General features: G+C 45.1%; 3 protein-coding genes and 2 pseudogenes across 3 annotated transcripts; all 5 read right to left on the reverse strand.

Moving 5' to 3' along the window:
- Positions 1 to 33,075: 33,075 nt before the first annotated feature.
- TVP23C (trans-golgi network vesicle protein 23 homolog C) lies at positions 33,076 to 47,483 on the reverse strand. The gene is made up of 7 exons (XM_084838349.1): positions 47,442 to 47,483; positions 45,156 to 45,238; positions 43,852 to 43,996; positions 40,750 to 40,839; positions 39,193 to 39,324; positions 38,970 to 39,098; positions 33,076 to 35,742 (listed from the first exon to the last, which is right to left on the reverse strand). The coding sequence occupies exons 1-7, from the start codon at positions 47,451 to 47,453 to the stop codon at positions 35,710 to 35,712; spliced, it is 624 nt and encodes a 207-aa protein (XP_084694475.1). The 5' UTR covers positions 47,454 to 47,483; the 3' UTR covers positions 33,076 to 35,709.
- A 3,732-nt stretch (positions 47,484 to 51,215) lies between these two features.
- Positions 51,216 to 95,536, reverse strand: FBXW10B (F-box and WD repeat domain containing 10B). Its single transcript, XM_084832373.1, has 14 exons — positions 94,993 to 95,536; positions 91,920 to 92,075; positions 88,206 to 88,412; positions 87,990 to 88,117; positions 86,686 to 86,805; positions 86,161 to 86,270; positions 83,019 to 83,222; positions 81,021 to 81,142; positions 78,725 to 78,873; positions 74,411 to 74,553; positions 70,325 to 70,483; positions 65,586 to 65,860; positions 56,112 to 56,270; positions 51,216 to 52,546 (listed from the first exon to the last, which is right to left on the reverse strand). The coding sequence occupies exons 1-14, from the start codon at positions 95,534 to 95,536 to the stop codon at positions 51,672 to 51,674; spliced, it is 3,351 nt and encodes a 1,116-aa protein (XP_084688499.1). The 3' UTR covers positions 51,216 to 51,671.
- Positions 95,537 to 106,538: 11,002 nt separating this feature from the next.
- Positions 106,539 to 125,898, reverse strand: LOC146354185 (cytochrome P450 2B4-like; annotated as a pseudogene).
- Positions 125,899 to 139,861: 13,963 nt separating this feature from the next.
- On the reverse strand, positions 139,862 to 162,250 carry LOC146354186 (cytochrome P450 2C28-like; annotated as a pseudogene).
- An 8,790-nt stretch (positions 162,251 to 171,040) lies between these two features.
- On the reverse strand, positions 171,041 to 193,065 carry LOC146354187 (cytochrome P450 2C8-like). Its single transcript, XM_084832374.1, has 9 exons — positions 192,872 to 193,065; positions 188,587 to 188,749; positions 186,741 to 186,893; positions 183,493 to 183,653; positions 181,224 to 181,400; positions 180,390 to 180,531; positions 178,121 to 178,308; positions 171,773 to 171,914; positions 171,041 to 171,643 (listed from the first exon to the last, which is right to left on the reverse strand). Exons 1-9 carry the CDS (start codon positions 193,046 to 193,048, stop codon positions 171,456 to 171,458), a joined length of 1,491 nt encoding a protein of 496 aa, XP_084688500.1. The 5' UTR covers positions 193,049 to 193,065; the 3' UTR covers positions 171,041 to 171,455.
- Positions 193,066 to 215,456: the final 22,391 nt, after the last annotated feature.

Raw genomic sequence — 215,456 nt, forward strand, 5'->3', positions numbered from 1 at the left:
TGGTGTGTACTAATTTTTGCCTGACACGGGGGTTTTACTTGCCAACTGTATACATTTTGACTGGAACGGGGGGCGGGGTGTTCAGATGATCACAACAGGGAAAGAAGCCATTGTGGCTTCTCCCCCTGCACACGCAACCACTATTTGCATAATTCCCCACAATGCAGTGCGGGTTGGGGTGTCATCCGAACCTGGCACATGGCACAGCAGAGGTGGCTTCGTTCGTACCCACCCTTCAGCCCCTACTGCAAGAAGCCACAATGGCTTCTTTCCCCATCGCGATCGTCTGAACCCAGTCAGTGTCTTGAGCTTCTAGAGTCTTGCTCATGAGAGCTGAATTTTATTGATTTGTTTTTATTGATTTTTTGAACAATACCTAAATATTTTTACAATATTTATAAATGTATAAGCTTATGAAGGTTCTTTAAGTTTGCAAGAAAAAAAATGGAAACCATAAAATGCAAAAATATAACATGAAAATAAAATCTACAACAGACCAAAACCAACAAGAGAATAAAACCAGAATAAATTGTATTGATGTTTAAAAGTACTAAAAAACATAAGATTGAAAAGCCTTGGCATTGAAAAGACCATAACAGAAGTGTCAGGCAAGCCTTTCTGGGGAGGATGTTCTGGAACTGGGGTGCCAGCACTGAAAAGTCTCTCTCTGGTAGCCACCTGCTGGACCTCCTTTGGCAGGGGTACTCAGAGAAGGGCCTCAGAAGATGATTCTTAGGGTCCAAGTAAGTATATGTGGGAGGTGACCCTTCAGGTAACCTGGTCCCGAGATATTTGGAAACTTTGGACATTTTAGTATTGGGTGAGGGGAGGGGAGAGATGCTGTGGTCAGAACAAGGATTAATCCATGGCAGTTAAAAGCTAAAATTTGCTAGTCTAATCCAAACTCTATTTGCTTCTCTCAAAATTCATCAGATGTTTTGCTTGAGTGGGAACTCCCAAATTCACTTTGACATTTTTTTCATGGAAAATGTTGGTAACAACCCTCTTGCCAGCCATTAGGAACAGTGGGAGAACCGTATGAGCTGGCCTCCCTTGTCTGTATGTATTTCAGGGATTTGCAAGCTTCTGTTACAAAGTTCCTCTAAATGCTGATATTTTAGGAATGGTAACTTGTACCTAGATTGGGAAGGTCCATTTTTGTCTTGTGTGTTGAACTTTGTCATCTCCGTACAATTGTTCAGTATGTTGGAGCAGATGCAATGAATGGGATTGGCTCAGATCTTGAGATTTGCCAGAAAAGGGGTACATGCTTCGCATGAAGCATGTAGAATGTCTGAGGAAGGGCAAGACCGTGGGAGGGTCCTAAGCAGCAAAGAACACTGATAACTATTGGTTGGACTAATAACCCAAATGTCACCTTAGTCACATTGTAAAATGAAGGCTGGCAAGAGAAAGCCAAAAATAAACGAGGCAGAAGAGCATTATGAGGCTCTGCCCACAGTCGATTCCAAAACAGATGGAAAAGGGGGCGTGTTTGTGGGTGTGTGGAAGAGTTACGTAGAGCTGAATTTTACTGATTCAAACCTATTATTATTATTATTATTATTATACTTTAGGTGGGGCTGTCCTTGAAGACAACTCGGAAGTTGCATCTAGAGCAAAATGCAGCAGCTAGACTGCTGACTGGATCACCTCGTAAAAACTATATAACACCGGTTTTAAAGGAATTGCTCTGGCTGCCAATATGCTTCTGGTCAGAATTCAAGGTTTTGATGATGACATTTAAAGCCCTAAGTGGCTTGGGACCTCAATATTTGAGGGACAGCCTCTCCCTATATATGCCTGCCTGAGAACTGAGATCTGTTGGAGGGGCCCTCCTCTGCGTCCCACCAGTACGAGACATACACTATGGTGGGAAGTGGGAGAGGGCCTTCTTGGCTGTGGCACCCCAGTTGTGGAATGCCCTCCCCTTGGAGGCCGAGTTGACGCAGACATTGGTCTTGTTTCGGCGCCAAGTAAAAACATGGCTTTTTACCAAAGCCTTTGAGGGCTAAATGCATTCCCCAGCACATTGTTTTAACTGTTTTATTGTTTTAGATTCTAACTGGTTTTAGCTTGTTTAATAGTTTAATATGTTTTTAGGTGTTTATATTATTTATTGTTTTATACTGTTTAAATTGATTTTATCTGTATGCTGCCCTGAGATCTTAATGATATTGGGCGGGATAGAAATGTTATAAATAAATAAATAAATAAATAAATAATATTATCTTTCTGACTTTAAGGGCCATACAGCTTTCTCAAGGCAGTTCACAACAAAATTATAATTAAAAACTGCACTGGCTGCCAATAAGCTACGAGGTCGAGTTCAAGGTGTTGTTGTTAACTATAAAGTTGTTGTTAACTATAACGCATTAAACAACTTGGGAGCAAGTTACCTTAGAGATCACCTCAACCTTACGTCCCTGCCTGATCGCTGCAATTATCAGAGGGAGCCCTCCGGAAGGTGCCACAGGCTCCTGAGGGTCGCCTCGGGAGCACTTGCAGCAGAGCGTTTAGTGCCGCAGCACCTGCCCTCCGGAAGGCATTACCAATTGATACCAGACCGGCCCCCACAGTTCTGACATCTAGAAATCTTCTTAAAACTCATCTCTTTACAGAGGCTTTCCCTCAAGTGTGACCCAGCCAGCTACGGTTTGCAGCACACAGCAGAGTGTGGGCTCTTTCACACCGGGCTTTTATCCTGCGATGGAGATTGCTCCTTCATGGAAGTTTGTGGGCTCTTCACATGACACCGTGATCATTCAAGGCGGCTACTGCACTAAATGCCCCTTGTTCCATTTTTAAATAGATCACAGATCATGAGCTATCAAATTACCCTGTTGTGTTCCGCTTGAGTTCCCTCCTTGGAAAGAAGAAAAGTGGCAAGAAGAGGAGCGAGATCAATGGAAGATAATGGAAGACTCAGATACAGGGGGAAGGGGGTGAGGGAGAAAGAAGCACGTGGAAAAGGGAATCAGTTGTGATCCTGCGTTTAAAATGGAAGCAGAAAGCCCCGTTTTAAATGCAGGATTTTAGGCTGGTGTAGAGATGCCCTGTGTGGTTTTATTGCTGATTAATTTGTATTGCGTTGTTTTTATTGTTATATTTATTGTTCTTTTTATGTCATTGTATTTTATGTTCACCACTTTGATACCTTTGTGGAAAGCAGTATGTAAATTTGAATAATAAATAAAATAAAAATAATATAAAATACAACATCAGTGTAAAAACCACAAAAACATACCATCTGAAACAAGCAGTAAAACAAGCAGCAACTTTTAAAAAATTATTATTTTAAAAACTTGAGCCAGTTCAAAATGGATATGTAAAACCTGATGTAAACAGACAAATCTTTAAAATGCATTTTAAAACATACAAGGATGGAGCCAAGCGAATTCCCAGTGGCAGGGAGTTCTACAGCAATGGGGCCACTACTGAAAAGGCTCTTTCTCTTGTGCCCACCAGCTTCATAGAATCATAGAATGGTAGGGTTGGAAGGGGCCTACAAGGCCATCGAGTCCAACCCCCTGCTCAGTGCAGGAATCCAAGTCAGAGCATCCCTGACAGATGGCTGTCCAGCCTCATCTTGAACGCCTCCAGTGTGGGAGAGCCCACCACCTCCCTAGGTAATTGGTTCCATTGTCGTATTGCTCTAACAGGAAGTTTTTCCTGATGTGCAGCCGGAATCTGGCTTCTTGTAACTTGAGCCCATTATTCTGTATCCTGCACTCTGGGATGAGCTTGATGGACTTTGCTAGCAGGTCAGAGAGCACGGCCTCAGCAGCTAATCTTAATGGCTCTGCAGGCTAGTATGGGTGCAGGCAGTCCTTCAAATAACCTGGTCCCAAACCATTTAGGGCTTTCAAAATAATGTCTAGCAATTTGAACTGGGGCCAGAATCACACTGGCAACCACTGCACCCAATTCAGAATTGTTATGTGCTCTAATTGCCTTTCCCCCAGTACATTTAAAACACATTTTTAGAAAATGTGTAGCAATAAAACACCCAGCTTTATTGCACTGAACATATATACGGCTCGTTCCATTCTATATTATTATAGGGATGCTTCATGTATGGCTGTCTGTAGCTGAGGGTACAAACTCTAGTGAATTGGGGAGGGAAGGCAATGAGGGTATAAAGTATGCCCTCTATCAGCCCAACCAAAGATGTATGAATTTAGATCTATGTGCTTCGAGCATGTTATAGGTTATATTTTTCAAGAAAATTCCATTGATGGTCTCTAGTTTCATCAAGGCACCAGCTATTGTCTTACGGAGAGCTTTTGAATCTACACACCAATCCCAAACAGATTAAATCACACACGATCCAGATCATAGTGTGGCAAAATCGAAGCACAGGTGCAGTGCGTAATCATGCCAGAAGAGCAATTGGCTCCAGATGACTGGAAAAAAGTCATACAAGGAACACACCAAAGGGGGAGGCTCTCTTATGGTAGCAGTGCTAATTTCATTGTACTTTTTAACTTCAGCTATGTAAGACATAGACCAGCCTTTCCCAACCTGGTGCCTTCCAGATGTCTTGGACTACAGATCCCATTGCCCCAGCCCATATGGCAGCCACTGGGGCTGGCTACAGGGAGCATACAACTCCCTTGTTAAAACAGCTTCACTGGCTTCCAGTCTGTTTCCAGGCATAATTCAAAGTGCTGGCTATGACCTATAAAGCCTTATACAGCTCCGGTCCAGGTTATCTGAAAGACCGTATCCTCCCTTATGAACCTGCCTGTGTCCTGAGATCCTCTGGGGAAGCCCTTCTCTCAGTCCCACCACTGTCACAGGCACATTTGGTGGGAACCTGAGAGAGGGCCTTCTCAGTGGCTGCCCCACATCTGTGGAATGCCCTTCCCAGGGCGGCTAGGATGGCTCCCTCCTTGATGTGTTTCCAGAGGCAAGCTAAAACATTCTTGTCCCAGCAGGCCTTCGGGAATTCGTTGGAACCTGGGGGTAAGCTGCTAAAATGCTGTTTTAAAATGCTGTTTTAATGTTTTTAATATAATTTTAATTGTATAGTTGTTTAATTATATTTTAACTTTTGTATATTTTCATATGTTTTAATTGTGTATGTTTTAATTAGGGATGTACGAAAATTCCGCCACAGATCTCGGGGAGGCCGAATGCCAGTGCATTCGGCCCCCCGAAATTGGTGGCGGAATGGCCCGCCACCCCCCCACCACCCCCTGGGACGAGACTTACCTTGGGCGGATCTTCCTGGTGTCGGCGGCTCTGGCGGTGGCTGCGGCGTCAGTTCAGCGGCGGCGGCCGGTCTTCCGACCGGTTGCCGCCGCCGCCATTTCCAGTTTAAAAAACAAAACAAAACAAAAAAAGTGATAGGCTACGTAAAGATTTACGTAGCCTATCATGGCTAGGTTTTTTTAAAAAAACGTGATAGGCTACGTAAATGTTTAAGTAGCCTATCACGGCTGACTTAAAAAACAACAACACGCACGTACGCAAATGGCGGCGGCCACGGCCGCCGCCATTTGCGTTCCTTATTTTGGCATGTCAGTCTACGTAAACATTTACGTAGACTAAGATGGCGAAAATAAGGGGAACGCAAATAGTGTAGACGCTACGCTATTTGCGTTCCCCTTATTTTCGCCGTCTTAGTCTACGTAAATGTTTACATAGACTAAGATGTGCCAAAATAAGGAACGCAAATGGCGGCGGCCGTGTCCGCCGCCATTTGTGTACGCACGTTTTTTGTTTTTTTAAAAGTCAGCTGTGATAGGCTACGTAAATATTTACGTAGCCTATCATGGCTGACTGCAGGGACGCAAACGGCGGCGGCTATGGCCGCCACTAGCCAGCGGCCGGATATCCGGCTGCTGGTGGAGCCGGCCGGCGGCTCCGCAGAATCCCTGTGGAGCACAGCCGGCCGGCCAGGATTCTGGGGGGGGGGGAGGAACGGAGCACCTCCCCCCCCAGCGAGGATTCTGGGGGGAGGAACGGAACGCCTCCCCCCAACCATAAACATAATCTGCGAAAGGTAAGTACCTTTCGTACATCCCTAATTTTAATGTTTGTAAGCTGCCTTGTGTCCCAGTACTGGGAAAAAGGCGGGGTATAAATAAATATAATAATAATGCTTACTGTGGATGATGGGAGCTGTAGTTCAACATATTTGGAGACCACCCAGTTAGGAAGGCTATTGTAAATGGAGGATGGCACAATTAGATGGGAGAGGGTAAGCTTCTGTACCACCCCACCTCCATCTTTCCTCCTGCTGGCCATGAAATCTGAAATGATGGCCCTGAGATTGAAGTGTTGCTAGGCTGTACAATGCAAGGCAACTCTGTTGATAAAAGCTAAACAAGACCTTGTGCGGTGCTCCTTAAGTTTTAAAAAGTCCACAATTCTAGAGGGTCCAAACTAGAACTGAATCAATTATGTGCCCCTGCTCCCAATTCTCAAAGTTCTGTCCTGTGTCCTTTGATGAAGTACATTTTGCAGATATTTTCTGGAAAGTAGATATCAATTTTTGGAGCTGATTCCACCATTTAGATATGGAATTTTGAGGTCAAATTTCAGCATCAGATTCTGAATTTTCAAATTTTGGTAGTTCATCAGAATTGATTCTCTCCCCCCCCTTCCCCCCCCCCTTTTCTTTTTTTGGCAGAACTTTACTTTAGCTCTAGTTCAATCTGCTGGAAAATGTGTACCATTCAGTACAGGGGTGGGCAACTTTGAGGATTCTGGAAAACACTTTTGGCCCCCAAACCCATCCATGGGTCACACTCCGGCCACTTCCATGCAAAAATCTCCTAATACAGAGCAGTAAAACAAGAACAAAATGAATTTAGAACAAGCTAAATTTGACTTTTTTACTTCTCTGAAGTGGTTTGCCACCAGAATTCAGTGGCAAACCACCAGGGTTTTTGCCACAGCACATTTTGGCAGTGTGATGGGAGTGGTGGCGGGGGCTGCATGCTGCCCACAGGCCATGTGTTGCCCACTCCTGATTTAGTTGAATCCACTGGAAACATCAGGGTTCCACAAATTATGTCCAGACTAGGGATGTCAGAGAATTCCACCATGGATCTCAGTGAGGCTGAATGCCAGTGCATTTGCCCCCCCAAAATCGGTGGCAGGACGAAGCCCCCCCCCCCCATGAAAGGCGCGCGAAATGGAGCACTTACCTGCTGCCGTTCGCGCTGCTTTGCGAATGGTGGCCGCATCTGCGGCCACCATTCACTTCTTCATTATAGCCGTCATAGGCTACGTAAATACTTATGTAGCCTATCACGGCTAATGCAGGGATGCCATTTGCGTCCCTGCGGAGGCCGTGATAGGCTACGTAAGTATTTACGTAGCCTATCATGGCAAAAAAAAAAAAGGGAATGCAAATGGCGGCCGCCCTACCCACCCTATTTGCATTCCCCTTTTTTTTTTGCCGTGATAGGCTACGTAAATATTTACGTAGCCTATCACAGCAAAATACAGGGACACATATGGCGGCCATTTGCATCCCTGTGCAGGCTGCCCAGCGGTCGGATGTCCGGCTGCAGGTGGCCCTGGCCGGCTGCCGGCCAAGGAGAATTTCCGGGGGAGGGACAGAGCGCCTCCCCCCCACCGCGAATGTCACCCTTCGAAATGGTAAGTGACTTTTGTACATCCCTAGTCCAGACTTAGTAGCTAAAAAAAAATCTCTACTGGCTAGCAAGAATATAGTAAAAGTGCCTCTGAACACATGCACAGATCGCTAATAGCACAAATGGTATTTCTTCCCATAAGTCTGAATCCCCTGCATGTCTCCTTCTGGAAATTAAACATTTCCAAACCACAGAACAGCACAGCAAGCATCTGTTTCCAAAGCCAGGGTTAAAAAAGGCTAGAAGACACAGTCTTTCCCTCTCTCCCAAAGAAATTCACTCCAGATTTTCTTCCTTCCCTACAGCAGCTCCCCTTCACAACCCTGACTTTCTTTTTTATTTTGTTTCCTTGTTTTAATCAGACTCCAGAGGACAAAACGAAGGAAATTGCCTCCTCACCCCTATTTCTGGAGGGGGGGGAGTAGTGAATGGAGAGAGACTGTAGAGGTAGGAAAGCAGAGGGAAGGGAGCAACTGAGGGAAGTTACAGTGAGATCTGAATTGCCCTCTGCCCTCTCCCATCCAGCCAATCAATTTACAAAGCAAACCTTCCTTGTTCTTATATAATCTACCTGCAGTGAAGTAGCACTAGATAGGTTGACTGAGTGGCATTTGGAAGGAATATATTCTCAGGATGAAGGGTAGAGTCTGGGATTTCAATGTTCTTTACCTGCTTCTACTGAATTCTAGAAGGAGGATAGTGTTGTGGGAGGGAGCAAAAGAAACTATGTGCATGTGAGGAAAGCAGGTTTGCACATGGAGAGGGAGAAACAAACTGGGCAGCACCAGAGAGAAACTGAAAATGGTGTGATTATGTTAAACGGCCACCACCACCCTGCCCACAGATCAGATCTGCAGTATTTTGAGAAACAGAAGGGAGGGAAAAGGGAAGGAGCCATTGCCAAAGCTATTCAGAATGAGAGAACAGACTCTCACCCAAAAGTCTACTCCAGGTTTTTTTGGCAGCCTAATTTAGCTTCTGTTATCCGACTTCCCTCCCTGAGCATTTTTACCTGTCAAGATCAAATAGTATCTTGCCCCTAGCCTATTGGCAAGTGGGTTTGCTGAAGGCTGGTCAATATGCAAGTCATAAATCAAACTGGCATGACCCCATGTATAATCCATAATGAATCTGTGATGTCACTATGCAAGGCCTCAATTCTTAACTGCTACATAGACAACTGAGCTCTGAGTATAATTATCATGACCTTTAGATACACACACACGCACACAGCATGGTGGCTATGCCAACTGCCAAGGACAGGTGGCTCAAAAGTAAATACAACTCCCAAATCAATTGACGTTATTCTCCAAACATATGTGAATTCCAGAGGAATCTACCAAGCTCAGCCCTAATGGAATCCAACATAAACAGTTTGGTAGACCCCTACAGGGAAGAAGGCCCAGCTACACTTGGATAGGAGACAGAAGGTACTAGACCGTGACTGTTTACCTGGTATATTTTACTGTCTTTCCCCCAAAAGGGTCTGTAAGGAATGGCTGCAGGGAGGCAGCAAGGGTAGGCAATCATGTGATACTCTAAACAGAGGAGAAAGCAACAGTCTGTCAAAGCAAATATGCTAGTGAATCCCTGAAGGGCATTTTGCACTCAGGATACAAGCCCCATCTTGGAGACCTGAATATTCAACTATGGAACTTCATACTTTTGAGAAAATAACAGCCAGCCTAGGCCAAAGAGGCCTATCTTATGAACAGGGATGGACAAATCTTTCAATTTTGGTTTCTTTCAGAGAATACATATGCACGTTTGTGCACATTTTCCCTAACAGGTGCATTATTGTGCACAATTTTGCCCAGCATACACGTTTTTGAAAGCAGTTTCCCTAACATAATGTATTTTAACATTATTTTCACGAATATACGCATTTTTGTGTGCACTTTCCCTTAATATATGGATATTGGTATGCATTTATTAAATTGGAGAACTCCGCTGCAAAATTTGGAGAAGTGTGAAATTGGAAGGATAACTGAGTTTCTGCTTGCATATTGGCTCAAAGGTGCGAAATTAGGTAAGTTCACATTTTAATGAAAGAATCCCCCCCACCCCCCTGATCAGCATTGATAAACTAGATCCTCCAAATGGACAGAGTGTTTTTGTCCAACCAAAGGTCTCTACTGTTTGCTCTATAAATGCCTTCACAGAAGATGGTGTGCCAAGCCTGGGTTTACTGGAGCCATCCCCACAACTTGATATCATGTGAGACTTGTACCCATGGCATTTAGAAATACGTATACAGTTTCCAGTGTGGAAGGACCACCCGCACTGGACAGGAGCTTTTCATTTTAGGAACGTGTGAGCAGCAGGTCCTAAGATTTCAGAAGTCAGACTGGAAGCTAGGGCAACATCAAGCTCCCAGTGCGAAAAATGCTTCTGCACTCTGCACAGCTGGCTCCCCTTACCTGCTGGCTCTGGGTCCTGTTCATGCACATATTATCCTCAATTCATAGTATGCCCTTTCTTCTCTACCTCATCAGAGCCCGCTGAGGAACTTGTAGTTCTGCAAAACCTCAGAATTCTGCCGTTGGAATAAAGTAGGAAAATAAGTACATCTCCAGAAAACTGCTAATTTTGTGAAAGCCTCAATATTCTGGATATGTACATCTGTACGTTATTTAGGTTGCACTTTCCAAATTAAGGTAATATTGCATTTATCTCCCGCATGGCATAAAACTGGGACTCCATGTGTCTCTTGAGTGTTAAAGGTGTGAAATGGCTGAAAGGCTAGGCTTGGGATTCACAATTCTTGTCAGCATTTGTAGGAAGCCTCTCTCTTGGCTGAGGGTGAAGTAGATAAGGTTCTTCATTCAATACGGAGATATTTTTAGAATTATGGGCACAGCAGAGGGCAGCGTTTCTGACAGATGCAACCTTGCCTCAGCTGCGAAGCATGATGTCAATTTTATTGCATTCCCCGATAATCCCTCTCTCTCAGACCAGAATATCAGCATTAACAGCACGTCAGGGCTCACTTAAAGCAGTGATGCACTTTATGCTGCTGGGCTGTGTCTCCTGGGACTCTGAGATTCCTCTGGCATTCACTCTGCAATCTAAATCCTTGCCAGCACTTCTCTTTCCATGAGCTCACACTATAAACATTTTCACACACCCTTCCCCTAATGCAGTGTTCAGCATATTCTGGCAGAAGGGACTGTTTTTCATTGACCGATGCTGAAGGGGAGTGGGTGGAGAGACAAGACAGGGCTTGAAGTGGGGGGGAGTAGTATTTCCTGCCCAGCTAACTTGCCAATCAACAGTGGAGGTCAGCTGAACATTAGCACATCAGATTAGCACCCTTTCTAACCTGAGGTGCTTGCCACCTAAATATGAGTGAATGCAACGCTGCTGGTGTCTTCAGCAATCCAACAGGTCACTAAAATACAGCATTGCTGTGGCGACTGGAGAACCCCCTGCTACTTAATGTAGCTAGGCCATTACTCAAGAGAATGAAGAGGGTTTGCTTGCCTTAACTCCCCCCCGCCCCACTCAATAATATAACGCTAATTGAGGAGTAGATCAAAAGAGAACAAGAGAGTTCCCTGTGTCAACGTATAGTTGGGCTGGAATGCTGTGGAAGCTCCTCTGGACCAACATGCTAAATTTTGGACATGATCTCTGATACCTAAACACCACTAGCAGATTATTCAAATGACTTAGGCTGAATCTACCCATAGCAGTTATACCGTTATCATACCATTATCATAACTATTGGTACACATGACACCAATAAGCACCAATATTTATGATAACGGTATGATAACGGTACAACTGCCATGTGTAGATTCAGCCTGTCTGTCTTGTGAAGAGAACAGGAGCAAGCAACATGAATCTTGCTACAACAAACAGGTTGTAAAGAAGAATCACAGAATGAATATAGGCACAGTGACCATTTAGCAACTTACTACTTATTTATTTCACAAATTTATGTACGGCTTCCCAAAAATTTTTTCAAAGCAGTAAACATGTCACCATCATCACTAAAAAACAAACAAATCCCTACACACACACGCGCGAGCATGCACACACACAAATATTCATATACCACCTTATCTGCAAAAAAGCCATCAAGGTGGTATACAAATATTTTATTAGTATGCAACAACTCTAAATGCACAGAGAGACTGTCAGGTTGTTCGAACTCTGGAGCCCTTTGGCCGCGGCTTTGCTTTTCCACAGTAAGCTGGAAGAAGCAGAATTCAAACAGAGGTTCTACACAAACACTAGAAATAGCGCTATATTACTCAGCAATGCCCTTCCCCATGGTGAAGATACTCATATGTAAATCCCATAAAGCTCAGCAAAGGTTCCTCATAATGTTAATTAACCGTTCCTTCCTTGGAGGTTTAGCCCATTTTATTGCTTCCCTTCGTGAGGGCCGAATAACATGTGCATAATGTGTGGCTTAAGCAAAAAGTGAATAGCAGCTATTGTTAGGCCCAATTTCAGGTTCAAATTTAAAAGTCTTTCAGCCTTTACTCCTGTGCCATTTCCTGAGCTGTTGTTTGTCTTGCAGGGAAAACATACAGGAAAACATACCACTGTACATTTTCTGTCCCAGGGTACATAACAGCTGCCTTTCTGTCTATGTGTGTATGTGTGGTATTTTCATCAGGGAAAGGGCATGGGGTTAACGATTAACACCCCTCCCCAGCACTGTGGTCCTGATCTGAATCATATCCCCCCAGCCGCTATTCAATTTTTGTTTTTAAAATCATGGGACATCCATTCCTAGATCTACCACCATCATGTCTCATTGTTTCCTGAGCCATACCAGAAATTAAGCACTCCCCATATAGATGGAATTTCACTATCTGATTAACAATTAACATCAGGTAGAAATATGGTCTTTCTAGAGGCTTGCAATAAAAAATAAACCACTCCAGAGACCTTGTTTACTGTTGGTTCTGTTTTATTTAAGTTTGTTTTTAATGGATTTTTTTTAAGGAAAAGCTTTATTCTCACACAAGGTATTTGCCCAAGGATATTGTTCTTTATCCTTCTTGGAAGTGATACTATCATTTGCATCTGGGTTCAGGGGACTGGTGCTGCATGATCTTTGATATTTGGAGAATTTACATGTGGGAAACATTAATTTGTCAAAGGAAAAGAAACTGGGAAAAGGGCTTTCCTAAATCTACGGAATTGCTCATCTTCTGTCATTTGGGCTGAAAGTAATGTTGGGCTCCAATATATTTTGAAGCAATAGGGGGTGGGACATAAGGATGCACATTTTCACAAGAGGAAACAACCAAAACAACCTGTCAGGCTTATGTTAATGAATAATACTTGTTCCACCATCATCATGGGACAGACACCAGGAATTCATTCAGCTTTGATCCAAATCTACCCTTGTCTTTCTCTCTCTATTGGAGTACATATCCTATTCCACACATCTTTAATTGCATTCCCAGGATGTATGACACCTTCCCATGATTCCCATGGGAAATCAGCCCATGGACCAGCAACTCCCATCATTCACAGCCAGCAGTCCAAGATATCTGCAGCGCTACATACTGGGGAAGACTACAATGAACAATTCATTGTCTGCAACTGCCTTATGGAAATTTGTAGGACCTTATCTCGTCATTTAATTTCTCTATAACCATTGAGAATCATAAGTTTATTGTTCAAGATCCTATTGGATCAGATGATCAGCACCCAATTGTCTGGTAATTTAATAACAGCACTTTATTTACCTCATTGACAACTCATTGTCACAGAAAAAAAAACAATCTGATTCCCTCGAATCAGATGCAGGGTTTTCTTACACTGGGCTGAAGCCAGAGCGGAACAGAGATGGGGGCGTTGGTTTCTATACCCTCTGAAAAGCATTCCCCCCTTTTTGGCAATTCTTAGGGGCCATGAAAGGGCACGTGGTGAGGGTCAGAGCGGACACTGAGGCAATCAAACTAAAACTCTTTGCACTGATGGCCAATGGAACTGCTGCAAGGCAGGGAGTATCAGTCCCCTTGCCCAAGCAATAGACTGACATATTTCCACTTGTCTCTTCATCTAGAGTGAGGGCAATATGAGGGCTTCATTTTCCCTGAACAAGGTTGCCAAGTAGTCAAATCTGACTGGCTGTGATGTCATCATGCTGCCTATGTGATCTCATAAGGAATTAGGATTCTTATTCAAAATGGATGCAGCTGTAAACAGAAGCATCTGGCACAGCATTATTTGAAACAACCATGCATGGGCAGGTTATATATTTAGCCGTTTTAGCTTTGAAAACCATCGAGCCAGGGATGAAAAAAAGATGGAGACTGAATTTGGGGTGCTGGATGCATTTTCTGTGTGATATTGGGGTAGTATCCAATGTTGGTCCTACATAGAGTAGAACCACTGAAATGAATGAGGCAAGGTAGTCACAACTAACTTCAGTTAGTGCTGCAGCTTGAGGGCCGTTGCAAAGGGTCAGGCACTGGGAATTTGGAGGCCAAGCACTAATTGACAATACTGGACTAGATGGACACGTAGACTGATTCCAATGCCCCTCCATTCTGGCTCTTTCAGAGCCCTACCCTATACCCTATACAGTCCTGCAGTGTAAGTCACATTTCCTCAGTTCCTGGAAATCCCACACAACTACATGCTTTCAGAGTTCTTCTGCACAATGCCTTTATGGGTGCTGAGCGCGCAGTCAGTACACCCAAAACACTGATTACGTAGCACACGTTGTGAGGGGCAAACAGTTTTGATCTGGGGGTCAAATTTCCCCAACCCCAGACCCAGCTGGTGAGCTGTATGAAGGCAAGGGGGCAGAGCCCCATCTGAAGTCACACCCTCCCATGACATCATCCACCCCACCCACTTTTCCATTTTTTATTTAAGTTTTCTCCCTGCCACTCTCTGAACAAAGGGACTTGGCTGGGGCTTGCAGGACCGCCTCTTGCAAGCCCCTGCTGAGCAGTGCCAGGGAATTTTCCCAGTGGTGCAACAGATTCTCATTTGTTCCACTCACCCTCTGGTTGGGAGGGTGAGCGGCACAACGGGGAATAACTTTATTTCCAATTGAAGATAATATGGGGATTCCTCTCCCACAGGGGACAGGGCTTGGGGAAGGCAGTGGGGGCTGGGCCTGTGGAGGGTGCTCAACCCTCCATGGACCAGACTGGGCCCCTCTGCAGGCTGGATTAGGCCCAGGGGCTGGAGGTGGCCATCCCCTGCATCTTGTACAGCCTGCCTCTTGCGAACTGTGCATGAGCTGTATGATCTCGCTCAACACTTGTGGGAATAAGCAGTTAGCTGTAAAAAATAACGTGCCTTGGCCTTGAAGAAGAGAATTAGCATTTGGACCTGATGCTTTGTTACCAGGTTGACAAAGGAACTGGGTGGGAGAAGAAATTCTTGACTGAGGCTCCTTTTCCAGCCATGGTGATGTTTGGAGGTGGCTAAGGAGGGTATTTTTATACACGCCATTTATCAAGATAAATTCTTTAAATATGTTTCCATCCAAGAGGTGAATCATGCTTCCTGGAGATGAGTTTATCTCATCCTGTCCAGAAACAAAATTGCAGCCCTTCCAATGAGTGAACTTTGCCTTTTGCAGAGAACACACGCCACACTTCTAGTTTCCTCAATGTTTCCTGATTTTCAGACTCCCTCACGTACCACACACACCTGCCTGCTCCCATTGTTCTTGTCCATGATGGAAGACAAGGAAGTGATACTCTGCCCCCAGTCTTAAGCACTCATTTGGAAGTAGTGTTGTCAGGACTCCTTGGTAAAGAAAACCAATGGAAATCAGAAAAGTGTCAGAAATGAAACCATAAAATGGCCGCAATATTACTTGAGCGTGGATCCCAGATGACACTAAGATCAGGATCCCAAAGCTTAGAAGGAATAACGGGATTCTACCATTTCAGATTACAGGTTATACCTTGCAATGTCTGAAATGGGCCAGTGTAAGAAACTCTTGTTTCATGTGATTTATCGGTACGCATAGATGGGGTCTAGTTTATACATTGCCTATTAATGTAGGCAGGCAGCTTAGGCAGGCTGCATTTGCTTCCTATCCATTGTAACTTTGGTTGCCCAGGAGCAATCCTTGGATCTAGTTAAATGAAAACACACACACATGCACACTGTATAGACAGACATATACAGTCAGGGCCAGAAATATCGGAACAAGGATAACTATTTTGGCAGTTGGCCTCTGTACACCATCACATTGAAGTTGAAAGGAAACACACCCAGATGGGAGTGAAGTCAGGACTTTCAGCCGTAATTCAAGGGGTTTGACAAAAGTGGGGCACTAACCATTCAGGAAGTACAGCCAGTGGCATACACCCCCCCCCCCATCGTTGGTGGCTCATAAGTAATGGAACAAACCAACATCATTTCAAACTTAAGGATCGCCTTTAATACCTGGATGAAAATCCTTTGCAGTCAATGACTGCCTGAAGTCTGGAACCCATGGACATGACCAAATGCTGAGTTTCCTCCCTCGAGATGCTTTGCCAGGCCTTTACTGCAGCTGCCTTCAGCTGCTGCTTGTTTGTGGGTCTTTCTGCCTTCAGTTTTGTCTTCAGTAAGTGAAAAGCATGCTCTATTGGGTTGAGATCAGGTGACTGACTTGGCCATTGAAGAACATCCCAGTTCTTTGCCTTGAGAAACTCTTGGGTAGCTTTTGCTGTATGTTTTGGGTCATTATCCATCTGAAATATGAAGCTGCGTCCTATCAGTTTGGCAGCATTCGGCTGAATCTGAGCAGAAAGTATAGCCCTATACACTTCAGAATTCATCCTGCTGCTTTTATCAGCAGTCAGGCCATCAATAAACACCAGTGAACTGGTTCCATTGGCAGCCATACATGCCCATGCCATAACACCGCCTCCACCATGTTTGACAGATAGTGTGGTATGCTTTGGATCATGAGCTGTTCCTTCCCTCCTCCATACTTTTCTCTTCCCATCATTCTGGTACAAGTTAATCTTGGTTTCATCAGTCCAAAGAATCTTATTCCAGAACTGGGCAGGCTTTTTTAGGTGTTTGCTGGCAAAGACTAATCTGGCCTGTCTGTTCTTGAGCGTTACCAGTGGTTTGCACCTTGTTGTGAAGCCTCTGTATTTACATTCATAAAGCTGTCTCTTGACTGCAGATGTTGACAATGATATGCCTACCTCCTCAAGAGCATTCTTGACCTGGCTAGATGTTGTGAAATGGTTCCTCTTCACCATGTGCAGAATTCTGCAATCATCCACTTTAGCTGTCTCCCGTGGTCTGCCAGGCCTTTTGCTGTTGCTGAGCTTGCCAGTTAATTCCTTCTTTTTCAGGATGTTCCACACTGTTGTGTTGGCCACTCCCACTGTTTTTGCTATCTCTCTGATGGGTTTATTTTGTTTCCTCACCCTGATGATGGCCTCCTTCACTCGCATGAACACCTCTTTGGCCCTCATGTTGGGCTGGGCGTTCCAGTGAACAGCTACCAAATGCAAATGTAACACTCAGAACCACCTCCAGGCCTTTTATCTGCTTGATTGGTCATGGGGTCCCCAGGAAACAGGCCACACCTGGCCATGCAGCTGCTTGTCAGCCATTCGTTCCATTACTTATGAGCCACCAACGATGGGTGTGTGTGTATGCCACTGGCTGTACTTCCTGAAAGGTTCGTGCCCCACTTTTGTCAAACCCCTTGAATTACATCTGAAAGTCCTGACTTCGCTCCCATCTGGGTGTGTTTCCTTTCAACTTCAATGTGGTGGTGTTCAAAGGCCAACTGCCAAAACAGTTATCCTTGTTCCAATATTTCTGGCCCTGACTGTATAAATAAGCACATGTTTGTGCTGAACTATTTATCTTCCATTTATCTATAGGAATTGACCTGTCTACTTGCAGAGCCAGTGACCATCAAGCCAACACACCTTTGGTGACTGTTCAGTGAAGTTAAAAATACTATTAAGGACATCCTAATGCACACCACACGTGAACATATGGAGATTTATCCCAGAGTACCGGGCACAAATCCTTTCAGTTTAGGATTACACGACGCTGGCGGGGAGCAGGGAAGTCACAGCTAATTTTTGTCCCCATTGGATTAGGGGGTGGGGGGTATCATTGTGTCATTGCCATGGTTAGGACACAGAAACAAGGAGAATTCCCAAGAATCGAATGTTCAGCTGACAGCAACAGGTTGTTGTTTTTTTACACATCATTTTTAAAATAGCCGCTGAGCTTCTCTTGCACCGTTATCCAGTGGTTGTTGCCAAACTGGAAGGCACTTGGAGTTCAGATGAGCATTCTGGGGGCCAATGTAGATTTGACATTCATCTGCAAAGAGATCCAGGCAAACAAAATCTGCTGGAAGCCTCAAGGGTTAAAAATAGCACTAGAGCTGCGCGGCTCTCGAGACCTCACTGTCCTCACAAGTATGCCATTCATAGGAATGGCTGCAAAACTCATGTCGAAGAAGGCTGGAGATACCTGAACAGCTCCGTTTACATCTGGAATGCTGGAAAGTTAGCATGGCTAGAAGAGGCTTTGTGTGGCTGGGGGAGATGGACGGTGGTGCGGCCAGCCTGTGGCTCACCAAACAGAAAGAGAAGGGCATGGCTGCTCACATCACCACCTTGCTCTTTTATAAAAATGTATCCCATGTTGCCTGGTTGCTGCCTGCAGAGGAGGCCCTGGATTTCTTCAGTCAAAGCGAGTGTCATCTTTGAGGAACACAGCTGGCAACTCTGAAACAGAGTGCCGCTTTAACCCAGCAGACGCCAGAGGTTGCGCAGGGATAGAAAGCTGCATTTTCCTGTCTCGGACCATTCGTCCCTCCAGGGACTAACGCTGTCTGCACCCCAGGGGCGGAGCTGACTTGCGGCTTGCAGGATGCGTTTTTGTTTGACATGAACTCTGAGATCCAACAACCAAAGACAGGTGCAGAAGACATGCACTTATGAAAGAATCCTCCTGAGCCCAGGAATTTGATCTGACTGCCGGAAATGAACAGAACTCACAGTCCTTCCACACACACAAAAACACCCCTGGTTGCCCCAGGCTTGCTTCATTTCAGCCGTTTAACTTACGAGTGGGGGAGTCATTTGGTTGCTGCTGTTGTTAAGCAATTGGGAGACAGAGATCCTTTCTGATCTACTGCAAATAGTCCACAGAGTAATTAGTAGATTCAGATCTACCTCCTGAACATCGACTGGCAGCAGCTCTCTGCGTGCAGACAGGAATATTTCCCAGCACTACTTGGAGGTGCCAGGCATCGAACCTGGAATCGTTGGCATGCAAAGCACATGCCACAGAGCTATGGCCTCTTCCTAAAAGGCAAGGCTCTGATGACTTAGCTGGATCAGCACATGGGTCTGGCTCTTCTCAGAAAGTAACTCAGAAGAGTCTCCATTGCAGGGGGGGGGACAGAGGAGTTGGTCTTGCTTGAGGTAGAGGGTCCATCCCGAGGCCAGCTTGAATCCCTGCAACTCCAGCAGTTTAATCTCCCCAAGGACATATTGACCAGCCACAACCTAAAGCTTCCCTGTGGTTGAAGAATATGCCATGATCATCCCTGAGGTGGGAGGAAAATGATTGCAGAGAACATCTGGGCATGACTATATTGCGTGAGTGTATAAGATTTCCTTCACCCTCCTCAAAAGACCATTAGGTATTGTAAATTCATTTAAATATGTGCACATTGCAAACAGAACATTACCCTCTTTAAAAGTAGGCTTAATGTAGCAATAAGGAAATTAGACTGATTCTAGTTCCTCAAATCCATGAGGCCCAATTTGCATATTATGCAAATTATTTACTAATTATGCAAATTGTGTGGCACGCTGGGAAAGGGTTAAGTAACCCCCTTCTCCTGTTCATATCCCACTCCAAATCCTCCCATTCAGAGTTGTTTTATAGCAACTTTGCCCAACCTGATGCTCTCCAGATGTGTTAAGACTACTTGACCATGCTGGCTGGGGTGATGGGAGTTGTAGCCCAACACACCTGGTGGATACCAGGTTTGGGAAGGCTGCTTTATAGCAATGAAAGAGATGGTTGGGTTTTCTGAGATACTTTGCATGTAATGTGTATTTGAATCCTCAAAGACTAAACAAAAATGAAGCCAATGTTAGATATGTTAAAAAGCCTAGGGCAGCAGTCCTTTAGATATGTTAAAAAGTCTAAGGCAGCAGTCCTTTCAAGAGAGTAGGGTCCGTTGATGGAGCTTTACTTCTGTATAATATTGCACTGTTTGTCTAATAAAGTAACTATCAATTCACTTGCATAGCTTGCAGTATCTTTCACAATGTGTCCTTTCTTTCCGCATGGAATGCTTTCCCAAGGGAAGTACACCGAGCTCTGGCGCTGTATTCCTTTTGGCACAAGATTGAAACCTTTTTATTTGCCCAGGAATTTTACATTATTATATTTTCAGCTGGTTGAGTACTTTTATTTTTCTCAGTTTCATTGCATTGTTTTTTAATATTTCATGTTGTTTTAACATTGTATAGATTTCACATTTTTACGTATTCCTCCCTGTAATCCATTTTTGGTTGAAAGTGTGGTTTATAAATGCTTAAAATAAATAAAGCATGGAGATCCCTCCCTATATTCCTCTCTGTGTAGTTTGGTTCTTTCTTTCGCCAAGTCTTAACACTTTTAGGTGGCATTTTATCTGCAACTCTCACACCACGTAAAACAACAACAGTGCAATCCTATGCATGTCTATCCAAAAGTAAGTCCCACTGAGTTCAATGGTGCAAACTCCCAGGTAAGTGGGCATAGGGTTGCATAGGATTACTAAACTTTATGCAAATGTTCCCCTAGCTCATTTAGAACATAACCTATTATTCTTCCTGACATGCTTTAGGATTGGGGTTAAGAACAGCATGGAGGGGAGTGAGGGGGAAAGAGTGGGACTGGACATTAGGATCATCGGGAAGGAATGGGATCTGGTGTTAGGAGGAGGGAGGTGGAAAGTGTGGAGTTAAGAACATACAAAGAGCCCTGCTGGATCAGGCCAAGGGTCCATCCAGTCCAGCATTCTGTTCACACAGTGGCCAACCAACTGTGCACGGGAAGCCCACAAGCAGAACACGACTGCAACAGCACCCTCCCATCCATGTTCCCCAGCAAGTGGTGTGCAGACACATACTGCCTCTGACACTGGACGTAGCATATAGCCATCAAGACTAGCAGCCATTAATACCCTTCTTCTCCATTAATTGGTCTAACCTGGGGGCTCTCATCAGGAGGTTTGGGGTGCAGTGTCATCAATATGCGGATGACACGCAGCTCTACCTCTCATTCAAATCTTCACCAAGGTTGGCCGTAGAATCCCTGTCCAAATGTCTGGAGACGGTGAGTGGCTGGATGGGGAGGAATAAGCTGAAGCTGAACCCTGACAAGACCGAGGTACTTTTGGTGGGAGACAAGAGGAGGCTAGGGGATGTTGACCTGGTGCTGAATGGGGTACGGCTACCCTTGAAAGACCAGGTCCGCAGCCTGGGGGTCATTTTGGACTCCCAGCTGTCCATGGAGGCTTAGGTGTCAGCTGTGAGCCGGACAGCGCTGTTCCAACTCCATCTGATACGGCGGCTGCGCCCCTTCCTTCCCGACCATCTGCTCCCATTGGTAGTACATGCCCTGGTCTCCTCTCGTTTAGACTACTGTAATGCGCTCTACGTGGGGTTACCCCTGAAGACGGTTCAGAAGCTGCAGCTGGTACAGAACGTGGCGGCTTGCCTGATTAAAGGCAGCCACCGGCGAGATCACATCACTCCAGTGCTGAAGGAGTTGCACTGGTTACCAGTTGTTTTCCGGGCCAAATTCAAGGTGTTGGTTTTGACCTTTAAAACCCTATATGGTTCCGGCCCAGCCTATCTTAAGGAGCGCCTCCAGCAGCACCAGACAGGCCGCTTAACAAGATCAGCCTCGGATGGCCTTCTCTCTGTCCCATCAGCCAGGACAGCTAGACTGGTGGGGACGAGGGAGAGGGCCTTTTCTGTGGTGGCCCCCACTCTGTGGAACTCCCTCCCTAGGGAACTCCGTCATGCCCCCTCTTTAATGAGCTTCCGTCGTGCATTAAAAACGTGGTTGTTCAGGGAGGCATTTGGGATGGGTTAGGGTATTTTAGAAAATGGTTTTATTGTAGAATTTTATTGTTTTAAACTGTTTTATTGTATGTTGTACATCGCCCAGAGTGGCTGGGTGACCAGCCAGATGGGCGATTAATAAATTTAATAATAAATAAATAAATAAATAAATAACCTCCTTTTAAAGCCAGCCAAGTTGGTGGCTGTGAGGGCCTGAGGCCTTTTTGACCACCTCGTGATCCTACTTCTAGTCACCAGACCAGGTGCTTTGGTCAGTGTCTCTCCTCACACTGCCACTTTTAGGCTCTCACCCACAACCCTCTGTTGGTGTATTGTGATGCTTCACCACTCTCTCAAATGCAGCCACCAATAACCCTTTTACAGCTGCTTTCTTTGTTTTTTTTGGTAGCACAGACCAAGCAGCCAGCACATGGGGGTTATTCCATGAAACCCTTCCTAATAACTTAAGAAAACTGTCTTTTAAAATTGAAAACAAAGAAGGTTTATTTGGTACAACAGGAAGGATTGGAAATAGGAACTGGGTTGGGATGAGGAAAGAATATCAAGGATGATGATTAAACTAAGGCAACACTATAAACTATACAATATAATTCTTGCTTTTAGTTCTATGTTCAAAACTTCTCACACCCTCTCTCACACTATCTGACATACTCTCTATCCCACAGACTATCTCACTAGATGTTCTCATTTTTATCTCCCAATCTAATCCCAGATTTATCTAGCTGTTCCCAATCTATCTTACTCCCAGACTTATCTCATTCACAGAAGCAATCACTCCACCTTTTATGCACAAGCCCTCATCCAATCACACTGCATTCCATTCTCACTCAGCCACTCCCCCTTTCTCCCATTTGCCAAACTGTCATTCTTGCCCACACTCCCCTAAACCCCGCCTAACACTTACCCGTCATTCCAGATGCACACCAGCCACCAAACCTTTACTATTTACATATTGTGCATGTGGCCATCACTACATCTTGTGGTAACTAAGTCCATAGTTTAACTATGTGCTGTGTAGGGATGTCAGAGAAATCCACTGCGGATTCAAATGAGGCCAGATTCCAAAGAATCCGGCCTCAGGTATCTGCAGTGGATCAGGACCACTTACCTTACCTCCACTCTGGAGGACTGGAGGCGGAACGGCACTCTGCTGCTTCTTGCCAGCCAGAGCCGTTCGCCTCCTCCCTGTCCCTGCCGATTGCCATGTCTTTTCTTAAAAAAAAAAAAAAAAAGGCTATCGGCAGGATGTGCCCACTGACTTAAACGCAAGATTCATGACTCTATTTGCATATAAGTCTATGGGCACATCCCGCCGATCGCCTTTTTTTTTTTTTTTAAGAAAAGACACGGCAATTGTCAGGGACAGGGAGGAGGCGAACGGCTCTGGCTGGCAGGAGGGAAGGTAAGCAGCCCCCAAGCCAGTCCCCCCACCCCCGGAAACCTTGCAGAGCTGAGCCGCTCCAGAGGATTCTGGGGGGGAGGAACGGATCGCCTCCCCCCCCCAGATTCCCCACTGGAACAGACAGTGGGGAATCCGTACACCCCTAGTGCTGTGTGAAGAGGTACTTCCTTGTATCTGTCATGAAACTTCCACTGCTGAACTTCATGGCATGACCCATGGTTCTAGTATTATGGGAGAGGGAGAAAAATGTCAGCCATAGACATCTCAGGCATATGAATGGGTTAATGCAAGGACTCACAAGTGGGGTGTCTCCCTGCCTTCTTTGCAGAACATGGCGCACAGGCCATCGAAAGGAAGCCTTGCTTCTTCTAACTCCAACTGAAGACACATACCAAAAGACGAGGTTGCATATTTATAGGACTTTTCCTGCTAAACTGAGGTACTGGCATGACCTGTTTTAGAGTATGGGCAGGGGTGAAATAAAGGTCAGCCATTAATAAATGCCACACACTTTTGCCCCAAGGAAGGCAGGTTGGGCATCTGTGTGAAACTAAGGTCAGACATAGAGTGCCTGGTTTAATCTGTGGCGTCCCAAAACAATCTGTGTCAAAAATAAAGCAGATTTTCACCATAAAGATAGGAAAAGTCAAGAGTGAGACACTGCTCTGTTTAAGGGAAACATTTTCAGCCCAAGAATCATTTGGCTCTGGGCAAGCATGTCAGGCTCCGAATGCCAGCAGGGGGCAAGGCCACATCCGAAATTGTGCTGGGCTACCCACTGCTGTCATGTGGCCCTGAAGTGATTGCTCAGAGGAGGGAAGGGTGAATTTTTGAGGGCTAGCACTTCCCTCCCCAGCAGCAATCCTTCCAAAAACACACATACACACCCGCGTGCTGCTATTGTCACCGACAGAGGCTTTTTAAAAGGCTAAATGCAGCATGGTGGCAGAAGGGTGGGGGGCGGGGAAAATCTCTTATCTCCAATCAGCAGCGATCGGAGATAAGAGATTTTCAGCAGGGAAAATGGCTCATCTCTGATAAGCTGTTGATTGAAGTGAAGAGATTTCCCAGTCTAGGGGGATGGGAAAGGCCTGGGGGAGAAGGTGGCAGGCTGGATGGTGATCCCCATGCACTGGAGGTTCCTCAGCCCTGGTTTAAGGATTGACGTGGTCTGGTCATGTGTTGCTTTGCTGGGGCAAAAGTTCAGTGTACATGTGGCCGCATGAAAGTCAAGAGAGCAGGGCCCAATCTACATGGGGAAGATTGGAAGATACTGCAGTGCTACTGCACCTCACACATGGGAGTAATACATGACGTAACCCCCAAACTGTATCAGTCCCAGGTTTTCTTGCCATAAAACCCACATTTTTGCGAATTCCTTTTGTGACAGATTTTCCGGTTACCGCAGCTTCCATGCATTTTGGGACTCAGTGTGTCCTAAACTTGAAGTACTACTCCAGGGAATAGTAGGAGTGGCTTGCAAGGAGGAATGGAAAGTTGCGTCAGCTAAGAGTGGGCCTGATGGGAATGGAAGGAGTTAACTCCTCCTGTCGTCTTCACCCTCCACTGACCACTGGGGAGTTTGGGGTTTGTTTGTACCTGCGCATCATCCGCACCTTCGAATAAGCTTAATGAATGAGACACGTTCTCTCCGTTGTCCTTTTTAACTCTTTGCCTCAAGGAACAATGAGCTGACACAGATAATGTCTGTTCAGAAGTAAATCACATTCTCTTCAATGAGGCTTACTCCTGAGAAAGTCAGCACATTGCTTTTGGGATGCCTTAAAAAAAAAAACCTCCACGCCTCATCGCACCTGCAAAGCTGAATGAATATTAAAAAAAGGAAGAAAACGTATTGATGTCTCCAGAGAGAGATAAGTTCTTAACTCATTCCTGCAGTGCTGCTTCCCCTCCCCCTCCCCTCCTGATTCTTTCCTTTGTCTCAAGAATGCCCCCCCCTGCACCCCCAGAGCGACGATGCCACGGGCTGCTCACCCTTGGTGTGGGGCGCAGAGCTAGGCTGAGCTGCTGGCCCCTGGCGGGCATGCTGGGAGTTTGGAGCCCAAGAAGAGTCCCCTGCCTTTCTGCAAGGAAGAGGGGGCTGGATCCCCCCCAGCATGTTCTGAGTCCCTCTTCTGGAGTAAGATAGGGACACATTTGGATCTGGGGGAGATGGATGATGCACAATGGCCTGGGACGGGTTCTCTTCCTCCTCCTCCTTGCACAGTAGACAGCACTGCAACCTCCCCAAGTAACTCCCATTGTGCTCAATGAGGCTTGCTCCTGAAATGCAGGTGCATCTGGACTTTCAGGGGCAAGGAGGGGAGGAGAGCGGGGAAGACTCTCTTCACAGCAAAGCTGATTCCTTTTTTAAAAACCGTACTCCTCCATTAGCTTTTCCTTCTGTTGTCCTGGAAACACAGCTGAGGAGGTGGAAACACAGATGAGATAATCAGACCCAACTCAGACTCCCCCCAGCCATCAATAAAATAATTCGATTAGAGCTCAGTGGAAACAGCACAGAGCCCCATGCTACAGAGAGGATAAGCCGGGACTTTAAGCACTGGGGAAATTGGAGAAAGAGAAGATGTGACTGGGGAAACATGCCCTATGTCTATTATGAACAAGTTAAATGCACGCAGACACTCACAGAGAATCTAAAAAGAAACCCCAGACCTATTGAATTGAGATCTTTGGAACCCTGTTGCTCAGCAGCTCCTGAATTTGCACACAGCACACCATGGGTCTGCCACACAAACAAGGAACTGGGGGTATGAAGAATAAGATGCTCAGGCCGGACAGGAGGATGCATGCAGAGCTCAGCTCATCTCTCCAGGAGCACTGGAGAGGCATTCTGGGCATATATTTGCAGAACAGCAGGTTTCCATCTGTTTCTGCTGAGCTAGATGGATCTTATGGAGCAGCCCCTGGAAGGTAACCAAGCAGCAGTAGGAAATACAGAGGAACTGAGGTGGAAGGGGGCCTCCTGGCTTGCAACTCAATCTGTGAGGAATGAGAGCTGTGAAACCTGGGCCAACAGGACTTTGTCCTGATTTATTTTTATTTTTTTTTAACTAGGGAGCAGCACTCCTTCCTGAAACTGGAGACTTTAAGCCTTAAACGGAATTCCAAACAGCCCCTAAATAGAGGCAGGATGTGGGTCTGTCTGTCTGTCTGTCTCTCACTCACACTCACACACACACACACACACCTGTGCCCTCCTTCACCTGAGTGTCTGGTTCCAATTTGCTTCTTTGCACTTAACTAGTAAATCCAAAAGCATAGTAATACTGTGAAATGACATTCCTACTATATCCTCCATCTCTGCATGGATGACCCAAGGGAGCAGTAAGCGGGCGATGATATGGCAGAAACAGAGGCTCCTGCACTGTTTGTCATGCATTTCCTGGTATGTTCTGCTGCAGACAAGCAGGAGGGAGATATTAACACAAGCCAAGTGCAACCCAGATGGAGGCTACACGCTGGTTTCAAACTACTTGCACTCTTGTGTTACCTTCCGCTACCCCCACTCCCCCCAGGCAAGTAGAGCGCTGTCCGGCAGGTTGCTAGTGTTTTACACTTCTCATATTTAAACAGATTCCTGGAGCCATTTCAAAGAAGGAAAAAAGTTCCTCCAAAAAGACTTTGCCAAAAGTCGACATTTTCTGGCCGGCTGCTCCTGCAGCAGCAATTGCAGAGAGAAAAAGGATTTTGGCTCCCTCTGCTGGTAAGATTTTTAAACGGTAATCCTTGATTTTGTAAGCCATGGGTGAGGGCCGTGTGGCCTTCCAGAGGGACTGCAACTCCCATCAGCCCTAGGTAACAAAGTCCAAGATGAGGGATGATGGGAATTGTAGTTCCACTGCATCTGGAGAGCCACACATTCCCCATCCTTGCTGCAAGCCAAAACCTATCACTGCAGCTGAAGGGAGGCAAAGACCCTTTGATCAGGCCTGCTTGGACCGCTAAGTTACCTTCTCTTCTTCTTTTCCCTTCTAGGCCTTACATTCCATTTACCTACTCTATTTTTTGTTAATCGCTGTATCTATATCTTGGTACTTCAAAGCCATGGGTATGAACTGTATTTATACAAGTGAGCATTCACCTCCACATCCTCATTTCCGGGGCCAGTGTCAAGGGTAGGCATATTCAGACACTTGCCAAAGGACTGCACCCCAGCAGGGGCCCACTGACAAGAGCCCCCGGACTTGCTCCTCCTCTTCACCATTGCAATTTGTTCGTTCACTTGCCTCTAACCCTGGCCCAGGCAAGAGTGCTGATGCGGCGGCGTGTGTGTGTGGTTCCTGCCCCCCACTCCAGCATGGCAGACAGAATTTTGGGAGATTTTTGAGGTTAAGCTCCCCTATCAGTGCTGCTCCAATGCAATTCCGAGCTCCTCCTCTCCCCCACCCCAGCTGCTTTTAACTAAAAACAAAACGTTTGGAGACCCAGTCATGGACTGATCTCCTGTGTCATCTGTAGTTTGGCTCACATATCATCTGAGGTCAGAGCCAGTGCTTACTTTGTTTTCTGTACAAGCACATAGGGGTTTTCTTCCTGCTTTCTGGAGTGGCTGGTAAATCATAATAATGTGGATGTTTTTACCAAAACCAAGACTGTCTGATGTAAGGAGAGGATAACCAGGAATAAAGAGGCTAGAGGTAATAGAGATACTTTCACACTGCCCCAAGTTTCTTGCTCACTCGGTATTTCCAAACGTCCAGTCTTCTCTCTTTATTTTTTACTCCTTAGAAAGTGGTTGAGCAAACCCTCTTCCCACCCCACCTTTTCTTCAACAAAGGGTGGTGAAGGACATGAGGGAACATCACCTCCCTGTTAAACCATGACAGCTTCTCTTGCACAACTTCTGTTTCTATTACACAGGAAGGCCAACACCAGCTTTATTTTTATATCCAAGAGCAACCCAAGTGGAAGTGAGATAAGGGCCACCATTCTGACTCACTCTAGTGTCACAATGGGGAAGTGTTGCTCCCCAATAGCCAGGAACCTGGATGCAGAACAAGTTATAAAAAGCTACAGTGTGTGCTATATTTAGCCGACTTTAATAATAGCTTCTTTTCTTGTCTTGAGGAAATTAATTGCACTTCCAAGAAATATTGGAAGACTGTCAGAAAAGAAAAGAAAGCAAGCAAAGCAAGCAGAACAACAACAACAACTCTCCTCATCTAGCAAGCTTTTGGCAACTTCAGGATTTCACTGGCTACCAAAGCCAGCCAAACTCTATGGACCCTTAAATAAAGCATCACATTTAGGGGCACTGTATATAGTGCACTGTATATATAGGGGCACTATATTTGGGGGCATGTTGTACCAACAACATGCCCATCATAATGATGATGGGCATGTTGTTGGTACAGAATATTCCTCATTATAGTGGCACACAAATACCCAAATAGGACAAACCATCTACATTTAGCAGCTCCAAATCCCATTAATGTTATGGAAGACCCTAACTGTAAGAGGTATGTTGAGCTCTGCCAGTTTCAATTACTTGTGGATCTTTCTGAGCGTTCAAAGTGGTGTACATATCTTATCTCGGTCATCCTGTAAGGTAGGTCAATAGTATCCCCATCTTGCAGATAGGTGAGACTGAGAGATAGTGGCTTGCCTGAAGCCACCTCATGAATTTATGGCACAAGTGATATTTGAACCAGGGACCTCTTCATTCACACCTCCATCTATTAACCGCTATACCAACTTAAACTAATTTAGGATGCAATCCTATGCATGTTTAGACACACACAAAAAGTCCTACAACTCCAAGCACGCCCCAGCCAACATGGCTGGCTTAGGAATGCTGGGAGTTGTAGGACTTTTTTCCTGTCTAAACATGCATAGGATTGCATCCTTAACAAGTCATTTCCAAAGGGAGCCATAGCTTGACAGGACCATAGATCGGAAGAGAGGAATATGCTTTATACCGGGTCAGACCATATCTGGACCATACAGAGAATTCTCAGCACCCTCACTGAACCACAATTCCAAGATTCTTTGTGGAGGATGCCAAGCCACCACAATTAAACCACTATATAATCAAAATAAGTTTATAATGTAGATATGCCCTCAGAAATGGATTCTAGATTTAACAGAGTTCTGAATTTAAAAAAGAAATAAGAGGAAAAAGGTGGCGAGGATATGAAAGTTTGCAGCCCTTCCTGAAATAGTTGTGAACAATTAGAAAGGTGATAAGAAAGATGAGAAAGAAAGAAAACCCAATTGGTGTGAGGATCTGCAGGGGAAGGAAACAGGTCTGTGGATGGGAAGCAAGGACTAATACAGGCTTGCCAAAAGTTGTGCAGCAAGGCAACAATTGCAACTGAAAGGAAGAAACCTTGGATACAACCACCGCTTCCTGTTAGAAAAAGATGAAGTCAATATGCAAGGAATGTTTTGTTCCACTTTGTAATGAGAACTCAATACCAAATGGGAAATGCAACTCAGGCTGTTTTATTTCAGGGAAATATTATTGTCCTGCTCTCCTGCATTACAACTCCCCCCTCCTCTCCCACACTCACATATACTCACCTGGAAATCTACAGCAGAAGGGACTGTTCTGTAATAGGATAAGGGTTCATATTACACTACTACAGGCCCAGTCATTTGAGTTTAAAAAAACAACATTGCAGGAAAGCCTTACAGATTGGGAGGGAGGAAAGAAAAGGAGATGTGTGTTTTTGAACAGGACTTGCTTCCAGGTGAATGAGCACAGGACTGCAACCCCAGTTCAGTCCCATCCTATACAACATTCTTTCTAATAGCAAATTCAGGTGGCTGAGTGTATAAGCTCTTCAGCCTAAGAAATCCCAAGTTAACATCACCGTCATACTTTACGTCATCTTAAAAAGGTAAAAGGTAAAGGTGTCCCCAACCAGTCGTGTCCAACTCTAGGGTGTGGTGTTCATCCCGTTTCTAAGCCGAAGAGCCAGCGCTGTCCAAAGATGCTTCTGTGGTCATGTGGCCGGCATGACTGAACACCGAGGTGCACGGAACGCTGCTACCTTTCCCGCCAAAGCAGTACCTATTTATCTACTTGCAATTTCTTGCTTTCAAACTGCTAGGTTGGCAGGAGCTGGGACTGAAGACGGGAGCTCACTCCGTCACGCAGCACTCGGGTCTCGAACTGCTGTCCTGCCGACCTTCCGGTCTGCAGTTCAGTGTCTTAACCACTAAGCCACCGCGGCCCCTACGTCATCTTAACAGAGACCAAATATCCTAAAGAAATTATTTTTTTCCTTTCTAAGTGATCTAATATATTTTAGTGTATTTCAATATGCTGTTCTCTGATTTAGAGTCCATTGGGGCCAAAAAGCAGGATTGAATGAATGAATGAAGTATTGTTACTGCATTTTCATATGCTGTTCACTGATTTAGGGGACACTTGAGCCAATAAGTGGTATACAAATAAATGTTTCAGATGATGCTTAGCGCAGCCTGCAACTGCAGGCAGCTACCTATAGTACCCCCTCCCTCCCTTCTTCCCATGGGTGTGTGCGCGTGTAACACACATATATATTTTTACCAATTTCGCACAGAGAAACTGTGACAGGAACTATTCTTCTGAGTGTAGCATTCAAAGAGAGAGAGAGTGTGTGTGCATGTGTGTGTATATAAGGCTTGATATGTCAAACTTAACTATAATTATGAATTCAGCTAAACAAGATGAACAAAACAATTTTAAAATGTTCAAAATGCATGGCAGAATATTGTACTGTACTTGTAACAGCACACTGCCACCCAGTGGACTTTCTGGCAATACTCTTCATGGAGGTGGTATTGGCACCACATCTTTGGAATACACTCTTGCTTCTAAATACTCCAGCCTTAAAGGGAAAGGGGCAAAATATTCAAGGATAGCATTTGTATGCAGCGTGCTCACCAAAGGCTATTCTTTTACACAGTGATTGCTCAGAACTCAACTACCTGGTTTAGTATTCTGAATTCCACAATAACATGAAGCTACAACGCCTCCCTCACCTGTTTATCTTTAAGACTGCAGTTCCCACGTCCTGCAGGGATGTAGGCATGATCTTGTTATTCAGGAGGAAGCCAGAACAATTCAATGAAAAGTAACCACTGAAGAATATTAAAAGCGATAGAAAACGTAAATGCATGTAAAAGTAGTTTTAAGGCACAGATGAGGGATACGTGGCCCTCTTCATGTAATTGGGCTGCAGTTCCCATCTGCCCTCACCGCTGGCTAGGGCTGATGGGAGTCACAGTCCATCAACATCTGGAAGGCCATAGGTTCCCCACCATTCTAAGGGCAGAAAATAATAATTGCCTGTAAGTTATCCCGTATAACCAAGTAGTTCATACCCTAGATGGGAGACTTTACATTAAGAGAAATGTATGTGAATTTGTAATAGTTTTGTATTCAAAGAATAACTCCTCCCCTTAATCAAATTTTATGCAAGGAAAGTATGAAAAATGGATTCAGTGGCTGGGTTCAGACATAACCCATGCTCAAGGATGAGTATGGGTTGAGTGTGAGTTGTCATTGAACTGTGGGTTGTCATTGAAACATAGGTTATTGTGTTGTCCAGACCCGCTGCAATCAACCCAGTTCACCACCCAACAAACCATGGGTTCTTTTCATGGGTTGTTTGTGGTTAACAAACCCTGTTTCTTAAGCGTGGTTGGTTATTATGTTGTGTGAACCCAACATTGCAACAACCCACAGTTCACTGACAACCCATGCTCAGTCCTTAAGTGTGGGTTATCATGTTGTCTGAACCCAGTCACTGAATTCCAACACCAAGGAATTACACGTTTCCATTATATCTCACAGTGGAGAAATGTAAACATGGGTTCCCTCAAGGATTTGCATTGGGATCCAGTGCTTTTTAACTTGTTTATAAATGATCTGGAATTAGGGGCGAGTAGTGAGGTGGCCAAGTCTGCCAATGACACCAAACCGTTAATGGTAGTTTAAATATGAAGGGTCAGGAAAGAGCTCCAGAAGGAACTTTACAAACTGTGGGAATGGGCATTAACTTGGGAAATGTGGTTCAGTATAAGCAAGTGTAAAGTGATATACACTGGGGCAAAAAATCCTAACTTCTAAAAAATCCTAATGGTGTCTCAACCAGAAATGACTGACCAGGAAAGGAATCTTGGGGTTGTGGATAGCTTGATGAAAACATCAACCCAGTTTGTGGCTCCTGTGAAAAAGGCAAATTCCATGTTGGGGATCATTAAGAAAAAAACAAACAATAAAACTGCCAATATCGTGCCTTAGTATATTAAAGCCAGTTCTACGGGTGAGGAGGAGGAGGTGTGAGAGGAACTGGTGAGAAGCAGAGTTAGAAGCTTGTAAGATTGTAAGCTTCTGGGGAGCAGTGACCTGTCTTATGTTGCTTATTTAACTGTGTAACGTGCCATGTAAAATGATAATGTGGTATACATAATAACTAGGTTCCAGGATGGTTTGAGTCACACATTCAAGTACATCACTTTTTACTTGACACTTGATGGCTCACAACTGAACATGTGGACTGATCCCACTGATAAAGCATTATGTTTGAAGTAGCATGGACCTATTGGTGGTATTAGATCTATGATGGCTCATTCCTACCCACAAGTGACCACTTGATCCTGCCTTCAGTCCTATAGCTAGAAGTAGTCTTATGAAACTCAAGGTTGGAGCACTAAATCAATTACATCAATGCTGAGGGATTTCAAACTTACATAACCTGGGCCTGCTTTGGAGGATTCCAGGAACCAATCAGTTGGCTGCTCGTACTCGAAAGTTCCGCTGATGGTGACAAAGCTCAACCTGACTGGCTATCAGGCTCAACAAGGCTATCACAATTGCACTTAAAAAAAAAAAAAAAGACTCCAGGACCCTGCAGAGCTCTAGGATCCATTCTACAGAGAATATAGCTGATGAGGTTCTGTGAAAAATGGGGACTGGAAAAACACACCAATGGCAAGCAAAACATACAAAGAAAGAGGGCTAAAGGAGACCAAGTTAAAAACATAAGCTTGTTAATCGGCACAACAGACATTACACATCTGCAGACGAATGATGCCCGCACACTAAACAGATTCAAAGTTAAACAACTTTAAAAAAATATATTTCTTTGAAAAAACATGTTAATTTGAAAGGTTCCACAAACATGCACAATGCAGGTCAGAGATTTTAAATACATTGCTTAGTACCCCCAGAAGTCAAACCCAAGCTTTACATTACTCAGATATCCAAACACAAATGTTAACTATCAACACTCCTTCGTTTTGAATTTTGCCAACTAAAAGATTCTTCCTTTCAACATCAACATTAACCCAACATTAGGCAACATTTTTATTAACTACAATCTATGCTTCTTTGCTAATTATACCTTGTGAACTTTTAACGGTACTTGAATAATACAACTTTAATTTCCATTTAAACACCTTGAGATATATGCAAATTGATCATATTAGAAATGAAGAGTTTGATTAAAGAAGTGCTTCCAGCGAGCTCTAGTAATGTTAATAACATTTTAGTACTGAGCCTGAAAAGCAACCTAGCCAGTCATGGTGTGAGCAAGATGGAGCCAGTCAAGGCAGCAAAGGGAGAAGAAAGTGCAGCTTTTTAAAAAGGTAGCTTGCATTGGAGTAATACACTCCCAATCCACGCTGAACTGATCTGAAGCTATATGTGCACATGACTGACTCAGGATGAGACAGATTATTCCCATGAGAGCCACGGGCTGAAATAATTATGCAAAACAGCCCCAAAATGTAGGAACCTCCAACTCTCAAATTGCACCAATTCTGAAATATTTTTTCATGGTTCAGTGTTCATGTCACTGGCAACTTAGGGCTAAACAGTAAACCCAAGTGGCACAGAAAGGAGTCTCAGGTTTGCATGCATCTCTCCTCCATGCCTGTAGAATGCTTTGTATGAACTAGGGCCATCATGCGGACAGTTGTACACAACAACACCCCACCCACATGAAATCCATTCACTACAAAAAAAAAAAGTGATGAAAGAATTGCATGGACATATCATATATATATATGACTGTATGCAAATACGACCCAGTTCATATAATACATTCTATGTAGAGAAAGATGCACCTCCCACCCGTAAACCTGGCTTTCTCCTGAGCTACAATGTATGTAAGCTAAACACACGGGAGGAATGCATGAACTGGATGTTAAGCGACACTGGCTGTGTTCTGACACAGGCTATAAACTCCCCACCCCCATCTTCCAGCACAGTTATAAAGAGATCAGAAGCTTTTCCTTGCATTTTCAATCAACCAGCATTTATAGTTATGTCTGAACCCTAAACTGTAATTAATCTTAAGTATGGTTTATTGAAACAAGTCAATTTCATAAATCAAGGTTTGATGGTGGCTTGTTTCAGTCAACCAGACTAATCACAGTTTCTTCAGGTTTGGACATAACACTAAACTGTGGTTAAATAAAAACCAAAAGCAATCACTGCCAATCTTTGCCTCGTGGTTTGTTCACATAATTCTACACCACAGTGTAGTGTTGACACAGCCATTATGTATCTATAATAGAAGGAGGAAGGGTTCTTGATTCAGGCTTAAAAATATACAGTACCTAAGTGCAGACTACTGTAGTCAGCTATTTCATGTGGCAAGAACAGAGATAGCATTATTGTTCTTTATTTTCTACAGAAGATTACTTAGACTAACTTTTACCTATTTTGACATTATCTAGGAAATAGCTGTATCAAATGGATGGGCAGATGTACTAAGTTTTATACACAACTTCATTAGGATGCAGATACATTGCTCCGCAAGTTTGCTCTCATGGCCATTCAGGTAAAAATTAAAAAAATGAAAAAGCTAGTTCCTATGCAGTCCTAGTGGGCTACTGTAGCTGGACCATGAGAACTCAGTCTTCCCCAAAAAGTAAAACTGAAGGATGGTGCTGGGGGCAGGGAAAGAGACCCTGCCATACTATTCAGATGATCTAAAAATCCAGACTATCAGGTTTCAGGTCCTGCACAGGAAAGCTTAAGTTTTTTGCTGAAATCAATTTTGCAAATTAAGAGACATCTGGGCTCTTTTGTTCTGACTGCAAAACTGGAATCCTTAACGATACTCCTTTCAATTCCTAACGCTTTAGTCCGCCTGTTTTTCAAGTCTCTTCTGCACCCTTAAGGCCTAGGAAACTTGCTCTTTTAAAACAAACATAGCAATTATGTAGCTACATCAGATTCTAATTTGGAGATTACATTCTGCAGTTCCCACATGATGAGATTGCTCAAACCCTTGATCAAATGGCTTTTCAAATGAGCACCTTTTGGGACTGCCCAGTATTTGACATCAAAGCTCATGGGTATAGAAACTAGTACTTAAGGAATGTAGTGTCATAAATAGCTACTGTCCGCCATCAAGATATTTAACTTAAATATAAATAGAGTTATTTCACTCAGAGAGTGCAGCAGCTAGTTAAGTGTCAGAAAGGGCTCTGCAAAATGTAAGTTGTAAAAAATAAGAACTAACTAGCATTTCTATAAGATATATTTAATTACAAAAATTACACACATGTTATAAATCTCCTGTACAGGGGACCAAGGAAATATTTGTCTCATTCTCCAGAAGGAATCAAAATGGAAACTGGGGACTCTTTGTGAACTTCAGGATACTGCTTGGTCCTCTTTGGCCACAGTCTGTAAAAGAGAAGAATGCAGCATTAGATCTGGACAAGACTTCTTGGAAACACTGCCCAGGAAGCTGAACTGTTCCTCCCTCTGGAAAGGTATACCCTATACTATCTAGGTACAGTACCAGCAGGAAAGGAGGCTAAAATAAGAGCGGCAGAGGCCCAAGATATCAGAAAGAGAGATTTCAAACTCTATGAACAAAATGTATGAGTGGGTAAAGGAAGAGGAGGAAGTTACCTTGCTCAGATTAGCTCTTACATGTGGACATGTCCAGCTACAATACTAAGTTATAATTTATCATTGCCTCAGACATTCTTCCTTAGTGACAGCTAAGCTATAACAGGCTATGAATGATTAGCTGAACATCTATTTCAAGCCCCAGATAAACCTGGAAACCCACCTATGGGATGAAAACAATATACTTAAGAAGTGACACTAATGTGGATGTTAACACACAGGTCTTAAAATATACCTGTTGATAAAACTGACGTCACCCTGTGTGTTTTCTGGACCAATTAAAAAACTCTTACAAACCCAGTTGTTTGGGTGGTCATGGCCTCAGCAAACACTACCCTAGAGAAGGCTTTCAGGCCATGGAAGCCACACATTTCCAGGGAAAACACAGTCATATTGTAATTTATCAACAGTCCAGGCAACATCAGGAATGAGAAGGTTGAGGAGGAAGAAACAAAAGGGCATGATCCAAATTACAGACGACTGAATTATTATTGTCACATTTGGAGCCTTTCCTTCAAGGAGCTCAGGTTGGCATACATGGGGATCATTCCACTTTTATCTTCACAACAACCATATAAAATAGCTTAGGCTGAGAACGGGTAACTGCTCCAAGGTTACTCAAGGAGCTTATTTATTTATTTATTTATTTTTATTTATTTATTTCTATACCGCCCAATAGCCGAAGCTCTCTGGGCGGTTCACAAAAACTAAAACCAAACAACACACAATAAAACAATTTAAAATATATAGAACATTAAAACCACAATATAACAATACAACCACAATAAAACCTAGCAGCAGTACAGGAGTTTAAAATACAGATTTAAAACAGCAAAGATAAAAATTTAGAAAGCTAAAATGCCTGGGAAAATAAAAAGGTCTTCACCTGGCGCCGAAAGGAGTACAATGTAGGCGCCAGGCGAACCTCACTAGGGAGCTCATTCCAGAGCCGGGGTGCCACAACAGAAAAAGCCCTCCTCCTAGTAGCCACCCGCCTCACTTCCTTTGGCAGGGGCTCACGGAGAAGGGCCGCTGATGATGATCTTAAGGTCCGGGCAGGCACATATGGGAGGAGGCGATCCTTCAGGTAACCTGGCCCCAAGCCGTTAAGGGCTTTGAATGTTAACACCAGCACTTTGAATCGGGCCCGGAAATGGACCGTCAGCCAGTGCAGCTGGAAAAGTACTGGCGTAATATGAGCTCGCAGGCCAGTCCCTGTTAACAATCTTGCTGCCCTATTTTGGACCAGCTGAAGTTTCCGGACCGTTTTCAAAGGCAGCCCCACGTATAACGCATTGCAGTAATCCAGACGAGAAGTTATCAGAGCATGGATAACTGTAGCTAGGCTATCTCTGTCCAGATAAGGGCGTAGTTGGTATACCAGCCTAAGCTGATAAAAAGTGCTCCGTGCCACTGAGTTCACCTGTGCCTCAAGTGACAGTTCTGGATCCAAGAGCACCCCCAAACTACGAACGTGATCCTTTAGGGGGAGTGCAACCCCCTCCAGAACAGGTTGATTATCACCTAGCCGGGCAGACGAACCACCCACTAACAGTACCTCCGTCTTGTCTGGATTGAGTTTCAGTTTATTGGCCCTCATCCAGTCCATTACCGTGCCCAGGCACTGGTTCAGAACAGCCACTGCCTCACCTGGTTTTGATGAGAAAGAGAGGTAGAGCTGGGTGTCATCCGCATATTGATGGCACCTCAGCCCACACCTCCGGATAACCTCCCCCAGCGGTTTCATGTAGATGTTAAACAGCACGGGGGATAGAATAGAGCCCTGTGGAACCCCATGGCACAATTGCCATGGCACAGAGCAATAATCCCCCAGCACCACCTTCTGGAATTGGCCATCCAAGTAGGAGCGAAACCACTGTAGTGCAGTGCCTCCAACTCCCAACCCAGACAACCTATCCAGAAGGATACCATGGTCGATGGTATCGAAAGCCGCTGAGAGGTCCAGGAGAATCAACAGGGTCGCACTCCCCCTGTCCCTCTCCCGGCAGAGGTCATCCCACAGGGCGACCAAGGCAGTTTCCGTTCCAAAACCAGGCCTGAAGCCCGATTGAAATGGATCTAGATAATCCGTTTCATTCAAGAGTGCCTGGAGCTGTCCTACAACCACCCGCTCAAGCACCTTGCCCAGGAAGGGGATGTTGGCCACTGGCCTATAATTGTTAACATCCTCTGGGTCCAGGTTAGGCTTTTTCAGGAGTGGTCTAATTACTGCCTCTTTTAAAGCGGCAGGCACCACTCCCTCTCTCAAGGAGGAATTTACAACCTCCTGGACCCAGCCGGACAACCCCTCCTTGTTTGATTTAATAAGCCATGAAGGGCAAGGGTCAAGCACACAAATGGTCGATCGGACTTGGCCAAGCACCTTGTCCGCATCCTCAGGTCTCAGTAACTGAAACTCATCCAATAAAACTGGACCAGACGGTGCTCTGAACGCCTCTACCAATGGAACTGCATTAATCGTTTAATCGATTAATCGAAGCTTCATGGTTATTACTCTACCAACTATACCCCGCTTTTCTTCCTTTTACAAACATCCACATCTCTGGCTGTCTAAGAAACAGGAAAGATGTTCTAAAACCAGAAAATTTCAGGAACAGGTAATTACATTATTCAGGGACAAATGAAGGATGCAATTATTGGTCATTTGCCTGGCGAAGGACACTACACCAAAGCACATGCCTCAACCCTGCCATTAACTGTTTTCCTTGGAGGGGCGGAGTTCCTCACCTAAGAGGTGTGTCTGGACAAGGAGAGATGCATAGACAGGACCACTGTTCGAGGCCTGGAACAGGCACTCTTTCCAGTTATGGTAAAACCAGAATATGCCAATACTGGATGTTGAACTCTTAAAGCTTCCGCTGTGTGGGCCCAAGGAAATTGCTCTAGAACATTCAAAGAATGCAAAGTTGGAGGATACCAACCGAAACATACACTGGCAGCAGGAAAGACAGTCATATAAACAAAATCTGAAGTACCTGCCGCAGGAGCTGCCTGCCTAGGTAGGAGGTTGCCACGCTAGTCAGGTTCTTCCTGCTGCCCACTTTGCACCGGATATAGCCATAAAGATTGGCTCCTTGCAATGCCACTCCCATAATCACAACTGCCTATAAAGGAAAACAACAGCAAACGAAAGAGTCAGGGTCTCACCATCATCAAGGGAACAGGTTTAGTTAGGTATGTATCAAGCACTCCACTCACCAGCCATTTAACTTTGAAGGAAAACAGGGCGCTAAAGGCAAAAATCACCCAGAGCAAAGGGCATGCAATCAGTCCTAACCAGAAGATTCTGGACTCCGCTTCTGATGTGGCTTTCTTCCCCTGAGAAGATGCCTAAGAATGTGAAGAAAGTCGCTTAAATGTAACACAATGCTTATTACTATTATGCTGTATTTGTATGTTTAAATTTTAACCTTGGTATCATAAACTGCTCAGATAGCTCTAGTTATGGGACAGCATATAAAATGTCATTAGTAAATAAGAATAGAAATATAGTGTGTGTGTGTGTGTGTGTGTGTGTGTGTGTGTCTGTGAGGGGGTGGGGTGTTATAAAATGGGGCTCACAAATTGTAACATTATGAACCAGGAGGACCTAGTAATTCCACTGACAAGTCTCGCATTAAGGATATTGTATGCCTCAAGGTTTTTAGGATATTTTCCCCACTGAAATGCAATTTTATCTATGAAAAAAATACTTGAGGTCCAACTGATTTCAGCCATGAACCAACAGCCCAGTAATGCAATATTTCAATTATGCAGAGCAAAACAAGGACCACGTCTTGTGTAGGTAAAGCTACTATATACAGTGAAGGCGAGTGTTACAGAAGGAACTGTTTCTCCTTAGTCGTCCACTAGAATCAAGAGGGGCATTTCTTCTATGAATATTGCGGTGGAGGGGGTCTCTTGTTTTAAAGCATATAAGGGGGCCAGAACTGGAAACAGTATCTCAGAGGAGGCATAGATGTGCTAAAGAGATAATTTTCTCTTGGGAAGGCTAATCGGATTTTCATATTAAGAGCTGGTACAGATGTAATACTGTCTGTTTCACATAGTTAAGAGGTCAAGAATGGCTACAGGGTGTATGTTCCCAGGGTTCCCTCTCTCATGTGAATTCTTCTTGCCGACCTTCACCATAATTAAGGGTTGGACTCACACCACCAATGCGAGTCATAGTTAATGCTAACCAGTGTTTGCTACTATCCAGGATTTAAAACAGGGTTAGTGAAACCTGGTTAGCACAAGACCAGTGAGTAGAATTTCAGGACAGATGGGAATAAATATGGTCAGAAGGGATGCGGTCCCCAGGTATGGGACAGCCAAGTGTCATATCCATGCTAACATGACACTCTTATTGATAGAAGTTCCAATGGCGGTGTCCAGTGCACTGTTTAATCTGCTTGTTTGGGATCAATTTCAGTTAAGGATGTGGATAAAGTGCTGAGGGGGGAGTGGGTTTACAACCAATCACCTGTATTCTTGATCCATGTTCATCTTACAGCTTCATCCTAACATACTTAACAGTAATTCTGAGGTACTGCCTTAAAAGTCTGATAATGTAGCACAGTTTTTAAAGTAGCAGGTGGGGCAGATTAGGTTACTCTTACCCTCCCTCACACACACACACACACACACACACTCATCTGTTGTAGCTATCTTGTGTCTCCCAAGTGACCTGGAATGTAAAATGCCTTCAGCCCAAGAACGCACCACAACATACCACTAACTCCATACTTCCCTCAACAACAGGGAGATATTTACCTTCCTGGATTCAAACACCCAGTGGCTTTTGCCATCATCATCAACTTGGTTCCACCAACGGAGGCCGACCATCAACCTCCCTGTGACATTCTAGAGAGAGTTAAATACAGTATGAAAGTGCACCCCTGCAGAAGCAGCCATATAGCATGCTAAAGGGAAATCCTAAGAATGCCCTACTTCTGTCTTATGCATTAACCTAAGAGGAACACGGATCCCATTTCTTTTGTGCTGAGCAGTGACATGGCTGAAGGCAGCTGTTAGTCCACCTGTTGTTGTTGTTGTTGTTGTTGATTCGTTCAGTCGCTTCCAACTCTTCATGACTTCATGGACCAGCCCACGCCAGAGCTTCCTGTCGCCATCACCACCCCCAGCTCCCCCAAGGTTGAGTCCGTCACCTCCAGAATATCATCCATCCATCTTGCCCTTGGTCGGCCCCTTTTCCTTTTGCCTTCCACTTTCCCTAGCATCAGCATCTTCTCCAGGGTATCCTGTCTTCTCATGATGTGGCCAAAGTACTTCAGTTTTGCCTTTCAGATCCTTCCCTCAAGTGAGCAGTCTGGCTTTATTTCCTGGAGTATGGACTGGTTTCATCTTCTTGCAGTCCAAGGCACTCTCAGAATTTTCCTCCAGCACCACAGTTCAAAAGCATCTATCTTCCTTCACTCAGCCTTCCTTATGGTCCAGCTCTTGCAGCCATAAGTTACTACGGGGAATACCATTGCTTTAACTATGCGGACCTTTGTTGTCAGTGTGATGTCTCTGCTCTTAACTATTTTATCAAGATTTGTCATTGCTCTCCTCCCAAGAAGTAAATGTCTTCTGATTTCCCACCTGTAACTGTGCCTTTATCAGCTGCTCAGCATGTAATACTAAGCCTCTGGACTACATTCTCAGTAATCCCATTGGGTTTACAGCAAATGGTTGCCTGACATGCGAGTTACCATAGGACATATCACCAATAATATGGAGACGTATGATTACAAAGACCTGTTAGTCTGAACAACCGAGCTACTTGCTTTCTACAATGGCCATTCCAAGGTCACAAAAACAGATCAAGGAACTTGTTCCTGCCTGGATGACTTTGGGATGCACGAAACAAGTGTCGGCTTGAAAAATGTGGAAAAGCTACATGCTAGGCAGTGCTTTTCACATGTGCAAGAACATCTAAAGGCCAAACATATTCATCAGTGCCGGTGGGCAACAATAAAAACAAAGAAAACACCACACCAGAGCAGTTCCTGTGCTTAACAAAAATGGGCTGCTATTACACTTTGATACCGTGACATCTTGAATCAAAGTGGGCTCTTCCATGTGTGACTGAAAGAGACTGTTTTGCGCAGCATTTGTAACAATAACTAGTAGGTGAGCTGGGGCAGAAACATAACACTGCTTTTCAGCTGGTTTGTTGAACCTTTACTACCATCCACTTAAGCCAATATTCACCAAATACCTAGTCATGCTTATCTTAATAATTTAGGTCTGGATATAAGGCAAAAATGAGCAAGACTTCCTTTTACCAAGGGAGCCCTCTTGCTTTCTCCTCTCTCTATCCATCCTCTTCTTGCTAAATATATTAGGTTGGATCAGCCTTCTCTTCCATGAATGGAAGAACTCCTTCTGTTTGCAGGAGTCCAATTCAGTGGAGGCTTCTACTGGAAAAGGTGGGGGGAGAGACCTTCACTCAATTCTCCTCCTCTCTGCAGCCCCCTAGGCCACCTCAATACTGTTCCAACCCTCTGGATCAGATTTTCAGGAGCGCAAGGGCTGCAGCGGGGAGAGGGAATCAGCAAAAATTGCTCCTCCCCTCTTCTTTTGGCAGGAGGGTCCCAGGAGCAGAACTCCATTCATGGGACACTCCCACCAGAGGATTAATTTGGATCCAAGCCACTGACAAATAAGAAAACAATCGTAAGAGATGAGTATCATACATAGAAAGAATCTGTATATGCAAGAAAGATAAAGAGTGACTGCAAATACAAGAAAGCAAGGAAGCAACCATATTACTGTATTTGAATGTAAAATGTCTGTTGCGTTGAGTATGTTTTTATGTGCGTGTACCCAAATCCTCAGCTCTTGTCCTGCACACTACAAAGTGCTTAAAAATCACAAACTTGCATATTTGTTAAGTCAACAAATACAAAATTTAAGTTACAGTTCCATATGAACTCAATGGGTCTTGCTTCTAAATAGGTATCTGTAGTATGTGCTGCTAGGAAACATCAAACTCTGCTATTTTACTAAGAAAAACTATGAATGCTAAAATCCTTAATAGAGCATATGTCAATAAAAGAGATCAGATTGGCCCTGTTTGGTGAAAACCTATTTGTCACATTTTACTGGTTTGAGATGGCCACTCCCTGGCTGTGGAACTCCCTGCTGAGGAAGGCTAGGTTCGCTTCCATTCTGCTGTCCTTTCGCCAGCAGGCAAAGACCACTTTATTCAAGCAGGACTTCGGTGTGTAAGCAGGTCTGTTAGGCTGGATGCTGTTTTTACTCTGTTATGTTTGTTTTTAATTGTGTTTTAATGCACTTGCTTATTGTTTTATCAGTGATTGTAAGCCACCTTGAGTGCCATTTTTGGTAGAAAGGCAGGGTACAAATCAAATCTATCAATCAGTAATAGAGATCAGTTCTCTATCAGTCCCATACCTTCCCACCAGATGACTCTGCAAGAATAGCATGTACCATCACTGAATGCTGCATCCTGCTCCAAGGTCTGGATGCCAATCATTCCAAGGGAATTACATTTCCCATGATTCTGAGATCAGTCACATTTACAGACCCCTGGAAACTGTTCATAATTTGTTCAAACAATGTAATAAATAAATACATTTTTTTTCAAATGAGTGTTCTCAAAAAGAAGATGGTTCCCTTCAGATGGGAAATTCACACTGCGTATTTTCAGAGGTAGCTTTACAGTCAAGACCAAAGGCACCTGAAAGAGCTCCCCTCAACCCCTTATTTTCACCACTGAACTTAAGGAAGTTAAAAAAGAGAAGTTTTGCTCAAACTCAAGAACTTTTGTGTCACACTGATCTGTCTCTGTTTTCCTTTGGTAACAAGCATGTTAAAGTGCCAAAATACTTCAATAGAATGATTTACCTTCACTGCCCAAAAGTCACACGATAAAAGTAGGATGATTGTCACCATACAAGCAATATAGCTGTTGCTGAACAATTCGCAGAGTAAGTAGACAATTATTGCACTGACCCGGAAGAACAAGTGGAAAAAGGAGGCTATTGGATGTCTGTGAGAGAAACACGAAGACACTAATTTAGTTAATGATTTACATGTTCACTCTGCCCAAACCCAAACACTTCATGAGCATTACAGTTTCAGCCATAATTTCATGCTGCGGCACTTCACAGAGACAACAATGCTCTGACTACTACTAAAGTTACTATTAAAGTAGTTTCAAAGGGACTGGGTAGAAAAGGTAATTCTTCAGCTTGTAAGACAACCTCCCAACAACACTTCCTTGTTAAGAATTTGCTGAGAGTACAGGACCAGGTAAATGTTACAATTCAGTCACATACATCCCTTTCCTTCCAACATAACAAGCCGCACAGATGAGACATTCATGTGGCACCTATCCAGAAGTTTATCAGACAGCAAAAGAATACTCTACTGCAGTTCTGTGCTTGAGTGGGTTGCACAGTCACTGCCATGCATATGGCATGTCTATCAATTTTGATTAAGTAAATTTTTCTTTGTTCACTCCAAACCAAGGAATTTCAGAGTAGCGGCTGTAGCCACCTTTATACACCAATATCTGTAAATGTTGCAAACCAGGTGTATTGCTCCCAGATCAGAACGTAAGTGCATCCTCTGTGTCAGTATAAATAGATCGTAACCGCAACAATGCAATAACAAACAGAAGGTTTTTGTTGTTGCTTTTGCCTCCAAAGTCCTTTGACTGCTAGGATGGCATGCCACAACGGCTTCATGGACTCATCCAGTGCTGCAGTCAAGCTGGTGACATGAGGCCACTAATGGCGGTTGTGTGCCACCTAAGAACCTTCGCACCTGTGCAGCAGTTGAGAGGATCAAGATATTTTTGTTATCCAACGTATGTGGTGTTTGTATACGAGATGGGACTGGGCAACAAGATGACTCCTCCTTTTCATTCCATCCTCTTTCATTTTCAGAGAAGCATCACAATGGCATTTTCCTTTAAGGCACAGCAGAAAGAGTTTCTCCACTGTCATAAAAAAGACCCCCTTGCTTCATTGGATTTCCTCTCCAAAATACATCAGGAAATATTTCTTACTAGCTACAGCCAACATCATTGCCAGAACTTGCACTTTCCCTTCACAAGAGGAAGACACAAAACACAAGTGATGACAAACTTGCTGTATCAAAGAGTTGGCAGCCTAATGCCATCAGCCACTCTAGCAATCACTTACTTGATCTTCGATTTTTTGGGCCGCCTGGACATTTCATCATCAGCATCAAAGAGTGACACATCTTCTGTGTCGTCATTACTGTCCTGGATAGACAAGTAGGCAAGCATTAGATACATGGTTCAATCCTTAAAAAAAAAATTTGCAGCAACAATTAAACCAATGAAGTCCAATCCTGCAAACACTGTAAGAAAACTAAGGAGCTGAAGGAGAAACATGGTGAAATGAGTATCTTGGTGTGCTGATACACAACTGTTTGCATGGGAAATCTTACTCAGCTGTTATTACAACAAGGGCAGTAGACTTTAAATAGTAGATTTAATCAGTTTTACTTGAACAATCAGTGGGGGCACATTTTAATCAGCAGGACTGGATGTTCTGGGCATATCTGTTATTGTTGTTGTTGTTATTACACTTATATCCTGCCTTTTTAAACTTATTACTTATTTGGTTCTGGCATGTAACTATAAATTCTATGCAACAGAATACATTTAAAATGGTCTTCCCTTCTAATAATGAATGATACCTTCCAGTTGAACATTGAAAAGCTATCTTGGAGTTCTCTCAATAATATAAAAAAGATACCTAAGAGAGCAATCCTATGTCCCCTAGACAGTGTCAGGGGGAGATAGGATTTTTCAGTTTCCCAGCTATGAGCTCGTAGACAACGCTACAAGCTCTTAGGTGGAAATCATGCTTCCCACCCACTTGTAGCTCACACAGAGAACCGCGCCACTGCCTCCGTGCTCGTAACAGGGAACACGAAGAGGTGAAAATGGGGTGATCCTAGGGGTGGGGATGGGAGGAGGCCATGGAAGCTGTTTTAGACAGCTTCCTATGTGGACTCCAGCCCTGTTCCCACCCCCTCCCCGAAGCCGCACTTAGACACGCAAAAATGCGAGTCTAAGGCAAAGTGCAGGGTGGCTGCAGCATGGAGGGAATCCTCTCCTCCATGCTGCTTCCGCCCTGCATTGGATAGGCAGTTGCTGCCAACTTCAGGGGAGGTTAGAGGCACCCATCTATCTCTATATGTTTGCACCCTAAATTAAGGTTTGGGTAATATGCAAGTTTATTTAAATTTAACCCATTAAGTAACGTTAAAAAGGCAGATGATTAATTAACTCAAATCTTTGAGACAAGGAATGAGATATCACTCTGCAGATAGCCCTGCTTTAACTATCTCCTTTGCCACAGAAACCTCACTTCAGATCTACCTGTCCAAATATCCATAAGAAGCTATTATACTAGGTTAGACTATTTGATCTTCATTAATTCTTTAAATGAGCAATTATGACTTGGAATTTCACTTACATTTTTCTGAGATAATGAGTTCTCTAATCTCTCTTCTTTTTTTTTGGTTGGGGGGCAGTGTTGCTGCTTCAAAATATGTTGTATTATTTTAAGAATGCACTTTTAAATCTTCAGAATAGATGATATCCATTTTTTTAAAAAAAAAATTGTAACTGACCTTGAAAGTCAAATGGTATTTTATTATTTTGTCTTCTTAAAAGGCAATTTAAGAGGACTTTGTGGCCCTTGACACCAGTGCATGTCAGAATACTACCACTTCAATTTCAGATGGCAATAGTATCTTTACTATGCACAGGCACCTAGCACAACAGGAACCCAGCCAGTTAGGAAGAGAACTACACAGCAACTACATAGATTAGCCTATGAATTGGAGCAGACTGGAGATTTACTTCTTGATCTTGTTCTTATATACGCTTACTCAGAAGTAAGCCCCACTAACCTCAATGGGGCTTACTGCCAAGTGTGTCTATGTATAACATTGCTGCCAACGTGTGCTGGGGCACCTCAAGGTCTTGCTAATTTATTGTGACACAAACTTTCACAGCCATCAGCAGTCTTCGTGCTGACATAGTTTCGTTACAATTAGGCCTACACTCTAGTTATCTGGGGATCTTAAAGTGCGATCTAAATAAAGCAAAAGCAAAACAGCCTTAAAAAGGGGGGGGGGGCTAGAAACATAAACAAACCAGACAAACCCTCAGCTTTGTACACAAAATAAATAAATAATTAAGAGGGTGGGGGCAATGACCCGTCCTCCGCATCCCCGCCTGCCACCGTCTTTTGCGGCGAAGCAGAGACGTGGGCAGCCCCCCGACAAGAGCCCCAGCGCCCCCCCCGGCCACCCCGACTTCTGACCCGGCCACCCACTCCTCCTCCAGCTCGCCGCCCTCCCCGGCACTAGCACTGCGACCCCTGGCCCGGCCCCTCCGCCCCTCCGCCTCCCCCTCCGAGGGAAACAACAGCGCCCCGGACCCCCACCTGCCGCAACATCGCTTCCGCCTCCCGCCACGTCACAGTACTGCCCGGCGAGCAAAACTACGCACGTTATCACCGTGCGACGGGCCCGCTGGTATGGTAGAGATAAACAAGCAAGAGCGACACGCTGCTGGGACTCCCGATTAACATTGGCTGATAGACGTAGAAAAGGAGAGAGCCATCTCACTGATTAGGAAATCTCCCCGTTTTTCTTGCAAGCCGTCTGAAGTCTTGTCTATATCCCGGGGCGGAATTAAGACCTGTTTAGAAATCAGTGGAGCAACCCGGGATTTCGCTGTCGCCGTGACTGGGGAGCAACGCGTTCACTCCGAAATGGGGCGAAGCGGCAAAGAGAGGAGAACATGCCCGTTCTTCTTCGGGTCTTAAATGGATTTTTTGGTAAGGGGTTAAAACATTTTAGAAATAGCGCTGCCAATGCAAATCCCTGTAGTTTGAATTTGGAGTGAGCGTCATGGCTGTCATGAGCCACGCTCGCAGCCCGCTCGCCCGCCCCCGGGCAGCGTCAGCCGCGGCGACGGGAACCTCGGCGCTAGGGGCGCCTTTTATCGGCTTAGGTCGATAGACCAGCCGTGACCCTGCCTGGGCGGAGACAGCCTGCCGACAGTTATCCAGGCTCTGGTAACCTCCCAGTTCTGGAGCGGGCCCGGGCTGGTGTCATTTAAGACTAACTGTATAGAAGGGTGGCTGTGGTGTATTAACTGCTAAGTACAATACTACTATGTATTGTACTTATTGTTTACTATGTAAACCTATGGCAAACCTAGACAGGACAGTAAGAAGCAGAGACATCACCTTGCCGACCAAGGTCCGTCTAATCAAAGCTACGGTTTTCCCAGTAGTAATGTATGGCTGTGAGAGCTGGACTATAAGGAAGGCTGAGCGCCGAAGAATTGATGCTTTCGAGCTGTGGTGCTGGAGAAGACTCTTACGAGTCCCCTGGACTGCGAGGAGGTCAAATCAGTCCATCCTAAAGGAAATCAACCCTGAGTGCTCATTGGAAGGACAGATACTGAAGCTGAAGCTCCAATATTCTGGCCACCTAATGCGAAGAGAAAACTCTCTGGAACAGACCCTGATGCTGGGAAAGACTGAAGGCAAAAGGAGAAGGGGACGGCAGAGGATGAGATGGCTAGATAGCATCACCGATGCAATGAATATGGACTTGAGCACGCTCCGGGAGAGAGCGCAGGACAGGAAGGCCGGGCGTGCCATGGTCCATGGGGTCACAAAGAGTCGGACACGACTGAACAACTGAACAACAACAATACCACTACTACACTGTAGGATTGTTGTAGTTACTCTCAGCCCTGCCCTTTGCAATATGGGCATAATAACCTCAGGCTATAGAGTGCTTATAAAGCACATTCAGGTTTGCTACATTTTGATTGATGGGTAACATGCTGCTGTCCTGGTACAGACATTAAAATCCTGGATTTCCCCACTTTTTCTTATGGGCAATCGTCATTGCCTTCTTGGAGAAGACCAGTTAAAGGTGTTAAAAGTAACGAGGAAGTCTTATCTCTGTGCAATGGATTGTCAGTTTATATTTGAAGTTTCTGTTTCTATAGCAGCCTTCTCCAACCTGGCACCCTTCCAATGTTGGACAGAACAGAATTTCCAGAATCCCCAGCCAGGCTGCTCTATAGTAACCGTGCTCCATAGCTGTGGCAACATCTTTGGTAGTTCCCCATGACCAGCACCACCATCAACTTCCTATGTGTGCACACCAGCTGAGCAATGAATGTCTCTGTTCTCACAAGAGAGAGCTCCAACGGCTCCTGATGCACATACAAAATAGATATCCTCTCCCCATTTCCTTTTGCAAACACAACTGATGTGGATTTTAAATATTTGATTTATTCTTTTTAAAATGGCAGCCAAGCATGAAAGGAGAAGGGCAAGAGCATATTAATATACACAAATACATAAAACATAAAGGCAACATAAAACAGACACTCCAGTTTTAGATTATTTAGTTTATAGGACATCCCTCCATAGTTTAAAGGACCTCCATTTTGTGATAGCCATTCAGTACGCATATGTATAATGAGAAAAGAGGCTATTAAATAGTTACTTCATTGTATATATTAGGTTCCAACTAACATGTACTGTAGCTGATTTCAGTTAGTAAATGAATGATAATGATGATGCATGATTTGGAGGGCAACAGTCTCTGGGTTTGACCAATTCATTGAGATTGTAATCTTCAAAGCTTCACATATATGCCAATGAGCTCTGAGATTACCATGCCTGACCAGGAAAGGAGTTGTGGTAGATAGCTCAATAAAAACTTCAACTCAGTGGCTGATGGGTGGAAGCCAAATTCCATGCTGAGAAACATTAGGAAAGGGATCTATGGTACAACCACACCTGCAAGTCTGTGTACAGGTCTGGTCACTGCTCCTCGAAAACGATATTGTAGAGCTGGAAAATATATAGAAAAGGGCAACTAAAATGATCAAGGGGCTGAAGGAAATCCCCTGTGAGGAAAAATTACAATATTGGGGCTTTTTAGCTTAGACAAAGAAAAAAAGCAATGGGGGGACACAATAGAGTTAGATACAATTATGGATGTTGTGGAGAAAGTGGATAGGGAGGTTTTCTCCTTCTCTCGTAACTTCATCCAATGAAGTTGCGTAGTCAGATAAAAGGAAATACTTCACACAGTGCATTGTTCAACAGTGGAATTTGCTACCATAAGATATAGTGATGGCCACAAATGTACAGCTTTAAATGTAGATTAGACAAATTCATGGAGGGTAAGGCTATTGATTACTAGTCATGATGACTGTATATAACTTCAGTAACAAAGGTATTATGCCTTTCAGAACCAGTTGCTGAGAAACACAAGCAATAGGGTGCTATCTTGCTTGAGGGCTTCCCATAGGCCATTGGTCCTGTCCGGCATGGCTCTTCTAATGTTCTTAACTGTCCCACTGAACTCCATGTGACTTAAAGGCTCTTAGCTTTCATTGAACCATGCCCAATATGTGTTCACACAGTTAGTCTGCTTGGCTTGATCCTGCTTCTTTTGTCAACTGGTATGACATTTTTGACTTTATAAGGTGCTATCAGGTCTGTGTCAGCATTAGGATAGTCAGGCCAAAACATGATCTTTAACATCAATAGTAAGAACCCGATACTGATGGTAACTCAATGGCCAGTACCAGTGAAAATCAGATTGTGCTTTATCTCAGTTTTGTAAATATACAAAGCAATGAACTGTTGCTAAACTCTTTTAAAAGTGGGTAGTGGAAAGAAAACCTAGCGACAGAAAGACCAGCAAGATATGTGTCATTTTCACTTTAGCAGAAAATTTGGCATATATCCATTATGCCCTTTTTCTCCTTTCCCTAAGTAGGACTACACATTCATAAATAGAGTGTGCTTCCACTTCTTTACAGCTCTGTGGTAACAAGCTGAGGAGTATCTGGTCTGTTTTCTTCCAAATGGGTTTACAGTTATCATCTTGTCTGCCCTCCGATATAATTTGCAACACACAAGGCAGATGTTAAGGATGGAAACTGAATCACTGCTGTACTATACCAGAACAAGGTAGACCTGCTGTATATCTTCCTGGCAAAGAGGTGTTAAAGAAGCTCTAACTCCAGGCAACAAGAAGCTAGCAAGCCTCTTTCAAAGGGATGTCACGTTTTCTGTGCCAGTTGTACAGTGCTGTACTAAATGTGCAAAGTCCATTGTATATTTGCCAGCTGAGAACAAGATTAACGCAAGTAACAACTCAGGAAGCAAATTCAGTACAAAGTGGAGATACCACTGTTGTAGTAGTTTTCTTTATTCTATGAACATATATCAATTGGTGGCGGCTCTCAGGCAACTGGAGGTTGCCCTCAAGGCTACACGGTTTATGCATTTTGCCATCACAATCTGGCCTGGATAACAAGCCTCTGCAGAAAAGATTACAAACAGAATCATTACAGTGTCATGCTAATAAGCCTTTCTTCAGAGACTATCAGCATTTTTAATTGGCGCACACTGCAAGCAAGCTAGATGTTTGATTGAGGGGAGAAGTTGTCCCCCCATATGTAGCCCAAAGTCCCCCCTTGTCAGCTGCTCCAAGGTCTAAATCATTGGACAGAGTTTGTCACATTCTCCTGAAAGGGGAAAATAGCTGAGGCCCAAACCTTCCAATGCCAGCTCTTCAGTTTGTGTTTATTTGAGAGGCTTGTAAGTGGCTTTGAAATGCTAAGTTCAGATGAAAACATTCTCTCCAAGTTCAGGGGCAGCAACTTTGTTCTCCTTTGTGAAATCATCTATGGGAAGACCTTTAATTTTCCTTAACCAGGCATTCTTACACTCTTTTTTCCTGTTTGCTATAACCTTTGTCTTGTTTGCCTGATACTCGGATATCTTAGCTTCTTCATACTTTTTCATTTGTTGTGTTGTCAATAGCCTGAACCCAGCATTGAGCCTGTATGGGTTTGGGGTGTGGGCAAAGAAGAGCTTTGCTCGCGGTGAGCTTACTTCTGTAGCAGGTCGCACAATCTTCATCCGGGGTACTGTGATGGATCCAGCGGAGGTTGTAAAATGACCGATGACCTGTACCCCAGTGGTAGGTGGAGATGGAATCTTAGGATGGCCAGTAGAAACCTTCTTCTCTCCTGACAAGCTGCTGCATGACTTGGAGCGTGTAATAGTGGGGGCAGGAATGAAGGACTTCACGCTGCCCCCAAGCAAGGAGTTCTTTAAGTTGAGCTGCAGTGTTTTGGTCTCATAGGGTGTGGAAATTCTTTCCATACCTACAGAGCCACCGGCAGCCTTCAGTTCTTTCAGTTGCGTTGATGGATCCATTTTCTGTTGCTTTGGACTTTGGGGAACCAAAATAATCTTGGGCTGATCTTTCTGGAGGGGCACAGGCCCCCAAGCATCTTTTATTTTCATATTATGTGCCATGTTGGCACTGACATGGTCGTTCTTGTAGGCATGCTGCATCGTACCGATGGTGAGGAGTATCTGGTCATTAGATGCGAAATGAAGAGGACGTTTTTTCTTTATGTACTTTATGAAAGCTTCAGCATTCTGGCCAAATGAGACAGGACCTGGAGACTCAGATCTTAATTCATCATCTGTTTTCAAAAAGAAAAGTGAGAAAAGGGAACATTAGAGCCTGAGTGAAGTTACCCAGTAGATCATCAGGACAGAATTTGGGGGCAACATCTGGGGGGCAGCTCAGCAGAGTGAATGAATGGAGAGGCCCCACACCAGGGCTTTTGTCGGGGAAAATGGCCTGGAGGAGGTGTACGCAAGGATAATGGAATCAGGAGCTCCATTGTTAGGAGAGCTGGGAGAAGAGTGGCTTCCTGCTGAATGTCTGCTGCTGTTTGAATGCTAGCACTTGTGTTTGTACTTGCCAGGCGGGGTATTTCCTGCTGCTGCTGGCTATCTGCTCTCCCAACACAGGGCAAGTTTGCATGTCACGATAAGCCACTCTGAAAACAAGCTACGATGAGTTGGTTGTTCGCTCACTATCTCACATTACTCCCGAAAGACGGTCAGGTGCTCTGTGGCTTGCCGTGGCTTGTTCCCCACTTAGTCCTCCCAACCACTCCTGGCATGTATCCCATGGGTCTTTGCAGCACAACCTCAGCAGCCTACTCTGCTAATAAGCGCATTTACACTTATTAGCAGAGTAGAGGTTTTTTTGTATATTTTTTAAAAATTGGGGAGATTTGTGCAAATTTAACTATAATTATTTCTTTATTTAAATTTGGGAGGAGATTTGCACAACTCCGCTAAAGCAGAGTGGTTACTGAGCTAACGCAGTTACTGTGCTTTACCAGATTTGCGCAAATCTTTACAAAAGTTTTGTTCAACATTAAATTTGTGCAAATCTCCTCAAAGGTGAAAAAATGTTAAATTCGTGCAAAACTCCCTGAAGGTGCGGTGGGGGGAGGTATCGCTTTCTAGGGAGGAGTGGAGGAGTAAATTGACTAGTGTCATTTCAAGATGTAATAGAGAGGGAATATAATTAGCAAGAACTTGAGGAGCGGCCGGCAGAGTTTTTGCTGCTCTTGTCAGGCAGCTCTCTTGCCTTTTTAAACAACCCACACTGAAACAACTCTGCCAGATTCAGACATCACAACCAGCCACCCAGAGAACAAGCCTTTCTAAACATCCGTACTACAAGCCCTGCATTCTCAGGTTGGCTTGTTTGTGGAAAACAACTCATGATGGAAAATCTGCACTGGGTTTGGACAAGCCACCCTGCTTACTGTCACTCATGGTGACAATCTGCCATGGCTTAGCATGACGTGCAAACAAGGTCAGACAGTCATTTTAAAGGAGATATAGAGGAAATACCATCAGCTTAGGTGAACCAAAGAAGTTAGTAGGTAGCCCTGCCTGCAGTGCCCACTCCTGTGTCAAGAAGAAATATTCTTCTTGCCATCTTATCTTCTTTCCCACAAATCATTTTGTTGTTCTTTTTTTGCAAACTAAGGTGACAATCCAATTCACACTTACTTAGAGTAAGCAAATTTGAGGCTTACTTACAAGTAAGCATGGATGAGATCATGCTGCATGCCCACTATCTCATCCATAAAGAATGAACACAGAAGTGTTTTAGGGGAGTGGGGAATTGTTAAAAAAAAAAAAAAAAAACGGGCTCTGACTCTCCCTTATTTTCATCCCTATTAATCCCTGATCTTTTCTTCTCTAGTGTCCTTCCACCCCAGCCTGGAGGTAGCCAAGGAATTAAAAAGACTATTCAGCAAAGCCCTGACACACTGCTATTTTTGTTTAAATGTTGTTGCTATTTACACAGTGAGTAAATGTTTTCTTAGATAAACAACTGCACCACAAGTAGATTAAAATAGCTTGGCCTGTTTGCAGGTAGGCAATTTTGGACTCTGTGCTTAATATACTCCCTCCTCCCACTTTTAGATGGCCATGTATATTACTGAGTTGTGAAGCTCACAGCTAACATTTCTCCCCACTCCTCGCCCCCGCTGCATTCCATTGCTTTACAGCTGCTTCTACATTCCTGATGTTAGGGAGAGAGAGAAAACAGTTTGCCAACCCTGATTAAAAAAAGAAAAAGACTGAGCATTTGAGGTTTTGCATTTTAAACTCACTTAAATCAGCACTGCCGTGATGATAGCATTAAAACTGTGTTTGCTTCTGCTGCTGTGATGCTAAACAAATCTACTTGGGAATAAGCACCACTTCATTGAAAAAAGGGATATTTTTTTTTAAAAAATTAAAAAATAATAAAATTAGTATCTGTGAGTCTGTACATGCTCAGATAGCTACTCTTGGACTATAACATGATTTAAAAATAAGGGGAAAGGATACTGCTAGGCCTATTGGCTGCTGCCCGCATCACCTTCCACTGTCTGGGTGGTCATTTGGGGGGTCTCCTGTGACTTAGACTTTAGCCTCAAGGTCCAGCCCTAGCTGCGCCACTGTCTGATTGTCTGTGGGTTGGCTAATTCCAGTTCCTTTATGGTTATTGCTAACATCAGCGAATCAGCATGGCCAAGCCTTCTTCCTTGGTATGTGTGGAAACTCTCAAGCCTTGCTGAAATCAAGCCAACAGTCAAGTATATTCTTAAGTGTGCTGGATTTTAATCTGAACTTGTCCCTCCTTTTTAAAAAGGGCCCTGGCTACATTGGCTTTCATATATAGTGTACTATTATCTTTGTGCTAAAATTTGCTCATAGTGTTCTAAATAGGGATATCTCATTCTTGTGCTCACAATAGCCTTGCAGTGTCATTTATGCTGAGAGATGAGATTGGAGGCATATGACTCATGGAAAAGGTATAAGATTTTACAATTATAACCAGCCTTACTTTTTTCCCTGCCACTCCGCTCTCTTTTTTTGAAGAGTTAATGACAATTCACAGCTATAACTGCTGCAACTGTATAGTGAAAATGGTGTTAGTCACCATTATTGCTGTTGTAAATTGTGATGTCATATCCTCCACAACATTTCACAGATGAAAATAGGGACAAGCTTGCAATACCTCTTGTTTGTGTGTGTGTGTGTGGGGCGTGTGGCTTGCATGGGATGGATGGGAGCAGGAGGAGGAACAGAAAGAGTGAGTACAGATGGATGAATGAGGGCCTGCAACAGAAGGCAGAGCCAGGTGAACAGAGTGTTGGGACAAGGAGACATGAGTGTGCATGTGTTGGTGGGGGTGGGTAGAATAAGGCACGTTACACAATACTCACTTTATTTTGAAGGGGGAAGGGCCGAAGAGGGGGAAAGTGCTATTATAGGAGCAAGAGGGGGTGCTGAAGGGGCAGTACCAATGGGGCCCCATTGATACTCTGTTGCTCAAAGGTGCAGAGGGAGGGCTGTAAAACCAGAGTCCAGTGTCTAAAAATTACCTAACTGCACCACTGACCATGAGGTGAATTCAGTGCTGCACTCTTACTCATGCAGTAAGTGATGTTCCCATAATTTGAACAATATTTTTCTCATCTTGATTTTTCCACCTTCATATTCCCTCGCTCTTTTCTTTACAAAAAGCTACATTTTTTTCAGACTCTACAGTTTGCATATGTGATAAAATTCAATTTGCTACTTGCGCGTAGTAATCACCTCCAGTGGCCAAAACCTGGATATCAGGAATAGTCAGCACCTTTAAATGTAATTACATGGTTTCTATATACCTATGTTGCTTACCAGAAAAACCTTTTAGAGTTGTTACAGATTGCGGATCCTCCAAGTTGTGTCTCGTGGCAAGAAAAGACAGTCTGTGTTTCTCATCCGGCTTCATGTCCAGCAATACCACATTATCCCTAGCTCTGGGTGGAGGTGCCTTCACCATTTCATAAAATAGGGCTATAGGAGAAAGAAAAAGTTTAGGCTTCAATCCTAAGCACCATGGGCATCCACTCATAGGGGCAAGGGGGTGCATCTACCCCTGCCCTTGGATTCCAGTAATGCCATCATTCTGACAGCAGCAACAATAGGGCTCAGGACAGGAGGTCAGTAAAGTAAAAACAGGAAGGGGGGATGCCCTCAAGCTTCCTCGTAAGGCAAAGAAGTAGTGGCAGACAGCAGCATGACCAGGCTCCTCCATGTGGAATTAGCTCCATTCTGGGAGTGGCAACAGCATCTTGTGCTGTACACGCTTGCCCCGTCTATCTCTCCAATTCTACACAAGGCCCAGTCAGGGGACGTCAGTAAATTAAACCTGGGGTGGGGGTGGAGTGAGGTTCCATTGAGCTCAGTTGAGAGTGACTGCAATGCAAATGGTAGAATGTGGACCTGGAAGGGGCGGTGAGGCAGGTTTTCTGGCAGGCCTAGCCAGGCAGCATGGTAGCCTGGCTGTTAGGCCTTCTGTTTGGTGGGACCACCTGCCTTGTAAAGCATCCCTCATTGACTGTGACTATGGAAATAACTGACTTCCCATCCTGTTCCACCTGGCATAGGCTCCTGGTTGAGTTAACATTAATTTAAAGGTGTGTAGATGAAATTCAACATTATTATACCCATATTGGAGGAGGCAGGGCTGTGGTTGAAAAAGTGTGGGTTATACAAGACCTGCAAAGTAACCCAGTATTGTTATTCTTATTCTGCGGGGGGGGGGGGGGGTGTCATGTACTGTAGAAATAAAGAAATCTCTTGTGAAGGTACCTGATGCTATTTTGCATTGCCTGTAGAGCAGAGGCTAGCAATGGGCTGCAAGCTAAGCAGGGCACACCACCCTACTCCAATACTAACCATGCCCTTCAAACTCTGTAATGGCCTTTGGCCCAAAGGGTGTCATGGAAAGAACTGAGGGTTTCAGTCATGGGTGGAAAGACACCAGGTCTACCCGCTGAGAAACAACAAAGGGGCAGACCTGGTATACACATTTCTCATGGGCTCACTTTACCTATCTTGGTAGAGTGACCAGGCCTTATCTGCTCAGGAACCAGATCTACCAGAAAAGGTAGGCCTATGCTCTGATGTTATCAGGGCTTTTAAAAAATGTGCAACCATACAGAAAATGTACAGTCCAAGGAAAAATATGCACTTCCAAAAGAACATTGCTGTACTTCAAAATTCAAGTCATGCAAAAGTTGTGTTGTTAGCTGATGTAAAAAGTGTCTGATAACAATGCGAAAAGTAAAGTGAGTAGTCCAGGCTCCTCTAGAACCCTAAAACCTGATCAAGCAGACTCATTTCTCCTTCCACTGTGAAAGATGCTCCCCACAAACTCCACCGCTACTCTCTAGAGCTGCCTTCCCCACCCTGGCACCCTTCAGTTGTTTTGGACTTCAACTCCAATCAGCTCCAGCCAGAATGTGCATTGTCCAGAATGCTGGGGTTGCAGTCCGAAACATCTGGAGGGCACTAGGATTAGGAAGACTGTTCTAGAGAGTGTTCACCAATGTTTCCAAGATGAAGGAATCATTCTAGGACAAGTCACGTGATGTTGTCAATATTATGATAAGGACAGTGATGCCATAAAATATATGATACGATTAAGAGAGCTGTACTGTGTTTGTGCATTGAGGAGCTGGCCTGCCTCTTGTTCCTACGTTTTTTCTTTTATTCCCTCATTCCAAATAAACTTTTGCTGGAGTTCATTATGCTTCTCGAATACAACACTCTTCTGCATTAGTGCTGTTCAACTCCCAGGACTTTCTACTACTCTGTGTAGGCTTCTAACTGCCATAGAATGTGATGCTAAGCAACAAAAAGCACACACGAGGAAAGTGCACAGATGTGTTGTATGTAGCAGCATGCGCAATATGTGCAAATACAACTACAAACTGCTGTGCAGTTTTGCCCCCTCCCCCTGGAAAAATTTCAGTGGATGCCCATGCTAAGCACGCTTATTCTGAAGTAAGTCCGATTAAACTCCGTGGGACTTATTTCCAAGTAAACATATATGGGAATATGGCTACAATCCTCAAATGGCTTAACTCCAGAGTTGTATTTTGTATATAAATGGGACTATGCATCAGTTGTTGTTGTTCAGTCGTTCCGTCGTGTCCGACTCTTCGTGACCCCATGAACCATAGCACGCTAGGCCTTCCTGTCCTGCGCACTCTCCCGGAGTGTGCTCAGGTTCATATTCATTGCATCGGTGATGCTATCTAGCCATCTCATCCTCTGCTGTCCCCTTCTCCTTTTGCCTTCAGTCTTTCCCAGCATCAGGATCTTTTCCAGAGAGTTTTCTCTTCGCATTAGGTGGCCAAAATATTTGAGCTTCAGCTTCAGTATCTGTCCTTCCAGTGAGCACTCAGGGTTGATTTCCTTTAGGATGGACTGATTTGACCTCCTTGCAGTCCAGGGGACTCGTAACAGTCTTCTCCAGCACCACAGTTCGAAAGCATCCATTCTTCGGCGCTCAGCCTTCCTTATAGTCTAGCTCTCACAGCCATACATTACTACTGGGAAAACCATAGCTTTGATTAGACGGACCTTTGTCGGCAAGGTGATGTCTCTGCTTCTTACTATGCTGTCTAGATTTGCCATAGCTTTCCTCCCAAGGAGCAAGCGTCTTTTAATTTCATGGCTACAGTCACCGTCTGCGGTGATCTTGGAGCCCAAGAAAGTAAAATCTGTCACTGCTTCCATTTCTTCCCCTTCTATATGCCAGGAAGTGATAGGGCCAGATGCCATGATCTTCGTTTTTTTAATGTTGAGTTTCAAACCAGCTTTTGCACTCTCCTCTTTCACCCTCAACAAGAGGCTCTTGAGATCCTCTTCACTTTCTGCCATTAGGGTGGTATCGTCTGCATATCGGAGGTTGTTGATAATTCTCCCGGCAATCTTAATTCCGACCTGTGATTCATCCAACCCGGCATTTCTCATGATGTACTCTGCATATAAGTTAAATAAGCAGGGTGACAATATGCAGCCTTGTCGTACTCCTTTCCCAATTTGGAACCACTCGGTTGTTCCATGTCCGGTTCTTACTGTTGCTTTTTGACCCTCGTACAGGTTTCTCAGGAGAAAGGTAAGGTGGTCTGGTACTCCCATCACTTTAAGAATTTGCCACAGTTTGTTGTGATCCACACAATCAAAGGCTTTAGCGTAGTCAATGAAGCAGAAATAGACGTTTTTCTGGAATTCTCTTGCTTTCTCCATGATGCAGCGAATGTTGGCGATTTGATCTCTAGTTCCTCTGCCTCTTCAAAACCCAGCTTGTACTTCCGGTAGTTCTCGGTTCGCATACTGCTGAAGCCTAGCTTGTAGGATTTTGAGCATCACCTTGCTGGCATGTGAAATGAGCGCAATTGTGCGGTAGTTTGAACACTCTTTGGCGTTGCCCTTCTTTGGAATTGGAATGTAAACTGACCTTTTCCAGTCTTGCGGCCATTGCTGAGTGTTCCAAATTTGTTGGCATATTGAATGCAGCACTTTAACAGCATCATCTTTTAGGATTTTAAATAGCTCAGCTGGAATACTGTCATCTCCGCTAGCTTTGTTGTTACTAATGCTTCCTAAGGCCCACTTGACTTCACTCTCGAGGATGTCCGGCTCAAGTTCAGTGACCGCACTATCATGGCTATCAAGGACATTACTATCATGGCTATCAAGGACATTCAGATCTTTCCTGTATAGTTCTTCTGTGTATTCTTGCCACCTCTTCTTAATCTCATCTGCTTCTGTGAGGTCCCTGCCTTCTTTGTCCTTTATCATGCCTGTCTTTGCACAAAACGTTCCCTTGAGATCTCCAATTTTCTTGAAGAGATCTCTAGTCTTTCCCATTCTGTTGTTTTCCTTGATTTCCTTGCATTGTTCATTTAAGAAGGCCTTCTTGTCTCTCCTTGCTATTCTCTGGACCTCTGCATTCAGTTGGATATATCTTCCCCTTTCTCCCTTGCTTTTCGCTTCCCTTCTTTCCTCAGCTACTTGTAAAGCCTCATCAGACAGCCACTTGGCTTTCTTGCATTTCTTTTTCTTTGGGACGGATTTCGTTGCTGCCTCCTGAACAATGTTACGGACCTCCATCCATAGTTCCTCAGGCACTCTGTCTATCAGGTCTAATCCTTGAAATCTATTCCTCACCTCCACTGTTTTTTTCATCAGGGATATGATTTAGGTCATACCTGAATGGTTTAGTGGTTTTCCCTACGTTCTTCAATTTCAGCCGAAATTTTGCAACAAGAAGCTCATGATCTGAGCCACAGTCAGCTCCAGGTCTTGTTTTGACTGACTGTATGGAGCTTCTCCATCTTTGGCTGCAAAGGACATAATCAATCTGATTTCGATATTGACCATCTGGTGATGTCCATGTGTAGAGTCGTCTCTTGTGCTGTTGGAAAAGAGTGTTTGCTATGATCAGCGTGTTCTCTTGGCAAAACTCTATTAGCTTTTGTCCTGCTTCATTTTGTACACCAAGGCCATGCCTGCCTGTTATCCCGGTGATTTCTTGACTTCCTACTTTAGCATTCCAGTCCCCTATGATGAAGAGGACATCTTTTTTTGGTGTTAGTTCTAGAAGGTGTTGGAGGTCTTCATAGAACCGATCAGCCTCAGCTTCTTCGGCCTCAGTGGTTGGGGCATAGACTTGAATTACTGTGATGTTGAATGGTTTGCCTTGGATTCGTACTGAGATCATTCTATCATTTTTAAGATTGTACCCCAGTACTGCTTTTCCCACCCTTTTGTTGACTAGGAGTGCTACTCCATTTCTTCTAAGGGATTCTTGCCCACAATAGTAGATATGATGGTCACCTGAATTAAATTCACCCATGCCTGTCCATTTTAGTTCGCTGATTCCCAAGATGTCGATGTTCAATCTTGCCATCTCATGTTTGACGACCTCCAGCTTACCTTGATTCATTGATCTAACATTCCAGGTTCCTAAACAATATTGTTCTTTACAGCATCGGATTTTCTTTTCACCACCAGACACATCCACAGCTGAGTGTCCTTTCGGCTTTGGCCCAGCTGCTTCACTCTTTCTGGCGCTACTTGGAAATACCCTCTGCTCTTCCCCAGTAGTATATTGGACACCTTCCGACCTGAGGGGCTCATCTTCCGGCGTCATCTCTTTTAGCCTTGTGATACGTTCCATGGGGTTTTCTTGGCAAGAATACTGGAGTGGGTTGCCATTTCCTTCTCCAGTGGACCACATTTTGTCAGAACTCTCTGCCAAGACCTGTCCGTCTTGGGTGGCCCTGCATGGCATAGCTTATGGCTTCACTGAGTTACGCAAGCCCCTTCGCCACAACAAGGCAGTGATGCATGAAGGGGATGCATCAGTAAGCATCCTTAAAGCAATTTTGTTTCAGCTACAAACATCCCGAAGAGATTTGTGTAACACAGCTCTTGATATCTTGTTTTCGTTCACCAACAATTCCAGTTTGCGTAAAATATTACAGCTGTTTTTGAAACTAGAAATATCCAAGATCTGATCTGGATTACCTCTTTACAAAAGGGATATTTAACCACTCTAGAGTTGGCATTGCATGATGTTTATTAACTCATTAGAATTCATTCAAAATTGGTACTTCAACAGAAAATGCTACTACAATTTTCTTTTTAAAGAACCAAGACAAAGCCTGTCCTATAAATCTATGCAAAGATTTCTGATGGAACCTAGAAATATACAACCTTTATTTCTGTAATGGATGAATTACAGAAATATGTGAATTTTGCTTTTCAGGATTTAGGACTCCAAGAACCAAAACAAATTGTGATCAAGACAGAAGATGAAAACAGTTAATTTATACTCTAAAATCATAGGATGAAATCCAATACTACATAAGTGGACTTCTGCTCACACTACGGGACCTTCTCTTTTCCCTGCAGCTGCCCCCACACACACTTCCTCAAACCTGCTCTGAAGGGCCCCCAACCCACAGGAGCAGTTTTGGAAGATGCACTGAGGGCTGCATGGGGGAGAGGGAATCACTCCTCTCTTTGTTCTGCTTATGAGAGCCATTCAATCAGCAGAAGGACTTAAATGCATTCCACCCATAATGATCATGTTAACAAAGTCAGTAGATACATATTCGGACATGACCTACCAAAAGGAATTTCAAGCAGATTTCACATTGCTATCTAAATTATACACATCCTAGAGTAATAAAGGAACTGGCAGAAGAGCTCTCAGAACCACTTATTATCTTTGAGAAATCATGGAGGACGGGTGAAGTGCCAGATGACTGGAGGAAGGCTAATGTTGTCCCTATCTTCAAAAAGGGTAAAAAGGAGGACCTGGGAACTACAGAACAATCAGTCCGATCAATCCCTGGGATAATTCTGGAGCAGATTATAAAGTGATCCATCTGTAAGCACCTGGAAAACAATGCAGTGATTACTCGAAGCCAAGATGGATTTGTCAAGAACAAATCCTGCCAGATGAATCTGATCTCATTTTTTGATCAGGTCACCTCCCTTGTGGACTGTGGGAATGCTGTGGACATAATATACCTCAGCTTCAGCACAGCTTTCGACAAAGTGCCCCATGATATCCTGATGAGCAAACTAGCTCAAAGTGGGCTAGATGAAACAACTATCAGGTGGATCCACAGTTGGCTACAGAATCGGACTCAAAGAGTGCTTATCAATGGGACCTTCTCAAACTGGGGAGAGGTAACGAGCGGGGTACCGCAGGGCTCAGTCCTGGGCCCAGTGCTCTTCAACATTTTTATTAATGACTTGGAGGAAGAGGTGCAGGGAATGCTGATCAAATTTGCAGACGACACGAAATTGGGTGGTATAGCGAATACCTTGGAAGACAGAAACAAAATTCAAAGTGATCTTGATAGACTGGAGCGCTGGGCAGAAAACAACAGAATGAAATTTAATAGGGATAAATGCCAAGGTCTGCACCTAGGAAAAAGAAACCAAATGCACAGTTACAAGATGGGCAATACTTGGCTCAACAACACTACAAGCGAGAAGGATCTTGGAACTGTGGTAGATCACAAGCTGAATAGGAGCCAACAATGTGATGTGGCTGCAAAAAAGGCCAATGCTCTTTTGGGCTGCATTAATAGAAGCATAGCTTCCAAATCCTGGGAAGTACTAGTTCACTACTCAGCACTGATTAGGCCTCATCTGGAGCACTGTGTCCAGTTCTGGGCACCACACTTTAAGAAGGATGCAGACAAGCTGGAGAGGGTTCAGAGGAGGGCAACAAAGATGATCAGCGGACTGGAAACAAAGCCCTGTGAGGAGAGACTGAAAGAATTGGGCATGTTTAGCCTTGAGAAGAGAAGACTGAGGGGAGATAGGATAGTACTCTTCAAGTACCTGAAAGGTTGTCACAGAGAGGAAGGCCAGGATCTCTTCTCAATCATCCCAGAATGCTGGACATGGAATAATGGGCTCAAGTGACAGGAAGCCAGATTCCGGCTGAACATCAAGAAAAAATTCCTGACTGTTAGAGCAATACGACAATGGAACCAATTACCTAGGGAGGTGGTGGGCTCTCCCACACTGGAGGCGTTCAAGACGAGGCTGGACAGCCATCTGTCAGGGATGCTCTGACTTGGAATCCTGCACTGAGCAGGGGATTAGACTCGATGGTCTTATAGGCCCCTTCCAACCCTACTATTCTATGATTCTATGATTATTACAATTTTCAACTACAAACGCAATTATTGTTTTTGTTTGTATTGTAAAGCCATAGCAATAAAATTTACTCCCAACAATACTACTGCAGTTTTTATGTTCTTAAAACTTACTGTGATTAATATAATAACAGAATGCCTGTAAACATATAAATAGCCTTCTTTGAAAAAGTGGGTGTAAGTATGGTAACCAAGGATATTTAATTGAAGTACAATTAAGCGTTCCCATCCTATAATTTGAACACTCTGTTCCCTTCTATACAAAGTATCCCTTAATAAATCTCTTAGTTTAATAGTTTCAGCCATCACTATTGGTGATGCCCATTGGCCTCTTATACTAAGCTAGTAGGAGGTTTTAAAGTATTCCAAAATAATTGGTGGTAGCAGAAAAGGGTCAGTTTATGGAACCCTGGGTATAGTGGTAGGGCATTCCTTAGCCCCTGAAATATATGCATTGCTAAACAAAACATAACAAAAACAAAAAAGAATTCCCCATATGAGGTGGCATTTGTGGGATTGCCTATGTGAAGGTGAATTCCCCATACTTGCCTTGGAATGTATTGTTTTGTTATTAACCATGTTGAGAACATATTAAGAATGATATATCAATCTCAAAAATAGATGGCCAGTTTAATCCAAGACAGCACTTACTTTAGCATTACAGCAACATTGAAGCTCTTTCTGTGTCTGACACATGAAAATCACCCTTAAAGATAAGGGTGGTGGTCTGCCTCTGATACATTTGAGGTGTTTCACTTAGAAATCCACCCTATGCATATCATCAGTCTTACAAGCCATAATTCAGTGCAGTTATCCACTAAAATTAAAAACAGCAGGATACTTAGCTCTGTGTCGGTTGTGTGATCATTCACTTTATCCTTCCCCATAACAATTTTATTTTAACTTACATTGTATATAAAATCTGAGGATATATCGAGGCACAAAAAGGTCCTCAATATGGCAATCTTTTTATGGTGTACCTTGAGAAGTACCATCAGACCACTGTTATCTGGGGTAAGTTGATAATCTCTCTCTCTCATCTAGTCTTTTTCACAGCTCTACTGCTACCAAACTATCTGAAATTCTTCCATTAGATCATTAACTCCATTTATTTATACTATTAATAAATAATAGCTTTGGGTTTGTATTGGATTTTAGGTAATTGTACATTGCTTGAGAGCCGGTGGGTAGTGATTATAAATCATACCCTACTCAGCTACCCAAATCATGCTCCTAGCTAAAGGAGCTGGCTGATTACTTGACCACTTGTTCAGCTCAATGTTTATGTCATGACTGAGGTGGGCAGATTTTTCACTCACCGCAACATTTAGTGGACTGAGAGCTGGGGAGATCAGACCACCATTTCACTGCATTCCAAATACAATGTCGGTGAAATGCAATCCACACAACACCACATGGCATTAGTCATGTGAATCTGAAGAAGAGCCTACCTGCTAACTGAGCCTGCCTGCGAATACAAGCCATCTAGAAATCCTTGGGAGAATTTGTAAATGGGCAGACTCCTCCTTTGTGCTTGACCTCTTACCTACCATCCCACATACAAACTCTTAAAAGACTTCATCCACCGTTAGCTTATTTATACATGAGGGGGACATGAGTGCAGTACCTGGAGTGTCTCTGGAGCATCTTGTGGACCGTCGAGTAATGAAATAGGAAAGCATTGCGTCATCACTCCCTCTCCTGTAAAGTTTCCAGTTCTTCTTCTTGGCCCGTTTCTGCCGTTCAGAATGTGACTGTGGAAATGGCTTCGTTCGGAATGGTAAGTCATCAACTTTGCTCCTATCTTTTTTTTTCATTAGTCGTTCAGCAGGTTGTGAATGGTCCCACTTCACCGCCTCAAACAGGAACAAAACTACACTGCCTTGTGCATTGATCAATAGTCTAGAAAAGAAAGACGTAAAGGGAGAACACTATGGCCAGCAATGGAAAGTATCAAAGATGTACGGTATTACCAACTGAGAAGTGTGGCATTAGGTCAGTCTTATCAGTTCCCAGCTTGTGAGGAGGGAAAAGCAGTATTGCTTTAGCTTGCTGCACTGCCTTTCCCTGCAATTAGGGCTGAACGTGCTGCCCAAAATCTGCATATTTTGAAAAATGCAAATAGCCCTTGGAAGGGGGAGAAGATCAGTATTGGGACCACACAAGATGTGGAGGGGAGTTTAACCCTTTCCTCCTCTGATGTGGTCTTGATGAAAATTGTTCCCCCAAAGCTGCTATTTGCATGGGGAAGAAAATATCTAGATCCCAATATTTTGAAGGAGTGATTTCCATCAAGACCTCAGCACAGGGGAGGAAATTTATTATTTATTTGTTACATTTTTATCCCACCTTCCTCTAAGGCATACATGATCCTCCTTTCCTTTCTATCCTCACAACAACCCTGTCAGATAGGTAAGGCTGAGAGTCAGTGACTGGCCCAAAGTCACACAGTGAGCTTCGTGGCTGAGTGGGGACTAGAACCCGGGTCTTCCCAGTCCTAGTCTAACCACTCAAGTCTAACCATTAGACCACACTGGCTCTCACCACAATAAACCATGATGAAGGTGAGGATGTCTGGAAAGGAGGGATATAAACTAAATGAATATATACATAGTCAAGATTGCAGGGGGAGGAAAGAGGGAATGTAACCCTATTTGTATCCTCCTTTTTCCTCCAAAAGGAAGTCCAAAGCAGCTAACAACATCATACAGAGTGCAACACCATCAAATAAAATAAAAATATCAAAAAACAATATGAAAAATTATAACAATAAAAACACTACAAGAAACCAATAAACGAACTTTCAGTTCAGAATGTAAACATCAGGTCAGTTAATAAATACAGAATTCATAAATATATTACAAAGAAGGGAATAATAAATACAACCCACAATGGTGTCCAAAGCAGCTAGCACCAAACAAAATAACACAAAACATAAAACAATTCTATAATGTATAAAAGAGTATGTAAAACAAGCAAGTAAAAAAATCACCCATTTAAAATCAGCAACAGTAGCAGCAGCAGATAAAACAGATCAGCTTGATAGGCAAAGGGCCTGTCTAAATAAAAAGGTCTTAACTTGATGTCAGAAGACTACCAAAGAGGGGGCTAAATGGGCCTTCCTAGCAAGGGAGTTCCAGAGCCTGGGCACTGCCAGCAAAAGACCCCTCTCCCAGCCAAATGTGGTTCAGACTAGTGGAGGCTGGTGGCTCTGATTGTGGTGGGGTGGTTTAGCCATTCTGGGTTTCAGTCAGAACCAGCCAGAACTCTAAAGAAGCCATCTAAGGTGTTGAATCCTATTCCCCAAATAGGTTCAGCACTTTGTATAATTCCTTTCTCATTCTTACTGATCTTGACTGAAACCCAGAATGGATTCATAGCCCCACTGAAATCAGAACCACCAGCCTCCACTGCTTCAGACATTGGGAGGAAAGAGAGAAGGTCCTCTCCCAAAAATCTTAAAACCTGAACAGTTTTTTATGGGTCAAGGCAGTCCTTCAGGTAACCTTGTCCCAAGCCCCTCTTCCCGAGCAGGTGCTATTTCCATTTTTTAAAACATGCATGTTAAATTCAAGTACACATTTAGCATCCTGTTTAGTTTGATCCTTACTGATCAAACATTACTGTGCAGATAATCCTAATGAAATCTGAGACCGTTCATTTAAGTGCTCCTGTTAATCACTAGAATGTACACTAATGCTCCATCATATGTAGTGATGAAGGCAGTGTTTCTGGGATGGTGTGTGTAGGTGTTTGTATGTGTGGGGTGGGGAGGTGTGGGGGTGGTATTTATGTTGCCTGGAGTTATCAGTATTAAAGGGAAGGACAGGATTTTTAACTTAGTGTGGCAGATGAACTTCCTGATAAAAAGAGTTTAAAACAAACAAACAAACCTGACAACAGTGAAGGGGCACTGTTTCAACCTCAGAACATGATAAAATGAGGGGAGGGATCTGAATCCTTTAAAGGCCAGAGGTAGAGATGTACAACACTCCTTTGAGAAATTGCAATGGTCTTAGGAAAACACTTTTTAGTTACCCCTGAAATTTCTCAAATGTTTTGTCCAGGCAGAAAAATCCAATATTTCCTTAAATCTCACATCAGGCACATTTCAGTGACATTTCTAGTCTGGAATTCTTTGCAGAAGGGAGTGACAATTAAAAGGGTTCTCAGAGAGCATGGTTTAAATTAAATTGTTTTTCTTTCTTTAGTTACTTTGTTTATAACCCTGATGTATAAAATACTTAAGAGATCTGGATGTATCACTGGTACTGATATCTTAAGTATGACTGCTCAGAGGCAAGCCCGATTAAGTTTAATGAAACTTACCTGTAAGTATGCATGCTTAGTAGGGCTGTGCATTGCTTCAGAGCAGAATCTCGAAGCAAATCAGGGTGCTTCAAGTGTGCTTCATTGAGCTCCAAAGCAGGTCAGAATAGCCCCGAGACAGTCCAACGTGAAGCAGGTCGCCCCGAAGCGCCTCATTGCACCTTGGAGATACAGACCTATTCTGAAGCCCAGACAACCTGCATCTAAAATGTATCATCTTGCAAAAGATTGGGGAGGGGGCGAGGAGGAGTGGAGAGAGGGAAATGGTGGGTCTTGGCAAATGGCCACTCTAGTTGCCAGATTAGGGCTGAACTTAACCCAGCAGTCTCCAATCAGTGAAAGTGGTGGAGGAGGGCAGGGAATGCTGTATATAACAGGAGATCTGGCTGCTTTTGTTTCACTGTGAGAGAGTTGGTGAGCTAGGGGTGTGTGTGTGTCCGTGTGTGTCCGTGTGTGTGTGTGTCCGTGTCCGTCCCCCCGTCCGTCCGTCCGTCCCCGTCCTACTGTAGCTTCATTTGTTGTTCTTCTTCCTTCCCACCCAGCCCTTCTCAACTGAGCTATTCCTATTAGTCTTCCCTTGCTTTCCTTTCCAATTTTTTTTTTTTAAAAAAACAGAACAAAAGTACTTTCCTTGCCTTGTTCTTTGGCTCCCCACCCCTGCCGTTCCTCATTCCTATAATCCTTCCCAACTTTTCTTTCAAAAAAAAATACCCCCCCCCCAAAAAAAATAACACCTCCCGCACACACCATTTTCTCTTCTGCTGGCTTTATAGTGTATTCCCTCCCTGCCCCCGCCCCATCTCGTAGGTAGTTTTTCTTTCTGTATCTCCTTTTCTTTTGCTGTGTGCGTGCGCACACAAAGCACTACACATGAGTCCATACAATATAGTGGGCAAAGTACTACACATTTATTGTACATTTTATACAATATATAATACATAGCGGGCAAAGCACTACACAATTTGTTTGTATGCTGTGGTGCAAAGCAAGCCCACTATGAGGCATCTAAGTGGTCTTGGCAGGGTCGGGGGTGGGCGAGGTGGTGGTGGGACCCGCAGCACCAGTAGCTAGGCTGGCTCGCCCCCAGTCCGGATAGTGCATCATGGCCTAGGGCAGCAGTGTGTGGAGGTAAGTTGCAGTGCCCAGAGGTCACTGTTTGAGGAGGCTGGTGCAGGCAGCAGCAGTTTGGCAAAAGGAGCAGCATCTCCTTAAGTAGTGGAAGAGCTGCCTCTCCTCCTCTGCCATTTTCCCAGGTAATGTGTATTCTGTTCAGCCAAAGAGAGCCTGAGGTCATCCAGTGTGAAGCTGAATAGGAAAGTACTAGGGGGGAGGGATTATTTGCACTTCAAAAAACCTACAGCAGAGATTAAGGATAATGACCTCCTCCTAATCACCTCTTAAACAACTAATTTCTCTGATTCCCTTTATTACCTTAGGTTTGAGTTTCTGAGAACAGCACATTTTACCTGTGCCTCACACAAAAACTACTGGGCCAAACTGTCTGAAGTCTGGTAGGTTCAGTCAGTGCCACTGGGCTGCTAGGTGCCCAGATTTCATGCACTTCTGTAAGTTATAGCTCTTTGCTTTGGGAGCTTTTGTTGAAAAAAGCACATTTGACCTGAACTTAGCACAAAAATTACTCTGCCAAACCATCCGAAGTTTGGCAGGTGGAATCACCTCTATGGGGGCTGCCAGTTTCCCCAATTTCATGTATTTATCATAAAAACTGAAAGTTATGGTTGTTTGTTTTCCCCAATGCAAGTCAATGGGAAAACATAATATCCAAATAATTTGGATACCTGCATCTCACTAAATCAGTCCAAAGCAGGGCTGATTCTGAAGGTCCAAATCAGCATCAGAAGCAAATTGGGAGGTCTGTGCACAGAATGCTTAGAATGCTTTTAATATGCAGATGTTGCTCAGTTAGAACGTTATGGATTAGATTACCTTCACACACCTTTCCACTTATCCCTTCAGAAATATATACCTTAGTCTTCATTATTACAGAAGAATTGGAAAATAATGACCTTAACCTACTTGTTTTCTACAGTACAGAAGGACACCACGGGGTCACCTCTACTATTGGCCCTCATAACCCTCAGGCAGGTCCCAGTCAGGAAGTTAAATATCCGTATCTTCCCATCAGCACAGCCACTGATGACTCTGAGATAGAGAAATCCCAGGTGTAGAACCTCCCTACAAACAAGATAAGTGGTTTAAAGATAATGCTCATTATTATAGGACAGTATAGTGTCGATAAGGCTGTTCTGTTGTGCAGCGATGAATAAATGTCCCTCAAAGTAAACAGAAAGGATGGGTTTTTTTAAAAAAAAGTCTTTGTCACAATTACACTGATAAAACAGCAATTACACTGATATTTATGCATAAAAAGACAAACACAAGGATGCAAGCAAGGAATACCAAGCAAGAAAAACATTCTCACCCCACTACAAACACCCAATTCAAAAGTGAACCATTTACTATAGCCATCAGTTGTTCTCAATGCTGAATCTTACCTAGGGAATTCAGTAAGTCCTGTATACAATAGCAAGCTCATTTTCCAAGCAGATCCCTATGTACCCTGGAAAAGGCTGGAACCATGCTTGCTGGAACCATGAACAGAAGCATTCCACATTGCAACATTTTGTTGCATGTTCTACTTGTATTCCGCTTTTTTTTTTTACTCCCTTCCATATCTATTATTGGAAGTATTCAATATACATATATCCTGTATTTTGATGGTTTACTGATTGTGCTTCAGACTTGTTTCTTTAAAAGTTTTTTGATGGAGATACCAAATGCCTCTCTCATTTTGGGGGGTATCCTTTATTTTAAAGGGCTGCTTCTTATCATAATATAAGATAGACCTGAGTGTAGAGCATAATGGAGGTCAGCTCTACAGATATCACATAGTGAGAGGCCTGTTGTGTCTTGCCTCCACTTGCCCAATAGCCCAACTAACCTCAAATCTTTCCATTTTCCCTGCCCAAAGCTCCCAGTCTACTTTGCCAACAATTTTTGCCAGCCTAGCAGCTTCTGTTGCCAGCTCCAGACCAAGCCCACTCTTGAAATTGCCCTTCAGAGGCCCAGCTACTCCTGAGGGTCTGCTCACTATTTTCAGCCCCCTACTACACACACATAGGGGAAGGGATCTCACCCCCATCACAGCCTACATGTGGCCTAGCCAAGAAGGCACAGGGTGTGTCATAGTCCACACCTTTAGTCATAGCTCACAATAAAGCCCACCCCACATACTTGTTCTTTGATTGGCCACAAGAGGTGCCTGTTGTATTGCTCAGCTCTGCAGCAGGAAGAGTAATGGCACCAGCAAAATTGGGGACAGCCCAGTAGTGGTCTTTTCTCAGGGTAACCAACAAACCAATATTTTACTCATTTGACTAGTAAAAACACTGGTCTAGTGGTAAATTTTGAAGTGCAGGCTTGAAGTGCTTAAATGAACAGTGGAATAAAAAGCAGCTTATATGAACAGTGGAATCGACGATCTTTTCTCTTTCTCTTTTTATAAATAAAGGTTGAAACAGGTAGGGCTTTTTAGCTTAAAAATTACTAAACACAAACACTGTGGAGGAATACCCCTTCTCACTGGGGCATTCCTAATTCTATAGCCACCAACATGGAGGATCACCCATCACCACTGGGAAATCCCTCCCTTCATTTCCGCTGTCACCATTAAACTCCACCCCTTTATTTAATATATCCATTTGGACTAAGCTGGTCATTAGGAAAGTGACAAACAGATCAGAGGTGCAGGTATAAATAACTAAAAATAAAGACTATTTTACTAAAAAAGAATAAAGCAAGAAAACATATTTATGATTGCTATTACTTTGAGAACAATGTTTCTATGTTATTAGTTTTAAAATAAGGCTTTTATAATGTTACTGTTACCACCAATCAGGTGTTAGAAGACCCAGTTCCTAACGCTAACTAAACTTAAGCCTAGCCCGATTCCCCTGTCAAGCTCCACCCCAGTTAACTCACAAGCCTAGCAATGAGGGCTTGAGAAGTAGTCTTCCCTCACCTCAGATAGGGTTTGAGCAGAGACAGGAACCTTTAAGGCTGTTCTCCAGGTTCCCCCTGAAGTCTTCAGTTTGGTCCAGCAGCTGCTCTGTCTTTAGACTACTGCCACCAGCTGACACTCAGGTTTGAGCTCTTTCATTAAAAGGCTGGTGCAGGAGTCTCTCCTTAGAATCCTAGGGTTGGAAGGGGCCTACAAGACCCTCGAGTCCAACCCTCTGCTCAGTGCAGGAAGCCTGATTCCCAGGGGGTCTCCAATCCAAGTACTAACTAGGGCTGACCCTGCTTAGCTTCCAAGATCAGGTGCATCCAGCCCTTTCAGTTTCTGCGTCACATGCACTCAGCTTGGCTTCCTGATCATGTGGCTGCTCTTCTTCCTGGTTGACATCTTCCTCAGGCTCCCAGCCTCTTGCAAAGTCACCTCCTGAAACACTCTCCCCCAGATACCTCTCAATAGCTCCTGATATTTGCTCCAGTCAGAACCCTCCAGCCAATCACCTCTGGTGTGGCCAACACTGCATCACACCAACTGTGATTAAACTCAGGACCAATGGGCATCTTTAGAATGTTCAGTTATTCTCCAATCAAATGGTACCAATTTTGATCCTACCTCTGCATATATAAAGGCAGAAACCTGGCCTCATTCTCTTCACAGTGGTAACAGTAACTACCACTCCACCAGTACATCATATTATCTCCCCAGGCACAAACCTGGAGCAAAAGACATACCCTTTTTCCTCCTGTACTCTTAGCCCCTTCAGTCATTGAAACAAAACATAACAGTTAAACTTTTATCTCAGTTTCTTCACAGACACGATAAAGATTTTCTAACATGCATAGTACAGGAAGAGCTATCAGGGGAAAAAATCTTTCTCAAACAACAATGAAACTAGCAACAACGGTAGCCGATTAAGAGTAAGGCAAAATGATTTTGTTCTCCATGATACAACATGTTCTTAACCTGGGGCAGAAGTGGGCAACACCTTCAGAGCAGCCCCTGCCAACCATTGCCACTCCGTGTTGCCTCCCCCAATAATTTTTAAAAATTTTGGTGGGGGGGGGGGGGAAATGGCATCCGTAGCCACTATAGAGCACTGAAAGATTAAATCTAGCTTGGAAACAAGCTTCATTTAACCACTGTAGTGCTCTATAGTGCTATGGAGTAGGCTGCTGCCAATTTTCAGTGGCAAACTGGCAATTTTGGCTTTTATTTCAGGTGCCCCATAGCCTGCACTGGAGGTTCAGGGGGGCAAAAATGTCCCTGGACCGCCAGAAGTTGCCCACCCCTAACATAGGAAATTCAGGCTGCATTAGAAGTCAGTAGCAGAAATGTTTGTTTTTGAAAGGATTAGATAAATTTATGAAGAGTAGATCAGTTAATGACTGCTAACAAAGGAAGCTAGAATACTTCTGACCATCAGAAACAAAGGCTGCATTCACATGTAATGCTAAACTAAGATTTATGTTAACCATGGTTTGTTACTTTAGACATGAGTTATTTGCAACAAACTTGATTTCCCTATTTCTGGTTTGTTTCTCTCTAGCCCATTTTGCCAGAGAAAATTGTTTCATACCCTTATGCAAGCTCTATAATACTAGCATAAACCATACTCACAGGTTTTCTCATGGGTTGTGTCTTTTCACTACCAGTTCACACACACACACACACACACACTTGAAAACCGTAGATAAAGGATAAGGACCCTATATCCCTCGAAGAAGTACATCCGCACAACTCCATTCACATAAAGGACCTTTGAAGGTAAAAGTGGTCCATAGTTTCTAGGGTCATATTAGGATCAATGGTCCAAGATGATGACAACGATGATGCCAGTGGCCATATTGGAGTTGGGAGTTTAAAGGGTAGGTAATAAGCACCTTTTGTGATACAAAAGCAAGAAGCTACCTCATGTCACATGGAAAGGATTTTGACAAAGGAGAAGATTCAAGTGTCTGATCTGCTATATTTTCCACAGACAACTATTCTGAATACAGGATAAAGATATACTGCTAATGAAGGACTTCAGAAAAAAACTTGATGCTATGAGTGTCTGTATTTTTTTAAGCGCACTAAATATTACCTACATGGGGTGTCTGAAAGCCATCAGGCATCTCTTGTGCTTTCCTAGCATGCTCCATCCCAGGATATAGCCATCATTGCTTCCTGTCACAAGATGCCATTCATCAAATGACAGACACTTCACAGGGCCTAGGTGTCCTTCTAAAATCTGGAAAAAGGAACAGACACTTTTGTGTGTTTAGGTATTTCCAGGCATCACTTGATTGAGAATTATTTTTTACTTTGTCAGTAAACACTAAGGCTAAAAGGGTGAATGTCTTTCTCTGGCCTTCTGTTGTTGAACTCCAAACAAGAAGGTATGAGCTATCACCAATGATTACTTCTTTACTGGATTAGAAGATAACTTACGCAGCACCAATTCTTTAAAAAGTGATCCAAGAAATAATAACAGACTTTTCAACCTTACATCTGCTCCAGGAAAATTTGTAGAAGGCATTATACAAACTTGCATTATTCAACATATAGAAGAACAAGTCTTGATAAAGAAGAACCAGCATGGCTATTGCACAGAGACATTTTGCCTCACCAAAGATTTAGAATTATTTGAGAATAGCATCAAATATGCACATGGGGGATGCAATAAACCTAACATACTTGGATTTTCAAAAATGTTTGATTTAATCCCACATGAAGGAACACCCACAGTTGGTGCCAGTTCTCACATTTCACTCTTAATGAGACAACACTCTACTTACTGTTTGGAATCCAGAGGGCTCCCTCCTGCTGCCTGTCCCTAGAGTTGGAAAAAGCTAGAGAGGCTTGAAGCACTCTGTGACCTTCACTTTTCCCTATGATTTTTTTGTGGGGGGAGCCCCATGTTTTGCATACTAACCTTCAGCAAGGGTAGTTCCTTGCAAGAGGGAAGGAGTAGTTGTTAACCAGGCTCTTTCCTCCCTTTGTTTTCTCTGGTATGCCAGTCTTCCCTGCTGCTCTGATGCAGCAAGGCATCTTTGTCACATTTTATTTGATTGATTGATTGATTGATTGATTGGCCGCCCATCTGGCCAGCTACCTGGCCACTCTAGGTGGCATACAAGTAACAACATGAAATACAACCAATTTACAGAATCAACCGAACAAAACAACATTGTTCTAAAAACACACACACACACACACAAAAACCCTAACCCTAATGCTTGCCTGAACAGCTAGGTTTTCAAAGCCCGGCAGAAGCTCATTAAAGAGGGGGCATGGCAGAGGTCACTAGGGAGGGAATTCCACAGAGTGGGGGCCACCACAGAAAAGGCCCTCTCCCTAGTCCTCACCAGCCTGATGGGACAGACAGAAGGCCTTCTGAGGCCAATCTTGTTGAGCGGTGTCCTTGGTGTTGTTGGAGGCGCTCCTTAAGATAGACTGGGCCAGAACTATATAGGGTTTTAAACATCAATGCCAACACCTTGAATTGGGCCCAGAAAACAACAGGTAACCAGTGCAACTCCTTCAGCACTGGAGTGATGTGGTCTTGCTGATGGCTGCCTTTAATCAGGTGGGCCACCGTGTTCTGCACCAGCTGCAACTTCCTAACTGTTTTCAAGGGCAATCCCACATACAGCGCATTACAGTAGTCTAGGCGAGAGGAGACCAGGGTATGAACTATTGATATTGACCTTCTGGATAGGTTGTCTGGGTTGGGAGTTGGAGGCACTGCACTACAGTGGTTCCGCTTCTACTTGGATGGCCGATTCCAGAAGGTGGTGCTGGGGGATTATTGCTCTGTGCCATGGCAATTGTGCCATGGGGTTCCACAGGGCTCTATTTTATCCCCCATGCTGTTTAACATCTACATGAAACCGCTGGGGGAGGTTATCTGGAGGTGTGGGCTGACGTGCCATCAATATGCGGATGACACCCAGCTCTACCTCTCTTTCTCATCAAAACCAGGTGAGGCAGTGGCTGTTCTGAACCAGTGCCTGGGCACGGTAATGGACTGGATGAGGGCTAATAAACTGAAACTCAATCCAGACAAGACGGAGGTACTGTTAGTGGGTGGTTCGTCTGCCCGGCTAGGTGATATTCAACCTGTTCTGGAGGGGGTTGCACTCCCCCTAAAGGATCAGGTTCATAGTTTGGGGGTGCTCTTGGATCCAGAACTGTCACTTGAGGCACAGGTGAACTCAGTGGCACGGAGCACTTTTTATCAGCTTAGGCTGGTATACCAACTACGCCCTTATCTGGACAGAGATAGCCTAGCTACAGTTATCCATGCTCTGATAACTTCTCGTCTGGATTACTGCAATGCGTTATATGTGGGGCTGCCTTTGAAAACGGTCCGGAAACTTCAGCTGGTCCAAAATAGGGCAGCAAGATTGTTAACAGGGACTGGCCTGCGAGCTCATATTACGCCAGTATTTTTCCAGCTGCACTGGCTGCCAGTCCATTTCCAGGCCCGATTCAAAGTGCTGGTGTTAACATTCAAAGCCCTTAACAGCTTGGGGCCAGGTTACCTGAAGGATCGCCTCCTCCCATATGTGCCTGCCCGGACCTTAAGATCATCATCAGCGGCCCTTCTCCGTGAGCCCCTGCCAAAAGAAGTGAGGCGGGTGGCTACTAGGAGGAGGGCTTTTTCTGTTGTGGCACCCCGGCTCTGGAATGAGCTCCCTAGTGAGGTTCGCCTGGCGCCTACATTGTACTTCTTTCGGCGCCAGGTGAAGACCTTTTTATTTTCCCAGGCATTTTAGCTTTCTAAATTTTTATCTTTGCTGTTTTAAATCAGTATTTTAAACTCCTGTACTGCTGCTAGGTTTTATTGTGGTTGTATTGTTATATTGTGGTTTTAATATTCTATATATTTTAAATTGTTTTATTGTGTGTTGTTTGGTTTTAATTTTTGTGAACCGCCCAGAGAGCTTCGGCTATTGGGCGGTATAGAAATGAAATGAAATAAATAAATAAATATTGATGGGAGCAGATGGTTAAAGAGGTAGGGGCACAGCCACTGTATCAGATGGAGTTGGTACAGCACCACCCAGCTGACGGCTGACACCTGAGCCTCCACCTCCTTCATCCTAACTTTCAATTAGGACAATGACTGATGTACAAGTACAGCATATAGCACATAATCAAACTGTGGGCAGTTCTAGATGCTACAGCAACAGCCCCAGCCTTTACAAAATATTAATATTGCAAGTTGAAACGGCTTTGTCCTTTTCTCTCTCTCTATGTGCGCGCATGCTCTTTGACTCTATGCAGAACAAAATTCTCTTTGTAAGATGATTAGAGACATAGGAAAAAGATAAATGCTACTGTGTCAAACCATGAAAGTGACATTTTGTATTTATACACAGGCAGCATAGTTTTAAGTGGGGGAGAGTGAAGTGGGAGATCATCTGCCACCTCTAAAGCCTTGCCCACTTTGGAAGTGGCAGCTCAGGTGTGGCATGAGTGTGGGGGGAGACACGGACTTACTCTTTTCCTCCTCCACCCCCGCTCAACTTGGTTGGAGGCACTCAGAGGTGCTAAAACCAGCAAGACATGTACAGGCAAGGACCTGGCAAGGCAAGGCAGGTCGGTCAAGGCCAGGCCAGGCCAATCAAGTAAGACCAGGCAGGGTCTTCCGAGACCTTGGCCAGCTCCAAATTAGCTGAGACTCAGGCAACAGCCGAAGGCTTTCTGAAGCCTTATAAAGGCCAGCAGCTCAAGACCTGCAGTTGACTCCACCACCTCAGAGAAGTAGTTTGTTTCTTAAAGGGCTACTGCCTGATTTGTAGCTGCTGGCTCCTACAGGGTGGGAGTGGTGAAGGCTGTAATGGGGGAGTGTCCTCTGCACCTCAGGAGTCAGGTAGAGGCACATCCTCTGGTCTGGGAGGCCCTGGCCTAGCAGATATTGGATTAATGGAGAAAGTCTCCTCTGTCTCTGAGTCATCTTCGGAGCCAGAGGACAGGTCAAGGCTGGGGAACGTGACACGCACACCCCATTAGAAGAAATGAGAGGGGGAAAATTCCTACCCCATCCTGAGGCTGGTATAGGTGAAGGACTTGATCTGGGGGTCTCATGGGGGAATGGAGGGGCTTACGATCCAGTGGATTCTAGTCTGCTTCCCAGAACACCCTGTTGCAGGGTCTACTGCCAGTGGGAATATTGCTGGCAGTAGATTTACACCTGCAGAGCTTTTTTCAGGCATAACTATGGCCCTGGGGAGATCAGCCCAATCCTGCTGGCAGAGGAGCACTTTCACCCCCATCTTAACTCTATCAGCTAAGAATTCTGGGGGTTAGGATTGCACCGCTAATTTTTACCTTTGCATTAAATATATTAGTTGGTGTAAGATATTGAGCCACAATTATTTTTAAAACTGAAGACTGTTCCATAAGACTCCTACCTTGATCAATATATAGGTTTCTGCATGCCACACTTTCACTATGCCCCTGTCACAGGCACTCACAACATGAGTGTAATTCATTTTAGCAGCCCAAACAATACCTTTGTGCCCAAATGTCTTAAGGCATTTCCCAGTTTCTATACTCCACACTGTGAAGAACACAAAAAGATGCAGTTGATTAGTTTTCAGAACAATCCTAAACACAATTAGTCAGAAGTAAGTTCAATGGGCTTACCCTGAGATAGTCATGCATAAGAGTTCAGCCTAAGAATCTTTACATCAGAGAGGGATAAAAAGCACATTTAGCAGACTGTTATGTTTTAGCTGTTCTTAATTGGACTGCGTTTCTTTTTCTATGCATTGTTACTCTATTCTTACGGGCCTCAAGTTTTTGGAAGGAGTGTGCAGAAGGTGGGTGGGCTATAATTGGTTGAGAACTCCTTGAAAACAGGGAGTTGGATTTAAGATCAATGATCCCCCCCTTTTTTAAGGAAAGATGGGGAACAAATTAGTAAAAGTATACAACATTTTTCATCATCACATCTATTAGGAAACTCAAGTAGTTGAGAGCTGACAGGAGTGGAGCCAAAATGGGGCTACTGGAAAGATACCAGAGAGAAGTAGTTGCATGCTAGGGGAAGCTGGCTGGGGAATGCTGGGAGTTGTAGGACTTTTTTCAGACAAAATATGCATAGGATTGTGCCTTAAAAGGTGTTTCCAGACAGAGGCCACCTTGCACCTAGATTGTGCAGCTATTCTGTCTTTCCCTTCTTGATGATGATGTGTATGTGTATGTAAAGAAAAAAATGATGTAAGAAAAGACTGGAAGGATACAGGTGGAAGGACCCCTGTAAACTTCCATGAATGAAGCAGGGCGACTGCAGGAAAAAAGCCTTGTCTGGAAGCATCCCAAGTCTCCTGGTACCGTTAAACTGAAGTGACATCAGATAAGCACAGGATCTCACAGACCTCACCAAAGATACAGACATACTGGGAACAGGACAGTTCTCTCCCTGACTTGCAAACCTCTCTAAAGCTGACAACCAAGTTTGACTTATTTAAGAGCAACATCTGCATATTTAACAGCAATGTTGGCTGTAAAGCAGTACTCCTCCCCTCTCTTTCCTCCTCCCGAGACAGGTTGGTGACTTCGCAACCCACTCACTCGCTCAGGAACATAGGAGGCTGCCTTATTAGTCCATCCAGCCCATTATTATTGACACTGACTGGCAGCAGCCAGCTCGCCAGGGTTTCAGGCAGGAGTTTTTCCTGCCCTACCTAGAGATAGTGGCAATCAAACTTGGGACCTTCTGCATGCAAAGCAGGTGCTCTAAGACTGACCTACAGCCCTGCCCCTATAAAATACACTAATAGTCACTGGTGGTTGATAATTATTGGAATTTGAACAGGGAGGGAGGGGGAGTTTAACTTGTTTCTTACCCTGCTGTGGTCCTGAAGAAAATTGCCCCTCTGATCATTCCTCCCAATGCAAACAGTAGCTTAGGAACACAAGCTACTTACACAAGCTTAGGAACATTGACCTTATATTGAGTCAGACCACTGGTCTGTCTAGCCCAGCATTGCCAACGCTGACTGGCAGCAGCTCTCCAGGGTTTCAGGCAAGGTTTTTTCCTGCCCTGTCTGGAGATACCAGGGTTCAAACTGGGACCTTCTGCATGGAAAGCAGGTACGCTACCACTGAGCTATGGCTATGGATCCTTCATGAACAGTGGAAAGTGTGTGTGCCCAGCATTTTGCTGCAAGCCCAATTCATTTCCTCTGATAGTGAATTCAGATGGCTGAATGCTGGTAAGACTGGAGCCAAAACAAGGCCACAAGAGGGAGGTATCGGCATGCCCAGATGAGCCCCAAAGTATACTGAACTTTGCACGCTGCACAATTTTTTTTTAATCCAGAAGGGGAATCTCCTCCCCCAAACCCTTATCCCAATGAAAACTGAGCATGCTGGCCTCCAGCAGACAAGGAATGCTGAATCTCAGTTAGAAAAGAAAAACTGATGTGGGAGGAGTGAGCCCCTTACAGCTTATAGCTACACAGCTTACAGCTGTATCTTAGAAGAAGACATAGCTGGTGGGCTGGAACCCTGAGCTGGAGCACTCCTATTAGAGGATGAACACCAGGATACAATGCAACATTTTCTTGAAAGGTCCACTTGTTTTCCTATCAGTCCTGTTCTACTAATGCTCTACATTTTCATTGGATGGACTGTAGATTTGGCTACAGTTGTTGGCTTTTCCCCAATCCCCTGGGAGAGATACAGCCCCTATTTGCTTACTTTTTGCTGTGCAGTCTTTGGATCCAGACACAAATTTGTTTTTGTACAAATCCAAGCAAGTGATGCTCCCTGAGTGGCCGTTAAAAATTTTCACACATGACCCAGTGAGGATATTCCACATTCTAAAAACACAGATCAAGAGGGTGAAAAGAGACAAACATGCTGAAGGTAATGAGTTGTTCATGGCTGACATTCAGAGCATATCCATACATGAGCTGTAGGGGCTGCTGACCTGCCACCATCACTAAACCAGGAGGGTGGGAACTAGAAGAAAATATACTTTGCATAACATTCCTGTATGTCAGGAGAGGGGAACCTCGGGCACAGGAGTCAAATCCAGCCCTCCTGGGGTCTCAAGCCTGCCTTCCAGAGTTTCTCAGATGGCCACACCCTTGTCTTGGCTCTACCCCCTTTCCCCCAACCAGTGATCCTTTGGTAGTTTTCTGTTTTTGTGCAGTAAACATGCCTCTCCTAAGGCTTAGTTATTGGCGGTAGGAGCATTAAGCTACGATATGCTGGGAGGTCTTGTATTTTTGGCCCTGCTCCTTTTCCCTTAGGACCCCCCCCTTTGTCTGTGGCCCCCCACCCATCACTGGAATATAGCCCCAATAACCTTCTCCAAAATTCAGTTTGGCCCTTGGGCTGAAAGTGGAGTGGAATACTGATATTAATGGTGCAATTTCCATTGTCTAGCATGTAGACTACCGGAATGTGTGCATGTGGCAGTTGTTTATGTGGCATGGCACATCCAATGTGTTGCTTGAATCACCAGATCTGTGTTTCTCTGACTACCCTGAACTGTTCAGACATGCTCTGACATTCCATCACCAAGGATACACCTTGTCCAGTGTATCCTACCTGTTGGTACCAGATTTTGTAGCTTTACGCGTATATACTAAAGTGTAATGATTTTGGTATTTGGGTGTAACATATTGTGGGATGCAATGTAACAGATGGTAAGAAAAAGTGTCATCTGGGGTACCAAGAAACATCACTCAAAAGCTATCATTCTGATAGTGGCTTGCATTGCTGTGTCCTGTTTGATCAACTGTTTTGTTCTGTCATTTTATGGCACTATACATTATTACTGCGTGAACTGCCCTGGAATTCAGAAATGAAAGGCAGCATATAAATATTGTAAATAAAATCACAGCAGCTAATTTGCCATCCTGATGCTCGGTCAGGAGCTCAGTTCTTAGTACTGTTGTGGTGAAAAACACTGGGAATCCTAACCTAACACACTAGTTCCCAAACTCTTTATTAATTTGATCCATGAATGGAATTTTGTTCCATCCATTTGCCAATTCAGGTCCCAGCTACAGGATTGAAGCCCTCTGTCCTGCATTGTTCTCAAGGCACTTTACCAATCTTCTGTGATCCACCTGCTTCCTGCAAGTCTCCCATGTTCTATTGGTGGGTTTCAATCTACTTCTTAGAAGTACACGCCATACAGCGCACATGCTAACAAATTTTAGACTCAGGGGATATAATAGTAAGTGAAGCATGTTTGAGTACCATCAAAAATCAAGCACTTAGATGACACTGATTTCAATGGATTTCAGTGGGTTTCACTGATTTCAAAGCTTTTTTTTCAGATTATGCCTAGTGCAGGAATGGCTGGAAGATAGATCTGGATCTACTGGTAGATTCCTGGGTGATTTGCAACAGATTCGCAAGGACTTCTGACTCCCAAATATTTCACAATAATAGCAACAGAATGACCCTAAATTATACTGTTGAAACTAAGAAAGCTTAGGATAACCAGGAGTGGATTTTTTTGTGCAAGGACTGTGAGCTCTGTTCATTTCTGGTGCTCAGAACAAATTCCTGAGCCCAGAAGTCTGAAATTCTAAGTGTTAGAATACACCAGTCTTGAGTTGGTGGATCACAGGGTTTCACTAAAAAAAACAAAGTAGATTCTGGAAGCCTGAAGTCTGCTCAACCTTGGCCTGGTATATCCAAATGCACTGTAAATGAATTAGGACCAGCACAGCTCACCTGATGCTGAGATCATAGCTGCCACTCAGAATGAACCCTTTCTGTTCATTGAGGTATACAGCCCGGATGCTACCAGCATGCCCATAAAGGATAGGAGGGACTGGCTTCAGGTCATTCACATTCAGCAAACGGATTTTTCGGTCTGCAGAACTGATGGCCAACAACTTTCCACCACTGTAATGAACCACCCTGTTGGGATCTATACTGTAGAAAAAGCAGAAGCTGCAGTGAGGACCTCATTTATTTTGATATTTATTTAATTTATTTCCGTTATATCCCACCTTTCTTCCATGGTGAAATGCAAGGCAGCTAACATAGGGTTCCCAGGTGGACTCCAGTCAAAGCACTGATCAAACCCACATCTGCTTTTTTTCAGCAAGTTTACTATATCATGTCCATTCAGAACAAGTCCTGGGTCCTGCTTGCAGCAGTAGTGCTGTGTGTGTGTGTGTGTGTTGTGTGTGTGTGTGTATAAATATAAACACTTGATCCTTGCAGCCAGATGGTGACTTCCAGTCTGCTATGTCTATAGCAGGGGTGTTAAATCTCTTTCGGCTTGTGAAGGAACTGAGGTAAAACTGAGGCAAAAGTTTAACTGCTGTGTTTCGTTTCAATGACTAAAGGACTGAATGGGTTAACAGTAAAAGAAAAATGTATGCTTTTTAGTCAAGGCTTGTGCCTGAGGTAAGTTACTTGCAAACATGATGTGCTGAGAGATTGGCAGTTGCCGTTACTACTGAGGTATAAATCAAGCCATGTTGCTGTCTCTATATATGGGGAGGTAGGATCAAAATTGGTACCATCTGATTGGAGAATAATTGAACATTCTAAGGATACTCATTGGTCCTAAGTCAGCACAGAGGTGTGGTGATGGAATGTTGGCCACACCAAAGCTGATTGGCTGGAGGGTTCTGACTAGAATGAATATAAGGAGCTGTGGATCGGTATCTGGGGTGAGTTTGTTAGGAGGAGTCTGCCAGGGGAGTCTGCCTGGAGAGTTGCCTGAGGAAGAGTCATCAGAAGGTGTCTTTGTGAGAGACTGGGCAGCCTGAAGAAGACATCAGCCAGGAAGAAGAACAGCCACAAGACTGGGAGGCCAAGCTAAGAGCACCATGAGGCCGAAGCTAAAGCAGGCCCACAAGTGAGGAGAGGAAGACTCTCGGAGAAGACTTAGGAGGAAAGCCGAAGCCTGAGTGTCAGCTGATGGTGGTGGTCTGAAGACAAAGCAGCTGCTGGACCAAACTGAAGACCACAGGGGGAAGCCTGGTGAACAACCATAAAGGTTCCAAGTGGAAGTCACGCTCTACCAGAGAGAAGGCTGCTTTTCATAGCACCTCATTGCTAGGCCTGAGAGTGGAGGGTGGAGCTTGATACGGGAATTGGCTTAATGCTGGTTACAGATAGGAACTGGGGCTTCTAACATCTGATTGGGAGTAAAAGTAAATGTCTTAAAACCATGTGTAAAAGTAGTAAGGGCATTCTTAAATAATAAGCTTTCTTGTTAATAGAATGCTATATCTTTGTTTACTTTCCTGGTATCTGATCTATTTTGTCTGGTATCTGTTTTGTCTCACACCTGATGACCAGGAGAAAAGGCGTATTTTAAATAAAAGGGTGTAGTTTAATGGTGGCAGCAGAAGTGAAGGGAAGGATTGCCCAGTGGTGAGGGGTGGTTCTCCACATTTAGGGATGGGGTGGGATTGCCATAGTGTACAGGCCCCCACCCTGAGGCTAAATTCTATTTTGGAGAAGCTCTCAGAAGGCAAAAAGGGCAGGGCCAAAATACCAGCATGTTTTTAGCTTTAAGCTCTTACTGCCAGGAGAGGCATCTCAACCTTTTAGAATGGGGAAAAAAACTGCACAAACACTGGGGAAGCACTAAACATCTGATAGTCAGGGGAAAGGGGGACAGATGAAGGGGGCATGGCTATCTGGAGAACCCTGGAGGGCCACAATAGGACTCAGGAGAACCAGATATGGCCCCTTGACCAGAGGTAAGGCAACTTTGGTCTAAGCAATATATAAAAGGGAACTGATGGACCTTTGTGTGAATGAGCATATGGAATTCCTTTCTTGGCAGAGTGGACTGATGCTGGGTGAGCTGCTTTCACCCCAAACTGTAACTCCATTGTCCTCCAAATCACTTTGTTTTTAAGTTTTTCGTTGAGAAGCAAAAAACCAAAACACCTTAGAAAACATTTTAATTTTATTAACTTAAAAAACAAAAGCATGGTCTGTGCCTACAGTGATGCACAGCCAGTAAAATCCTTATCTCCTTGCTTCTTAATTAAGTGGTTGTTATTACCATGCATCATGCTCTGTGAGTTTGTTACAATACAAACAGCTTGGGTACAACTTCTTTAGTGTACATATCTCTCTGGCCATCCATAATAACTGGGATGTTTGCATTTTAAGGACCAGCTGGCAGGGGATGGGAACAATGACCCAAAGTGACATGCCAGAGAGATGTGCCTTTTTATACTGCTGACTTGGGCGGGGGGGGGGGGGGAGTATATAAATTCCAAACAGGTGGATTTGGAGGTGTAAGACATCTAGCAAAGATCAGCTCAAAATGGAGAATACATTTCAATGACTGCTGGCTTCCCTTGAAGCCAAGCTAATGACAACCCAAACAATGAAAATTTGGTGGCATAAGATGTTGCCTTCTTCCCCAAGGCCTAAAGAGCCTCACTCTATGGGGAAGTCTTATCTTATGGGGGAAAGAGGAAAAGAATGCATTGGACTTTAAGCCCTTATTATTTACTCTTATATGGTAGCCATGATCCATGGAAGCATGTAATAATAAGCTCACACTTTTTGCGTGGAGTCAGCAATCCTGGTGGTTCTTGAGATGATAGCATTCAAACCAAGAGAAGTCTTCCATAGCTGACATGTAACCCCAAGGCAGAGGAAAGACAGATTCTTTAGGATGCTGCTATTGGGGATGGGGCTGCACATGCTAGCTATTTTTTAAAAAAATCATAGGTGGGGGAGGAAATCTTTCAACCTTGACAAGAGGGTTAAGGGAATGCAAAAGGCCCTATGCTGTGGAAGAGCAATTTTGAGGAAAATCTGGTGGGATTTGGAAGGGAAGAATGGGGGTTGGATGAGGGAAAACATGCACTTTGCCATGTACACATACCTGTCTACTAGAACACGAATGTTATAGCTGCTACAGAAGACGTTCCTCTCTTCTAACTTGACAATGTCTGTCTCTTGACCATGATATGCTTTCTGCATGTATTCATACTCCTTAAAGCAAAGTGAAGAGCAGTGGTGATGAGAGAGAAAATGGCACACACAGAAGCAGGTGACTTCCCACTTCAACTGACAGAACTGGGGCTAGACCTTCCTCATTCCCAAAGAAACCTACCAGGGCCCTAATCTAAGCAGTATGGAGAGTGTGCTCAGACAGGACAGGGACACACACTTCCACAATAAGGATGTGCAAACTTGGGCTCTTACTCATTTCTTTGGGAAGGAAGGATCGTAGCTTCAGGCTGACACAGCTCCACCCTTCCATATTCCAGGCAAGGTTTCTGTCAGTGATGGGTCCGTAGAGGCCAAGCAATCAGTGGCAGATAACTGAGTAGAGCCCAGGAATTTCCTACCACCTACTCCAGTCCAGTCCAAGGAATTCCAGGAATGAAGAACACCCACAATGCACCTTTGCTATTTGCTTGTGCTTGCTTCTGATAGGGACTATGTCACCATCTTCGGTTATCTGAGGAATGGCAACCTTGACTATTTTGGCATAGTTGGGAATTGCTCCTTTAGGGCATGACCCCTGCAACAGACAAGAGATACCACAAGGTTATTATGCAGGATATAGAAGTTGTCACTGAAAAGATAGATCCAAAATGTCTGCAACTGGTAGAGGGTACTTTTCAGCAGGTCCATCCTTAGCAACTGTTACACTCCACAAACTAAACATATTTAGTTGGTGGTGCAGGGAGGCTTGGGCTATGATTACCATTTGGAGCCATAGATCCATCCAACACAAAACAGGAAAGCAAGTAGGTGAGGTACATTGTGTACCTTGTGGTACAGCGTGACCTGATAAAGCTTCTTATGGCACATTTGAGAGAGATGGATGCACCCTTGGGAATTGTATGCAGGTTCAAAGTTTCATGAACATGTAATGTTGAAATTATAAGCTCCTTGCCATATGTTGTTCATAAACTGACATGAAATGCAGGCATATCTTCCCCATATTGTCCAAGTTTAATAAGCACAGATGGATTGTGGTGTAGTCCCAAGCTATCCCATAGTGAAAAAGACTAACTTATTCTATTTCCATTTATAGCATAACAGAATGTATGCAGACAGATGCTTTATATTAACCAAAGAATTCCACTCTCTTTGTTTTCAATGTATGGCAGCACTAAACATGGCCATGTGCCCTCCCATGCCCAATTCATCGGGTAGTTTTTCTTTTTCTCAATTGCTCAGGCATGCTTTATTATTTATTGCTGGAACAAAGTAGACAAGTGCAACAGGGTGGCAGATGAACAGCCTCAATACAGACATCTGCTCTTTCAAATTAACCCAACATATGAGTAAACAGGGAAAAATAAGCACACAATTTAGATATAGGAGCACAGGAAGGACCAGGGAATACAAAGGGAATGAGTAATGCGAATTCATTGCATTGAATTCAATGAATGCGAAAGAATGAAATGTGAATTCATTCGCTCATGTGTATGTGATGCGAATGAACACCCTGCCAAATATAAAATTGTCATGTCCTGCAGTTTTGATCTTGGATGCAGATGTGTCTCCCTGAGAATGCACACAGCATATTACACAGTGCCCCCAACTGGAGGAGGAGGGCAACAGCTCAAAACGGAAAGGAAGCTCCATGGTCTGTGAAGTGATGAAGGACCCTCTTGCTCCTAAATAGCAAGCCCAGGGAAGCTGTTCTCCCACCTGCTGCACAATGAACACGGGTAAAGGTGCATCACACAGTACCTGCAAGAACACAATTTCACTCCGGAGGGAACGATTTGATATAATGTCCTTCCTCATTTGTTTGATCAGGAACTTCCAGTGTGGACTCACATGGGCACATTTGGTCAGGGATTTGGGGTCCAGCATGCCTAGAGGATCACAAAGAGACATGTGTTAATCTGTGTTGCCACAGAAGGGAAGCATTAGGGAGCTGTGAGGAGGTTAAGAAATCCTTACGTAAGATGCGCTTGGACAGATGGATGGGCAGGCAGCGAATGAAGTCTTTGAACTTGTTGATGTTGAGGGTCTTCTGGGAAGAGGCGGGCACAGGGGCTGCAACATTCAGTGCAACTAAATAGTGACTGGTATCATCCATGTCCTCAGATGGGAATACAGATAGCTGATCTGACTCTTTGGACCAAGGCCTTTGCATACGTAGATGACCTGTGGCAAGGATAGGGAAGCGGGCAAATGGTGTATTATAGGGTGGCCATAAAAAGGACTGGGATGATTAGAACTTGCACTCACCTTCTACATCCCTATGGTTCAAAGGCTGCACCCTGACCAAGCAGCCTGTGCCTCTGAGCGATGGGCGTCTGCATAAATTGGCCAAACACAGACCAGGGCTTTATCAGAGATAATGCACCATACAGTCCCGCATCTTGGTAGGACCCTGAAACATTGGATCTTGATTGTGTCATTGGGCTGATAGCTGCTATTGTGTTCAGATGGGACATTTTTCCTGAAGAGAGCCCAGGCAAAATGTATCTCTAGGCAGATGAGATATGAATTGACATAGAACTAGGGGCCAAGTTAAAGAAAAGGGTTGTAAACACCAGGTCTCAGGTGTCTTGCTGAAATGAAATAACAATGTATTGTTTAAATCAGCCTTACCCAATACTGCCTGGGATGATGGAAGTTGTTGTCGAGCATATCTACATGGGAGCAGGTTGGGGGATGCTGGTTTAAACTAGGGATGTGCATTGGATTTAGCTGACTCCCAAGTCAAATCTCTGCTTCAGAGAGATCCTGAATTTCTGCAAGGCAACACAGGATTCCCTCCAAAGTGACCAGAACCAAAACTGGCCTGTCTCAAAGCTTCATGTGTGCTTTGGCACATCAGAGGGCTGCAGAATGGCAGACGGGTTTTCTGCAAAGGAAGTGCTACTTGGCGTTCACTTTTCCAAATACCAAGGGTTTTTTCCATATGCCAAGGGGAGTGAGGTCACTTGAGCCCCTAATGACAGTGCCAGCTCAATAAACACCCCTAGATTGTGAACCTGTTCCTCTATCAGGGGTGCTATCCCATCCAGAACAGTCTGAACACCATGCACCTGGGTGGATGGACAACCAACCATCACTATCTCTGTCTTGTCTGGAATGTGTCTCAGTTTGTTCATCCAGTCCATTACCACGCCCAAGAACTGGTTCAGGACAGGATTTATTCCTTGTATTTTAAAACTTCATATAATTACAAACATAGGGAGTTCTACTCCTGCCGGATGCTGAGTTCGTCCACATCCTGTTGGTTGTCATAAGATGAAACAGGTTTTGCTTTCTAGTTAGTGTGGTGCAGTAGCTGTAGTGTTGGACTTAGGATTTATTGAGGAATCACCATGGCTTATTCACTCACATGTCACGGGTGATCCAGATGACACCACCATCTTTTTATAATCTGCCTGGGTTTCCCAACTTTTTTCTTAATGTAGAAAATCCATTAAGCAGGGAAAGAGCAGAACAGCTGTACCTTTTCTTGGATGGTATGGAGACTAAAATGCAGAATGGAAGCAGGGTGGGAGGAGCTGTCCCTGGGGAAGGCGGATGAGGGGTGAAGAAGCCCCTCCTTTCCTGATCACTTGCCGTGTACTTCCTTCCTGTTGTAGAACCAAGTCCTGCAGCCCCTTCCAGCTCTTCAAAACGGCATTAGCAGCCACCGAAGGCACAATCCTAGGCATGTTAAGTCCTACAACTCCTAGCATTCCCTAGCCAGCATGCTGGGAATTATAGGACTTATTTCTGTCTAAACATGCATAGGATTGCACCCTTAATTAATTGTTTCTTTGCTGCTTTACTCCCAGAATGCAGTGTGTCTAGTGCTGGAACTGAAATCGCCTGTTTAACGTTGTAGTTGGAAGAAACTGATCATCTAGACCCATTTCAGTCGGGCTTCAGGCCTGGGCATGGGACAGAAACGGCCTTGGTCGCCTTGGTGGATGATATGAGGAGGGCTCTGGATAGGGGTGAATGCTCCTTCCTTGTTCTCCTCGACCTCTCAGCGGCTTTTGATACCGTTGACCACGGTATCCTCCTGGACCGCCTGGAGGGGTTGGGCATTGGAGACACTGTATTGCGGTGGTTCCGGTCCTTCCTCTCTGGCAGGTACCAGAGGGTAGCACTGGGAGAGGAGGTTTCGGACCCGTGGCCACTTACTTGTGGGGTGCCACAGGGTTCCATCCTCTCCCCGATGCTATTTAACATCTATGTGAAGCCACTGGGGGCTATCATCAGGAGGTTTGGGGTGCAGTGTCATCAATATGCGGATGACACGCAGCTCTACCTCTCATTTAAATCTTCACCAAGGTTGGCCATAGAATCCCTGTCCAAATGTCTGGAGACAGTGAGTGGCTGGATGGGGAGGAATAAGCTGAAGCTGAACCCTGACAAGACCGAGGTACTTTTGGTGGGAGACAAGAGGAGGCTGGGGGATGTTGACCTGGTGTTGAATGGGGTACGGCTACCCTTGAAAGACCAGGTCCGCAGCCTGGGGGTCATTGTGGACTCCCAGCTGTCCATGGAGGCTTAGGTGTCAGCTGTGAGCCGGACAGCGCTGTTCCAACTCCATCTGATATGGCGGCTGCGCCCCTTCCTTCCCGACCATCTGCTCCCATCGGTAGTACATGCCCTGGTCTCCTCTCATTTAGACTACTGTAATGCGCTCTATGTGGGGTTACCCTTGAAGACGGTTCGGAAGCTGCAGCTGGTACAGAACGCGGCAGCTCGCCTGATTAAAGGCAGCCGCCGGTGAGATCACATCACTCCAGTGCTGAAGGAGTTGCACTGGTTACCAGTTGTTTTCCGGGCCAAATTCAAGGTGTTGGTTTTGACCTTTAAAACCCTATATGGTTCCGGCCCAGCCTATCTTAAGGAGCGCCTCCAGCAACACCAGACAGGCCGCTTAACAAGATCAGCCTCGGATGGCCTTCTCTCTGTCCCATCAGCCAGGACAGCTAGACTGGTGGGGACGAGGGAGAGGGCCTTTTCTGTGGTGGCCCCCACTCTGTGGAACTCCCTCCCTAGGGAACTCCGTCATGCCCCCTCTTTAATGAGCTTCCGTCGTGCATTAAAAACGTGGTTGTTCAGGCAGGCATTTGGGGTGGGTTAGGATATTTTAAAAAAAATGTTTATGGTAAAATTTTATTGTTTTAAATTGTTTTATGGTGGGTTGTACATCGCCCAGAGTGGCTGGGTGACCAGTCAGATGGGCGATTAATAAATTTAATAAATAAATAAATAAATAAGCTTGTAGGATGGAAAGGGTTCCAACTGGGTAGTGTCTAAAGCTCTGAAAATACATGATGGAGATAAGGGGCACCCATTCCCACCAACTGCCCTTCCCATCTGTTTGTTCCTGCCAGCAGCCCTCTCCTCTATGTAAGCACGTGCTCTGCACATTCATCACAGTTATCTAGCAGAAATAAAGTCAGTGTGAAAACCATGCTGGAACTGGAACCAGGCGAGTTGGAGCACACAAATTCAGGTTGTGGATGTATTGGACTGTCTTGGGCAAGAAAACAATTACTCCACCTTGGTTCTGCACATGTAAAATGCAAATAGTACTGGCTTACCTCACAGGGTTGTCATAAAGAGGATTAAGTTGGTTAAGGAATCTGTATATTCAAAGTGGCAAGTGTGTGTGTGTGTGTGTGTGTGTGTGTAAAATCAAATCCCTACCAAATATGGTGCTATTCTCTGAAGCAAGGTAGTTTTCAAAGGCTGAAGAAACGCCAGTGGCTTGAGATGCAATCTGGCTCATAACCTGGAAGTCAGATTTGTCCTGCTCCTTCAGAGGAAACACAACATCTTCTACTTGCTCTTCATCTGGCAGGACTGGAAGATTAAAATCACAGGGGAGATACAAAACGACAATGAAAACACAGACCTGTTTCACAGAAGATGGTTCTAGGTGGGAGGATAGGAACTGACCTCATGGTTTGCCACATTTCACACCACAACTGAGGTACTGAGGCCAACGTTACACGTGTTGGAATTAATTCACGCGAGACTGGGGCATTGCTGACTTAGTTCTATATGCTTTTAAGTTTCTCAATGGAATCCTATGGTTTATAGCAGATTATTGGGATTAAATATGTACAGTGCCCAAAAACAGCTTTACCTCCAGCAAAAGAGAGGCAAAACTTTCTTGGATATTTACAGGGCAATGGAGAACCATCCTCCTAAGACACGCCTACATGCTCATAGTCTCCTCCCGCCATGGCAGTAGTGTGGGAAACCCTAACAGAGATCCAGGGTAGCTTGGATTGTCTTTCGCATAAGGTATTCTACTCTATACATAAAACATCTGCAACACAAATGCTGCCCCAATCATTTCTTGAAAACCTCAAAGGATGGAGGTTCTACAGTGACTCTCACCTCCTTATTTGATTGCTGAACCTCTCTTATTTTCTAAATAAACCCATTGCTTTTTGTCCTGTTCTCAGCACCAAACTAGATGTGCTGTTAAATGGGTCTTTGCATTTAATACACACATTTTTTAAAAAAATGCAGATAACAGTGCTGGAAGGGGGGTGGGATAACTGGCAGGATTGCAGCAGGCAGGGAGAGATTTCCTTCCAATGAAAATAGCGGTTTCAGAGAGTGGTTACCCTTAGGAGCAGCAGCAGGGGAGGAAAGAGTTCACCTCCCCCTCCCCGCCTGCCTCAATCTTGACAATTATTAGCCTGTCCATCCCAGTAGGTATTTGCCTTAAAACTGCAAAGATGCATTTAATGTCATATCTACTTTTTCCCTCAATATATTCTGTGCTTTGTTCTCCCTCTCCATTGTAACATGCTCTAAAATATTTGAAAGCTTCCTGGATATTTCCCCCTCAGGATATCTTTCTTAAACCTCTTTTCCTTCTGCCTTTCCTTGCATAATATGTTTTCTACAGCCTTCTCATCCTCAAAGCTTCACTCTTGATCCTTTCTGACTCACCAACAACCTTCTCAAATTCCAAAGCTTGAAACCAGGGCTGAACGGAACAGTACTGTTGAATCCTGAATCTTGGAGATTACGCCAGTATGACGGAACACAGCTTCAAATGGCATAATTCGCTTCATGATCCAGCAGCAGCACCTAAGTTCCTCATCTTCGCTTCACAGTCTGCCCTAACCCATAAATCAGCCTTCGTGCGCCAGGCAGTGCTGGCTCCAGGTTTTGAGGGCCCTGGGGCAAGGCATCCTCAATGGGCCCTCCCTCGGCGAGTCTCCCTTCTCACTGACATCGCCACCAGCTGCTACAGCTCTTCATCCTCTTTCTCATCATTACTACTGCTTCCTTCCTTGCTTGACAGGCACAGAGCTACTAGGCTGTGGCACCCGCTGCTCCTCCTTTTCACCATCACCATCGCCTGGACCAGAGTAAGAAGCAGGTGAACAGGCAGGCTGCAATGGTGAAAAGGAGGAGCAAGTCCAAGGCTCTTAACAGTGGGCCCCTGCTAGGATGTGGGCCCTTGGCAAGTGCCTGACCATGCCAACCCTTGACGCCAGCCATGCACCAGGGCCTGAGAACAGGTAGCCCCACTTCCCCCTATGCAGACTGCTCATAGCACCTTGCATCTAAGGGGTGGGCAACCTGCAGCTCTAGGGCTGCATGTGGCCCTCATCCTAATTTTGTATGGCCATGAGCCTAATCCGGCGGCCTGCTGCATGGGAATGAAGAGGGAGAGAGAGAAAGGGGGGTGTCAGAAAGATAAAAGAGAGTGGCAGAAAAAGAAGCAGAAAAAGAAACAGAAAAGGGGGTGACCCACCCACTTCTGGCTTTGGCCCTGCCCACCACTGATTTAAGCTCCGCTCACCCCCAACATGTGGCTCTCGACAGTTTACCCATGAGGCAATGGGTCTTTGATGCCCACCCCTGTTGTGTATGAAGTGGATGTGACTCACATAAATTACTGCCATCGTCAGCAAAATCCTGCATCAACAGAATCCCAGAAGAGCCATCTACAGCCTTTCTACACCAGGCATTTATTGTGTGCTCGTGATTCCTCACTCAAGGTAGCTTGCAGGTGCTTTACGTGACATCATCAACCTCCAGTGCCTCTCCTGTGCTTTGCAACCATTTTAACGTGTGTTTTTCTAACCAGGGAAGTCTGGTATTTCTGTAAATGGCAGCATGAAACCCTGGTGTATTTGTGGAATTCCGCTATGCCATAGTACCACCTAGTGGTTGTGTAATGGAACATATGGAAAGGCAGAGAAAGAAACCCGGGGTGGGGGGTGGGAAACACATGTAAAGGAGCCGATCTTAACAGCGTTAAGTATCCAGAAGAAGAAGCCTCGGTACAGCGGTGGGTTAAAAGCCTCATGTGCTAACTGGAATTAAAAGCTGTAACCAAATGAACCACACAGTTGTAAGTCAGGTTTAACGTTGGTCTTCTCTGAAGTTGTCTAATAGATTTAAGCAAAAGTCCTATACACACTTACCTGGGAGAAAGTCCCATTGAACTCAATGGGACTTACTTCTGAGTAGACATATATAGAATTGCACTGTTAACACCCTATTCTGCAAGTGAATTTATGAATGTCAGCAATCCAGCAGATCTCTAGGGAAAGCTTATTGGGACAGTTATTTTGACTTTGATTTAGTTTTGATAGCTGAACTTCAGCAGCTAAGAAGCTGGCCCACTTGGGGGTAAAGGCAACCACACACAAAGCTGGCCTGCTGCTTCCTCTGTTTATTCTTATGATGCCTGATGGAGCGTCAGAGCTAGCACTTGCGGTCCCCGCACACACTGCCCAGTTACCTGGTTCCACCTTTTGGGGGGAGATAATCGTCTCATCTTCGCTTAAGAGGCTATGAATCAGGCTAGCAGCCACCAACAGCAATTGCGCATCACACATCTGCAGCAAAAGCAATATGTAGTTTGCTTTGGTCCAGAAACTGGCATTTAAGAACCACTTCCAGAGATTTGCCATGCCCTTCTCCAGTTTCTGTGGATCCAGTGCCCGATCCAAGGTGGAAGCGTCTGTGAAGCTGGAGCTGACGCAGGAACGGGAGTACGTGAAATCCTTGGTGTCGGTAGACTGCAGTAAGTTCCAGGCATAGTTCAAGAGGTCCTGACTTCTGAACCGTTTGATGATCCCTACCAAGAATTGCCTCTGGGTAGCTTGGCTGGCCCTCACAAACCACTCTCGGGTGGAGAAGGTCTTCCAGGACAAGATGCAGGACTTGCAGCTATGGCAAACAGGCACCAAGTCTGTCTGCTTTTCACACCGGAGGTCTGGAGTGTACTCTAATTTATACTCCAGGATCTCTGGGATCACCTCCACAACTGGGCGGGTCTTCATGGTATCAGCCCCTGTTTCATGAAAGAGGACACTAGAGCAACCAGCAAAGCACCAGCAGCTTTCCCACGGTCCTCCTACCCAAAATCTCCGTCTAGCAGCAGCAAGCCAGGGTTGGTGGCAAGTGAAAGAGGCACTACAAGGCTTCTGTTTGTGGAACCCTTTCTTTTTCAGAACTCCTAGGAGACACAGTTACTACCGTAATTCTCCTAGAATGTGTCCGAGTAAAAACTTCTGTAACTACCGTACGTACCATATAGACTCTAACAGACAAAGAGGGTTACTTCTGCCTCAAAATGTGAATAGAAAGATACAGAAAGATAATCAAACACATGTCTGCTTCAGATTTTTTTTTATCACGGAATATCGTTGTCACTTCTTGTGGGTGGGTGGGGGAATTAAGAAGTTACTGTAAGTGTTCTAATTAACCCTCATCCCTCTGAAAGCCTAAATTCCTAGAAATAAAGTCTAGGAGAGTAAATAACATCTGCTATCTCAAATATCTCTGGGGAGGGTATCTGTGGAACTCAGAGGGGAGCATATTTAACAGAATCATTTTTTTGTCCACCAGGTGCTAATGCTTGTACACATTCACCAAAAATTGGATCCATAAAAAGATGCCTTTATTTTAACATATTTGGTGCAATCCTATGCATGTTTACTCAGTAGTTACACCCATTTGATTCAATGGGATCCAAGGTAAATTAGCGTAAGACTGCAGCCTTAAGCAACAGTACTCATAGTGGTGGACGAGGTGATCTCTTCATGCATACACGAAGTGTAGAGAAACCTGAAAACAGTTTGTTATGGCATCAGCATACATTTTTGTAATGTGCTACCCTTGGGGTTTTTTTTGCTTCTCTTGGGGGTCAGCATTCAAGTGGGAAGATGTAATGGCATCACATTCTGTCATCAAGGCTCTCTATGACATTAGAGACTGTGACACCAGTGCAAAACTGAGAACCACTCTATACATCTTAATATATATATTTTAAAAGATCTTTTCAGTAGATACATAACTAAATTTTGCCAAGCTATTTGTCCCCCACAAAGGGGGCATTTTGTCCAATTTTGGGGTGGTAGTGGGGTAAAATCTATTAACGGTGTGTGTGGGGGTGTCTCTCCATTATTTATAAGACAAGAAGGCCGAGGTCTGCTTCAGAGGCTGGCAACTGTGAAAGGTCCAGGGACCATTTTTGCCCCCCCCCCCCAACCTCCCCATAGGTCTCTCTAGTTAAATAATAACTTGCCGGTTTGCTAAAATTTGGTGGCAAAAGCACACCATAGCATGCAGTAGCACTAACAGGGTTAAATTTAGCTTGTTTGCAGACTAAATGTTACCCTTTTAGCACTCTGTAGCTGCTATGGAGAACTAAAATGGCCAAATTTAGCTTGGAAAGAAACTAAATTTAAACCTCTTAGTGCTCTGTAGCCACTACGGAGCACCATTTTGTCTGTCATTCTTTTGAAAAATTGGAGGCATGGCAGGGGCAGTGGGGGCGGCAGGGGCTGCAGTTGGGGGTGAGGGCACACTGGGGGCAGGTGCAATGGAGGCCACATGTGGCCTGCAGGCCATATATTGCCCCCCACTGGTGTACTTTTTCTCTTTTTAAAAAATATATTATAAAAAGCTTTGCCACAGATTCAAGTGGCCATGGAGGTGCAATGAGCAGCTTAATCTCATAATGGATATGGATATACTTTAACCTACCCCACAGGGTTGTTCTGAGAATAAAATGGGAAGGAGGAGGAACATGTAAGTTGCCTTGTGCTCCTTGGAGGAAAGGCAGGATATAAATGCAACAATAAATAAGCAATAAATAAAGCTGCTTAAAGATTTTCTGTGTTGCCTTTCCATTGATTTTAAGGCCTGATATGTAGCAAGTTATTTCTCCTATCTTAAACACAATCTGTCTGATGTGGACTTGCAAAGCACTATTGAGGCTTTTCAGGACTATTGTGCCTTTATTTAGAAGCTTCCTCTTTGCAGCTTCTGTGTCTAATTGTTTCCTGTTCAGCGCAGCACAGCATTACTGATTATTTGCATCTTAAGTGCAATGGGGGAGGGGGGCAGAGAGGCTTTAATTACTAGTTGCCTCTGATTATTGTTTCCTTTCTTTTAATAGTGAAATAGTTTTTAGGGCCACTGCCACCTCCTAGTTTACTGTGGCTCTAGTGCCACTTCCTCCTCTTGGAAGCTAATTGGAAGTTCAATGGACAGAGGATGCCCCTGTAACATTTGCCTTGCCACAGCTGCCTTGTGAAGTGAACCAGTTGTGCATGCATTTATCTGATTGGTAGGATGCTGCTACCCCCCTTTTCACTCTGAGCCTGGCTAGGGGGAACTCAGTGGAACAAGCCAGTTATCTGCCTGAGATAAGGTAGCGACCTGCTGAGACTTCCCCGCACTGCAGGCAGACAACCTGCTTTCCTTTTACTTGCCTGGAGATGCACATAAGTAAACACAGGTAGGCAAGCCAAGTGGCTATGCAGGTGGGGCCTCTCCTGAAATTGCCAGGAAATCGTACTCAAACCTCAGCCCCAAACTGGAAGAAGGTATTTATTAAGGGAATATAATAAGAGACAAAAGCAGAATGGGTTCCTGAAAATATGCAAAGTATATGCATATACTTGCTGACCTATGCTAAAAACTATGCTAAAAAGCTTGCTGACCTATGCTAAAAACTTTGAGGTAAAACCAACACAGAGGTTACCTTGAGAGTTGCAACACACACAGCATCTTCAGGTAGTCAAAGGAGAGAGTGACCAGGAAGAGCAGCGACCAGTGTGACAAAGGAATGACCGAAGGAATAAAGAGCCATATTCCAGTTTTATTAAGCTTGGGTGGGGGGTGGCAAGGGCTGCCCAACAAGTTTCACCATCCAGAGAAGTGGCACATTCCTCTGTCAGCTAGCACCCGGCATAACAAAGGGAAGGCAAACACTGGCTGTTTGTGACTGGGCTGGAGGATGACAAGCTGGAGTCATGATTTTTATGCTATGGGAGGAGAAGCAGGGGAGGAATCTATAAATTAAATAAAATGAACAATGAAACTGGTATGGCATAGGTGTGTGGATAGGCGCTTAGGATTTTCATAAGCACAGACAGATATTGCAAAACCTAGGGGATAGTTTAAGAAGTTAAAAGATAAAGGCATGAATGTTTAACTAGTCTGAGACTGCGGCCTCAGCGGTGAGAGTATTGCTCTTTATTAACAGCTAGTTCACCAGAAGGTAAATATTGATCTGCAGATTAACGTTTTGATATTCAGGAGAATGACTATACCATTTCAAGCCTCTAGATGGCGACTTCTGCCTCCCTACTGGTTCAGAAGCAAAAACAGGGTAACATGTCGGTCTACTAAAAGAGAGTTACTGCAGTGCAGTGCAGTGCCCACGTCCAGAAGTTAGTAGTGGGATCCGCTGACATAAGCATTGCGACAAGGATGGGATTTGAACTGACAACAAAATGTAGCCTAGATGTTTCTGTTTATTTGTTTCACTGTGCAGTTTCTCTTGGGTCTGCTACTTGCCTCAGTTAACTGTTTCTTTATCATAATATAATCTTTTGACTCATTATAATTGAACACACATTTTGTCTCGCTGAGTGTTGCTTTGCATTTACTTTGCATCTGTCTACTCATCCAGTTTGGATAATTGACCATGGACCTCTTCCCAGTCTTCCTGGGATTTTACTATTCTGAATCATTTGGTATCATCTATAAATTTTTTTTAAATTTATTCTTCTTGTAACACACACTTCCATACCAGTGGGACTCTGCTTTTAACCTCCAGTGAGTAGAGAACCAGGCACAGGCTAGTCTAGAACAATCAGAAAGCTAGGCACATAAAGGGAAAAGAGGCTATGGAAGGACAAGACTCTCCAGTGGTGGTGACCTGCAAGGTGTGTGCAGTGTTTGTTTTCTTGCCTGAGAACAACATGGCCTACACCTGCAACAAGTGCAAGTTGATCACGCTGCTGGAAGAAAAAGTAAGTGGACTGGAGCAGTGACTTTCGACCCTCTGGGGAATCAGAGAACACAAAGAGTTCTTGGACAGAATGGTAGAACTACAGCAGCAAAGTGAAGACCAGAAGCTTGAAGAGCAACAGCAAGCTGAGGCAGAAGTGGGAAATGCTGAGGTGAGGAAAAATGCAGTAGAGGATACTCCTTGGAAAAGGGTGACAGGAGAAGAAGAACTAGACGCCACTCTGCACCAGTGGAAGCAGTGGTGCTGTGGAACCGATTCCAGGTACTTGTGGATGAGACTGGAAGACAGTCTGCAGAGGAAGAATTACAGGGGAACCTGCATGAGAGTGAGCAAGAGGCTGAGGGTCAGTCAAGCAGAGGCGATGAAACCCAGGCCTACAACAACAACAAGAGAAGAGTAGTAGTGGTGGGAGAATCCTTGCTGCATGGGATCGAAACCCAAGTATGTTGCGAAGACCCATGGACTTGCCAGGTATGTTGTCTCCCGGGAGGATGGATTAGAGACATGACTGAAAGGTTGCCTGCACTCATAAAGCCCATGGACAGGTATCCCTTTCTTCTCATCCATGTGGGAACAATGATACTGCCAAGCGGAGCTACAAAGAAATCACATCAGACTTTGAAGCTTTGGGAAGGAAACTCAAGAACTTTGGGGCCCAGATAGTTTTCTCATCCATCCTTCCAGCAGTTAGAAGAGGGATAGAAAGGGAAAGAAAAATACTCCGGGTGAATGACTGGCTACGAAGGTGGTGCCGGCGCGAGAGATTTGGAATCTGGGACCATGGACTATACTTCCTGGAAGATGGACTGTTGGCAAGGGACGGGTTGCACCTCACAAAGGCTGGGAAGAATGTGTTTGGCCACAGCATGAAGAACTTCATCAGGAGGGCTTTAAACTGAATCCTACAGGGAAGGGAGATGTAAAGTTGGGGGTAATGATGGACAAAGGCTCATGCACCGCAATGGAGAGAATAGCTCTAATAGTGCCAACAATAGTCTTCAGAAACATGTAGGAAGAAAGCCAGATTATGAAGCACATGGTCTTCGATGTCTATATAGTAATGCCCAGAGTATGGGAAACAAACAGAATGAACTTGAATTCTTAATACAGGAGGGAAATTATGACTTGACAGGTGTAACTGAGACTTGGTGGGATGACTCTCATGACTGGAATACAGCAATTGAAGGATATAACTTGTTCAAAAAGAACAGGAGGAACAGAAAGGGAGGTGGGGTTGCACTATATGTTAAAAATACATATCTCTGCACAGAAATACAGGAGGATGAGCTTGGTAGCCCCATCGAGAGCATCTGGATCAAAATAAATGGAGCAAAGAATAAAAGGAACCTGGTGGTCGGAGTCTACCACTGGCCACCCAATCAAGAAGAAGGCGAGGATGAAACTTTTGAAAAGCAAATAGCCAATGTTTCAAGGAAGCATGATGTAGTAGTAATGGGGAACTTCAATTTCCCCGATATTTGTTGGGAGACAAATTCTGCAAAACATGGCCCTTCCAAGAGATTCCTGACTTGTGTGGCAGATAACTTCCTCCTACAGAAAGTAGAGGAAGGAACTAGAGGATCGGCTATCCTTGACTTGATCCTAACCATCAGAGATGACTTAGTGGATAAAGTAGCAGTTACAGGAACTCTGGGGGAAAGCGACCATGTTATACTTGAGTTCTTGGTTCTAAGGGAACCAAAAGCTGAGTGTAGTCAAACATGTATCCTGGATTTTAGGAAAGCTGATTTTAATGAATTCAGAACAATGATAAGTAAGGTCCCATGGCAAATGACTCTAACAAGAAAAGGAGTCCAAGATGGGTGGGAGCTTTTAAAAAAGGAAATTCTCAAGGCACAATTACAAACAATTCCAACAAGAAGAAAAGGTGGAAGACAACAGAAGAAGCCAAGGTGGCTTCACAAAAAGCTTAGAGATGACCTGAAAACAAAAAAGGACACATATAGGAAGTGGAAGGAAGGCCAAGCAACAAAGGAAGAGTACAAGCAGGTAGCACAGAATTGCAGGGATGGCGTCAGGAAGGCTAAAGCTGAGAACGAGCTGAGGTTAGTGAGGTATGCTAAAAGCAACAAAAAGGCTTTCTTCAGCTATGTGCATAGTAAAGGCAGGGGAAAGAAATGGCAGTTCAGCTTTTAAATAAGGAAGGCAAAATGATCACAGATGACAAAGAAAAGGCAGAAGTGCTCAATTCCTACTTTGGCTCAGTCTTCTCCCCAAAGAGGGTCTATGACCCCCCTGGCATAGGCGAAGAACAGGCTGAAGGGGCAAGATTGCAGCTTGAGATCGATAGGCATATGGTCAAGGAACACCTAATTACTTTGAATGAGTTCGAATCTCCAGGGCCAGATGAACTGCACCCTAGAGTAATAAAGGAACTGGCAGAAGAACTCTCAGAACCGCTGTCTATTCTCTTTGAGAAATCATGGAGGACGGGGGAAGTGCCAGATGACTGGAGGAGGGCTAATGTTGTCCCTGTCTTCAAAAAGGGTAAAAAGGAGGGACCTGGGAACTACAGACCAGTCAGTCTGACATCAATCCCTGGGAAAATTCTGGAGCAGATGATAAAGCAATCCATCTGGAAGCACCTTGAAAACAATGCAGTGATTACTCGAAGCCAACATGGATTTGTCAAGAACAAATCCTGCCAGACAAATCTGATCTCATTTTTTGATCAAGTAACCTCCCTTGTAGACCATGGGAATGCTGTGGACATAATATACCTCGACTTCAGCAAAGGTTTCGACAAAGTGCCCCATGATGTCCTGATGAGCAAACTAGCTCAAAGTGAGCTAGATGAAACAACGATCTGGTGGATCCACAGTTGGCTACAGAACTGGACTCAAAGAATGCTTATCAATGGGAACTTCTCAAACTGGGGAGAGGTAACGAGCGGGGTACCGCAGGGTTTAGTCCTGGGCCCAGTGCTCTTCAACATTTTTATTAATGACTTGGAGGAGGAGGTGCAGGGAATGCTGATCAAACTTGCAGATGACACAAAATTGGGCGGGATAGCTAATACACTGGAAGACAGAAACAAAATTCAAAGTGATCTTGATAGACTGGAGCACTGGGCAGAAAACAACAGAATGAAATTTAATACGGATAAATGCCAAGGTCTGCACCTAGGAAAAAGAAACCAAATGCACATTTACAAGATGGGGGATATGTGGCTCAACAACACTACAAGCAAGAAGGATCTTGGAACTGTGGTAGATCACAAGCTGAATAGGAGCCAACAATGTGTTGTGGCTGCAAAAAAGGCCAATGCTATTTTGGGCTGCATTAATAGAAGCATAGCTTGTTCCCGGGGGGGGGGCACGCGCCATCACTGGGGGAGCTGCTGCTGGGGGAGCCACTGCCAGTACTGCCTAGGGGAGCTGCCGCTGCCGCTGGGGAAGTCACTGCCATCACCAGCTCCTAGGTCCTCTGGACACATGCCAGCAGCTTGTTGCTTGTCTTGTTGTATCAGGGGGATGGCGGGAACCATTTTTAAAATGGCGACTCCCTGTATTTCTGGACACACAGGGAGTTGCCATTTAAAAAATGGCTCCCCTGCTCCAGAACAACAAGACGGCTGCCAGTGCGTTTCCATAGGACCCAGGTAAGGAGCTGGGGGCTGGGCGGAGGCAGTGGCGGTGTGGCAGCTGGGCTTCCGGATCACATCATGGCCCCTCCAAGAAATTCGTGATTTGTGTGGCGTATAACCTCCTCCTACAGAAAGTGGAGGAAAGCACTAGAGGATTGCTTATCCTTGACTTGATCCTAACCAACAGAGATGACTTAGTAGGGATGTACGAAAGCCTTACCTGGCTCCGTGCCAGGCAATCCATGGTGGGGGGGAGGCGCTCCGTCCCTCCCCCTGGAATTCTCCCCGGCCGGCTCTGCTCGGCGGCGGCTCCGCAGAGCCACCAGCCGGGGCTGGCCGCAGCTGGAGTTCCGGCCGTGGCCAGGCTGCTGCGGCCACAAATGGCGGCTGCCGTAGCAGCCACCACTTGCATCCTTGCAGTCAGCCTTGATAGGCTACGTCTGGAGGGGCCATGTTTTGCAGAATTTGTCTCCCAACAAATATCAGGGAAATTGAAGTCCCCCATTACTACTACATCATGCTTCATTAAAACACTGGCTATTTGCTTTTCAAAAGCTTTATCCTCATCTTCTCCTTGATTGGGTGGCTGGTAGTAGACTCCGACCACCAGGTTCCTTTTATTCTTTGCTCCATTTATTTTGATCCAGATGCTCTCGATGGCGCTACCAAGCTCATCCTCCTGTATTTCTGTGCAGAGATAGGTAGTTTTCAAATACATTATGTATTTGATAATGCATTCACCCATTACGTCCACTACTACTAAGTTCACCTTAAAACCAGGCACTCCAACTCTCCCATATTGGCTTGGAGAGTACAGAGTTATACCTGTGGCACCCAGTGCAATACACTGGATAGCCCCAATACACTGGATAGCCCCAATACACTGGATAGCCCCAATACACTGGATAGCTGGCTTTCTATCTTCGTAACTGGTTTGTTGTTGTTGTTATTATTCTCTCTGTATTCTCCATTGTTACTATTCTCTTCCCTGGAAAATGAAGTTATTTACTAGGAGAAGGCAGGGAAGGTTGCCTGCCCTGGCCTGGCCTGGCCTCCTTGTCCTGTTGCTGGACTTGCATGGGTGCTTAACTCGCGTGTATACCAAAAAAGGCTTCTTTTTACCTTGATGCTTTGTCACTGGGGCTCCTCACGTTCAGTGAGCTGGGCTCCCTTGCAAGCCTGCCTCCTTATGTAGTTCTAGCTAGCGTGCCCCAACTGCTGCTGCAGCCAATTAGATTAGAGGGACTCATTTAAAAAACAAGAGTGGGTGTGGCTCAACAGCTGCTCTGCATTAGCTTCCAGTGAATGGACATCTAGGTCAATTGAGGCCCCAGAAAATGGAGATTTCTAATCAGCAGAGAGAACAATAGTCAATAGGTAGTGTAGATGAAGACAACGAGTAGGTGATTAAGGAAAGGCTGTAGTTTGAGCTCCTCTGGGAATGCAAAGGGCTGAGTCACTAAGCCTGGCTCAGTGTGCACTTTTTAGACTTGCACTGTGTGGGTTTTTTTAAAAACTAAATGAAACACTGAACTCTCAACTTGGGATGAGGTCTATGCCTAAACTTTAGTTTAAGAATTACTCTTTAAGACCTAAAGCCTGACTCTACACTTAAGTTAGCTTACACTTTTTGTTTATAAGCAGACCATTCCAGTAGCTAGGCCTGCACAGTGGATCATCTTGTCAATATTTATTTATTACATTTTTATACCAGCCAATAGTTGAAGTTCTCTGGGTGGTTCACTGAGAGAGCTACATAGCTCAATATGGAGCTATGTATTACTTTTATTGCCCCTTTCTAGACTTGGGTTTAGTTTAAGTATGTGGTTGAGGTTCTCTGCAACCACTCTGGAATCTTTATGATTATAAGCTGCCTTGAGTGCCATTTTCTTGGTAGAAAAGTGAGGTACAAATCAAATAATATAATTAAATGTCAAGGCTGCTCTTGCAGAACCACTGCTCCTGCAGCTATCATTATGAAACTTGTCCGGCTTGATCTCCTCAGAAGGGGCAGCTATCCCTGCAACTTTCATCCAGTTCTGCACAGAAATAATAATAAAAAAATATTGGCAGGTCCAAATATTGGCAGGTCCACCATTTGTGTCCCTTCTCTATGCTGTGATAGGCTACGTAAGTATTTATGTAGCCTATCATGGCATAGAGAAGGGACGCAAATGGCGGCCGCTATGCCATTTGCGCCCCTGCTCTTTGCCGTGATAGGCTACGTAAATACTTACATAGCCTATCACGGTGGCTAACAGCGCGGACGCAAATGGTGTCCACTACGCTGGACACCATTTGCGTCCCCGGCCTGGCAGAGGACGGATGTCCCGCTGTGGATGGGCCTGGCTGGTGGCTCTGCGGACTTGCTGCAGAGCAGAGCCAGCCAGGCCGAATTCCGGTGGGGAGGGACTGGATTGCTTCCCCCCCCCCGCTGAGGATTCCGTGGGGAGGACCGGATCGCCTCCCCCCCACCGCGGACCAAAACGGACTGGGGTAAGTGGCCTTTCGCACACCCCTAGTAGAAAAGAGGCAGGCAGTAGAAGAGAGGAAGAAGGAGGAAGTTAGTGCAAAGAAAAAATGTGGTGATTAAGAGTCTGGAAATAAAGTGAAGATCTGTTTGCATTCAAACCTTGTTCCTGGGGGCATTTCTACACCAGCCTAAAATCCTGCATTTAAAATGGGGCTTTCTGCTTCTGTTTTAAATGCAGGATCACAACTGACTCCATTTACATGTGCTTCCCCCCCCCCCGCTCTTCTCCCCGTATTTGAGTCTTCCATTATCTTTCATTGATCTGGCTCCTCTTCTTGCGCCTTTAACTCTTTGCACGGAGGAAACTGAAGCAGAACACAGCCAGGCCGGGGACGCAAATGGTGTCCAGCGTAGTGGACACCATTTGCGTCCGCGCTGTTAGCCACCGTGATAGGCTATGTAAGTATTTATGTAGCCTATCATGGCATAGAGAAGGGACGCAAATGGCGGCCGCTATGCCATTTGCGCCCCTGCTCAAATTTGATAGCTCATTATCCGTGATCTATTTAAAAACGGAACAAAGGGCACTGAGTGCAGGAGAGTCACGGCAGGGTCACCGCATGGCAGGGTCACCACGTCATGTAAAGGGCCTGCAAACTTCTGTGAAGGAGCAATCTCAATCGCAGGATAAAAGCTCTGTGTGATGAAGCCCTGGGTCCTCCTTGTGAGAAGATACACAACCAGAGCAAAAATAAATATTAACTGAGTAGGAGTACTTCCCTTTCTCCTCATCCCATCACTCCACTTCTCATATCTGCCAAGAAGGGGTTCCTTTAGGGAGTGACACAGAAGACATGAACTGAACAGTTCCTTCCTCACACTGTTGTTAGTTAACGTCCTGCTGAAGGATGTTAGGAAAGAAAAGCAGAGAGGAAACTATTGTGAGAGCACCGCTCCTGGTTTCTTGTCCTCTGGCAGCACCAGACTACTCCCAGAATCCCAGTACCCACCAACTGTCTGCCCCAGGGCACGAGTACCTAAGCCAATACATTCACCTGCTGCAAAGGGCATGAAGGCATCTCTCTTCCTGAACTGGCCCTTCTCATCCAAAAAATGTCCTGGATTGAATTCTTCTTGAGTCTCCCACTGGAGAGGGTCAAAATGCACGGATGTGAGCAGTGGGAGAACAGCAGTGCACTTCAAGGAGAGAAGGAGATGGATGACGTTACTTGTTTCAACTTCATAAACATCTGGAAAATAGCAAAGGCTGATGATGTAGCCAAGGGTGATGGTGTACTAGCAATGTTTTGTAAAAAGAAATAGTGCAGGAATTAACCATCCCTTCTTGCTGGATTGTATGTGGGCAAAAGACTTCTACATTCCTCAGAAAAGTGGCAGCTTTATCATTAAATGCTGTTCCAGTGCTCAACCCTGGAGGTTAAAAGAAATATTTTAGAGAAAGGCTGCAAATTAACAATACTTCCTCTGGAGAAGAAGCAGAAGTACAGCTGTATATATATTTCATGATTTTAAAAAACCCTGCCAGTTTAAGATCAGACTTAAGGCTATCTCATGTTGGCTCAAGCGCCACAAAGCCAGGAAATGGGAAGCTAAGACTGACTGATGCCTTAATATATGTGCCCTGTGATCAACAGTGATGCTTTGCGATGTCAGAAACTGTGCTTGCTTACAACATATCCTCCGTGCACCCCCCTTCACACACCCATCCATTCACACTGCTAAGCAGTGGGGGAGTGGGGATGGGACAGCAGTTATAGATTAGCTTTATCTACAACCCCGTTCCCTTCTCCCCCGTTCCCTATTGATCAGCTGAGCAGTGTGAGTTTAACCTGTCTCCCTCCTGCAATCCCAATGAAGATTTTCCCATCCCCCGCCACCCCCACACTGCTATTAAGGTTTTTAATCAGCTTTATAGAATCTCACAGGGGTTGTTTCATCAGGATTGCCAAAAGAGGAAAGGGTTAAACCTCCCTAACTTGTGATCCCCTTCCCATACTGCTAAATTGATTGGCAGGAACAGCTGAGTGGTGGGAAAAACAGGCTGCAGACATGCCCACTTTCAGCTGGTGCACACCTGATTGGCAGGAGGGGACACCACAGAGTGCATAAAATTAGACAGTGGGTTACATGTGGCCTATGGGCAATGGGTTGCCCACCCCTGAACTAGAGATAGAAACTTGAGAATATTTCTTGGAGACTATGCATATTGACTGGAGAACGTACAAAAACCTCTCAAGATGTGCACGTTCCCCAAGGCTCATTGGAGATTATGCACAATAGTCAGAGAATTTGCAAAATGCAGTCAAAATATGCATATACACCAAGGCCTGTTCAGGATCATGCATAATGGCAAGAAAATGTGCACAATCCCTTCTTCATGAATATATTATATGCACATTCCCCATGAGGTGTGTTGAATGTGCACAACTGCTGGTTGTTATACATATTATCCATTCAACTCACATTACCCCTAACTAAAGGGTTGGTTAAGGTGAGTTGCAAAGAAAGGATCCTTTGGCAATAGCAGCATCTCCTGGGATTGGAACCTCAGTTTTCTATTGCTTTTGCATAATAGAAAGAAGTTAATAACAACACAGACTGATCCTCAGTGGAGAGTGTAAGATAGGATGCAATGGGGGAAAGGGTTACAGGTAGGGATGTCAGAGAATTCCGCCACGGATCTCGGTGAGGCCGAATGCCAGTGCATTCGGCCCCCCGAACTCCGTGGCGGAATGGCCTGCCCCCCCGCCCCCCGCCGCAGATCCCCCCCAGGACGAGACTTACCTGTGGCGGATCTTTCGGGCGGCGGCTCCAGCGGCAGCTGCGGCGGCGGTGGCTGCGGCGACTGGTCTTCTGACCAGCTGCTGCCGCCGCCATTTCCAGGCTTGTGTAAAAAAAAAAAAAAAGACGTGATAGGCTACGTAAATCTTTACGTAGCCTATCATGGTTGGGTGGGTTTAAAAAAACAACAACACACATACGCAAATGGCGGCGGCTACGGCCGCCGCCATTTGCGTTCCTTCTTTTTACCGTCTGAATCTACGTAAATATTTATGTAGACTATGACGGCGAAAATCAAGGGGAACGCAAATAGCGTAGCGGGCGTTGATTCGCCATTTTAGCCTACATAAATATTTACGTAGGCTAAAACGGTGAATGAAAAAGGGACGCAAATAGCGCCCGCTATGCTATTTGCATTCCCCTTGATTTTTGCCATCATAGGCCATAGCCGCCGCCATTTGTGTACGCGGTTTTTTGTTTTTGTTTTTACCCAGAGCCCTCCGTGGCCAGAAATCCGGTGGCGGATGGTTCTGGCCTGGCTGAGCCTGGCTGGCTGCTCCGCAGAGCTGCTGCGGAGCACAGCCGGCCGTTCGAGGATTCCGGGGGGAGGGACGGTGCACCTCCCCCCCTGGTGAGGATTCCGGTGGGAGGGACGGAACACCTCCCCCCCCCCCATAAACATAATCCGCGAACAGGTAAGTCACTTTCTTACATCCCTAGTTACAGGAGCTTGTAAAACAGGAGGTGTTAAAATATTATAAATGTAGGCATACCACTTTGTCTTCAGGAGTTTGGGATGAATGAAAATGGCAACACTCCATTTTCAAAATATGGCCTAACAATTGTCTGTATAGACTGAGCTCCCAATGGACTACATTTTTGCTTCTGAAAAAACAACACATTTTAGTATTATTTCCACTAATATTAGAAGTAAAATCATATTACAAATCTATTATTTTTGAATGAGCATATCTGTGATTTTGATATTCAATTGTGATCCATTAGGATCTCTATAAGTAAGTTGCAACTGACAAATGTGCACTCTGTCTCAGGGAAGTAAAGCTGCATTTTGTTAATTCTAAACTTTAGGTCGTCTGAGTCAAAGACTATTCATTTTCAAAATGTGTTTAGTAGATCTTTCATAGACCATTTCAGTGGTGGAATTTTGAATAAATCTACAAGTTTCAATTCTGTATCTTAATATTTTGAGAATATTTTTCCTTAGGGTTGGGTGAAGCATTTCAGTATTGTCCTAAAGCGACTGCAAGATAAAAATGTTATTACTTTAAAAAAAAACAAACCTCAATGAAAGTGGTGTGGAGTGCAAGGAGGAAGAAATTACCATATTGCTACCCAAATGTTCATGTTGTTGTTGTTGTTGTTGTTGTTCAGTCCGACTCTTCGTGACCGCATGGACCTTAGCACGCCAGGCCTTCCTGTCCTGCACTCTCTCCCGGAGCATGCTTAAGTCCATATTCATTGCATCAGTGATGCTATCTACCCATCTCATCCTCTGCCGTCCCCTTCTCCTTTTGTCTTCAGTCTTTCCCAGCATCAGGGTCTTTTCCAGAGTTTTCTCTTCACATTAGGTGGCCAAAATATTTGAGCTTCAGCTTCAGTATCTGTCCTTCCAGTGAGCAGTCAGGGTTGATTTCCTTTAGGATGGACTGATTTGACCTCCTTGCAGTCCAGGGGACTCGTAACAGTCTTCTCCAGCACCACAGTTCAAAAGCATCAATTCTTCGGCGCTCAGCCTTCCTTATAGTCCAGTTTATACTATATTAAAATTATAAATTATACTATAGTTTATATTATAGACAGTTTGCTGTCTAGGTTTGCCATAGCTTTCCTCCCAAGGAGCAAGTGTCTTTTAATTTCATGGCTACAGTCTCCGACTGCGGTGATCTTGGAGCCCAAGAAAGTAAAATCTGTCACTGCTTCCATTTCTTCCCCTTCTATATGCCAGGAAGTGATAGGGCCAGATGCCATGATCTTAGTTTTTGTAATGTTGAGTTTCAAACCAGCTTTTGCACTCTCCTCTTTCACCCTCAACAAGAGGCTCTTGAGATCCTCTTCGCTTTCTGCCATTAGGGTGGTGTCGTCTGCATATCGGAGGTTGTTGATAATTCTCCCAGCAATCTTAATTCCGACCTGTGATTCATCCAACCCAGCATTTCTCATTATGTACTCTGCATATAAGTTAAATAAGCAGGGTGACAATATGCAGCCTTGTCATACTCCTTTCCCAATTTGGAACCACTCGGTTGTTCCATGTCTGGTTCTTACTGTTGCTTCTTGACCCTCGTACAGGTTTCTCAGGAGACAGGTAAGGTGGTCTGGGACTCCCATCACTTTAAGAATTTGCCACAGTTTGTTGTGATCCACACAATCAAAGGCTTTAGCATAGTCAATGAAGAAGAAATAGACGTTTTTCTGGAATTCTCTTGCTTTCTCCATGATGCAGCGAATGTTGGCGATTTGATCTCTAGTTCCTCTGCCTCTTCGAAACCCAGCTTGTACTTCCGGTAGTTCTCGGTTCGCAAATGTTCATACTGGTGGACAAATTTCTGAGCAGCTCTCAGCACTGCTTGAGACTGTGGCAGACCAGGATCATGTATATGATAACAAATTCTTCCATTTACTCTCCACAATGACCTAATAATTTGTCTTATTATCATACCTTAGGGATGGTGTAGCCCCTGAATTCTGTATGACAAGTCATCGCACTTGGCAAGGCCTCACTGTCGGTGTTTTGGAATCGCAAAATCTCATGGACAACATCATTGGTGAAGGGCATCCTCACCCGATCTTCCATGCCAGGGGCACGGTTGGCAAGCACCACCTCATCGATCTCCTGTTGGACTTTTGCTGTAATGAAAAACATACAAAAGATGCACTTCCAGAATTCTGAAGCTTCTTCTCCTCTGGCACAGTGCTTGCCTTGGCGTTTTCAGACCTGAAAGAAAAAGTCAATAACTTGCACACAAACACCCCTCTGGACTGAGGATCCTTTCAAAAAATGGCATATGGAGGTGGAAGTTGTAGGCAGGATCTCACATTTGGTGCTTTTAAGCTTGGAAGAAGGATGGTGGGAGTGTCATTATAAGCCTTACACAATTATGAATTGGGCCTGGAAACAAGTTAGGCTGCAATCCTGTGGTCCCGGGGAGGGTGTCTCCCCTCCAAAGAGAGGTCTGCCCTCAAAGTAGGAAATCTCTGAAATTCCCCCTTCCAGCTCCCATGGAAAATTCCACATCACTCACTTCCCCTATTTCAGAACTTTGACATCAGAAGAGGTAAAAGGGGATCAGATTGGGGGTATGGTGAGTAGTACACCAGGCCCGGAGCTGGCATGAATAATTTTCCTCCCATTGCTTGCCACTCCTCCTTCACTTCTGCCCTGTCAGCATGTGTCTGGCAGGGCCTAAGATTTGTTGGAGGCTCTGACATAAGAGCACTCTGAATCTAACCATGAGTAAGGAATCATGAGCACACAATAAATGCCTTGTGTAGCAAAGCTCTTACTATATCCTCTTCTTCTTTCAATTTCTCTTCAACCATCATTTTCTATAATGTTCTCATGTTTCTTTAGCTTTTTCAGATACTCTATATTAAAGACTCCTACAGAGCAACCCTGTGGTCCCTTGACAGCATCACAGACATCATAGAATTTCCTAGAAAAAAAAGCCCTCCGAGGTCTTTGTCAGACTTCATTGTTGGAGCCACCCTTCCTGGGTTCTCACAGCCAACATGGAGGTTTCCACAGTGGCTTCCTCTACAAAGTCAGAACTCCAACCTCGTTTTTTTTGGGGGGGGGGTGCCAATGGGCAGGGAGGAAGTGGCCAATGATCAAAGGGATCCTAAGCCCTCCCAGGCTCCCGACCATGCCCCTGTCCCTGGGAAACATTTAGAAGTGCTCAAGATGACTTCTAAATGTTCCACTCTGATTGCTGGCAATGTGGGGGGAATGATTTTTCTTCCAATCATGGATGGAAGAAAATTACTGTAAGCCAAGTCTCTCACCACACATCTGCCCTGTCCACAAGAGCCAATAGGGCATAGGGCGGAGCAGGGTATAGGACTGATAACAGAGGCTCCACGCAGAGAGCATAGGATGGCCCTCTTAAAGAATCTTGAGAAAATTGCATGTATGTCCTCTGCTGATAATATTCCTTAAACTGTTTCTTCCTCCACCTGTCTCCCCCCACCCCACCTCACTTTTGTTGTGTCCCTGTTAAAATAATCAGAGATATTTGTTTTCAAGAATGCATTTTTGCACTCATTCACTGCTATTTAAAAATAACTAGTAGCCAATATTTCCCCCTAAGAACTTGAGATAAAAACGAACATTTATCTGAGGACAACCAAAACGTGCTAGAAGAAATTCATTAGCATATTTTTCTGCTGAATTCATTTTGGAATTGATTTTAAAAGTTGATTAATTAATTGATATCTAGGTCTATTAATTAGGTCTATTATTAGGCCGCAAGACTGGAAAAGGTCAGTTTACATTCCAATTCCAAAGAAGGGCAACACCAAAGAGTGTTCAAATTACCGCACAATTGCGCTCATTTCACATGCCAGCAAGGTGATGCTCAAAATCCTACAAGCTAGGCTTCAGCAGCATGTGAACCGAGAACTACCGGAAGTACAAGCGGGGTTTCGAGAAAGGAGTACGACAAGGCTGCATATTGTTGCCCTGCTTATTTAACTTATATGCAGAGTACATCATGAGAAACGCCGGGTTGGATGAATCAGAGGTCGGAATTAAGATTGCTGGGAGAATTATCAACAACCTCCGATATGCAGACGACACCACCCTAATGGCAGAAAGCGAAGAGGATCTAAAGAGCCTCTTGTTGAGGGTGAAAGAGGAGAGTGCAAAAGCTGGGAGGAAAGCTATGGCAAACCTAGACAGCATAGTAAGAAGCAGGGACATCACCTTGCCGACAAAGGTCCATCTAATCAAAGCTATGGTTTTCCCAGTAGTAATGTATCGCTGTGAGAGCTGGACTATAAGGAAGGCTGAGCGCCGAAGAATTGATGCTTTCGAACTGTGGTGCTGGAGAAGACTCTTACGAGTGCCCTGGACTGCAAGGAGGTCAAATCAGTCAATCCTAAAGGAAATCAACCCTGAGTGCTCATTGGAAGGACAGATACTGAAGCTGAAGCTCCAATATTTTGGCCACCTAATGCGAAGAGAAAACTCTCTGGAAAAGACCCTGATGCTGGGAAAGATTGAAGGCAAAAGGAGAAGGGGACGGCAGAGGATGAGATGGCTAGATAGTATCACCGATGCAATGAATATGAACTTGAGCACACTCTTTGAGAGAACGCAGGACAGGAAGGCCTGATGTGCTATGGTCCATGGGGTCACGAAGAGTCGGACACGACTGAACGACTGAACAACAAGGTCTATTAATAATTGATGGTAAAAGAAAGTAACATAATTTCATATACAAGGGACAGCCAACCTTAGCTGAATCTCAAAAACATTCCATTAAGTGGTTAAATAGAGTAATTTTTATTTAATTCATTCTCATTAGAGAGGTGTGACAGAACTTATTTATTAATTAAAGTTATAACATTAATTAGGTAGCTGAATAGTTACCTAATTATGTAGCTAATTAGGTAACCAACTCTTCCAGTGGTCACTGTAAACAGAAGAGAAATTAAGGGCGTAATCCTATGGCCGCCAGACAGTGGCTAGACAGCCATAGGATTGTTTGGTTCTTGGGAACTGACCTCAGATCCCGTGGTTTTCCCAGAAAACCACCTCCCCGTCCCCACCGCCTCATAGGTGGCACGGATTGTCCCCAGACTCCACGCTCAGAAGAGCAGCATGGAGCAGGGCAAAAGGGGTGTTCCCGGGGGGGGGGGAGCGTGGAAGTGCCAGTACAAAGTGCAGAAGTGCCAGCCTGCCCCCTCCCCGCTCTGAAATCCTGCAGCTAGACAGCCGAAATTGGCTATCTAGCTGTGAATGCAGGGCAGCGAGAGTGCAGAGGAGAAGCTCTCCTCTCTGCTCCGCCAGCCCTGTATTGGATAGGCTGTTGCCTCCACTTTCGGAGGCGGTCACCTATCCTGATAGGAATGCTTCCTAAATTATCTTTTCTCCTTTAGTGCTTAGTTCATACAGTACTTGCAATCATCTTTCGTCAAGTTGGTATAATAAAATTATGAGTTTTTTAAATCTCAGTTTTGATTTGAACTGAGAGAAACAATTGGTATAAGAAATAATGTATTCTGCTAATGTTCTATACTTCCAATTAAGTTTAGTCAAGTTAATAAAGTAAAATGGAGAGTGATGTATTTTTTCTTACAAATGTGCCATACCTTCTCAGACTACAGATTCAAAAAAGGGCTTAAATCCAGTGTCGTGGGAGTGGATGTCCACATCCTTTCCTACCTCTGAAGCCTTCCCCCAGTGCCCTGCAAATATGGTCCCTCAATCCTCCAAAGCAGATTTGGAACATCTCTACACCAGCCCCAAATCCCACAATTAAAACAGGGCTTTCTGCTTCCATTTTAAAAGCAGGATCACAATGGAGTCCCTTTACACATGCTTCCCCCACTTTCCCCCTCCTTTTCCCCCTTATCTGAGTCATCCATATGTCTTCCATATGTTTCATTATGGTGCTGTGGTCTAGCACCTCTTATTTTCCTTTCCTTATTGTGGCTTTTCCTTTTTCATGAGGGAACTCAAGTGGAACTCAAATGCTGTAATTTGATAGCTAATTATCTCTGACCTTTAAAAAAATTGAATAAAGATCATTTAGTTTGGGAGATGCCCTGGAGGTTAATGACATCATCTAAAAGAACCACAAACTTCCATGAGTAACCGATCTCAATAGCAGGATAAAAGCTCCATGTGAAGAAGCCCTTGGGGCATGTGAGTCAGCTTCCATCTCCCCTCATTCTTTTCTATGGGGTGACAACGTGGGGAGGGGCTTTGGGAAGAAGAAGGGGCCTGAACTGGGTCTTCAGTGGTCCAGATAGTGAGATCTGGGGCTGTGGCGGGAGGGGAAATCCCATCCTCCACTGGTTTCCATTCTGCTGGCAGAAAGACACTGTTGGATCCAAACCAAGAGATTTTTCCTTCTTAATAATGCAACATAAAAATATAGTTTCCAAGCTCTCAAAGTGCCTCTCTAAGTATCCACTTAGTGAGACTTTTCAACTGTCGCTCCATGTGCCCGGCCTCAGCAGCAGTGCAATGATTTTATACTGGAGACACAGAATTCGTCTCCAGCTGCTGCAACTCACCCTATTCTACCCATCCAACTCCCAGCTGGAGTGAGGACTCCATTCCTATAAGTCGCTTCAGATGGGGACTTGCGGCTGATGGCATCTGCTAATGCTGCATGCACTAGATGAGATGCGGTATATAATACCACATGCAGCGGACAAGCAATATAGGAGGGCTGTGGCAGAAGCTTCCTAGAGGCATTGGGCTAGCCATTGTTGGACACAGAGCACTGGACCAGAGGGGTCTTTGGTCCAGTTGTACTGTGATTCTTCATATTGCTTGCATTTTAAATAGGTATAAAGAAAAACCCATCCAGGTACCAGCCGCACCACCCAATCGCACACTCAGACTATTTGAAGCCCATTTTCCACTAACCCCTGGCTTCACACACTCAAACTACTAGTGCCTCTACTTGTGTAGAGCTACCATGGATCAATGCCCTTTATCACTTTTTCTACTTAGCTCCTCCAATATTGAGAAATTTGCAATAGCGTATTGAACACTGATCATGTCATTATCCTCATACATTTGTATATTCATTTTGTCAGTGATCCATTTTAACAGCCATGCAATGTGAGGACAGGATCAGGTGGTGTGCTGAGTAGAGACAACTGCTTACTGAATGTGCTCCATTTTAAAGCTTTGGGGCACCAAAGGCGCCCAACAAAGCGCGATTCTAAAGTGGGGTCCTAGAAACCATCAAAACTAGTTGTATAACAGTGGTCTGGGAGCTTCTGCCTCTCCCATACAAAGTTTTGGGTGATCCAGAAGCCTCATGGAAACCTTGTAGACTGGAGGAGTTTTTTCTCCTTTGTGTGACTATTGGTGGAGTCCATAAAACTCCCATCACCTTTGGAGTTGTGGTGGCTTTATACCTTGAATGTGTGGCAACTTAGCCATCACCAGGAGGCCATTGAAGAAGACTTCATTTGTGTTTGCTGCCCCAGCAAGAAAGAGGATAAACACACACATGACTAGGTCTTCAGGGCTAGTCAGGAGACTCAGGAGAATTTTGTTCCTGTAAATAAGAGAAGGAGAGGGGGACAATGAACCTGCATGATTTAGCAGGATAGAAGACCACAAAATCAGGGATGGGGAACCTCTGGCCCACAGGCTGACTTTTGGCCTGCTAGGCCTCCCCATATGACCCACCAAGGCCTCCATTGAAGCTCCTCCCTCTCCCCAAAGCCCCCATCCCCTCTGTCAAGGCAGAGGAACCAGTTGTCAGGGTGGAAACTGAGCCGAATGAACCCCAGAGCAATTCTGATTCTGAGGAGGATCAGCAATCCGTGGGAGAGGAGCCAGCTCATCCCTCACAGGCACAGCAGCTGGCAGAGATTCCTCCTGCCGGCATTCCTGAGATAGATAGTGACCCTGGCAGTGAGCAAGTGCAGGAGGGGGGCTTGCTAGATGCTCGACGCAGATGCAGGGAGCGACGAGTGATGGAGGGCATGGAAAGGAGGCGTAGCACCCGTTTGGCACGCAAGCAACGGCCGCGTCCCGTGGACCCAAGGGAAAGAGGGAGGATCTCTCCCTAGCCCATAAGTTCAGGGTCTTCAAGTGATTCTCCTCCAAACGGGGATCAACTGCCTACCCGGAGCATAGGCTACTCTGCTGTTCATTGCTTAGTCGCTGGTGATCAGCATCTGAAAGAGTCCTTAAGTTGTAAAAGGATTAAAGCCTTGAAAAGAATCCTTTCGTCTGTGTCTTGAGTTGGCTATTGGAGTCTACTGAAAGAGGCCGCTAGGGCGCTCCTGAGTCCTGACACCAGTTCTGTTGGAAGCCACCTTGAAGTGGTGGCTCCCAAGCAAAGCCGGGAGGGAAAACCTTGAGGCTTCTCTTGGTTCCTGGCCCCAGGCAAAGGCCAAGTGAAGCTAGCTGTCTGGGGAGCCATGCTTCAAGGTACTGGCACCTTGAAACGGTGGTTCTCCTGGGCTTCACTTGCCTCCAACATTCCCTCTCAGGAAAGGTGAGGAGTGAATGAAGCCAGCTGTGTGTGTGTATGTGTGTGTGTGTACGGTGTGTGTACATGTGTGTACATGAGGGTGAACTTGGCCTTGATTGAGGGTTATGGCTTGGTCTGCTGCTGCCATGTGGCCCCTAATGTGCCTGCTTGGAGTCAATTTGGCAAAAAAAAGTTTCCCTACCCCTGATCTAAATGAAAGATAATGATTGACATTGCCTTGAAATGTGTGACTTAGACAGGAACAGCAAACAATGTTAAACCAATATTACATCAAGATATTCCTGTCCCAGATATATTTCATATATCTTTTTTGCAGTTGCTCCCCTGCTTGCTTCAGTTGATGTCTAAATAAAACTGTGCAAAGATCTCTCCATCTCAGCTTATTCTGGAGACCATTACAGTGGTCTTTAGCAGATGCCACCAAAGCAAGAAGAAGAACATATGTTGAGAATACTGGTGGGTTAGGGTGCATGGGCTCAAGAGTAATTGCAAAAGTAGGAGAGCAACTTCCAAATTTAGCTTCAGTGGGAGGTTCCCCTGATATTTAGGGAATTGTGTCAAAAAGCTTTGGGCCCTCCTACCTTCTCTGACCTCATTAGAAACGAGTCAATGTAGTCACAGGAGTTCTGAGGATCCAGTGTCTGCCTGTGGGATTCCACCTTCTCACAGATGAAGCCACACAGCTTTTCACAACCTGCAAAAACCCTGATGTGCCATCCAGGCAGGTAATCCATTATTTTGGGGAGAGAGGTGTACGCCTGGAATAGAGATGGTATATACAGCCTTATATATTTGAATCGAAGCTTTTAAACCTGCCCACTAAGGTGGCTGAGAGCTTGTAAAGTGATTTATTCTGAAAAGCCAAACAGGAGCTTGGGAGCTTTTGGTTCAGGACAAACTCATTGCTAAGGGATTATGCCATTCATACACACACACCATCGGAGCAGCAGCAAAGAGGGAGCTATCCTTTAGGAACTGCTGCTTCAGTGGTACAGCAAGGAGCCAGCAGAACCTTTGTGAATTGCCTGTTTTAGATGTTCCAGTGCACTGAGGTGGTAGGGTTCCCAAATGAGTTGGCTTTCCTCTCCCCTTGTTCTTTTCTATGGGGCAAAGTTGTGGGGAGGGGCTTTGGGAAGAAGGAGGGGCCTGAACTGGGCCTTCAGTGGGCCAGATAGTGAGATCTGTGGGCAGAGGTTCCACACTGTCAGATTATAGTGTCGATGTTCATGGTCCTTTAAAAAGAGATAGGGTGGAACATGGCAATGACCAAAAGATGTGACAGCCATTTAAATAACTGTCATGAGGAAGATGCACATGCAAAGAGTTGGACACAATATATACATGTATTGTCAGTAGCCTCTGAGCTAAGATGGAGACAGTAGTGAGCTCAGTGATAAATTCATTTACTTATTTTAAGAATTTATATCACACTTTTTGATTTAAGATGGAATATTGATATAGTGGGCATGTCATTAATCTGATGAATGGAAAGAATTGGTTGGATAGGATTATCCTTAGATATAAACACTATAGAAACAACAGGGAAAGCTGTATTTGGGATGCTGTTGTCCTTTTTAGAAGTAATAGACTCCAATACAACAGAAAGCTGAGAGGATTAAACTCATTCCCAGAATCTCTGTGGGTGAAAATACCAAGGCCAAGAAGGAATTTAGGGACAAATGTAATTTAGGGACAGATGTAAGGTGCTGGGGACTCAGGCAGCAGGAACTAGAGCTTGGATACAGACTTAGTTATACTTAGAGCAGACACACTGAATTCGATGTGACTTCAGTTGTAACTCATGCAAGTTCCATTTATTTGAATGGGTCTGTTGTAAGTATGACTAAGTCTGGATCCCACCCTAGGTGTCTAGGGTTGTACCACCAAGACTATTCACAGGGCAAATGAGTTATTGGATTGAGTTTTCCTGTGCTGTAGTGTCAGCCACGCTTATCATAGGCAGAGAGGGCAAGGCTGCTCATAAGTCCAACTGGGACAGAGGAGCCGAGGATGACCATTAAGGGCCTGGGTGGCTCATCACAACTGTTGATCTAGACTTGGCTCTTCAGGCTTAGCGACTCATTCCTCCCAATAGCTGCACAGACTGCTTCACCTTGCTGACCTATACAACTCACCCTCCTTGTATGCCTGATCCAGAAATTTACCGCCAGCCACCTTTGTCCACATCTTCTGCCCCTGGCTCATTTTCACCCTTCTTTGCATGATACAGACCTTCACACACACATGTACATGAACACACCTGGCCTTTGCAAAATAAATGGCAGTGTGGAGAGCTCATAAATAGGCACCTCTGGCTCTATGCTGAAAATTTTCAAGAGTCTTCAGGTCTGTAAGTTTCTCTAAAGAGAAAACTGTCAAATGCTTGATCTCAACGGGAATGACACACCTAAACTGGTGGTGAGCCCAAATAGCCCCACATTTTTTTGACAGTGGAATTTGGAGAATGGCTCATCATTAGAAGCAGTGAGTTTTCCTTTCCTTTTCTCCTTGTCTTTCAGAAACAGCAGTACTCTTTCACCAGTGGCCCTTTATCCCAGACTACCCTATACGCAGCATTGTTCTGTGAGAATGTGGCCAGGAAATTGTGGCTGCCCTGAAAAAAATGGCCCCTGATGGCAGCTAACATCCAAAGACATCTAGGAGAAGTGGTGGCCAGGCCACTGAAGGAAGGGCACAGTGAAATAAAAGAAAAAGACCTGCTGCTAATGGTGAACAGACAGGACCAGCCCTCCACATTTTGCACTAACTGCCCTACTAAAGAGCTGAATGTCTTTCACCTCCCCCCTGAAATTGCCAAAATTATAATTTTAGCAATTTCCTTCTCCAACCCGTGTCCAAAACAGGTTCAGAGCATCATTTTCAGCTAAGAGTCAGACAGACACCTGATTGTGAGCCCCCTGTCGTTATTTACTCTACCTGCTTCACAAATGCTGTCCTATGACAACACACTTAGGGAGGATTACTGGCAAAGGGGAAGGTTTACAAGTCAGAAGGAGCAAGGTACCAATCCTAAGGAACTACGAAATAAGTCCATTAGATTGGCCATGATGCATAGGTGCTCCAGGAAGGTTGGGTCTTTGTAATCAAACCGACTCCCCAGGACAACAGAGCAGATCACATTAGAAACAGCACTTGAGATGCTTCTCCTTGGATCAAAGGCCTGCCCTGCAGAGACAACACAACACAGAGTGAGTCTTGGCAGTGTGAATTATAAAATTAAAGCATCTCTTTACACAAGCTGAACTGGAGGCATTGCACTTTTATCTGTCCCAAGAGCTGAATGCATATTAAACCCCTTAAATGTTAACGGGCTATAATCTCTTGGTAACTTTACTATCTTTTGTGACACTGATTATTCAATTATTGTCTGGAGTGCCGTTTCATGTAGGCCACAAGCTCATGGTGAAAATAGAGGAAAATAAATAGAAAGCCAAGGGATTGTCCTGAAACCATTTCTTTATGTTCACAGTCACAGAGCATGTTCTGCTACACTTCTTAGTTTGAGAAGTGTAGACTCATCCTGGAGCAGGGAGAACAAAGAGGGGTTTTTAATTCCCCATAAAGCTAGTAGAAACCTCAGCACATGGGATGGAATGAGGTTGTTGTGCCCTGCTAGATTCCCCTGCCCTCCGATCTCCCTTCAAACAAGTGTGAGATTTCCCTGCCCCTCCCTCAGTCACTGCAGTATTCAGGGGCAACCCCGCCCTGCCTCATCCTTCAGAGGATCTAAACCAACCAAGCACACAACCCTTTCCCAATGCCTAGACAATGGGAGTGTAGCGAAAAAAGTGCTCTTTTATTCCTCCAGAGAAATGGAGCAGGCTGAGCAGGAAAGTGATCGAGAAAGAGAACCATTAGGGATATATGAGATATGTAGCTAGTCTTCTTAAAGTACTTTTGGCTTCCCAGTACTATTGCTCAGACATTTCTCCTCTGCAGGAATCTCCAAATGCACTTTAAATTTAATGAAAGGTAAAATCTGTTGGCAATATAGGAATGTGTGGAAGTGCATCTCAGACCATATGCTAGGGCCCCCAAAATAGTTTGGATATTTCTCTGGAGAAGATGCTCCTTTACCCAACTAAATGTTTGCTTACGGTAATCATTTGGTGGCAACTCTAATGAGAATTCTGACAAAAGCAGAGTCACAACTCATTCGTTCATTCGTTCATTCATTCACCTACCTTCTACCTCACCATGCCACACTCACATTCGGTAGGTGATTTACCCCTCATCCTTCCAGGATGTTGCTAATCCAGCCAAAAGCAGTGCCCCCGCTGCTGGGAACTGCTGAATGCCTTCCTCTCAGGACCGCTTAATTCACAGCTGCTGAGCCCTTCAAACATTCTGCTCTTCCCTGACACAAAAAGGGTACAGCCCTAAATAAGTCTTTTAGGGCATAATCCTATGGGATCCACCCTGGGTACTCATAAGCCTCTGAACTTGGAAGCTTACAAATAGCCTATGCAGAGTGGGAGGTGCATTGCATTCTTGCCCAGCTAGTTGAAGCGTCAGAGAGGGAGAGGGAAGGAGGCTGGGCCGGCCATAGGATTTGTCATATGGCTGCCACCTAGTTTCCTGCCCTCCCTTCCCACGGAAACATCCCCTTTCACTCCCTATGTACTTGCCTTTTGTAGTAACAGACAGCGCAGTTCTCTCCACGCTGGCTGCAAGGGGGCAGGGGACGGGGTGGGGAGCGTGGTTTCCTGTCTCTGAACTCAGATCCAGGAAACCAAAATATCCTATGTCCCCCAGACACTGTCTAGGGGACATAGGATTGCTAACCTTATTCTCTCTCTCTTTTTTAACATTCTCATGGCCAGTGTGGCAGCTACAACCAGTGTTCACTGCTTCTGGGGCCTGGGCATGCTCATAATTTTCTGAAACCAAGTGCTGACATCATCATAATGGCAAATCTGCCCCGCCCCTGAATAGTTATCTTCTGCATGAAATATATTTTTGAGCAAGCCTTTGCACCAGGAACCCCATCTCAAGCCCTAAGTCTGAGGTCTTCAATATGGTGTCCATTTGCTCTATAACAGCACCAGTGTGCCCACGGAGACCTCTCTTGGTGCCCACCAGGCCCCCTGCCCCTCCTGATTTTATTTTACTTTATTTATTTATTTTTTAAAAATTGCGAGGCTGGAATGCTGCAAAATGAGGTGCTAACCTTGAGTGGCATATTTATTTCCAAGAATGTCTCTGGGCCACATGTGGTCTCCAGAGGCCTTCTTAGAAAAGAAAAATGGCATGTGGCTGCAGCCCAGCTGCCCGGAAAAGTGAACTTGGAGGTTCCTCTGGAGAGAAATATCTGGGCAATGTAAATGGTCAACCAAAGATACTTTACTAAGAACAGCAAAATTTCTCATATCTCCCAAATGGTTCTCTGCCTCCCTTTCTTTCCTACTTTATGCTGGGGAAATAACACACTTTTTTCCTACTACCACCCTCCCCTTTTACAGGTATGTTTGCCCCACCATTGCGAAAGTGTGTATTTGCTTGACTGGTTTACAACTTCCCTTCCTCCAGAAGAAATACCACACCTATCGTATCAGCAACTGGTATGATGCTACAAATAGATACATAACCTGCTGGTCTGGCCTTAACGGCACCAGTGCTCATAAAAGCCCATCACAATTTCTAATGAAAATTTTTCTCCCTGCCCTGTGGGCCTGTTTTCTGTTTCTTTGGAATAAAGTGGACATGAGAGGACCTTGTGTGCAGCCATTTCCTCCACCAGGCAAAGAGCTTCCTCCTGCACCCTCTCAGACATTGTATTTTTCCCCATGCCAAAGTGCTGTAGGGTGGAAATTGTGAACCGGCACAGCTCCCTCCATTTTGTCTCATTTCTGCTGTTGAGCAACCCTGAAATCAAAGAGGTGGACATCATTTGTCAGTTCTCAACATACAAGAATGAGCAGGGAGTTTCTGAATGAGAGACAGATTCAAGCACGTTCCTCCTACAAACTATATTTTCATAGTTTATTCAGGAACAAGCAGTTTTCATTCTTTCATGGATCCTCATAAGTAAGGTCACAAAGCTCAGAACGATGTTCTCCGAGCATTTTGTTTTAGTAAATAAGTCTTCAATTTTACAATAAGGTTTAGCATAATGAAAGAAACAATAGGATGCAGTAGACATGAAATCACTACCTTGCATGTTTCTCTGCCTCCTCTCTGCATTATTTACTGTAGCTGAGGTGGGAGGAGAATGCATGAGGTGGTTGTCAGACATTTCCATAATTGTATAGTGGGGAGAGGAGGCAGCGCTCGATACACAGATACAGTTTTCAGTGGACAGGTAGGTAGATCACATTCAATAAAGTGTTGTTAGTTGCTTTTTGTGTGTAAGGCAGGGTGTGCTCAGGAGAAGCAGCTTCCTTAGGGTGAATTAATTTTCAAAATTGGTTAATTGTTTACCAAGCCACATCATTTATCCATTCATTCGTTCATTCATTGTTCCTTTCCTTTTTTTCTGAGAGCCAAATAGACAGTACATTAATTGTGAATCCCATTATATGTATCTGTATGTAAAGTGAAGCTCCTATTGGTGCCCATGGGAGCTCCCCTTCAAATGGATATAGCATCTTCAGAGATGCCATTTGTTTTATTATTTATTAACTAAATGTAATTTAATTGCTGCCTTTTTAGGAGTGCAAAAAAAAGGGCCCCAAACTGGCTCTCATTACATGGGTTTTGTTGGGACCCTAGCAGGGAGAAAAAGAGTTATACCTCCCCTCCCCACCTTCAGAGGCCCCAAAGCTGCTCAGGCTTCCTGCTGTTGCTATTTGTGTAACAAAAAATGCATTAGCACAATGAAGTCATGTTTAGTTTGGTCCTGATAGTCTTGGAATTGGGAATTGCATCTCAAAACAAAGAGATCATACAGAAATGAGGAAGGTAAGGCAAGTGAGTCAAGCTTGACCTTTGGTCACTCGATTAGTGATGGGGATGTCAGGACGTCAGACTCTTCAGCATGATCTACCAAAGCATCTTTCACCACCTCATATCCACAGAGCACGACTAGAGGTTTTGGTCCCATCCAGACAGTGAAAATGCATAATTCTCTACAAGCTAAAGATAAAACCAAATGCAAATCTGGTTAATTCATAGCAGTATCTCTCACTCTACAGCTACCAGGATGCTGCTGCTGAATGGGGGGTGTAACCAAGCTCCTTAGTGAGCCAAGGCCAGAACTAGGGATGTTCATTGCTGGGAAATCTGACCCCTTGGGGGCTTGCCAGACTTCTGCAGCATGCCCAGCTCGGCTTGCAAAAGCTTTGTGGTTTCCCCAAGTTTCGGAGACTGTTAACACATTTTTTTTGTCTCGGCCAAAACAGAGATTTGCACAAATTATGACCGAAAATTGTGCAAATTTGCATATTTAACTCAAACTATGGCTGTAATTTGCACAAATTATGCAAATTTGTGCAATTTACAGCCAAAAATTGTGCAAATGTTTTTTTTTTACACACACACAATTATGGAAATTTTGCCAGCTGGCCCGACTCGTAGGTCAGCATTCATATGTGACAGATTGCATTTGACTTGCTGGGACACAAGTTTTATAGCCCTGCCTTTCAACAATCTAAAGCAAAACGGGATGACTAGAGGAGGGAGATAGTTCATTGAAAAGTGTTCCCTGACTGCTCCTTCCCCAGCAGTAGACTCTGAAGCTAATTTAGATGGCAGAAAGTGGAGATGCAGAAGCTCAATGGCTTTGAAATCCCCCCTGATGTATACTAGTGTTACCATTACTATTTCTTTTAATGGGCTTTATGTCAGTAAGGTGCCTCAAGGCAGCTTAAAAGATAGAAAACAGGTATAAACTCACAATAAAACAGGAAAAATAAAACAATAAACATTAGAACTAAAATTAGGAAAGAAAATGTATACAGATATCTCAATCCCTTCAAAGCATGGCCATAGTATAAAGAAACATGGAGAAATCCATAAAGCAAAGAAGGAAAGAATTAACATTGTGCCCTTCCGCTATCCATCCTTTAATTCCAGGCAGCGATTGTTTACCCTATGCTGCAAGGGATCAGGGGACAGGCAGAATGTGCTAGAAGAACTGGTCTTACCTTGGGATAGGAACTGGAGAGAGGCCAGGCATCTTTCTGCAGAAGGTTCCCCAGAAAGAGCCAGGGAGCGGGTCCTGGAGGCAGCTGGCCTTTCTTCTTGTACAGATTGAAGGATGAGAAGAACAAAGTGAGGAGCACACAGAGAAGGAACAGGGCTCCCACCCCAGCCACCACCATCTTTGTGCTCTTTGTTTGGTTCCGAAATCCAAAAAATGGCTTCAGAGAGACAAGGTGGAAAGAAAGCTGCCTATTGGAGTACCTACTCAAACCAAGATCAAGATTGTCTCACTCCTTCCCCAAACACTCTTGATATATTTCTTTCCAGTGTGCTCCTTGACCTCTGTCAACAACGGTGGGTTACTTATCAACATCTAGGTACTCTTACCTGGCTGCAAACAAGGTAACAACTTCTGTTTTCTTTGACACAAGAATGTAAAACATAAAGGTTGGGTACAGACTTACATTGTACAAAAAGTCAATGGAGATTTTCTCCAACACAACCTTTATAACCATAATGCCTGTGTACTAACTCAACTCCCCTTCATGGATCACTGCCTTGTTGTGGCGAAGGGGCTTGCATAACTCAGTGAAGCCATAAGCTATGCCGTGCAGGGCCACCCAAGACGGACAGGTCATGGCAGAGAGTTCTGACAAAATGTGGTCCACTGGAGAAGGAAATGGCAACCCACTCCAGTATTCTTGCCAAGAAAACCCCATGGAACGTATCACAAGGCTAAAAGATATGACGCTGGAAGATGAGCCCCTCAGGTCAGAAGGTGTCCAATATGCTACTGGGGAAGAGCAGAGGGTATTTCCAAGTAGCGCCAGAAAGAGTGAAGCGGCTGGGCCAAACCCGAAAGGACACTCAGCTGTGGATGTGTCTGGCGGTGAAAAGAAAATCCGATGCTGTAAAGAACAATATTGTTTAGGAACCTGGAATGTCAGATCAATGAATCAAGGTAAGCTGGAGGTGGTCAAACATGAGATGGCAAGATTGAACATCGACATCTTGGGAATCAGCGAACTCAAATGGACAGGCATGGGCGAATTTAATTCAGGTGACCATCATATCTACTATTGTGGGCAAGAATCCCTTAGAAGAAATGGAGTAGCACTCCTAGTCAATAAAAGGGTGGGAAAAGCAGTACTGGGGTACAATCTTAAAAATGATAGAATGATCTCAGTGCGAATCCAAGGCAAACCATTCAACATCACAGTAATTCAAGTCTATGCCCCAACCACTGAGGCCGAAGAAGCTGAGGTTGATCGGTTCTATGAAGACCTACAACACCTTCTAGAACTAACACCAAAAAAAGATCTCCTCTTCATCATAGGGGATTGGAATGCTAAAGTAGGAAGTCAAGAAATCACCGGGATAACAGGCAGGCATGGCCTTGGTGTACAAAATGAAGCAGGACAAAGGCTAATAGAGTTTTGCCAAGAGAACATGCTGATCATAGCAAACACTCTTTTCCAACAGCACAAGAGGCGACTCTACACATGGACGTCACCAGATGGTCAATATCGAAATCAGATTGATTATGTCCTTTGCAGCCAAAGATGGAGAAGCTCCATACAGTCAGTAAAAACAAGACCTGGAGCTGACTGTGGCTCAGATCATGAGCTGCTTCTTGCAAAATTTCGGCTTAAATTGAAGAACGTAGGGAAAACCACTAAACCGTTCAGGTATGACCTAAATCATATCCCTGATGAATATACAGTGGAGGTGAGGAATAGATTTCAGGGATTAGACCTGATAGACAGAGTGCCTGAGGAACTATGGACGGAGGTCCGTAACATTGTTCAGGAGGCAGCAACGAAATCCGTCCCAAAGAAAAAGAAATGCAAGAAAGCCAAGTGGCTGTCTGATGAGGCTTTACAAGTAGCTGAGGAAAGAAGGGAAGCGAAAAGCAAGGGAGAAAGGGGAAGATATACCCAACTGAATGCAGAGTTCCAGAGAATAGCAAGGAGAGACAAGAAGGCCTTCTTAAATGAACAATGCAAAGAAACTGAGGAAAACAACAGAATGGGAAAGACTAGAGATCTCTTCAAGAAAATTGGAGATCTCAAGGGAACGTTTTGTGCAAAGACGGGCATGATCAAGGACAAAGAAGGCAGGGACCTAACAGAAGCAGATGAGATTAAGAAGAGGTGGCAAGAATACACAGAAGAACTATACAGGAAAGATCTGAATGTCCCTGATAGCCATGATAGTGCGGTCACTGAACTTGAGCCGGACATCCTAGAGAGTGAAGTCAAGTGGGCCTTAAGAAGCATTAGTAACAACAAAGCTAGCGGAGATGACAGTATTCCAGCCGAGCTATTTAAAATCCTAAAAGATGATGCTGTTAAAGTGCTGCATTCAATATGCCAACAAATCTGGAACACTCAACAGTGGCCACAAGACTGGAAAAGGTCAGTTTACATTCCAATTCCAAAGAAGGGCGACGCCAAAGAGTGTTCAAACTACCGCACAATTGCGCTCATTTCACATGCCAGCAAGGTGATGCTCAAAATCCTACAAGCTAGGCTTCAGCAGTATGCGAACCGAGAACTACCGGAAGTACAAGCTGGGTTTCGAAGAGGCAGAGGAACTAGAGGTCAAATCGCCAACATTCGCTGCATCATGGAGAAAGCAAGAGAATTCCAGAAAAACGTCTATTTCTGCTTCATTGACTACACTAAAGCCTTTGATTGTGTGGATCACAACAAACTGTGGCAAATTCTTAAAGTGATGGGAGTACCAGACCACCTTACCTGTCTCCTGAGAAACCTGTACGAGGGTCAAGAAGCAACAGTAAGAACCAGAGATGGAACAACCGATTGGTTCAAAATTGGGAAAGGAGTACGACAAGGCTGCATATTGTCACCCTGCTTATTTAACTTATATGCAGAGTACATCATGAGAAATGCCGGGTTGGATGAATCAGAGGTCGGAATTAAGATTGCCGGGAGAATTATCAACAACCTCCGATATGCAGATGATACCACCCTAATGGCAGAAAGCGAAGAGGATCTCAAGAGCCTCTTGTTGAGGGTGAAAGAGGAGAGTGCAAAAGCTGGTTTGAAACTCAACATTACAAAAACTAAGATCATGGCATCTGGCCCTATCACTTCCTGGCATATAGAAGGGGAAGAAATGGAAGCAGTGACAGATTTTACTTTCTTGGGCTCCAAGATCACCGCAGATGGTGACTGTAGCCATGAAATTAAAAGACGCTTGCTCCTTGGGAGGAAAGCTATGGCCAACCTAGACAGCATAGTAAGAAGCAGAGACATCACCTTGCCGACAAAGGTCCGTCTAATCAAAGCTCTGGTTTTCCCAGTAGTAATGTATGGCTGTGAGAGCTGGACTATAAGGAAGGCTGAGCGCCGAAGAATTGATGCTTTCGAACTGTGGTGCTGGAGAAGACTCTTACAAGTGCCCTGGACTGCAAGGAGGTCAAATCAGTCCATCCTAAAGGAAATCAACCCTGAGTGCTCATTGGAAGGACAGATAATGAAGCTGAAGCTCAGATATTTTGGCCACCTAATGCGAAGAAAAAACTCCCTGGAAAAGACCCTGATGCTGGGAAAGACTGAAGGCAAAAGGAGAAGGGGACGGCAGAGGATGAGATGGCTAGATAGCATCACAGATGCAATGAATATGAACTTGAGCACGCTCCGGGAGAGAGCGCAGGACAGGAAGGCCTGGCGTGCTATGGTCCATGGGGTCACGAAGAGTCGGACACGACTGAACGACTGAACAACAACAACAACTAACTCAACTGCCTGCTCCTGATCAACAGCTCTACCCTAATATTGTTGATCAAGATAGGCCAAGGCCCCTCTGTGACTGACTTGAAAGAAGGATTCAGACTCCTAGAGCACGAGTCCCCAAACTTTTTGGATCTGCTGGCACACTTGGGAATTTGAGAAGCTGCTGTGGGTACCACCACAAAATGCCTAATCTGTGGATTGTCACTTTGGCATCTACCTATTGGATCTATGGATCTTAGGCTACGTCTTATTCAGCAAAAACTTATGTTTTGTATCTACTGGCCACTGCAATGTCTCTTTAATAAGGGATTGTCTAATTTGACTAATTGCTGGTGGTGCAAGACAGCTAATGCTTCTTTCAAACATATGTTTTGGCAATGTTTGGTAGTTGCTTCTATGGGGAGGAGGTTGTTGCACAGATAAATTTTGTTCTGGAGCAGGCTTTAACATTCACTGATGTACACACTCTTTAAAATATTTACCTGCTTCATGGAAATAAAGAAATGCTCAGTGTAAATAGATTCTCGGCACACTTTTGACAGCTAAAAGACTGATATTACAACATTGGAAGGATAAAAGTTCACCTGCTATAGTGCAGTGGATATTACAATGCTTCCAGTATTTGAACAAGTGGCATATAGACACCACCTTCAAATGGATACTTATTTGGATATTTGGACCACTTTTGTTGAAACCTGTGGATAATTGCTAGAAAGTTTGTATGTGTTTCATCTGTATTAATTGCTACAGATATACACATATCCATGTACATATATTAAAAAATTGAAAAAATAATTTAAAAGTTTTGCAGGTGCCTGTGGGTGCCATGTTGGGGACCCCTTCACAGGTGCCATTGGAGGTGCCCACATGCCCCGCATTGGGGACCCCTGCCCTAAAGGCCTCCCTTTAATACACAGAGTAGTGACTATGTCACTATGGGGGTTGGACTCAATGGCTTTGTAGGCCCCTTCCAACCCTACTATTCTATGTCCCTGTATCAGCCAGCATCTAGACAAAACTGGGAGGGAAAACCTTGCGGCTGGTCCCTGGCAAGGGCCAAGTGAAGCTAACTGTCTGAGGAGCCATGCTTCAAGGTAAAGGCACCTGGAAATGGCAGTTCCCCTGGGCTTCACTCGCCTCTCACCTTTCCCCTCAGGAAAAGCAAGGGGTGAACGAAGCCAGCTTGTGTGTGTGAACGGTTAGTGTGTGTGGATCTGCATTTTGAGGGTTAAGCTGTCTCCTTTGGGCTATGACTTGACTTGCAGCTGCCATGTGGACCCTGATATGCTTGCTTGGAGTCATTTTGGCCCTTAGGACAAAAATGTTTCCCTACCCCTAGTCTAAATGAAAGGTAATGATTGACATTGCCTTGAAATGTGTGACTTAGCCAGGAACATTAAAAAAAAAAAGAATTTTAAACCAATATCTTATCAAGATATCTAGACAGTAAGAGCTTGAGACTCAAGAGTGTCTGGAAGAACTGGGAGAATCAGATTCTTTGTGTTTCTTTGTGTAAAGGCACAGTTCATGAAGAAATCATCCTTGTGATAACAAACATTAACTTACAGTGCATACTGCAAATCATTAAGAAGCCATAGATATTTTCTGTTGAAAAATAATGCCAAGGCACCATCTTACTTGAGAGGGTCTGCTGCTATATAATGTTTTGAATTGTGCTTTAACAAACTTTGGTTTCCACAGTCAACTTTTTCTCCAACAAATGTTTGCTTCCCAGTGTAGTTTGCCAGTTTGATCTTTGTAATGGGTGAAAAAAAAATCAACAGATATTTATTAATTCAAAACGTTGTGCTGGCATCTATAATATTTTGGCATCAATGAAAGAATGGGGCTTAAGTCATTGTTGTGTGTGTAAAAACAACACAAACTTGCTGTACTTCCTGAATACTCTGCTGGCTGAGGCATGCTGGGAGTTGTAGGCCTTTTTTTTCTGTCTAAACATGCATAGGATGGCGCCCTTAATCTATGAACTGGTGGTGCTGAGGTTCCTGTGGTGTGGAAATGTGAATTAAAAATAAAGATGTTAACAGATACAGAAACCAGGGGTGTTGTTAGGGGCTGACAGTGTAGCCTGTGTCTCAGGCCATTTGTGCTGCCAATTTCCCCTGCCTGCCCCCCTGCAAATGTCAGTTTTAATAAAAAGTGGGATTGTGGGTCTGCTTTGATAAACAAAGTGCACAGGGAACAGGAGCAAAAACTACCCTACCTCACCTCCACATGCTTATACTTGACTTGAGCCAGTAGGGGATAAGGGGTGGAATCTTCAACCAGCAGATAGTGCAGAGGTGTGGAGGAAGAAGCATAAGGTTTGCCCTTACATATTTATGTACTTATTTTATTTATACCCCACCTTTCTACCCAAAAATGGCAGCTTAGGGCGCCTTAAGGCAGCTTAGGGCGCAATCCTATTGAGATAGGCGGCTGCCTCCGAACTTGGAGGTGACCGCCTATCCAAAGCAGGGCAGGAGAAGCACGGAGAGGATCGTTCCCTCCGTGCTCCTCCTGCCCTGCAGTTTTGGCTAGACAGACGATTGTGGCTGTCTAGCCACGGGAGGATTGAGCGGGGAAGAAGGCTGCTGGATGACACATTGGAAGTGTCATACAGGCAGTTCTGCCCTCCCAGCCCCGGAATGCCCCCAGCCACGCCCCTTTCCAGCCCCTCCGCACTCCTCTTGAGAGTGAGGAGGATGGGGCTGTTCTGCGCTGCCTCCAAGGCAGCACGGAAGTGGAAGGAGGTCGGTTCTCTGGGAACTGACCTCAGAGCGCAGGCTCTGAGGTCGGTTCCTGGAAAACAAGATACCCTATGGCCGTCTAGCCACTGTCTAGTGGCCATAGGATTGCTCCCTTACAGGCCCAATTAAAAAAACATAACAATTGATTAGAACAGTAAAACAATACATTCAAATACAATAACAACATAACAATTACAGAGTAAAAATTAGAAATAAATTTTAAGAAACAGCATCTCTCACAGGTTTCTGGAAGCAGAGACCTAAGACTACCGACCTCTTTCCTTTCTGTGGTAAAGCAGCAGCAGAATGTATCCAGCTCAATATCACTGGGATGGGAGTGAAATTTAAGCCTCCTTCCAACTTTAGGGCTCCTAAAGAAATCAGGGGTCCCTTGGAGCATTTTACGTCCTTTTCCACGGCGTGATGACAATTGGCACTTTAGATGGCAAAATGCTACCAAACATCCTTTCTCAGCAGCCCCCATGAATGAAGAACAGTTGAAAAATAGCAGTACATTGCATGGCTTATTCAAACCCGATTAAAAGAGGTTTAAATTGCAATGCCTTATGCCAAGGAAGTGTGGGAGGGGGCCCGGATGCTGACGACGTCATGAAATGGACCTGCAAACTTCCGTGAGTGGCCAATCATGAGCGCACAATAAATGCTTCATGTAGAAATGGACTTAGTGATATACAGCATCATTGCTGAGGTGAGGAGGAGGCTTTAATCTCGCCCCAATCCCAGTGATGCTACTCAATATCACTGGGATGGAGGGAAGGTTAAAAATTCACACACACACACACCTTAGGAGACACACACACCTTGCTCCTGTCATTTACTTCCTCCAACAGGCTGGCTGCGGTTTGCAAACTGTGCATGTGTACCGTTCATGCACATGCAGGTCATTCCCCTTCTTGATGGAGAACATTTCTAGAGGGCACCTCTGATGCTTCTTGGCATAAATGGAATGTTCTTTGTGTCTTTCTAGATGGGGCCCCATCTCCTTTGGCAGCTTAATGGGCAGTGTCAACAATACTGGGCTAGATGGACCAAAGGTCTGACTCAGTATAAGGCAGCTTCCTATGTTCCTATGAGTTAGGCTTACAAGCATCGAAGGTTCATAAGCCTTTAAAAAAAATGAAATAATTATCATAATATAAATAGAAATGTAAATACATCTCACCATAGTGTGGAAGGCTATGACCACATGATCTGTGCCTGTCCAGCCTGCTGTCCAGGTGCTAACTCTTGTTGGGCAAAAGTTTTTATGGTTCATTATCTTTCAACTGGAATTGGACAGGACAGCCCCTCAAGTAGAGGACTCCTTCAAACAGAAAAGCATCCTCTGGCAGCCCTTCAAACAGAGGCCTGTCCTCTGTAAAACAGGAACCTGGTAATCTTAACTCCTTCCCACCCCAGTCCATATCCATTAGTTGCAGTATAGGCCTGCAGTCCAAAATCAAAACCCTTTTCTGTGAAGTAAATCTTATTGAACTACTTAATGGGACTGACTAGTTAGTAAACATTCTTGGACTACTTTTTTGCAGCAGATCTTTTGTGGGCTGTTTTTGAGCAGCTCAGAAGAGAATCCCATATTGGTTTCAAAAAGGAGTGTGAGGCAGGCAGCCAATGACGAGGCTAGTCTCCAGGTTTGCTGATGTTAGGAGGGTCTAGTAAGAGAATCACCCCCGCACAGGCCACATGGCTGGAGGAGCTAAAGGGCCCTGGAGCAACTGCTCCCTTTGTGCCATGGATAATCTGGCTTGGATAAGGAGGCCACCCATGGGGGAGGGTGAACTACTGTTCCACACAGTCCCACCTCCGAGGTCCAGCCCACCCTATCAACATGCCGCTTAAACACCAACATCTGGATTTTTCTCCATATATCTACACATGTGTTAATGTAACAGCTGCTACTGCCACTTACCTCTTGCTTTGTCTACTCTCATCATTGTGGGATGCTGCCAAAGCTGCCCAGCTTTAGCCAGGCACTGGTCAGGGCCTACAACTACAGACAAACTAGCACAGATACCTCTCCTATGCTTTACGGGTCCAAGGACATTGGAACAGGGGTGCCACTTCCTTATAAAGGCACACATCTTCCCCCTCATTGGTCAGACACGCCCTGTGCTGGAATGCTGGGGAGCTCATCCATGTGTCTCCATTCTGGCAAAATGGAAGTGAGCAAAACTGCCAGCTTAATGCCAGAGCAACGATATTGTCCGATAGGTCATGTAAACCTGTTTCATATCAGCATCTTTCTCAAAAACCAAGTATGTTGTGACCTCCAGCTACTGTGCTCTTTACAGCATGGTGTTTTCCTCATCCTTCTGACTGCAAAGGTCTCACAGAGGCTATCACTCCATCTCAGCAAGAACTACAAGCAGCTTGCAGAGACCTGGGTCTTTCCATTGAGGTCATCCATTTTATTCCATTATGGCTGGTCTCATGATGGCTGAATTCCATTCCTGGAGTGGATTCAATCCACCTATAAAGAGAGATTGAATCCAGGCTGATCAGCAGAGGAGTGTCAGCTCCCCAATCCCCTGCTGCATCTCCCTCTTTCATCTTCTCAGTGTCTTTCCTAAATAACTCCTGTTCCATCTTTAATACCAACATTTTTTCACAATCCTGTGGTGCTAACAGGTCTGTATAGGTAGGTATAGGTGTTCAAAAGCTAGAATTATCCCAGGTTAATAACAGACAGAGTGCTTATTTGAGAAACAGTGGAAAGAAAGTAAACTGATGTCTGGGATAAATAGTTAGAAATAGTGATCTCCTAAACTCATTCTTGCCTGTCTAATTCCTTTTCCCTTTCACCTTCTACCATCACCCTCTTCCAACTGTCAACTGTCGCTTTTCAACCATCTCACTGTCATGCCATGGCTCGTTCACTTTCCCCTCCCAACTGTCATTCCCCTCCATACTTGAAGCAATCTCCTCCTCCCTCCCCTGTAGACACAAATCCCAAACATGGTTCATCACGTGCTTATATCCCATATGAGTCAGCTTTTGGATTACATATTAAAATTGCATACATGAGATTGCGAGACACAAATTCTTAGCTAGAGCATCTGGCTTTGAGGTGGTGGTGGAGGCTGGCAGAGTGAGGAGGCAGGTGGTAGGGCCAAATGCAAGTAATCCTTAATGTCATTGTCAACACAACCAGAGTACTACTCAGCAAGCCTGCTTTGTTCTGGCACTAGGCAAACAGGCAGAGACAGAGAGAGGCAGGCAGGCAGGCAAGTATGTATAAGTAATACTAATTATTTGGCAGGACCCACCCTTGCCAGGCAGGCATAGACCCCTGCAGATGAGCGGGAGCACTGTGCAATGTGGCAGTAGGTGAGCTAGGCGTTCTGGAGAGAGGCGAGCCTGAGAGAGCAGCTAGGTGGGTAGCAGCAGGAGGCAGAGACAGGCAAAGGCAGATGTTAGCGCTGGTGGAGGCTTCCAGGCTGCCACAGCAAAGAGGCAAGTGGCAGAGGAGGCAGGCAGAGTGAGGCAGAGGCAGACAAGTAACTAAGCAGCAGCACCCTTGCCAGATGGGCACGGCCCCCCTGATAACGAATGGGATCCCCATGCTAAGGAGTCCTGGACAGTGGCTGCACCACGGGAGCAGCTCGGTGGGCAGAGGAGGCAGGAAACAGAGGGAGCTGGTGGAGGAGGGTTGCAAAGGGGGGAGGCAGCTGGTGGCAGCTGGCAGGATGGGTGCCGAGGCCTTTGGAGGAATCCCTCCCAGAGTCTTGACTCGAGGCTCTAGGGAAGGTTCCTCCCCTGGGCTCTGATCTAGCTGTTTCAGCTCTGATTCCAAATTGGAGCCATCAGACTTCTCAAGGGGATTGGACTCATCCCTGTCACAGAGCGAGGTGATAGTGCCGAAGGCAAGTCCAAGAGTTGACACTCCCAGAGTGCCCCTCACTGGGCTCTGCTAATTCATCCTGGCACTAGGTGGGTGCTGGCAGAAAGAGAGGGGGCGGGGGGGGCAGAGAGACAGCCTGGCTTCCTCCTAATTATAAGCAGCATCCTTGCCAGGCAGGCATGCTCCATATTGACACAGTGGCACCATACATGAACATCAGAGGGTGCCTCGAAGTCCAGCATTGAGTTGCTGCTGTGAAAGAGAAGCGGCAGGAAAACAAATTCAGTCAGAGTCAGAAAAACACAGATTTCAGAGCAAAGCAAAAATTTAAATGATCAAAACAGGGGAAGATGAAGTGGCAGTGGGCCTTTAAGGGGGGAGGGGGGAGCACTCCCAGGAGCCACACACAAAAAAAGCAAAGAAAAAAAAGACTGTTATTTATGGAATTTTATGGAATTTTTGCAGGGCCAATTGTGCTGGCTGCTATCGCACTCACCTTGCTTCTGTCATTTGCTTCCTCCTGCAGACTGGCTGCAGTTTGCGAACTGCATGTGGACCTTCACACACGTGCAGGTCATTCCCCTTCTCGATGGAGGACATGTCTAGAGGGTGCCTAGGGGATCCCCCTCTGATGCTTATTCGCATAAATGGAATGTTCTTTGTGCCTTTCTGGATGGGTCCCGATCTCCCTTGGCAGCATAATGGGCAATGGTGTGGGCACGCAGTCCAATCAGGTGCCTGCACCAACATGGGGCACCACTCTCCACTCCAGGAAAAACAGCAACAACAACCCCTGCCCCCATCATATGGCTGCACAGCTGCCATTGCTACCACCACCACCATTGTATGCTGGAGTGGAATGAGAGTGGGCTGAATGTTTTGAGAACATCAGAACATAAGAAGAGCCCTGCTGGATCAAACCAAGGGTCCATCTAGTCCAGCATTGTGTTCGCACAGTGGCCAACCAGCTCTCGACTAGCAACCTGCAAGCAAGACACGAGTGCAACAGCACCCTCCTGCCCATGTTCCCCAGCAACTGGTGTACATAGGCTTACTGCCTCTGATTACTGGAGGTAGCATAGAGGCATCAGGACTAATAGCCACTGATAGCCTTCTCCTCCAGGAATTTGTCTAAACCCCTTTTAAAGCTATCCAAATTGGTGGCCGTCACTATGTCTTGTGGTAGTGAATTCCATAGTTTGACTATGCACTGTGTGAAGATGGACTTCCTTTTATCTGTCCTGAATCTCCCACCAATCAGCTTCATGGGATGACCCCAGGTTCTAGTATTATGAGAGAGGGAGAAAAATTTCTCCCCCTATCCACACTCTCCATACCATGCATAATTTTATACACCTCTGTCATGTGGGAGGACACCAGACGCTACTGTGCAGGAGTGAGCAGCAGTGGCAGAGCGAGGATGATGCTTGCTCACTCAGAGATGGTCAAGGTGAAGAAGCCCAAGAGAGGGAGGCTGCCTTTGAGGAAGATCAACTGCTTCACCAATTCAGCATCCAGGCAACTGCAGTAGGGTGTTACAATGTCACTTATTATCATGGAAAACACTCTCTTATCTGGTTGGTAGGCAAGACAGCAGCTCTCAGGCAACTATGGCAGGCCCTGCCATACGTGGGTGCATGTTGCTCACTGCCATTACTCCAGGGGGTCACAGCTGTAGCCCTCCATTGACTTCCCCAGGTAATGTGCAACAGCAGTTTGAGCATTGTCCTGTAGCTGCAAGGGTTGCTGCCTCTCAGCTGCATCATGGACCCTAAAGCCCTGGACAAAAGCCAGGAAAAGTCTCAAAGAGGGACCTGCAGGTGTGGGAAGAAGTGGACCCCTGTTCCTCCTCCCCTGTTGCCATTTGCTCTTTCCCCAAGCCTCCCTCACCTTCTCCCTCCACCTTCTCCACCTCATGATGTTGTTGGGGCTGCAGAAGGTTCCTTCCCCCTAGGGTCGCATGTGGCGGCCAACTTCTATGCCCTCTTCTAGTACAATGGCTCCAACTAGCCTGTTACACCACTCTTCAGTCACTGAATTGCCCCATGCACCCCTGCTTTGAAGCATTATTTGTCTGCCCTGGGATGAGTTAGATGGATTTTTTTCCTGGACCTCGCAGTGGGTAATTTGTGCACGCTGAACACTGACAGCTCGGGAAAAGGGGACCAGATTGCTCATTCAGCAACATGAGCCTCAGGGTCTGAAGTGTTGAACTGACACTTGGGGGTGCCCCGCTTCCATTGCACACAAACCTACATCTCAAGCAAGTGCTTTTTAACACAGATGTAACTTCCACCCCCTTTTCCTGGCTCCCATTTGCAGTAATCACGGAAGTACTTCCCAACAAGTACAGAATATGGCTCTGCTGGGCTAAATGTGTGGAAAGTATGAAACTTACAAGGATATTGACAAGAGGGGAATATGTCTCTGCAGGGCTATGTAGCACAGGTGGACCTTTGATCATGCATAGTTGTGCAAGACTGGCAATTAAAAAAAATGACAACATTTGCACACATTTGTTGTTGTTCAGTCGTTCAGTTGTGTCCGACTCTTCGTGACCCCACGGACCATAGCTCGCCAGGCCTTCCTGTCATGGGCTCTCTCCCGGGGTGTGCTCAAATTCACATTCATTGCATCGGTGATACTATCTAGCCATCTCATCCTCTGCCATCCCCTTCTCCTTTTGCCTTCAATCTCAATCTTTCCCAGCATCAGGGTCTTTTCCAGTGACTTTTGTCTTTGCGTTAGGTGGCCAAAATATTTGAGCTTCAGTTTCAGTATCTGCCCTTCCAATGAGCAGTCAGGGTTACAAGATCCAATAAAATAAAATGAACTGTGCAAATTAGAATGTGTGCAAATGGCAGAATGCAGAAAAATGCACAAATTGTAGCCAGAAAACCCCCGCAGAAATCCACGTATTGGCTCGACTTGCTAGAGAGTGAGTCGGTGCCAGCAGAGAGAAATGGAGTGAAATCCATTGGGCCGAACCAGAAAAAATCCATCCAACTTCACCTCCCAAATGAAATTCTGTGACATCTCTAGATAGTGTTGGAGCTGAGTGTTTTGTGGCATCCAGAAAGGACTTCAGGACCAGCAGCAGCTTCGAAATGACATTCAACTGATGCCTTGACAGTAGCCCTTGCAGCCCAATATCTTCAGCTTCGCCAACTTGTGCACTGCTCTCTTCTGCCCTGCCATTTGCTCCAGCATCAGGAATGTTCAGTTCCACCTCACTCCCACATTGTGAATTGTATGGTGCTGAAAGGATCCCCAATTCAGCCTCCTCCTCCCACAGTGAACAACTGTCCTTGATGCTGTGGTGGAAGTAGCCTGCAATATCCCAACACATGTTAATCAGGGTACAGATGATGGTGCATTGTGCTGCCATCTTCTTCCCCCCAAAACTCAGGGCATCTCTCACGATGAGGTGAAGTTTGTGAGTGAGGCAGCTGATGCTCACAGGCTTAGCATTCTGCACTACCTTCAACATATTCTCCCCACATATAACCATGACCATATAACCATGGCTGAGCTTCCCCCCACCCTACTCAAACACTCATCCATCATCTTCCTAATGGCCATGTTGATTTCTTCTGCTTTATAGGACTGGTCCATGGCCTCAGCATGAGGGAGGGCTCTCCTATACCTCGCCTTCACAGTCCCAATAGTGCTGCCTTCTGCCCCCCAAAGGCTTCTCCCACTGGTGCACTGTCAGGGACAGAACAGATGAATGAGTTTTGGTGACATATCTAGTGCTGATCATCAGAGCCAATTACCACCCTGCATCATCTTGCAGAGGAATTAAACCAGCAATGCCCACTTCAGTGTGTCTTGGGAAAGCAGTGTGGAGACCTTGCTAGGGAGCATAACAAGCAAAGCTAAAGCTTCAGAACAAAAAATTTCAGTCTTTGCTTCTCGCAAAGTCATTTCAGCGTGACAAATAGGGATGCTTGAGAAATTTGTTTGCTTTGCATATTGAAGCAAACTGACCTGATCCACACTTCCCAGACTAAAGTGCAGATTGGAATGGAGTGACCCTCCAGATTTCTCAATCTTCCACAAACTTCATCACCTTATTTGTCTACTTATAGTTCCAATTTCTTTAAAAAAATAAAACAAAAAAGAGGTAAAATAGCAACTCCAGACAGTTTCAAAGGCCAGCTATCACTGCAACCATATTAAAGATGGGGCAGCAAATGCGCCTGGGAGAAACAGGAAACGATGACATGTTGTCCCTTCCAGGAACATTATACAGGAAGACAGATGGCTGCCCCCACAGACCCATGCATTGAACTCAATGGGGGAAGCCATCTTTCTTTTCTGTACAATATCCCTGGAAGGGATGGCACATCATCATGTCCCTTCTCTCGGAGTCCTTATTTTGAATATGGTTACAGTGGCAGCCCGTGTTGGAAGCCGCTTGGAGCGTCCATTTCACTCGGTAGTTTTAAAAAACATAAACACTTTGAAGGTAGCCCTTCGACAACTTCATAAACATAAATTTTAGGCATACTTTTTTAGTTACAAGTTTAGTTATTTGCCAAGTGCAACTCAAATGGGACATTTCCATACCTCCCAATAGCTGAAGCTTAGCCTATTCTTTCTTCTTTCTGTGCCATATCCTCATTGGACATTGGCAATCACTCTGGCCCACATAAACTTATTTACTGCCGGTCAAAATAAAGAAGTAGATGTCATTCCTGTCCACTGCCACAAATTCTGCAGCCATGATGTCCTATGTCATCCAGGTCCTCTTTTTCCCTCCACTTGGCCTTGCATTATGAGTTGCAAAAGCCAATATTTCTCATTACGCATTATATGACTGAAGTATGATAGTTTCTTTTCTTTTACACATTTCTGTATCTCTTTGGTCTTTCCCATTTTCTGCATTATGGTGCCATTTGTTACATGATGTGTCCAAGATATTCTAAGCATGTGATGGTAGCACCATCAAATGTTTCCAGGTGTTTACAGGCAGCTTCTGTGAGAGTCCAGGCCTCTGCTCCATACATCAGCACTGAGAAAACATAGCACCTTAACACTTGAGTATATGAAGGATTAGGGTCAAGTTACAAAGGATGTTCCTGAGGCCTATTCCTATTCTTTGCTGAAGGTTTAGTGGGCAGCCTTGTTATTAGCAATGCTTCTTAAGGCCCATTCAACCTCACTCTTCAGGATGTCTGGCTCTAGCTCGCTGACCACACCATCAAATCTATCCCCGATATTATTATCTTTCTTATACAGATTTTCCATATATTCTTGCCACCTTTTCTTGATCTCTTTGGCTTCTGTTAGGTCTGCTATTTTTGTTTTTGATCATACCCATTTTTTGCCTGGAATTTACCTCCGATGTTTCTAATTTTCTGGAAGAGGTCTCTTGTCCTTCCTGTTCTATTATCTTCTTCGGCTTCCGTGCATTGCTTGTTTAAAAATAATTCCTTATCTCTTCTGGCTAACCTCTGGAATTTTGCATTTAATTGGGCATATCTCGCCCTATCACTGTTGCCTTTTGCTTTCCTTCTTTCTTGGGCTGCTTCCGGGGTCTCAGCAGACAGCCATCTTGCCTTCTTGGTTTTCTTTTTCTTTGGGACATTTTTTGCTGCCACCTCCTGAACAATGTTGCAAACTTCTGTCCATAGTTCTTCCGGGACCCTATCTACTAAATCTAGTCCCTTAAATCTATTCTTCACCTCCACTGCATATTCTTTGGGAATATTAGTGAGCTCATATCTAACTGATCTGTGGGTCTTCCCTATTCTCTTTCGTCTCTAAATTGTGCAGTAAGAAGTTCGTCATCTGAACTACAATCAGCTCCAGGTCTTGTTTTTACCGACTGCATAGATGTCCGCCACCTTTGGCTACAAAGGATGTAGTCAATCTGATTTCGGTATCGACCGTCTGGTGAAGTCCATGTATAAAGTCGTCTCTTAGGTTGTTGGAAGAGAGTGTTTGTTATGCACAGTGAATTGTCTTGGCAAAATTCTATCAGCCTATGTCCCACTTCATTTTGTTCTCCCAGACCATGCTTGCCTGTAATTGCAGGTGTCGTTTGACTACCCACCGTAGCATTCCATTCTCCTGTAATGAAAATAACATCTCTTTCTGGCGTATTATCCAGTAGGTGCTGCAATCCTCATAGAACTGATCTACTTCTGCTTCTTCAGCATCTGTGTTTGGGGCGTATATTTGGATCACTGTAAATACAAGCACACAATTGATCATGTCAATAAAATCAAATTGCACAATGGAAGTGTCCATAGAGTTAGCATGCCCGAGTTCTTCTGCAACACCTAGGCCTTTATATGATAACAAATTTTTCCATTTCCTCCCCACAAGTCATTGCATCATCATACTTTCAGCATGGTGTAGCCCCTGAATTCTGTGTGATGAGCCACTGCATGTGGAACAGCCTCAGATCTCTCTTTTTGATATCATTGAATCTCATGCACAATGGCATTGGTGAAGGGCATCCTCACCCAATCTTCCATGCCAGGGGCATGGGTCACATCTACCACACCATTAATCTCCTGTTGGACTTTTGCTGTAATGAAACATTCAGAAAATTAGGGATGTACGAATTGTGTACCTTCCGTGCCGCTTGACTTCTGCAGTTTGTGGCCAGTGCTCCGTACCGTCGTTCGCAAGCCCCTGGAATTCTCCTCTTTTTTTTCCGCTCTAAGACTTATGAAGATAAATCCATACTGTCAGCCAAAATTCTGCATAACATCTGTAAGAAAGGCTATTTTTCATAGATATTTACGTATTTTTTCCCCTGCCCTGAGACGTGCAGTAATTACTTTCAGCCAAAACACTTCCTCCTCCTCGGGGCTTCCCAAAACAAGGCTGCCCTAGGTGTGCCTGAGCGATGCACTCTTTGCTTAAAGCAATGCTGTTTGAAAGAAAGAAAGAAAGAAAGAAAGAAAGAAAGAAAGAAAGAAAGAACCTTTTAAAATGACCATGCCAGTCTGGAGCCTTGCACAAGTATTATTCCCCTTGCTAGGCTTTCTATTTCTACATCCAGCCTAGTTGGTGACATTTGTGAGGCTAAAATGGGGAGGAGAACCAACTCTGTACATGTCTATTCAGAAGTAAGTCTTACTGAGTTCAATGCAACTTACTCCTACACATGTCAGCACCCCACTTGCCCCCAGCTCAGCTTTGTATTTCCACATCCAGCTCATTAGCAAACCTCCTGTTAGTTATCTCACTGGGTGACTTTGGGCTGGATTCTAACCACTACATCATACTTCTGTTATATGAAACTTTGATTTTAATATTGTTACGCTCCTGCACCCCAGTCCTGAGAGGGGAGAATTTGCAGGGCTTTCAGCACTTATGCAGACCAGACGTCAGGTTCCTGGAAGGAGGGCACTGGAGACATGTGGTGTTTCTTTTATAAAGGTTTGTTTACACTGTCCTCAGGAAGAAGGCCTACAACATCACAAGGGCAAGCAATCCCCTGCAGTGATCTTCTGCAAGACAAAAGCTGCTCTCCTTCTGTCTTAGATTCAGCCTTCCTCCAGATCCATTTCCTCCTGCCCCCTCAGGCCTTGTAGAACAAAGGTTACCAATTCAAGATAACCTTTGGGTAACTTGCCCAAAAGACTGCATTGGGGGGAATCCTCATTCTCTTTGTACTCAGCAGCACTGAATGGTAAGAGACCTCTGGAGGTAATATAGACTGAGCCCAAACACATAACAATATTTATATATAACCCGCTTAGGGATTTTATTATATTAAGCAGTATATAAATGATGATGATGAAGCAAACTGAACTGATACACACCTCCCATGCAGTTCAGAATGCAGTTCTTCCCCAGATTTTTCATTTCCACAAACTTCATCACCTTATTTGACTACTTACACTTAAAAGATGGTCCGAGGGCCGTTAAACTTTAGCTTTAAACTTTAAAGTTTAACATTAAAGTTTAAAGTTTAGATGTCTTCCTTAAAAACAGATTAAAAAATATATTGCAAGCCTAGCTGCCACTGAGACCATGTTCAAAGTGGGGCAGCAAATGCCCCTGGGAGGGACAGGAAGTGATGATGTGATGTCACACTCAGGAACATTGTACAAGAAGAAAGATGGCTGCTGCCAAAGATGTGTAAATTGTACTCCATGGGGGGAGCCATCTTTGTTTTCCATACAATATCCCCAAAAGAGGTAGGATATCATCACATCCATTTCTTCCCAGGGGCATCTTCAGTCCCTATTTTGAATATGGTTACTGTGGCTTGGAACCCTTTTTAATCCTCCATTTTACTTTCTTCCTTTTTTTGAAAATACTTTTTATTCTATTTTTAATCTTTATAAATGAAATAAACAATAGCCATTTTACTTGCTTTCTAAAAAATACATAAAAACTATAAAGGTTTCAGTCCACCTTATCAATATAAGTAACATTTTAAAATGTGAATTTTAGTGCAGATTTAAACAAGATGGAATGCACTTAGGAACTAACATATAGAAACTAATGTATGTTTGCTTGTTTAAATCAGATTTGGTCCTTTATTTGCAGCTGAACATATATCAACAATCAGTGTATATTACAGAAAACACAGCCCTCTTCAATGGAACCTGAACAAAAGAATAAATGTTTGTGACAGCATGCAAGAAAGGCTTTCAAAAATAAATGCATTTCCAGCACTGAACTATGTCATACATTTTAATTAGGGCAAGTGAACAAATGGATGGAAGTTAGGGAATGGCTCAAAGCTCTTCTTGTTTGGATAATAAGATCACATTTAACACCTAACTACTCATATCTCCCCTTCATGGATCACTGCCTTGTTGTGGCGAAGGGGCTTGCGTAACTCAGTGAAGCCATAAGCTATGCTGTGCAGGGCCACCCAAGACGGACAGGTCATGGTGGAGGGTTCTGACAAAATGTGGTACACTGGAGAAGGAAATGGCAACCCATTCCACTATTCTTGCCAAGAAAACCCCATGGAACGTATCACAAGGCTAAAAGAGATGACGCCGGAAGATGAGCCCCTCAGGTCGGAAGGTGTCCAATATGCTACTGGGGAAGAGCAGAGGGTATTTCCAAGTAGCACCAGAAAGAGTGAAGCGGCTGGGCCAAACCCGAAAGGACACTCAGCTGTGGATGTGTCTGGCGGTGAAAAGAAAATCCGATGCTGTAAAGAACAATATTGTTTAGGAACCTGGAATGTCAGATCAATGAATCAAGGTAAGCTGGAGGTGGTCAAACATGAGATGACAAGATTGAACACTGACATCTTGGGAATCAGCGAACTAAAATGGACAAGTATGGGCAAATTTAATTCAGGTGACCATTATATCTACTACTGTGGGCAAGAATCCCTTAGAAGAAATGGAGTAGCACTCCTAGTCAATAAAAGCGTGGGAAAAGCAGTACTGGGGTACAATCTCAAAAACGATAGAATGATCTCAGTACGAATCCAAGGCAAACCATTCAACATCACAGTAATTCAAGTCTATGCCCCAACCACTGAGGCTGAAGAAGCTGAGGTTGGTCGGTTCTATGAAGACCTACAACACCTTCTAGAACTAACACCAAAAAAAGATGTCCTCTTCATCATAGGGGACTGGAATGCTAAAGTAGGAAGTCAAGAAATCACCGGGATAACAGGCAGGCATGGCCTTGGTGTACAAAATGAAGCAGGACAAAGGCTAATAGAGTTTTGCCAAGAGAACACGCTGATCATAGCAAACACTCTTTTCCGACAGCACAAGAGGCAACTCTACACATGGACATCACCAGATGGTCAATATCGAAATCAGACTGATTATGTACTTTGCAGCCAAAGATGGGGAAGCTCCATGCAGTCAGTAAAAACAAGACCTGGAGCTGACTGTGGCTCAGATCATGAGCTGCTTGTTGCAAAATTTCAGCTTAAATTGAAGAATTAAAGGGAAAACCACTAAACCATTCGGGTATGACCTAAATCATATCCCTTATGAATATACAGTGGAGGTGAGGAATAGATTTAAGGGATTAGACCTGAAAGACAGAGTGCCTGAGGAACTATGGACGGAGGTCCGTAACATTGTTCAGGAGGCAGCAACGAAATCCATCCCAAAGAAAAAGAAATGTAAGAAAGCCAAGTGGCTGTCTGATGAGGCTTTACAAGTAGCTGAGGAAAGAAGGGAAGCGAAAAGCAAGGGAGAAAGGGGAAGATATATCCAACTGAATGCAGAGTTCCAGAGAACAGCAAGGAGAGACAAGAAGGCCTTCTTAAATGAACAATGCAAAGAAATCGAGGAAAACAATAGAATGGGAAAGACTAGAGATCTCTTCAAGAAAATTGGAGATCTCAGGGGAATGTTTTGTGCAAAGACGGGCATGATAAGGACAAAGAAGGCAGGGACCTAACAGAAGCAGATGAGATTAAGAAGAGGTGGAAAGAATTCACAGAAGAACTATACAGGAAAGATCTTAATGTCCCTGATAGCCATGATAGTGCAGTCACTGAACTTGAGCCGTACATCCTAGAGAGTGAAGTCAAGTGGGCCTTAAGAAGCATTAGTAACAACAAAGCTAGCGGAGATGACAGTATTCCAGCTGAGCTATTTAAAATCCTAAAAGATGATGCTGTTAAAGTGCTGCATTCAATATGCCAACAAATTTGGAACACTCAGCAGTGGCCACAAGACTGGAAAAGGTCAGTTTACATCCCAATTCCAAAGAAGGGCAATGCCAAAGAGTGTTCAAACTACCGCACAATTGCGCTCATTTCACATGCCAGCAAAGTTATGCTCAAAATCCTACAAGCTAGGCTTCAGCAGTATGCGAACCGAGAACTACCGGAAGTACAAGCTGGGTTTCAAAGAGGCAGAGGAACTAGAGATCAAATCGCCAACTTTCGCTGGATCATGGAGAAAGCAAGAGAATTCCAGAAAAACGTCTATTTCTGCTTCATTGACTACGTTAAAGCCTTTGATTGTGTGGATCACAACAAACTGTGGCAAATTCTTAAAGAGATGGGGGTACCAGACCACCTTACCTGTCTCCTGAGAAACCTGTACGAGGGTCAAGAAGCAACAGTAAGAACCAGAGATGGAACAACCGATTGGTTCAAAATTGGGAAAGGAGTACAACAAGGCTGCATATTGTCGCCCTGCTTATTTAACTTATATGCAGAGTACATCATGAGAAACGCCGGGTTGGATGAATCACAGGTCGGAATTAAGATTGCCGGGAGAATTATCAACAACCTCAGATATGCAGATGATACCACCCTAATGGCAGAAAGTGAAGAGGATCTAAAGAGCCTCTTGTTGAGGGTGAAAGACGAGAGTGCAAAAGCTGGTTTGAAACTCAACATTAAAAAAACGAAGATCATGGCATCTGGCCCCATCACTTCCTGGCATATGGAAGGGGAAGAAATGGAAGCAGTGACAGATTTTACTTCCTTGGGCTCCAAGATCACGGCAGATGGTGGCTGTAGCCATGAAATTAAAAGACACTTGCTCCTTGGGAGGAAAGCTATGGCAAACCTAGACAGCATAGTAAGAAGCAGAGACATCACCTTGCCGACAAAGGTCCATCTAATCAAAGCTATGGTTTTCCCAGTAGTAACGTATGGCTGTGAGAGCTGGACTATAAGGAAGGCTGAGCGCTAAAGAATTGATGCTTTCGAACTGTGGTGCTGGGGAAGACTCTTACGAGTCCCCTGGACTGCAAGGAGGTCAAACCAGTCCATACTAAAGGAAATCAACCCTGACCGCTCATTGGAAGGACAGATACTGGAGCTGAAGCTCAAATATTTTGGCCACCTAATGCGAAGAGAAAACTCTCTGGAAAAGACCCTGATGCTGGGAAAGACTGAAGGCAAAAGGAGAAGGGGACGACAGAGGATGAGATGGCTAGATAGCATCACTGATGCAATGAATATGGACTTAAGCATGCTCCGGGAGAGAGCGCAGGACAGGAAGGCCTGGCGTGCTATGGTCCATGGGGTCACGAAGAGTCAGACACGACTGAACGACTGAACAACAATACTGCTCTGTATTGAAAACATATTTTGGAGTGGTGAACACAAAAGATGAAACAGTAAAAATGGAAATGTAATAATGAGTTATGTATGTGTCTGGCCACCCCTGGCTATAAAACTTTGTTTAAAATAAAAGAAAGAAAGGATTTGGTGTTGAGCAGTATCAGCCCCAGAACACCCGTGCCACCCCAGATGCAGATGCTGGGCCGGTTTGTATCACCTGCTACTCTGAGAGTGGTAATCTTGGGGCCCTAAGGACTGTGGTGCCCTGGAGTTCAGCCCTAATATCCAGCTCTACCTGCACAACTGTTTTTGAGCCAAGGTATCAGAGTAATGCCAATAAAGTACAAAGTCTTTAACTGATGTATCCAGAGAGTTAGCATCTCTGAATTCTTCTGCAACACCAGGGCCATGAATATGATAACACATTCTTCCATTTCCTTCCCAGAAATTGTTCCATCATCATACCTTAGGGATGGTGTAGCCTCTGAATTCTGTATCACAAATCATTTCACGTGGAAAAATCTAAGTGTTGAATATTTGGTATCGTTGACTCTCATGGACAACAGCATAGATGAAGGGCATCCTCACCCGGTCTTCCATGCCAGGGACACGGTTGGCACCAACCACATCATCAATCTCCTGTTGGACTTTTGCTGTAAGGAAATATTCAGAAAATGTACTTCCACAATTCTGAAGCTTCTTCTCTTCTAAAACAGTGCTAGTCTCAGCACTGAAACAAAAAGTCATGTTGACTCACACACTATCACCCCTCTGGACTGGAGATCCTTTCAAGAAATGGCATACAGAGGTGCAAGCTGTATTCAGAAAATGTACCTCCCCATCTGGAATTTGCTTCATGAAACAGATGACTTCATCTCCACAATTCCCCTAAACATTTCAGCCTTTTTAGCTTGGGGAAATGATGACTGGCATGGGAGGACATTATAAAGGCACATACAAGAATGGGGTGGAGAAAAATATTTTGCACTCTCAGAATACTGCAATACAATAAAAAATAGAACTGGATTGGCAGAAGGTTTAGGGCAGACAACAAGAAGTACTCCTTGACATCATACACTGCCACAAAATACCCTTCTGATTAAATGCCTTCTTCAGAAAACTGGACAATTAGGATAGACCAACTATTAGTCATAATAAACAGATAGAACCTCCATATTAAGAGGCTGTCTGTATCTAATCCCAGATGCTGGGGCCAAACAATGAATGTAGGGAAGTTCGTCTTTATACTGTGCTTGAAAGCTTCCAGACGAATTTGTCTAACCACTGTTGGACACAAAATAATGGGCAACTTGGACCTTTGGTCTGATCCAGCATGGCTCTGTTTATGCTCTTATCTGCATGCATCTATTACATTTTTAAACATGCATATTGGAAACCCACCCAATATACCACCCACACCACCCAACGGCACACTCAAAACAACTAGTGGCAATCAGCTTGTGGGGAGCCGCCATGGGGCAGTGCCCTTTAACACTGTTCTACTCAGCTCAATACTGAGGCATGGAATGAAGAACTTCTTCCTGTCCTATGCATAGCTCAGGCTGATGCAGAAATCATACGCAAAGCTTGTAGTCTGAGCAGCGGTGAACATACAGTACATCTGGATCAACCAGTAAGTTTGTTGGTGGCTTTCAGGAGATCGGCAAGGACTTGCATTGAAGGACTGTGAGCATTTAGTTTTGGTCTTCAAAATAAATTCCTTGGTTCATAATTCTTTAATTCCAAGTTTATAGGTGGTATCTGATGTTAGTCCTATATACAGTTACTCATCACTAACTTCAATACCCTTTCATTTCAGTGGGTCTACCCTATGTTAGACTAACACTGAATGAAACTACTGATGCTGCCGAATTTTGTAATTAGTCAGCACGTTGGTTGAAATGCATCCATTCATAATGCTCGCCATTGTAGCTAGCGTGGATCGATTTATTACACATTTGCTATTAAGTTCAGAACTGAACTTAATGCCATTTTCTGCATGTTTGGAATGGATTTGTTTTTAACCCTTGAATGATCCAGTGTGTCCACAGCTGCTTCCCTCATTGTCGTCATCACCATAACTCTGGCTCCACGAGGAGGATGAGGACTCCGTGGGTCCATCTGCTCTCTTCCCTATGCCAGCAATTGGCGAGCAATCACATCACATCACGCAGGCAGGCAGGCCATGGCATCAGGAAAGGGGTTCACAACGTGGTGATGCATGCCGTTGTACTGCACCACACAGTTCCAAACTACAGCTGTCAAGGTGCATTTTAAGATTGCGCATACACAAACATTCACCCACATAGAACGACATCTCACATTCAAGAAGAACTCTAATCCAAGCTCACATGGGTGAATACCTTTCTTTCCATGGAAATAACAAAATCACTGGGGACAAATTCACCCAACACTAGAATGCAACCCTATGTCCTTTGCACCAGGCTCCAGCTGAGAGAACTAAAAAAAAAAAAGTAAAGTTGTCCCCAACCAGTCGTGTCCGACTCTAGGGTGTGGTGCTCATCTCCATTTCTAAGCCAAAGGGCCAGCGCTGTCCGAAGACGCTTCCGTGGTCATCTGGCCGGCATGACTGAACACCCAGGTGCACGGAACGCTGTTACCTTTCCCGCCGAAGCGGTACCTATTTATTTACTTGCAATTTCTTGCTTTCGAACTGCTAGGTTGGCAGAAGCTGGGACTGAAGACGGGAGCTCACTCCGTCACGCGGCACTTGGGTCTCGAACTGCTGTCCTGCCGACCTTCCAGTCTGCAGTTCAGCGTCTTAACGACTAAGCCACCGCGACCTTAGGTTCTAGTAAAAATAAAGTAGATCTTACAACTCTGAATTCTGTCCACCTGTAGTCTGGAGAAGTTTTCTCTCCTTTATGTGTGGTTATTGGTGGAGTTCATAGGAATCCCCTCACCTCTGCAATTTTCTGCATTATCTGTGTACCTTGAATGTGCGGGAACCTAACCATCAAGAGGAGGCTGAAGAGCAAAGCATCTCTTGGGGCTGTTGTTGCTGCCAAAAAGAGTGCAAACACACTCATGACAAGGTCCTCAGTGCTGTAGAAGTTCCTGGGAGACATTTCTTCCTGTAAATAAGACAGAGGAAAAAGGGGAGAATGAACACTTGAAAGAAAGATGGAGAATTTGAGACATTTTCAAATCCGTATGACAAACAGTATCCCTCTATTCCCACATTTGAATAGATGTCTTGGAGGCCACAATTGCCCATCTTCAGAATGAAATTAACACTGCTGTTGTAACAGGTCCAAATAAACTGTCCAATGCACCATCATGCCCAGTTTTGTGGGATTGGTTTCAGCTTCTGTGGGCTGAGAATGTAGAGAGGACATCTGTAGCAGTTCAACCCACCACAAGTTTTCCTAACCATTGCCCGTCATGACTAATTCAAGCTAGCCAAGGGAGTTTTGATTGGATGGATCCATAGAGTGAATACATCATTGTGTGCAGGGTTGATCTCTGCAGCCCTAAATGAGGTGGTGGTATGGCTAGTCTTGAAAATCCTTCCCTGGTCCTGGAGATCTATCATAACGACCTGGTGGTAAATACTCTCTTTGGGGCAAAGTGCTGAAGAAGGTGGTGGAGACTCAGCTTGAGGCTCCCTACCTTTTCTGACCTCATTAGAAAGGAGTCAATATAGTCACGGGGATTCCGAGGATCCAGCATCCGTCTGTGGGATTCCACCATCTCATGGATGAAGTCACACAGCTTGTCAGCATCAGCAAAAGACTTTTTGTGTTGTCCAGGTAGGCATTCCATCATTTTGGGGATAGCACTGTACAGCTGGAGGAGAAATGATGGTGCAAATCAGGGGTACAGAACTGTTTCCAGGTTGAGGTCCAGATTGCCTCCACCAGGCACACTATGGGGTGGATGGTATCAGTGGATGTGACCCTGTCCACTGGCATCATTGCCGCACCACACCTTCTTTTTTTCTGCAGGATGAGCCACCACCCAGCATGTAGAAAGGGCCCTGGTCAGCAGAGGCTTCTCCCAGCACCAGCTGGGTGGTTCCCCTGTGGATGCTGTGCAAAGCTACTCAGCCCCTTCTAGGAAGAGTGGACATTCTTCAAAGTGTGGGCCAAGATGCAGGCTTCATGCATCTCTTTGCACCTCCATGGATGCCAGGCACCACGTGGACCTACTCGGCACCATGCCAAGAAGGGTGGTCACTCTTCCCAGTGCAGACCAGGTCCCCACCACCCACATCCCCACCTTTATTTCTGAACTGAGCTCAGAGGTATCAGCGGGAATTTCCCAGATGGTGTGCCAGGAGGGTTCCACAGATTGGATTGGGGCAGAGGTTAAACACTCCTGGTGTAAATGTCCGTGATCATTTAAATGGAGGTAGGGTGGGTCTTGGCAATCTGCATAAAGACATGACAGTCTGTTCAAGAAGAGTTGCAGGGGTATGTGCACACATGCAAAGAGCAGAACAATATTTACACTGTGGATGGCTCATAGAGAGGTCTCTTCCAAGCTGAAAACTATGTTCCCGACAATTGTTGCAGAAATCATCAAATGTGTAGTTTCTTCCTTCAGAGAACATGGTAAACTACTTGACATCAGCAGGCAGTAAGCTGAGTCCAAATGGCTCTGGTTTTGGTGACACTGTTTGCGGGCTACGAAAACTGGGTATCATTTCTCTTATCACTATTAGCGGCAGCAGTCCTTTATTAGCACTAATAGCAGTCCTTTTCTTTCTCCCCCTTCCCCTACAACTATTTTTTTTAACCGTGCTCTCAACTGGATGGCCCAGGTAGCATTTCCTTTCTACCAGAATTCCCTCCTTGCAGCATTGTTCTGGGACACTGCAGGGAGAAAATGGTGGCCATCACACCAAAATGGCCCTCCAGTGGCAGTCTGTATTTTCTCCGTAGAATGACACTGCATCCAGGGCAGGCTGAAGCAAATGATGTCTGTCTGGACCATGGAAGATGGGGTACTGCCCTTGACAGGGGAAGTAATGAAGGAAAAGGAACATGAAAAAAGGAAGACCAACTGCTAATGGGCTCTCCCAAGGCTTAATTATAGGCAGTAGGCTTTAAACTAAAATGTGCTGGCATTTTTGGTCCCATCCTCTTGGCCTTTGCCCACTCTATTTTGCCTTTGGTCCCTCCCACCAGTGTAATGTGGCTCCTGAGAGCTTCTTTGAAAGACAGCTTAGCTCTTGGGCTAAAAGAGGTTCTACTGGCCTAGAGTCAGATAGAGACAAACACTGACTGGGATGTGGGTGGGGGACAGGGTTGCTAGCTAATGAAAGGATTTACAAAACAGAAGGAGAAACATACAATCCCTAAAAAAGTACAGAAGAAGTAAAATCGCCTGTCAATGATGCATATGCATTCTTGGAAATTCTCATCTTTGTAGTCAAAGCGACTCCCATAGAGAAGAGAGCACATCACATCAGAAACAGCACTTGAGATGCTTCCTTTTGGATCAAAGGGCTTCCCTGCAAAAACAACGCAACACGGAATGAGTCTCCGCAGAGTGGATCTCTTCTTCCTCAGATCCCATTACAAAACTAATGAAACTCTTTACACAAGCTGGGCCTGAGGCATGGTCCTTTTTACCTGTCCCACAAACTGAATATGAATTAAATTCCTTCAACATTAATATGCTACAATGAAGATAATCTTCTTCTCTTGACTCTCTTCTGAGTCACTGATTCCTAGGCTACTACTGACAGTGCAATTTCAGGTGTGCCAGAAGGCCATGTTGAAAATAAATTTAAAGAAATAAACACAAACCCAACTAATCACACTGACATCATTTCTTTATGTTCACACACAGTACGATCGGCTTCACTCTTCAGTGTGTACATATGAGAAGAATGGACTCCAGGTCTCCAGCAGGCCAACTGGACCAAGGGAAAAGAGGAAGAGGATTTGATCTCCTCTCCAGCACATTAGACGTCCCAGCACATGGTGTTGGGGAAGGATGAAGTTCCATGCTTACTTCTCCTTGCCCCCAGTCTTCCTTGGGAGACCTGTAATCTTTCTCTTTTAGTGACTGCAGTACCAAGGAGGCTCCCTCATCCTTCACATGGTTTCAGCCAGGGGTAGGGATGGCAGAGAAATCTACCACGGACTCCAGTGAGGAAGGATTCTTTAGAATCTGGCCCCCTGGAGTCCGTGGCGGAACGGACTACCCCCCCGCCACCTCATCCCCCCGAAATCCCCCAAGGACGGACCCTACCTGCTGCCAGCTGGTCCGTCCGGGTCAGTCGGCTTCCATCCATCCGCTGCCCCGGATTGTGGATGCAAATGGCATCCGGCGCAGCCGATGCCATTTGTGTCCCTGCACTTTTTGGTGATAGGCTGCATAAATAGTTACATGATAAATATTTACATACGTAATATTTATATACATAAATATTTACGTAGCCTATCACCGAAAAGCGCAGGGATGCAAATGGTGTCAGCTATGCCGGGCGCCATTTGCATCCGCAGCCCTGCAGCGGATGCAAGTCCAGCTGTGGACAGGCCTGGCCAGCGGCTCCACAGACTTGCCACAGAGCAGAGCCAGCCAGGGAGGATTCCGGGGGGAGGGATGGATCCAGGGGTGCCAGGTCTCTGGCCTAATGAGTGTTGAGCAGTTTCATTTGATTTTTACTGCTAAATCTATCACTTTTGTTGACTGTCTCGTATTGTTTTTCTAAGAAATTGTTTTAGTTTTGTTTTGTTAAGTCACCCCAAATGGTGCTTGTGAAAAAAGGGCAGGACAGAAATGTCTAAATAAAGGATTAAACCAAAGACAGGTCTGGGACTGGCGAATGCCTTTTTCTTGGTGCCAGTTAAATCACGGTTGCATGGCCCTTCAGATGTTCTGGCCTTCCCTAACGCAGTCTCACAAAGATTGAGTCCTCTTTTGTGTCTTCAGGTTTCCATGGCTACTGCACTGGCACAAACAGAGTTCACTGTTTCTGGGTATGTTCATCATTTTCTGTAGCCAAGTGCTGACATCCTCACAACAGCAAACCTGTTTCATTCTTCTTCTTTTTTCAAGATGTTTTTTTCCTCCTTCCTAATGGTAAGTAAGTTCCTGCACGAACTTTAGACGTATTTTTAAAATTTGATAAGCAGTATATGAATCCATGAAAAAGAAATAAATAACCAGACATGAGAAGACCTTGTGTGGTGGCCATTTCCTCCACCAGGAAAAGAGCTTCCTCCTGTACCCTCTCAGACATTGTTTTCTTCCCCACTCCAAATTCCCAAAGGGTGGAAAGGGTGAACTGGCGCAGTTCCCTCCATTTTGTTGCATTTCTGGTGCCCAGGAGCCCTGAAACCAAAGAGGGGGAAATCATTTTGTCAGTATTCATCATACAGGAGCCAGCAGGACATTTCTACATGAAAGGCAATCATGTTTCCCTGTTAAATTCTAAATTTTTCTATTCAAAAAATTGAGCAATTGGTTACCCAACAGCTTGACGTTTTCATTCTCTCAAGGATAATGATCAATAAATTCAGAGATCTCAGAACTGCAGGGTCTGGGTTTGGTTTGGTTTGGTTTTTGTTTGTTTTTAGTAACTAAGAGAGCAATGATATGGCCCCTAGACAGCATCTGGGAGACACAGAATTTTTCAGATTCTTGGATCCATGGCTGGAGACATCACTCTGACCTGGGGCCCAGAAGGCTAAGCTCCCCGCCCCCTCCCCTTCACGGCCGTCACAGAGGGAACTGCACCAGTTGCACCTACGAGCTTGCAAACATGAGCTCATGGAGGATGGACAGGGGGCATGCCAGTGAGTGGGGAGGGGACTGCGGAAGTGAGGATTTGAGCTCTCCCCAGCCTTCTCCAGGTTCTGCTCCCCCTCCCTGAAGCCTCCGCTAGATGGGCAAAAATGCCCATCTAGCTTAAATGCAGAGTTAGTTCCTTCATTCCCATGTCATCATTCTCATGGTCGGTTTAATTTGCTTAGTTTGCACAAAATGCAGCCACAAGATGCTTAATTTTGCACAAATTGTGCGTGCTATGTGGGCAAATTATGCAAGTTAAAGCAGTGTGTGTTAAACATTTTCCCCTTCTTTTTCCTTCATTCCTTTCTCATATTCTTTTATTTCCTTTTTTCCCTTTCTTTTTCTTCTTTTTCTTGCTAATTTCTGGGGAAAGGAGTGGTTATAAGCCAGGATGTGTCAGGGTGGAAGGGAGGGTGACATGGACGTAGACGGTGTCCCCATAACAGTTGTTATGGGTAAGGGAAGGTATGGTATGATAGGGATGAAATGCCATCAGAGTCATGGGAGACCCAGATGGCTACAAGCCATTCCCCTCTCTGATCCCCCCCATCCCTCTTGCAGGTTCCTAGTGGACTGGCTACTGCACTGTCTGGCCTGCTTGTGGTGTTGATGAATGCCAAGTTGGTTCACAACAAGACCTCACTCATCCATAATATGATCATGGATGAGAGAGCCAACATGGCATGCATCATGGAGACCAGGGTGAGTGAGCTAGGTGGTGTAGACATGACCCAGTTTTGCCCACCTACTTACTCAGTGCAGCACCAACCCAGGCTGGAGGATCATTTGTGGGCGGGGGGGGGGGGGAGCCGCCATGATACATAAAAGTTCAATCTCACTCACCAGGAACCACCCCCACCCCCCACCCTGGGATAGGCTGTGAGGGTCTGTACCTTGTGTTGGGCCAAAGAGACAGATTGGGGATACTATTGGTGTACCAGTATCTGTGTCCAGTTCTGGGCACCGCAAGGATGCAGACAAGCTGGAGAGGGTTCAGAGGAGGGCAACAAAGATTATCAGGGGACTGGAAACAAAGCCCTGTGAGGAGAGACTGAAAGAACTGGGCATGTTTAGCCTTGAGAAGAGAAGACTGAGTGGAGATAGGATAACGCTCTTCAAGTACTTGAAAGGTTGTCGCAGAGAGAAAGGCCAGGATCTCTTCTCGATCATGCCAGAGTGCAGGACATGGAATAATGGGCTCAAGTTACAGGAAGCCAGATTCCGGCTGAACATCAGGAAAAACTTCTTGACTGTTAGAGCAATGCGACAATGGAACCAATTAGCTAGGGAGTTGGTGGGCTCTCCCACACTGGAGGCGTTCAAGACGAGGCTGGACAGCCATCTGTCGGGGATGCTCTGACCTGGATTCCAGCATTAAGCAGGGGGTTGGACTCGATGGCCTTGTAGGCCCCTCCCAACCCTACTATTCTATGATTCTACGATTCTACTGCCCACCCTGCTACCCAATAGATTGTCTGACCAAGTTGGCTGAGGCAGTCTTGGGTGTGGTGGAAAACCCTAGGACTCTGGTCCTGGAGATTTCCACATTCATGCTGAGACTGCCTTAACAATACTAGCTTGGGACATCATGTCCTCCATGACAACCTGTCTCAGTTTGTCACTGGCCCAAAGCATAAGGCAGGGCATACCCTTGAGCTGGTCTTTGCCTCTGGGCATGAGGGGAATAGTCTGGATATTGGGGAGTGGAAATTATCCTGTTGTCATGGTCAGACCAGTTCCTAGTGAAATTTGGTCCCATGGTGCCAGTCCCACCCTGCAAGGGTGGGGAACCCATTAAGATAATCCACCCACAAAGACTTATGGAATCTGAGCAATTCTTGAATGCTCTGGGGGATTTTTGAGTAGCCAGAGTCAGCAATTCTGTTGAGGCCTTTGTCACACTATGGAATGGAGAAGTGTGAAGAGCCATTGACACAATCACACCTGAGTGCCCTCTTTGGCACTGTGGAGCTTGGAAGGCTGTCTTATTTACTGGGGAGCTCCAGACAATGAAATAAGTCAGAAGACTGCTGGAGCATACGTGGTGTAAGACTTGTTGTGAAGATGATCGAACTAGGGATGTTAGTGAATTCCACCACAGACTCCAGTGAGACCGAATTCTTTAGAATCTCCCCCCCCCCAGAGTCCATGGCAGAACGGAGCAATCCCTACCACCACCCCAAAAACCTCCCCGGGACGGAACGTACCTTTTGTCAGCCGTCCGCTGCCCTCGTCTGTGGCTGCGAATGGCTTCCCCGGTCTGTCAGCCACCATTGCCCTCGCTACTTTAGCCGTGATAGGCTACGTAAGTATTTACGTAGCCTATCACGGCAAAGAGCAGGGGCGTAAATAGCGTCTGCTACGCCATTTGCATCCCAGTTCTTTTCGTGATAGGCTACGTAAATATATACGTAGCCTATCATGGCTAACGCAGGGACGCAAATGGCATCAATCAATTTCAGTTTTTGGAGCCTGGGGATGTGGACAAGATGCCTGCATCTGTTCAACCTGCCACATGCTCTCTTGACCCTTGCCCATCATGGCTTATTCGAGCTAGCTGTGGGGGGCCGGCCAGATGGAACAGGGGAGTGGCAAACACACAAACTCATAATTGCATGATGGTGTGACCCCTACTGCTTTGAAGGTGGCAGTGGTGCGACCATGCCTGAAAAAACCCTCCCTTGATCCAGAGATCTACGGTAACTATCATCTGTTCCTGAGTAACCTGCTCGAGAGAGTGGTGGTGTCTCAGCTATGGGTGGTCTTGAATGAAACTGATTATCTGAATCCATTTCAGTCTGGGTCCAGGCCTGGTTTTGGAATGGAATCGGCCTTGGTCACCCTGATGGATGACCTTGTTTGGGAGAGCAACAGGGGGAGTGCAGCCCTGTTACTTCTCCTTGATCTTTCAGCGGCTTTTGATGCCATTGACCACAGTTTGTTCCTGGACTGCCCCCATGAGTTGGAAGACACTGCTCTACAGTGGCTCAGCTCATACTTGCGGGGTCAGTTCCAGATAACAGCATTGGGTGGCTGTACTTCAGCCCCATGGCAGCTGAATTGTGGGGTGCCACAGGGCATCATCCTGTCTCCAGTGTTACTTCCTATCTGTATGAAGCCATTGGGAGCAGTCATCAGGAGATTTGGGGCAAGGTGTCACCAGTATGCTGATGACACCCAGCTCTGTTTCTCTGTGACATCTGAATCAGGAGATGCCGTGCACATTCTTAACCGGTGCCTGGGTGCAGTTATGGCTTGGATGCGGGCCAATAAACTGAAGCTGAATCCTGATAAGACAGAGACCCTATGGGCTGGCAGTTTCCAGGTCTGGGAATTGGGGTGTTTGCCTGTTCTGGATGGGGCTGCACTCCCTCTGAAGGAGCAGGCCCATAGTTTGGGGGTGCTCCTGGATCCACCTTTGTCACTGGAGGCCCCAGTGGCCTCAGTGGCCCAGAGTGCCCATTACCAACTTTGGTTGGTACACCAATTACACCCATTCCTGGATAGGGATAACCTAGCCATGGTGATTCATGCGCTGGTAACCTCACGATTAGACTACTGCAATGCGCTATATGTGGGGCTGGCCTTGTGCATGGTTCAGAAGCGTCAGCTAGTGCAGAATGCAGCAGCTAGGGTGCTCACTGGGACACCAAACTACGTTCACATAATACCTGTGTTAAAAGAACTGCACTGGCTGCCTATTAACCACTGAGCCACATACAAGGTTATGTTATTGTCACATAAAGCCCTAAACAACTTGGGACCAGGATACCTAGCAGACCGCCTTCTCTTACACATACCCAGGAGATCTCTAAGATCATCAGAGGAGGCCTTGCTGGCCATTCCAAAATGAATGGGATGTCGCCATGAAGAACCTCAACAGCAGGGCCTTCTCTGTAGTGGCACCCACCCTCTGGAGAACCCTCCCTCGTGCAGTTTGGGAGGCAGAAAAGTGACATCTTTTAAATGCCTCCTGAAAATACACTTGTTCACCCAGGCTTTCCCTGGGCTGTAAGTAAATTAATCATGCTGCTCCATTTTACTGCTCCTTGAATTTTTTTACTGTAGTTGTAAGAGTCTTTAATGCTGTGTTTTAATGTGGTGTGTTTAATATTGTACCTAAATGTATATTAATATTTATTGTGAACTGCTGAGGGATGCCATTATATTCAGTGGTATACAAGTGTCACAAATACTTCTAACCACCAAGACCTTTTCCATGTTTGTAAATTGTCATTACATGTGTACCCATGTGAGTTCATGTATCCATGTAATTAGGACGCATAATTTTACTACCCTCTCTCGTGCAGTTTGGGAGGCAGAAAATGTGACATCTTTTAAACGCCTCCTGAAAACACACCTTTTCACCTAGGCTTTCCCTGAAAGCAACTTAATTATGCCACTCAATTTTACTGCTCCTTGAATTTTTATTGTAATTCAAAATGTTTTAATGTTGTGTTTTTAAAATTGTATTTAAATATTTATTATAAACTGCTGAGAGATTTTATTCTATTCAGTGGCATACAAATGTTACAAATGAATAAACAAATAATGGCGATTAAAAAACACCCCCACCCCCAATCCACAGGCTGGCCCAACTCAATACAGATTGAGTCGGGGCCCAACCAGCTCAAAGTTCAGTGAGCATCATCCACTGGACAGATTCCTCGGACATCCCTATTTCAGACAGGCAGATTTTGTTGAGATGGTGGCAGGAGGAGAAAATGTTCCCTTCCTACCCCCATCTCCCATGATCCTGAGGCTGCTCACTGTGCTTGATATTTACCTAACCAAAACTGTGCTGATTAATGGCATTAATGCAGTTAACATCATGTTACTTTGGCCATGAGAGTTTGGATCTCAAATCAAAGAAGGGTTAAAAACAAAAAACAAGAACAAGGAAAGGTAAGGGAGATCACTTTGACCCTTGGACAATCTATTATGGATGGGGAAGGTAGGATGCTCTCCAAACTCTTCGGCATGGCCCAGCAAAGCATCTTTTACTACTTCGTATCCACAGAGCACAACCAGAGGCTTTGTTCCCATCCAGACAGTAAAGACAGGGCCATACTTCTCAAGGAACTGAAAACAGAATCAATTTCACACCTAGTTAATTAGGCAATGAAACTTCCTTTGGATTAATTAAGCTAAGGGATGGTTGCGCTATTTCTTAGACTAGTCAGTCTCCCACCAAATATTAGATCAGCCAAAGCAACTGTCACAACCTCATATGCACACAGCAGACGTTTAGGAAACAGCTGCTGTCAGTAAATGAACATCCTTTTTGACAGTCTTGGGTCTGAACCTAGTTTATTTGGCAAGGAAACTATCTTTGGAGCAATTAGTGTGAGGGATTATTGCAATAACTCTGATATTATAGTGTGCCAGAATGCTGCTGCTGAGCGTGGGAGGTGTGAATGATTTCCACTAGATTATCCTCAGCCAACATTGCCCCATCAACTTAGCCAGCTCTTTGACTGCCTTTGCAAAAAGCCACCAAGGAGCATGAATGGAAGGAGCTTGAGCTGCCTCATCCAGAGATGTGGTCACTCATTCATTGATGGGACTATAAGGCCTCCCACCAAACACTTCACCACAATCAAACAACACTCCTTTCCCGGCCTCATATCCACAGTAGACAACTATATTGTTCAGTCCCAGACTCCCAGCCCATCAGTAAACATGGGGCACTTCTTCCTAAGGAGTGGAGACCAGAACTGAGCGGCATGTTATAGACTACGTGGGACCTGCATGGGGGAAACTGCTCAGGAGATCTTGTGATATTCCCTTTGGTTCTGATCCGAAGCATAATGTCTGGTAGTACACTGGAATTGTTTACTTCCATCTGACCAACCAAACAACCAGCCCATCAGCCATTTCCTGCAGCTTGCCATGATACAGAAATTAGGATCCCTTCAAAGCACCCTTTTACTATAACGAAGAATGGATGTATTCACAAAGCAAAGAAGGGAACACTTACCATTGGGTTCTTCCCCTATCCTTTTATTCCTGACTATTCTGCTTCTTCTGTGCCACAGGGCTCTCCCACACTGGAGGCATTCAAGATGAGGCTGGACAGGGATGTCAGGGATGTTCTGGCTCGGATTCCTGCATTGAGCAGGGGGTTGGACTCGATGGTCCTGTAGGCCCCTTCCAACCCTACTATTCTACGATTCTATGATTCTAGGGGGAGAAGGGACTGGGAGAAGGTGCTACAAGAACTGGTCTTACCTTGGGATAGGATTTAGAGAGAGGCAAGACATCTTTCTGCAGGATATTCCCCAGAAAGGGCCAAGGAGCAGGTCCTGGAGGCAGCTGGCCTTTCTTCTTGTACATTGTGAAGGATGAGAAGAACAAGGTGAAGAGCACACCAAGAAGGAGCAGAGCTCCTGCCCCAGCCACCTCCATCTTTATCCGTGTTCTTCTTTCAGCTGGAAACCCAAAAAGTGGCTTAAGAGAGACAAAGTAGATGAGCTTTTTCTACAGTTAAGGGTTAACGTTACATTATGACTCTGGCTGCAAGTAAGTGGGCTTTCCCTCAAGAAATGGGTGGTGGTCTCACCTTCAATGCAGACTTTCTCTAACACATGCACTGTATTATTAACTACAATATGGGCATTCTAACACAACCACCTGCTCCTGACCAACAGCCCTGTCATTTATCACCAAATGGACATCCTAATGCTGCTAATGAAGACAGGCCAAGCCCCTCTCCCACTCACATGGCAGGAGGATTCACAGCCCTACAGGCTTCTTTTCAAGAGGCATCTTTTCAAGGGGCAGGATACTTACTGCTTTCCCGTATGAACCAGCTTCCAGTGGCAATTGCCCTGTCAAGAGGGAAACTAATTCTGCCTAGGTTTCCAGGATTTGACCAAAACATCTGAACCACACACATTATATATCACCCATGCCTCCACCCAGAGGACACAATATGACACTTTGTTACCCTATCCTTCATGCAATGCAGGGCAGCACATCAGGCAAAGGCAGAACAAGGCTGAGTGAAAGATGCACAGTCATTGTGATCACACATAAATAATGCTGATTGAAGACCCTGTTGAGCTGGAGGGTAACGAGAGTCTGAACTAACTGGGAGAGTCAGATTTTTTGTGTTAAGATGCAATTAGTGAAGCAAGCAACCACTCTTGCCGAAAACAAATACTTTACAGGGCATAGTGCAAATAGTTATCGTACTATAGACCTTTATGCTTGAACTAAAATGTCAAAGCATGATCTTATTGATAAGGAGTTGCGGCTGTGTGTTGTTTTAATTGTGTGTGCATTTAACAAACATTGGTTTCTATAGTCGTTGGTTTCCCTCCCAAATGTTTGCCACCCCAGTCCTGTAATGCCAGTCACATGTCCCTATTAACTTTGGTTCTGACCCTATTTATTCTTTTTGAATCCACAGAATGTATTGGGAAACATATTGGAGCAACAGTTCCTGATCCTTTCATAGTTCATGAGCACTTGCAATAGAAGGGCTTTCCCCTTCAAGAAACCATAATGATTCCCTTCTCAGTTGAATTAAAAACACCTGCAGGAGCGCAACTCACTGAACCTAGCTGGAAAAGGGTGGGGAGGAGATGTACATATTACACAGCTGCCCAATTACTGAATGGTGCAAACTGGCTGAGCACAAGGTGGGTTCTGCAGGTTGTTCTCAACATTTCTTGTCTGGCCCAAAACAACATACTGTAGCCGCAACTAGGGATGTACAAACCCCGTGACTTCCAGTCTGGGGGGAGGGTTCGCAGGGGGGAAATCTAGGCTGCTTAGGTCCCATGGATTTTCCCGGAGCCTTACTGCATCCGTCAGATTTTGTCGGGCAGCTCTCCTCCATTCTAAACAGCATGATCAGCTAACGGTAGCCGCCATTAGCCAGTCGCAGGAAAGATACTGTCGTAAATTCTGTCGTTTACAGCATTTGCAGCCATAACACACTTCTTTCTGTGTAAATGGTGGCTGTTTATACCACAATTTACATAGAAGATAGTGTTTTATGGCCACAATTGCTTTAAACTATGCAATTTGCGGCCATATTTTTCCTGCCATTGGCAAATGGTGGCCACCATTAGCCTATTGTACCATTTTGAACGGAGGAGAGCCACTCCGCAGGAAATCCAACAGACCTGGAGGTGAGTGGGGTCAGTCTGCTGCGGACTTCGCAGGCTGGATTCTTGAGAATCCAGCCTTATTTTAACCTGCAGTGGATTTCTCTGCCATCCCGAGCAACAGCTAGGGATCCTCATGTGCTCTGATTCCCTCCAGCAAAAGTAAACAGTCAACATAAATAACTTGTATACTGGATACCCAGGAGCATCACATATCCCCTAAAGCCACAAGAATGCCGATGGCCAACCACTCAAATGCTTGTACCATCGAGGTCCACCTGGGAGGCAGGCAGCTGAAGCCGCCTCAATTCAAAATAAAGGTTTGTTACACATGTGAGCTCCTAAACCCAGAAATTGCAGCCCTCTCCAAGTAACTGCCCACAACTGAACTGAGTAGCAATGGTGGAGGAAACTTTCTGCTGGGTGAAGCCCACTGAGCTTTTGGTAGTTGGGCCCCCTGAACTCTGGCTTGCTTTGTCCATGATCTGGCCTGAGTTGACCTGCACTATTCGGGCCAATGCGCAGACTTCTGCTGCCACGAGCACCCCTTGTGCTCTCTTTGCCAACGCTGATACCAGCAAGGAGAGCATGCAGGCTGGGCGCACATGGTTCTGGAGGTGGTGGCGAGAGAACCGTCCCTCCCTGCCACTGCCCGCCGGCACCACACGCATCCCTCATACTCTCCTTGCCGATGCTGACACCGGCAAGGAGAGTGTGAAAGGTGCTCATGGTGGAGGCAGCGGCAGGGAGGAAGCTGTTCCTCCCTGCCGCCACTGCCCACCAGCACCGTGCGGACCCCTCATGCTCTCCTTGCCGATGCCAACTCCAGGAAGGTGAGCACAAAGGGTACACACAGTGGCAGGGGAACTTCCCCCCTTTTACAGAAGTCTGTTGTTACGCAAATTACAGCCATGATTTGCAGAACTACAGAGGGGGGAACATTCTTAGATTTGGGGAACAAACCCCCGGCTCAGCTTGCAAAGGCAAGCTGAGTCAGGAGTGTTGTGGGAGTCTGTCGAGCCCAAAAAGGGCCGGACTCCATAGCGATGGACATCCCTACAATTGAGATTGGGTAAAAGCATGGCTATTATGATGGCAAAAACAAAAGCCCTGTTTCCCCTGACTTCCAAGAAGACCTGAAGGGCTCTAAGCAGACAAATTTTATTTATTTATTTATTTATTTATTTATTATTAAATTTATTAATCGCCCATCTGGCTGGTCACCCAGCCACTCTGGGCAATGTACAGCATACAATAAAACAGTTTAAAACAATAAAATTCTACAATAAAAACATTTTCTAAAATACCCTAACCCACCCCAAATGCCTGCCTGAACAACCACGTTTTTAATGCATGACGGAAGCTCATTAAAGAGGGGGCACCACTTAAATTTCTTAATGTGAGGATACTGAGTGCAGCACTTCGTGACAAGTATTGGTACCCATATTGCCCAGCCTGATTTTGCTAAGCAGTGAGGAGATTCGGCATCAATGGATATTCTGCATTAGGATTTCATGATTTTATTACTGCATTCATTCCCACACAACTAGACCTCTTTGGCTGAGAGTGAGGTTTTTTGAAGTACAGCCCTGTGGGAATCTTGTTGTGATACCCAACATTCTAGGAAATATCTGTGTGGGGATGTAGAGTGGCAAATAGCTGACAACGGAGGTTCTAGTGTCAAAATAGGATACTGTAAATCAAGGGGGTCACAATGGTATTAGGTCATGAGCAATAACAGCCATAAACTAGGAATGTTATCAACCCAGGAAGGATGCTTGAAATGGGAAATATCAGGTCTCCCAGGCTAAAACACAACTAATTTTGAGACAATCGATTCATTTGAGACTGACATATCAATTCCATATTAAGATGGTCATGGATGTTGTCTCACAGACATATTTTTGTAGCTAAAATCTGCGTTTGAGACCAGGAGATATAGATTTTTAGAGTAGATTTAGTGATGTGTTGATATTTCCATTGTATTGAAAGAAAACATAAAAAGAGAATGTATGTAAGCAGAAAAACTCATGTAAAAATTCCTAATATGTATTAAAGGCAGTCCAGGGATCAAAGATTTCAGTTCTCCATGGAGAACTCACCTTTGTTGCTTAATCTGCAAAGACCAGTAAGATGCTATATTTACTATGATGTTTTGCTCTTCATTAGCCTTGTTGCTAGAAATATATCTTGAACTTGTTTTGATTTTGTTTATGTCAAAATCAAAACAATGTGCTTAGTGTTATGTGCTTAGTGTTTATTCCGTACTAGGGATTGACTTGAAATAAGTAAAAGACAGAAAAGACAAAAGCTTGGGCCATTTCTACATGAGGCTCGTGATTAGTCACTCACAGAAGTTTGTGGGCCCTATACACGATGTTGTCACCCTACAGGGCACCTCCTGCTCTTTGCAAGCTTTATTGTGTTTTTTTATGTGACGGTGGAAGTCCAGCATTTTTGCTCCTGCTGCAATTCACCACTTATGTGTACTACTGATGTCATGGTGGATTATCTCAGATAATTCAACAGTGCCATCTAGTGGCTTTATAATGAAACATATAGACCTTGCCAAGGGGAAAAAAGAAGGAAAAAGCCACGTAGAAAGAACTTGATTTAATCCCGTGAAGAATCTGGAAGCAGAAGCTCCAGTAAAATTGCAGGATTTTTGCCTGATGTAGAAAAGCCCTTGGTCTCTGATAGTTGTTACTGAACAAAAATGCTGTGTATTTAGTACCAGAAGTCAGTAAAAACCTGCTTTTCCTGATGACACCTTGTGCTGGAGAAAATTGAGCGGCAGTGGTTAAGTGGGCTAGGCCCCCCTAATTACTAGTATTCCATGTCATAGAAGCACTGAGCAAGGACAGATCTGTCACCACTGTTATTCCGCTACAGTTCTGGTCCATTTTAGACTAATAGAACTGAATGTGGGCCTGGTCCCTTTCCAAGTACAAATCCTGCAACTCAAGAGCCCTGCAGGAAGATGCAGTCTTAGGGGGGATCTTCATGACAACCAAATGAGAAGTGCACTGGAGTATTATCTAGACTTTTGTGGAATTGTCCTTGGTCAGGGACACACGCCGCAAGATAAGACTAATGTACTGTACCTTTAAAATCCGGTTTTCACAGGTCACCCAGTGCTTCAGAGGCACATACTTCTGGGTGGGGTAGGGGGAGAGGAACTGAATGTGATCAAACTGGCAGGGGCTGCTCAACCAATGAGAGAGGCTTGTTTTCTGGCCCATGTTTAGGCTCCCTCCTGCTACTGCATTATTATGAATGGAGAGCAACTAATTGGCTCCCTATGAGAGCATCCCCACCCCGGTGCCATTTTGCCATATTCCAGCAATCTGTCACGGAGCTTTTCCTCTCTCCCCTGTTCCCCAAAGTGCGCATTTTTGCCTTGAGAAGCTAAAAACCTCAGTTGTCGAGGGCAGTATCTGCGAAGGCTCTGCCTGAGAGCATCTCCCCCCCCCCATTTCACAGCATTCCAGAAATATGCCATGGAGTTATTGCTCCCCCCCCCATTTCCCCTCATGTGCTCACTTTTGCCTTGAGAAGCCAAAATCCCCAGTTCTTGAGTGCAGCATCTGAAGGCTCCCTCTTAGAGTACCCCCCTATTTTGCCACATTCCAGCAATCTGCCTCAGGATTATTTCTCCCACCTCATTTTTTCCTATGTGCACACTTTTGCCTTGAGAAGCCAAAATCCCCAGTTCTCGAGTGCATCATCTGAAGGCTCACACCGAGAGCAGCCTGCCTCCCCAATTTTGCCCCATTCCAGCAAACTGTTGTGGAGCTATTGCTTCCACACACAACCCCTTTCTCCTTCTGTGGGCACTTTTTCCCTGCTTGCAATGACAGGCTCCCGAGACCTCCACAGATCAGAGAAGTGACTTTACATAACATCAAAGAAGTGACTTTACATAACATCAAAGAAGTGACTTTACACAATATCAGAGGTGCGATTTAACACAATGGAGAAGCAAAGTAATGCAAACATCAGAGAAGTGCATCATCACCAGGCTAATTACTGGTGAAATGGGAGTGCAGGGCAATTCTGAAGGCTGGAAAGGCTTGGTGAACTCACTACCAGGTGAAAGACACACCCCTGGGCAGGGTTATCACACTGAAGTAAATGTGGAGGATAGGGGCACACAGCAAAGAGAACCTGAATTAGAGAAATAAAACGCAAAAGTAGTCTCAGAAAAAGTGGCTTTTCTGCCAGAAATCTCCAGAGTGGCTGCAGACTGGGCATGACATCATCTGCCACCAGTGACCTCAAAATGCTCCCAATTCACAGCAAATCCCCCGTGAGGACAGCCCCCAGAATCCAACCAGGAGTTCCCTGATTTTAAAGCTCCCCAAAATGCCATTATCTCAGCAGCACAGCCTCAAAGGGTGGAGTGCATAAGGGCTCCAATTGACCCTTTGGGCCATCCCTAAGTAACTACCCAAACCCAGAAATTGCAGCCCTTTCCAACCAACCACCAACAGTAGATGTTGGATAAGAGGCTGGCTATTATAATGGCAAAACAACTCTCCCTACTCCCAACTCATAACTTCCAAGAAGGCCTGAAGGGCTCTAACTGGGCAAATCTCTAACCTTGAGCATACAGAAAGCACCACCATTGTTCTCCTGTGTCTGTGTTCCATTTTAGAGCAAGAGAGCAAATGTGGTCTGGTCCCTATCCATGCACAAATCAGGCAACACAAGAGTCCTGCAAGAAACATCAATCCACTCATGTACCCCATCAGGTGTCCCCTTATTTTAAAGGCCCTAAAGTACTGCATTAATGTAGGGTGCTGGGAGTTGGCCACACTGGGACTTGTCCTGCCTTCGCCAGCTGTCTTCCTTAACAGCCATCATGGGGAGGAAGGGCCTCGGCAGCACCTCAGTGCTGGAGGCTGGCTGCGCTAAGGCCTCGGCAGTCAAGCCCTTGTGCGCATAAAGTACGAGGGCTTGACTGCCGGAGTCCTTGGCATGGAGAGGAGGAACGGCTTGGGCAGCTCAGTGGGCGGGGTGAGCAGGTCGGCTCACTGAGCAGGTCCTGGTCACCCAAGCTGGGGATGGGCAACTTCTTGAGCTCTCCTATGCCCTGGATGGGCATATGTCCATCCATCCCTAATCAGATCATCCCTGTCTACATATTTATTGACACCCTCAAAGAACTCTAATTAGTTAGTGAGACAGGACTTACCTTTATGGAAGCCATGTTGATTCTTTGTCATCAGGGCTTCTCTTTCTACATGCTTACTAATTTTACCTTTAATAATGCTTTCAACCAATTTACCTGGAACAGACATTAAGGAAACCGGCCTGCAATTCCCCGTATCCCCCAGATCTCTTTCTAAAAATTGGTGTTACATTGGCAATGTGAGTTATGTTTACAAGGTGTACTGTTCTGGTCCATATTGATTGCAACTTCCAGAAGGTGTTGCAGGGGGCAATTGCTCTGGCAGTTTGAAGTACAGTTAGAAGTGCTCATGATTACCAGTTTAAAAAGCCCTATGCAGCTTGAGACCAAGGTTCACTTACTCTGACATGAACCTGCTCAAATGTTGAGGCCATCTCCAGAGGCCCTCTGGATCCTGCAGCCTTCAGAACCTAGGCTGGTGGAGACCCAAGAAAAAGCCTTTTTTATGGGACATTCTCCCCACAGGCTCTGCTGACATTTCCTCTTACATCTTTCTGGTGCCAGTTGAAGACTGGTTTTATTTACCCAGACTTTTAAATTCAGTGCATGCCAGGAAGGGAAATTGACGCACAGACCCCTGGAAGTTGCTGACCCTACAAACAATGTCCACTTCTTCAAATCTTTGGCCATTGATATGACTAAAAGAACACAGAAGCCCTACTCTGGAGCGTGGGATTTTCTCATATGATCTCATGTGTACATAATGAATGTAGAATGACATTATCATACCCATGTAATTCTGCATCACACAATCATGTGATATACCTGATCAGGTTTAGAGGGACCAAATTGAAAAGTAATGTGATGCTCTTATTCTAAATGTAAATGTTATGAGGAAAAATGGATTTGCAAATATTTATGTTGGTCTCAGTAGGAACAGAGTATATTTCTTTCCATTGCTTTAACCCCAAAACAAGGTTGGGCAAATGAAATTCAATTATGCGAGATTGCCATGCAGATGACATGCAGAACCAGTGTGGAGACCTTGCTAGGGAGTATAATGGACAGTCATGCACCAAAAAGAAAGTTCTGTCTTTGCTTCTTGTGAAAATAATTCAGTGTTGTGAATAGGGATGCTCAAGAAATGCATTCCCTTTACATGGTTTGATTATTTCCCTTTTCTTTTATTGTTATTGTAGCTGAAATTGTTTTTAGCAGTATATTTAAGCTGTGATTTTAATGTATGTATTACATGTATGTATGTATGTAAACTGCTTAGAGATTTTATTATATTAAGCAGTATACATATGATGGTGATGAACCAAACCAACCTGATCTACACCTCCTAAACGAAACTGCAGATCAGAATGCAGTTATTCTCTAGCTTTTTCACGTCCACAAACTCCATCACCTGATTTGACTACTTACAGTTACAAGGTGGTCCAAGGGCTGTCTTTAAAGCTTATAAGTCTTCATTAAAAAAAAAGTAAAATAGCAACTCCAAACAGATTTCAGGCCCAGCTGCCACTGAGACCATGTTCAAAGTAGGACAACAAATGCCCCTGGGAGGGACAAGAAGTGATGATGTACTGTCACTTTCTTTGTACAAGAAGAAAGATGGCTGCCACCAAACACTTGTACCTTGTACACCATGGGGGGCGGGGGGAGCCATGTTTCTTTTCCATACAATATCCATAGGAAACATATCATCACATCCCTTCCTTCACAGGAGCCTTTCAATACCTATTCTGAATATGGTTACCATGGCTTGGAAGTCACTTCTATTTCCCATTTTACTTGCTTTCTAAAAAGACATACAAACTTTAAAGGTCTCAGTCCACCTTGTAAATATAAGTAACATTTAAACATGTGGATTTTAGTGCAGATTTAAACAAGATGGAATAGACTTAGGAATTAACATATAGAAACTAACAAGTTTGCTTGTTTAAATCAGATTTCGTCCTTTATTTGCAGTTGAACGTATATCAACAATCAGTGTATATTACAGAGAACACAGCCCTCTTCAATGGAACCTGGACAAAAGAACAAAAGTTTGTGACAACGTGCAAGAAGCGCTTTAAAAAATAAATGTATTTTCAGCACTTTACTATGGGGTGCATTTTAATTAGGTCAAGTGAACAAATGGATGGGGAAGATAGGAAAGGAGAGAGTGGCTCAAAACTCTCTCCATCATAAGATCACATTTAACACGTAACCACTCATATTGGGGAAGTTGACCAAGTTGAAGCTGACAGCAAGTGAACTAGTGAAGGAGAGTATCTCTCGGTGCTTCTTTTCTACTTATGAGGAATGTTTTTGGAGCCGCTGGCTTCCTTCCTTCTGCAGATTTTCAGTTGCAAGATCACACTATACGTCTAATGACTTGTATTTGGGGGTGGTGATTCCTCTGTTTATATGCAGTATACAAAGACCATACATCCATATTTTTGGCATCTCCAACCAGCTGGAAGGTGAATTTCTGGAGCAGAATGCTGAAGAAAAGGAAGAGCTCCACCCGAGCCAGTGCTTCCCCTGGGCATGAACGTTTTCCTGGGAGGAAGGGAGAGAGAGAGAGAGAGAGAGCTAATCAATCGCTGGGAAACCGTATAGTGCCCAGGAAACACAGGAAACCTGGGCACTGGCCTGGAGGTTGGAGGTTGTTAAAACAAATACAGTTACCGGCTGAAAAAGGCATGAAGGCCTGTCTCTTCCTGAACTGGCCCTTGTCATCCAAGAAATGGTCTGGGTTAAATTTTTCTGGAGTCTCCCAGTGGAGGGGGTCAAAATGCACGGATGTATACAGTGGAAGGACAGTAGTGCTCTTCAGGGAGAGAAGGAGACAGATTGCATTACTCAACTCAGTCTTATGAATTATCTAAGAAATAGCCGTGTTTTGAGAAAGATAAACTGGGGCAGAGGAATGAGCTAGGTATGAGTAGATTTCCCCTGAGCTATTCCTTTAATCTTCCATGAGTTCATTCTGCCCTGCATTCCACTCCTTCCAGTTTAACTGGGGGAATTTCAGAATTAATTCTAGAATTAAAACATGAACCGTTTGCTGCACGTTCCAGTTCCTTCAGCTTGTTTGCAGCTTACACTCTCACCCTCACACACATTACTGATTTAGATCTTCACACAGATAAAACATTATGAAAAATAATCTCACATAATCTGCTATTAAACATAAACATAATCTGCTATCTTCAGAATGGCGGGGGGGGGGGGAGAGAACGATTACAACAATATATTGTGAACTATCCCTGTTGAACTGGGTTTTTTTGACCAAGATAAAATGTTTCTCTCAAATGCTAGGGGAAAAAACTCCAGGAAAATCTTGAGCTGCTTGGGGACATGTTGTGTTGCTCTCTCTCCCTTTCTCGTGCAAACTCAGGCCTCCCCAGCCACAGTCCAACATGCTAAGCACTGCACTGCCCTTAGCCACCTCACTATTCTATGGCTGCCATCTGATCCTCCTCGGCTAGTGCTGTGAGGGGGAGCCGCTCTTCCCAGCACCAGCCGAGTCTTCCTGCAAGTGCTTCTTGCCACCTCGACAGGGAGAGGGTCCCGACTCAGCCAGAGCTGGGAGGAAGACCTGCTCTCCCCAGCACTGTCCGAGCCACCCTTCACACAACGGGGAAGGGGCAGACACCCAAGGTGTCCAACTCGGCAGGCGCTGGGAGGGGCACTGGCCGGGACCAGCTGCACATGTCCCCATCGGGATGGCAAGCGACGCGCAAAGCCAGGGACTCAGCTGGTGCGGGGAGGAGCAGTCATTCTCCTCAGTGCCACCGGAGTCCTCTTCCATGCACCTTCTACTGCCTCTCCCAGAGGAGGCACCCAAAGAGAGGCACCAGGCCTTTTGCAGTCCAGGAGGACAATCATACCAACAGGCACGGAGGGCTTTGCCTGTCCAGCGCTTTGCCCGATCTGTGAGGCAGTGGGGAGAGCAAGGCTTTGCCTGCTCCTCCAGGCACTGGCTCAGGCACGCACTGCTGGCTTTGCCTGGCCCGCACCTTCCCCCACTGGGGAGACGGCGCAGTAAGGCAGTTCAAGAACAGATGCGGGGGACTTGGAACGTGGCTGGGTGCCAGAGTACAGCAGGAAAGGGGCTAGTGTAACCCTGCCAAAGCTGCTTCCGTGTCATCACCTATAAGCATGTATGTGTGGTGGTGGTGGGAGGGGGGGCTCAGTCAGCCCAGCCAGCAGCAGGTGAAACTCCACACAGAGTTTGGCCTGGGATTTATTTACTGAGAATTGTCCCTAATTTTACAGGTCCTAGCTGCAGTTAGAGCTAGAAGATCTCTCTTCAGCATCTGGGTGAGCAGAGAGGACTTACATTGGACTGAGAACTCCCAAAGCATCTTGGGGAGGGTGTTTCTCTTGCTTTGTTGCTCTGGTGGATTACAAACACACACCCTGTTTGTTTGTGTGTCCTCTTTGAGTGGTACTGAAGAAAATGGAATTGTGCTGTTGTTTAATGCATGTGGCAAGTTATGTTGTTTTACAAATTTGTGATGAAATATATCTTTGAATATTTGATCTGTCTGATTTTGTTTTCATTGAAGCAACTTTATGGTTTTAGAGCCACACGGGATAAAATATTTAAACTAATCTGTGACCTGTTTTAGCCAGTTGGCATGGTTAAATTGGGAAAGGGTCATGAGGACCGAGTCGTCTCTGGGGTTATTCTTTGAACTGGGCTGTAAGGGAACAATAATTTGACCCTGGGTAAAGAAAGGAACCCCTTCATGGATCACTGCCTTGTTGTGGTGAAGGGGCTTGCGTAACTCAGTGAAGCCATAAGCTATGCCGTGCAGGGCCACCCAAGACGGACAGGTCATGGCAGAGAGTTCTGACAAAATGTGGTCCACTGGAGAAGGAAATGGCAACCCACTCCAGTATTCTTGCCAAGAAAACCCCATGGAACATATCACAAGGCTAAAAGAGATGACGCCGGAAGATGAGCCCCTCAGGTCGGAAGGTGTCCAATATGCTACTGGGGAAGAGCAGAGGGTATTTCCAAGTAGCGCCAGAAAGAGTGAAGCGGCTGGGCCAAACCCGAAAGGACACTCAGCTGTGGATGTGTCTGGCGGTGAAAAGAAAATCCGATGCTGTAAAGAACAATATTGTTTAGGAACCTGGAATGTCAGATCAATGAATCAAGGTAAGCTGGAGGTGGTCAAACATGAGATGGCAAGATTGAACATCGACATCTTGGGAATCAGCGAACTAAAATGGACAGGCATGGGCGAATTTAATTCAGGTGACCATCATATCTACTATTGTGGGCAAGAATCCCTTAGAAGAAATGGAGTAGCACTCATAGTCAACAAAAGGGTGGGAAAAGCAGTACTGGGGTACAATCTTAAAAATGATAGAATGATCTCAGTACGAATCCAAGGCAAACCATTCAACATCACAGTAATTCAAGTCTATGCCCCAACCACTGAGGCCGAAGAAGCTGAGGTTGATCGGTTCTATGAAGACCTACAACACCTTCTAGAACTAACACCAAAAAAAGATGTCCTCTTCATCATAGGGGATTGGAATGCTAAAGTAGGAAGTCAAGAAATCACCGGGATAACAGGCAGGCATGGCCTTGGTGTACAAAATGAAGCAGGACAAAGGCTAATAGAGTTTTGCCAAGAGAACATGCTGATCATAGCAAACACTCTTTTCCAACAGTACAAGAGGCGACTCTACACATGGACGTCACCAGATGGTCAATATCGAAATCAGATTGATTATGTCCTTTGCAGCCAAAGATGGAGAAGCTCCATACAGTCAGTCAAAACAAGACCTGGAGCTGACTGTGGCTCAGATCATGAGCTGCTTCTTGAAAAATTTCGGCTTAAATTGAAGAACGTAGGGAAAACCACTAAACCGTTCAGGTATGACCTAAATCATATCCCTGATGAATATACAGTGGAGGTGAGGAATAGATTTCAGGGATTAGACCTGATAGACAGAGTGCCTGAGGAACTATGGACGGAGGTCCGTAACATTGTTCAGGAGGCAGCAACGAAATCCATCCCAAAGAAAAAGAAATGCAAGAAAGCAAAGTGTCTGTCTGATGAGGCTTTACAAGTAGCTCACGAAAGAAGGGAAGCGAAAAGCAAGGGAGAAAGGGGAAGATATACCCAACTGAATGCAGAGTTCCAGAGAATAGCAAGGAGAGACAAGAAGGCCTTCTTAAATGAACAATGCAAAGAAATCGAGGAAAACAACAGAATAGGAAAGACTAGAGATCTCTTCAAGAAAATTGGAGATCTCAAGGGAACGTTTTGTGCAAAGACGGGCATGATCAAGGACAAAGAAGGCAGGGACCTAACAGAAGCAGATGAGATTAAGAAGAGGTGGCAAGAATACACAGAAGAACTATACAGGAAAGAACTGAATGTCCCTGATAGCCATAATAGTGCGGTCACTGAACTTGAGCCGGACATCCTCGAGAGTGAAGTCAAGTGGGCCTTAGGAAGCATTAGTAACAACAAAGCTAGCGGAGATGACAGTATTCCAGCCGAGCTATTTAAAATCCTAAAAGATGATGCTGTTAAAGTGCTGCATTCAATATGCCAACAAATCTGGAACACTCAACAGTGGCCACAAGACTGGAAAAGGTCAGTTTACATTCCAATTCCAAAGAAGGGCAACGCCAAAGAGTGTTCAAACTACCGCACAATTGCGCTCATTTCACATGCCAGCAAGGTGATGCTCAAAATCCTACAAGCTAGGCTTCAGCAGTATGCGAACCGAGAACTACCGGAAGTACAAGCTGGGTTTCGAAGAGGCAGAGGAACTAGAGATCAAATCGCCAACATTCGCTGCATCATGGAGAAAGCAAGAGAATTCCAGAAAAAGTCTATTTCTGCTTCATTGACTACGCTAAAGCCTTTGATTGTGTGGATCACAACAAACTGTGGCAAATTCTTAAAGTGATGGGAGTACCAGACCACCTTACCTGTCTCCTGAGAAACCTGTACGAGGGTCAAGAAGCAACAGTAAGAACCAGACATGGAACAACCGAATGGTTCAAAATTGGGAAAGGAGTACGACAAGGCTGCATATTGTCACCCTGCTTATTTAACTTATATGCAGAGTACATCATGAGAAATGCCGGATTGGATGAATCAGAGGTCGGAATTAAGATTGCTGGGAGAATTATCAACAACCTCCGATATGCAGACGATACCACCCTAATGGCAGAAAGCGAAGAGGATCTCAAGAGCCTCTTGTTGAGGGTGAAAGAGGAGAGTGCAAAAGCTGGTTTGAAACTCAACATTAAAAAAACGAAGATCGTGGCATCTGGCCCCATCACTTCCTGGCATATAGAAGGGGAAGAAATGGAAGCAGTGACAGATTTTACTTTCTTGGGCTCCAAGATCACCGCAGACGGTGACTGTAGCCATGAAATTAAAAGACGCTTGCTCCTTGGGAGGAAAGCTATGGCCAACCTAGACAGCATAGTAAGAAGCAGAGACATCACCTTGCCGACAAAGGTCCGTCTAATCAAAGCTATGGTTTTCCCAGTAGTAATGTATGGCTGTGAGAGCTGGACTATAAGGAAGGCTGAGCGCCGAAGAATTGATGCTTTTGAACTGTGGTGCTGGAGAAGACTCTTACGAGTCCCCTGGACTGCAAGGAGGTCAAATCAGTCCATCCTAAAGGAAATCAACCCTGAGTGCTCATTGGAAGGACAGATAATGAAGCTGAAGCTCCAATATTTTGGCCACCTAATGCGAAGAGAAAACTCCCTGGAAAAGACCCTGATGCTGGGAAAGACTGAAGGCAAAAGGAGAAGGGGACGGCAGAGGATGAGATGGCTAGATAGCATCACGGATGCAATGAATATGAACTTGAGCATGCTCCGGGAGAGAGCGCAGGACAGGAAGGCCTGGCGTGCTATGGTCCATGGGGTCACGAAGAGTCGGACACGACTGAACGACTGAACAACAACAACAACAAAGAAAGGAAATCTGAGGAAGGTTCCTGGCTACAGGCTTCGTTTAAGGTTAGTTAGATGCCCGGTGTACAGAGGCATGCCATGGAGGGCAGTTATCTACCGGAATACAAAACAAAAGGGGTGTTCATGTAGGACTTGGACTCGCTGACCTGGCTGGTGGGTGGAAACACTGTAGGTCTGGGCCATATTTCCCACCAGGCTCTGGACTGGCTAATGTAAAGGAACCCTCATGATTTAGCTGGCTGGGTGATGACTTGGCATTTGCATGTTCCCATATTTCCCTTCGAGCAACCCCCTTTAATCTCATCAATGGGGGAAGTACATACACAATGTTTTGTGCCCCTCTGCAGCCCTCTGGGGTTGCCTGTTTATCCATAGCAGCCGTCCACGCCTGCAGCTCTGTTGCTGCTTTGGGAATGAAATAAGTTTCTTGAGCAGTGGTACAGTTAAGTAATTTTTAGACCTTGGATATAATGGGGTGGGGTATTCACTGCACTGTTTCACATGTTAAACTCACTTCAATCATTGCTATAGGAAATGTAATGGAATTTGCTTCTGCTGCTCTGACACCAAACACATTTCCTTGGGAATGGGTATCATTTTGGGTTAGAAGATAGTATTATATTTTAAAGTCAATATAATAATGAGTTTTGTAAGCAGTAATGTAAGCATGTATGTGTCCGCCCACCCCTGACTATAACATTTTTTCGAAGAGGAAGAGAAAGGAAGGAAGGAAGTTGTGTTGGCAAGTTTCAGCCCAAGAATGACCATGCTTGCCCAGGTGCTGATGTAGGGCCTGTTTGCCCAACACCTGCCACTCTGAGAATGGTCATCTGGGGGCCCTGGGGCTGTGGGGCCCTAGGGGTTAGGCCTAATGGCCTGACTAACCACTACCCTACCGGCACCACTGTTTTTTAGCCAAGGTCTCAGAAGAATGTCAATAAAATACAAAGTGCATAACATGTATCCAGAGAGTTAGCATGTCTGAGCTCTTCTACAACACCAGGGCCTTGAACATGATAACTTGTTCCATTTCCTTCCCAGAAGTTCTTCCATCATCATACCTTAGGGATGGTGTAGCCCCTGAATTCTGTATCACGAGTCATTTCACGTGGAAGAATCTCAAGGCTCAATATTTGATATCGTTGACTCTCATGGACAATAGCATTGGTGAAGGGCATCCTCACCCGGTCTTCCATGCCAGGGACACGGTTGGCACCAACCACATCATCAATCTCCTGTTGGACTTTTGCTGTAAGGAAATATTCAGAAAATGTACTTCCACAATTCTGAAGCTTCTTCTTTTCTAAGACAGTGCTAGTCTCAGCCCTGAAGCAAAAGTCAAGTAGACTCACACACAATCACCCCTCCGGACTGGAGAGGCTTTCAAGAAATGGCATACAGAGGTGCAAGCTGTATTCAGAAAATGAACCTCCCCATCTGGAATTTGCTTCATGAAGCAGACAACTTCATCTCCATGATTCCCCTAAACATTTCAGGCTTTTTAGCTTGGGGAAATGATGACTGGTGTGGGAGGACATTATATAGGCACATACAGTTAGGAATGGGGTGGAGAAAAATATTTTGCACTCTCACAATACTGCAATACAGTCAAAAATAGAACTGGATTGGCAGAAGGAGGGTCTAGTCTTCATGCTCTGCTTGAAAGCTTCCAGAGGAATTTGTCTAACCACTGTTGGACACAAGATAATGGGCAACTTGGACCTTTGGTCTGATCCAACATGGCTCTGTTTATGCTCTTATCTGCATGCATTTATCACATTTTTAAACATGCATATCGGAAACCCACCCAATATACCACCCACACCACCCAACGGCACACTCAAAACAACTAGTGGCAATCAGCTTGTGGGGAGCCGCCCTGGGGCAGTGCCCTTTAGCACTGTTCTACTCAGCTCAATACTGAGGCATGGAATGAAGAACTTTTCCTGTCCTATGCATAGCTCAGGGTGATGCAGAAATCATATGCAAAGCTTGTAGTCTGAGCAGCGGTGAACATACAGTACATCTGGATCAACCAGTAGGTTTGTTGGTGGCTTTCAGGAGATCGGCAAGGACTTGCATTGAAGGACTGTGAGCATTTAGTTTGGGTCTTCAAAATAAATTCCTTGGTTCATAATTCTTTAATTCCAAGTTTATAGGTGGTATCTGATGTTAGTCCTATATAGAGTTATTCATCACTAACTTCAATACCCTTTCATTTCAGTGGGTCTACCCTATGTTAGACTAACACTGAATGAAACTACTGATGCTGCCGAATTTTGTAATTAGTCAGCACGTTGGTTGAAATGCATCCATTCATAATGTTCGCCATTGTAGCTAGCGTGGATCGATTTATTACACATTTGCCATTTTCTGCATGTTTGGAATGGATTTGTTTTTAACCCTTGAATGATCCAGTGTGTCCACAGCTGCTTCCCTCATTGTCGTCATCACCATAACTCTGGCTCCACGAGGAGGAGGACTCCATGGGTCCATCTGCTCTCTTCCCTATGCCAGCAATTGGCGAGCAATCACATCACATCACGCAGGCAGGCAGGCCATGGCGTCAGGAAAGGGGTTCACAATGTGGTGATGCATGCCGTCCTACTGCACCACACAGTTCCAAATTACAGCTGTCAAGGTGCATTTTAAGATTGCGCATACACAAACATTCACCCACATAGAACGACATCTCACATTCAAGAAGAACTCTAATCCAAGCTCACATGGGTGAATTCCTTTCTTTCCGTGGAAATAACAAAATCACTGGGGGCAAATTCACCCAACACTAGAATGCAACCCTATGTCCTTTGCACCAGGCTCCAGCTGATAGAACTTAAAAAGGTAAAAGGTAAAGGTGTACCCAACCAGTCGTGTCCGACTCTAGGGTGTGGTGCTCATCTCCATTTCTAAGCCGAAGAGCCAGCGCTGTCCGAAGACGCTTCCGTGGTCATGTGGCCGGCATGACTGAACACCGAGGTGCACGGAACGCTGTTACCTTTCCCGCCGAAGCGGTACCTATTTATCTACTTGCAATTTCTTGCTTTCGAACTGCTAGGTTGGCAGAAGCTGGGACTGAAGACGGGAGCTCACTCCGTCACGCAGCACTCGGGTCTCGAACTGCTATCCTGCCGACCTTCCAGTCTGCAGTTCAGCGTCTTAACCACTAAGCCACTGCAGCCTTAGGTTCTAGTAAAAATAAAGTAGACCTTACAACCCTGAATTCTGTCCACCTGTAGTCTGGAGACGTTTTCTGTCCTTTATATGTGGTTATTGGTGGAGTTCATAGGAATCCCATCACCTCTGCAATTTTTTGCATTATCTGTGTACCTTGAATGTGCGGAAACTTAGCCATCAAGAGGAGGCTGAAGAGCAAAGCATCTCTTGGGGCTGTTGTTGCCGCAATCAAGAGTACAAACACATTTATGACAAGGTCCTCAGTGCTGTAGAAGTTCTTGGGAGACATTTCTTCCTGTAAATAAGACAGAGGAAAAGGGGGAGAATGAACATTTCCACTTGAAAGAACGATGGAGAAGTTGAGACATTTCAGCCTGTTCAAAGCCATATCTCAAACAGTATCCCTCCACTCCCACATTTGAATAGATGTCTTGGAGGCCACAATTGCTTGCCTTCATAATTATCTTAACTCTACTGTTGTAACAAGTTCTAATTAAACTGTGCAATGCCCCGGCAGAGAGATAGGGACAATGGTTGCATGATTGCGGGAGGGTGAGAGGGCAACACCATGGGCCATAGCACTCCTGTCCCACCCTCCACTGCTGTCACCACTGTACAAAGGCCGAGCTGGGCCAGCTGGTGAATGTCAGTTCAGAGTCCGGGGGTCAGGGGGAAGCCATCGAAAGCTCTCCAGCTTCCACCCCAAACTGATTCCTCTGACATCCCTAGCATCACCATCAGCATCATTACTGGTAATGCCTTCTAATCAGTGAGTCAACCAGGAACCCAGGATAATATATAAGCAAGGGTACACCAATATTTTATCAAGATCTTCCTTCCCCAAGGTTATTTCTGCCATCAGTGTTTTGCATCTGTTCTCCTGCTGCCTGAGTTAATATACTTGTAAATACACTCAAGTAAAGACCGCTCCACTGAGGTTAATTTGATATTTACAGAATTACACAAAAAAAGCTTTGTGGCCTCTACCTTTTCTGACCTCATTAGAAAGGAGTCAATGTAGTCACGGAGGTTCTGAGGATCCAGCGCCTGTCTGTGGGATTCCACCATCTCACGGATGAAGGCACACAGCCTTTTAGTATTAGTCACTTGTTTGTTCTGCGGTCCGGGTAGGTAATCCATCATTTTGGGGATAGCACGGTATACCTAGAATAGAGATGGTGCATCACGGCTTAGATATTGTGACTCTGATGTTTTAGACCTACTGCCCACTAAGGTTGTGGCTGAATATCCAAAAAGGTCACAAAATGGTTTTTGAACTGCTTCCTTTTGGAGATCCAACAGGAGCTGGGGAGTTTATGGTTTGGGACAAGTCGTTGCTGAGTGATGATGGTGCAAATCAGGGGTGCAGAACTGTTTCCAGACTGAGGTCCGGATTGCCTCCATCAGCACACCACAGGGCGGATGATTTCAGTGGATGTGACCCTGTCCACTGGCATCATCGCTGCACCCCGCCGCCTTTTTTTTCTGCAGGACGTGCCGCCATGCAGCACGTAGAAAGGGACCCAGTGAGCACAGGGAGGAGCAGAGGCTCCTCCCAGCACCAGCTGGATCATTGGCTTTGCACAGCTCCTGGTGCCGCTGCGGAAGCTGCGCAAAGCTACTCAGCTCCTTCCAGCAAGAGTTGCAGGTCTTCACAGCGCAGGCCAAGACGCAGGCTTCATGCATCTGTTTGCACTGTTTGCCAGGCCCCACCCTGGACTACTCAGCACCATGTCAAGAAGAGTGGTCACTCTCCCCAGTGCAGACTGAGTCCCCACCGCCCATATCCCTGCTTTTCTTTCTGAACTGAGATTAGAGGTAACAGCAGGAATTCCTCTGCTGGTGTTCCAGGAGGGATCCCTGCTGTTAAGCCTGATTTCAGATCAGAGATAACAGTGGGAATGCCCTCTGATGGGATTCTTTCAAGGCAGGGTGAGGCTTGGGGGAAAAGTGCTGGCCCCTGGGAGGAACCCCAGGAGGTTCCGCAGGCTGGACTGAGGCAGAGGTTGAACACTCCTGGTGTAAATGATCATTTAAATGGAGGTAGGGTGGGTCTTGGCAATCTGCATAAAGACATGACAGTCTTTTAAAGAAGAGTCCTAGGGGTATGTGCACATGAAAAGAGTAGGACAATATTTACACTGTGGATGGCTCATAGAGAGGTACCTGTCTCGTCCTAAGCTGAAAACTATGTTCCTGACAATTGTTGCAGAAATCATCAACTGTGTAGTTTCTTCCTTCAGAGGACACAGTAAACTATGTGACACCAGCAGGCAATGAGCTGAGTCCAAATGGCCCAGGGTTTGGTGACACTGTTTTCATGGACATCATTTCTCTTATCACTATTTGCAGCAGCAGCCCTTTATGAGCACTAATAGCAGTCCTTTTCTTACCCTCCCTTCCCCTGCAACTACATTTTTTTACCATGCTCTCAACTTGGTGGCTCAGGTAAACTTCCATTTCTCCCATAATTCCCTTTACGCAGCATCGTTCTGGGACACTGCAGGGGGAGAATGGTGGCCATCACACCAAAATGGCCCCCCACCGGCAGTCGCTATTTTCTCCCTAGAATGACACTGCATCCAGGGCATTCTGAAACAAATCGTGACTGGACCATGGAAGATATGGTACTGCCCTTGTAGCTCACAGGGAAAGTAAAGAAGGAGAAGGAAAAAAGGAAGGCCAGATGCTAATGTTGGGCTACTCACATCCCCCCTTGAAATGTGGTGCCCCTCAACCTGCTCAAGGGCTCAGTTCCCCCCTGCCCCTCAGAAATCATTGAGATTTGAGCTCTATCCAAAACAGACAAGGAGCATCATTTCCAGGTCAGAGTGGGGGTGCAGAACCATGGGCCTGCCTGATGTGCTCCTACGGCATTCCCAGAGGTTCCCCAGAGGGCTACACTCTCTCCACCGACCCCTCAATTGCTTGGTGGTTTTCTGGCTTTTGTATAGTCCCCCAACACTTCTAAAATGGCTGAAATGTCTCCCCAAAGGCTTAGTTATAGGCTGTAGAAGCTTTAGGCTAAAATGTGCTGGGATTTGGGGTACTTTGGCCCCACCCCCTATTTTGCCTTTGGTCCCTCCCACCAGTGTAATGTGCCTCCTGAGAGCTTATTTGAAATATTGTTCCGCTCTTGGCCTCAAAGAGGTTCAACTGGCTTAGAGTCAGATAGGGACAAACACTGACTGGGCTGGTGGTGGGGGCAAGGTCACTAGCTAGTGGGAGGGTTTACAAAACAGAAGGAGAAACGTACAGTCCCGAACACAGTATGAAAGAAGTCAAGTCGGCTATCCATGATGCGTATATGCTCTTGGAAATTCTCATCTTTGTAGTCAAAGCGACTCCCGTAGAGAAGAGAGCACATCACGTTAGAAACAGCACATGAGATGCTTCCTTTTAGATCAAAGAGCTTTCCTGCAGAAACAACCCAACACAGTGAGTGAGTCGTGGCAGAGTGGATCTCTTCTTCCTGTCAGATCCCATTACAAAGCTAATGAAACTCTATACACAAGCTGGGCCTGAGGCATTGTGCTTTTTAGGGCTGTGCACCGTTTTGGCCAGAGGCCCGAACCCTGAGTTGTGGCAAACTGCTTCGGGTCACTTTGAGCCCCTTCCAAAGTGAAGCAGAGGGGGCACAAAGTGACCCAGAGTGGGTCAGGGGCTCTCCGAAGTGCTCGGTGTCCTTCGGAGCTTCGGCACCCCCAGCCCAGCCACACCGGTGCCTCCAGGTCCTTACCTGAGCTGCCCACCTCCCTGGCTGCCAGCTCCACTGCTGCCTTCTCCTCTCCGCCACCTTCTCTGACTCTGCCTTCACCGCCTTCGCCACCTTCTCCTCGCTGCTGCCATCTCCACTGTTGCCGCCACCTCCTCAGCTGCCACTTCCACCTCTGCCTTCTCCTCGTCCTCCGCCGCCATCATCGCCATCTCCGCCACTGCCACCGCCTCCGCCGCCACCTTCTCCTTGTCCTCCACTGCCGCCATCGCCACCACTGCCAGGTCTTGAGGCCTGGACTCACACCGACTCTTATTGCAGGGAGTTGCCATTTTAAAAATCCAGGAACTTCCAGGAGGTTGCCATTTTAAAAATGGCGACTCCCTGCAATAAGAGTTGGCGCGGGTCCAGGCCTCAGGACCTGGCAGTGGTGGCAACAACGGCAACAGTGGAGATGGCAGCAGCAAGGAGGTGGTGGTGAAGGCAGAGAAGGTGGTGGCGAAGGTGGCGAAGGCAGCAGCGGAGAAGGTGGTGGAGAGGAGAAGGCAGCAATAGAGGTGGCAGTGACAGAGAAGGCGATGGCAGAAGCATTGGCGTCAGAGGAGGAGAAGGCGGCGGCAAAGTAAGGAGCTGGGGGGTTGCGCAGGGGTGTCAGGGGGGGACCTGAAGCGGGGTTCAGCAGCCGAATCCCACTTTGGGTTTGGGGCCGAGTTGGGTCGGGGCCCCCCCAAATCAGCCCAAGGTGAATCGGGCCTGCCTGAAAAGCCATGAAGCAGCTTCCAAGTTGGATCAGAGGGTCCCTGCACAGCCCTAGTGCTTTTTACCTGTCCCATGAAATGAATACGAATTAAACTCCTTCAAGATTAACATACTACAATTAAGAAAATATCATCTTCTTCTCTTGGTACCATTATTTCTCTTGACTTTCTTCTGTGTCACTGAGTCCCAAGGCCATGATGAAAATAAATTTAAGCAAATAAACACAAACCCAACTAATCACACTGCCGGCATTTCTTTATGTTCACACACAATATGATCAGCTTCACTTTTCAGTGTGTACGTATGAGAAGAATGGACTCTAGCAGGCATCCTGGACCAGGGGAAAACAGGAAGGGGATCTGATCTCCTCCAGCACATTAGACATCCCAGCACATGGCATTGGGGCAGGATGAAGTTCCATGCTTACTCCTCCTCACCCAAATCTTCCTTGGGACACCTGTGATCTTTCTCTTTCAGGGACTGTGGTACCAAGGAAGCCCATTCATCTTTCACAGGGTTTCAGCCAGGGGTGCCAGGTCTCTGGCCAATGGGCCTAATGAGTGTTCCAGATCCAGCCTGTGCAGCTTCCTTCCTACACCTGCCCCATCCCACAGGAGAAGAATCCCCAGTGCTGTGTCTGTTTGGAAATAACATCGGAGATTCCTCTTGGCTTGCTGCCCAACTTTGCCAGTGCACAGAGGATCTGCTCCACCATGGGCCATCCAGGTCCCTTGGCTTTATCTGCCTTGCATCATCCACAATGGGGAATGGCACTAGTCAAGCAAAGCCACCCCAACTGAGGTGCTGGTAAATGGTCCACGCAGCTCCTTGGTATTCAAGAATGCTGGGGTTCCTTTCCATGCCCCCACCTCCTCCTGCAGGAGAGGAACCTCCAGTGCCATCTCCAATTGGCAATATCATCGGGGATTCTCCTTCCTAGAGTATTGAGGATCCTCTCCTGCAGGAGGGTGTGAGAAAGAACCTCAATGGGATGGATCAGGACCACCGCTGTTGGGTTCCCAGGGTACTGCAGTCATTGAGAGAGGGGCAGGGAAATAACACAGATCTCCCAAAGAAGACTGGAGGAGAGTGAAAGTGAGCAGGGAACATCATCTGGTCTCCACCAGCATCCAAACTCATTACATTGCAGCAAGTGATCTACCCCTCACCCTTCCCGAAGATGGGCTGTGTCCTCCTATGTCATCTTACCCATTCCCAAAGATGGGATGTTCCACCTATTCTGGAAGCAGATTGGCTGTGAAAAGAGAGAGTGCCTTTTTGTTGGCCACACCTAGAGTGCGGACCCTTTGACCCATGAGGTGTGCTTGGTTCCCTCAACTTGCTGTCTGCCTCCTCTTGAAACCCTTTTTGTTCTGACAGCCTTTCATCCTGTGAGGCAGACACCATTGTACCATTTGATTTTTACTGCTAAATCTATCGCTTTTGTTGACTGTCTTATATTGTTGTTCTATGAAATTGTATTTTTTGGTAAGTCACCCCAAATGGTGCTTGTGAATGAAAAGGACAGGACAGAAATGTCTAAATAAATGACTAAACCAAAGACAGGTCTGGGACTTGGCAAATGCCTTTTTCTCAGTACCAGTTCAATCCCAGTTGCATGGCTCTTCAGATGTTCTGGCCTTCCCTTCCCTAACACAATCTGGGTACAAAGACTCCAGCATTGCCCAAGTGCTATGTTGATCTTGTTGCCAATAATTCCCCCTTTTCCTATCATGCATCGTGATACCTTAATATCTCTCTTAGTTAGGGCCCTCTTTTGGTGCCTGTAGGTTTCCATGGCTACTGCACTGGCCACAGCCAGAGTTCACTGTTTCTGGGCATGCTCATCATTTTCTGAAGCCAAGTGCTGACATCCTCACAATGGCAAACCTGTTTTTTTCTTCTTTTTTCCGGGGTGGTTTTTTCTCCTTCTTAATGGTAAGTTTCTGCACCAACTTCAGACATATTTTTAAAATACGGTAAGCAGTATACGAATCCATGAAAAAGAAATAAAGTAGACATGAGAGGACCTTGTGTGGCGGACATTTCCTCCAGCAGGTAAAGAGCTTCTTCCTCCACCTTCTCAGACATCCTTTTCTTCCCCACCCCAAATTCTCGAAGTGTGGAAAGTGTGAACCGGCGCAGCTCCTTCCATTTCGCCTCATTTGTGGCGCCCACAAACCCTGAAACCAAAGAGGGGGAATTCATTCTGTCGGTACAGGAACTAGCAGGATATTTCTACATGAAAGGCAATCGTGTTTCCCTGTTAAACTCTCTTTTCATTTGTAGTTGCAACTGGTTATTCAACAGCTTGAAGTTTTCATTCTCTCAAGGATCTCGATCAGTAAGTTCAGAGACCGCAGTACTGTGGAGTTTGTTTTTGTTTTTAGTAACTGTCACTGATCCTTAAATTTTACAACACAGGCTAGCATAATGAAAAAAAAACAGTGGGCAAAAGCTGACCTGACCTCACCACCTTGCTTTCTTCCCTGCCTCCCCTCCACATTGTTGGCAGCTACGAGGAGGATGCATGAAGTGCTGGAGTCCTGTCACACTTTCCTATAATGACACACTATAGCCAGAAAAGAACATTCCCAGGAGGCTCAGCCTTCTGAGTGCCTCCAAGCATGTTCAATCCTAGAAAATCCACTTTGTCTGAGAAAGTATACTAAACTGAGGCTTTGGTGTACAGGTGCTCCATTAACATAGTACCTTGAGCACTGAGGGAAAATTCCTTCCCAAAACCAAGCAGAGAGTCTACCTAGTTAGTTCCTTCATTCCCGTGTCATCATACAGCAACACTTGACCTTCTCATGGTCAGTTCATCTATTCCCAGTTTGTTGTTTGTTTAGTTTGTCCTAATAATTTGTTGCCTGCCCTAGAGGGAAGTTTGTTCCTCCTCTGACCATAAGAACGCTTTTGCCTTTTCCAGTTTTGCCACTGATTTTATTTTGGTACAGGTTTGGAGGACATGTGTTAACAAGAATGGGCTCTCTCAAGAGCAAGGATAGAAGGATCAGTGAGGCTCAAGCTTGTCAAGGTACTTGGAGTTCCACCATGAAGCTCAGTCCGCCTCGTTCCACATTCCAAATGTGAGCTTGTTGTTGTTGTTGTTTGAATGGGAAAAGTGTGCATTTGGGTGCACATTTTTTTAAAGTATACTCCCAAATGCATATTTTTCCTCCCATTGACTGAAGTGTAAAAATTGGACTCAATCCTGCATGGATAGTTTTGGGGGTACCATCGTTTGTGTTTGTGTATGGCAGAGCTTCCCTCAAAAGGAAAAGCAGTTTCTTTTGGGAGACTACTCTTCAAAAATGGTTCTCCCCACCCAGGCCCCATCAAATACTTGCTACTTGGTTGGAAATGGGTACATTTCTTTCTTTTCATTTTGATTTCTGTACTAGACATGATGTTAATCACAAGAATGCAATCAACAAGCTTATTTCTGGTATGCTAATAGCAGCAAGCCTGAAAAGCCTGTATCCATGGCTTGGCCAATGGGGACTGGGAATTTAACTCTCTCTCCTTACCACCATCCTGATGAAATTCACTTCTCCAAAACTTGATTTGTATTTCAAAAAGAGCTCCAGTTGTTGCCCATGCAGGATTTCCTTGAAATAGAAACTTCAGAGAGGCAGATTTTGTTGAGATGGTGGCAGGAGGAGAAAGAGTTAAATGTTCCCTTCCTACCCCCATCTCCCATGATCCTGAGGCTGCTCACTCTGTGACTGATATTTACCTAACCAAAAATGTGCTGATTAATGGCATTAATGCAGTTAACGTCATGTTACTTTGGCCATGAGAGTTTGGATCTCAAATGAAATAAGAGTTAAAGACAAAAAAACAAGAACAAGGAAAGGTAAGGGTGATCACCTTGCCCCTTGGATGCTCTGTTAGGGATGGGGATGGCAGAACGTCCTCCAAACTCTTCGGCATGGCCCAGCAAAGCATCCTTCACCACTTCATATCCACAGAGCACAACCAGAGGCTTTGGTCCCATCCAGACAGTGAAGATAGGGCCATACTTCTCAAGGAACTGAAAGCAGAATCAAGTACACACCTAGTTAATTAGGCAATGAAACTTCCTTTGGAGTAATTAACCTAAGGAATGTTTGCACTATTTCTTAGACTAGTCAGTCTCCCACCAAATATTAGATCAACCAAAGCATTAGGATGTTTGCACTATTTCTTAGACTAGTCGGTCTCCCACCAAAGATTAGATTGACTACCTCATGTGCACACAGCAGACGAATAGGGTTTAGTCCCTGTCAGTAAATGAACAATGGAACAGGCTTTTTTACAAACTTGGGTTTGAACCTAGTTTATTAGGCAAGGAAACCATCTTTGGAGTAATTAGAGTAAGGGATTATTGCAATATCTCTGATACTATAGTGCAGGGGTCCCCAACAGGGCTCCCAAGGGCGCCCGCGAGATCTTTAATGGCGCACTCATGGTGATTTGCTTGTATACAAGGCGTGTCTGCTAACTTCCTAGTTACTCTATATTTTTAAACCTTTGGACCTGGTCTCTCTATAATTTTAAGTCTATGTACCTCTACTTACAGTTATGACATGCTTCCTTGCTCTCTGACTGATTGGCCAAAGTAATATGTTATGAACCAGCATCCTTACTCCCATTCTGTGCCTGCTAGAAGCGGGTGTGAGTGGTGGGTGGCTGTGTCTAGGGATGCCAGAGAATTCTGCGACGGATCTTGGTGAGGCCGAATGCCAGTGCATTCAGCCCCCTGAAAACCGTCACGGAACGAAGCCCCCGCCCCCCCAACCCACGAAAGGCGGGCAGGATGAAGTGCCCGCCGCCCCCACCCCACAAAATGTGCGTGAAATGGAGCATTTACCTGCTCCCGTCCGCGCTGCTTTGCGAATGGCGGCCGTCCTGCGGCCGCCATTCGCTTCTTCCTCTTCAGCCATGATAGGCTACGTAAATACTTACGTAGCCTATCACGGCTAACGCAGGGATGCCATCGCAGGGCGGGGGGGGGAACCCCAGCGTACGCAAATGGCGGCAGCTACCGCCATTTGCATACACTGGTTTTTTTTCCCCCTGCCATGATAGGCTACGTAAATACTTACGTAGCCTATCACGGCTCACTGCAGGGACGCAAATGACGGCAGCTACGACAGCCACCATTTGTGTCCCTGCAGGGCTGCCCAGCAGCCGAATGTCTGGCTGCGGGTGGCTGGAGCTGGCCGGCGGCTCCGCAGCATGGCCACGGAGCGGAGCCAGCCAGGCAGGATTCCGGGGGGAGGCACAGAGCACCTCCCCCCCCGGTGAGGATTCCGGGGGGAGGGACGGAGTGCCTCCCCCCACCTGTGGAGCCCGGTGGAGCCAGGTAAGCGGGGTTTCGTACACTTCTAGCTGTGTCAGAAGGCAAAGGTAATTGTTCTCCTTGAATGCAAACCAGCAGTACAGAGATGGGACCGAGTGGACTGGGGTCTTTTACATCTGAGAGGGGAGCACAGGCAAACAGAGGGTGTTTCCTGCCTGCTTGCTCACCCTCCTATCTGCATTTTTTGTGGGGAGGGGGATGGGGCTTGGTGTCCAACCATTTATTTCTCTGCATTGGGAGGTACAGTGCTTGTTGTCTGTGCCCTTCTGTTTGTTGGGCTGGATGGGTAAAGCAATGGAATTTCCAGACCGTTCACTCATCTGCCCACATTGCTTTATCTCCAAGCTTTTGTGTTGGGGTGGTGGTGATGTGAGGGCATTTCCCATTCTCCCCCATAGCCCTCTGCCTTGTGTTTGCTGTGGCGCTCTGGATGCTGTTTGGTGCACATGAGAAGCATGTGCAAAGTTAAGGATTTTGCCGCGTGCTCACTTACATGCCTGTGCTGGTTTTGTTCATTGTGCATACTAGATTTCTGGGCTTGCTGGTTGCCTCACCCAGTCCCCGTTTTTGTGGTTGGTGATGGCAGAGGCCTTTTATGGGGGAGGGGGAAGCCAGAGCCTTTCCCTACTTGCTTGCCCACCCGACTCCCTTCTGTTGGTGGTGGCTGCCAGGATTGGCACTTCATGCAGTGGGGAGGTGGCATGGATGAAGCTAGGGTGTTTCCCCACTCTCTTCCCCCAATTTTGTTTCTACCCACCCCATGACTAGGGGTGTATGAAACATACTCACCAGTCCACTGGGGGGGTCTGTGGGGGGGGCGATCTGTCCCTCCCCCAGGAATTGTCCCTGGCCAGCTCCGCTCTGCAGCGAGTACACGGAGCTGCTGGCCGGGCCAGTCGCAGCCGGACTTCCAGCCGCTGTCACACAAATGGCATCCGGCATAGCGGACGCCATTTGCATCCCTGCCTTTTGCCGTGATAGGCTACGTAAATCTTTACGTAGTCTATCACGGCAAAGAGCAGGGACACAAGTGGCGTAGCGGACGCTATTTGCATCCCTGCTCTTTGCCATGATTGGCTATGTAAATCTTTACATAGCCTATCACGGCAAAAGGCAGGGACTCAAATGGCGTCCGCTACACCAGACGCCATTTGCGTCTGAAGACAGGCAGCAGCAGACGGCAGCTGACGGCAGCAGACGAACGGCAGCAGGTAGGATCCAGCTGGCGCGGATTCCCCCAGGTGGCAGAGGTGAGTCTTTCCTTCCGCCGCGGACTCTGGGGTGCCAGATTCTTATAATCTGGCCTCATTAGAGTCCGTGGTGGAATTCTTTGCCATCCCTACCCATGACTCCAATTTTCATGGCCCTCCTCTCCCCCTTCTTAAGTCCACTTTCCAGTGGCAGAGAGGCATCCCTGCTTCAGCTCTATAATTCTGCCATCATGTTTTGGGAGACTCCTCAACGGCACCTTTCTCTGTATGTGTGTGTGCGCGTGCGCTCATATGATATGGAGTGTCTCTGTGTGTGTGACTGAAGTTGTTTATAGCTGTTATGCGAGTTAGTAGTTAGTAGTCTTAGTAGTCCTGTTAGTAACATGTTAGTAGTCTTTTTTTTAATGGCACCACACAAGCCTCAATGTTGTTTTTAAAGCTGAGTTTCCCAGTAGGATTAAAATGGGCCCTCTCTTACTCATGATTTCTATCTCCTCCAAACCACCTTAAAATCACAGATCTGCAATGTGATCTGCAATTTCAGGTTGGTTTGAGGGGGATCCCAAATCATGATGACCCGTGCCTCTGATCCTTCTATGCATTCTATGATTGTGCTGTCAAGTTTGGATGTTTGTATTTCTATGGCAGGAATGTTTGGATGTTTGCATTTCTGTTTTTTTATTTGTTAGTAAATTATTTCATATATGAACTATTTTGCAGTCTTGTTGTCTTTCTGACACCCCCCCCCAGTGGCCATCTTGTGAGTAGCCATGCCCCACTCCATGGTGGCCACTTTGTGAATAGCCATGTTCAAACAGTGGCCATTTTGTCACTGGTGCCCATGGCACTTTGTCAGGATTCCAAATGCACCCACAGGCCAAAAAGGGTTGGGGAACCTGGCTACACTGTGTGCCAGCAGAATGCTGCTGCTGAGCGTGGGAGGTGTGAATGATTTCCACTAGATTATCCTCAGCCAACATTGCCTCATCAACTTAGCCAGCTCTTTGACTGCCTTTGCAAAAAGCCACCAAGGAGCATGAATGGAAGGAGCTTGAGCTGCCTCATCCAGAGATGTGGAGTCACTCATTCACTGATGGGACTATAAGGCCTCCCACCAAACACTTCACCGCAATCAAACAACACTCCTTTCCCGGCCTCATATCCACAGTAGACAACTATACTGTTCAGTCCCAGCCCATCAGTAAACATGGGACACTCCTTCCTAAGGAGTGGAGGCCAGAACTGAGCGGCATGTTATTCACTACATGGGACCTGCATGGGGGAAACTGCTCAGGAGATCTTGTGATATTCCCTTTGGTTCTGATCCGAAGCATAATGTCTGGTAGTACACTGGAATGGTTTACTTCCATCTGACCAACCAAACAACCAGCCCATCAGCCATTTCCTGCAGCTTGCCATGATACAGAAATTGGGATCCCTTCAAAGCACCCTTTTACTATAACGAAGAATGGATGTATTCACAAAGCAAAGAAGGGAACACTTGTGTCCTTCCTCTATCCTTTTATCCCAGACAGTTCTGTTTCCTCTGTGCCACAGGGGGAGAAGGGGCTGGGAATAGGTGCTACAAGAACTGGCTTACCTTAGGATAGGATTTGGAGAGAGGCAGGAGATCTTTCTGCAGGAGGTTCCCCAGAAAGAGCCAGGGGGCAGGTCCTGGAGGCAGCTGGCCTTTCTTCTTGTACATTTTGAAGGACAAGAAGAACAAAGTAAAGAGCACAGCGAGAAGGAGCAAGGTTCCTGCTCCAGCCACCTCCATCTTTATCCGTGTTCTTCTTTCAGCTGGAAATCCAAAAAGTGGCTTAAGACTTAAGAGAGACAAAGTTGATAAGCTTCTTGTACAGTTAAGGGTTCCCCTTCATGGATCACTGCCTTGTTGTGGCGAAGGGGCTTGCGTAACTCAGTGAAGCCATAAGCTATGCCGTGCAGGGCCACCCAAGACGGACAGGTCATGGCAGAGAGTTCTGACAAAATGTGGTCCACTGGAGAAGGAAATGGCAACCCACTCCAGTATTCTTGCCAAGAAAACCCCATGGAACGTATCACAAGGCTAAAAGAGATGACGCCGGAAGATGAGCCCCTCAGGTCGGAAGGTGTCCAATATACTACTGGGGAAGAGCAGAGGGTATTTCCAAGTAGCGCCAGAAAGAGTGAAGTGGCTGGGCCAAAGCCGAAAGGACACTCAGCTGTGGATGTGTCTGGTGGTGAAAAGAAAATCCGATGCTGTAAAGAACAATATTGTTTAGGAACCTGGAATGTAAGGTCAAGGAATCAAGGTAAGCTAGAGGTGGTCAAACATGAGATGGCAAGATTGAACATCGACATCTTGGGAATCAGCGAACTAAAATGGACAGGCATGGGTGAATTTAATTCAGGTGACCATCATATCTACTACTGTGGGCAAGAATCCCTTAGAAGAAATGGAGTGGCACTCATAGTCAACAAAAGGGTGGGAAAAGCAGTACTGGGGTACAATCTTAACAACGATAGAATGATCTCAGTACGAATCCAAGGCAAACCATTCAACATCACAGTAATTCAAGTCTATGCCCCAACCACTGATGCCGAAGAAGCTGAGGTTGATCGGTTCTATGAAGACCTACAACACCTTCTAGAACTAACACCAAAAAAAGATGTCCTCTTCACCATAAGGGATTGGAATGCTAGTCAAGAAATCACTGGGATAACAGGCAGGCATGGCCTTGGTGTACAAAATGAAGCAGGACAAAGGCTAATAGAGTTTTGCCAAGAGAACACACTGATCATAGCAAACACTCTTTTCCAACAGCACAAGAGATGACTCTACACATGGACATCACCAGATGGTCAATATCGAAATCAGATTGATTATGTCCTTTGCAGTCAAAGATGGAGAAGCTCTATACAGTCAGTCAAAACAAGACCTGGAGCTGACTGTGGCTCAGATCATGAGCTGCTTCTTGCAAAATTTCGGCTTAAATTGAAGAATATAGGGAAAACCACTAAACCATTCAGGTATGACCTAAATCATATCCCTCATGAATATACAGTGGAGGTGAGGAATAGATTTCAGGGATTAGACCTGATAGACAGAGTGCCTGAGGAACTATGGACAGAGGTCCGTAACATTGTTCAGGAGGCAGCAACGAAATCCATCCCAAAGAAAAAGAAATGCAAGAAAGCAAAGTGGCTGTCTGAGGAGGCTTTACAAGTAGCTGAGAAAAGAAGGGAAGCGAAAAGCAAGGGAGAAAGGGGAAGATCTATCCAACTGAATGCAGAGTTCCAGAGAATAGCAAGGAGAGACAAGAAGGCCTTCTTAAATGAGCAATGCAAAGAAATCGAGGAAAACAATAGAATGGGAAAGACTAGAGATCTCTTCAAGAAAATCGGAGATCTCAAGGGAACGTTTTGTGCAAAGACGGGCATGATAAAGGACAAAGAAGGCAGGGACCTAACAGAAGCAGATGAGATTAAGAAGAGGTGGCAAGAATACAAAGAAGAACTATACAGGAAAGACCTTAATGTCCCTGATAGCCATGATAGTGTGGTCACTGAACTTGAGCCGGACATCCTCGAGAGTGAAGTCAAGTGGGCCTTAGGAAGCATTAGTAACAACAAAGCTAGCGGAGATGACAGTATTCCAGCCGAGCTATTTAAAATCCTAAAAGATGATGCTGTTAAAGTGCTGCATTCAATATGCCAACAAATTTGGAACACTCAACAATGGCCACAAGACTGGAAAAGGTCAGTTTACATTCCAATTCCAAAGAAGAGCAATGCCAAAGAGTGCTCAAACTACCGCACAATTGCGCTCATTTCACATGCCGCAAGGTGATGCTCAAAATCCTACAAGCTAGGCTTCAGCAGTATGCGAACCGAGAACTACCGGAAGTACAAGCTGGGTTTCGAAGAGGCAGAGGAACTAGAGATCAAATCGCCAACATTCGCTGCATCATGGAGAAAGCAAGAGAATTCCAGAAAAAGTCTATTTCTGCTTCATTGACTACGCTAAAGCCTTTGATTGTGTGGATCACAACAAACTGTGGCAAATTCTTAAAGTGATGGGAGTACCAGACCACCTTACCTGTCTCCTGAGAAACCTGTACGAGGGTCAAGAAGCAACAGTAAGAACCGGACATGGAACAACCGAGTGGTTCAAAATTGGGAAAGGAGTACGACAAGGCTGCATATTGTCACCCTGCTTATTTAACTTATATGCAGAGTACATCATGAGAAATGCCGGGTTGGATGAATCAGAGGTCGGAATTAAGGTTGCTGGGAGAATTATCAACAACCTCCGATATGCAGACGACGCCACCCTAATGGCAGAAAGCGAAGAGGATCTCAAGAGCCTCTTGTTGAGGGTGAAAGAGGAGAGTGCAAAAGCTGGTTTGAAACTCAACATTAAAAAAAACTATGATCATGGCATCTGGTCCTATCACTTCCTGGCATATAGAAGGGGAAGAAATGGAAGCAGTGACAGATTTTACTTTCTTGGGCTCCAAGATCACCGCAGATGGTGACTGTAGCCATGAAATTAAAAGACGCTTGCTCCTTGGGAGGAAAGCTATGGCAAACCTAGACAGCATAGTAAGAAGCAGAGACATCACCTTGCTGACAAAGGTCCGTCTAATCAAAGCTATGGTTTTCCCAGTAGTAATGTATGGCTGTGAGAGCTGGACTATAAGGAAGGCTGAGCGCCGAAGAATTGATGCTTTCGAACTGTGGTGCTGGAGAAGACTCTTACCAGTCCCCTGGACTGCAAGGAGGTCAAATCAGTCAATCCTAAAGGAAATCAACCCTGAGTGCTCACTGGAAGGACAGATACTGAAGCTGAAGCTCCAATATTCTGGCCACCTAATGCGAAGAGAAAACTCTTTGGAAAAGACCCTGATGCTGGGAAAGACTGAAGGCAAAAGGAGAAGGGGACGGCAGAGGATGAGATGGCTAGATAGCATCACCGATGCAATGAATGTGAACTTGAGCACACTCCAGGACAGAGCGCAGGACAGGAAGGCCTGGCGTGCTATGGTCCATGGGGTCACGAAGAGTCGGACACGACTGAACGACTGAACAACAACAACAACAGCAGTTACGGGTTAATGTTACATTATGACCCTGGCTGCAAGTAAGTGGGCTTTCCCTCAAGAAATGGGTGGTGGTCTCACCTTCAATGCAGACTTTCTCTAACACATCCACTGTATTATTAATTACAATATGGGCGTTCTAACACATCCACCTGCTCCTAACCAACAGCCCCGTCATTTATCACCAAATGGGCATCCTAATGCTGTTGATGACGACAGGCCAAACCCCTCTCCCATTCACATGGCAGGAGGATTCAGAGCCCTACAGGCTTCTTTTCAAGAGGCATCTTTTCAAGGGGCAGGATACTTACTGCTTTCCCGTATGAACCAGCTTCCAGTGGCAATTGCCCTGTCAAGAGGGAAACTAATTCCGCCTAGGTTTCCAGGATTTGACCAAAACATCTGAACCACACACATTATATATCACCCATGCCTCCACCCAGAGGACACAATATGACACTTTGCTACCCTATCCTCCTTCATGCAATGCAGGGCAGCACATCAGGCAAAGGCAGAACAAGGCTGAGTGAAAGATGCACAATCATTGTGATCACACATGAGTAATGCTGATTGAAGACCCTGTTGAGCTGGAGGGTAATGAGAGTCTGAACTAACTGGGAGAGTCAGATTTTTTGCGTTAAGATGCAATTAGTGAAGCAACCACTCTTGCCGAAAACAAATACTTTACAGGGCATAGTGCAAATAGTTATCGTACTATAGACCTTTATGCTTGAACTAAAATGTCAAAGCATGATCTTATTGATAAGGAGTTGCTGCTGTGTGTTGTTTTAATTGTGTGTGCATTTAACAAACATTGGTTTCTACAGTTGTTGGTTTCCCTCCCAAACGTTTGCCACCCCAGTCCTGTAATGCCAGTCACATGTCCCTATTGACTTTGCTTATTCTTTTTGAATCCATGGACTCTGTTGGGAAACATGTTTGAGCAACAGTGACTGATCCTTTCGTAGTTCATGAACACTTTGCAATAGAAAGGCTTTCCCCTTCTTGAAACCAAAATAATTCCCTTCCCAGTTGGATGAAAAACACCGGTGGGAGGGCAACTCACTGAAACTGGTTGGAAAAGGGTGAGGGGAAAATGTTCCTATTACAGAGCTGCCCAATTACCTAATGGCGGTGAACTGGCTGAGCACAAGGTGGGTTTTGCAGCTTGTTCTCAAAATGTTTCCTCTGGCCCAAAACACCATTCTGTGGGCACAACTAGGAACCCTCATGTGCACTGATTCTCTCCAGCAAAAGGAAACAATTAACATGAATAATTTGTACAGCTGCAGCCCCGAGTGCCCCTGTCAGTGATGCCCACTCAGGGGCATCAGATATTCCCTAAAGCCACCAGAACGTCAATGATAGGGATGGATGGACTCACCTCTGCCCAGGTTCTCCGAGCACTCGCTGAGTTCCACCCCCCGCTTGCCCCCCCGAAACGCTTGTGAGCCCCCGCACTCACCCAGACCTGGTCACAGAGCAGCCGTGCGCCCAGCACACAGGTCCGACAGCTGTCCACTCCCTCAACGAGTCGTCATTTAACGAAAAACTGGCGACTCGTTCTTTTCCATAAATCTAACCTTACACAAATGGTGGCCGTAAGGGGCCATCGATGCAACACTACAGGCATAAATGATCCATTTACACCTGTAATGCTGCAGAAATGGCTCTTTTATGGCCACCATTTGTGTAAGATTAGATTTACAGAGTAGGAGTCACAATTTTTTTGGTGAAATGGTGACTCACTGAGGGAACGGATGATGCTGGGCGCTCACGTACCGGTCCGGTAAGTGCTGGGGGCTCAAGCAGCTCAGTGATTGGGGGTGGCGTCTCAGCAGGTGCAGTCCAGGAGGGGAGGGTGTTGGACTCCCCAAGTAACTGCCCACAACTGATGTTCCATAAGAGGATGGCTATTATGATGGCAAAACAAGAACCCATGCTCCAATGCCCTAAGTTGTAAGAAAACCTGAAGGGCTCTAACTGAGTAAATCTTCTACCCTGAGCATTCTGCAAGTGTCAGTCTTATTCCCCTATGATGTTCCCAGGCCTGAACGTGGCCTGGTCCCTTTTCATGCACAAATCCTGAAACAGCAAAACTCTACAGGAAGCTTGGACCCAGCCAGGAGTTCCCCAGTTTTCATGCCCCCAAAGAATGCCATTATTTCAGCAGTATGAAGCAGCACAGCCTCAAGGGGTGGATTGCAATAGGACTCCCATTGACCCTTCAGGCCAACTATCATTTCAAGAGATGTTGCCTGACGTGGGTAGGAGAGGGGATGCTCTTGAGGCCAGGTCTCGATCTTTCTGATTCTGAAACAAGTGGTAATAGCCAGCGCTCCTTTCAGCTTGAGCCAAAAAGCTAGCCCTGAGAACTTCCATTTAACTGCCCCTGGTGACAACCCCAGACAGTGGAAATCTACACAGAATTCCAGGAAGTTCTCAACTGTATAGGCCACTGCCATGGCAGATCCATCTGCCTGAACACATGGAGTTCCCTTACTGCCCCTGTTTACCTTGTTTGGGTACTGGGACCAGGGACCATATTATCCTCTCCTCCACCCCAATCCCCCCAAGTTAACCACAGCATCAGGTCTGGTTGCAATCTGGCCCAAGAGGATAGTTCCCAAAACTTGGTAATCTGTTTCTGTGACAGTGCATGAACTAGACCAGACCCAGCACATGGCACATGATCAAATGGTCTCATTGTTGCACCAGAAATGGACCAAATAATTAGCCGGCAGTTTGACCCAACCACTGCCACTAATGGATAAAGCTCAAAAAATGTCAGCTCCTATTCCTTCCTTGACTCAAAACTCTGGCCGTCCCTGAGCAAATCACCTGTCTCTAACTCTAACTCAAAAACCAAGATCCTGATGCACCTGGAGCACTGATTCAATGAGCAACTCCTGCTTCCAAAAGGAAACTCCACTGTCCAGACATTTTAACTAGACTACTAGGTTCTCCATGTATTCCTGAACAACCCTGATCCAGTGATGGAGATGGCGCAAGCTCCTCATAGCATCAAAGAGGCACCTCAACCAAAAGGAGGTGGAATGCTGATTATGCCATAGAGCTGCCACCAGACAGGTCATTAGATGGCCCACCAGCTTTTGCAACCAGCTGTAAGCATGACCATATGGAATCCACGGATTCTATCTGCTGTCTTTCCTCCCAGGAGATGGCTATGTTGCTTCATCAAATCCATCAAATACCCCAAAATGTAAAGCCGGGGGGGGGGGGGGGCTCATTGCTGTATTCCCTGGACAACTATACAAATCTATCAAGCGATTATCTGAACTGGAAGCTCCTACAAATAAAAACCTTCAAATTAATGCAGCATGACTGACAAGCCCATCTGCCCTCTCAAAGCCCACTCCAGGATGGAATGAAAACCCTCAAATGCCAGACACAAAATGGAACAGCCCATAGGTAAGGTTCTGTCCATGTACTATTGATCCTGGAATGAAAATCCTTGAAGAGAAAGTCTGCCACATTAACTAGCTTGAACTGAGGCTGAAGTCTGTACGTATCTGAGTTTGCAATGTGATTCACAGACCCAAAATCTGTATTCGACAGCATACATACATTTGAAAAATGCACATTGATATTCTTTAATCAATAGGGGAAGAATGTGTACATTTCAAAGATGCATACAGTTGCTGCAAACATATGGAAAATATGAATACAAATATGCACACATTTTCATGGGAAAAAGGAAAAAAAAATAAATCACAATCTGATATAGACACGATACTCCATGAGGTTCGAGGTGGCATCTGGAGAACTTCAATGGGCTCACGTTTTGCTGATTCCTACCATAAACTATTTGCATATGTGTGGATGTGTGCATTTGCAAAATACGCATTTTCGCACATATGCAAATATGCACATTTTTGTGATCGCAGTTTTATTTTTCAAAAAATGGTGACCGCAGAGCTCAACAAGGCCATCAGGGTGAGTGTAGGCCGCTCGCCAAGGATGGCACAGGGGAGTGGGGTCAGGGGCTCGGCGAGTGGGGCTTGGGGGTGCAGGGGGAGGATTCCCCAGATTCCTGGACGGAATTGGGCGCTTGCACGATCCCTACTCCTGGCCTGCCAATTGCTCCCAGACACTGCTGAAGTAACCTGTTGGTTCTCTAGCTCCAGGGTTGCTGACCAAGGTCGTAAAAACTAACCCCTGTTCCAGATGGGATTCAGCCACTTTCCCACATTGTGCCTCTTTGCCTGAGCCATTGCCCAGGACAGATGATGGCTTCATTGGTGCAGCATGGCAACCACCCTCCTTTTTTTTTTAACCTGGAAATGGCTCCTCCTCCTGTCTAGGAAGAGTGAAGGGGTGCTCTTTACATTGCTCCTTTGCCTCTATTGGCGATATTCCTCCAAAGGTAGCTTCTGATTGGTTCAGATCATTGCTAGCCCAAGCAAGGGGAGGGGGGAGTTTTTCAAAATGGTACACCGGAGGGCTTGCAAATTTGCTTGGCTGGCTGCCATAGCACTTCCTTTTGCCAGTGGTGGCAACCAGGCTAGAATGAGAAGTGGAGGGGAAGCTGCAGCTGCCACCTTCGGGGGGGGGGGGCAGACTGTGGGTCACCACACCTATGCCCTGTGATCTGGCATTGGTGGCATCATTGCTAGGACCTGCTGCTCCCTGGACATTGCTGAGGTCATGTTCATTTTGCCCCAGTAACTGCACAGAGGGCTTCATTTTATTGCAATGAATCACCCAGGCATGAGCATCTCGGCCCCTAGAGCATATCTGTTAAAGAACTGAAAAGACTGATATGTGCAAAATTGTTTTAAAGTGTTCGTTCAGCCTGAGCCCCCACCCCCAACTTTCAATTTTCTAAATTAACTACACTGCAGTTACAAGCTACTCTCTCTCTCTCTCTTTTTTAGCCACAGTAATACAGAAATAATGCAAAATGGGCTACATTTGCATTGGCAGTGTTGTTTAAATGTTCAACAATTCAAAATGAAATGGTTCAGAAGTTAAACTGCTGCCATTTGTTTGGGGTGGATACATTACTATCTTAACATTTCATTTTAAAGACGGTTTTTTTAAAAAAAAAATCAATTTCTAAAGACTTATATAAGTATCTTCAAGGTTTGAGGACTGTCTGTTACCCCACTCTTTTTTTCTTTTGTTCTTTAAAATTCATGTTCCATTTCTGCTAATGCCAACCATACTCCCCTTCTTAATGAAAGGAAAATATGTATTTTTAAAATGTATTTTAAACTGAGAGGCACAATTTTAAAATATGTAATAAACATAAGCCAATATTCTAGCCCAGGAAAACTTTGAGAATGTCAGAAATCTATGCTGATAAATTCAACAGCTCTCCTCCTTCCATGAGTTGACTGTGTAATTCTTCCTTCCAGGGTGGTCACTTTTGAATCACCAAGAAAAGAACAAATTCATCACCAAAAATATCAAAAGAGGAGAGTGATTTGCATAAAATTATCATTGATATTTATAGATGCAAATTTGGAAGTAATGATTATAATTTAAATAGAAATACAGTACACCTGAACATACTGTGGAAGGCTGTGACCGGCAGACCTGTGTGTTTGTTGAGCCTGTTGATGGGCAACCTTCTTATGGTTCATTATCTTGAAAGTGGAATGCGGCAGGACAGCCCTTCAAGTAGAGGATGCCTGCTCTGGCAGCCCCTCAGCATTCTTGCTGTTGACAGGAGGGCCCAGTAAGAGGGAGTCAGTTAACTCTTTCTCCCTGCAAATCTGTCCAGGCCATATGACTGGAGTTAAAGGGTCCTGAGGAAGCAAAAGGTCCTGGAGCAAGAGCACCATGGATATTCTGGCCTTGGGTGAGGAGGGCACCCATGGGAGAGGGTGAACTATTGTCTCACACAGCCCCACTTCTGAGGCCCACTCCACTGCTCCACTGTGCCGCGTAGGCACCAATATTTGAAAGTTTTGCCCCATGTTTGTGCAAGTGTGAGAGCTGCCACTGCCACTCACCACCTGTTTTGTCTACTCTCACCACTGTGAGATGCTGCCAAACTGGGCTTGCTGCCCAACTTTAGTCAGGTATTGGCCAGGGCCTGCACCACAGACAATGTAGCACAGATATCTGTCCAATGCCATGTGGGTTCAAAGATATTAGGAAAGGGGGCAACACTGCCTTATAAAGACATACACCTTCCCCCTCATTGGCCAGACATGCCCTGTGTTAGAACACTGGTGAGCTCACCATGTCCCCATTCTGGCCAAATGGGGGTGGGCAAAACTATGCTAGCTTAATGCCAGAGCAATGAGATTGTCCAATAGGTCATGTAAACCTGTTCACATCAGCAACTTTCTCAAAACCAAGTATGTTGTGGCCTCCAGCTACTGTGCTTTCTATAGCATGCAGTTTTCCTCATCTTTCTGACTGCGAAGGTCTCACAGAGGCTATCGCTCCATCTCAGCAATAATTCCCTCTGTCTTCCACCGTCTACCGTCCCCCTCTTCCAGCTGTCAACTGTCTCTTCTCAATCATCTCTCCTGACTGTCATTCTGTGGTCTCTTTGGTTCCCCCTCTCACTAGCCTTGGCATTCTATACTTGAAGCAATCTCCTCCTCCTTTCTCTACAAACAGGAGCATTGCTAGGCACTTAAAAGACTTGGGGCTCCCAGACCCATCAGACACAAATCTGCATAACATTTGTATATGCTAATTTATACCTATATATGCAAATTTAGAAATAATTATTAGGATTTAGTTACATTCCATAGAAAGAAAAGCCATGCTAAATAGAATAACTAATTAATTTGCACCCCACCCCCTGATCATTCCAAACAGCAGTTCCTCTTCAATTACAATTAATGTGCAGTGAATGTGAAAAAATGTACAAAACATAGTGGCTCGTATGTTTTTTCATCAGCCCTTTCACACACATCCCTAAAACTGGCAACTTTTGCACCAACATGGATTTACAAAAAATTGGCAGAGCATTGATCCAAAAGTGAGCCCCCAATTAATTCCCCAATTCCCATCCAGATCCTGTTCCAGAATTTAATGAAACTGCTTTCAATTAATTATCCCCTTTTGGCAAAGATAACTTCTATTTGTAAATCTAAAAATAAAATAAAACTGTGTACAATTCTGTTGAAAGGAGATTCAAAACACTGTGTGGTTTGTAGGAAGAATGAAGGCTGAAAAGTGGGGCAAAGGAGGTAGAGTAAGGAGGCAAGGAAGAAGAAGGAGAGTAGCGGTGGAGTCTGGAAAGAAGGAAAGAAAGGAGGAAAAGCTGGGCAGCATGAAGGAGACTGAGGGAACCTGGGAAGAGAAAGGAGAAGAGGCCCTGGAGGCAAGGGGTGATGGTGGAACGATAGCTCTCCCCTTTATCTGCTCTGCTCTGGGGTGTTTATTTTATTTTATTTATTAAATTTATTAATTGCCCATCTGGCTGGTCACCCAGTCACTCTGGGTGATGTACAATAATAGAAACAATTTAAAACAATAAAATTTTACAATAAAAACATCATATTTCTAAAAATACCCTATCCCACCCCAAATGCCTGCCTGAACAACCACGTTTTTAATGCGTGGCAGAAGCTAATTAAAGAGGGGGCATGGCAGAGTTCCCTAGGGAGGAAGTTCCACAGAGTGGGGGCCACCACAGAGAAGGCCCTCTCCCTTGTCATCACCAGTCTAGCTGTCCTGGCTGATGGGACAGAGAGAAGGCCATCCAAGGCTGATTGTCAAGGGCTCCTTGGAGGCCTCTCTCAGTCTAATCCAGCAGCCAAGTCCAGACACAGACAAAGGGATTCCTTTCAAAGCTTTATTCTTCTTTTACAACTTAACAACTCTACAGGTAGCAACTAGATCTGAGCAGCAGAGTACCTATGCCCTAAGTTGAAACAGTTGGTCCCCGTTTGAAAGGGAATTACTGGCACACCCCTGAACTTAAGGACTAGGGAGAGTCCCCCCCCCTTTTCCCTTGGATCCTCTGGGCGCAGCCTTTGTTTGCGCACCAACCGGGCACTACGCCTCCTTTCCGCGCCCTCCATCTGGCGCCACTCTCTGCGTCTGCGTTGCGCATCCACCAAGTCTGCTATCTCTGCTCGGTCACTCCCAGGACTGCTTTCTAATCTAGGAATCCTGGTGGGAGGAATCTCCGTCAGCTGTGGGCCCTGGGAAAGAGGAGCGTGCTCCTCTCCCAGGAGCGAATGCTCTTCCTCAGAATCAGAACTACTCTGGGATTCTATGGGCTCAGTGTCCATCCTGACACTGATCTTGTTAAGCGGCCTGTCTGGGCCAGAACCATATAGGGTTTTAAAGGTCAAAACCAACACCTTGAATTTGGCCTGGAAAACAACTGGTTACCAGTGCAACTCCTTCAGCACTGGAGTGATGTGATCTTGCCAGCAGTTGCCTTTAATCAGGCGAGCCGCCGCGTTCTGTACCAGCTGCAACTTCCGAACCATCTTCAAGGATAACCCCATGTAGAGCGCATTACAGTAGTCTAAACAAGAGGAGACCAAGGCATGTACTACCGATGGGAGCAGATGGTCGGGAAGGTAGGGGCGCAGCCGCCATATCAGATGGAGTTGGAACAGCGCTGTCCAGCTGACGGCTGACACCTGAGCCTCCATGGACAGCTGGGAGTCTAAAATGACCCCCAGGCTGCGGACCTGGTCTTTCAAGGGTAGCTGAACCCCATTCAACACCAGGTCAACATCCCCCAGCCTCCTCTTGTCCCCCACCAAAAGTACCTCAGTGTTTCTCTATGAAGTGGGTACTTGTGACTTTCCCCCCAAACGCCAACACTTACACATAGATATACACAGAGGAAGACAAAGCAGAGCAGGCTGGTAAGCCCCACGTTAAGTACCATCTCTCTATGCACCACAATACAGAAATAAAAGAATAACTGCCCATGATGCAGCACAGGTTGCCGTGTTGTCCGAACCCAGTGCGGTCTGTGGCGGGGGTGGCTTCTTAACTATGTGTCCATACCACAACCCATGGCTTGTAGTAGGGGTTGTGGTGTTGGTAAGAAGCCACCCCCACCACACATCGCACTGGGTTTGGATGACATGGCAACCCAAGCTACATCATATGCAAATCATGGCTGCACACACACAGCACAAGGGGGGAAGGGGGAGAAGCCACAATGGTTTCTTTTACTTCTGTGATCATCCGAACACCCCCATTCTCAGGTAATGATGATGGCAGGTGGCTGGCCTGGAAAGTTTCTCAAATTGCCAGATGTGCCCACAGGCCCAAAAACTTGCCTACCCCTGTCCCAGACTAACTTGTGGATCGGAGCATGGCTATCCCATCAGATTTCACACTTCTCTGAATAATGCAGCACAGTTCTTCACATGAAAAATGTATCAACAAGCACTTTTAGAATGCATGTTTTGAAATTAAACAAATTCAGAGATTTAACCTTTTAGGAGGGAAGTGGTTGCTTCTTTTTAATATCCAAATATCCTACTCTCTTGGGGCCTTATTATTGACTTCTTTCACTGCTTCGTTCTTTGCCACATGAAGAATTGCATTAGTTTCTCTCTGTCTTAGACAGGTGTCTTCCACTCCAGCTCTTCTCCCTCCCCCAACCTTATTTTTACATTGCCCTGGTAACTTGCTCCCACCCCCTACTGTATTGACCAGGTCTTTTCAGGTCCAGCTACAGGAGCAATATTGCCTTTAATTATGTACTTCACTAACGCAAGATGTAGTGATAGCTTCCAAAGGGGATTAGAAAAATTCACAGAGGATGGAACTATCAGTGGTAATGATAGCTAAATAGAAACATTATATTCTGCATCAGCATGCCACTTAATAGTGGTTCTGGGGAAGCAACAGCCAAGGTAGGGCAATTGTTTTCAAGTCCTGTTTGAGGCCTTCCCAGAGGCATCTGGTTGGTCACATGGAGAACAGGATGCCACCAGACTAGGTAGACCTTAGGTCTCATATGGCAGGGCTCTTATGTTCCTAGACTGTGCGGTGTAGTGGGGGTGGGGGGATCTCTACTGGGTACCAATGGTGACTCAGCTGATGTCCTAGTGGGACTGGGGAATACTGGTTTCCGTGGTGCTAAAGATAGGCTTGCTCCCTAGCATCCTCTCCCTGTGCTCCATGGAGCCACAGCTCACTGATTTACTAAAGAGCTTGAGGCAGCCAACTTGAGCACTGGGGGTGGAAACTCATGCTGTATCTGAGTGTGCCTGCCACAAAGTATGCATGCCATAGGACCTATATGCAGGCTTATAAGGGGTTAGTGGTGCCAGCAAAGAAGTCTTTTTTTTCTCTGCTACTATTGCATCAACTGAATTGAATCCAGCTGAGTTTTTTGGGGTGGTAAAGTATTTATTATACCATAGACTGGACTCCCTGGAAGATTGTGAAGCCTTTGCTAGATTCTTTACCAACAATACTCACATTTGGTCCTACTTGGATGTGGCCATCATGGTGGAACTTAAACCAGTAGTGTGTCAGAGCCAAATGTCATTTCGATCTACCTCCACTTAAGGATGTTGGCAGGACACCAGGGATTGTGAAAGCCACAACCTATTACCTGAAACCTTGTCCACCTTGGCTGTTTCACAGACCCCTCTTTCCAAAGAAATAGACTTTGAAGCCACTTGAGCCATGAGGCAGACTGAAGTGGTTGCCTCAGGAGCCAGATGCTGCTGGCAGTGGTGGCCCAGGCCGCTCATCCCGAGTCCCCCAGCCATTCCCATCCGCCTGAGCTGGCATTCTGGCAGTGGCAATGCTTACTTGCTTGTGGCCTGGGCTGGCTGGCTGGCCTTTCTAAACACATCACAGGCAGCACCACTGGAAAAAGACCTTGAACAAACAGGCAGGAAGACAAGCTGCCAGGCCATGCAGTCCAGCAGATGGCAAACCCGTACATGTTTGGTCTGCTTATGTGATGCAAACTAGTTCTACCACTGATGCGTTGCAGCATTTCTTTGACAATACAGCAAGGATGTCAGGCAAACTAGTGATGAAGCAGCAGGAGGGTGTTGGAGGACAGAGTTCTACCCTGTGCTCCCTAAGCTAGCCTACTTCCTCCGGGTCTCATGGAAGGTGATGTCACATCACCGGCACTGAAGTAAAATGCAATTGCCAGTCTGGTGGATTTCAGAGTGCGTTAGAATATGTACTTCTGAAGTATCTGCCACTTTTGCAGTCTTCCCAACACCTGTCCATGCCTGTCCATGAGTGGAGAAAAGGCCTATTATTCCCACATACCGGTACTGTCCGTTCATCTACTGAGATCCTAACTTTTAAAAAGCATTGTGATTTGCTCATGGCCCAGATTTTGGCAGCCAAAGAGGTTTTTTTCCTCAATGCAGTCGTTGCATTACAATCAGTGGTTGGCAAAACCTGTCAGGGCATTGCAGAGAAAGGAGGATATCTAATGTCCAAAGGAGTGGAGGGGTTATGGGCAGAACATTTGGTCCAAGAACCCCATTTTTTTCAGTGCACTGGGGGATTATTCTAGGTGAAATATCAGGGGATGTAAAGAAAGTTTCACTTGTGAACTCTGGAGTCTCCCATCCTATACCAGAATGTTGTGGGTTTCTGTTTAGTAATGAAAAGGAGTGTTCATGCCTTCCAGTTTGAACTGAATAATGGTATTGTTGTTGTTGTTCAGTTGTTAAGTCGTGTCCAACTCTACCCTTTACAAAAACCTGAAACATTTACATGATTCCATTATTATTTAAAATGGCATGTATAATTTCTGAAAGCCCTTCACTCTATTGGCAAGTAAGTTGGGGGGGGGGGGGTTTGAAGATCTAATAACGAATTTTTAACTCCCTTAAAATCACCACCCAATATTAAGCTTCCAGTGGCAAATTTGTCAAACTAATCCACCAGGTTCTGCAAAAAGTTCCTTCTGATTGCTGTGGTCCATATATACACAAATAAATGTAATTTCCTTCCTATAAAGTAAATCTTTTATCATAATACGTCCCTCTTCTCCTCTTTGAATACCTCTTAGCAAAGAAAAAGGCTAGTTTTTACAAATGCTCACACCATGTTCCCCCCCACCCCAAATAGGATGCAGCCCAACCCTTTTCCATAAATTAAACTGGTCTAAATCTTTTTCATTCCTCTTTTTCACAGTTGCCTCCTAAAGGAAGCTAAATTCAGCATCTTTATTAGAAAAGAATTGATCCTGTAGTTCCAATTTTTCCTAGTATCAGGGAGTTCTATCATTCAACTTTCCTCAAGATAATTTTATATTGGTATGTAATCCCTCTTTGGAAATTGCCAAATTGCCTGGGGGAGGGGGGGAAGGAACAGGAAATGATGATGTGCTATTGCTCCATTGGCATTGTACCATTGTACCAGAAGAAAGGTGACTGCCTCCACAGACCTGTACATTGTACTCCGTGGGGAGCAGGGCTGAGGCGGGCGTGGTGGGAGACAGCAGTCTTTCCCATACAATATCCCCAGGAGAGATAGAACATCAACACATCCATTACTTCCTGGGACATTTTCAGTTCCTATTATAAATATGGTTACCGTGACTTGGAACATGCTTAGAACTTCCATTTTACTTGCTTTATAAAAAGATATACAAACTTGGTTCTTCCTTCACATTATGTGCTGTGATTAAAAACAACAACAACAACAACAACTTGTGAGCATGTCCTGGATTTTAGGAAAAAACTGATTTTGTTTTATTGGACTTGCTGGGAAGACTATTGAAAAAATGCTAGCCCACCTTTCTTAAAACAATATATGTCTTATTATGAAATGCAAATGCCAATGTTTAATGACAAATAATTAAGAATGTGAAAATGTAAATAAGTAAAAAGTAGTAACTGCATTAAAAAAAAATACAGGTTCACAAGCAGGATCACAATGAATTCTCCATAACAGACCAAAAAAAAAGAAAAAGAAAAAAAAAGCTCAAGTTGACCTGGATGGTATCCAAAGAGAAAATGTTGAGTGAAAGCCCTATTGGGCCAAAAAGTTATTTGGGTAATGAATAGCTGTAAGATTATTCCAGGTCAAAAGTGTACTTAAAGCTTTCGCTTATCAATTAATGAGCAAAAATATTGTGTAAGGTATACACATCAAAAAGCTTGATATACAGATACCTAGAAAAATTTAGAGACTTAGATTTAATTGGCAAATTTTGAGTAAGGAGTTATCTTCTTAAAGGTATAATTCAAAATTGATCTTATCTAGCCTGAAATGTGTATATGAAAGCTTTTTTGCATGTTCTAAATTTTTAGGAATGTTTAATAACAGTGAGGTAATTAAGACTGTGAGCCCTAATTTATGGGACAGTATATAAAAACATAAGAAGAGCCATGCTGGATCAGACCAAGAGTCTGTCTAGTCCAGCATTCTGTTCACACAGCGGCCAACCAGCTGCCAATCAGGAAACAACAAGCAAGACATGAGCACAACTGCACCCTCCCGCCCATGTTCCCCAGCAACTGGTGTACATAGGCTCACTGCCTCTGGTACTGGAGGTAGCACATAGCCATCAGGACTAGTAGCCATTGATTGCGTTCTCCTCCAGGAATTTGTCTAACCCTCTTTTAAAGCCATCCAAATTGGTGGCCATCACTACATCCTGTGGTAGCAAATTCCATAGTTTGACTATGCACTGTGTGAAGAAGTACTTCCTTTTATCTGTCCTGAATCTCCCACCAATCAGCTTAATGGGATGACCTCAGGTTCTAGTGGGGCTGTGCACTGCTTTGGTCCAAAGCTTGCATAATAAGGTGAAGCAGGCTGCTTTGTAGGTGCCTCGGCATGATACGAGGTGGATCAGAACAGCACCGAAATGCTGTGAAGTGGATCGTCAACAAGGCACCTTGTTCTGACTTGGAGATTTGTAGCTGTTCTGATGGATTTTGAGCAGTCCAGACAGCCTGGCACCAAAATGTATCAACTTGAGAAAGATCGAGGAGGAGGAGGAAGCTTTGGCAAAGGGCAACTCTAGTTGCCAAATTAGGGCTGAAAATAACCCAGCAGTCTCCAATCAGTGACCGTGGGGGGAGGGTGGGGGGGGGGATTACTGAATAAACCTGGAGAAAAGTGGCTGTGTTTGCTCGTTCTGATGGTGTTACTGGAGAGGGCTCTATCTGTACTTATTTGGCTAGAGGTAGGTGTGTGTGTGTGAGTGTGTGTGTACTGCTCTTCTTCCTTCCCAATACACCTATTCTAACTTTTGTAGATTCTTTATTTGTGTTGATTCTTTTCCAGCAGCGCTTGTCCTTCTATATGCTTGCTAATTTTAACTTTAATAATGTTTCCAACTATTTCATCCAGAACAGACATTAAGAGAGCAATCCTATGGCCTCTAGACACTGTCTAGATGGCCATAGGATATGCTCGTTTTTGGGATCCGACCTTGGAGCCTGTGCTCCGAGCTCAGTTCCCAGAAAACCGACCTCGCCTCTCGTCTGTGCTGCCTTGTTCGGAGGCAGCAAAGAGAAGCCCCATCCTCCACGTTCATAAGAGGAGTGTGGAGCAACTGAAAAGGGGCAGGGCTGGGGAGCGTTCCAGGGTGGGGAGAGCGGAGCTGCCCGGATGACACATCCAATGTGTCGTATGGCAGCTTCCTCTCCCAGTTGGACCCCACACTGCTAGACAGCCAAAAACGTCTGTCTCATGAAAAATAGCAAGGCAGGAGAGGAGTGGAGGGAACAATCACCCTGTGCCTCTCCTGCCTTGCTTTGGATAGGTGGTCGCCTCAGAGGTTGGAGGCGGCTGCCTATCTAGTTAGGATTGCGCCCTAAGCTGACTGGCCTGTAATTTTACAGGTCCCCCTTGGATCTCTTTGTAAAAATTGGTTTCACATTGGCCATATTTCAGTTCTCTGGTACAGAGGCTGATCTTAGGGACATGTTGCATATTTTGGTTAGAAGATCAGCAATTTCATATTTGAGTTCTGTGAGAACTCTAGGATGGATACCATCTGGGCCTGGTGACTGATTTGTTTTCAATTTAGCAATAAAGTTGAGTACTCATCTTTTGTCACCACTATTTGCCTCAGTTCCTCAGACTCCCTTCCTGAAAACATCAGTTCAAACACAGATATCTGCCGTATATCTTCTGCAGTGAAGACGGATGAAAAGAATTCATTCAGCTTCTCCGCAATGTCCTTGTCTTCCTTTAGTAGTCCTTTAACTCCATTGTCATCCAATGGGTCCAACTGCCTTCCTAGCTGGTTTCCTGCTTATGATATATTAAAGAATTCTTTATTGTTGGCCTTGATATCGTTAGTGATATGCTCTTCAAACTGCTTTTTTGCATCTCTTATTGTCTGCTTGCATCACCTTTGTGTCAGCTTGTGCTCCTTTTTGTTTTCCTCACTTGGGCAAGGTTTCCATTTTCTGAAAGAAGCCTTGTTTTCTCTAATAGCTTCCTTGACATTGCTTTTTAACCATGCCAGTGACCTCTTGGACTTGGTGCTACCTTGTCTATCCTGTAGTATACATTTTAGCTGAGTTTCTATTATTTTGGTTTTGAGTAACCTCCAAGCATTTTAAAGGGATTTAACCATCCTGACTCCCCTTTTCAACTTCCTTTTCACCAGTATAATAGATAATATTAGCTATGAAGTAATTTCTACACAAAAAGTATAAATATGTGCTGATTTTAGAATGTGGGATCTTCTTATTAGAAGCTCACCAGGGCTTTGAACCCAAAGATATCACTGTCCTCTGATAAATGCTTTACATGCATCCCAAATCGTTGCTGCTGATACTTCTGTTGTTTCATTATATATAAAGAAAGTCTTAAGTTTGTCAAACCATTTTCTAACCGCTTCTGGAGGGATTTTGTTTGTTTTTAATAAATCTCATTCAATTTCCATTGTGATAGTCCTTCTCTTTTCTTATTAGAGAATATTACCATGACAGGATTATGATCGGCATATAATGCTGATACAATGGATGTACAATGGTAGCTGAGATATATACCCATTCTATTCTGTCAAATGCTTTTTGAGGATCAGCGAAGTACAGAATAGTTCTTTAGGAATAGACGTCCTGTTTGCATTATCAATTATATTAATTCTTGGGGGGATTATCTTTTCCTTATCTACCTTTTGATCTTCATGAATGGAGAAAACTATTGTCTCATTAAATCTTTTTACTAGAATCGCAGCTAAAGCTGTATAATCCACATTCAAATGGGATATTGGTCTGTACCTCTTCCCGGGGCTTAGGGACTAAAAATATTTTTTAATAAAATATTTTTATTTAAAAAACTAAAACTAAAAAGTAAAAATATTTTTGCATCATATATAATTATAAAAAGTAATCTTGGTGTGACCATCTGTATGGCTGCATGTACAGCTGAGCCTAAGTTTCTTGGAAGATAGTTGCCTTTTTCTCACTCCCAGAGAAAAGGTCATTTGGCAGAATTTTCCCTGATTATTCTCTCACATTTTTTGTGATAGCCACCATTCCCCCCACTCCACAATGTCCCAGAATGATGCTATGTCTGGGGTATTGTGGAGGATGCAAAATGGTGGCCAAGCTGCCAACATAGTTGCTGCTTCTCATAGTCAATAATATAGGTATTATGATAAGTAATGCTGCTCATTGGGGAGGGTGTGTCAATACATGCGCACGTGCGCACACACACACACACACACACACAGAGATTTATACATCTGCCTGCATTTAGGACTCTCTTTGGGGATGTGCCTATAGAAACTAGCAAGATACGTGCCTGCACTTCAAAATTTAGCACTACAGCACTTTGTACAAGAGTACATTTCTACTGCAGAGAAAGGGGACAGAATTGAAGAAACACAAGGAACTGAAAGCTCTGGCCAACTAAACATTCCCAGTGCTCTGTATAAGGTTCAGAAATGTAAAAAATGGAACAATGGAGGATTCTTAATGCATTGGTTCCACATCAGAAACAAGGCAAGGTAGAACAAAACTCCAAAATTTCTAGGAGAGACTTGAAGGTACAGAAGTTCTGAAGCATCTTCAGCTGCCACAATGGTGAGGTTGTATTAGCAACGGTTTCTATAAGGAAATAGTACAGGAACTAAGTCTCCCTTGAGCTTCTTGCGGGTGTTCTGCATATGGTCAGAAGACCTCCACATTTCTCAGAAAATGGCAGTTTTGTTATTAAATGACCTTCCAGTGCCCAACCCTGGATGCAAAAAGACAGATTTCAGAGAATACTGCAGCTGAACAATAAAAAGCAAGATTAATTTCTGTACCCTATCATTCTGCAGCATTTTTCCTTAGGGTTCATGTTCTCACTGTTGCCCTAGAACTGTATGCATGAGAGACAAAGGTGTTATTTGGTTTTGAGTAACCTCCAAGCATTTTAAAGGGATTTAACCATCCTGACTAGAAAAGCATCCTTTTCTAGAATGCCATGAAAACTGTAGGGAATGGGGAAAATGGGAAGAAAAAAATTGCCATATTCATGCACAAATATCTGAGTAACTCCTGCCTCAGCCCTGCCTGTGACTGTGCATATCCAGTGTTCTGGCACATTCTCGTTCACACAAATACACAAAATCACATGTATACCCATGTTATGACACTCACACTTTACAAAAGTGGGGAAAGTCTTGGTTAATATACCAGCACCTAGCACATGGCCCAGTAGACCAGAGCTAATAAGCCTAATATAGAGATAGCGATTGGGGAAATTAGCATTTGCCAAAAAGCAGCAGAAGGAGGTGCTATGGAAATGGCAGGGCAGGGGACCGGGAGGTCATGTGACCATGAGAAGCTCAGGTGCTGGTGAAGAAGGTGTGCCACATGAGTGAAACAGATACTGAAAAGGAATAAAGCATAATGTCCTGCTCTAGATAGAGTCTTATCTCTTTGCAAGCAAATACAGGCAGCGATAAAATAGAATAGTCAAGCTGGCGAGCAAACACAGGTTTCAGTCCAAGGAGGTTTAGGCTAAGGCAGGAGTGGTCAAAACCCAGGCAGAGGTCAGAACACAGTCAGTCACGCAAGCAATGAGGATCAGGCAGCAGCAAGAGTAGTCAAGGCAACAAACAAGAGGTCAGACACAGTAAATCAGCCAGGTACGTTGCACAGTCTGGAAGCAGGGTCATTAGGCAGTCCAGAAGGTCAGCATCAATCACAGGGCACAGTTCAGGAGGCAAGGTACACAGCAGAGGTGGGATAGACCAAGATGTTCCAATACCAGTTCAGTTTCTAGTGAAGGCTTTTAAGCCTGCTGGACCCCACCCAGAGCTCAGCTGCAGCAATCCGAGCTCCCTTTCCAGAGTCCTACTCCTGAGGAGTCCCTTTCTCCTGAGGAAACCTTTTCTGGAGGCATGCAATCCTTCACACAGGAGCCCTACTAGCCTGTCACTAGAGGCAATGACACTCCCAGGGGCCAGAGGGTGGCTCAGCCTCTGCCTCAGAGGCAGAGTCCCTTTCTCCTGACAGGGATGACCCTGCAGTCACCTCCCCTGAGGGCTCAGGCTCCTGTGGACCTGGTGACAGTCCCTGGTCTGGGGTACCCTGGGCTTCTGGGGCCTCAGGCCTCTGAGGAGGACGCTAGTCAAGGCATGACACATAAGCAATTATAATTACCAGGCTTGAGAGTTTTACACACACTTTTACAGCTGCAATTTACATAGATGTAAGCACTTTACGGCTGCAAATGGTGTAAAATACACAATTTACAGCCGTAATTTTCCCAAGGTCTGTGAATGGCAGCCACCATTTGCAGACCTTGTCTTTTTAAAAGTGGAAAGGCGCCCTGCGAAATCTGGCAGGCACATGCAGGGCTCTGGGGAAATCCAGTGAGCCCAAGCAGGCCAGATTTCCCCATGCTGGACTCCCCCGGAAAGGACTTTGGGGGGTTTGCCCATCCGTAGTCACAGCTGCTTCACCTACCCTGCACATTCTCCCACTAGGGAAACCATATATCCAGGTGGTTCAAAAACTGACATGGGGGGCTCTGGCCCTGAAAACACTGGTTAGGTGCCACAGTGAAGCAGGAAAGGTGCTAGGAAAAGACCACAAGGGCCAAGTAATCCCCAAGATTATTCTTGGAGCTGAAGAATTCTTAGAGCTGACCCATGACCATACAGGGTGTCTGAGCAAAAAGAACTAGCGCTCAAACTTAAGGGCAGTTACACATTTCAAAATAAAGAATACACAGGAGGTA

The sequence above is a fragment of the Heloderma suspectum genome, chromosome 2, assembly GCF_057233095.1.
Source record: "Heloderma suspectum isolate Gila_16-S chromosome 2, 16-S_ref, whole genome shotgun sequence".
In the NCBI taxonomy this organism is placed as follows: Eukaryota; Metazoa; Chordata; class Lepidosauria; order Squamata; family Helodermatidae; genus Heloderma; species Heloderma suspectum.

Bases quoted from the DNA above. Each gene is read 5' to 3' on its own strand.
- FBXW10B (XM_084832373.1), bottom strand. From the start codon at position 95,536: ATGAAGACCCGCCCAGTTGTGGAGGTGATCCCAGAGATCCTGGAGTAT. The intron at 88,413-91,919 runs GTAGGGATTTGA...TCCTTGCCACAG, and splicing joins AGAGAATAGCACCATATTTG to GTCATCTACGTATGCAAAGG. The intron at 81,143-83,018 runs GTGAGCTGTGCT...CTGTGTTTTTAG, and splicing joins AGCTATGATCTCAGCATCAG to AATGTGGAATATCCTCACTG.
- TVP23C (XM_084838349.1), bottom strand. The intron at 40,840-43,851 runs GTAAATCATTCT...AACTCTCTCTAG, and splicing joins GTGACTTTTGGGCAGTGAAG to AATGTCACAGGGAGGTTGAT. The intron at 35,743-38,969 runs GTACTTCAGATT...TCTCTTTTACAG, and splicing joins GCAGGCAGCTCCTGCGGCAG to ACTGTGGCCAAAGAGGACCA.
- LOC146354187 (XM_084832374.1), bottom strand. From the start codon at position 193,048: ATGGAGGTGGCTGGAGCAGGAACCTTGCTCCTTCTCGCTGTGCTCTTT. The intron at 183,654-186,740 runs GTCCTCTCATGT...TTGTTTCTGCAG, and splicing joins GGAAATGTCCGCCACACAAG to GAAAGCTCTTTGATCTAAAA. The intron at 171,644-171,772 runs GTAACTGTATTT...CCTTCCTCCCAG, and splicing joins CTTCATGCCTTTTTCAGCCG to GAAAACGTTCATGCCCAGGG.